The sequence below is a fragment of the Thunnus maccoyii genome, chromosome 11 (assembly GCF_910596095.1).
Source record: "Thunnus maccoyii chromosome 11, fThuMac1.1, whole genome shotgun sequence".
Taxonomy (NCBI): Eukaryota; Metazoa; Chordata; class Actinopteri; order Scombriformes; family Scombridae; genus Thunnus; species Thunnus maccoyii.
The window spans coordinates 12,353,130-12,641,487 of record NC_056543.1 but is presented as its reverse complement, the minus strand read 5'-3'; the positions used below and the strand labels follow the sequence as shown (position 1 = coordinate 12,641,487).

Genomic DNA, 288,358 nt, shown 5'->3' with positions numbered 1-288,358 from the left:
TAATTAAGATATTAGCGACCAACAGCTTCAAGCCAAACATATCAGTCTCTCTTTCTCTTTCTGTCTTTCACACATGTTTAATACGATACCTGTGTGATATCTACAGTATATTTATGGATTGAAATTGTGTATTTAAACAGAAATTTAATCCTGAACTGATCACAGATGATCTTGTCTGGAATTTTTATTGTGCTGACTCATCCATGGAAATACACTGCGTGGCCTTCTAGTCGTTCCAAACTCGGCACCAAATACAGTAAAGTCTCAATTTTCAGATTAATTTGTCTCTCTCCCTCTATTCAGACTAGTGGTGTAATTTTATCTCCTTAATCCAAACATGATTTGTATTCACTGGAAACATTTTGTTCTAATACAGGAAGTAGCATCACGTCCTTGTACTGCAGTGAAAAGTCACAGTCGGACGTAGAAAGTACAGTACTTGTGCACCATGTTTCAAATCAGCTGCATCTTTTATATATTTTTTTTAATATGTGCGACCATGATGTTGCACTAACAGCTGCGTCCCATGAGCATGTGCACAAACACATCGCTGCTGTTATGTAACTGACCTTTTTGTCTTTAGCCTTAATTTCCTCTGCTTATAAAAACATTTATATATGAGCAATAATACCACAAGGTGACCCGATGTTACTCGAATGTTAATATTTATGTTATTCTTGAGTCTTAACTTCCGAGATATCTGTTTCTTATTCAGATGACAATAAAGCTTGAACTTCAAAGTTCCCTCCAGTCACAAATATGTTTTTATTCTTGTTCCTACACTTGGGTGGTTTGAGCTTCACTGTGCAGAATAATGTATGTGCAGAGTTTGGCACTAAAAGGCTGTTTTCACATTAATCTGCTGAAAGTGGAAAGTTTCTCTGTGCTCACCTTAAATCTCAGTTTAAGGCACCTGTACCTACGAACAGGATTTGTGACATCACAGCTAGTTTGGAGCCAACCGTGGTCCAGTATTCAACTAACAGAGGGGTGATGTGGAAACTTGAGAACACTGAGAATGGACTTTACAGTGAAGTAGAGACATCTTGGGTCCAGCATTTAAACTTTAGAAATGACAAATATTTGCGTATTCGTAGATTGTAGATTTTTCCATTCACCCATATCAGATACAAATTGTTTTCAAAGTATTTTTATATGTCATAAGGTCTGTTTGGTAACTTAATTACATTAAACGGAGAACAGGATCAGACCAAACAGAACAGTTCAAATTAGAGCTGCTACTAACAATTATTTTCTCCATTAACTGAGTGATTGTTTTGTTTTGTGTGTAAAATGCTGGTTATAATTTCGTGGAGCTCATGGTGACGTCTTCAAACGTCTTGTTTTGTCCGATCAACAGTCCAGAATCCAAAGATATTCAGTTTACTCTCACGTATAATAAAGAAAATCTTCAAATCCTCACATTTGAGAAGCTGCAACCAGCAAATGTTTGACATTTTCACCTAAAAAAAATTAACAATAATTATTCAATCAGCTCTAGTTCAAACACACACAGATACTCCGTTTAACATTCATATGTGTACATGTTCCTCTTTCACAAGTACCGACCCTCATTCCTTCAGCCCACTTTCAAGTATACCAACACATATATGATATAGAGGATGTGTGTACACAGAAATACAAGATGCACCAGCAGATTAATGCTCAGGTTTACACAAGACTCAGGATAAAATTTAGTCATTATACCGAACGTCCCAAGAGGATTCAGGTGTGAATTTTCTGTTGACATAGACTGAAAATCTTGGTGAAGGTCCAGAGCTCAACTTGGCTGTAAAGAAATGCGAGTTTGCAGTTCAGGGCTTGGACGTCCAGACAGAAGACTGTTTCCACCCAGATGGAAAATGTTGCAAGAAATGTCATTACAGCAGAAATGCTGCTGTCGTTGTGACCAAAACAAACTGAATGTATTTGTGTATATATATATATATATTGCTGTTCATATGACAAACAAGCCCAAGTTTTTATTAAGTCTAATATTGGCGAAGGGAAGTCATCCACCTCCGATGACTGATGCAACATTTTTTCATGACTCAGACAAACTTTTAGACTGTCAATGGAAAACGAGTTAAATTAAAAATATTCAATAGCTGCACAAAATATTCAACAGTGCAAAAAAAAGGATGTTTTGCACTAAAAGGATGGAAGATACTAACTTATACTGCTTAAGCCTCATGCAGTAAATACTTTTTTTGGGAATATTTTGGCCTGCACCTTCACATCTGTGTCGTCTCGATAACGGAGTGAAGATTAAAAAGAAAGATTTAGAGAGAAGTTCAAACTCTGACTTACTTTCACAACTCTGCACACTTGGTGTCAGGTTGTCAGATGAAGAGCAAACTTAAAGGAACATACAGAACATCTAAATTTACTTTACATCAAAAATATGTGAGATTTAGTCCATAATATGATCAGTATAGTCTTTTTTTTTGTGCTACATGTACTCAAGATAATTAACAGACACTCTGAATTTGGTGAGATCAGATGTTAAACCTTTAAATTGACTCTGACGTCGGAGCCATTGTTCTTCTTTTAGTTTCTTCTATCGTCCACCTTGTTTTCTTGCCCTTTAATGCAGTGAAAGAATTTAATTAAGATATGATTTCATTACCAGCATGATGTTTACTAGTAATGAGGAGCATGTGGCTTTCCCAGAGAATATCCCTGACTATTTCAAATAATTTAGCAGCAGCTGAAAAAGTGACGGAATAATGAGAAAAAGTCACAGAAGAGCATGTTGTTTTTATTTGCTGTCTCCCCAAATATGAATCCAGTTTGAATGTGACTATATGCTCACTTCATCTGCCCAAGATAAAAGATATACAAAAAGACATTTTAAGCCTTTAAAAGAACTGTATATTTCTACTGTTCCCTCTTTTCGTGTAATCATTTCATTGTGGAAAGATGGATTTTTAATGGTTTGTGCACAGATTGCCATAATTGACCTCATTGGCAGCTTCAATCCAAAATGTTCCGCTTCAAAAAACACAAACTGATTTACCTCAGAGTAAATCCATGTGAGTTCAGTGGAAAGAAAATGAATTTTCAGGGTTTTTTTGTTTTTTTTTCACCTTGTAATTTATGTCTCTGCCACATCATTAATCTACACTTATTTCTGTAAGTTGGAAAATGTTTATAGGTGAATGAATGATGAGTTATGTAGTCAAGGCCCGGACAGCTTGGCCAGGCCAGTGTGCCAGCCATGTGGTCACCAGCAGGTTTCTGGGTCAATAACTCGCTCAATAAACCTCTGTGTCCTCCTTCTATCCTTTCCTCCATTTATTCTCTGTTACTGGATCTGTATGAGAGGAGGGTAAAAACACAGAAAGAGACAAAGAGGACTAATTATCCTTTTTTGTGTGTATGAGGCGACTCTCTCTTGCTCTTTCTCGTTTATGTACTTGCTTCCTTTCTAACCGATTTACCAACAAACCTTTCTCTCCTTCATAAAAAACAAAACAAAACAGTTTTTAAGATTTTCCAACATTTTAACCTCTTTTGCCATTTGGAGCTGCTGATGTGTGAAGTTGTTTATGTTAGAGTTTTTCTTTTTAAACAGGTGGTTGAGGTTATCCATGGTTTGAGTCTGAATCAGGGATTTAGTTATTGCTGGATTACAGTTACACCTGGTCTGTAATCTTTCAATTACATGGATACACACACACACACACACACATCACATATTCTTCCCCTCTCGGTGCCAGCAGCATTTTTACTAATAGGAAGATTTCAAGCAAGAGAAGTAAGACGACGAATGTGATGCGAATTGATGTCCCCTTCTTTCTTTCTACCTTTCCCTCTCGCTTTGTATTCTCTCATGTGCTCTTCCCCGGTTGCTCTTCGTCCGCCTTTTCTTTCTCTCATCCTCTCTGCAGACAAACGCAGCTGAGATATGGGCACGCGGCCAAAATGTGAATGTGTTTCAGAAAGTGTGCCAACCTGAACCTGCTGACCTGCAGCTTGGACAGGCTCTGTCTCTGCAGATGATGTTGAAAGTCAGCTCTCGCTGTGCAATACAGCCAGAAACACACACACACACACACACACACACACACCTCTGCTCGTATTATCAGCATTTCCTTATTTGCTTTACTATACGTAAACCTGACTGTGACGGCACAAGATCCTCCATATGTTCCTACTAAAGGATGAGTTCCTGTTTGCCAAATGCAGACAGAATGATTTAAGGGGTATTTCCGAAAGTTTCAAAAATATTTCAGAATCAGAGTCAAATGTTTTGCATTCCCTTCAAACAAACAAAACAAAACAAAAAGAAAAACAGATTTTTTTCCGACCATAAAAAAAAAAAAAAGTTCCTCCGTGTCCCTTTCCAGGCTCTGTAAAGGTTGCTATTAGCAGCAGTATAATAATTATTTATATCATTTGACTATTGATGCAGATGAAATGCAAAACCTGCAACAGAGAGAAACTAACTGGGTTCAGGTTGGATTTAACTCCTAAAGGTCAAACTGTCTGTTTCCACATCTACTAAAAACAGCCTCCAATGTCTCTTTTCTTTCCGTCTTTCCAAAACAAATGCCAGCAGGTTTTATATTTTTTAAACACTCTGCAGCGCCCGTGTTTCCCTGAACAACCTCTGGTTTTGACACCTGGTTACAGGTCACTGAGTCTGCAAAAAGGAAATGTATGAACACATAATATTTGTTATAGCACTATGAGATTCATTAGTTCATTTGCTGCCTGTCAAATATAAGGAAATTACTGTTGCATGTTATATTTCAGCAGTCTACAGTGTACTCATGACCAGAAGAGGACTTAAAGGGAAACTTCACCGCTGCAAATATGATGATTTCTTAAAACTAGGTCACCTGTGTAGTAGAAATGTGCAATTATTTTTGAGACTGGTGCTCCAGAGACTAGAGAAAACTGAGAAAAAGGCTGTAGATTCCCTGTATCGCTCTTTTAGGGGGAATCCTACAGCAAATAGAATGCATTTCACGTGTCCTTTCCAATCTACTACCGACGGTTAGCAGAGACAAAGTTGTCGGCAGAATCACAGAGAATCTCAGCAGCTGAAGTTTGTGTGTCAGGCTGCGGCTGTGACATCACTTCAGTGGTCACTCTGTCTCTTTCTACACTCTGTTGTGTCTGATTCCACAGCCCGATATTCGGCCGCGTATCATGAGACTAGTTTTCTTCCAAATATACTGGTATTAAGTATTTAGTAGTATGATATTTTAGTGTCTGATTTTCCCGCTAGTGTAACAGCAGATTGTTTTGGGAGACCCACCTCTGACCGTCCTTGAAGGCTTGAAGTTCTTCTTTGCCCTCAACTATGTCACTGCACACGTCAAATGATGGTGCCAGTGCCGGAAGAAAAACAGATTTTGCAGCTGCACCCCAGACACACAGAGAACATCTGTTTTTCACACTATATCCCTAATTAGGATAGGGAGAGATGAGGTTGAAAATCAGCGAAATGGTCCTTTAAGTTTATTAAAAATGCATATAAATTTATGAAAGTTTGCATAAAGTCACATCTAACATGAAAAGTCCTTATCGTGGTTTTTACCAGGACACTATTTTTACCAAATAGGGTTTTGTGATCAAAGGCAGGTCTCAGAAATTCTCAGAAACAAGACTTTCCACTGTGATTTATGGCATAGACATTACTGCTATAGTACATACAGTGCATGGTGTTTTATGCATGCACTCCAATAATGTGTGTGCGTGTGTGTGTGTGTGTGTGTGTGTGTGTGTGTGTGTGTGTGAGTTTTTGTTTCACAGGAACATCACAAGATTTTAATCATAAAATACGTTCTTCTTAAGTCAGTCAGAGCCAGCTGCCCAAATTAAATCCTCCTCCTGGTATAATCAATATTAAGATCTTTTCTTGATGCAGAAAGTGATGAGTTAAATTTTTCGAGGAAAATACAGCGTCAGCATCTAACTCAATGTTCCCTCATTGGCCAGTTTAATCAAATCAAACCACCGGGAAAGACCCAGAAACTCCTGACCTAATATTGAAATGTACAGTTCACTTCATATGCTGCTCAGACAGGCACTAAATTGATGTGAATATGCTTTTAGGGCATTGGATGTAATGAAATAAGGGTACACACACACACACACACACACACATACATTGTCTCTGTCACACACATGCGAGTAATGTAATTAAGTGAGTAACTACAGTATAAATTAATAATGAAAAAGATGCACACTCTTGTTACAACACAGGTGCTAAACTATGGTGACAGCCCACAGACAGGTGTGATATCAGGCTGTTTAGGTAACACACTGCAGGTTTTGGTGCAACTAACGTCTGTTGCACGTGGAAAAGATCTGTAGTAGGTTCACTGGTTACATCTACAGTCATCCATGAAGCCTGAAGAGCTTCGCTTCAGTTTTAATTTTTAACTTACTGTATCAGTTTGTGTCATATTTAAGTTTTAAAGTGAAATTGTCACACAGGCAAACATTATATTTCATTATATGTGTTCATGTGTGTTGCTGTGCCACAACGAGAGCATTAACATAGTGTCCTGTAGGAAGGGGGTCAGTGGTCAGGTTCAACTATGGGTCTGTTTTTAAGGATTTTTTATTGGGGGGGGCTGTTAACCAGCGTATTAGAAATGCAGGCCTGTATGCTTTGTTTATTTCTTTTAATCAATTTAAGAATAAAAATGGATTTATAACACTGTTTAGGATTGTAGTTGAGGGCAGATGTTATGTTTGCACAGTAGTACAAGAGGAATACCAGAGGTACTGTTCATTTTAATTGTAATTTTCTTTGGTTGAAACTTACTAATATATGAATATATGTTGTGTGTTGCACTTTGACACCGGAGATTACCTTATTTGGTCACATCCACACACGATAAACAGCTTCCTCCTTCATTTATGATTGATTGAAAGTCCTGTTGCCTCAACATCAACACATAGTTTCTGTTAGACTGCCACCTGTCTGTGTTTGTGAGGAGCAAATCTGTTATGGGTCACGTAGGATTAAAACAGTGTAAGAATTCACCTGTTAAAATGTAATTTCTGTAAGGTTAATTAGATGTAATTTCAGCACTATGCACTGTTCTTTTAGCACAGCGCAGCCGTGGTTTTAACACTTCTCCTGGTGTGAGGGCAGTATTAGATGTAACTAGGTCATATTCATTAGGATTTAGCCTTGTGTTTGTTTTGTTATCCACAGTAGAGCTGTGAAAGATTATGTAAAAGTTCTGAGTAAACTGTGAAAGTCAAAACTCGAGCTTTCATCTGGGAGCCAAGCTGCTATTTACCTTCTATTGCTGTTGGTTGTCAGTCTGTAGAATAAGACTTCTCCTACTTTCTCAGTCAGGGCCGAGCAGGATGATAAATGTTCCTATACTGTACATACATACCTCAGTAAGCCGTCATGATACTTCATAAAGAAATTCACCTTTTTACTTGCCTGATCTGTGTTACTTAAGGCACCGTTTCATACTTTCAGGAACATGTTCGGTGGTGGAAAAGAACTAAGAGCTTTTACTCAAGAACTGCACTTAAATCTGCTCTAATCAGTAGTTCCATTTCATTTAATGTTTATTTGTTAGGGACAGATACAGTAAATACAGATAACTGCATGGCAATTATCCAAGGCAATGTATCACAACATTTATAGCTACTGCTAATTTCCTAGAAAGGCCTTTAAAATGACAGATAACAGAGTTAAACTATGTCGTACATTTTGTTGACATTATAGGAACAGCAGTCCGACTCTCCAGCAGACACATATATGTGTTTATACGTATGTGTCGGCTCCCTTTATGGAAAAGGACGTCTGGCCAAAGGAAGAGTTCTGGTGCGATACTTTACAACTTCATAGTTCCCTGCAGTGATATTCCTTGTGGACAATCCAAAGGCCTGAAACGGACGCACCATGTTGCAGAGAGCCTGAGGAGCCTGAGGAGCCTGAGGAGCCCGGCCATGTAAACACTTGCAGATAAGATCGGCATTGTTCGTAAATGCAATGTAGTCGTCAAAACTTAGCATGTTCACGTCTCTCAGGATGTGACAGTGGTGTGATCTTATTGGCCTTTTGTCCAATATTTGATATTTGATTGTAGAACGTCTGTAGGGGTTCAGTCGCTGATGAACTCGCCTGTGACCACGAGATAACACAGTAACTGAGGTGTTTATATATATTTTGGCTGCGTCAAATGTTAAACAGTCTCCGATTAGTCTAAATGTGAACTGATTGACTTTTACAGTTGAACTATTTTTTTTAACATGTTTGTCAAATTTCAGGCGAGGGTCCAACATTAGATTTAGATATTTGACCTCAGAAACTTGATTGATTGACTGACTGTTGACCTTAACAACTAGTTCAGTCAATGTGAGCCGGAAGAAAAACATATGGACACTGTTTTTTTGACATTAAGTGTCAGATACGAGTTTTCAAGCCAACAGTTAATTGCTTCCAGATGCTTTGACAGTCGGTCTGTAGCTGCAATTAGCTGTTACTGCAGTTACAGTTATTATGTGTATTTCTTATATTTACTTTGAATCAAATGCGTAAAGTGAAAGGAGTCACTCATCGAGACCAAGAAGCATTATCTATTAGTTCATTGTTTTGGTTTTGCGGCCTATAAATTTACTGTATAGTTGAGTCGTATCCTGTTTCCAGTAGCAACAGGCTGCTGTCAAACAAGCTCTAATGAACCCACCAGACAGACAAAGTTACTGGGTAGATGGCCTGATGAATACTGAACCTACATTCATTAACTTTATATGGTGATAATATGTCAGGGCCTCAAGTCTTTCACTTTATTTTGGATCTTCTGCTCTGGTGGAGTGAGGGAATGTATAAACAGTCTACTGAAGAGCTCAGCGGGGGTAGTTGGCTGATATTAAGCTGATGTCCTCATCCACACTTTACTAATATCTTGGTTATTTGTTGTCCCAACCATCTCTCTGGATACTGTACCATCACATACCATTACCAGTACAGGTGACTGGTTCCCTCTTGTGTCCATTTGGTGCCATTACCCAACCTCTAACATCTACACTGAGTCGCGTTCCAGTTGTGTCAGTCAGTGTTCATCGTACCTATTTTAACATTCACCACCTGCTCTCTTGTCAAGATAATTGGTTCGTCTACCTTTTCCTGGCTGAAGGGTGATGTGAACCTGAAACACCTCAGATGGAGGATCAGTGCGCTGTTGACGGAGCAGAAAAGGGAGAAGAGGAAATGGAGGAGGATTCATTAATAGAGGGAGACAGAAGCCATGGAGTGGAAAAGGAAACGCAGGAAAGAAATTAGAGGGGGAGAAAGTCATGAATGGGGTTAAATGGCAGAATTAAAAAAAAAAAAAAACTTAATACAAGATATAATATTTATATTTTGAAGTGGTTTTCTGGGGAGACTAAAGGGGACGATGGAGCCCAATTTGGAAGCACAGAGTAATAACATCCTGTGTTGTCATCACTTGCAAGAAGATACCTGAGCACTGCACTAACATTGATACACCATCTGGGTCTCCTGCAGCAGAAAAGAGCAAAAAAAACATAGTTTCAATATTTTTTTATAGGTGTTAACATGTTTGTTACATACACATCAAATCAGATGAGCGAATTAGCAGACGTGTCACTAACCTTCAGATGTCTCTTCAGTGTCTGATTCACTGAGCCTCCGGGCATCAGATCCAGGGTAAAGTTGATAAAATCCTACTCTTTAAAAAACTGCACACATCTACAGTAAAAGAACGGTTCAAAAAGTTGAAAACAGAGCTCATGATAAGATATGTTATTTGAGACTCTGTAACACAACTTGACATTATCACAAAAAGAGTTAATATAGTCTCATGCAAAATATCTTTTTGTTGTGTATGCATGGATGGGAGTCATGCGGTTAATATGTGCAGCCAACATTTCCAAACAGTGAGTGTAAGTGTGTCTTCCAGTGTAGTCGAACAGCGATGCTCTCAGCAGCTCTGAGAAGACCTGAGGAGAGAGCGAAGGTGAAGACGAAGCATCACAGCATCACAGTGGAGGATGTTTGGTCGTCCAGTTGAGTGCAGCACAGAGAACACTGTGCATTATAGTGAAGGCTTGTGTTGCTCTACGTGACTTCCTGACATGTACTGACACGACCACAAGATACATCCCAGCCTACACAGACAGTAAAACCCTGTCTGGAGACATCCAGCCTGGGTATCGGAGGCAGACGGCAACCTTCTGGATCCACAGCAGCCGTCCACAACAACAAGTAAAAAAAAAAAAAAAGTAGCAATACTGAAAAGTTTTATGAAAATACTCAACTACACGTCCTGCATTGAAGATGCCACGAAGTAAGAATATGTAAGTAGGTTATTATTAGCAAAATGTTTTACATCACAAATCAGTAACAGTAACTGTGAAATAATTGTGCAGGAGTGAGGATGACAATATTTATAGGGCTGCGACTAATGATTATTTTCATATTGATTTTTAAGTGATTGATTCTTTGGTCTATAAAATGTTTATCACTGTTTCCCAAAGTCCAAGCTGACGTCCTCAAAAGTCTCATTTTGTCACAACAAACAGTCCACAACTCAAATATGTTCAGTTTATTGTCACAGAAGACTAAAGAAACCAGAAAATATTCACATTTAAGTAGCTGGAATCAGACAAGTTGGACTTTTTATTCTTAAAAGATGACAATAAATTTAATAGTTGGCAACTAATCGATTAATTGACTAATTGTTGCAGCTCTAAATATTTACCTCTGAAATGTAGTGGAGTAGAAGTATAAAGAATACTCAAAGCACAAAAACCTGACATGTTTATAACTATATTTATATCTATATAAATATAATTTTTATAAAATTTATGAAGACATCATAATTACATTTGATTATTGAAAATGAGTGTCAGTAACATCCTGAGCACACAGAAGACATTTTGACTCGTCATAGTAACAAAGGCTCAGGTGTAAATAATAAAATGAACAATGGCTGAAATCCATTTAGCTGCTTCAGTTTCAGGGTCCTGGTCTTGTTCACGCTGCTCACTGGGACACTTGAACAGGACATGGCCGTCGTAATTATCATAAATTTCAAACTGGTCACAACTGCAGTTCAGTCATGAATCCGAGAAATAAAATCAGGAGACATTTTCAGAATTTAACCAAATTTATTGCTCCATTTTTTTTTAAGTAAACACACTTTAATTCATTTCCTACATCAACGCATTCATCCATCAAAACTATTTAACATTCTACAATCAGTTCCCTTGATCATCACTTTCTAGAAAAGAAAAGGTATGAAGTTACAAAAATATAGAATTGGTTAGAAAAATAATCAACTTAAGTCATAAATTCAGTGTGGTTATAGCCTCCTAGTCTGAAACCTCCACTTTATAAACACTTTATGTTACTACGGACCATTTTAGAAATAACAACAGCTGTTCAGTGACTTTTCATTCTCGCAGGCAGCCGTTGTTTTCAGCTCATTTCAGTACAATAATTAACCAACAGGGAGTTTTAAACTGTATTTTAATGTGACAACAATGTAACTAATAAGAAATTTTTTTAAAAAATGGCAAAAATATTCAGTATGAAGGGATACAATCACAATTTGTAATCTGTAAAGGCTGATTTCTACCGAAATGATCTCAAACCAACGGCTGCCTGACAAGTAGGAAATAAATCTAACAGTCTGTTGTATGATGTGATAAAAATGGTTGTTAGTACTGAGATTACAGATGATTTGTAGATTTTGGGTTATGACATGAAAAAACATTTGTATTGTTGTTTGACTTGGTGTTAATGGAGGCCAGAGAAGTCAGACTTTTATCTCATTCATCCTTATATATTACATCTGTATTAAACTACACTGCAGTGGTTTTACTAGCGAAAAGAAAACAAAGACATTTAATCAACTGCACCGACACAAACAGATTTCTGAGGGGATAAATTCAGCAAAAACTGGAGTGAAAATAAATACAGTACAAACAATTCGGTTAACGATTGAAATGGTAGAAGAGAGTCAGAAACCAACAGCTGCTTTTCTGTCATTTTGGCAAAATATTCTGTTGCTTTCTGATGTCGAACCTGAGAGATTTACACTGACTGTTTTATCCCTGACATCAACATAACAAGTTCATTATGTCAGTAAAATGACAGTAGTGCATGCTGGATTTTTATAATAAACGCATCATTAATCTTTGTGGATTCACGGCTGATGGGATTTTAGAGGGAATCTGAAAATTTGACTCTAAGTTTGTCTTCTTTTTGATATCCAGACAGTTGGTTGGGAAATAAAGGTTAAAAGACTGATTTATATTTTTAATATATCTCTAATAAATAATTTAAATTACATTCTAATAATAAATTAAGTAATAATTTTTTTTTATAAGTGATTAGAGGTTCCCTCGTGCTTTTAAAAAACAGAAAACAAAAGGATATTGCACTCAAACATAACCACAGGAGTCATTTCAAGGACCCGAAGACCAGAGAAGGATCATAAACTTGGAAGTGTGTGTTGTTATTTTAATGTTCCTAAATGATCTAAATCTGAAAACATTTATAACACAAACTGATGGTTTCAAATGATCAAAGCAAATTTATAAGAAAGAAATGAAATGAAAGAAAACGAAATGCTTAACGTACTTTGACGTTTTTATAGACTAATGTAGCTAATCGGCTATAAAAGCAAATAAAATCTCAATGAAAACACACACACATACACACACACACACACACACACTCACACACACAGTAGTTCATTTAACTAAGTGCAGTAGTTCATGAGAAAATAGCGAACATGTTGAAAATGTTAAATATTCTCATAAAACGGGCCGACCTACAATCAAATCATTTCAATCTGCCGACGAGTTGATGAATCCTCAATCAGACGACACAACCTCTCTAACAGAAGTCTGAAATATTCCTTTTACACAGTAACTCGACAGCCAGTTTTCATGACAAAGGGAATGTGAACGTTACTAGTTGGTGAGTTGGTAACTGTGAGTGCAACATTAAAACTCCCTCATGTAAAATGTGTTCGTTATATGATCGTTCACATCCAGAAACACAGGAATGAATGTTTCCTTTACGCTCAGCTGATCGGTGTTCCCTCATTAATCATATTAAATACAGAATCGTGTCGCTCTGTCATCCTGCTGGTCAGTTTGCTGGATATTAGTTATGAATATCTGAAGTCAGACAAACTGTGGGAGAACACACAGGTCGAGATTACAGTACATGAGTGTACAAGTTTTAAAAACATAAATAAAAAATAATTCAAACAGTGTCAAGAAAGTGAAAATCTGTTTAGTGTAATCTGTGAGTGAAGCATTTAAAGGATATAATATCGTCCAGTTCGGGGTGTGAAACGGGAGCAAAGTAAGATGTTCATACAGTTATGCCTGCGGGAGCATAACATGACACAAAAAAAATTAAGTTGTTTTTCTTTTCATTAGCTACAAGCTTTCTGGTCTGGTAATTTTGGTTTTGTATTGAAGGAACATCAGACCACAGCTGAGGTTTTTAAGCGCCTTGAGCAGTTTGTTCTGTTCTGTACTCACAGACTTTGTACACTGTGAGTCACACTGACGAGTTTAATTTAGACGGGAGAAGCGGAGCCTCACGTTCGGTCCGCTCTTCAGCTGCTGCAGCTGCTCACTGATGACGTAAAGCTCTGATATCTACTCAGGAGGCTCCGTGTGACCCTAAAAACTCCATCTGTGCCTCCTGTTGTTTCTCTGCGACCGGTGAAAAGTATTAAAAACAACGAAAAACTCCTTCTGTAAAACGCTACGAGTGCTAACAACATGCCCAAGCGCTCTTGTCTCAACTGTTCATTTTACACCAAACTGAAGTTACATACAGTCAAACACTGTATACAGTTTCAACTTACCCGTATGCGACTGTAGGTTTTGCAGTATTTAAAAGAGTGCAACACTGAGGTCGGAGATGATCTCCATAATCTGACAGAGTATCTGGTTACTCGCTCAGTTTCACTGTTAAAATTCAGTGAAATTAAACACTTGGAAAGTTTAGATTTACAACTTTAAAATCTTGAAGTTAAAGAGTGCTTGGTTATTACAAAATATTTACACCTTTCTCCTTTTTTTTTTTTTTCAATTATTCGCCCATGTTCCCTTTGACACGCGTGTTTCAGACTTCATCAGAGACTCGTTAGTCTCTTCACTTTGCCTGCAGTGTTTGGAAGCTCTGATAGAAAACAGAAGAAACACATATATACGATACAGTACAGAATCTCACATGAGAACTTATCTTGTAGTAAATTAACTTGTCGGAAAATACTATAAAATACTTAATGTAGTACTTAATGAAAACTGCGCTGTTATAACAGTTTTGCAAGCAAACTGTCTGAGACTTTTACATTCTGTTTGAGATGAAAGGATGAAAATTGAGTTAATGTATTGCTGAAAATGTTACACAGGGATGAATCCCTTGTAGGTAAAGTGAGTGTTTTTCTAAACTGTAATCTTTGTTTTTTAGATTTAGAGGTTTTCTGAATGACTTGGTAGTTTAACAAAGTGCATCAACAACAGAGTCACTGACCAAAACACCGAAGCTCAACCCGACACAAATGATCTGATACCAAACAAGTCTGATTTAAACTCTGTGTGACAATTAATCAGCTAATCAGACATTTTTTCTGCTTGTAAATATTCAGGTTTGAGCTTTGTATAAACGTTAAGTGCTGTCAGATAATTACTGCTGTAACAGGAGAACTAATCCAGTGAAATGAGTTCAGGTTGAGATGATAATGCGGTTTTCTAATGTGTCCAGAACATACCGAAAAGGATCGACACTGAACGAGGTACGAGACATTTTTCGCTCTTCCCACCCTCTGCTCAGCCAAAGTGCAGCTTCCCAGTGGCCACCAGTAGAAAACTGGTCGTTCGACTGGTTTTGCTACAGCAGCTCCCGTGTGTAAAGTGTCGCGCTGCTGTTTTCGCTTCCTTCTTCTGTCCGATGCTTATGTGGTCGACTCCCGCTGGATCTGGATGTAGCAGGCCTGCAGCACAGACACAAAGACGTGTTTAAAAAAGTGAATGAATAGAATAGAAACAGAATTAATGAATGATTGGTGATGATGAATACGTTAATAATTGCTTTTAAGACATTTCTAATCCAAACAAGGATCCAGATTTGTACCAAAATACAAAGTAAAAGACAGTTTTTGAAGAATACTGTGACTGAATTCTGGGAATATTAGAGTTTTGCACAAAACTTCGCAAAGTTTTGTAAGTGTTTTCTCTTGCTCATCAGTAGATTTTGAAGGACTGTGCATGTGGAATCTAAATTTGGTTGCAATTGTGTATTATGCAAAAGTATCATGATGACAATTTATGTCAAACAAGCCATGAAATTATTAAAAATGAGTGAATAAATAGATAAATATAAAACAAACTAAAGAACAAATGAGCAAGTGAATGAAAATTAGAAAAAATAGAAATATACAGATAAGTGTTTGGGTTAATGAGCAAATAAATTAATAAAAAAAATTTTAAGAATTGCTGAAGGTGTGATTCATTTTAAACTCTACACCATTTGTAAAGGTGTTTTCTGTGTGTGTGTGTGTGTGTGTGTGTGTTTCAGTTTACAACAGTTTTAAAAGAATTAAGTTTAGGGTTCAGCATTTTCTGTAGTTGTCATGCTTAAAGATCCCCTACATTTTGTTTGTTTGTTTGTTTGTCTGATATGGTTTTTCCACAAAAAAAAGGTTAATTTCCTCATTAAAAATCCTTAAAATTACATCTACCCCTTCTACCTAATTTACAAATATCCAGAATCAAATGAAAATGCAAATATTTTTAATTTCAAAAGTTAAACTGCTGGACATAAGACGTCTCAAGGAAAAGTCCATTCTCAGCATATTTACACCAGGTGCTTCAAGTCTCCACATCACACTGATGTAAGTTGAATATTGGACCATGATTGGCTCCAAACTAGTTGTGATGTCACAAATCACGCTCATGGGTACACACCTTAAACTCAGATTTAAGGTGAGAACAGAGAAACTTTCCTCTTCAGTAGCAAAACGTGAAAACTTCTAGTGTCAAACTCTGCACAGTGAAGCTCAAACAAGCGAAGTAACGAGAAGAAACACAAATTTTTTGAGTGAAAGAGGACTTTAAGGTGTTGCTGGTGAGGTAGTTGCTGTCGGTCCCACCTTCAGTGTGGTGAACATCAGTCCCATCTCTCCGTGCTGAACGTTGGGATCCATCAGATCTTCTATCAGACTCACCTCGGCTCCCAGGTTCCTGATCCTGGTCGACAGAACAGTCACAACACAACAAGTTCAGTCACCAGCCTGCAGCGTCCTAGTAAGTGCGTGTGTGTGTGTGTGTGTGTGTGTGTGTGTGTGTGTGTGTGTGTGTGTGTGTGTGTGTGTGTGTGTGTGTGTGTGTGTGTGTGAGAGACCTCGCCCGGAGCACCACATAGAGGAAGAGAGGCAGCAGGTCATCCATGCACCACAGGAAGTTACCATCCAGCAGAGGCTTTATCTCCTGGGTCAACTCCTCAAACGTCTTCTGGATGACCAGAAGTTTGTCTGATGGAGTGAAGGTGGTGCTGCGTGTGAAGGAGAAGTTCATCGTTTAATTATGCACATAATCATGAACGATCACTTCCAGCTTTAAGGTTAAGAACTGAGATCTAATGTAGGAATAATCTGCCAAATCATGTCATGGACGGGTATTGCTTGGATTAAAACTGATTTAAAATGAGACTTCTGTATAAATAAAGCTGAAACGTCTTCAGTCCCTCCGTCCGATCTTCACTCACAACTGTCAAATCTGAAGACTGTGTTTCAATTTTAACACCTGTCTCTGAATGGAGTCCCGGTGCAGATGAACTGTCACCAGCGCAGGTCAAATTAAATCAAATCTTGACCTCGACACGACTTCTCACAAATATGTTTGACATATTAGTTATTTGTGATTTTCTGTTATTTTTATACTATTATGATGTCAGATGTTTCTATTAAACATAGTTAAAGTTCCAAAACTTGAGGTAAACATGTCAAAGAAGACCAGACTTCAGCCTGCACTGAACGCTACATTTGTAATGTTTTATGCGGATCATGTACGGATGTATTTGAGAATTTGACATCGCGGGTGAAGAACGAGAAAAAGAAGTGAAATCCTCCTACTACTGTTTGTTTACGCAACATCTGGAGCCACCGGAAACTTTTGGAAGCTAACCAATTAGAACGCAGACAAGTGCTAAAACAACCTGTTTCAGACAGAGGCTGAACTGAGGGGCTGCATAAAGGGCCAGTATAAGATAAATAAGGAGATTTGCAAAGATTTTCCAGTAGAGTCCCAGAATATAAATATGATGATTTGTTCCTTTTAGGAACAAATCAATAGTCAATAATGACTGTTGGTGCTTTCACAAAATATTTACACAATGAGATTTTTGATTAAATAATCATCAGTAATGTGGATAAAGACAAATAATAGATCAGTCTGGTAAATTCAGAAAATTACATCATTTTACTAAACCAGGAAAAGAGTATTTATGTCATATCACCATATTATGATATCCAAAATCTAAGATGATATCTAGTCTCATATCACAATATCGATATAATATCGATACATTGCCCAGTCTTACTTGGGAGGTTGTGTTACTGTCATGCCTGCTGTTACTAAGCAACCAAAAAAACTTGTATCTTTTAGGTTTTTAACAGTGGTTGGCAACCAGCATTGCTTGACCTTTCAACTGGATGTTGTGACGTCCTTGGACAGAAAGGGTGAAGCAAGTCCTGCAGAGCAGATTGGTTATTATTATTGTCACATGACCTGCGGAGCACTTGTTGCATTCTCCGCGGTACATCTTGGTGCACCGCGGAGGTACCCAAAAAAACAATGTGCAAGGAACGCACTTTCGGTTTTGAGTACGCATTGAAAATGAATTTGTGTACGCAAAAGACGCAACATCTGAACAGCCCTTTAATCTTCATCCCTGAGAGCCATCTTTTAAGGCCGCACTTACTATCAACAGCTCGACCGATTCAGAAAACCGTTTCACACATTGTATCTAAACCGACCTGTTGACACTAACGCTACCTCGCACTCGCTAACAGACTTCAATGAGATCTAAAGTCACACCAGGTCAGAATGCAGCTACCTGATTTGCTGAAGTGTCTCTACAGCGGAGACAAAGCAGGCATCTTTACTGCTGGATACAATCTGTGATAGAGGAGATACAACAGGAAATGAAAAACAGCACAACTTTACACAGGTAATCAGTGATGTGTGTCAATTATATGGAGAAGGATAAAAAAAATAAGAAATGTTACATGTAGAGAAAACACTGAATATATCTGACCTGTTTTTTCTCTCCAAGAATTGACATCCACACCGGCCAGAACTTCCTACAAGAGAAAAACATTCTTACTGAACAAAACAAACTAAAATACCTGCAAAACGTAAAATTGTGCATCAATTATCAGGTCATTTGTTGAATTTTAACACACACACACACTTTGTGAGCATATAGTGAGTGGGACAGCATTAGAGGTGAGGTTAAAATTAAATGTGTGTATTATGAATTATTTTATTTCTCTACTGTATGATTAAAATTAGAAGTCCCCCCCCCCTGTTGTCCTTATTTTCCCTTCACTTCCTTACGGAGTCATTCAATTGTAATCTACTTTAAAAAGACGCCTTTTGTAATTAATCTCTTGTAATCGAGCTGTCAGGAATGGGCTGAGGTGTGATTTTGGTGTAGTGGGCACAGTCTGAACATTACGAACTGAGACTAGATGTAAATTATGAATGAAATAATCTCAGTATGTCAGAGCTGACGTGAAACACAGACGGTACTTAGAGACTCTAAAATGTTGGTTTGAATGGAAGGAAACAACCAGAACGACATCGCTAAACTTACCGTTATCCAGACACAGTTTATTTGTGGGTTTACATGTGTGTGTGTGTGTGTTTGTGAATGTTCACACTCACTCCTGCACTCCCAGGAAGCTGAGCAGTGACTGATCGGGCTGTTTGTTGAGTCGGAGGATGCGGTCCCAGTACTGGGCCTCCTCCGGCTCCTCCTGCAGGCAGTACAGAGTAAAGAGAGGAGGATAGAGACGTGGAAGCAGCAGAGGGAGGAGCAGAGAGGAGCAGCTCACCACCACAACACAGCTGGAGGAGGTGAAGGAGGAGGAGGAGGAAAGAAAGGGAGATGAAGTATTAACATACAGTTTGTCTTCAGCACTGAGACGAATGATGTCATCTTGTAAACGAACCATCGTAACTGTTGAACTCATCGACTGATCGTTACCACGTTTGATTGATTGTTTTTATTGTCAATGTGAAGATTTTTTTATTCACAAATGTATTTTTTTTAAACCAATATTTTCTCTTTTCCTTCATGATTTTACATATTTTATAAACTTAAAAGAAAAAAGAGTTTATGCACAATTAATTATTATAACTACATTTTTGCTAACTTTCATAAGACTTGATTGTAATTTCTATTTACGATGTTTAACACCTGGATTGTGATGAAATGGAAATTGTTTTTTGGTTAATAAAGTCTTTTAAAATAAAAAGATCGTAATGAAGTTTCAACTTTAAGCCGCATAACTCCCAAAAATACATGCTACAACCTGACCTGGGACTCAGGTCTGGACCAGTATTCCTGGTTCACATGTCTCGTCCATCTTAACCTACTTTTTGTCTCGAGTCGGTTTAACTGCAAGCCTAATTTTTGAATGAACAGGTTTATTCATCCACTGAACACATGACAAATTACTCGCTCAAAGAACAATGATAACCAGAAATATAAAAAGCAAAAACAAGTCAAATTTCTTCCAAATCTTGAAGTTTTAAGAGCAACGAACAGTCAGAGACAATGTATAAAACCAGACCAGTTTGCTTTCCTGATTGTTTAGCCAGATGCAGAGTTTTCTCCACTTTCCCTGTTCACTACTAAACCTCACTGATCACTTATTTGTTGGGAGCGACGAGATGTGTCGTGAGAAGGGCAGAGAGCGTAAAACCGAAACCCAATTTCTGATCATCTGCCACAGCTGTTAGTTTTTAGTCCGTTTACACGGCAGGATTATCTGTCTAATACTGTCTGATACTCACTCTGATGTGTCCGAGTTGTGTCTGCTTTTGGATGAAGAGACGGGGGGGTCTGGGATGATGCCGCCATCATCTGGTAACCCAGGAAACAGAAACCTGCAGGCAAAAACGTTTGTTATTAAGCTGGACCTTAAATATCTAAAGTTAACTGTGTGAGATGTTTTTATTTAATTTCTTCTGTGCCATCATATTGTGTTGGTGTTGATTTTGTGGTTTTGTTTGGAGATGATCAGTTGTAAACTGTGTCATGACCTGCTAATATACACACACACACACACACACACATATATATATATATCTACATACACATACATATATAATCATACATCTAATAATCTGCCATTTACTCTGTGGACATGTATGAGTCTGACTACTCTTGAGCTGTAATTGAACTTAGTTTGCAAAGATTAGCGGCAGATTTGTGTCATTCATGTTAATATCAACTCTGAACCATCAGTGTGCAAAACAGACACACACACACACACACACACATTTCTTGTCCAGGTGCTGAGTCCAAAAAAGATTGTAGATGATTTCTGCTTCTCAAGGACTTGCAACACTAAATGCTCTGTTTGAAAAAGGTATTAAAGGTGTGTGTCATAGAGTAAATAGCCTATAATCTATCTGTCAATCAATAAAACTTTGTTTGTATAGCACCTTTCATACAGATTAGTGTAATTCAAAGTGCTTAACAGATGACTGACAAGCTGATAATAACAGAACAAATGTAAACAGTAAAACAATTTGAGACTAATGCACAGAAAAAGAAATTTTATAAAATAAAATAATTCTATGTACACAATGTTAATTTGCACAGCAGTACAGCAGAAATATGCACTAATTATGTGACACTGACACACACCTGAGTCACTTTGATACCTCCGTACCTGCTGAAGAGCCAAGCTGGACTTGTAATGTTGTACTTTTTCCAAATATAATAAAGAAAAAAAAAATCAATATCAACTCTGTAGACACAACTACAGCAAAAAGACATGAATTTGGAGACAAGACCAGTCCTTGGAGTTGTTTTAGATTCAACGCACCGGTCAGCACAATATTTAAACGCATTTCCCTCCCACCAGCCTTTCTAAACAGACATCATAAGAAAACTAAAACCCTCTGCAATTCCTGAGTGAGTTTCTCCAGTTTTTCCAACCACAGTGGAAAAAAACATGGAGTCTAAAACGCAACGCCAACCTGAGGGACCTATAAGGGCTGAGCAGTAAAAAAGGGGAACAACGAGTGAGACGTCAGAACTTGAAGCTACCTCACGATGCTGTAGAAATGTGTGAGGTAGGCCTGGACCTCCTGGACAGCCTGCCTGAGCAGCCTGCGGTTGGATCCCACACCGACGTAAGTCATCCTGTAGACGGTCACTAATGTCTCCACCAGCCAGCCCAGAGGGTGGTGGGGCGTCTCACATGCCTTAGATACGCACACACACACACACACACACACACACACACACACACACACACACACACACACACACACACACACACACACACACACACACACACACAATGAGTCATGATCACTGATTCAGTATGAGGTTAAAGCAGTAGTCATACCCTGCAATGCTACTTTTATGAAGGTCATGATGTTCAACTGTTTCAGTAATGTGTTACTTCAACTTTATAGTCTTTTGTTGCTGTTGAGTTGGATACTGAAAAGTGTTTCTGACAATTTGTCCATTAATAAAAATGAGGGTGGACAAAATATTAGAAACACTTCTTAGTGTGTCAAACTGGCGACTGAGTGCATTTTATTCTTATTTCTCAGCCTATATATTGTACAATACTCTCTACCTGACAAAACATTGCACAGAAAGAGAGAGACAGTTTCTCACAAGCACACGTGTATGAGATGACACACACACACACACACACAGTTTCCCTCACAGTCACATGTACCTTGGTGAGATATCTTCGTATGTTGTCATAGTTAGCGGTGGTGACTGGTTCTCCGTGCTGAGGAATGAACTCCAAACCCTCCAGTATTTTGGTCTGAGATCTGCTGAGGTTAGGGCTAAACACACACACACACACACACACACACACACACACACACACACACACACACACACACACACACACACACTTATTTTGATATACAGCCATACATCTCAGAAAGGTTCAGTCAAGTTTATAAATGCCTCTGTGTGTGTATTTCAGTACGTTCACATGCACTAAAGTAAGCATGTTACAGTTGGTTTTCTCTGATTTTTTAATTGTAACGTTAATGAGAAACCTGGTTACTGTTATCAGGGGAGGGCATTAGAAAAAAACCCTGTTTTCCCCAGGTAGATTTCTCCTGCAGAGCGTAGATTTCTGTGTAACCAGGTTTCTAATCGTCTTTTTACAAGTACATATATGCATAACAAAAGACTCCAGACAGAGAAAGTGGAGTGGAGCGGCTGGAAGAAAGGAGAGGTAGTTTAACACGGAGTGATGCGGCCTGGTATGTAAAATATTTCCATCCAAAGTTTGACTAAAACTGTAATAAAATAGGTCGGTTTCAACCACTGACCATTTAAGTATTTGTTTAATTCACACACTCTGACTGCTCTGACACACTCACACCAAAAGAAACCAAAGAAAAAAAAAAAAGTCAGAACGCAGGGTTGTCTATTGCTAATACAGTTAAAATAAGTAAACGCTTCCAAAACAAGGTCAGGGTCTGTGGATTTACAGTAACCAGGTTGTTAATGCACTGATTGTGTGTGTATCTACCAGTGTCGACGTGCACTTGTTATAGTAACAGCGATGTTCTCCCAGGCTGTTGTCCGCTCTCCTCTCACTGCACTGTCGCAGCCCAGTCGACTCCAACATTCGTCAAACACGCAGGTCCACCTCTGACCTGCGGGCACCACGTACTGACCCAACCTGCTGCATACGCACACATTTGAACATGTTTAAATACCAAAAACAACATAAACGACAGATTCTACAAACCGTCATGTCTTCAATAACACCTCACGAGAGAAGCTGATTAAACGATTAATCGATTATCACAATAGTTGTCGAATAAATTTCTGCAGATTGATTAATCGACTAATCGTTGCAGCTCTAGTAGAATATCAAAGACATAGAGATGTACATGCAAATATCCAAATAAAACTTGTGCAGACTTCAACATTTGCTGCTCAACTTAACATTTGAGCTCAGGTAGCTCAAGTTAATTCCAGGTTTAAAAGAGTACAACTCACAGCAGGTTGTTTCTGTCTTTGTCTTCTGGTCCCTCGACGGCTGGTTTGTAGTACGTTCCAACCACCTTCAGCCCTGTAGTCCATTCTCCATTGAACAGGCCCTCTAATGAGTCACCGTTAGCCAGGGATAAAACTCCCTGGAAGAAGAGAGGGGGAGTTATGCTTGTGTATAAAACTATATTCAGTATCTTGCAGGTGGCCGCGTGTAGTTAGCAACATGTAATCATTTTGTAGTAAGTTGAAATAAAGTACACAGAGACAAAAATACAACTGATTCATGTTTTGACTGATGCTGAACAAGAAAACCAAATTACATTCTAACAAAGCTGTGAAGATTTCTGTAGCGCTACTGGCACACTGACAAGAGCAATCAGCAAGTGCTTATCAAAAATCAGACAGGCAGCAGCAGGCAGATGTGGTAAAAAACGTCTGTCAGCATGAGACACGGACAGAATATCTATGTGGCGAAGAATAAACAATTGTTAGAGCCAGACAGACAGCCGGAGCACAATAATAAAAAGAGACGGAGATGTTTTCTACCTTCCCGCTGACAATCCAATCATCAGAAAACTCCCCGTGGAAAGCTGTGTTGTCCTCTGACACCAGCAGACCTGTACCCTGATAGAAAATACACATCGAATTTCATAAAGTCATATTATGGATCTACAGTAATTAGGATTGTGTCCACAGATTTTTTTGTATTGATCACAGAACATTTGTTCACTGTTACTGTGCATTTTGTCATACTTTCAGATTTCTGGCTGCAGGTGATTCATTCACCACAATTGGTTATAGCTATTAAGTTTGGATTTCCACTGTGTCATCTATTGTAACAGGACATTACATCTGGGAGGCACTGTTGAGATACATTTTCTTTCATTATATTGCTCTCTTAAGTCCATTGGTGTTTACGGTTGATGTGAGAAAAATCAAAGCTCAGTGGCGCCATCTTCTGTCTTTACATGACACTACACATCAGCCGAAACTACCGATCTTCATCTCCAAATATATATAATACATTTGCGGCTAAAAACAGAGGGAATTATTAGCAGATGATGAACTTCAGGTTAACTAATATCATAAACACTGTTTATTGGTCCATATCTTACCAGATAATTAAGTTTGGCAGTAAACACTCGCTGTCTGGGTTGGAAATCGAAAACTCAGTTTCATGAACAGACTCATCAGATAGTTGTTCAGTTGAATCTCTGTACATCAAACCATGTATTTGTCATCGTTAACTTACACTCATCTTGTTTTCTCTGAAGGTCCCTTCATAGTAAACACAGTGCTGAGTAACAACCACGGCGTTCCCGTGCCTCTGGTCGTCCACCCATAGTCCCATGTACTTCTCACCTCTGGAAAAACAAATGACAGCAGTGATCAATGTTCAGTGATCACATTTAAATTCACTCAAAGCACAATTTCACTGCAGCCAGGATAACTACTTACATTTACACACATAGGATCACTTGTTTCAAAGTTGTATCCTTGCATGCTTTATTCCCAAAACTGACTACAACAACACTTAGAGGAAACCTCCAGCTGAGAGCTTAAATGCTTTCTACACAGGAAGCGTTCTTGTGTTTAAAGACAGAGCCGTTAATCAGACCTGGTGATGTCATCATAGACTCCATATCCAGTCTTCCTGTCATGGACCCACTGGCCGATGAAAACGCTGGAGGAGGTCCTAGCCAGTTTACCGGAGCTCAGCATGCCGTAACCGTGACGCTGGTCATCATAGAAACAGCCCTCGTAGACCTCGCCATTGGCATACCTGGGAAAGACCGAGACAGACATGAACACACACACACATATAGTGACCCTTTATATGTCAATGTGTAGAGAAAAACACCAACACTTGAGTCACTAATATTACCTTTAAATTTGTGTCAAGTACTGCTGCTTCAAATCAAACATGACACTAGTAATTCATGGCTCATTTTGGTGACATTTTTACATAATTATACAATCATACAACATTATATGCAGGTCATTTGTCATTTGCTACTCTCTACTTTACTGAAAGGTCAATAGAAAACAGCATACTGACTTGTATTTGCCGAAACCATGGATCTTGCCCTCTCTCCAGTGTCCTTGGTAAGTATCTGGTTTATCCAGTAATTTGTTAGGCATTTTACACTCCCCGTAGCTGGAAGGAAAAATAACAATTATACGAAGATATGTTGAGACAACAGTTTCACAACATAACACCTGGTTGATGTACTGACCCGTCCTCCAGTCCGTTCTTAAAGTTCCCGCTGTAGGTCCGTCCATCTGGCCACTCCATGTTTCCTCTGTAAAAGCAAATATATTTTACTATCCAGCTCTTTCTTTACACAGTCACTTTTTTTTTTTTACACTCGGTGGCCATTTAATTAGCCACAACCAGGTAGAATCAACTTCAGCTAACTTTGACCAACTTAAGATTCAATAATTCTGGAAACTGTGAGTTCACAGTCCGAACTGATTCACTGATTCCCTGCAGGTACTTTAATTGCTGGTTCATTTACTTGCACCTCTCGCCCCACAAGTCTTTGATACTTTAAACTAAAGACACTGTCATCATCTTAAGGGGCTGCGCCATTACAGCTGCAACGATTAGTCGATTAATTGGCAACTGTTTTGAAAATTGATTAATTGTTTTGAGTCATTTTTTAAAGAAAGAAGTGCTAAAATTCTCTTGTTTCAGCTTCCCAATGTGAGATTTTGCAGTTTTTCTTCGTTTTACATGATTATAAATCGAGTGTATTTGGGTTTTAGACTGTTAGACAAAATAAAGACATTACGAGATAACAACTTGGACTCAAACTAGGATGGATATTTTTCGCTATTTTCTTATGTTTAAAGAATTAAAGAAAAAATATGAGAAAATAATACAGGCTGTAGTCTGCTGGTCGACTGGTCGATTAGTTGGTCGATATGCTCTCGTCCAACTAAATTCTCATTGGTTGAATAATCTCCGTGTTATTTTCATATGAAGAAAAGTTCTACATCAATAGCTTTCCAGGAGTAATCCATTATTTCCTGCGGCGGGAGGGACAGACTAACAAATTACCTGTGAAAACGAGAACCCCCGCCAGGCCAAAAAAATATTTTTTAATATTTAATATCCGAATGAATGGTCAATAGCGTTTGGGAGTCTCTGTGCATCGCTGTTCTGGTACGTGAGTCGTTGCCTGGGAAACTATTGGTAGCGTGGCTCCGTTAAAGAGTATGTTTGCGTAGCGAGTGGGAAAGAGCGAGCGGCAGAGAAGTGACAGTGGATGTGAGTGGGGCAGAGGAAAAGGTTAGTAGTAAGTTGTCAGTCTGGCAGTAAATGTACAGTACAGACTACAGTGTGTCAGTTAATAAATGCTAAAAAGTCACGTCTCCCAAATGCTGGAAAAGTGAAGGGGGTTAGCTCCAAAGTTAGCAACAATGGGTTAGCCTAACCTGAAGACGCAAAACAGAGAAATACAGAACAGTGGCTGCCGAGTTTACTGTGCACTCTGTCTCATTACATTATGTACAATTTTAGTCGACCAAGATATTCTTTGGTTGACTACAGCCCTAAAAATAATTTATAGATAAAAGTTGTTAGTTGCAGCCCTGCCCACCAGTGGCTCGGTATGTTTTGACTAATCAATAATTATGTTATTGTTGTGTGGTACAATAGGCAGGTATGAGCTGGGACCATTTTCAATACTCTCCTACTGCAATATCATCATAGTTTATAGTGAGCTGCCGAAAAGGAATGCACAGACGTGAAAACATGAGCAAACATTATTCAGTAAATGCTCAAGCTGCAGAGATGGATGTGAGATAACCACACACACACAGACACACACACACACACACACACACACACAAGCGCTCTCTAACCTGCCATGAACTCGTCCAGCCAGCCAGCCCCCCGTGTACCGGGCGTCTTTGAATCTTCCTTCTCCCGTAAACTTGTAGGAGGCTGTCCGAGACATTGCCGTCAACCCCGGTGACGACCCCTGACCTCCACCACCCAGCACCTGATCTATCTCCTGGTTAATAGAACGCAGCCACTTGTTCTATAAAGAAAAAGAGAAAACAAAAAAAAGAAGCTGCTGAGGGAGGTACGGCAGTAAGAGACAGAGGCAGAAAAGATTCTGAAATACGAATCAACAACAAGAGATACTGGAAAGTGATCTTTGAACCAGGGGAGCAGGAGTTGGTGTGATTAGTGATGTGTTCTTCCTCGTCCAGCCTGTTTCACAGATTGCACTGCACTATACCAAATTACAAAAACTCAATGGTCACACTATTTAATGAACTCATCTATGTCAAAAAAACCTACCTTTGAGAAAAATTGGAAGGAAAAGTTCATGTTTATTAATGTTTTTATATCAGCTGGGCTGAATTAATACATTTGCTTCCTAGTTCAGTACATCATATAAACATGTGTCACTTCTGCTGTTTAGTAACGAGGCTGAAACACCAATAACGCAAAGACTTGATTTATACACAGATTCCATCAATCTTATCGCCAAATTTCTTAATGCTTTTGTTTCTAAAATTGTAGCTGCCATTCAGATTCTCTACTTCACTGCATTATGTGCATAAAACTCCTCGGATGAAGCTTCAGTAAGTGTGTAGCGAGTGTATAAACCATGAATGTACCTTCTCTTGTGGTGTTGAGGCCACCAGGGTGAAACTCTCCTCTGGACACGTAATTTTGATGGCATAGCTGAAGACACACAACGCAACGACAATAATAAACTGAATGTGTATAAAGATGTTCAACACACATGGTACAAAGTGTTTTATAAGATTTTTTACAAAGTTAGAAGAATTTAGTTTCCAGCAGGTTGGTATAAAGGTGTAGACTCTCAGGTGTGTCTCAGGTTTAAGTTAGACCCAAATCCCTTCACCAATATATTTGATCTATTTCCAGAGCAGACACAAGTATCAACCTGGCAGCAGGCAACCTCTGAACCAAGGCTGAATGTTCATCAGTGCTGAAGTGCCTTAAAATGCAGTTCATCCACTGGCCACTAGATGCTGAGTCCAAAAAAAATATTCAGTCAAAAGAAGTCAATGAATAGAAGAAGTTTGGTTTTCAAGAACTAATTTCACTTCTTCTAATGTGAGTTTCGATGTCGATGTGAAAAATGACTCACAGATTTCGGTCCTCTCACTCTCAGCCGTAGTGATTTGCTGCTTCCTAAACAGTTTCAGCTCCATTCAGAGCCGCGCCCATCCCCATTGTCCAAATATGGATTTACTGAGATGTAATTTCCATCTCCAGGGATCAAAAACACCTTTTATGGGCAACACCAGACACTGTGTCCGTGTTTCTGTACAGTTTGTGGTATCAGCAAACCAGGCCGAAGATATAACACTACATTATTATTACTTTATATGTGGGGGTGAGTGAGATGTCTCATTATTCATCATCATAAACAATGATGGCTCACTGATTATATTAAAATATCAATGACTCTGTGTTCCTTACTTTCGACATTCATAGTTTGGCTTTTCAAAAACAATAAGTGAGCACATCAAACACAAACTCACAGTCCGCCGCTGTTCTCAGTGACCGGTTTCACCCACAGACAGGTCAGAGGATAGACGTGATGTGTGGAGAACTGAAGAGAGACACAGAGCGGCGGTGGTTAATGTACTTCTTCACATTTTCTGCATATGTAGGATGTTGATACTTCTCACATTAGGCAACCTCACACTGTCTGAGATTACCAAATTCATAACTTCAGAGATTACCACATCCACATGCAGCATGTGAGTTCCACAGAGAACCGCCGGTGTGATTTCAGTTTTATAATATGCTCGTGAGATGAAGGAATGCTGAATGAGATGTCACTGTGCACCCACTTCCCATTTCTATTACAAAGTCACATATTTGTCGGTTGTTTTCTCAACAGAGTTTTGACCTTTATGGTATTTCTTTAATTGTACAAATCATTATTTCTTTGTACAAATTCTTGTACAAAGGTCGTATCAAATTCTAAACCGAGTACCTACGTTCCAGGCAGCAATTACTTTCAGGCAATTTCAGTATGTTTTGAAAATCAACTTGCAGACGTGACTGTTGCTTGAGGTATGTAGGTAATCTGTCACAGTGACACGTTACTTTTCATCCTGAGGTTTGTTTTTTTTTCTCCAAGTTACTTCATCTTCATGTGGTGCTACTGCTGCATGTAGAAAAAAATAAAATCACACAGTAAACATCTGAGGTGAAACGTAAGAAACACTCTCATATCATCATTTTTATGACATCCATGTTTTCTTAATATTTTGTCTTTTAAGTTGAATTTTCCAGAGCTTCCTTGAATGCACCACAAAGAGTTTGAAAATAGTCCCTTCTTGCAACTTCCACATGCTGATGATGGAAACTTATACAAATAAATAAATAATAAAGTGTTCACTGTAATTTATTACCTATCTTGAATAAGTTTGAAGTCTCTGCAAGTTAATTTTCACTGAATACTGGAATTTACAGAAAACAAAGGCTGCCTGGAAGGTAGAAAAAATGAATCTAAAAAGTTACACTTTGCTTCAAAGAACTCAGCAATAACGGAAAATACAGTATATGTGATTTATAGTTAATGGCCCAAAAAACATGCAAAGTCTATGATACCCTCCTTTCAGATTATTTTTATCTTGTGTGGTTTAATTCAACCATGTTTAACTATTATATTAAGAAGGTGAAATGTTTGTAACCTGCAGTATCAACAATGTTTTTAAGATCTAATTAACAGCACAGGACATGAACCCAAAACCACAGACAGAGAGAGAGAGAAACAGGACAGGTTCAACACACCACCTCACACCAAAAAGAGACACACAAACTATTAGACCTTATCAAGGGTTCAGCAGCAAACTGCCTAAAAACAAACACAGAGAGTGGAGAGGGAGAGACACACAGGACAAGGCGACAGTAAATATGTTATCCTCCAAGAATGAGGAAGTTGTCATCTGAGCATAACGGTGACGGTAACGTTTTTCTTGTTCGGAGCAGGTGATGCTGTCGTCTCCTGGAGCAAGATGCATTTGACAGCCAAAATGCAGCGGTGAGTTGCATCCTTTTACAGGCTATGTGCTACTGCAACTATGACCTCTTAATGTTGCTGCTACAAACACATCTAAACCCAAATCCACACACAAACACACAAACACACAGCAGCCTGTTTGGCAGCGGCTAAAGCTCAGATTGGGCAGAATCTGTTATCAGGACAACATGCATTAAATAAATATTAACACAGGACATCTGTAATGTTTACGGGCCGCAGTTTTATGCAATCAGACAGCACAATGTACAGCTTTCTTTACAGCTTTTGCAAAACTTATTTCCACAATGAACAAGGCTGCAATATGACAAATCTGGATATTCATTAAGTTTGTCTTCCCATATTGATATAAATTTTTGGGTTAACGGTCCGTTTAACATTACATAAAGTCCTGTTTGAATATTCATTTATTTGCTTACTATTCCCATGTGAACCTGTAAAAAGTGTCAGCACTGAGCAGAGGCCAGCCCACCCATGCTGCCGCAGCACAAAGCTCACATAGGGTGATTTAACTGGTTGGTTGGAGGTGAAGTTGGGTTAACTGGTGTCACATATACTTACAAAGCTCTGAGAGGGAATGGCACCCTGAGTGAACGAAAGACACAAATATAAACTTCATCTGCAAAACATGCTAGAGGACCATAAACACCAAGAAGACAAGAAACGAAGACTGATATTCAGTGGAAGCGTTGTCTGATCTGAACCATGTTTCCAACGGCAACATCATCACTGTCAGCATCACGTTCATTTAAAATTATTTATATTAAATGTTTTGATTGCTGTTTGGATTTAATTGTTAATTGAAGGACACCATGATCACATCAATCATGACTTCTCTCATCAGATGTTACCTCTAAGGAGCTGGAAGAGGCCCCAGTTATTAAGAGACAGTTTATTTAAGTATCAGCATTAGTTGCCCTGGACCTACTGTATATTACCTGTAACTATCCTTTAAAAATTACCATCATTTAGTTAATTTTGTACTGATTCTCTGTGTGTGTTTGTGTGTGTGTGTACCTGTGTGTGCACCAGCACGTCGTTGAACAGTATGAACCAGTGGTTGGAGAACCGGCCGGCATTCTGCAGAGTCAGAGACCTGTTGCTGCTTTCACACACCACACGACGCTGCGGGAGACGCAGAACCTCCTGACAAACACACACATATAACACACACACACACGTTAAGAAGCTGAATAGATTCAAGTCAGACACAACTGCTGCATGTATCTATTACTACCTCAATATACCCCTTTCAGACAGTAGACGCACGTGTGACGCAGGTCTACTGAACACGTGTTAAACCTGCCTTTGACCCATTTATGAGATGTCACCCTAGTTCTTACTGTTAGCAGAGAGTCTGCAGTAATTCACACACTTACTGATAAACCTGAGAATTACATAGAATAGTTACCAGTTTCCATTTCTCATCTCTGTTTCTCTTTTTGGCAAGTTGGTCAAATGACATTTAAACATTGGTATCACTTAATTAATTTCCCTTCCTTGTAGCAACATCAGTTCATCAAAACCGGCCTTTCATTTAACCTCAGCTATGCATATATATAACTATAGTATAGCTATACTTAGAGGATTTGACTGATAAAGCTTGTTGTTCGGGGTATTCTGTCCAGGGCAAAAATCTTTTAGTGACTAATATCTGATTAAAAAGGAGCACACAGAAAGCAGGGACACCAATATATCTAATTTGGTGAATACAAGCGCAGTAGCTTAAGAAGTTTAAGAGCTAAGAAATGATTTACAAGAGCAAACTGTCTTCTGTGTATTATATTTTGGCGATGTAAAATCTCTTGAGGATTTGTCAGCAAACCAGTACAGAAAAGACAAATGTGTGCAGGTTAAAAATAATTAAACACAGAGTTGTTCTCACAGTATTTTTTCCAGAGTGGGTCTTCCAGAAGAGGAAGGTGGTTTCAGCCTCCTTCTTCCTCCTCAGCAGGGACAAAGACAGAGACTCATACTGACAGCTGCCCTGATGGAGGGACTGATACTCTGTTGTTAACTGGAGGAAAGAAAGAGAAGATGAGAGAAAACACATTTTAAACTTTTTTTTTTTAATTTTTGAACATACAAATGAATCCCCTCAGATACAGTACGCTTTATCAGACTACTGGAACAACTCAAAACCAGAGAAAAATATGAACTAGTTCAGACTCAGTGTTGACAAACTCCGTCTGTATAGAGACTGACGGAGACAAACCTGGCTGCCTAAAGAAAAATGAGGAAGAGGTTGAGGAACATTTTCTAGTCCACAATGTAAATATAATGAGGACTAAGTTCTTAATTTAAAGAACTCTCTTTATCTCTGTCTCTGCCAAGGCTGGATTATCCTCTGATTATTACACTGACAGTAATACTTACAATACAGCCAAAATTACTCAATGATGGGAAATACAGAGAGTTGAGAGAAAGTGAAAGAGAGATGAACAAGAAGTAAAAGAGTGTTTGAGTGAAAAAAGAAGCGTGATGAGAGAGTGTTTCACCCTCACCACATCATAGCAGGCTGCCAGTTTAAGCAGAACTCGGCCGTACTGGTGGAGCTGCTGCAGAGGCCAGTACAACAACGACACCAGATCAACATCATCTCTGGCAGACTTGTTTGATACACAGAGCTGAGCGAGTATCGTCTGCTGAGAACCTAAACACTCACTGGACACAGACAGACAGAGAAAGACAAACTTTAAACTCTCTTCGGACTCAATTATCTTGAGTACTTTCATCTAAATATGTGTTTGCTTTTAGTTCAAATTGTCTGTTTTAATATTTCCTGCTGCACAGGAAGTTGTTAAATCTGAATCTTTTCCTGCTCGGACTCAGATTTCGTTCTGTTGTTGGAGCCCTTTGTGGTGGGACTTGGAGAGGGCACATTCATGTCTCTACATTTTTGGGGTGCAGGGAAAAATGAGGCGAGCAGGACTCCTCGAGTGAGGACATAAAATGAAAAAAAAGGAGCTTACAGTGAGAGTTTATGGAGTGACTGGAATCCACCCATCACCTGGAAGTCACCTACTGAAGAACAATACCTGGACGGAGAGAAAGAGAGATTTTAATTGGGATTTTTATTTTAATTCACAATGTCAGACCAACTGTGCTGTTATTATTACAGTTACATCATATCAGTGGTGTTCTTACTATTGTTGACATGTTGAAAGGAATTATTTTCATCACTCCTTCACTATCTAATGTCAACAGAAACTTTGTAGCTTTATTGGCTCTGAAATCAAACCTTACTGGTTTATGTTTTAGGCTGTTTTCAAACCAGTCTTGTTCAGTCCGGTTGAATCGGACTCTGGTTAGTTTTCCTGCTTGTTGCAGTTGGTTTGGATAAATCTGAACACAGCAGTCGTACTCAAGTGTGGACCAAAACAACCATATCAAGATCCTTTAGAGGAAGTGGTTACAAAGTGTTGCTTTGCATGCTGGGATGCTGATGAGCTAAATCAACAGTTGCTAGCAGCTAGTGGGAGAATGAATCGAGGTCCGACCTGGACTAGCAACAAAGTATGTTGCCTTCTTGATATTTTGGCAGACCTTCTTCCTCTTCAGTCTTGCTCCTGCTGCAGATACATCTAGTCAACACTCTGTCATGGAGTTTAAGGATGCGTTTTGGTTTGTTTGAATTTTTTCAACATGAAAAGAAACCAGACCAGGTGGAAAATGCAACAGGTTTAGCGACTCATCTACTGATTTGTACCAGACGAACAAACTCTTGGTTTGAAAACAGCATAAACACCCATGTGACAGATTTCTCAAGTTGTTCCAAACGAGCCCAGAGAGCAGCAACTGCATGAGTTGTGAAACTCAGGAAAATTCATTCACAGTTCAAAATAAAACATAGTATTCATACAGACGTATGCAGTCAAATGCAGTACAGGTACAGTATACACTGTTATTACAGTGGACATGATGTGATTTTAACATTGAGGCAAAGAATATGAGCTGGTATTTAATCAAACTTGTTTATGGCTGTTAAATATATGTGTTAAATATAATCATAAATATCATCATATGTAAAACAATTAGAGCTATAGTATTTGCCTTTGAATTGCTTTCTGTTGTATGAGACAATGATCGTTTCTGTAAAAACTGGCAGTTATTCTACCCACAGACGTAAAGTGGGATGAATCACGTCAAATTCATAGTAAAAACAAGAGAAAAACATGACAGTGAAACTGGGAATGAAACAAACTAAAAGAACTGAAAACTGCAAGAGCAGAGGAACTGAAAACAAACAAAAACTACAATAAAATATACAAACAACCTTTAAAATATGAGGATGTGTGTCCTAAACTTATTTGAGAAAATACAGAAACTGTCAAAAGTTTGGACACACTCCCATTAATGAGAAAATGTGTCCAAACTTTTGTCCAATACCGTTCAGTAAAGATCATTTTATGCCGAGACAAAAAGTTGAACCTTACTCTTTATAAATGTCCAAGAAGTGTTCAGTGTGCGTCAGCAGGGGAAGGGAAGTGACATCACGGCCCTGCACGTCATGCAGGAAGTAGCTGAGTGACGTGGAGTGTCGACCGATCAGGACGCTCAGACGAACAAGACGCTCACAGAGAGAGAAGAAGAGATGAGTGCACGGCTCACCTAACGACGGACTCGCGCTCTCTGTGGGGTAGAAAGTACACACACACAGACACAGACACACACAAGTTTTCATTTACATTTGAGAGGAAAAGGGTAGAAGACACACAATCAAACTATTCATTATTATGGACTGCTGTCTGCTTTACTCTACTCAATAATTCACACCCAAAAAAGTAAATATAAACAGAATTTTAAAATTGCAAAATGTTTTACTATTATCATACTATTAGTAAAATAACTTCCCGGAGTTGTGAGTGTTATAAACCTCTGGTGTCTGCTAAGCCTTGAAGGGGACATATCGTGCTTTTTGTGATTTTCTGTTATTTTTATACTGTTATAATGTTGGATGTCGATGTTAAACATGGTCAAAGCTCCAAAGCTTGAGGTGAACATGTGTAAAAATGCTCTGTGTAAGTCAAAAGCCTTTCAATGTCACCTTTACTTCCTCCTCATGATGATCTGATTGTATCAACAACCTCAGCCTTTGTTGCAAAGGTCATTCAATAAGGAGTTTTTTGAAACTTCCATTAGCCCCAGAATATAAACACAGACCTCGAAATGCGCACGATACGTCCCCTTTAATACGCTCTGTCACTCCAACTTCCTGGATTGTATTTCACTGTCTCACCTGAACAACACGTCTCCACCGACGCAGCCCTCTGCGCTGTTTATCAAAGGGCTGTTTTTAAGTCTGAACACCCGCTAACACTTTAAATATGTATCTTAGTAACGTTTTTCTCAACTGTTAGAAAATCAGCACCACAGGAATTAGTGGTATTAATCAAAGAAAGACGGAGAGCAGACACCCTCTCACCTCTGTTAAACAGCGGGGTCATGAGCAGCTTCCTGACGCTGCTCAGCCAGCAGTAGAACTGTCTCTCTCTGGAGGCCAGTTCATGGATGGCTGAGATGAAACCCATGACGTTGTGATCTGCCAGCACTGCACAGCTCTGACCACCGCTGCACACCCTGCTAACGTAACCCATCTACACACACACACACACACAGAAGAAACAAAAGTCATTAATAGTTACAGCATGGAGATGTTTTGGTGAAGATTACAGGTGTGTGTGGAGGTTGGTGAGGCTTTGGTGAGGCTTATATTAGGTTTGAACTTCTCTACTCATAATAAGAACGCAGTAACATTAACATGATTAATGCTTAAATGTGTCTTTGTTGTTTATTTTTTGTTGAACTATGTATTAATAAAACTGCACTGGATGTGTGTGTTTGTGTGCTTCTTTGTTTTCTTTGATCCACACCAATCAGCACCTAATTTTACATTATACACCCACAAATAGCACTTTGTGCTTTTTTGCAGATTTAATCATAACCAACATCTCAGAGCTTGGATTCAAAACACTCTTCTGCTGTGCACTTCAGACTTTAAAGTGACTTCTTCTCTCGTCCATAATGTTCCATCATTCCAGTATTTTATGGTTTTTCTTCTGTTGTTTTAAACATTTTTTTCATCAACTTTCTCTGACTTTCCATTTTTGTTCTGTTTATTTCCTCTAGCTGAAAATGTAAACATATCTGTGTCTGTTGTGATGATCCCTGCCAGCGCCACACATGTCGTTTCTTAAAAAGAACACTTTTTCGCTGTCAGTCTTGTTGAAAGATAAAAAAATTTAAAAAAACAACAGTTGTGATTTGGACCTACAAACCTCCACGCAGAAAGGCAGCAGGGTGGGTCTGACTGTGTAACTCTCTGCCCTGTTAGGTGACCTCTGGCACGACCTTTGACTCTGGTATGAGCTCGTCTCTTGCTGCTGGCCGCAGTACAACAGGACAGGCTGGACACAGTCTCCGTCAGCCAAGAGGAGTGAGTGGCTCTGACCGGCTGACACGTCCCACGCTCGAAGACCATCAGACAGCTATGGTGGCCGTCCAGAGACAAAACACAGAATGCTATTAGGACGTTTACTGACTTTTTGTAGTTGTGTTACTGTAATTACAACCACCATTAGAACCATCACTACAATAAACAATACATTTATTAATTGGTCACACTTGATTCTAAGCCCCGTTATTTAGCATTTATAAACAGTACATAAACCATTAACAAATGGTTTCACACAGACTGCTGCTGCTCTGCTAACGTGCAGCTTCACGCCACAGGAATCACTGAACTAATGTCAGTAAATAACAGATGAAGAAATAAGCATTTGAGGGAATTAATTAATATATGACTGAACGTGTGAAATAAGTGAAGTGAGTGTGAATGACTGAATGAATAAAAGAATAGACATTTCTGTACCTTAGTCTGTTGCGGGACAGTGACAGGACTGTTGATATGACCGAGCTGTCCGCACATGTTGCTGCCCCACGAGTACACCTGCGACACACGAGAGCAGTTAGTTCGTCTGTGTGTGTGTGTATGTAAGTATGTCTATGTTTGCAAGGACCAATTTGAATTTTGGAACCAGAGGGTGAGGACATTTTGGCCAGTCTTTTTAAGACATTTTAAGCTCTCAGGTTTAGGTAAGGTCAGGGTGAGGGTTGGAATAAGGCATGGTGAAGGAAAAGGATGTAAAGAATACACTCTGTCTGTCAATGAGGGTCCTCACAAGTATAGAAGTGCCGTTGTTCGTTTGTGTGTGTGTCTGTGTCTGACCTGGCATTGAGCGGTGAGAGCCAGCGAATGGTGTGACCCTGCGGCGACTTTTATCACTTCCTCGCTTGTCAAAGAATTAATACATAGAGGCTGGAGTCTGGAGACACACACACACACACACACACACACACACACACACACACACACACACACACACAGAGTTAAGTCCAGTCTCTTGGATTTCACTACATTTCACATCATGTATTTATATTACATAATATCTGATCAATAAAAGAGGTTTTATGGGTTGGTAATTTACATGTTACATATGAAATAGTCCATTGTGATTTTCTTTATTTTATGTAAAACAGAAATAGAGTGTAGTTAGCAAAACACATTCAATTTAATAAATATGACATTTATTGCATTAAAATCAATTTATGGTCATTATACAGTCATTTAATCAAACATTAATTTCAAAATATTGTACTATACTGTTTTCTGTCTATGTTATACAAGGGGGATATATTATGTGTGTGTGTGTGTGTGCGTGTGTGTGTGTGTGTGTGTGTAAACAGACCTGGCAAGCTGATCTCCATGGCCCAGTTGCCCCTCAGACCCACGTCCCCAACTCCACACCTCTGTCTCCAGAGACGGCAGTATATCTCCTGCCTCCTCTGGGGCTGCAGTCTGAGTCCGACCCGCAGACGATGGCCCGCAGGCACAAGGGCGCCGTCGCCGTGGAGACCCTGAAAGAAAAATACATGATCTAATGGTAAGATCCTGGTTGCAATGTTGTTTCAAACAACTGAACCATCACCTACTGGTTAAATTTGAGCATCTGTCAAGACTGCAAATGAACTTCATGCGTCAGGAGTAAAAACAGCCACAAGAAACAGAGAAAAGAGATGAAGTGTCTCATACAGCAGCATGATGAAGGAAACAGCAGACATGGTCATATAACCCACACACACCCTAACGACTTATGTGAGCTCCTCTGGAACCAACTTTAAACATTTTATCACCTCGCTGTTGTAAGCCTCCGCCAACCAGTCAAGTTGCAGTTTACATCCGTGTTTGTCTAGACTCATCTAATATTTGTAGTGAAGACTTTGAAGGAATTTAATAAAAGGTATTAAGTGTATTTTCCTTGTGTGTGTTTAAATGCTTGACCAATAAAGCTGATTATGATAGAACACAAAGTTGTAGCCATGACAGTAGACGGTGCTTCAGATACGGATGTTGCTGCAAAGAAGCTACAAATTCTAAAACGTGGATGTTTCACACACACATCTTCAACCCGGCAACAGAGAGGATCAATACAATCACCACAGTTTCAAAGTGGACACCAAGATTAGTGTCAGCAATTCAGTATCTGACCACATCACAATCTCCCCTTCTGTTCCTGAGTTATGGCGTTGAATAACGGCCAGAAAAGAGTTTTTGCAGAACATTATGATGTCACAGTGAAGTTGACATTTGACCTTTTAGATATAACACATCATCACTTCATAATTTTATCCTATTAGACATTTGTGTGAAACTTTGTCATGATTAGCGTATTCATTCTTGAGTCCAAGTGGACGTTTGTGCCAAATTTGAAGAAATTCTCTCAAGGTGTTCCTGAGATATTGCGTTCACAAGAACGGGATGGATGGACAACCCGAAAACATAATGCTGTTGCCGGCACAGAGGCATAAAAAGCCAGCAATCCAATTCAATACAACATTATTTATTCCTGTAACAGATACACACAGTTGATAGGAAAGAAAGAAAAAAATAATGTTAATCACAATCAGCTAAAACAGTGAGCAAGGTGAAGCTGTCAAGGTGAGGTAAGCAGGCACAGAGCGGGAAATCACAGCACCAACAACATCAGAGGCAAGCAGGAAGAAATAGAAGAAAAAACAAACTGAAGCTTAATGTAATTAACTTTTAAAAAATAACAGCATTAGACGAGTTGTGTAATAGACTGAAATGACTACTAACTAAAACTACTAGAACTGACAAATAGTCTGTATGCTGAGTGGTTTTGTGCTGACTGCTGAGACACTTTCATTGTGACACTCTAGCAAACCAGATAAGGAGAAGTTAGTCTGCTACGTCTCTTAATCACCAGTTTCCCAAAAGGTTAAAACATGCATCTGCCTGTATTTTTGTTCCACTGTTGTGATACACTTCATAAATTCTCCTGTGGATGCTTGAAGAATAAATGGTTAGTTGAGAAGGGTTTATAAAGGGTTTATAATATTTGTTTCATGGCTTCTGCAATACAAGTTATATGTGTAGTTGTTTTCATTTTCTCCCAATAATAAGTTAATTGTCACCTTATCTCAAAAAAGCAAATATTTAATCTCAAAAAGTCAAATATGGTTTTATCATGTGAGCATGCGCATTCAACTGATTTGAGCTGATAACATCAGGTCACTGAGAACTCATTACTGTTCCTTGCGTCAAAGTGAAAGGCAAACAAACAGAAATTGCATTGTGTGTTTCTGTTGCAGATAACGTTAAAATGAGTCATCCTTCTGCGTTTCAGCGAGTCTGCTGGTATTGTTAATTTGACTGGTGCCAGACTTTGGGCCTCATGCAAGAACTACTCGTACAAACAGATTCGTTCTCAAGACAAACTTCATGCAAAATGAATATTCAGTTCATCTTATTGTCATCATCATCATGGATTTCCAATTTAGTGAGAGGTTTTTAGATTTTATAATATTTATTTGAATATTTCAGCACAACAACTTCTATGCTTCAATAGTTGTAGGAAAATTCTCTCAGACAGCTGCCTCGAGGTCTTTATGCAGGTGTTTGTCCAGTATCATCTTTTGCACCTGACGTGTAAGAATCACCTACTGCAGGTTATACAATATTATTTCATCTAATACCTTCATGATCGTCATATCCTCCTTTACCACCTCTCATATTAGACATGGACCGCTCTAGCAGACGGTATATTCTCTCTTTATTTCTGTCACAGTTCAGCACTGTTCTGAAGACACACTGTTGACTGCTCTACTATTCATATTTTCTAATTGTTTTGAGTCCTCTAATGCCACTACTGGCACTGCTAAATTCATTATGTTTTTGTCTGCTGATTTCTAACAGCAGGACTTAAAGCTCTGCAAGATGAAGTTCTTCTTTTTACTCCTTGATGACAAATTTGTGAGTAAGACACAGAAACGGAGCAGAACAGGAAGCCTTGTATGGTGCTGTGGATTATGCTAATGATCAAACCCATGAACGTGCACCTACTCATGAACAGACGGCATTCATCAGGCTAAAACAAACCATTGTCTGGTTAAGAGAGTTTGGTAAATCTGACTTGGAAAAATCATACAAACAAACCTCACAGAAAAAAAGAGATTTTGGATAAGCATAAAAAAATGTTCTTGCATGAGGCCCAATGTATGGCTCTGTTTACACCTGGTATTAACATCCGTCTCGGGTGATCCGATCACAAGTGGACAGCTCTATGTACAGGTGTAAACAGACCCAAGATGCATTGAGGACGGATTGAGATCCGATCACTAAGACCACATTCGGAGGTGATCTGGGCCATTCATTCATTCATCAACCATTCATTTTTCGCTTGTCTGTCTAAAAAATACTTCAGAAGCTAAAACCTTACTGGATAGTTTCTTCTGTCCTGTCAAATTGATAACGACAGTTTTTAGTTTTGCTACGCTGCTAAACATAATGGAGCTCAGGATTTATCAAGAGGACGGCTGCTTTACTCCAAACAGTATGAACCTGGACTGTGTGTGTAACAGATGACCTGTTGGATGTGTAGAAGATCACAGAACATTAATTAACATTAGATCCTGACTGATCCTGTCGGCATGTCGGAGATTTAAATAATCAATGAAGTTATGCTGCTGTGTCTTGTGCGTAAATGTGCACGCAGCTGCGGGGAGATCGCTGCATCTCTCTCTCTCTCTCTCGACGTGGAATATTCATATATATCCTAAACATGTATCCTGTTATCAAAAAAGGTGAACACAGCTTTGGACGAATAACGAACGAATTTGGTCTTTGAAAATAGAAATGATGTCCGTGTTTATTTGCATATAGAGAAGTGAGATCCGATCACAAGTGGTCACTCAGGACGCATGTGGAGACGCATGTTAATGCCACGTGTCAACGGACAGCTAGGTTACAAGTATGTAACACCACTCATGGGTATTTATTTCATATGTCAAGGCACAGGTGCATCATGCCTGATTCGCAGAGTAAGTGCTGCATGTTCGTAGCCATGTGTCTCACGCAGGGTGCACACAGAAACTATTAGCCATGTTTGTCAAAGACGTGACAACTAACTAAAACTACTAAAACTGAAAACAAGTCTATGTGCTGAGTGGTTTTGTGGTGATTGATGAGACACTTTCATTTTGACACTCCTGAGAGTCCTGGCAAATCAGAGGAGAACTTAGTCTGCTGCGTCTCTTAATCACCAGTTTCCGTAAAGGTTACAACATGCATCTGCCTGCATTTTTGTTCCACTGTTGTGATACACTTCATAACTTCTCCTGTGGATGTATAAAGAGTACGTGGTTAGTTGAGCAATGAGAAGGGTTTATAATATTTGTTTCATGGCTTCTGCAATACAAGTTATATGTGTAGTTGTTTTCATTTTCTCCTGATAATAAGTTAATTGTCACCTTATCTCAAAAAAGCAAATACTGAATCCAAAGACATCAAATACAATTTTATCATGTGAGCCTGTGCATTCAACTGATTTGAGCTAACAATAATATCAGGTCATTGAGAACTCATTACAGTTAACTGCGTCAAAGGGAAAGGCAAACAAACAGAAATTGCACTGTATGTTTCTGTTGCAGATAACATTAAAATCGGTCACCCTGCTCTTCGTTTGACTCCTTGGTAATAAATCTGTGAGTGAGACACAGAAACGGAGCAGAACAAGTAGCCTTATATGGTGGCATGGATTATGCTAATGATCAAATCCCATGAACGTGCACCTACTCATGAACAGGTGGCATTCATCAGGCTTCAGATCCTTTGAGACAGACACATAATGGAGAACATATATCCTGTACTTACTGATATTTTTTGTAAATAGTATATTAGAACTTTAACCCAAGTAACGTAAAAGGGAAACTGAGTTCATCAGTGTATTTACATCTACAAGTTAGGGCTGCATTGTTTAATTTTGGAACTCAAAGGTCTGAGATGAAGAGTTTTTATCGATCCGTTTGTTCAGACCCTTTCTATTCCTACCATGAGTGGGTGTTCCAGGCAGGGAGCGTCTCCTGTTTGGTCCTGTTTTCCCCTTCTGGTTAATATCTGTGAGACTGGAGCTTTTCTGCCCCTGCAGTGCCTGCCTCTCCTTCTCCAGATAAATCCGAACCTCTTCCGAACACACTGGGGAGGAGGAGGAGTAGATCCCGGCCACTCCACCGCTACTGTAGGAGAGAAGGTCAAGGATCAGGTGGCAAATACACTGTAGGTGAGAGTCAATTTGGCATGTGGATATTGACCTTCAGTGTGTTCCTATTACACAATGATTAAACAAAAATGAATGGAGGGCACTTTTCCACTTTTCTGAGTAATATGAGTCGTCTGGCCAAAAGTGTTACAAAGACAAAATAGTCATGCTGGAAGGTGGGAAGTGAAGTAGGCTATCACGTGGGAGAACACAGAGTAGACCAGCAATAGGAGAAGGCTCAGAAGGGCTTGGGACAACTTGAGAGATTGTTGCAAATACTGATGTCCAGAAAGGGGCAAAAGAAGGACAAGGACAAATTTAAGAGTTGCAGGAGCTTGGTGACGAAAACACGTTGGGTCTATGTTTGGATCAAATCTAGCCAGTCTACATCTGGTCCAGTGAGTCCTATGAACAATTTTGCATTGAATCACCCCATGTATGACACAGATAGAGAAGCAATGCACTCTGGTCAGAAGGACTCTTAAAGTTGGGTCACCTATAGCACCACCTATGTCCTGGGACCAGGCTGCTTATAAAGTAACAGACAAAGGGGATTGTAGTGCAAAAAGGTGGTTATAAACTGTAATGATGGCCCCTCTAAGATCAGGGTCAACGTCTAGAAGAGCATCAATAGATGAAGAGGGAGGGATAGAGGGGAAATCAGGATAACGCTTGCGCACAAAGTTCCTAACCTGAAAGTGTCTGAAATGGTGAGATCTTGGGATAACAAACTGGTCAATAAGTTGCTTGAATGAGGCAAAAACGCCATCTACGTAAAAATCTTTGACAAAAGCAACACCCTTATTGCACCATGATTCAAAAGCATTATCATGTAGGGAAGGAGGGAACAGTGGGTTGGCGTGAAGGGGGGCCAAAAGGGAGAGATGTTGGAACCTGTAATGTTAAATAAATTGCCTCCAAAATTTAATACTGTTGGCAAAAATAATGTTATTGTTGCACCTGGGGGGTGGGTCTGTGAATTATAAACATAAAAAAGCAGACAATGATAAAGGGGCGGAGGAGAATGATTCAATGCGGAGCCGGGCCAGGATGGGGTCAGGGGATTTAAGTTTGGTCCAATATAGTATCAAGCGGAGATTAATAATAAAACTGAAAATTGGGCAAGGACATACCACCTAAGCTTTTGGGATTCTGTAATATCTCCTTTTTCCCTCTTAGGGTTCTTACTGTTCCAAAAAAACTGGGAGATAACACTGTCAAGTTAATGAAAAAAAGGTTTGGGAATGAAAATGAGAATGCACTGAAAGAGATAAAGAAACCTAGGCAGAATATTCATTGTGACACAGTTTATGCAGCTGGCCAGTGGAAGGGGGAGGAGAGCCCCATGCTGAAAATCTTGCTTCAAGCGTTTAAGTAAAGGGGTGAAAATGAAGTCAAACAGGTCATTAAATTTCTTAGTAACACAGACTCCCAGGAAAGTTAACTTCTCCTGGGAGATCTTGAATGGAAACATAGTGAGGGGGGAAATCTTGGCTGCTGCATTAACAGGCATGAGTTTGCTTTTACCGAAGTTCACCTTATAATCTGATATATTACCAAATGCATCCAATATATTCAATACTTAGGGAATGGATTTATCTGGGTCTGCCAAGAACAGAAGTAAGTCGTCTGCATACAGAGCTAATTTATGCTTGACTCCTCTCCTTGTAATACCCAACACATTCCTATTCCTCCTCAATGCTATTGGCTCTCTTTCTTGATTGTACCTCTACAACTTATTTTATCACAACATAGATTACAACATGATTGACAATTTTCTTAGACTTTCTTGTCCAAATAAAAGTGCTTCATTGTCAACTAAACTTTGTCTTACTTGTTAGTTTGACTCTTAATCGGCATGTCGTCTTTGTAACTGGAAGTGAAAATATCCGTGGAAGGAGTTGAAGAAACATAGCTGTCATCTGGACGGAAAGATGAATGGAGAGAAGGGAAGAAAAACAGTAGCGATAAAATAAATTAAATACTAGAAATCTGCAAAGAACAGAGTAACAAGCAAACAATGAAGTGAAGAAATGAGCTAACTACTATTAACAAATAGCTAGGACAACAAAGAGAACAGATCACATAAATCTAAGAACAAAAAACAAAAGAACACATCTATGGATAAAGAGATGAGAAATATATAAATATAAAAGAACAAACATGCAAAGGAACAAACTTTAGAGCATAGGACTGCACAGAGGAAAAGGGAACAGATACATCACTAACCTGAAGTCTGACTGCTCAGTGAGTCGGTATCTCCAGGTCCACTGGCATGTCGCATCTCTAATGAGTGACCAGACAGCTTCTGGAGGAGGTTCTGAAGCTCGAGCTCGTCATTAAAGGAGTTCTTGTTGGCTGTCCAGCCTGACAGTGGTTGGGATTTAGGGCTGCCGTCTGTCTGGGTTAGAGGGTCAGCGTGCCCTTCGGACTCCAGCTTGGTGCCAGCGGGAAGATTCTCCCTGTTTTGCAATGGAGGAAAGGAACAGAGATAAATGAAAATAAGAGAAGGACATGAAAATGCAAAAATGTTAAAACTGAGAAATAAAAGGGAGAACCATAATATTCGTAATACTGTACTGTATAGTGTTAGATTTGCCGTCTTCAGAGTATGGACATAGACCAGCTCCAGACCCAGGGCTGCTGCCAGCAGACCTTCCCCCAGGTCGGAGCCTTTGTCTGGGTCTTCTTCTTCTGGGAGACATCTGGGAATAGACACCAAAGAAGAGGATCAACCAGTGCTGAAAACACTCAAAATCATTTAAATGAGCACCAATACATGTAGAAAGGAACAGTATGATGTAGTGCTATAGCTGCTGAAACATATCTCAAAGATCCCATAGCACCACATCACAACAATTTCTCCTCTAGAAATGACAGATTCTAGGATGTTGAAGCTGATGTAAAGTAACAATTTTATACTACTAATTGTGTTCATTTTTTGAGTGTGGTTTTCATCACCAGATTTCTTCAATTTCTTCGTCTCACGGTATGTTTACCTCGGCTGTCATGACTTCAGTTAGCTCCACTCCCAGTGGACAGTAGTGAGCATCATCAACTGCAAGGGGCTCCTCCCTCTCTGTAGATGAGTAGCGAGGTGACTGACCCTGCTCCTTCTTCTCCGGGGGTTTCTGCGTAGTGTAGTTCTGCTGAGGTAAACTCCGAACCAGAGCCAAGCTGTGGTAGGCACCACAAGCCACCTGTGGGAAATAAACAGTAATACTGGAAACAACATCTTATTTCTGTACTTTTAATGTGGCAATGAAGATATCAGGAAGAGCAACTACCTGGATCACATGTCTGCCTGCCAAGTGCTCCACCTGGGCCAGAAACAGAAAATGATAAATTATAAAAATATACTGTTCTGTCAATCCATTTAGTCTTACACAAGCATACCTTCTGTGGTCTCCATACAGGGAAGGTGTTTGTGACCAGGCCAAGCTGGCAGCCACTGCCCCAAGCCCACAGCTCATTCTGGGCTGACAAAGCCAGGCTGTGCTCACGTCCACAGGCCAGATCCACAACCCGAACCACCACTGGAGGAACGACCTCATTGTCCACCACAGTGACAGGACATGGTTCTGAAACTAGCACAAAGCAAAGTGTCAAACACATACATATAAAGAGTCTAAAGGCTGTTTGAGGGGATTTTACAACAAAAGTAGACATATCTTTCTAATACTTTTTATAATCTAACTTTGATTATTTCCACATTTTCTGTTACCACAGCTGCATCCGTTACAATCTTATTGTAAGTGTCATGAAGTGGAAAGTATTAGATCTTTAATCTGCTCCATGTTGACCTCACCACCAACAAGCTCTACAAGCACCAAAAAATACACAGACCTGCCTGAGCACACGGGTCAGAGTTCTTGTGGTTTTTAGATAGCTTATGTTGTCCTGGCATGTATTAACATCTTTTCAGATCAGGTACAACAACACACTTGACATGGCTACAGTCCAGGGCCCCACAACACCTTGATACAGAAGCATTATATAGCCTTAAATGACACAATAACTGATTTCTCTAAATGGATGTAGGGAAAGAAAGAAGGAAGGAAGTGAGGAAAGACTGTCAGGTGGAAGGACAGAAGTGAGACAGGAAGGAAGAACGCTAAGAACGAATGAGGAAGAATATAGAAGCGCTGAAGGAAGAACGAGGTGAGGAGGGAAGACGACTCAAGGGAAAGTAGGAAGGAATGAAAGAATAAAGTGAGAAAGGAAAGTGTTGACCAACCTGTGATGTTTGCGGTTGTGCCCCTCTCGGTCAGCCCACACTGTCCTGCAGTGTTCTCCCCCCACATGTAGACGTTTCCCTGTTCGCTCACCGCCCCACAGTGGAAACCGCCGGCAGCCACACGGACCACCGTCCTCCCCAGCAGGGACTCCTCCAGCACCGGAGCAGAAACTGGAACGCTCAGACCTCTCCACAGCAGCTCACCGAAAGAATACACCTGACCACCTGGAAGATGGCAACAACTGAGTGGAAATGGCTAATTTTGATCTTGAAGCTAAGGGTAGAAATGTTTTTATGGTTTATTGTGAATGGGAGGAATGTAATTGTTGAAGATGTAATGATATAACCACAGCAAGCTCAGTTCACACGAGCAACTTGGTTTCAATCTGCAGCTACAGATGCACACAAAAGAAAAATCATCCTTTGCGATATGGATAAAATAGAAGATGTTCCTCTGATGCTGTTTTTGGAAAGAACTCTGAAGAGAAGAACTCTGAACCACAAATACTATTAATACCTAGATTAGGGGATTTCAAGCACAATATAATGTCCACACTCTCTCTCACCCTGTGATAGCAGGAGTCCATGGTGTTCTCCCAGCGCGACCTGCAGGACGCACTTGGACAGCAGCACTCTCTCAGGGCAAAGCTGCTCACTGGGGCCCCCTGATTTCCAGATGTGGAGCAGTCCTCGCTCTGGAGGCGTGGGGGCCCGCTCATCAGCAGGGCTGCAATAACCCACACAAAATTTATTACTAACATTACCCTGAATTGAGCCTGAAATTTTAGACATAACCTGCCCTCAACCTAAACTGACAGTTATGGCTGAACCTAACAATCACCAGCCCGGCCCAGACACAACCAGACATTTCTTCTTTAAAGTATTTTTTCAGGCATCCGTGACACGAAAGACAATTATCTGAACGACAGATTAAATTCCATCTAATTCATCCATCAACCACTAATTGTTTTGTTCAGCTCAGGCCCAGACATGCAGTTATGTGTCGAGGAAGGAGAAAAACATTGTAAATACCTGAACGCCAACAGTGTAGACTACACTGATATCTGGCAAAAGCCTAAACTGACAACTTATTTTTTATTTCAGAAAGATTACAAATGTGAAAATATGTTAAGTATAATTTTCCTCAGTCAGAGATCACTTTGTGCACAGATGAGGTTTATTATCACTATATACTGAAACTAGAAGATACAGATATAATTTCATTCTCTTTATATCATGATTTATGACAAATATTGTTCAATATTGTTGAGCTTTAATTGAAACCTTTTTGATAATGTCTTTGCATTTTCTGAATATATTTCTAAAGCATGGGATTGGAGGAGAAAAGTAACATATGATAGATAAATTCCTCAGACTCTATTCTATATAGGTTGCAAACTATCGGTCTATGAAGTGGATCAAATATACAGTGTTTGGCACCGAGAGAACAAAAGACTGAAGCACACCGATTAATTCACAGCCTTTAATTATGCAAACAGACGTTTTGACATTAATGTGTCTTCACCAGAGTCAAAGACTGAAGACACAGTTGTGTTGAAACGTTAGTCTGTTTGCACAATTAAAGGCTGTGAATTAATCGGCGTCCTCCAGTCTCTTTTGTTCTCTGGAAGTCTGCTGTCTTTGAACTAAGAAGCACCTGATTCAGCTGGATTTTGCTGGAAGACATGCAGAGAACACTGTTTCATACAGTGTTTGGCATTGATGGATGCAGATTTTGTTTTGTTTGGATTTGTGTGTTGTGTTTTGTGCTCATGGGGCTGTTTATATATTTGTTGTTTTTCCACTGTGGGATATATCTCCTGGAGCGTTAGTTGTGGGAGGTTTATGTTTATGTTTGAATGGTGTTGATGTATTGTGCTGCTGGATAATGGTGGGTTTACATGCTGGAATGTTTGGTTTGTTGTTAGTTAATATGCCTGAATAATCCCATGAGGGATGGGTCATGTAAATGACTGGATACAAAAATAAAACTATTCATTCATTCATTCAATACTGAACTGGACACAAATATATAGCGGAGCTGCAACACTGAGGTATAACACTGAATGAACACTCTTTCATTGTGAGTTTGATATTTCTTCACATTAAAGCAACCGGCCATCATGGAGTTCAGCCATCTTGTTATGAAGCTGATTATCAAAAATTACAAAAATTTAATTTGTCGCATTTTAAGTTTAAATTCTCAAAACCTCAATAACTGCTGAAACGCATTCAGTAAGGTCTGACTGATACTGACTGAGGCTGACCATTTAAACATAAACATATAAAACCAATAAACAACAAACAAGTGTGATTAGTTTGTCACTTGTACATGAAATGCACTACTGGTATGAAAGTCATTATATACAGCAATTAAAGCTTAATTGTAGGGCTGCAACTGGCAATTATTTTCATTATCAGTTAATCTGTCCATTATTATCTCCCTTAGTAATTAGTTGTTTGGTCTATAATGTTAGAAATTGGTGAAAAGTGTCAATCACTGTTCACCAAAGCCCAAGATGCAACCTAAAACATCTTGTTTTGTCCCGACCAACAGTCCACAACCCAAAGATATTCAGTTTACTATCATAGAGGACTAAAGGAAATAGAGAATTTTGGCATTTCATTTTTTCTTAAAAAATGACTCAAAATGATTAATTGATTATCAAAACAGTTGGCACTTAATTTTCTGTCAATCAACTAAATTATTAATTGACCAATTGTTGCAACTTTACTTGACTGTTATATACTGAGAGAGCTCAGTGGTCGATATAATCTCACATCTTGCCCAGATGAAAGGAAACATGATTTCAGTGGCATCTTGCTTTCGTATTCAACATGTTTCCAGTGGAAACAGGTTAGTGATGAGATATAATCAGGACAGGGGCAGCACAAGAGTGTGTGTGTGTGTGTGTGTGTTTACCTCTCCTCTCTGTTCTCCATCACTTCAGACTATCTGTTCCGCAGGTCAGTGAAGGCATCATTATTAACATTTTTCCAAAGCTCTCGTCTTCAGTTCACTTCCAAGAATAAATCAGTTTGCAAAAGACAGTTGAGTCATCTTTCCTGTTTTGACGCCTCTGTGGTTCATCTGGTTTCAGGTGCTTGTTTTCTAAGAATCACCTGTCAAAATAACACATTAAATATGTGTATTACTTGACTTGTCTGACATGTACAATAATAACTAGCATTATTCAGGTCACTTAATTTAGAGGACAATAGTGCTGACTGTTTCCAAAGTAAATGATGAAATGTTGAAACTGATTTTCAGTCATCAAGAGAGGATAAGCTTTCATTTCATACTAGTATGCTACAAAAATCAACACTGAAACTTGTTTGACTGATCACAGTGAATATTTACCCACCTTATCATTGTTGTTACGATGCACTGAACATCAATTTAATCAACCATATCATTAAGTGTACAGTGCAAATGATGCTTGTTAATATCATGATATCAGTTTGACAACTCAAGGTCCAGGTTTTTCCGGTGCTTTCAACTGCATTTTACAGTCATCACCTCAGTAACCTTGAGTTAAAATTATATTGTGAAACTATTTCCAAGTTCAAGAATGCAGTGGTGGAAAGTAAAAAAGTACATTTACTAAAGTACTGTACTTCAGTACAATTTTGAGGTACTTGTACTTTACTTGAGTATTTCCATTTGATGCTACTTTATACTTCCCCTCCACTACATTTCAGAGAGAAATATTGTACTTTCTACTCCCCTACATTTATTTGACAGCTTTAGTTACTTTTCAGATGAAGATTTGACACAATGGATGATATAACAAGCTTTTAAAATACAACACATTATCAAAGATGAAATCAGTGGTTTCCAACCTTCTTGGCTTTTGACGAATTACAAAAAGCAGTGTGTAGTCAGGGTCACATTTCAGACGTCTATGAGTTGTTAAAAACTCCACCAAATAGTGATTTCTCCCTCTAAACTTCTCACATGGTTTCACTTCAGTAAATGTTCAAATGATCCAATATTTCACTATAAATCAAAGATTAGAGAAAAAGTCCAAAAACTGAAAACAGATTTGTGTATCAAAACTTTTCTACTTTCCTCTCCATTAATCATCTCCCGACCCCTCAGATTTATCTGGTGACCCTTTAGAGGGGCCGGACCCCTAGGTTGGAAACCACTGGACTAAAGTAGCTAACTGTATATAAAGTAATTCAAAGTAATTCCACTTCCAGCAGCTACAACAGCAACATGCTGCTTACAAACTGATGCTCCAGTATTAATAATCTACTGATGTCATATATAATAACATATTAGTCACAGGGAGGAAAAGAGTACTTTTACTTTAATATTTTAAGTACAGTCTACTGCTAACACTTTATTTTTATTTAAGTAAAGGATCTAAATACTTCTTCCACCACTGCCAGAATAAACCACTGGGAGCGGGGGTGGTTTCTTTTGATCTTTGCTGGATTATTATGATCTGTAATGGCACCACTAACATGTCACAACAACCACTCAATGCCCAGTAAAACCTTTAGAGATTTTTGTGCTGCTACATGTTTCTTACGAGCTGACATTAACATTAAGTCGAAAGCTAATCCGCACAGTGGTCGTCTGTGTCTGTATCTATGGAAACACACAGCCAGTAATCACTAAAAATACATTAAAGTAAATTACACACAGACCTGATAGATTAGCTAATAATAGCCTGACAGACGTGTTCTGTCAACGAGTAAATATTTACAGACATTATTATAACTTTACACGCCTTTCTTGCTTAGTTTCCTTTCTTTTTTAGCTTCATTACATGTTATTTACCATTTAATTTAAACATGAGTTTGCGTTTGTTTATATAGCGCTACAGCTAGCTGAAGTTGGCTAGCTTCATGCTACTGCAGCTAAAGGTGCTAACTAAACTTACCAACCGTCAGTTTGTACTTAGATAAGGTAGAAAGTCGCGGAGATTTGCGATGCGGGGAAGCCTCAACAAGTCCGAACAACTGTGTGAAACTGTCACGGCAGCACTCCTGAGGTATGTGATCTTTTTATATTCAAATCAGTGCAGCGCAGTGGAAGCAGAAGTTGCCTTTGGCAGTTCAGTGTTGTCGCTCTGCGATGGCAGCCCGGCAGGGACAAAAATGACGGCGGTGCCACACCTGTTGCAGCTGCTGTATGTCAGAGATGCTTCGTTTCAAGATCTGTGGATATCGATAATTATTACAAATGTGACTTATGTAGCAGTGAAGAAGACAAGACTGAACATCTATTTTATGAGTGTCGGTATATACTCACCATACACTCAATCCCACCACTCAATTAAGCTGGAAGCCAATAGGATGTAATACTATACTATGACAACAAACACCAGGAAGTTCAACGGACTGTAAACGTATATATTTAACTGGGAAAAGTCCACATCCATTAATCCAAGTCCTCAAGGTCTCACCCAACGTTTGAACTTTTCCTGATTGAATTTAGAAAGTATTTCGAGTCTACCCAGCTTATAAACATTGAGAAATGGGCACATACAGTTAGTATGCTCCAAGATTTTTTTTTAAAGAAATCTGATTTTATTGCCTTGTTTTTCTGTTATCTTTCTAGCTTTTTAAATATTATTACTTTTAACCTTTGTCTTGTTCCCTTGTTGACTGTATCAACAAACTGAAAAGGAAGTCATGTCCTTCATGTTGTCTTTGTTTCATTATGATGCCTAACTGTTTTCTGTTAATGTGCTATCGTCACACATGTTGTAAATGACGATTTCTATAAATACAGCGATGGGAAAAATAAGTGTGCTCGTGAGGCGATAGTGAAAGAAAGAGGATCCACTCTATCTCTCTTTCCAGTGTCTGACTGTCAGGTTCACATATGTCCTCACCTTGTCTGCTTTATTTGCTTTGACTGCATACAAAACAGCGCTTGTCAATATTTCTTTACACTACAAAAACTGGATAAAGGATGGTTCATAAATAAACTGACAACACTTTGTTTTTGTATTCACTACTTCACCTATATAATATAAACATATTCAGTATAACTATAGCTAGCTAGTATTTTGCACAACTTTTTTTTATTTTTACAATCCACAAGTCTGGCCATGTATATAGCCTAAGTATTGTAATGTTCATAATGTATATAAGGTATATAGATTGAATTCCATTTACTTGACTTCTTATTTTGTTTGCATTTATTACTCCTAGTTCTTATCCATTTCCTGCACTGCTGTAACATGCAAATGTCCCCTCTGGAGATCAATAAAGTCTTATCTTATCTGACGTTATAGTTTTTTTTACGATTGGTTACATACATAGTTCAATACTTAGTCCACCTCTTCAAAACTCTTCACACAGTCAACTCTATCAACACACTGGTTGGCACAGCCGTTCGTTTTACACGTATCCTTCCAGCAGACACTAACACAACAACTCACGTGTCAGTCAGAACACAATGAGATTCAATAAACAGCAGGCAACACATGATGCATCTTTTTATGGCAGCCTTGGAAGTAGTAAAACACTTTTTTATTGTGTATATGTTGTTGGTTAATTGTTGATGGCGTGAGAAATGTGTAAATTGTGTAAATAAACTTTTCATTATGAAATATAGTAAGATTTGTACCTCTCTATAAAATGTACTCCAGTGTCTTCTACAGGAGCGAGTCACAGAAATGCAGTAGGAAAGGTTTCAATGGGTTTTACTTTTGACTTGATTTTTTCTTTTCTTGTCATAAAGTAAATACAAAATACTGTACTTTATAATACTGTGATACAGCATTAGTACAGTAAATTAGAATATTGTCATAAAAAAAACAAGAAAGTACTGTAAATTCTCCAATACAGCAAAAATTGACTATGTATAAAAAAGTTCCAACAAACAGCAAACACTCGTTCATCAACATCACACAGAGGAAAAAGTCTTTTGGCATGCCGGATCCAAACCTGACAAGTTTTTTTTTTTCTGTGGGGGGTTGGTTGAATATAAATGTATTTCAGTGTGCTTATGATTTGGCAAATTACTGTCGATATGAATACATGTTAGTTCTTGAAGTGAGTATATGTAAACCTTTGTAAAATGTGCTGCAGATCCACAGAGTTTAGCTGGTTGTTTGTGTTTGAGTGAGAAAAGTATTTTGGAAATTTGAAGGCTGTCGTTGTTGGATACTTTTTGTTTGGTCAATTATTGTTGCTGGTGTGTTGGCTGTGTGAAGAGTTTTGAAGACAGGCACTAGGTATTGAACCATGCATGTAACCGATCATCAAAAAACTGAGTATTCCCCTAAAATTGTTGTAGGTTGATTTACAATAACAGAAAAATACCTATAACATTGCCACATTTATGTTTGTTTTTATTAGCTATCCACTCAGCTAGCAATGTTAGTAAATTGGACAAAAAGATATAAGTATTATTAGATATAAGTATTTAATATATGCAGTTTTAAACTAGATTCTGGTTATGATTTGCTGTTTTTTATGTAAATGTTACTTTACTGTCAAGCATTAAACTGTAAAACTTCTATAAAGTAAATCTCAGTTCTCCATGATGAACATTGCTTTTGTCTTTCTATATTTCTGAAAATTACAGCAAGAAGAATATGTATACATTTCTCCATGATAACAACACTAATGCATATGTGTGTGCAGCTGCGTGTTCGTGTCTGTGTGCGTAGGATGCCCATGTGTTCCTCAGCTGTGTGTTGAATCAGCAGAGATCTCCTCAGAGCTGCAGAGAACAGCATCAGCTACACCCGCCGTGTTCAGGTTCACATCACCTCTCAGATGTTGAGCAACACAACCCGCAAGAAGTACGACTACGCTCCAAGAAATGTTGATTTGATTTGATTTCACTTTATCATTTATTTCACTTGTCTTGCATCCCAAAGCGTAGGCTGTTTCCTACATAACAACACACAAAACACTACATGTAACCAAACAACAAAACAAATACTACAAACATTACATCAGACGTTACAGATAATTACCTGCAGCGCAAATGAATTTCATCCCTCACTTTCACATTCAGTGCCTGCACAAGAGCACTGAAGCCCAAACTGATTTAACAGTTTGACAGATTGAGGAACAAAAGAGTCCCACAGTCTGTTCAGTCTGAGCATGTGGGACTAAATCTTCTGATTGATTGCAAAAGCTGATATTCTCCAAATAAAATATGAGAAGGGACTGATGTAATATTCTTTCTTTTAGTATATGCCGTTTGAAATCTCGACTCAAGCATTTGAACAACAATCTTTGAGCACATATTTAGCAGTCTAGCTGGTCCTGCTATATAAGCTGGACTGAGAGACAACTATGCACAGATTTCATACTGCATAATACTCTGTTATAAGTAGTTTAACTTAAGTTAAAACAAGAATTTTTGCTTAAGATGTTCATGCAAACTATATTTTTGTAATAATATTCAGTTGTGTTACAAACTCTTTCTGTTTTTACTTGAACTGTCCCTTTACTGTGTCGACGTGTGCAGTCCTTATCAGCTTTTCCCTGGATCTGATGTCAGGAGGCTCAGTGAGATACCAGAAGGTCAGTGGAGCGTCGCTGATTTACTCAGATTGTGATCATCCGCTACTCACATCCCACCGACGATACTCGAAAAGGGTTGTGCGAGTGCTTTGTGAGTGTGTTATGGTCATATTTGGCAAAGAGCGACTGCCAAAGTGGTATTTTGTGTACATGACAAATGGCCTGATGCCTCACCACAATGTTTAATAACGGTTCACTAACCTCTTTTGGTCACTACTGAAGAAAGGATTTCTAATAAAAGAGACATCTACAACATTTCACCGGTGTTCTGGAGTCTGAACTTTTTTGTATCCAGTTTTTTCACACTATCAAGTCATTTTACTCCTCTCCTCCACTTCCACACTATATAATTTATACTTGATATTAACAGTGTGCTTATACATATCCTCCACTGCTACATCCTCCTTTCCCCGTGTTTTTTCCTTTCCATTCCATTCCTCTAACCCATGTTCGTGATCAGCTCTCGTTTGCTGTTTTAGTGTTTTCTATATAAAAGTATCCAGCAGGTTTTGGCTCCGGCTTTAACTGCCTGCAGTAAAACAGGAAAAAAAAAAAAAAAAAAAAAAACGTAACGAGGGCAGGGAATCCAGGGAGAGTAAGAGAGTCCGATATATTTTCCCTCTTGGAGCTGAACACGAGACATCAAAGGATCACAGCTGCTGGCAGTAGCTTCTAGGATCTTATGTGTAGCGTTTCCTCCTTTTTCTTGATAATCTAATATTCAGTTTTCACGGCACAAACATCTCGGTGTTGTAAAGTTCATCTCATATTTTTATCGTCTTAAAAGACACGATGTTGATGTCACCTTGTTCCCACGTTTTTATGTTCTTATGTTCATGCTTTTTTAGGAGTTTGTAGCCAAGATTTGAGAGTCAGCTGCCAGCGCCTCATTTATGAGATATAGTGTCAGGAAACACAAAATTATCAAACACAGATGTCGTCCGAATTATAATGTAAAGTTGGGAGTTCCTCACATTAAAAAGGCTGCTGTTAGCAGATCACTCTCACATAACAGATGTCAGACTTCTTACCGGTACATGAACTTTTAAAAACTGTATAACTATGCAACAATAATGTAACTATGACGAGTTAAAGTCTCTGCACAATCATTTTCAAACTGTATAGAAAAGAGAGAAACTATGGCTGACCAGGGGGCAGGGAAAACACATGGCACGCCTTGGATAAGGGTTGGACATGATGTAAGTGTCTTTTAAGATTACTTTTGGGCATTTATTATTATTATTATTCATTATTAGGTGGACCACAGTGGAGATGCAGACAGTAAATGGTGAAGGAGATGCAACAAACGTCATCATCTATCATAGTATACGGTATGTATCTTAATTACTAGGCCACCACACTGCCTCAGGAAGTACGTAACATATAGAATCTGAGGAAATATATGTTTATGATTTAAATATGGAAAAAAAAGAGATGGGGGCCGCATGATGATGCAACAAGCTACTGAATATAAGCTGTGTTTACTACAAGTTGTTCTTGCAAACATCACGTTGTTTGCATTTCATAGCTCATGCAAAATCAGACTTAAACTGCTATTTCAGAATAATTCCTTATTTATAAAAACACAGCTCTTATTCCCACTATCGCCATTTTACCTCCCATCCCACCTCGCCTACGCACACACACACTCACACGCCAAGCCCATGTCGTGACCTGAACAGCCAGGCCAAACCCTCATAAACTTCTACTGCTGCTGGAAACAACACAACCTGGATTTATAAGAGGCTGTCTGTGTGTGTGTGTGTATGTGAGAGAGAGAGAGAGAGAGGGTAAAACCATGTAGAATTGCAGCCAGGCCGCAGAGACACACAGAGAGAAGAGGGTGGTTTGATTGACCACAGTGTCGTGAGGAGTAGGTCCCACACACAAACACTCACACAGGTACTTCTATCCTTGTGAAGACCCTCATTGACATAATGTATTCTCTGGCCCCTTACCCAAACAGTAACCATCACAAATAAGTGCCTGACCCCAACCCTAACCCTAAACTAAACCTAAACCCAAGTCTAACGTTAACCTTAAAACCAAGTTTTTCCTCTAAAACTTCCATCTGGAGGTATGTGAGAAAGTCACAACCGGCTAAAATGTCTTCACTCCCAAGTTCAACAACTCAGACTGATCCTTACAAAGATAGACTTACTGGGACACACTTGCACACACACACACACACATACACATACGTGCGATTGTGTTTTTCTGCAAATCCTGCATTTTTGCACGTTCACAAGTAATGTTTTTCCTCAAAAGAACATCGCTTAATCAAAGAGAATATACACTCATCAAGCACTTTATTAGGAACACCTGTGCAATCCAATGCAATCCAATAAGCTTTGTAAAAGTAGAATTTATGGCAGAGCTGTTGTAATGGATTGCATTAGATTGCACAGGTGGTCCTAATAAAGTGCTCGGTGAGTATATATCTCATAATTATGACTTGGAGTTGTAAAAAAAGTAGCTGGTAATTAATACTTTGGGCACTTTGAGAAAATGACAGCTAAATAGCAGAAACAATCTTTGGATTGATCTGTGTTTAAGTGATCCAGCCTGTGTGGAAAAACGTTTTATTCCAATAGGGAAACCACTTGGGTCCAACTTCAGGAGAGCTGCCTATTAAGTTAATTACAGACATAAAGACGAGCCATAATTGGTTTTCACATTCTCTAATTATATCTAATCTGTGCTCCAGTTTAAATCTACAAGTTCTCACTTTGCTCAGACTTTTGTAGAAGACGCCAGCTGCCCCCAACCTGAAAAAAAAAATCTTAATTATTCATTTAAAGTCAACTGAGGACAGTACATTATGAAAACATATCACAGCTTAAACAGACATCACTGCTGCTCTGCGTTCTGATCATGGCACAGGTAGTGCTGGTAAAATGTTTTGTTGATAGGGGATTTAATTTCCGCTAAACTTTATGGCAGCTACTAAAAGGCCACAACATACGCTAAATGCCTTCAGTTGCCAACAACAACGATGGAGGCTTTATCTGAACACCGGTGAGCTCAACCAGCCTTCTGCTGTCACTTAACGAATAAATGCAGACTGAAACTGAACCAAAATACTTCAGGGATGAGGGTTATAATCCACTTTCCATCACGGTCTCAACAAAAAATTGCTCCCTGCTGTTATTTGCAGCACCCCACCCTCATGCACTCATATCTTGAATCTCTCTCCCTCGGAGTCTGTCCTCTGCCAGCTTCATATCAGGTGACCTGCCTCCTTGGAGTCTGGCAACATGTCAAAAATAACAAATGACGACCCGTGGCTGTGAAAGTTCACGACAGGTGACACTTCTCAAGGTAACTTGTAAGATCAGGCCTGGTGTTCATGGTATTAACACCTCACATACTGCTCATATTCTGACTCATAATTAGTCTCTATACCAAGCTTCTGAACCATATAACTATTTTTTTATTCATAAATACCTCAACAGTCAGTAATAAATAGGTATTTATCCTTCTTGAGGTTTTCAGTGAACAGAGAAAGTGTATTCTTTAGGTTTCTTATGGAGAAAAACTTTTACCATCACATTATATTGTGGTCCTATGTTACCTGAAACAGGAGAATATAAGAGCCATAATGATTTCAATGAATGTTATTGAATGTGAAGAAAGTATGGGTCAAATTTAACCCTCGTTTTACAGAAATGTGTATCAGCTGCACAAAAAGAAAACTGCATTTTTGTGCATTCTGAGTCACTTCAGGAAAAGTCATACAATTTCACGCTCAGAGAATGGTGTTCAGGGTGTTTTATCACAGCCCTGGCCGTGCCGCAGCATATTCCCTGGTGTCTCTTGTGTCTCCCCCCCCCCCCCCCCCCCCGTCTGTCTCTCCCTGTCTGTGTCTGTGTGTTGGCATGGGTGTGGCTTTCCCCTACTCACTTTCCTGGCTACCAGCTCCAGCCCTAGGTTCCCAGCTTCAAGCTTCAGTTCCAGTCCCATGTTCCCAGCTACCAGTCCAAGCTTCCCCAGGCCTGCATTCCCTTTTCCTCGCCTTAACATAAATACCTTGTTCCTAACATATCCCTGTGTCCTCGCCTGTGTCTGCAATTGGGTTCACCTGCTCCACTCCCATTTAACACGTTTTTACTGCTCCAGCTCAAATGTAAAAAATGGGTCAAATTTGACATGAACAGTATGGGTTCATAAATGGCTGCAGTTGCTATGACAATACCTGAAAGCACACTGTAGGCTAATGAATTTGCTATTTTGAGAAAATTACAGCATCTTATGGTTTCCAGCAACTTTACATTACTGTTTTATTAATATCACTTTATCAGTTTTTTAATCACATGCAGTCTGATGGCAAAAGAGGGAACATTAATTTTTGTCTTTGAGACAAGAAGGGAGGGGTTTAATTTTAACTATCTGGCACTGGAAGTACTGTGCATGTGCATGTGTGTGTGTTGGCAGTGCATTTAAAGAACATTGAAAACACGTGTCTGTAGCCTTATAAAAAACATTTTAGGCACTGCTGTAATTTGGCATGATCTTTAGACATACACACACACATACACACCAGCACACGATCACACTCACTTGGATTGAGGAAGTCTAACCTTCTAGAAAGGAACACATTCATGCGTTAAATAACTGGAACACTCAGAAACTTCAAATTAAACTCCTTTAATATGAACCTTCACCAGTATGACCCACTTTAAAACAGTTGTTTGTGGGTTTTTACGAATAAAACTAACTGTACTACACTATATTTAACACTAAACAAAGCTAAATTCAACTAAATCATGATTAGTGAGCAGTGTTAGCTAAAGATTGGAAAAGTGGGCTGACAGGAAGGTTGCCAGTCTCTCAGGATACTTCTGGGTGCAGTTAAGTGAAAGAGCAGCGCTGGTCCCTTCTTCACTATCACTACTGTGGGAGCAAAGTGCTTAATCCTGGATAAATAAAGGTCAATGACAAAAATTATCAAAGTAAAATTATGTAAACTAAACTGAAATGTTCAAACTAAACAGACCTCAGTTTGCAATTATCCCAAAAACTAACAGGGAGGGCATCATCAGTGTACAGTTTTATGTAGAAGAAAGCTAATGAATTTCTGTTTCCTCTCTTTTGGTTTGGAGCATTACCAGTATTTCATATTTTGTGGACGTATGTAATAAGACAATTTATGAAGACAAGGAAGTTGCGGTGGAGTTTGATGCAGGAAAGCGCTGAATGTAGACAGTGTGCACACCCAATACTTTGGGCGTGAGCAAAAGTCGCTGTTTGCTTTTGGTGCAGGAAAAAATATACAGTGGGAAATAGAAACATAGGCCACACAGTTGATATTGCAAGCTTTGACCTTCAAGATCTTTATTAGAAAAACAACCATGTCAGAAAAAAATAGGCCACAGATAAAATAGAAAAGTAACATAGAGATAAAATGAGCTCCATCTACAATCAGGACGTCATGTGAATCAGTAACTAATCGGTTGTCCCATATTAGACTGTAGCGACAGTAGAGAGATGAGGAGGAAAAAGAGAGAGATGGGAATCAACATGCAATAAAGGTTTTAACCAGTAATCTACTGTGATGTGTTGGTTTGTATGGTATGTGGGTTTCACACAACTTTCATTTAAACAATACAAGCACTTCATGAAAGTGAAGACAGCATCAACCACCACAGAGATCTGAACACCCAGAAGAGGGTTGAGTTCAGATTAAAACATACATTCATGAAGAGTTATTTTTTTAAAAATATAAACATGTTTCATGTTGAACAAATGTTACTTTTACATCCTTTTTTCTGCACACAACTTAAGTCTGTTGTCTATTACTCTTTTTGGAAATATGTTTTTCCAATCTTGAATTTTTGACTCTTAAAAAACTTCCTTCTCATTAATAAAAATGCAACAAACATTTCAGAAGATTCATTGTCATGTAAAATGATGAAATTGTGAAAACATTTTTTATGATGGTGACACAAAAAAAAACCTTTTCTTCTTTTTTTCGTTTTACATCTAACATGAGGATGAATTATTTGAAACAGAAACTCTAATAAAGAAATTATTATGATTAAAAAATCCTCTTATTTCCCCTCATGACCAAATATTTGGAACCTGGCATCCACATTGTTGCTTGCGGTTAGAATTGGCTTTTTTTTCTTGTTACTTGTTTATCAAGGCAAAAAGTAATTCCTGTGGTTTTGCACTACTGGGATCTTTTTGTAACTGTTTTCACAGCATAAACTTAAATACAGGTTAATGACAGCACCTATTGTGTTGTAGGTGTTGTTGCCTGTTGGTGTTCAAAATGTGCCATCACAGAGAGTCTGAGACGACGGAAATGTCTCTTCATGCTACACAGCTCCCTGTGGAATCGTGTTATTGATACAACATTGATTTGGTTTTGTTTGCCACATTCACACCACAATTAAAGACTGGTGTTTTGAAATGTATCGAGTCTGGAGAGCGTATTTGAAAAGCTCAGACTTTAGGTGCGGACAGAGAGAAGGCAGACAGAAAAAGAGTCATAAAAAGAGAGTGGTGACCATCTGGCTCAGGTCAAACTCCCATAGAGAGTGATGATCGCATTAGTGTGTGTGTGAGTGTGTGTGTGTGTGTGTGTGTGAGTCCCCTGCAGAGAAAGGTGATGACCACAGCTGTGTGTTTGACCTCAAAACCGCAGGAGGTCTCCACCCCCCCATGCCTAATCCTCTTCCTTCTCCATGTCCCCCTTCTTCCTCCTTCTGTTCTTTCTCTTCATGTTTCTCTTCTTCTCTGTTTGCTTTATTTCAAGCTTTTTTCTAATCAAATCTCAATCAAATAAACATGTTCAGAAAACATGGAGTTTTTTTCAGTGTGAATCTTGCAAACACAACAACTCTGCAAAGCTTAGCAGGGCGACTATTATGACTTCACCTCCTCCATTACTTTGCATCAATTAGCACATCACCTCCAAGGCTGGTGTGTGTGTATGCGTGTGTGCTGTGGGGGAGGGTAAATGGAAAGGAGTAGGACTATTGTGTGTGGTAAAGAAAATTCAGCTCAATTTCAATGCTTTATTGCCATTTCAACAAGTTGATTAGAATTTGTTGCAGTGCAGCTCAAAAAACAATACAGTCCATGTACACACATATAATTTATGTCATAGCCAATAATGATAAAAAGAACACAAAGTAAAAGGTAAAAGGTAAAAACAAAAAGAGTAAAATGTTAGCGCTCTCCATCCTGACTTCAGTCATTATATGCCAACCTAATCACAGAAATAGATTAAAAAAGCCAGCTGTGTAATGCAAATAAAACAGTGCATGAAATAAAAGTGCATATTATAGTTAAAGTTGCAGTGCAAAGTGCATATATAAAGTGCATAAGCAGTCACTAATATTACAAAGGAGAATTCGTTCAGTAAATAGAAAGGTCTACCTCTGATTGCGAGACTCTCAACCTCAGGCGAGCAAGAATTTGACAGGATCTTTGAGTCAATACACCACCTTAGATTCATGTAGAAGGATGTATGAGCGTGTTGTTTTGGTGTTAGCATTAGCTTCCACTGAGATCCCAAGCACAAAGTTGCTTGATGAGAAAAACGGTTTAGGTTGTACATCCTGCATGGTATCTCGGATTTGCATCTGTTCATACTTCAGTAAACAGTCCACACTATCCACTTGTGGACACAAAAAATACACAAACAGAGCAGCACCAAGTTACCATAGGACGGCGCCATCTTGACAAGTGGTGACTAGTGGCACTAGTGGTGGAAAATAACAAAGACTCTCCCAAACTACTGGTGTTGTTCAACAGGATAAACATGAAAAAGACTCTGCACAAGTATCACTAGCATGCTAACATACCTACCAGAGGTGAACGCACATTGGACCAGAGCTGTAAGACCTTCCCCCACCTCGCCTTTGGGAAAACAGATCATATCTCCACTCTGCTCCTCCAAGCATAAAAACAAAGACTTAAACAGGAAAAACCAGCTCAGCACAAACTGTCCAGCAGTGAAGTGACCACACTCTCCAGGATTATTTTGAGATTACAAACTAACAGATGTTAGGGACTCATTTGATGGCATGTCTACTGACTTTACATCATAGAGTGGACTGATGACAATATTACCAAAATGAATTTACAGTCACTCCCAACCCAAATGCATTAAGGTTAAAGTCTGATCTAAATTGAGAGCACAGTACACTGCCTACAGTTCTGGTGACATGGACCTGGGACTTGACATCTCCCTCTACAGCTAAGTCTTTCACTTCCTGACAAATAGGCCTCAAGTGGTGACAATTGCCAACTCTTCCTCATTGACCCAAAGAACAGGTGTCCTACAGGGCTGCATGCTCTACCCTCTGTGCTACCTGTTCCTGTCAGCTCAAATACCATCATCAAATTTGTGGACGACACAACCATCCTATGCGCTTCATCACTGATGGATGGTACGTGAGCTTACAGGCAGGAAGTCAAAGTCCTAGTGAGTTGGTGTCAGGACAACAACCCTCTACCTCAACAAGCAAGCTTCAGGAAGGCGACCACACCCTTCGTACACTTCGACAGAACTGAGGTTACGAGTGTCAGCAGTTTCATGTTATTTGTGCTGCAGTCATATCAGTTATTGTAATTATGAGATTCCCAGTCGTAAATTGCTTTCACGCCAGCTTCCAAGTTGTAATTATAAGTGGAGAACCCTGACTTTTCTGAAAACTCAATGTATGTGACTTCATATTATGGATGTGCAAAAAGGGACACCTCACATCAGCCAAAGTCCGTTGTTCAAGGTGGTGAAACTTAAATTGAATTAATATAGTGTCATGTTGTCTATGCACAGTATTTTTAACCCTCAACTCTCATAACTGTCTTAAATTGTCTGATGATGTCATGGCTTAACACAGGAATCTTACTCAACTTTTTCATCCACCCTATAAGAGATGAATGTGGCATTGATGTGGACATCACTAACCTCTGAAATGTTGGTTCAAACTGCCCACCTCTTCCCTCTGAAGAGATGTAAGAAGTTTGGCTTGGGCCCGGCAATCTTCACAAACCTTTATAGACGCACCATCATTGAGAGCATTCAGATCTCTGCATCTCTGGTTTGTATCGAAGGGAAGATGGCCACACATTTGACACCAAGAAACACAACATAAAGACCTAAAATGTTCAGATGTCTCACTTACCCAGCTTTTATGGAAGGAAATTAGTACCAGGTGTGAAATGTGTATATCTAACGCTGTACAGTATCTGACACGTGTACTGAACTTGCCTTGAGAAAGACAAAGTAAGGCCGAAACATCTGTGATATAATAAAGTCATCTGAGCTTAGTGTGCGGCCATCTTCCCTTCTAAATGCCACTGCCATGACCAGCACTAAGTTTTTGATGTGGGTTCACCAGACAACTCTTGCATCTCTGGTTTGGCGTGTCTCTGCTTACAAACGCAAGAACATTCATCAATCAAGGTCTCTTGCCACCCAGCACACAAACTGTTTACCTTGCTGCCATCTGGCAGACGGTGTTAAGATTCATAGCTCAGACCAGCAGGCTGAAAGAGTTTTGTACCTTCAGGCCTTGAGGCTCCTTAACATTTAAGATCTGAACTGAACTCACTTAATACTCGTCTGACTACTTTTGTGCTGCTGCTGCTACTTGTTCACCATGTGCAATTATATTAACACATTATGTATTATTATAGATAATTACTGTTCTGTGTAATCAAATACAATATTACTTACTGTTATGTGCAGTATTGATTCATGTTCATCAACACTTCAATCATGTTCAAATATCATGTCCCACATTACATGATTCATGCTCATCTTAGAGCAATATATTAGTTTACTATATTAGGTTAATATTCCTAATATTTCTTTGAATTGCACATACTACAATCTTGGACTGTGGCAATGCAGCATTTCACTACACATTGTAATTGTATAATGATGTATGCTACAAAAAAAAGATTTAATTTGATACATATGTGTACATGTTTAAACTTGATAGTGAGCCTCTACACTTTCTACATTTTTATTTGATCTACATATATTGTTGTATAATGGCTTATTTACTGTCATGTTTATTGCCAAGTAGAAGACAACCGATAAATCAGCAGGGATGATACTAATTTACCGCAGATAGACCGTATATGTTTGATGATAAGTAACAGGAAATTGCAGTACAACAGCAGAAATGCCAAAGATGTGTTTAATCAAAATCCAAATCCAATGTGCTGCAGCACAGATCAAAAACAATGAAAAGTGTATGTATGTTCCTGTGTTCCCAACCATTAGTTTTCAGCAATAATGAGGTTAGTGAGGAGCAGTATTTGATACGATTTTATTTTTTATTATTTCTACTCCATCCAACATTTTGTGTGTAATGTGCTGCATGGACTCTTCTGGCAACACGCTCACATACTGTATAGAGTTTTTGTCCAAGTTGTTGAGATGTCAGCCAGTGAGCTTCCTGCTGCCTGCCACCGGACCAAACACACACTCTGTTGGTCCAAATAAATCGCTCTTTCATCACTATGTGTATGTGTGTGTGGGTGGGTGGGTGTGTGCGTGTGTGTATGTGTGTATATATATGTGTGTGTGTGTGTGTGTGTGTGTGTGTAGTCCAGCACTGTAGGCTCTCTGTGTTGCACTGACAGACACAAACCAGCTGCCTGCATTCCTCTCTCTCTCTCTCTCTCCCCCTCTCCTTACTTCTTAAGGTCGATCTCCCCTCCCCCCATTCAGATGAGTGTCCCACACACACTTCTGTATTGCTATATATACACCAACCCATAACACAGACACATACACACACACATGCACACACACAGACACACACACACATACACAAGGAAAGCATAATGTAGCAACTTATTGTTGAAGAATCATTGTTTTTATTTGTATGTTATACCTTTTACAGATGGCTTTAAAGCTGCAGAATTAAACAGATGCTACTCATCCTGATCTACTGTCATCTATCTTGTGTCTAACTGACATCCTTAAATCCTCCAGAGTCATTTAGAGGCCTTTCCCCACCATGTTTCACAACATTTGCTTCAAGCTGCCAGTATGCTTTATCAGAAGTACTTGTCGGATGGTTGAAGGGCTTGGGAAACTACCTCTCCCCACATCTGTCTGACGTTGGAATTGTGGGGGCTGCGTCCAAAAAATATTACATTTAGGGACTTTGGAGGCTCTGTACTTTTTTCATTTGTTACGTAACTATTTCTGGCGCTTGTACAAAGGAGCGCAACACTGTGAATGCCTGTGAGTGTAGCCACTCGGATTAACACTTCTACTTTCCAAAGTGGTTGGACAACACATCCACAACCCAGACCTCATTCATCTTTTTTTCCCTGCTTTTCTCCATTATTGTCAGCATGACTACCTTCTCTGATGGCGCTAATGTCACCTTGATAGTAAGCCCAGGTCGTAGCCAACTTCTCAAAACCCACTTATATTAGCTTGCTTTTTTAAACAGATGTTTTTAAAAAAAATGATATTCCTGTTTTATGAATTCTATCTTGTCATTTCTATGTTGCATATGTGATATTTAATGATTTTAATGTGAAGCACTCTGTAAATTTTGTTTTGATAAGTGCTATATAATTAAATGTTTATTTACTTACTTTTGGCTAGCAGCATAAAGTGGTCCAAAGTCTTCTGTAGTGTGTTCAAGAGCTGTCTTCTTCGAGCTGTCTTCTTCGAGCAGAAATGCTCAAAGGATTCAACATTGTGTTTATTGGAACATTGTGCAGCAGACTCAGTGGTTTCATATGGTGGGGACAAGGCCTCAAAATCCTCTTAAAAATGCCTTTGTAGTAAACTATCAGCACCACAATCACAGACTTTTCATGTCAATCCACACTTACAGTCTTGTTAACAGACAAGAAAAACCTACCTTTACTAGAAATAAAACTAGACATGGTGTTCATTGTGATGTTTTCTATCTCTAAGTTGTTTTTTAAGTACGTTATGGTCTGTTATTTGATAGTCGACAGTAAAAGGCTGACATGAGATGAGAGGTGATGAGGGATGACTCTGGACCCTGCAATTAAATTGCACGTGTCCTAAACCCCTTATCTACAGGAACACCTACTCAATCTAGTTTTCATTTCAACAAATACATCTGAAAACATCATAGTATGCTTTGGAATATGATCAGTAGTTATGTAAAGTATATACAGTATGTAGGTCAATTTACGACCACACATGAGGATGAACTAGATACAACATGTCTATACATTTTCAAGTGATACTACCAAAAGTCCAGAAATAAAGATTCATATAATTTCGCAATAATAATCGCATGATTTACATAATCTCACTTATACATGGATTAAAGCATAAATATACACCAGCAAGGTGCATTCAACTTTCTAGTGCACTCCTTCAAAACACTTAACATGCTGTTCAGACCAACCTGGTCAGCTAACATGTCCTGTAAGCCGTCCTCAAATTGGAAAACCTCCTCTGACCAAACTAAAAGGCTTGTGTTTTTCCACCTCAAGGCCATATCTAAATAGTTGCTCAGTATTGGTTTTCACACGGTAGCTCAAATGCTTCGCATGGTGGTCACGCGTCTGGCAAACCTTGAACTGAGCAAGCACAGTCTGAACCAGCAAAATCTGTTTTGTTTTGTTTATTTCACCTTGGTCTACTGTAAATCTAGTTGTTTGTGTAACACTTTTTTCTCTCCAGCAGATGTCCAGCTGCAGTGGACCGCAGTCCAAACAGTGACTGACTGTCTGGAAACCTGCTGGACGGCCTCCATCTGTTTGACCACCGCAGACACTATCCACATACATATGCAAACACAAACAAACAGCCACAGTTACATGAGCCAAAGTGCATCCATTTGACCCGGTGTGGCTACTAAATGCTGTGTTTTACACCACACAGAGAAACCAGGAGTGTGAGTGAGTGACTGAGTGAGTGAGAGGCAGGGAGAGAAATCAGAGTCATTTCAGTACTGAAATCTTTGCAACAACTACTTGTAAATTTGTACAAAGTGCATGTTTTTGCATTTGTGTGTCTATGTGTGTATGCTGGTGACAGTTGAAGAATATTCAAAGCAACTATGGTCAGTTTAGTTTAAGAAGTTTAACCATCAAACTCCAACAAAGTACCTGTATGACAGATTCAAATTATCATCACTTATCCTCCTTACCTTTACTGCAGTCTTCTTTATAAGAACTTGATACCCTGAAGAAGACTCCTTGAGTCACAACGCACTGGTATATCCATATATTAATAAAGGATTTTTAACTCACTATCAAGAGTGCCTCAGATGCTTTTCTGACTGACCCTCTACACCATTGACTTCCATTATAAGTAAGCTGGAGAGTCATTGTTTTTTTATTCTTATAAGAACTTGTATTTATTCCACCTTTAGGTCATTATGGAAGCAAAAGTATCATATTGTTTGTAGCGCTCTGATTTATAAGTGCAACACCAGTACTGTACTCAGATTAGCATGTACAAAAAACTGTAATAACTGTATGTGCTTTGCCCTGAATTGTGTCCCATTTATAAAATACAGAATACAGAAAGTGTTGCAAAGTAGGAAACTGTTGAAATACGTTTCTCAAGCAATGATAGTAATTGATAATGACACTAGGTTCATTATTCTGTGATTGTTTAATGGTTTGTTGGGCAGTTAATTCATCAGAATCTGGCAGCTCCAAACCCCCTATCAATATATCTAACCATTCATCCATCTATCAACCCTTGCTTCAGTCCATCCACATGTCTGACATCACTGGTTCAGTGAGCTGTGACGCTCAGATGGTGATTTATCCAACAGCCGACTCTCCTGGGAAATCACGGTGTACTTACAACATTCTTAATCAATAGCTTTAATAGCTGGTGTCTTTAAATGTTACACAGCTGTTCATCAACACAACCAGTGAAACCAATCTTCTAATCAGAAGTTGACAGAATTTTAGTTAATTGATCCCTCAGACTGTCTGAGGCTCCCAGTAATAGCCTCAGTGTTTGTTTCTTTCAGCTGATGTTCTGTCACCAGCATTTGGTTTCTGTTGCTAGTAGCAACCACCACTGGACATCTTTTAAATTCCCTTGTTAGAGCATTATCTTTCATTACAGCTGTTTTGTGATTGTGGATTTGTGAGTTTGTAGACTTTTTCTGATTTTCTATGATCAGCTTACTGCTAACCAGGCTAGCCAGTTTAACGCTACTAGTTCTCTTGAGCTGTTGAATCACTGTTGGGCTAACAGTTGAGTTTTTTACTCTTTTTACTTTCACTCTTATGGACTATGTGTATGTTTACTAGAGCAATTACAGTGCTGTGCTTCCTATGGGGGCTTAATATTGATCTTTACAGATGATACTGTGTTTCTTCCCTGCATGAACAGTGCAACTCATTTGACAGCTAGCTTATACTTTTGTGAATCCAGTTTTCTTTTTACTGCACTCATTAATATTTAAAATAACTTTGATCTGACTGTTTTTATGGCTTTTTCTGATTTGAATCACCATCATTAAATTTGTTGTCCAAAACTGTTTTCACAGTTTCACAATTGCTTCCAGTAAAAACCTCAAAGGCAACCCGCTGTCTTCAACCTTTATTGGAAGTGTGTTTGCTTTAATGCAGAGGTTACAGATGTGACCCTCATGGCGTCTGCATGTCTCTGAACAACTCCAAACCCAGATGAGGTCATTTCATTTATGCGCAAAAGAAGAAGCCTCCTGGAAAAGCTTACTGTCTGGAAAATGAACAAACTGTTAATAACCAGACGCCACATTAAATATATTTCAGCTGGACCAACTTCCTCCTCCTCCTCTTTTGCTCATCAATGCAATCTGGTTTGCAGTAATAAATGTATTGATGGGTGAGATGTGATTGAGGTCAGAGCGCATTGATCATATAAGAAACACAGGTTGGATAGATAGATGGAAAAACAACACAGCTACCAATGAGGTCATCCTGCTGCACTTTGCCAACAAGGTTTTAGATGGATTTCATCTACAATATGACTCAGTAAAAAGAAAAGCCTGTATCAAATTCTTCGGTCTGTCTACATTTTTAAACTGTGAAAAAATAACTTGGCAACACTAAGCTGACTAACTGGAAGAATCGTCTTTACATATTTCGGCACTGGGCCTTCATCAGGCCTTCACTGATTTTATGATGAGTTTTTTGATGTTTTTTTAAACTGTGTGCTTGAATATAACACGAGGTTGTTATATTCAGTCTTACTGAACACAGCTCCAGGTAACATACTTGTTAATTAATGTATTTTTTAAATTTGTACATTATTATTTAGGCATTTTTCCTTTTTATTCGATTGTATACAGTAGAAACAGATGGAAAATATGATGATAGTAAATTATAAATGCAGCATGAGTAAAAGTATAGAAAGAAAACGTTTTTTAATCGTAAAAATCAGATAAATAAATAGAAGAGAATTGCATGTAAGTGCAAGGTGGATAATGCTGAGCACTTCAGCCAAAAGCAGTGGAGAATAAAAGTCTTTAACCCTATTTTAAAGGTAATCAAAGTTTGGGCAAAGCTGTAAGTTTGTACAAGCTACATGGAGCACAATACCTAAACCCTGCTTCTCCAGGGAATGGTTAGCAGACTGCTGCAAGATTACCTGAGAGGGTTCATATACTGTAATAAAACACAGTCAGAGATGTTTTTGTGTAAAATGATCCAGGGATTTAAAGATAAGCAGCGCCATTTTAAACTCTTTTGTGAAAGTATGTGCCAGTGCAGAGACCTAAGATTTGGTGAGGTGTGTTCAGTCGCCTTTGTTACGACCCTGACAGCAGCACTCTGAATGAGCTGACGCTGAGAATTGATACAACAGTCCAACCTGCTGGGGGAAAAAACATGGACACATTGTTCAAAATCAATCCTGGACATGAACCATCTGATCATCGCTGTTTATAATAGTAATAGTCCATGACTAAAACATGAGAGATGAAAGTCTTTGTGTTTAACTAAAGGTCGTTTAGGCACATGCAGTCACTTATTTACAACTACTTATGCATACACTTGTGAAGACAAGTAGTAGCTGCTTGGTGACAAAGCTACACTTTCGTAATTTTGTGATTTATTATGTTTGGCCTAATGGAAGCTTGTAAATGTTGTATATAAAAGAGGCCCGGGGATAGAGCCTTGGGGAAATCTGTATGTCATGATGCATTATTGCTGAATGACACAAAGTAGTTCCTTTCTTGGAGAGAGGACTTGAACCAAGATTGTATCAGAAAGTCCTTCTAGTACTATTGTGGTCAGCTGTGTCAGCTCAGTGGCACAGATACCCAGGACATTTGTAAATCAATCTGTGGTGGGTCACAAATTGACCAGCTGGCTTATTTTAATCTAACTCTGCTTGTTATTCAGAGGCCAGCTGACAGCGTGTAACTCTACTGACTTTTCCTTTAGGTTCAACTTCCCTTCCTGCCCTTTCTCGCTCTCTTTCTCCCCCCTGCCCTCTTCGACCCTCTCTCTTCTTCCTGTCCCTTCCCCCACCCCCCTTTCATCCCACTGAGGGTAGAAACACACCAAATGCAGAAGGGCCACCAGGAACTGCCTACACCTCCCACAGTTGGTCGCCTGTGGGCAGATGATTCGTGCTGTAAATTCACTTTACTGCTGCTTTGACCGTCGCCGTTGCTGTTTGTTCTCCCAATGATACAGATCGGTTGAGGTGCTGCGTCTAATTGATTGCAGTGAACCTCTTTCGGCAGTAAACACCAACAGGTACTCGCTGTGGTCGAGTGGTTAAGATGTCTGAATCCATTGGGGTTTCATGTGCTTGTTTTCGTGGTGTGTTTGCTGTGCTGAAGTGTGTTTACATGCCCTACAGTGACTGGCTGTGTGTGTAGAGATTCTGTGAGGAAATGGATCCAACTCAACCTCACAGCTGCACACTGAGATAGTGTAGACGGTAGAAAGGTTACATATAAACGGACGTGAACAACACAATGAAATGATCATTTTCTGTTGTGAGCATATGTCAGAATGCCATTTATCCTACAGGAAGTTCTAATATTAAGTATGATTACTGATGTGCAAAATGTATCATGTTAAAATAAAGATATGTTAAAAGAGCATTCATGTGGTAACAGTGCCACATTTATATTTTGGAGAGTTTGGTCTACAGGTAGTGCTCCAGTTTTAAGTGTATATACATTATATATATACACATATAAGATACTGCTGGTTGGAGATTGAGTAAACAAAGGGAAACGATTGCAAGAATGATCCCCTTTGAGCACTTCCAGTGTTTGTCTGCACCTCAACAAAAGGAAGTTATAATGCTGATCACTCCACAGTTGCTGGCAGTGTTCCACTTTATTCCATTTGAAATCACCTTTCATTACAGCAAAGAGATTTTGCTTGTGCACATAAATGCGAAATTGTCTATTTAGACCGTGAATATCGGTAATCTAACTTCACTGTGTTTGTAGCCTGATAATGAGACTGATTCGCTAGTTAATTTTAATTAACATTAACTCTTTGAATCGCTGAAAAATCTGTAAAACAAAAGATCTGAAAAATCTGAAAAAAAAACAGGAGTTCAGAGGTCTGAAACCAGGCTGCTGTGTTTATGCACTTTATATATAAGTTCCAATGTTTTCAGTTATAAGAAGCTCTGACATCTTCTATTACTAACTTTCAGTGAATATGCTGATTTTTACTTTAAATATATTTTAACACTGTACTTTCAGCTGTATTAAAACAGTGCAGGCTGTATATACTGTACACAACCACCTACTGTATGTATGTAAAGTAACTTATCAGTTTTTTACCCATTCAATATTTATTCCAGCACTCTTTGCACTCTTCACACCTTTGCACTATTTGTATCCACTATTATACACTATTGTATGCACTATTATGTTGTTGTCCTCTTTTCTGTATTTATGTATCTATGTTTTCACCGATTTGCTCATAAATAATAATGATTATGTTTAATTTTTGTTTATGTTTAATTATCTTTGTTTGGCCTGTTGTCCTTGTGTATCTTTCTGAAGATTCTTGTGTGTATGCACTAAAAATCACTGGGTTCAAATTTTACCCAGTTTGGGTTACTACAGCACCAATACAACACTGGATTAACTTTACCCAGTAGCAATCTGTTATTTCGACCCAGTGTCTCCACACAACAAGCTTTAGCTAAAAACAGTCACAAATTAATTGTTTCTTATACAAAACGATGTGCATATGACAGTCAACAGATACACAAGTTGTTAACAATCATTAACAGACTGTGATATAAGTTTAAAAAGAGTAGAGTGAGTTATAACAAGCTTAAAGTAAAGTAAAAAATAACACTAAAACTGGGTCAAACAACCCCTTGTCTTGAGTGGCTTTCTGGGTAACATTAACCCAGCATTGTGTTGATGCTATATTGACCCAAACTGTGTAAATTTTTAACCCAGTGACTTTTAGTGTGTAAAGCACCATGAGAGACACTAGAAACCAGTCAAATTCTTTGTATGTGTAAACATACTTGGCCAATAATGCTGGTTCTGATGTCTAATTAAAGTTCAAATTAAGTTGTTCAGTAGTATAAAACATTACGTAAACTATTGCGTAAACTTACCCAGAATAGTGAATAATGAGTATTCTTGTAAAATCTCTTGTGTAATGTAATTACTATAACATATTTTCCTTCGATGGTGAGTGAAAAGCCAATCAGGAACGAGTCCTGTAGGAAAACAAATGCTGGGATTGGCTGAGACGCAGCATCGGTTTCCAGGCGCCCTGCGTTGTGTCGGGGGGGGTCCATGAATGGAGGGGGCGCCTGGAAACCGGTGGCATCCGCACAGAGGGAGGAGAGAGAGGCGAGGGACTCCCGACCGCCTGCGAACCGACGCTCTGCGAGAAGTCAAGGCGAAAAACGATGGGAATATAACCTTTTTTAAAAAGTTTCATCTTTCGCGTTTTGCCTCAAAGTAATAACGCTAAATTGTTAAACGTGCTGGAAGAGTTTTTTTTCGCGTTACTGTTATTTTTTTCCTTTAGAAAAAGGGGGACTATTTTTCACTGGAGCAGAAGTGGAGAGTGGACTGCATGGAGTCACTTACAAAGACCATCAAGAAGTCATGACACGACGGACGTTTCATTTGGATTTATCTGCGTAAAACTGCGCGTAAAAAGTCGACTGCGGCTACCTCGACTCGATTTACTCGGACTACAAGCTAAATGTTGGGACATTTAATGTAGATTTGCTTCGCTTTTCAGCCGTTTTCAAGTCGCCCTACTTGGTTCAAAGTTTTTCCTTCCCTCCTCCCCCCCCCCTCCTCTTTCTCAACTATGGCGGCGGCGGCCAGGTCCACCGCTGGCTCCGTGCTGCTGCGGATCATGTGGCTGGCGTGCGGGCTCTCCTTCTCACCCACTTCTGCTCAACACTACAGCAGTGACACTGGGATATCCGTCCCAGAGCACGGTTTTTGCCAGCCCATCTCCATCCCGCTGTGCACCGACATCGCCTACAACCAGACCATCATGCCGAACCTCCTGGGCCACACCAACCAGGAGGACGCCGGGCTTGAGGTGCACCAGTTTTATCCGCTGGTGAAGGTCCAGTGCTCTGCGGATCTAAAGTTCTTCCTCTGCTCCATGTATGCGCCGGTCTGCACCGTGCTGGAGCAGGCTATCCCCCCGTGTCGGTCCCTGTGTGAGCGGGCACGGCAGGGATGCGAAGCCCTGATGAACAAGTTCGGCTTCCAGTGGCCGGAGCGGCTCCGCTGCGAGGCTTTCCCGGTCCACGGAGCCGGAGAGATATGCGTGGGTCAGAACACATCCGAGCCCAGCAGCCCGGCCTCCTCATCATCCCCCTTTTCACCCGACCTTGTGACCCTTCCCCCAAACATGGGCCGACCCAACCAGCGCACGCCCCAGCACAACCAGCACCAAGACTTCTCCTGCCCGCTGCAGCTGGAGGTGCCTTCCTACCTGGGCTACCGATTCATGGGGGTGAAGGACTGCGGGGCTCCGTGTGAGCCCAACAAGCCCACCGGCATCATGTATTTCCGGGAGGATGAGGTGAAATTCGGCAGGCTTTGGGTCGGCATCTGGTCCATCCTGTGCTGTGTGAGCACCTTGTTCACAGTGCTCACATATCTGGTGGACATGCGGCGGTTCAGATACCCGGAGCGACCCATCATCTTCTTATCCGGGTGTTATTTCATGGTGGCGTTGGCCTACGCTGCGGGGTTTTTCCTGGAGGACAAAGTTGTTTGTGTGGATAAATTCAAGGAAGACGGCTACCGGACTGTGGCTCAGGGCACCAAGAAGGAGGGCTGCACCATCCTGTTCATGGTGCTGTACTTCTTCGGGATGGCCAGCTCCATCTGGTGGGTGATTTTGTCCCTGACGTGGTTCCTCTCGGCTGGGATGAAATGGGGCCACGAAGCTATTGAAGCCAACTCCCAGTACTTCCATTTGGCGGCCTGGGCCGTGCCAGCCGTCAAAACCATCACCATCCTCGCCATGGGCCAGGTGGACGGCGACGTGCTGACCGGGGTGTGTTTCGTCGGGATCTTTAACGTGGACGCCCTGCGGGGCTTCGTCCTGGCGCCGCTGTTCGTCTACCTGTTCATCGGCACGTCCTTCCTCCTGGCCGGCTTCGTGTCCCTGTTCCGGATCCGAACCATCATGAAGCACGACGGTACCAAGACGGAGAAGCTGGAGAAGCTGATGGTACGGATCGGTGTGTTCAGCGTCCTCTACACGGTACCGGCCACCATCGTTATCGCCTGTTACTTCTACGAGCAGGCCTTCAGGGAGCACTGGCAGCGGACCTGGCACATGCACACCTGTAAGCGCTTCGCCGTGCCCTGCCCGGCTCACAACTTCGCCCCCATGACCCCTGACTTCACCGTGTTCATGATCAAATACCTGATGACCATGATAGTCGGGATCACCTCGGGTTTCTGGGTCTGGTCCGGGAAAACCCTTCAATCATGGCGGAGGTTCTACTACAACGGCCTTAACAACGGTAACCATGGAGAGACAACGGTGTAAAGTTTTTTTTGTTTTTTTTTTTAGGATTGAAAAAGCCACAAAACCGCAAAGTTTTGGATATAATTACCATGAAAATGAGGTCAAATAGCTTTCAATGTTTTTAAATACTATTTTGGACATTTTTTTGTCTTTTTTTTCTATTTGTCTTTGAACACACAACCAAACTTTTATCTTAAATGTATTTGATAGAAGGTGGAAGAATCTGCATATTCTTTTTTTGTTTGTTTTTTGGTCATCAGACAGCAGCTTTTTGCATCTTCGGATTACGAACTGGTGTAAATGGCCATACTGGTCCCTGGACTGTAAAGCCGGACTTGTGAAGTTACTTTTGATATGACTCCCTACCTATTACTGGTTACATCCTTTATATTACAGGTTGAATGTACTTTCTGTCTACTCTGAGTTTCTCAGTGGGAAAACTTCATGCCAGAAAAGACTGGTCAAGCAGTGTGTGACCTTCTGTCCATACTGCAGCAAAAAAAAAAAAAAAAAAAAGGTCAAAGGTTTGATCCCTACAGCAGCCGCACCCTCTGACTGTGAATGCATGAATTAGGCATGCCTGGATTATACATGTCGAATTTAATTTACTCTGCCTTTAGCTGAAGACTGAAATGCTTTAATTTGTGTGTTAGATGTTGCAGAGTACAATCTCACCTGTTTTTAATCTGAAGCATAATGCAACAACTCATGACTCAACCATTATGTGCTAAGTGGCTGCCCGGAAATCTTGCAGAAAACTTTTTATTATTTTTTAATTTTTTTTTTTTTTTTCTCCACACTGTTGGATAATTTGCTCTTGCGTTGAATGTTCACTCCGAAGGTGAATGAAGTTACTGTATGTATTGGTTTGCACAGCTATTTCTAAAAGGTTGAAAGTGTTAAAGAAATGACTGAAACACCACAGGACGACCTGGATCTAACAGTTACAGAGACCACACACACACACACACACATACACACACACACAGAGAGGCCTCTATTCTCTGTAATGGAGAGGCAACAGCTCTTTGTTTGTCTCTGTGTGTGGTCTCTGAACTGTTGGATCCTTCATCAAAAAAGACTAAAGCTTTTAAGACATCCAAAGCACCATTTCAAGGATCCTGATTTAATCTGTGGGCAGTAGAAATGGTTGTTTAGGATTTTTAATGTTATTTTATCCTGGATTAAGATGACGGTACAATCTGTAACGGAAGTCTGCCATACTCCCTTATAATTTCAGTTGAAGTGTTAAATGGTTTTTTTCTAAACCTGTTGTTTGTTTTTTTGAAGATCCTACAAGGGTTTTCACACAAGCAGACTGAATTTTTTTTTTTAGAGTTTTTAAAGAATCGTTGTTTTTAGTGTCTGGGCTACTTTAAACACAGAGAAACTGCATTTATTTTCTGTGCTTCTGGAAACAGGAGCTACTTGTGCTACAGAAACCGATGTTTCTGTTCTTGTGCCTGATGTTTTAAGTAATGGAAACACCAGTAAGAAGGTCAAAGGTCGCAACCTTTTTATTTGTGCAGTGGAGACAGATGGCGGTGCTCAGCGGAGGTGGAGTGTTTTGGTTGGGACTCAATCACTTGAGATAATATGGCAGGTTAATATAAGAAAATGAATGATGTTTGTTAGTGGAATTTAGCATTTACATGGCCTCAACAGGTTCAACAGTTCATAACAAATTTGAAAACAATTAGCATCCTTTTTAAAGCAGTAGAAGGGAAACTGTCAACCAAATACTCTTCATCATTAAAACAAATTCAGGATGGAGAACGGTTAATTTATTTTATGAAACCTGAGTAGCTTTTGAAATTTAAGTGGACACTTTGAATTCAAGTGAGAAAACACTCATTTTAGAATAATTTCTTCACTTAACTGTGTTGAATATCATGGCATCAATAGCAAAAAAAGTGACCAGCAGTGATATAATTGATAATCCACTGTTGAACTGGTCATAAATTCTCAGACCAATTTAGGAAATGGTGGCATCATGTGGAGAAATCAGAGCAGAAAAACATGTTTTGATCCCAACTGAGTCAGCTATAAGGCAGAATATGATTGTCAGAAGCTTTAGTTTCTTGTCATACAGCACATTTCTCTACATGTCTCAAGTGTAATCCATGAATGAAAAAAAACACCCTGGAACAAGGAGAGAAAGCTTAAGATCTGGGGATTCTGTTTCACTAAAGCTGCGTCCCAAATCCAAACATACTAATACCAGAAAAAACACACAAATCTTCACAGAGTACCATTTAAGCATTTTATAGACCAGAAATGTCCTTTCTTTTTCCTCATGTGAATGTACTGCATACCTCAAAACGCTGGTTAAAGTTAGTATGTAGGAATGAGTCAGGAGACAGCTCAACACTCCACCACACCAGACTCATCTGTCATCCATCATGTTTTTACCTAACAAGGCAAAAGTATTCTGTGTAGTTGTCTTCAGGCAGCTGCGATCTGCCAGAGTAAATGAAACAAGACTCATCTGTTTGTTTTGTATCAATCTGTTTTCAGAAGGAATATGCGTGTGTGTGTGTGTATTTTTATTGGAACATATGCAAACCACCAAGTAAACACAGACTCTGTTTTTTTTAAAGTCATATTGTATTTATGGGGTTACTCATTTTTGTCTTTTTTTACTTGTTTTTTAAATGAGATAAGCCTGTTGTATCTGTACAGTTTAAATAAAAGCGATAAGGTTTGTAATGTGTGGTTTGTCGTACGAACGTTGACAATTCGCTCTTGACCTTGGAAAGAGGAGTTGGCAAAACAATCTTAATATCCGAGTAAGTGGACCTTGAGTTGAGATTGTTTTGTCAACATACACTATGTGTGGTAGTTTATTGTTAAATAACGCTGTAGTGCAAAAAAGCGTGAGCCAAGTCGGGCTCTTATTGTTTTCACTTGGCACCTAAACCTTGTGGCACGCCAGTGAAAATACTTGTCATGCATGGACGGGACACATGACTTTAGAGACATCAGCAGTGACACAAGGCAACATTGTCAAGCAGCTTAGCAGGAAATCTGGCCAGTAGGTGAACAAAAGTCCTACAACCTTAAGGCTGTATCCGAAATCACTCCCTTCTTCACTCATTCACTACTCCCTATATAATAGACACTAAATAGTTTACTCAATAGTGGGCAGCAAATCAGGATTTCAGACACTAAGTAATCATCATCATTTTGTGTCATTACCATCAGCTCCAGAGTCGTGTGTTGGTAGTTTTCACATCTTTGAAATGTGCAAAGTAGTGTACATGCCATGGACACCACTTTTTTCGTTCTATTGTGGCATTTTTATGAGGGCAATATATAGTGGATATATTTATACATTCAGCATTTGGACACTCAAATAAAATGGCGGAGGGTAAATGTAGTGTACTATATAGTAAATAGGGAGTGATTTCAGACGCAGCCTACATGTCATTGATACATAAAGGGCTGCAGTTTTTTCAGTGAGTGAAATACCCATCAAGACTTCACCAAGGTGGCGCCCTCAAATGTCTTGTTTTGTCTGACCAAAAGTCCAAAACATTCAGTTTATGACAATCAGAAACTTGAGAATGTGTGGCATTTTTCACTGTTTTTGCTTGAACTGTAATGATTAATCGATTATGAGAACAGTTGCCAATCACCTCAGCTCTAGAGACATAATAATCTGATACCCTTCATTACCTGCTGTGTTTTATGTTGATACTGTGGAAAGCAGTTGGGGAAGAAGTATTCAGGTCTTTTACACTAGTAAAAGTGGCAATACCACAGTTGCAATTACCAGGTACAAATACTATGTTAAAAGTAAAAGTCCTGCATTATAAATGTGACCATGTACATAAGTATCAGAATCAAATTCTACTTTAAGTACCACGAGTAAAAGTAGTCATTATGTAGAATGGCCCATTTCAGAATAATAATTAATAATTTATCACTGGATTATAATTATTCATGTATTCATGTGTGAGCATCACTTATGTCACAGCTGGTGAAGGTATGGCTAGTTTGAACTTCTTTATATACTGTTGGGTAACTTTATCTATAAAACTATTATATTTTGTATTAATAAACTGAATCTGCAAAGTAACCAGTAACTAAAGCTGTCAAATGAATAGAGAGGTGTGAAAAGTACAATATTTGCCTCCAAAATGTAGCGGAGTAGTAGAGTAGTTGTACCAAGGAGAGTACCATAAAATCTTGAGCAAAGTACAAGGACAGTACTTGAGCAAAACTGTCTGACAACAGCTCTGAAATTTATCTGCAAGCAGATCCTAATAAGAGTTCACTGGGGATGCTGTACATGACTACATGTGTATAAATATCCTCCTACTGCTCAGAACATACTGTATTAGTTTGTGATACTGCAGTGTCCTCTACAGATAGACACACAGAAGTGCACAAATGGTTAATTCTGAAGAGAAATTAGGCGAAATCTAGGCGAAAGGAGCAGGACTGAGAACCAAACTAAAATATTCCTCTTGGGTAGAAATACTGCAGTTCTACTAACATTTTATTGAAGTAGAAGATCATTGATATACAAAACAACTGGAGTAGAAGCAGTTTTATTAAAACGCACTAATGGAGATAGAGTTATATTTTAAAATAGTATAAGTGGTTTTTAAATCAATCAGAAAAAAAATCTGAGCTGATTTCACATCGCTAATACTTATAGTCTACTCCACAATCTGTCAATTTATTTGCAGTAGTAGTAACTAGTGACGTAGTAGTAAGATTTAGAAATCTATTCGAAATTGTCACTATGAGATCATATGCAGGCTTTAATGTTGTATTTCTCATAAACATCTCATATCAAGTTCAGTTTAACTCAGTTATGCATATCTAACTTCTTCAAATGATCAGGTTTTATTGAACTAAGATGCCTCAGGCTGTTAGTACTGTTGTAAAATAGAAGATCGTCTGTGTAATTAATACTACTCTTCTGTTTTGAATCGAATTGAGTCAATTCAAAACATTCATCTGCTGTAAATACACCCTGTCAGCATCACTGACCCGTAATTCTACTGTAACTAAACCACTGAGAGCTTCTAACTAAGCAAAGTGACATTCAATATCCACAAACAAATAAATAAAATACTTTCACATAGTCTCAGACACTTTTTTCTGATGTGAATATTCTTCTGGTTCCGCAGTGGGAGAAGGACTTTACCGCTCAGACTGAGTTCGACTTCATTTTGCTCTGAAACTCACTTCACACTGAAACAGTTTGGAAACATTTATCGCTGGAAAGCCATCTGGGATCTTTGTGACCCTTGAAACAAAACTTTATGGATGAACAGAATTTACACACACACTCTCCGGTCTGATACTGACCTCTAGTGGTAACAGCTATAAATACATGCAGCAGTTTGTTTCCTTGCTACAGATAAAAGTAGCCTGTTCTTCTGGCTTTATATTAGATGATGTAAACTTTATATCATCAGTCTGTTTATTACTCCTGTATATATAAAATCTGTAACTTTACTTTACATACAGTTTTTCTCCATTGCTACAAATGTATTCTTAGAAATGAAAAGTTTAGTTTTCGAAATAGGAGACACAAATCCCTAAACTGTGTGTCAGTTTTCAAATGCAGATTTTTTTGTTTTCATTTGTGTGTGTGTGTGTGTGTGTTCTCAAATCAGCCAATCAAAATCACATCATGGTGTTTATGTAAGATGTAGGCTAATGAAAAACTCCTCACTTAAGCAAGACAGTAAAGAAAACATATTTTTCAATGCAGTGCATCAGATCATAAGTTGACACTTGTAATCAGTTGGCGGTGATAAATAGAGCGAAAAGAAATATATCATATCTTTTGCATCATTTACATCAGGACATATCATTTAATTCAGTTCACACCACTGGTTTTATTTTCCTTGACAAATCAAACTGTGGTGCAAACACCAGGTAAATATTTTACATGTGATTCAGAATTAGGAACAAGATGGAGAATACTGAGAGCAGAAGACTCTCAGGTGAAATCTGCACTCAGTGATGCTTGTGTAAATATTAAAAGAACCATAAGTCATTAAAGGTATCTGAAGTTATGATGAGGTAATCACAGCATTGGTGGTTTTTGAACACTATTGGCAGAGGTGCATCAAAACTGTGGAGAAAAACTGTAATAATGGAAACTCTCTGGCCTGATACTGACCTCTGGTGGTCTCTACATGCAATGCATGCAGTGGTCTATTTACCTGCCTGTTAACCACAGTAGCCTACTCTGACTTTATGTTAGACTTTATATTAGACCATACATTATACTAATCAGTCTGTTACATTCATGTTATCACTCCCTCTGTTAAAGTTGAGTTCTATGTTGTTGTGTGACGTGTCAAATGATTTTATCCTACAGTCATGAGAGTGTTTGTAGATAGACAGATATATCTGGGTGCATAATTAATCATCATAACTAATCATAACTGATTTTTCTAAAATTTGAGGTACCGTATCATGTCTCTAAATCAGCTTTTAGGTGTTTGGGGATCACTCCCCATTTTAAATGGATGGCCCAAAGTTCAGTGTGACGACCCCTGATGTTGTCTTTTGTTTGGCCTTGTGATTTACCTGTCTGCTCTGACGTTGCAGGTGATTGTTAGGCCAACTGGCGACACCTGAGGGCACACAGGGTTGCTGGGTTGTTAAAGTGTGGGTTGCAGCTGCGGCAGTCTCTCTCATTCTCCTCTGACTGCTTGCGGCTGATGCTGCTGCTGTTGGCAACTCTCTGCTCTCCCCTCCAGATACCCAAGCTGGTTCGGTTTAGTTATGTAGCCATAGTTATTTCTCTTGCTTTTATGCACCTTTCAACACCTATACACACACACGTGCGCTCCACTCATGCATCACGCACCTCGCATTTATCTTTTATTTTTTAGTTAATTTGCTAATTTGATTTAATCATTTGTCTTTTGTTAAACATACATGATGGTGTGTCTCCCTTTTGTTGTGGCCACTTGAGCCAGGTCATATCAGTTAGAATTGTGTGTGGTAATATCCTATTGACAATGTTAGTGTTTTGTCACCATATTGCTTATTGGTTAATGCTTTATTTTACAGGTCCCTTAGTTTTATACAAATGTGCAAGTATTTAACAATTAATCTTTAACACACTTTACAGAGAGGGTGGCGCAATTTGGTATAAATTACATAAAAAACAGAAGGAAATGTAAAGTTGGTTTAGTTGATAAATACCCACTCATACAGTATATATACAGAACACTTGATGGAAAAAAGCACATTTTAGCAAAAGTTTTGTCCCCTCCGTTATAATGACTTTAAATTGTACTGCTCATTAATCACAAGACCAGCTATGTATTAGTCTTTTTGTCTGCTTTTATGTAATTAATGTTTTATGTATATGTGTTTTTGTATGCAACTATCTATGTTCTGGAGGCATGTACGACACATAACGAAGGAACGAACTAACCACAGGGCCTTGCAGTCCTGTTCAATGCTCTTTCTGTACCAGGCAGTGATGTTCTCTCTCAGGACACTCGATGGTGTAGGAGAAGAAATTTCTCAGTATGCCTTGCCTTTCTCACCACTGAGTCAGTATGCAGCACCCAGGTCAGGCCGTCGGTGATGTGGACACCAAAGCACTTGAAGCTGTCCACTCTCTCCACCAAGCACCCGTTGATATTAAGGGGGGTGTAGATATTGACCTAGCCCTCTACTTACATCATATGCTTTTTCATTGTTATTTTTGATCAGGCTCACCACAGCTGTGTTGTTGGTCAAAAGTGGCTATACAATCGTTTGTGTACAGGGAGTTCAGCAGGGGGCTCAAAATGCAGCCCTGGGGTGCTCCGGTATTAAGGATGAGGATAGAAAAGTGTGTCCGCCTACCCTCAACCCCTGTGGTCTGCCCACCAGGAAGTCAAGGATCCACATGCAGAGTGAGGTGTTTAATCCCAGGTCAAGCTTTGTGACGAGCCTGGAGGGAACTATAGTGTTAAAGGCTGAACTGTTGTCAGTGAACAGTAATCTCACAGTAAACTCCCTTTCTTGTCCAGGTGAAATAGGGTGATGTGGAGGATGTGTGCTATTTCGTCTTCTGTTGATTGGTCGTGACGGTAGGCAAACTGTAGGGGCGGAGGGCTTGTAATCTGTCATAGTTCTTAGACCTTGCCACATGCTTCTGGGATTGCCCTCCACCTTCTTCCCGTAGTACCAACTTACCTCCTTTACTGCTCTTCTTACATTGTAGGCTGCTGTTTTATAATTGTCCATGTTTCCAGACTTATATGCTGGAGTGTGATTATGGCATCCCAGATGGTTCTGGTGATCCATGGTTTCTGGTTGTGGAAGGATTTAAGTGCATTTTGGGGTACAGTTGCTTCTGTTGTTTCACAAATTAAATCCACCACAGACTCAGGAAATCCATTGATATCATCAGAGACGTCAATGGTGGTGTCCTGGAACATGCTCCAGACTGTGTCATGTAGTGCAGACTGTAGGGAGGCCTCTGATTGACATAAACCATTTCCTGACCTCTCACATCACTGGGGGCATGTGTCATAGTTTGTTAACATACTTTGACCTCAGCAAGATGGCTGCATGGTTGCTCTTCCCAAATGCATGGAGTGATTGACCTTTTCCTTGATGTTTACTACAATGTTTACAACCTCGACCAGTCAGGTAGCGGAGTTGGCAGGAGGAGAGTTTACAAAGTGGTGAGTTGACCATTTCCCTATCCTGAGGAATGACTCATAGTTATACGTTATCATTGTCCAATATTATTCAAAAAAGTACAACTAATATTGTAAAAATAAAAGTAAAGAGCATACATTTGCATAAATTTAGCTGAGTTAACATAATCCCCTAATAAAATAGTGTCTATCCTAGTATTCTGGTGTGCACTGAAATACTTTTGTGATTTTCTTTAATTTGCCCTGCATCAGCTGGCACTCAGGAGAGAGGCATTACTGTGCACATGGTATTCTTATTTAAATGGCTCTCTGAGTTTGATGAGGAAAAATGACACTAGCCTGCATGTAGCATCAGGGCTCAACCCCATCCAACACCTTGAGGATGAACTAGAACATGTTCATAATCTATACTACACCTGGACTGTATACCAAGTACAGTATATATTATGTGTACTGTAAAACCTAAAATGAAGAGTAATCTGTAGAGGTAATGTAAAAATGACCAGTCACATATTTTGTAACTGAGCAAAAGTTTGTTGCTAAACTTCCTTTTAGCGTTGACATGTTCTCAGATCTCTGAAATTGTACTTGGTTATTTGGTCAGTACATTTTTATTATTATCATCAATAAGTGAAATGGTGGTTAAAGCTATGAAAATAAGACCCATATTGAAATAAACTGGAATTATCCTTTAAAGGGGCACTCTGCTTACAAGTCAAACTTGAAGCAGCAGAGGCTGACTGTCAAGCTCCGAAACTCTGGATCTTACACTTCCCACAATGCAATGTGATAGTGTCTTTTGTTGCTATCACAATGCATCTAAATAACATTATATCCACAGTTTTTAACAGGATTCTTGTTATGAATGTCTTATCTTTAAACTCAAATCAAGGTAACCCTGATGATGTCATCAGGGTTATTATAAAAAAAAAGTATTATAAAGTATGAGGATGACTGTTTAGCTTCCTTGTGTGGATTTAGTTTTGCACAAATTTCAGTGTGACAAACCTGACTTAGGTTTTTTAATAACTAAATACTACAGAATAAATAATGGAAAAGATATCATAACAAGTCACATTGTATGGATCCCTCTCTATTCAGTGCTGTGGGATTATTATGGGACACTTTGATGAAAGTTTAACTTGGTTTCTTTGAGACAACCTGATGATTCTTGTTATTGATAAAATGGATGATTAGCTGATGTAATGCCTGTCCATTGTGATGCCATTTCACAGAGGCACAGACATACTCAGAGTAAACATGATGATTAAACCTGAGGGTCATCACTCCACTATATCACTGTATCCCCTGGACATCAATTTATTGTCGATGCTATGCTCTGGGACCAGCGGTCTCATTACAGAACAAACATGCAACTGTGTCCAAGGTCCCTCTACACTAATATTAGATACTGGATGACAAAGGCCCAGAAAAACAGGCTGCCTATGCTCTCTGTGGGGTTGATGATTTACTGTAACATTTGATACATTTGGTGAAATCTTACTCTTCTCAGCAACTTTTTATTCACCTGTGAAGAAATATCAAAACATAGATGTCAGTAATTAAAAAACAACATTAAGCGTACAGTATTTGGACATAAATTAACACAAACATTTTACACTATGACCACAGATATCTCAGGGAAGTGAAAGTCTCTCGATGGCGGCTGCTGCCCTCCCCCAAATTAAACCAGACAGAGGCCTTTTCTGAACTTTATATACAGTTGGGCTACTTGACAACCCCAAGGAAATACAAGACAAAAACAGTTTTAAAAAACGACATTAAGACTGTCTTCTTGACTTTTCAGTCTCTCTGACTTCTCCTTTGCATTATCCAGGCCATTGTTTCAGAACTTTTCAGTTTACCTTTGTTTAACAGTGCTTTTTGTTAGTATGCAGAGGTGAGTCTGAGCACAATAGAATTGGGGAGTTGGAGTTCAAAGATGCAGAAGAGTTTAAACTTTGCTTTTAAGTTTAAGGATAGGATTGATCAAGCTAAACACTCTCTCAAGCCATCTGAAGAGTTCAAAGACAGAGAAGTGTCAAAGTCCTTCTGAATGGAAATCTGAACCACAGAGAACAAAGTTGCTTCCCCTGCAGAACAGATACATTGAGTTTTTCATTCCTTGTCAAGCCCAATGTGTAAAGTAAGGAAAATGTATTAGCCCCGAGCTACTTTGAAAATGCCACTGTGATTGTGGGGGATATGGCTTTATTCAAGGATTGTGAACATCACGTAATGGCAGCACAAAACCAGGCCCATCACACGTGTTTGTGTGTCATTGTATGTCTGTGACTCATGTCCAGTTAATTGGTAGAGCTTAGTTATAGGGCCAAAAAACAAACAAACAAACAAAAACATCTATATTTTTAAAAAACAATTAAATACCCTAGATTTTTCTAAGCAATAATTTATATTATACATATTTTTATATTTGAACATATTCATATAAACATTATTTCACTGGACATAATTATGCATTTTTCAGTCTGTAAAGGCTGGAGCTGGTTGCAGCAGCTGTTTGTAAGTTCAAACTTAGCCTAGTTATAACGTAGTCCATGTGTTTTCTAAGTAGAGATTCATGTATCACTAAATTAAAACCAGTTGCACCACACAAAGTATTTCTTACGTACAGATGAGATGATACTAAATATTTACACATACTACCCTACCTATCTGACCCATTTAGATTGAAGAGTAGAATAAATAATATGGTATATGGTCGACATACAGTATCTGACCTGAGACTTGACATTCCACAGTCAAAACACACTTAACCCCCAATTACAAAAATGGTATGGCATTAAATCATTAGACCAAATTACCACTATCTACTATACTGCTATCTGTTAGGTTAGCATAGTCAGATATTTCCCTCTTAGTGTAACTGCAGGAATTCTAAAACATACACATTTCTACATAAATACAATGTTGTCATATCTACATTTACAAAAGATTGGCAGTTCAGTTTATTTTATCTTTTGGCCCCTAAAACTTGACGTGACTTCCTGTTTATGTAGTTGTTTGCTTTTGATTAGATGATGCTACCAATATTTCCTAGCAACTGATTTACAAATTTCTAAACCACCTATTTGTTAATTATATCAGGTTTTAATGGTGCAACCTGATTTAGTAAATCACTAGTTTGAAACTAGTTACTAAGGAAGTAAGAAACTAAGAAGGACTTTAAACACAAACTTAGTGGCTTAATAGCTGGTGCAACCCGGTCTAGGCTAACCAGCTGCATTGCACTGCATCATAGTGCAAAATACTGTTATGACAAGCACAAAGTTGTTAATAATATTGGGGGGTTGGGGTAGGTCTTGGACAGTTACCCCATTTAGGATCCTAGTGGCCTGAGGGTAGAAGCTCTGGCCTGGTGTATCCGGTACCTTCTTCTCGGCCGCAGCAGGGAGAAAAGGCCGTTATCCGGGTCATTAGTGATTCTCCTAGCCTTATTCTTGCAGCCTGGTGTAAATATCCTTTAGGCAGGTAGAGCACCACCTATTGTATGTTCAGCTGAACTAACCACTCTTTGCAGGGCCTTGCAGTCCTGTTTGGTGCTGTTTCCATACCACGCATTGATGTTCCCTGTCAGGACGCTCTTGATGGTGCAGGAGTAGAAATTCCTCAGGGGATACCTGGAATTTCCTCAAGTGTCTGAGATGAAACAGTCTCTGCCTTGCCTTTCTCACCACTGAGTCAGTATGCAGCCCCCAGGTCAGGCCCTCAATGATGTGGACACCAAGGTACATAAAGCTGTCCACTAGTGATGCATCATCCGAATTCACATGTACGCATAAATCATCCACCCACCAACCACCCAAATGAATGAAAGAGTATTTTCTCCGATTTAGAGACCTGCAACCGGCCACACATAACCATTATTTCTAAGTGGGATATATGTAAGCATGATGATCTGATATTACACTGAAGTAGGCTGGTTTTAAATAAATAAACATTTATTTAATGCAAAAGTTCTTCTTTTAGTGTGTACAGGGAAAATGGAGCTTTGCAGAAATGTTGTCATATTGCTGACAAAACAGATAGTGGCAGTAGTGCTGTGTTTCATTGGAGGAGAAAGAAGAAGAAACACAATAACAACAATGGCGGACGGCTTCATGCGAGTGTTGTTCTCTTTATTGTCTACTAATATTGATATTATTATTAATATCTTTCTCATTAATAATGTATTATTTCACTCACCTGCAACTCATCCACTATTAATCAGAATGTTAATTTTTATGACCCGGCCCACCCAATCCACGGATTTACCGTGGTGCAATCTGCGCATCACTATTGTCCACCTTCACCACTGAGGCCCCGTTGATATCAAGAGTTCCTACCCTGTTTCTTCCCAGAGTCCACTATCAGCTCCTTAGTCTTGCTGATGTTCAGGAGTAGGTAGTTGTCCTGACACCCCATCATGCCCCATTAATGCATGTTATTGACTTGGCATCTTCCTCTGGGTTTTGTGCTTTCTTGGCCCGCAGATGACCTTCAGATGTGGACTGCCTGCTGTCCCCTTGGTCCAGCTTGACGCCCACTGTTGCTGCTATTATTATTAGTCATATTTGCCCACTGCTACCACTATTATTGTTAGTCATATTTCTATTATCATTATTGTTGTTATTGCTGTGCTTTTCTGTTTCTCTCTCCCCTCTCCCCCTCTTTCTTTCTCTCTCAACCCAACCAGTCAAGGCAGATGACCACCTACCTAGAGTCCGGTTCTGCTCAGTGTCTACCTGTTAAAGGGGAGTTTTTCCTTGCTGCTGTCGCCAAGTGCTTGCTCATGGGGGAATGTTGGGTCTCAGTAAATTAAAGAATATGGTCTAGACCTGCTTTATGTGCAAAGTGCCCTGAGATAACTTCTGTTGTCATTTAGCTCTATTTAAATAAAATTGACTTGACACCAGTGGGTTAGGACCTCTACTTCCTTCGGGTAGGCCTTTTCATTTTTATCTGTGATCAGGCCCACCACAGCTGTGTTGTCAGCAAACTTGATGATGGTGTTGGTCGAAAGTGGCTAAACAGTTGTGTGTGTACAGGGAGTACAGCCCCCGCTGTACTCCCTGTACACAAACACAGCCCTGGAGTGCTCTGGTGTTAAGAGTGAGGGTAGAAGAGGTATGTTTGCCTACCCTCACCTTCTTGGGGTCTGCCCATCAGGAGGTCAAGGATACACATGCACAGTGAGGTCCTCACTGAGCACGAAAACGTTTATATTCAAAACATTAAAACAGCTAGCAAAAGAAATATCAAAAGGAAGAGGAAGAGGTAGAAGTGAAGAGGAGAGGTAAAAAATGCAGAAAGACTAAACAAACACAAGCAAACAAGAAACTTGACGAAAATTAGTCATGAAAACAAAAAGGCATCAAAAAAACAGGAGGCAGACAAAATGACAAGCAACAAATATGAAGAAATAAACAGTATATCTGCATATCTATCAGCAAGGTCCAAAAAGAAATGGCTTTCTGAGTTTGTTGAAGAAGAATGACACTGGTCAGCACGTAGCATCAGGGCTCAACCCCATCCAACACCTTTAGGATGAACTGGAACAGGGACCATGTACCAGGTACAGTATCTATTATGTGTACTGTAAACCCTAAAATAAAGACTAATCTGTTGAAGTAATGGGAAAAAAGACAAATCACATACTGTGTAACTAAGCAAAAGTTTGTCACCATGGTCAAACTTCCTTTTAGCGATGAAAATATGAAGCTATATGGAGCTATGAAAATAAGACCCAAGCTGAACTAAACTGGAATTATCCTTTGAAGGGGCACGCAATTTTGATTTGCACTTCCATCAAGCTGGTGGACTGGTGAGAGATGTCATCATAAATTGACCACCTATTATAAAGTAAATACTACAGTATAAATAATAAAAAATATATCATAACCAATGTATACACACTGTATAGATCTGTCTTTATTCAGTCCTGTATTTATGGGACACTTTGATGAAAGTTTAACTTGGTTAATAGATGATTAGCTGATGTAATGCCTGTCCATTGTGATGCCATTTCACAGAGGCACAGACATACTCAGTGTAAACATGATGATTAAACCTCAGGGTCATTAGTCCACTATATTGCTGTATCCCCAGGACATCAATTTACTGTTGATGCTATGCTCTGGGACCAGTGGTCTCCATGCAGAACAAACAAGCAACTGTGTGCAAGGTCCCTCTACACTAATGTTAGATACTGGATGACAAAGGCCCAGAAAAACAGGCTGCCTATGCTCTCTGTGGGGTTGATGATTTACTGTAACATTTGATACATTTATCATATTTAGAGTTTTTAAACACCTCATATTTTAACAAAATGACGGGCCCCAAACCTAAGACTTCTTTAATGTATGCATAATCTAACAATTATTAGTAAACAGTGACCTGCGCTCTGAAAATGAGAGGGTTAAAGTTGAATTCTTGCCTTAAAAAACATGTTTTCAGCGTGAACAGCAGGTTGTAGCTGTGCCTGGACAGTTTAGAAACCCAGCTGTGCCACAGCGCTAATAGACCTTTTTCACAGCAGACATTTTGACTTGTCATAGCAGGAAAAGGACAGGTGGAACTGATAACATTAATGATGGCTCAGTCCCATTCAAGTGTTCAAGGAAGCCATACTGGTGAACCATCATGCTCTATACAAGAATCATAAATTTAGAAAAACTAAATAAATTTAGAAAAACTGAATGAGATTCAGCCATAATTAATATTATGAACTAAATAATTCACAGTAATTTACTGCTTTGACATGTTAAAAAATGTCTCCTGTGAAAAAGGTTGGATCTAGTGGAGGTGAAATCGATGCAACTTTGGTGAACTGAGAAATAAATTAAAAGTTCTATATGTAAGAATCAAAAATTCCTTCTCATTAGTGACACCGGTGGCCGTTAATAGGGATGTGCAGAGAGCGCAGTATTTGTATTTGTATCTATATCTAGATACAAATACCTATATATCTGTAAAAATACAGTTTTTGTTTTTATTACGCTTTTAATATTAGGATATTAAAGTGTTAAAATAAGTGCTTTTGAATAAACACCGGATCTTGAACTCAAGTCTTCCAGGTCATAGACGACTGCGCTGACTACTGAGCTAAAACCATATGCATTGCAAATGTGCAGACAGACCTCTACTTGTTTATACACCCATAATACAGACAGCATAGTGTGTAATGTGTAGAGAAGAACTTCAAAGGCAATTATTGCTTTGCACTTTTCATTTATTGCCTATTTTTTACAATCCTAACTTTGTAGAAAGGAGAAGGGGAACAACAGGTTATGGAGAGTCCCTTGGGAGCACTTCGCATGTGTCAGTAGCTCATGTATGTAACCGACCTGTGCGCTGGTATTAGACATGTTTTTTTTTTTTCTTCCCGAAAACAAATAATTTTTAAAATATTTGTATGAAATAAATGTTTGTAAAAAACCCACTATTTGCGCTTTGCCGAATAACGTATTTGGATTCAGGCACGCCCCTAGCCCTTAAGTGGGCTGCAGTCAGCATCCTGTTGCTTGTGCTTGCTTTTTGTTTTGAGGAAAATCTGTTACTCCAACTGGACGTCCTTGATTGTATTTCATTGTCCCGCTTGTACCTCAAATAACATGCCCTACCAATGCAGCTCCCTGTGTTGGCATAAAGGAGGGCTGGTTCTGGTCTGAATCCTCACTTATGACCTCCTTTTATTACTGAAATGGTTTTCGAATCACTCTCAGACCAAAAACTGTCCTAAAGTTAGGACTGCTACAATTCAATGGCTACTATGGGGACTAACATCATCACACATGAATACAGTTGGGCTAATTAAATCCACAAGAGTCTCAGCTTTCCAATCATACCCAATTTATGCAATTCCAAGACTGTTCAGGGACCCCAGTATGCAGGAATATTCAAATACACAATTTTTAGAGTAGGCGAAAACAACATATTTATACTTTGCCCCAAACTGCATGGGATTAGCATAAAGTGGGCATGTCTGTAAAGGAGAGACTCGTGGGTACCCATAGAACCCATTTTCATTCTGATATCTTGAGGTGAGAGGTCAATGGACCCCTTTGAAAATGGCCATGCCAAGTTTTCCCTCGCCAAAATTTAGTCTAACTTTGGAGCACTATTTAGCCCCCTTCCTGACAAGCTAGCATGACATGGTTGGTACCAATGGATGCCTTAGGTTGTCTAGTGTCATATGATCAGACTTAACTCCCAATCACTCTTGTTTTAAAATTGAGCCTGCTACAGCCTCTAAAAGATAGTAATGTTGGATGAGATCGCGGATGCCCCAGCGGGTCTGTGAGTAAATTAAATTAATGTTGTATATCATTCAAACTTTTGACAGATGTTTAGAAAACTATTACATAGAGAAATGTAGCCCTACTTACTGTACATTTATCAAAATAGCTATCATAACTATTTTTGGCCATTTAAAATGAAACTGCAAATCCATCAAAGTAAATTATGAAAATTGCACTGTTGGTTAAAAAAAAAGTAGCACATCAGGAGTTAAGATTAAGAAGACTTACATGTCAATATTTGCCATCAATCAAGAAAATATTGTGTTTTTTTGTCTTTTTTTTTTTTTTTACATGCTATCTACCAGCCAATGGCACACCTGTAATAAAGAAGAGGGAGTCTACCCTAAGATCCAGCATTAAATTGCCAACTCACTAAAACAATTGCACTTACAATACACTGGCCAAAGCACAAGTTTATCATGTTGACAGTTTTGTGTTTGGATGATTAGATACAGAATGAGTAATACATCCAGTAGGGGAGAACAGAGTAACATGAGCCACTTTTTACATTTGATGATTTTACTGCAAAATGAAAGTGTATTTGTTTCAAATAATAGTTACTATATATGCTTCAGGTTGTTGTGTGCCCATGGAAATTAAACAAGTTATCTAATTATTATGGCTTTAGAATAATGAGCTATCAAAATAGCACAATTTGCCCTAAGATAGGGGTAAAATGAGCATGGAGATGGGATAAATAGTGCTACCATTAAATACTGATATAAAAATTGCACAAAAACAAATTAATTATAAAATTAAAAATAATTTTGAACTTTATTAATGCCATCAATTTAACAAAGGCAAAACTTTTAAGTAAAATCATATGTTTGTGTCTTGTTGTTCAACATGTTACCTAAATATTTTCAGTAAAGATGAAACTGTGATCTTTGTGTTTTAGCTACAGAAAGAATTTGTGTGTAATTGTGCTTTTGTGTATACTGACAGGTGACAAATTAAAGGAAAAACCGGTATGGATCTGAATGCTTGACCCCTACAGTGAGGGGATCTGGTGGCCCCCTTTAGGGAGCGTTTTGCTGGCATGGTTTGGGTCCACTTGTCCCCTTAGAGGGAATGGTCACTGCAAATCAATACAAAGTTGTTCTCAGGGTTCACCTTTATCCTATGATGAAACATTTCTATCTTGATGGGAGTGGTCTCTTCCAGGATGACAATGCTCCAATTCACAGGACACGAGAGGTCACTGAATGGTTTGATGAGTATGAAAATGATGTGAATCATATACTATGACCTTCACAGTCACCAAATCTCAACCCAACTGAACATCTATTTTGGACTGAGGTGTTAGACAGCGCTCTCCACCACCGTCATCAAAACACCAAATGAGGACATATCTTTTTGAAGATTAGTGTTCATCCCTTCAGAAGAGTTCCAGAGACTTTTAGAATCAATGTCAAGATGCATTGAAGCTTTTCTGGCAGCACATGGTGGCCCAACACCTTACTAAGACACTTTATGTTGGTTTTTCCTTTAATTTGTCACCTGTCTGTATGTGCAGCATGTTGTGTGTGGCTTAAACTTAACATTAGTGAACAATCAGATATTTATTAATCAACACTGTAGCACTTGTAACAGGGATCAAACATTAACATGAACAATGTCTCTAGTGTCTAAAATACCAGAAAATAATTTCTGGGGGTAAATTGCGCCATTGACTGAACTTGCCCCAACATCACTGGCACGTTTTACCCCACAACCTCCATTTTGACTGTTTCATACAGTGGCTCAGATCCACAGTTATGTTGAGTTTATGACCTTGTTTTGTAGCTTACACTGACTTAAATTAACATGTAATAATGTCCAAAACTTATCTTTTTTAATTAAGATACAAGACTGATAACTTTAGTAACATGATGAATTCACTTGGCATGACAAAAATACAAAAATCTTTTTTTTTGCTCTGGTTTGCTGACCTCTCTCTCCATGTGCTTGAGTCCAAGATGGATTGAGTAATGTGAACTATACTTTCTTAATTTGTGGTCACATGATTACTTTTGTTTATGGTTACCTAGATAAAGGGGGTGGCTCATTTTACCCACTGTCTCTGTTTACCCCGTTCTCCCCTATAGCTGTATTTTCACTGTCTGGCTTCAGTGCCACAGTCAACTATAGAGTCACACTTTTTTCTCTCACTTTACTATGTTATTGTATTATTTTGGTGGTAAATGTGTCCCTCATTTTAACCATAATTTTTGACCAAAATTTACATGAACCCATGTACATCTGTGTGTGTAATCTGTGCATCAATCGACTTTATGGGACTGCAGGTTTTTATCCTAGATTTGTTTTTGATCTTATTTTGATCTAAAGAACTTCATGGCCATACATCTCACGTCTCATGATTCCACCTATTCTCAACCTTGTTATATATAAAATTATTAGTCAAGTTTATAAAGTCTGCCTAAGAAAGACAGGCACCTGGCTCCACTTCACACACACAGGTTACCCACAAGGCCACCTTCCTGAGGGGGAAGGCTTGGCTGGTAATATTACATTTTATCACATAAAAAAACAAAACAAAACTATATTCATTTAATTGGTACCGCCATTTTGTCTTCTTCTCCTTAGTCAATACCACTAAGAAGAACCACTTCCACTCATATCGTCACATGACTTCCTGTATACAGTTGACCACTGTCATCCACTATGTTGCTGCAGCCAGGTTCTCTTGCCAAGAAGAGTCATAAGCTAGTAAGCATTTAAATGTAACATCTGTTTCAATAGTTTGAGGTTTCATTATTTTCTCTTAATAATTTCAACTACATATTTATGTTATTATGCATTAACAATTCTGATGAAATGTACTTTTACTTAAGAATAAGATCAGTTACATTTGTAGACTCTTTTGTCTCCATCCATATTCTTCAAACAAGAAAATATTGAACAATATAACATTGTATGCTGATTCCATTTTGTTGTTTTTGCGTGTCTGAGCTGCTAGCCAACGACACACCTACAGCAGAGGAGAGGGCGTCTCTTTTAGACATAAATGTGCAACACAAACACACCGGTCAGCCCACAGTGGCTGACATACATCAGACATATTCCTGGCTTACAATGAACATTTCAACCTTTTCACAGCATCTTCTAACTACTGTTTTATCACTGTAATAGTTTGGTTTTGGAGCATTAGATACAGAATGACTAACACATCCATTATAGTTGTATTTTCACTGTCTGGCTTCAGTGCCACAGTCAGCTACCAAGTCACACTTTTGTCTCTCACTTTACTATGTTATTGTCTCATTTTGGTGGTAAATGTGTCTCTCATTTTAACCATAATCTTGGACCAAAACCTACATGAGCCCATGTACATTTTTTTGTGTAATCTGTGCATCAATGGACTTTATGGGACTGCAGGATTTTACCCCAAATTTGTTTTTGATCTTATGTCTGATATTCATATCATATCATATGTGGGATGCTTTTTGCAGGTCTTTGTTATATACTCCTACGCAACAATTGATTTCTCTATTCTTGCTCTGATGGCCTATGACAGATGTGTGGCTATATGTCGACCACTGGAGTATCACTCTGTTATGTCTGTGCGAAGGATTGCCGTGTTAGTTAGTTTGTCTTGGCTTGTTCCTCTCTGCTTTGAGGTTATGGTTGTAACTTTAACATCTACTTTGAAATTATGTGGCTCCCAGATACAGAAACTCTACTGTGAGAACTGGTCAATTGTTAAACTTGCCTGTAGCACAACGATAGCTAACAACATTGTTGGACTGATTGTTATTTCTTTCTATTGTGGGCATGTCCTCTTCATTGTGTATTCATACGTGCGGCTGGTGAAATCAGCTTTAAAGTCCAGAGAGGGCAGAAGAAAGTTTATGCAGACATGTGTGCCACATTTATTTTGTTTGCTTAATGTTACAGCTGCTTTGCTTTTTGACGTTATGTACTCGAGATATGGATCAGCATCTGTGCCACAGAGTGTAAAGAACTTCATGGCCATACAATTTCTCATAATGCCCCCTATTCTCAATCCTATTATTTATGGGCTGATTCTAACTAAAATTCGATACAGAATGACAACCTTGTGTATGACGGCTTGTCAGAGATTTAAGTTGACGTGTAACTTATAAAATCAGCTTACTGTGCTGCAAAAAAACAACATACTGGTATGTGGTTGGTGTATAGAGGAGAAAGCAGTTTCTACCCTCCATCCTTTATATTTTATTATTAAGAAAGCCAGTTTTAGACATGAAATGCATGATACTGTACATGAAGCTTACAGCATGTGAGCAGGGAACAGGGAAATCACAACTTGTCTGTTCTGTGAACTATAGATTGTACTGTGTATTAGTCTGTTATTACCAAGTATAGAATTGTCTACTCGTGTAGAGTTTAAGGGAGTTTAAATCCAAACCTTGGTAGACTAATGAACTGATATCCATTTGTAATAAACAAATTAAATGAAATAGGGTTGAAATGTATTACCTTTATTTCCTTTTAATGCTTTTGTTGTTTTTATATATGGTGTTACTGTAATCCAGATGAATCACATCCACATTGACACTTACTGTGCAGCACATTCTTTACAGCATGTGGCTTTGAGTTTTAACATTACTTTTGATACATAAATGACTTTATGAGCTTCATTAATGATAAAATTCTAACTATTAGAGACAAAATTAACCACCTCCTGCCCTCAACAGGCACCGTTCTCTCCCCAAACACAGGCACCTTAGAAACAGCTGTAAATCCTGACATATATTTGGACTGTTTTTCTCCAGTCGACTTTTCTGAACTAACTTCTATGATTTGTTCAGCTAAACTATCAACTTGTCTCTTAGACCCCATCCCAACTAGGTTGCTTCAGGAAGCCTTACCTTTAGTTAGCACTTCTTTACTAGATATGATCAATCTGTCTTTAGTAACAGGCTATGTACCACAGTCCTTTAAAGTAGCTGTAATTAAACCTCTTCTTAAGAAGCCTACTCTTGATTCAGGCATTTTAGCCAATTATAGACCTATATCTCACCCTCCATTTCTCTCTAAGATCCTTGAGAAAGCAGTCTCTAATCAGTTATGTGAATTTCTACATAACAATAGTTTATTTGAGGATTTTCAGTCAGGATTTAGAGTGCATCATAGCAGAGACAGCACTGGTGAAAGTCACAAATGACCTCCTAACTGCATCAGACAAAGGATTCGTCTCTATACTTGTACTGTTAGATCTTCCCTTAATGGTCAGGCACCATCATATCTTGAAGAGCTCATAGTACTGTATTATCCCACGAGTACATCCCAGAATGCAGGCTTACTGGTGGTTCCTACAGTCTTTAAAAGTAGAATGGGAGGCAGAGCATTCAGCTATCAGTCTCCTCTCCTGTGGAACCATCTTCCAGATTCGGTCCGGGGTGCAGACACCTTCTCTATGTTTAAGAGTAGGCTTAAAACTTTCCTTTTTGATAAAGCTTATAGTTAGGGCCAACCAGGCTCACCTTGGATCAGCCCTCAGTTATGCTGCTATAGGCCTAGACTGCTGGGGGACTTCCCATGATGCACTGAGCTCCTCTCTCCTCCTCCTCCTCCTCTCCATCTGTATGCATTCATGTAACATCAATGCATGTCACTAACTTTGCTTCTTCCTCTGAGTTTTTTTTGTGCTTTCTCATCTCACAGGAAACCCTGGGTTCTGGGCCGGGCCTTCGCGGTCCTTTGCAGTCCTGTTGGCACCCTTCCCTGGCTGCTGCTGTGTCATTGTCATTGTTGTTATGATTGTTGTTATTCTGCGCCCCCCACCCCCACCCCACCCCACCCTTACCAAAAGAAGCATCACTCCACTGGCTGGTGGAGTGATGGAGAGGCTGGTTGAGTGATAACCAGGCTGGTGGAGCGATGGAGAGGCTGATGGAGTGATAACCAGGCTGGTGGAGTGATGGAGAGGCTGGTGAAGCGATGGAGAGGCTGGTGGAGTGATGGAGAGGCTGCCCAAAGCAATAGCAATAACTCTCCACAACCCCTCACCTCTGTCTAACAGAGAACTTGCAGCTTTAAAATTTCTGTCTCAACCAAACTCCACTCTGTCTTGCTCCTTCAATAACTTTGCTCATGGTGAATTTGCACATCTTTATACTCCTACTCTACCATCTCTCATTGCATTTTTAAAACTTCAACAACTTTGCACACTTGTAATTAATGTATATGCTATGTTATCCAATGTTTATATTTCTATATTTTATTATATTTATGGTGCATCCTAGTATTCTTTATATTGTGTTTATATAGTATATTTTTGTGTTTATTTTTCTATGGATATATATTTCTCTCTAGTGTTGATATGTATATTTACTGTCCTGTGTAATGCCTGGATAACCTGCTGCTGTAACACAAGAATTTCCCATTTTGGGATCAATAAAATCCATCCATCCATCCATCTATGATGATGCCATCCCTAGAGCCGTCCCCCTAGCATGCCTAAAAGCAAATGCTTTATCAGGAACATTAACATGCATTGTGGGGAACTTTTCCAAATTCTCCAGGGGAGCAATAGTGTGGTGACATCTACGGGGAGGAAAAGATAAAAGACTTTGAACACCCACCAGAAGCCACAGTTTAGGTTTATCTATGTATAGATTACTAAATAGGATGAAAGGTATAACAATGATAGGAAGTTGTATTATAATACAGACATAAATATTGACTTACAGACAGGTCCTTTAATTCAGAGAATGGAAAATACTACTTTTTCCTTTTACTTCAACCTCACCATGTTTGTGAACATTGGACACTACCGCTATCCAGCCTTTGTCTTTTGCCTCCTGCTCTACAGTTTTATTGTCTCTGCTAATCTCGTCCTAATGCTGATGATATCTGCGAATAATAATTGTTTGCTGGAAAAGCTCAGCAGAATTCAAAGGGAAAGTATTACAGAGCTGTCTGCCACATGTTATTTCTTTTGTGATATGTTCCGTCACAGGATTTTGTGATATCGCCCTGAGCCGGTATGATCCTGAGGAGATAAACACATTTATGGCTGTTTTTCTGTCACTAGAGTTTGTTGTCATTCCTCCAGTTATGAATCCTCTTGTGTATGGCCTGAAGTTACCAGAAATTAGGAGACACATTTTAAGAATGTTATAGAAGCACACCGTAACATAATGTTTGTCTATGATTTTATGTACACAGACTATCGAATCACATTAGTCTACAGATCCTATGAAGAATGTGTTAAAGCTAAAAAACAAATATTCTTATATCTTTATTGACTCACAATACAGATAAAGGTGAATAGAGGTCAAATTTAATTAGAATGGGCTATTACAACGTACATTTCCCAAATAATCTCACAAAAATGTCCAGAAGCTTAATGTCTCAAAATATTTAATAAAATGAAAAACTAATTTTCAAATACAGAAAATGTTTTGTGGACATAAATGAACCATCTTAACTGTCATTAACTTAATATAAATAAAATATATAAGTGTAAATATATAAGTTTTATTAATTTCACGTTAATTCAACTTAATATTTCTAGTTTTCATTTTCATACCATTTCAGAACTTATAAACATGAGTTCATCTGATATTTTCTGATGTGAAATAACAAAGTTTCTGAAGAGAAATACACACAACAATATATTAGCACTTCCCAGCATGCATTGTCTGCAAGTTAAAACTCTCTAGCAACCTTTTTTTGCTTTTTTGCAACACTTTTGTAGTTTTGAAGAAAACATACATACATACACTTATATTCTAACAAACTTACTTAAAGCACACTCATAGGTTGAATATTTACTGACTCTGGTACAAAGTGGCTCCAACAGTTTCTTTGTGGCAACTGAAGAAGCATCTTTTCAAACTGATAAAATAGAAATGAAAATCTGACTACAATGTTTGTCAGTGTGATGGAACAGTTGTTGATTCAACTTTATGTTTAAGTTTATTGAAATTGATATCTAGAATTAACTCAGTTGATGGTTTATTATCCAACTTAAATTCAGTTAACTCATTTTTGAGGCAGCAGTGAAGCTTATGTTTCTAAATTGAACCAGTTTAAAATGTATAAATGAGGATTTGAACAGGCAGGATTGTTGTGTGTCTGCCCATCCTCTACCCTACCAACAACAAATGACTTTTCACTGAGTCCACTTCATATTAGTTAGTTTGTGATCTTGTAATAAAGCATTAAAGGTGCTTTCAGGCTGCAAACAGTTGCTGCTGCTGCCTCCATTTTTCAATGTAAACGCAAAGGCAGCTGTGCCACCAAGGTCGCTGGTGGCTGCCGCTCTCATAAATGTGCACAGCTCTTTGCTGCTGTATTCAGAGTTTATGATGGTTCAATTTTTTCAACTGACCACCACAGCTCGCCATGTGACCATGGCAACCACAGAAACCACAGCGAGAGAAACGATACAGGAGCAGATTTCATTGGTTACTGAGTTTCCTGAATGAGACAGATCAATAAAGAGAAACTGTATTAGAACATCAACTTCAAAGTCTGATGATCCAGTCTGGGACAATAAACAACATTTATTATACTTGTTAGAAAAACTTTCTTTATTAATTGTGCAATATTGCTAACCATTTCCTGTATTTTAACCTTCAAACCCTACTATTTAGCTATGTGATGAGAGTATACTGGGGGGATAGCAGCAGCCTAATGTATGGGCTAGTAGGACTGGATGTAGCCATGAACTGTGGTGGCGGGCGATGGCCAGGCCATCCTCATTGGTAGCTTGAGTGAGGACACTCACAGTGTTAGATTAGCTTCTCCCATGCCTGCTAGCTTTGTCAAGTTATCACCTGAATCCTCTTCTCTGGAACCCTTTTCTTGTCTCTTTCCTTTACCTGGTTTTGTCATTTTATTTAGAACGTTATAACCCACAACTGACATGTAGAAATAGAAATTGAATGGCTTTTGGGTGAGATAAAAGGTGAAGTAGAAGTGGCGCTCCACGAAAACACATCCACTCCATACCAAAGCAAACCGGAAGCCACCAAAATAAAGTTTTATCATTTTTATTATTACTATTATAATATTTGAAATTTTAAGACACATTGTGGGCAAGTAACAAATTATCATATTATTTAGATCATTATGTTAGCATCATAATTCTCCAGAGTAGAAAAACTGTGATGACATGTACAGAGTCAGACAACATAAAAATCTCCTCCCATTACCTGCACTGGTGGTTTGTCTACAGATCTAACCGAGAGCAAAATGTAGCACAGACCTGAAGATTATTGACCACCATATACTTTAGTAAGTATAGTGAAAGTGTGTAGAGTCTTCATGACCAATATTATATGACATATTGATCCAATATCCATACTAAAGTTGGTGAACAGTTTATGACACAACTGCTTAAATTTTCCTTTACACAGACCACTGATATCTCCGGACAGGAATGAGAGTTCATATAACAACAAAGACATAAATACTGAATTCTTTGTCACTGTTTCAGTGTGAGTGGAATGGACAACAATACTGTTTCCTTTTACTTCAACTTCACCTTGTTTGTGAAAATTGGACACTACCGCTATCCAACCTTTGTCTTTTGCCTCCTGCTCTACAGTTTTATTGTCTCTGCTAATCTCGTCATAATGCTGATGATATCTCGAGAAAGAACTCTACATGAGCCCATGTATATGTTTATTGCTTGTTTATCTGTCAACGATCTGTACGGTTCTACTGGCTTCTTCCCCAGATTCCTCATGGATCTTCTGTCTGACTCTCATTTGATCTCACATCCTGCTTGTTTCATTCAGATATATGTTATTTACACATATGCTTGCAATGAAATGATCATCCTGGGCATTATGGCATACGATAGGTATGTTGCTGTATGTCATCCTTTACACTACCACAGAAAAATGACCTCTAAAACTGTTTTCAAGTTGGCAGCAATGGCTTGGATTTATTCGGCCTTTGCTGTTACAGTATGTAACTCCATGTCCATGAGGCTTCCTTTATGTGGCAACAAGATACAAAAAGTGTTTTGTGCCAACTGGAACATCGTAAAATTATCATGTGTTGCCACAGTTGTCAACAATATTGTAGGTATGCTTTTAACTATAGCCTCAGTTTTCTTTCCCCTTTTTTACATCCTGTACACCTATCTGCGAATAATAATCGTTTGCTGGAAAAGCTCAGCAGAATTCAAAGGGAAAGTATTAGAGAGATGTCTGCCACATGTTATTTCTTTTGTGATATGTTCCATCACAGGATTTTGTGATATCGCCCTGAGTCGGTATGATCCTGAGGAGATAAACACATTTATGGCTGTTTTTCTGTCACTAGAGTTTGTTGTCATTCCTCCAGTTATGAATCCTCTTGTGTATGGCCTGAAGTTACCAGAAATTAGGAGACACATTTTAAGAATGTTATAGAAGCACACCGTAACATAATGTTTGTCTATGATTTTATGTACACAGACTATCGAATCACATTAGTCTACAGATCCTATGAAGAATGTGTTAAAGCTGAAAACGAATATTCTTATATCTTTATTGACTCACAATACAGATAAAGGTGAATAGAGGTCAAATTTAATTAGAATAGGCCATTACAACGTACGTTTCCCAAATAATCTCACAAAAATGTCCAGAAGCTTAATGTCTCAAAATATTTAATAAAATGAAAAACTAATTTTCAAATACAGAAAATGTTTTGTGGACATAAATGAACCATCTTAACTGTCATTAACTTAATATAAATAAAATATATAAGTGTAAATATATAAGTTTTATTAATTTCACGTTAATTCAACTTAATATTTCTAGTTTTCATTTTCAGACCATTTCAGAACTTATAAACATGAGTTCATCTGATATTTTCTGATGTGAAATAACAAAGTTTCTGAAGAGAAATACACACAACAGTATATTAGCACTTCCCAGCATGCATTGTCTGTGAGTAAAAACTCTCTAGCAACCCTTTTTTGCTTTTTTGCAACACTTTTGTAGTTTTGAAGAAAACATACATACATACACTTATATTCTAACAAACTTACTTAAAGCAGACCCACATTACTGACTCTGGTACAAAGTGGCTCCAACAGTTTCTTTGTGGCAACTGAAGAAGCATCTTTTCAAACTGATAAAATAGAAATGAAAATCTGACTACAATGTTTGTCAGTGTGATGGAACAGTTGTTGATTCAACTTTATGTTTAAGTTTATTGAAATTGATATCTAGAATTAACTCAGTTGATGGTTTATTATCCAACTTAAATTCAGTTAACTCATTTTTAAGGCAGCAGTGAAGCTTATGTTTCTAAATTGAACCAGTTTAAAATGTATAAATGAGGATTTGAACAGGCAGGGTTGTTGTGTGTCTGCCCATCCTCTACCCTACCAACAACAAATGACTTTTCACTGAGTCCACTTCATATTAGTTAGTTTGTGATCTTGTAATAAAGCATTAAAGTTGCTTTCAGGCCGCAAACAGTTGCTGCCGCCGCCTCCATTTTTCAATGTAAACGTGAAGGCAGCCGTGCCACCAAGGTCGTTGGCAGCTGCCGCTCTAATAAATGTGCACAGCTCTTTGCTGCTGTATTCAGAGTTTATGATGGTTCAATTTTTTCAACTGACCACCACAGCTCACCATGTGACCATGACAACCACAGAAACCACAGTGAGAGAAACGATACAGGAGCAGATTTCATTGGTTACTGAGTTTCCTGAATGAGACAGATCAATGAAGAAAAACTGTATTAGAACATCAACTTCAAAGTCTGATGATCTGGTCTGGGACAATAAACAACATTCATTATACTTGTTAGAAAAACTTTCTTTATTAATTGTGCAATATTGCTAACCATTTCCTGTATTTTAACCTTCAAACCCTTCTATTTAGCTATGTGATGAGATTATACTGGGGGGATGGCAGCAGCCTGATGTACAGGCTAGTAGGACTGGATGTAGCCATGAACTGTGGTGGTGGGCGATGGCCAGGCCATCCTCATTGGTAGCTTGAGTGGGGACACTCACAGTGTTAGATTAGCTTCTCCCATGCCTGCTAGCTTTGTCAAGTTATCACCTGAATCTTCTTCTCTGGAACTCTTTTCTTGTCTCTTTCCTTTACCTGGTTCTGTCATTTTATTTAGAACGTTATGACCCACACCTGACATGTAGAAATAGAAATTGAATGGCTTTTGGGTGAGATAAAAGGTGAAGTAGAACTGGCGCTCCACAAAAACACATCTACTCCATACCAAAGCAAACCGGAAGCCACCAAAATAAAGTTTTATTATTATTATTACTATTATAATATTTGAACTTTTAAGACACATTGTGGGCAAGTAATAAATTGTCTTACTATTAAGATCATTATGTTAGCATCATAATTCTCCAGAGTAGAAAAACTGTGATGACATGTACAGAGTCAGACAACATAAAAATCTCCTCCCATTACCTGCACTGGTGGTTTGTCTACAGATCTAACCGAGAGCAAAATGTAGCACAGACCTGAAGATTATTGACCACCATATACTTTAGTAAGTATAGTGAAAGTGTGTAGAGTCTTCATGACCAATATTATATGACATATTGATCCAATATCCATACTAAAGTTGGTGAACAGTTTATGACACAACTGCTTAAATTTTCCTTTACACAGACCACTGATATCTGTGGATAGGAATGAGAGTTCGTATAACAACAAAGACATAAATACTGAATTCTTTGTCACTGTTTCAGTGTGAGTGAAATGGACAACAATACTGTTTCCTTTTACTTCAACCTCACCATGTTTGTGAACATTGGACACTACCGCTATCCAACCTTTGTCTTTTGCCTCCTTCTCTACAGTTTTATTGTCTCTGCTAATCTCGTCATAATGCTGGTGATATCTCGAGAAAGAACTCTGCATGAGCCCATGTATATGTTTATTGCTTGTTTATCTGTCAATGCTCTGTATGGTTCTACTGGCTTCTTCCCCAGATTCCTCATGGATCTTCTGTCTGACTCTCATTTGATCTCACGTCCTGCTTGTTACATTCAGATATATGTTATTTACACATATGCTTGCAATGAACTGATCATCCTGGTCATTATGGCATACGATAGGTATGTTGCTGTATGTCATCCTTTACACTACCACAGAAAAATGACCTCTAAAACTGTTTTCAAGTTGGTAGCAATGGCTTGGATTTATTTGGCCTTTGGTGTTACAATATGTAACTCCATGTCCATGAGGCTTCCTTTATGTGGCAACAAGATACAAAAAGTGTTTTGTGCCAATTGGAACATTGTAAAATTATCATGTGTTGCCACAGTTGTCAACAACACTGTAGGTATGCTTTTAACTATAGCCTCAATTGTCCTTCCCCCTATTTACATCCTGTACACCTATCTGCGAATAATAATTGTTTGCTGGAAAAGCTCAGCAGAATTCAAAGGGAAAGTATTAGAGAGCTGTCTGCCACATGTTATTTCTTTTGTGATTTTTGCCATTGCAACATTTTGTGATATCGCCCTGAGCCGGTATGATCCTGAAGAGATAAACACATTTATGGCTGTTTTTCTGTCACTAGAGTTTGTTGTCATTCCTCCAGTTATGAATCCTCTTGTGTATGGCCTGAAGTTACCAGAAATTAGGAGACACATTTTAAGAATGTTATAGAAGAACACCGTAACATAATGTCTGACTATGTTTTTGTGTACACAGACTATTGAATCACATTAGTCTAGAGATCCTATGAAGAATGTGTTAAAGCTGAAAACAAATATTCTTATATCTTTCTTGACCCACAATACAGATAAAGATGAATAGAGGTCAGATTTAATTAGAATAGGCCATTACAACGTACGTTTCCCAAATAATCTGACAAAAATGTCCAGAAGCTTAATGTCTCAAAATATTTAATAAAATAAAAAACTAATTCTCAAATACAGAAAATGTTTTGTGGACATAAATTAACCAATTTAACTGTCATTAACTTAATATAAATAAAATATATAAGTGTAAATATATAAGTTTTATTAATTTCATGTTAATTCAACTTAATATTTCTAGTTTTCATTTTCATACCATTTCAGAACTTATAAACATGAGTTCATCTGATATTTTCTGATGTGAAATAACAAAGTTTCTGAAGAGAAATACGCACAACAGTATATTAGCACTTCCCAGCATGCATTGTCTGCAAGTTAAAACTCTCTAGCAACCCTTTTTTGCTTTTTTGCAACCCTTTTGTAGTTTTGATGAAAACATACATGATAGAAACTTACTGTGTCTTTAATATATGTTAAGATAAGTCATGGTTGTTTCTTTTCATAATAATGAAAACAATAAAAACCCTGATGAAGCTCTGTATCATATTCAGTCTCATGTTCACTTATATTCTAACAAACTTACTTGAAGCAGACACACATGTTGAATATTTACTGACTCTGGTACAAAGTGGCTCCAACAGTTTCTTTGTGGCAACTGAAGAAGCATCTTTTCAAACTGATAAAATAGAAATGAAAATCTGACTGCAATGTTTGTCAGTGTGATTGAACAGTTGTTGATTCAAATTTATGTTTACGTTTATTGAAATTGATATCTAGAATTAACTCAGTTGATGGTTTATTATCCAACTTAAATTTAGTTAACTCATTTTTGAGGCAGCAGTGAAGCTTATGTTTCTAAATTGAACCAGTTTAAAATGTATAAATGAGGATTTGAACAGGCAGGGTTGTTGTGTGTCTGCCCATCCTTTACCCTACCAACAACAAATGACTTTTCACTGAGTCCACTTCATATTAGTTAGTTTGTGATCTTGTAATAAAGCATTAAAGTTGCTTTCAGGCCGCAAACGGTTGCTGCAGCCGCCTCCATTGTTTTCAATGTAAACGTGAAGGCAGCCGTGCCACCAAGGTCGCTGGCAGCTGCTGCTCTCATAAATGTGCACAGCTCTTTGCTGCTGTATTCAGAGTTTATGATGGTTCAACTTTTTCAACTGACCACCACAGCTCGCCATGTGACCATGGCAACCACAGAAACCACAGCGAGAGAAACGATACAGGAGCAGATTTTATTGGTTACTAAGTTTCCTGTTGTCCAGAGTCAGACAACATAAAAATCTCCTCCCATTACCTGCACTGGTGGTTTGTCTACAGATCTAACCGAGAGCAAAATGTAGCACAGACCTGAAGATTATTGACCACCATATAGTAAGTATAGTGAAAGTGTGTAGAGTCTTCATGACCAATATTATATGACATATTGATCCAATATCCATACTAAAGTTGGTGAACAGTTTATGACACAACTGCTTAACCCTCCTGTTATGTTCCGGGTCAAAATGACCCGTTTTAAAGTTTGAAGATCTAGGAAAAATTGTTAAAAGTATTTTTTCAGTATGAAATTTCTTCTGCTTGCCTTAATTAGTGTACTCAACATATAATATGAAAATGGTTCATCTCACATATTTGCAACCACCCCCCTGCATGTTTATATCACATAGATACTGTTCGGGTCAATTTGACCCAGCAGTCAAACTGGAGGTAAAAGGGTGTCAGAAATGTCAGACTATTTTTTTCTTTGCAACTGTGAGACATATTACATCCCAATCACTCACACACACACACATACACACACACACACACACACACAAACACACACACACACACACACACACACACACACACACACACACACACACACACACACACACAGTGCACACACAGAGCACAGGCACACACACACACACAGGTGCAGGTGTTATGATATTTGACGAGAACCATTTATGTTCTCGCGGGAAAACTCCACCCACATTCAGTGGACACTCAACAGGGGAGGGGCAAAACATGTTGTTTCTTTTCATAATAATGAAAACAATAAAAACCCTGATGAAGCTCTGTATCATATTCAGTCTGGTGTTCACTTATATTCTAACAAATTTACTTAACCCTCCTGTTATGTTCTGGGTCAAATTGACCCGTTTTAAAGTTTGAAGATCTAGGAAAAATAGTTAAAAGTATTTTTTCAGTATGAAACTTCTTCTGCTTGCCTTAATTAGTGTACTCAACATATAATATGAAAATGGTTCATCTCACATATTTGCAACCACCCCCCTGCATGTTTATATCACATAGATACTGTTCGGGTCAATTTGACCCAGCAGTCAAACTGGAGGTAAAAGGGTGTCAGAAATGTCAGACTATTTTTTTCTTTGCAACTGTGAGACATATTTCATCCCAATCACTCACACACACACACACACACACACACACACACACACACACACACACACACACACACACACAGAGCACACACACACACACACACACACACACAGGTGCAGGTGTTATGATATTTGACGAGAACCATTTATGTTCTCGCGGGAAAACTCCACCCACATTCAGTGGACACTCAACAGGGGAGGGGCAAAACATATAAAAGATTCTCTGCATGGGAGTCCTACCAACATTACACTCTGTCAGGCAAACCTTTACAAAATGAGCAGCAGAAGCAAAAGGATGACAGTCCAGGAGGCTCTGGAAGTCATCATTGATCATGACAGTGAAATGGAGGAGGATGTGTCTGAAGATGAAGACCATCTTGAGCTAAATTCTGATTCTAATGATTCTGATTTTGACCCAGATGGGGGAATTGCTATTCCTATTCCTCCAAGCAAGACATTCATGTCAAAAAATGGTGAATTACAGTGGTCTTCATCCCCAAATATGCGTCAGGCAAAACTGTCTGCAGAAAACATAATCAAGACAGTGCCAGGGCCCACTAGTTATGTCATGATATGTCATTATCAGTGTTATGTAAAACTATTGTGTTTCATATGTTGGTCTTTCAAAAGCAATAAAGTGGTGAAACATTTAAAAAAAAGTTTGAACATGCATTTTTTAGATGAAAAACGAGTGAATTATCCTAATTGAACCATTACCTGTTAGAGGTAAGGAACACCATTGCACTAAATATTGATAGAATAGTTAGTAATGGAGTTAGTAATGAAATATTCACACTGCTTGTTAGGATTTTTTTGGTTTCAGACATCTTTTGGATAATTAAACATGCACTGGGTCAAATTGACCCGGGAACACCATTGCTGTTCCTGACAAATGAACATAACAGGAGGGTTAAAGCAGACTCACATGTTGAATATTTACTGACTCTGGTACAAAGTGGCTCCAACAGTTTCTTTGTGGCAACTGAAGAAGCATCTTTTCAAACTGATAAAATGAAAATCTGACTGCAATGTTTGTCAGTGTGATTGAACAGTTGTTGATTCAAATTTATGTTTACGTTTATTGAAATTGATATCTAGAATTAACTCAGTTGATGGTTTATTATCCAACTTAAATTTAGTTAACTCATTTTTGAGGCAGCAGTGAAGCTTATGTTTCTAAATTGAACCAGTTTAAAATGTATAAATGAGGATTTGAACAGGCAGGGTTGTTGTGTGTCTGCCCATCCTCTACCCTACCAACAACAAATGACTTTTCACTGAGTCCACTTCATATTAGTTAGTTTGTGATCTTGTAATAAAGCATTAAAGGTGCTTTCAGGCTGCAAACAGTTGCTGCTGCCGCCTCCATTTTTCAATGTAAACGTGAAGGCAGCTGTGCCACCAAGGTCGCTGGCGGCTGCCGCTCTAATAAATGTGCACAACTCTTTGCTGCTGTATTCAGAGTTTATGATGGTTCAACTTTTTCAACTGACCACCACAGCTCGCCATGTGACCATGGCAACCACAGAAACCACAGCGAGAAAAACGATACAGGAGCAGATTTTATTGGTTACTGAATTTCCTGAATGAGACAGATCAATAAAGAGAAACTGTATTAGAACATCAACTTCAAAGTCTGATGATCCAGTCTGGGACAATAAACAACATTTATTATACTTGTTAGAAAAACTTTCTTTATTAATTGTGCAATATTGCTTACCATTTCCTGTATTTTAACCTTCAAACCCTACTATTTAGCTATGTGATGAGAGTATACTGGGGGGATAGCAGCAGCCTAATGTATGGGCTAGTAGGACTGGATGTAGCCATGAACTGTGGTGGCGGGCGATGGCCAGGCCATCCTCATTGGTAGCTTGAGTGAGGACACTCACAGTGTTAGATTAGCTTCTCCCATGCCTGCTAGCTTTGTCAAGTTATCACCTGAATCCTCTTCTCTGGAACCCTTTTCTTGTCTCTTTCCTTTACCTGGTTTTGTCATTTTATTTAGAACGTTATAACCCACAACTGACATGTAGAAATAGAAATTGAATGGCTTTTGGGTGAGATAAAAGGTGAAGTAGAAGTGGCGCTCCACGAAAACACATCCACTCCATACCAAAGCAAACCGGAAGCCACCAAAATAAAGTTTTATCATTTTTATTATTACTATTATAATATTTGAAATTTTAAGACACATTGTGGGCAAGTAACAAATTATCATATTATTTAGATCATTATGTTAGCATCATAATTCTCCAGAGTAGAAAAACTGTGATGACATGTACAGAGTCAGACAACATAAAAATCTCCTCCCATTACCTGCACTAGTGGTTTGTCTACAGATCTAACCAAGAGCAAAATGTAGCACAGACCTGAAGATTATTGACCACCATATACTTTAGTAAGTATAGTGAAAGTGTGTAGAGTCTTCATGACCAATATTATATGACATATTGATCCAATATACATACTAAAGTTGGTGAACAGTTTATGACACAACTGCTTAAATTTTCCTTTACACAGACCACTGATATCTGTGGACAGGAATGAGAGTTCGTATAACAACAAAGACATAAATACTGAATTCTTTGTCACTGTTTCAGTGTGAGTGAAATGGACAACAATACTGTTTCCTTTTACTTCAACCTCACCATGTTTGTGAACATTGGACACTACCGCTATCCAGCCTTTGTCTTTTGCCTCCTGCTCTACAGTTTTATTGTCTCTGCTAATCTCGTCATAATGCTGGTGATATCTCGAGAAAGAACTCTACATGAGCCCATGTATATGTTTATTGCTTGTTTATCTGTCAATGCTCTGTATGGTTCTACTGGCTTCTTCCCCAGATTCCTCATGGATCTTCTGTCTGACTCTCATTTGATCTCACATCCTGCTTGTTACATTCAGATATATGTTATTTACACATATGCTTGCAATGAACTGATCATCCTGGTCATTATGGCATACGATAGGTATGTTGCTGTATGTCATCCTTTACACTACCACAGAAAAATGACCTCTAAAACTGTTTTCAAGTTGGTAGCAATGGCTTGGATTTATTCGGCCTTTGGTGTTACAATATGTAACTCCATGTCCATGAGGCTTCCTTTATGTGGCAACAAGATACAAAAAGTGTTTTGTGCCAATTGGAACATTGTAAAATTATCATGTGTTGCCACAGTTGTCAACAACACTGTAGGTATGCTTTTAACTATAGCCTCAATTGTCCTTCCCCCTTTTTACATCCTGTACACCTATCTGCGAATAATAATTGTTTGCTGGAAAAGCTCAGCAGAATTCAAAGGGAAAGTATTAGAGAGCTGTCTGCCACATGTTATTTCTTTTGTGATTTTTGCCATTGCAACATTTTGTGATATCGCCCTGAGCCGGTATGATCCTGAAGAGATAAACACATTTATGGCTGTTTTTCTGTCACTAGAGTTTCTTGTCATTCCTCCAGTTATGAATCCTCTTGTGTATGGCCTGAAGTTACCAGAAATTAGGAGACACATTTTAAGAATGTTATAGAAGCACACCGTAACATAATGTCTGACTATGATTTTGTGTACACAGACTATTGAATCACATTAGTCTACAGATCCTATGAAGAATGTGTTAAAGCTGAAAACAAATATTCTTATATCTTTATTGACTCACAATACAGATAAAGATGAATAGAGGTCAGATTTAATTAGAATAGGCCATTACAACGTACGTTTCCCAAATAATCTGACAAAAATGTCCAGAAGCTTAATGTCTCAAAATATTTAATAAAATGAAAAACTAATTCTCAAATACAGAAAATGTTTTGTGGACATAAATGAACCATCTTAACTGTCATTAACTTAATATAACTAAAATATATAAGTGTAAATATATAAGTTTTATTAATTTCACGTTAATTCAACTTAATATTTCTAGTTTTCATTTTCATACCATTTCAGAACTTATAAACATGAGTTCATCTGATATTTTCTGATGTGAAATAACAAAGTTTCTGAAGAGAAATACACACAACAGTATATTAGCACTTCCCAGCATGCATTGTCCGCAAGTTAAAACTCTCTAGCAACCCTTTTTTGCTTTTTTGCAACCCTTTTGTAGTTTTGAAGAAAACATACATGATAGAAACTTACTGTGTCTTTAATATATGTTAAGATAAGTCATGGTTGTTTCTTTTCATAATAATGAAAACAATAAAAACCCTGATGAAGCTCTGTATCATATTCAGTCTCATGTTCACTTATATTCTAACAAACTTACTTGAAGCAGACACACATGTTGAATATTTACTGACTCTGGTACAAAGTGGCTCCAACAGTTTCTTTGTGGCAACTGAAGAAGCATCTTTTCAAACTGATAAAATAGAAATGAAAATCTGACTACAATGTTTGTCAGTGTGATTGAACAGTTGTTGATTCAACTTTATGTTTACGTTTATTGAAATTGATATCTAGAATTAACTCAGTTGATGGTTTATTATCCAACTTAAATTTAGTTTACTCATTTTTGAGGCAGCAGTGAAGCTTATGTTTCTAAATCGAACCAGTTTAAAATGTATAAATGAGGATTTGAACAGGCAGGGTTGTTGTGTTTCTGCCCATCCTCTACCCTACCAACAACAAATGACTTTTGACTGAGTCCACTTCATATTAGTTAGTTTGTGATCTTGTAATAAAGCATTAAAGTTGCTTTCAGGCTGCAAACAGTTGCTGCTGCCGCCTCCATTTTTCAATGTAAACGTGAAGGCAGCTGTGCCACCAAGGTCGCTGGCGGCTGCCGCTCTCATAAATGTGCACAGCTCTTTGCTGCTGTATTCAGAGTTTATGATGGTTCAACTTTTTCAACTGACCACCACAGCTCGCCATGTGAGTATGACAACCACAGAAACCACAGCGAGAAAAACGATACAGGAGCAGATTTTATTGGTTACTGAGTTTCCTGAATGAGACAGATCAATAAAGAGAAACTGTATTAGAACATCAACTTCAAAGTCTGATGATCCAGTCTGGGACAATAAACAACATTTATTATACTTGTTAGAAAAACTTTCTTTATTAATTGTGCAATATTGCTAACCATTTCCTGTATTTTAACCTTCAAACCCTACTATTTAGCTATGTGATGAGAGTATACTGGGGGGATAGCAGCAGCCTAATGTATGGGCTAGTAGGACTGGATGTAGCCATGAACTGTGGTGGCGGGCGATGGCCAGGCCATCCTCATTGGTAGCTTGAGTGAGGACACTCACAGTGTTAGATTAGCTTCTCCCATGCCTGCTAGCTTTGTCAAGTTATCACCTGAATCCTCTTCTCTGGAACCCTTTTCTTGTCTCTTTCCTTTACCTGGTTTTGTCATTTTGTTTAGAACATTATAACCCACACCTGACATGTAGAAATAGAAATTGAATGGCTTTTGGGTGAGATAAAAGGTGAAGTAGAAGTGGCGCTCCACGAAAACACATCCACTCCATACCAAAGCAAACCGGAAGCCACCAAAATAAAGTTTTATCATTATTATTATTACTATTATAATATTTGAAATTTTAAGACACATTGTGGGCAAGTAACAAATTATCATACTATTAAGATCATTATGTTAGCATCATAATTCTCCAGAGTAGAAAAACTGTGATGACATGTACAGAGTCAGACAACATAAAAATCTCCTCCCATTACCTGCACTGGTGGTTTGTCTACAGATCTAACCGAGAGCAAAATGTAGCACAGACCTGAAGATTATTGACCACCATATACTTTAGTAAGTATAGTGAAAATGTGTAGAGTCTTCATGACCAATATTATATGACATATTGATCCAATATACATACTAAAGTTGGTGAACAGTTTATGACACAACTGCTTAAATTCTCCTTTACACAGACCACTGATATCTGTGGACAGGAATGAGAGTTCATATAACAACAAAGACATAAATACTGAATTCTTTGTCACTGTTTCAGTGTGAGTGAAATGGACAACAATACTGTTTCCTTTTACTTCAACCTCACCATGTTTGTGAAAATTGGACACTACCGCTATCCAGCCTTTGTCTTTTGCCTCCTGCTCTACAGTTTTATTGTCTCTGCTAATCTCGTCATAATGCTGGTGATATCTCGAGAAAGAACTCTACATGAGCCCATGTATATGTTTATTGCTTGTTTATCTGTCAACGCTCTGTACGGTTCTACTGGCTTCTTCCCCAGATTCCTCATGGATCTTCTGTCTGACTCTCATTTGATCTCACGCCCTGCTTGTTACCTTCAGATACATGTTATTTACACATATGCTTCCAATGAAATTATCATCCTGGGCATTATGGCATACGATAGGTATGTCGCTGTATGTCATCCTTTACACTACCACAGAAAAATGACCTGTAGATCTGTTTTCAAGTTGGCAGCAATGGCTTGGATTTATTCGGCCTTTGTTCTTACATTATGTAACTCCATGTGCATGAGGCTTCCTTTATGTGGCAACAAGATACAAAAAGTGTTTTGTGCCAACTGGAACATTGTCAAATTATCATGTGTTGCCACAGTTGTTAACAATATTTTAGGTATGCTTATTGCTATAGCCACAATTTTCCTTCCCCTTTTTTACATCCTGTACACCTATCTGCGAATAATAATCGTTTGCTGGAAAAGCTCAGCAGAATTCAAAGGGAAAGTATTAGAGAGTTGTCTGCCACACGTTATTTCTTTGGTGATATATTCCATCGCAGGATTTTGTGATATCGCCCTGAGCCGGTATGATCCTGAGGAGATAAACACATTTATGGCTGTTTTTCTGTCACTAGAGTTTGTTGTCATTCCTCCAGTTATGAATCCTCTTGTGTATGGCCTGAAGTTACCAGAAATAAGGAGACACATTTTAAGAATGTTATAGAAGCACATTGTAACATAATGTCTGACTATGATTTTGTGTACACAGACTATTGAATCACATTAGTCTACAGATCCTATGAAGAATGTGTTAAAGCTGAAAACAAATATTCTTATATCTTTATTGACTAAAAATACAGATAAAGATGAATAGAGGTCAGATTTAATTAGAGTAGGCCATTACAACGTACGTTTCCCAAATAATCTGACAAAAATGTCCAGAAGCTTAATGTCTCAAAATATTTAATAAAATGAAAAACTAATTCTCAAATACAGAAAATGTTTTGTGGACATAAATTAACCAATTTAACTGTCATTAACGTAATATAAATAAAATATATAAGTGTAAATATATAAGTTTTATTAATTTCATGTTAATTCAACTTAATATTTCTAGTTTTCATTTTCATACCATTTCAGAACTTATAAACATGAGTTCATCTGATATTTTCTGATGTGAAATAACAAAGTTTCTGAAGAGAAATACGCACAACAGTATATTAGCACTTCCCAGCATGCATTGTCTGCGAGTTAAAACTCTCTAGCAACCCTTTTTTGCTTTTTTGCAACCCTTTTGTAGTTTTGATGAAAACATACATGATAGAAACTTACTGTGTCTTTAATATATGTTAAGATAAGTCATGGTTGTTTCTTTTCATAATAATGAAAACAATAAAAACCCTGATGAAGCTCTGTATCATATTCAGTCTCATGTTCACTTATATTCTAACAAACTTACTTGAAGCAGACACACATGTTGAATATTTACTGACTCTGGTACAAAGTGGCTCCAACAGTTTCTTTGTGGCAACTGAAGAAGCATCTTTTCAAACTGATAAAATAGAAATGAAAATCTGACTACAATGTTTGTCAGTGTGATTGAACAGTTGTTGATCCAACTTTATGTTTAAGTTTATTGAAATTGATATCTAGAATTAACTCAGTTGATAGTTTATTATCCAACTTAAATTTAGTTAACTCATTTTTGAGGCAGCAGTGAAGCTTATGTTTCTAAATTGAACCAGTTTAAAATGTATAAATGAGGATTTGAACAGGCAGGGTTGTTGTGTGTCTGCCCATCCTCTACCCTACCAACAACAAATGACTTTTGACTGAGTCCACTTCATATTAGTTAGTTTGTGATCTTGTAATAAAGCATTAAAGTTGCTTTCAGGCCGCAAACGGTTGCTGCAGCCGCCTCCATTGTTTTCAATGTAAACGTGAAGGCAGCCGTGCCACCAAGGTCGCTGGCAGCTGCTGCTCTCATAAATGTGCACAGCTCTTTGCTGCTGTATTCAGAGTTTATGATGGTTCAACTTTTTCAACTGACCACCACAGCTCGCCATGTGAGTATGACAACCACAGAAACCACAGCGAGAAAAACGATACAGGAGCAGATTTTATTGGTTACTGAGTTTCCTGAATGAGACAGATCAATAAAGAGAAACTGTATTAGAAAATCATCAACTTCAAAATGTGATGATCCGGTCTGGGACAATAAACAGCATTTATTATACTTGTTAGAAAAACTTCCTTTATTAATTGTGCAATATTGCTAACCATTTCCTGTATTTTAACCTTCAAACCCTACTATTTAGCTATGTGATGAGAGTATACTGGGGGGATAGCAGCAGCCTAATGTATGGGCTAGTAGGACTGGATGTAGCCATGAACTGTGGTGGCGGGCGATGGCCAGGCCATCCTCATTGGTAGCTTGAGTGAGGACACTCACAGTGTTAGATTAGCTTCTCCCATGCCTGCTAGCTTTGTCAAGTTATCACCTGAATCTTCTTCTCTGGAACTCTTTTCTTGTCTCTTTCCTTTACCTGGTTTTGTCATTTTATTTAAAACGTTATGACCCACAACTGACATGTAGAAATGGAAATTGAATGGCTTTTGGGTGAGATAAAAGGTGAAGTAGAAGTGGCGCTCCACGAAAACACATCCACTCCATACCAAAGCAAACCGGAAGCCACCAAAATAAAGTTTTATCATTATTATCATTACTATTATAATGTTTGAAATTTTAAGACACATTGTGGGCAAGTAACAAATTATCATACTATTAAGATCATTATGTTAGCATCATAATTCTCCAGAGTAGAAAAACTGTGATGACATGTACAGAGTCAGACAACATAAAAATCTCCTCCCATTACCTGCACTGGTGGTTTGTCTACAGATCTAACCGAGAGCAAAATGTAGCACAGACCTGAAGATTATTGACCACCATATAGTAAGTATAGTGAAAGTGTGTAGAGTCTTCATGACCAATATTATATGACATATTGATCCAATATCCATACTAAAGTTGGTGAACAGTTTATGACACAACTGCTTAACCCTCCTGTTATGTTCCGGGTCAAAATGACCCGTTTTAAAGTTTGAAGATCTAGGAAAAATAGTTAAAAGTATTTTTTCAGTATGAAATTTCTTCTGCTTGCCTTAATTAGTGTACTCAACATATAATATGAAAATGGTTCATCTCACATATTTGCAACCACCCCCTTGCATGTTTATATCACATAGATACTGTTCGGGTCAATTTGACCCAGCAGTCAAACTGGAGGTAAAAGGGTGTCAGAAATGTCAGACTATTTTTTTCTTTGCAACTGTGAGACATATTTCATCCCAATCACTCTCTCTCTCTCTCTCTCTCTCTCTCTCTCTCTCTCTCTCACACACACACACACACACAGAGCACACACACACACACAGTGCACACACAGAGCACAGGCACACACACACACACAGGTGCAGGTGTTATGATATTTGACGAGAACCATTTATGTTCTCGCGGGAAAACTCCACCCACATTCAGTGGACACTCAACAGGGGAGGGGCAAAACATGTTGTTTCTTTTCATAATAATGAAAACAATAAAAACCCTGATGAAGCTCTGTATCATATTCAGTCTGGTGTTCACTTATATTCTAACAAATTTACTTAACCCTCCTGTTATGTTCTGGGTCAAATTGACCCGTTTTAAAGTTTGAAGATCTAGGAAAAATAGTTAAAAGTATTTTTTCAGTATGAAATTTCTTCTGCTTGCCTTAATTAGTGTACTCAACATATAATATGAAAATGGTTCATCTCACATATTTGCAACCACCCCCCTGCATGTTTATATCACATAGATACTGTTCGGGTCAATTTGACCCAGCAGTCAAACTGGAGGTAAAAGGGTGTCAGAAATGTCAGACTATTTTTTTCTTTGCAACTGTGAGACATATTTCATCCCAATCACTCACACACACACACACACACACACACACACACACACACACACACACACACACACACACACACACACACACACAGAGCACATACACACACACACACACACACACACACACAGGTGCAGGTGTTATGATATTTGACGAGAACCATTTATGTTCTTGCGGGAAAACTCCACCCACATTCAGTGGACACTCAACAGGGGAGGGGCAAAACATATAAAAGATTCTCTGCATGGGAGTCCTACCAACATTACACTCTGTCAGGCAAACCTTTACAAAATGAGCAGCAGAAGCAAAAGGATGACAGTCCAGGAGGCTCTGGAAGTCATCATTGATCATGACAGTGAAATGGAGGAGGATGTGTCTGAAGATGAAGACCATCTTGAGCTAAATTCTGATTCTAATGATTCTGATTTTGACCCAGATGGGGGAATTGCTATTCCTATTCCTCCAAGCAAGACATTCATGTCAAAAAATGGTGAATTACAGTGGTCTTCATCCCCAAATATGCGTCAGGCAAAACTGTCTGCAGAAAACATAATCAAGACAGTGCCAGGGCCCACTAGTTATGTCATGATATGTCATTATCAGTGTTATGTAAAACTATTGTGTTTCATATGTTGGTCTTTCAAAAGCAATAAAGTGGTGAAACATTTAAAAAAAAGTTTGAACATGCATTTTTTAGATGAAAAACGAGTGAATTATCCTAATTGAACCATTACCTGTTAGAGGTAAGGAACACCATTGCACTAAATATTGATAGAATAGTTAGTAATGGAGTTAGTAATGAAATATTCACACTGCTTGTTAGGATTTTTTTGGTTTCAGACATCTTTTGGATAATTAAACATGCACTGGGTCAAATTGACCCGGGAACACCATTGCTGTTCCTGACAAATGAACATAACAGGAGGGTTAAAGCAGACTCACATGTTGAATATTTACTGACTCTGGTACAAAGTGGCTCCAACAGTTTCTTTGTGGCAACTGAAGAAGCATCTTTTCAAACTGATAAAATGAAAATCTGACTGCAATGTTTGTCAGTGTGATTGAACAGTTGTTGATTCAACTTTATGTTTACGTTTATTGAAATTGATATCTAGAATTAACTCATTTGATGGTTTATTATCCAACTTAAATTCAGTTAACTCATTTTTAAGGCAGCAGTGAAGCTTATGTTTCTAAATTGAACCAGTTTAAAATGTATAAATGAGGATTTGAACAGGCAGGGTTGTTGTGTGTCTGCCCATCCTCTACCCTACCAACAACAAATGACTTTTCACTGAGTCCACTTCATATTAGTTAGTTTATGATCTTGTAATAAAGCATTAAAGTTGCTTTCAGGCTGCAAACAGTTGCTGCTGCCGCCTCCATTTTTCAATGTAAACATGAAGGCAGCTGTGCCACCAAGGTCGCTGGCGGCTGCCGCTCTCATAAATGTGCACAGCTCTTTGCTGCTGTATTCAGAGTTTATGATGGTTCAACTTTTTCAACTGACCACCACAGCTCGCCATGTGAGTATGACAACCACAGAAACCACAGCGAGAAAAACGATACAGGAGCAGATTTTATTGGTTACTGAGTTTCCTGAATGAGACAGATCAATAAAGAGAAACTGTATTAGAAAATCATCAACTTCAAAATCTGATGATCCGGTCTGGGACAATAAACAACATTTATTATACTTGTTAGAAAAACTTTCTTTATTAATTGTGCAATATTGCTAACCATTTCCTGTATTTTAACCTTCAAACCCTTCTATTTAGCTATGTGATGAGAGTATACTGGGGGGATAGCAGCAGCCTGATGTGCGGGCTGGTAGGACTGGATGTAGCCATGAACTGTGGTGGCGGGCGATGGCCAGGCCATCCTCATTGGTAGCTTGAGTGAGGACACTCACAGTGTTAGATTAGCTTCTCCCATGCCTGCTAGCTTTGTCAAGTTATCACCTGAATCCTCTTCTCTTGAACCCTTTTCTTGTCTCTTTCCTTTACCTGGTTTTGTCATTTTATTTAGAACGTTATGACCCACACCTGACATGTAGAAATGGAAATTGAATGGCTTTTGGGTGAGATAAAAGGTGAAGTAGAAGTGGCGCTCCACAAAAACACATCTACTCCATACCAAAACAAACCGGAAGCCACCAAAATAAAGTTTTATAATTATTATTATTACTATTATAATGTTTGAAATTTTAAGACACATTGTGGGCAAGTAACAAATTATCATACTATTAAGATCATTATGTTAGCATCATAATTCTCCAGAGTAGAAAAACTGTGATGACATGTACAGAGTCAGACAACATAAAAATCTCCTCCCATTACCTGCACTGGTGGTTTGTCTACAGATCTAACCGAGAGCAAAATGTAGCACAGACCTGAAGATTATTGACCACCATATAGTTTAGTAAGTATACTCAAAGTGTGTAGAGTCTTCATGACCAATATTATATGACATATTGATCCAATATACATACTAAAGTTGGTGAAGAGTTTATGACACAACTGCTTAAATTCTCCTTTACACAGACCACTGATATCTGTGGACAGGAATGAGAGTTCGTATTACAACAAAGACATAAATACTGAATTCTTTGTCACTGTTTCAGTGTGAGTGAAATGGACAACAATACTGTTTCCTTTTACTTCAACCTCACCATGTTTGTGAACATCGGACACTACTGCTATCCAGCCTTTGTCTTTTGCCTCCTGCTCTACAGTTTTATTGTCTCTGCTAATCTCGTCATAATGCTGGTGATATCTCGAGAAAGAACTCTGCATGAGCCCATGTATATGTTTATTGCTTGTTTATCTGTCAACGCTCTGTATGGTTCTACTGGCTTCTTCCCCAGATTCCTCATGGATCTTCTGTCTGACTCTCATTTGATCTCACGTCCTGCTTGTTACATTCAGATATATGTTATTTACACATATGCTTCCAATGAAATTATAATCCTGGGCATTATGGCATACGATAGGTATGTTGCTGTATGTCATCCTTTACACTACCACAGAAAAATGACCTCTAAAACTGTTTTCAAGTTGGCAGCGATGGCTTGGATTTATTCAGCCTTTGTTGTTATAGTATTTAATTCTATGTCCGTCAGGCTTCCTTTATGTGGTAACAAGATACAAAAAGTGTTTTGTGCCAACTGGAATATCGTAAAATTATCATGTGTTGCCACAGTTGTCAACAATATTGTAGGTATGCTTTTAACTATAGCCACAGTTTTCCTTCCCCTTTTTTACATCCTGTACACCTATCTGCGAATAATAATCGTTTGCTGGAAAAGCTCAGCAGAATTCAAAGGGAAAGTATTAGAGAGCTGTCTGCCACACGTTATTTCTTTTGTGATATATTCCATCACAGGATTTTGTGATATCGCCCTGAGCCGGTATGATCCTGAAGAGATAAACACATTTATGGCTGTTTTTCTGTCACTAGAGTTTGTTGTCATTCCTCCAGTTTCGAATCCTCTTGTGTATGGCCTGAAGTTACCAGAAATTAGGAGACACATTTTAAGAATGTTATAGAAGCACACCGTAACATAATGTTTGACTATGATTTTGTGTACACAGACTATTGAATCACATTAGTCTACAGATCCTATGAAGAATGTGTTAAAGCTGAAAACAACTATTCTTATATCTTTAAATATAATATAATATAAATATATAATTTTTATTGATTTCATGTTAATTCAACTTAATATTTCTAGTTTTCATTTTCATACCATTTCAGAACTTATAAACAAGAGTTCATCTGATGTTTTCTGATGTGAAATAACAAAGTTTCTGAAGAGAAATACACACCAGTATATTAGCACTTCCCAGCATGCATTGTCTGCGAGTTAAAACTCTCTAGCAACCCTTTTTTGCTTTTTTGCAACCCTTTTGTAGTTTTGAAGAAAACGTACATGATAGAAACTTACTGTGTCTTTAATATAGGTTAAGATAAGTCATGGTTGTTTCTTTTCATAATAATGAAAACAATAAAAACCCTGATGAAGCTCTGTATCACATTCAGTCTCGTGTTCACTTATATTCTAACAAACTTACTTAAAGCAGACTCACATGTTGAATATTTACTGACTCTGGTACAAAGTGGCTCCAACAGTTTCTTTGTGGCAACTGAAGAAGCATCTTTTCAAACTGATAAAATAGAAATGAAAATCTGACTACAATGTTTGTCAGTGTGATTGAACAGTTGTTGATCCAACTTTATGTTTAAGTTTATTGAAATTGATATCTAGAATTAACTCAGTTGATGGTTTATTATCCAACTTAAATTTAGTTAACTCATTTTTGAGGCAGCAGTGAAGTTTATGTTTCTAAATTGAACCAGTTTGAAATGTATAAATGAGAATTTGAACAGGCAGGGTTGTTGTGTGTCTGCCCATCCCCTATCCTACCAACAACAAATGACTTTTCACTGAGTCCACTTCATATCAGTTAGTTTGTGATCTTGTAGTAAAGCATTAAAGTTGCTTTCAGGCCGCAAACAGTTGCTGCTGCTGCCTCCATTTTTCAATGTAAACATGAAGGCAGCTGTGCCACCAAGGTCGCTGGCGGCTGCTGCTCTCATAAATGTGCACAGCTCTTTGCTGCTGTATTCAGAGTTTATGATGGTTCAACTTTTTCAACTGACCACCACAACTCGCCATGTGAGCATGACAACCACAGAAACCACAGCGAGAGAAACGATACAGGAGCAGATTTTATTAGTTACTGAGTTTCCTGAATTAGACAGATCAATAAAGAGAAACTGTATTAGAACAACATCAACTTCAAAATCTGATGATCCGGTCTGGGACAATAAACAACATTTATTATACTTGTTAGAAAAACTTTCTTTATTAATTGTGCAATATTGCTAACCATTTCCTGTATTTTAACCTTCAAACCCTTCTATTTAGCTAAGTGATGAGATTATACTGGGGGGATGGCAGCAGCCTGATGTGCGGGCTGGTAGGACTGGATGTAGCCATGAACCGTGGTGGCGGGTGATGGCCAGGCCATCCTCATTGGTAGCTTGAGTGGGGACACTCACAGTGTTAGATTAGCTTCTCCCATGCCTGCTAGCTTTGTCAAGTTATCACCTGAATCTTCTTCTCTGGAACCCTTTTCTTGTCTCTTTCCTTTACCTGGTTTTGTCATTTTATTTAGAACGTTATGACCCACACCTGACATGTAGAAATAGAAATTGAATGGCTTTTGGGTGAGATAAAAGGTGAAGTAGAAGTGGCGCTCCACAAAAACACATCTACTCCATACCAAAACAAACCGGAAGCCACCAAAATAAAGTTTTATTATTATTATTACTATTATAATATTTGAACTTTTAAGACACATTGTGGGCAAGTAATAAATTATCATACTATTAAGATCATTATGTTAGCATCATAATTCTCCAGAGTAGAAAAACTGTGATGACATGTACAGAGTCAGACAACATAAAAATCTCCTCCCATTACCTGCACTGGTGGTTTGTCTACAGATCTAACCGAGAGCAAAATGTAGCACAGACCTGAAGATTATTGACCACCATATAGTAAGTATAGTGAAAGTGTGTAGAGTCTTCATGACCAATATTATATGACATATTGATCCAATATCCATACTAAAGTTGGTGAACAGTTTATGACACAACTGCTTAAATTTTCCTTTACACAGACCACTGATATCTCCGGACAGGAATGAGAGTTCGTATAACAACAAAGACATAAATACTGAATTCTTTGTCACTGTTTCAGTGTGAGTGGAATGGACAACAATACTGTTTCCTTTTACTTTAATCTCACATTGTTTGTGAACATTGGACACTACCGCTATCCAGCCTTTGTCTTTTGCCTCCTGCTCTACAGTTTTATTGTCTCTGCTAATCTCGTCATAATGCTGGTGATATCTCGAGAAAGAACTCTACATGAGCCCATGTATATGTTTATTGCTTGTTTATCTGTCAACGCTCTGTATGGTTCTACTGGCTTCTTCCCCAGATTCCTCATGGATCTTCTGTCTGACTCTCATTTGATCTCACGTCCTGCTTGTTACACTCAGATATATGTTATTTACACATATGCTTCCAATGAAATTACCATCCTGGCCATTATGGCATACGATAGGTATGTTGCTGTATGTCATCCTTTACACTACCACAGAAAAATGACCTGTAGATCTGTTTTCAAGTTGGCAGCAATGGCTTGGATTTATTCGGCCTTTGTTGTTACAGTATGTAACTCCATGTCCATGAGGCTTCCTTTATGTGGCAACGAGATACAAAAAGTGTTTTGTGCCAACTGGAAAATTGTAAAATTATCATGTGTTGCCACAGTTGTCAACAATATTGTAGGTATGCTTATTACTGTAGCCACAGTTTTCCTTCCCCTTTTTTACATCCTGTACACCTATCTGCGAATAATAATCGTTTGCTGGAAAAGCTCAGCAGAATTCAAAAGGAAAGTATTACAGAGCTGTCTGCCACATGTTATTTCTTTTGTGATTTATTCCATCGCAATATTTTGTGATATCGCCCTGAGCCGGTATGATCCTGAGGAGATAAACACATTTATGGCTGTTTTTCTGTCACTAGAGTTTGTTGTAATTCCTCCAGTTTCGAATCCTCTTGTGTATGGCCTGAAGTTACCAGAAATTAGGAGACACATTTTAAGAATGTTATAGAAGCACATTGTAACATAATGTTTGACTATGATTTTGTGTACATAGACTATCGAATCACATTAGTCTACAGATCCTGTGTTAAAGCTGAAAACAAATATTCTTATATCTTTATTGACTCACAATACAGATAAAGGTGAATAGAGGTCAAATTTAATTAGAATAGGCCATTACAACGTACGTTTCCCAAATAATCTCACAAAAATGTCCAGAAGCTTAATGTCTCAAAATATTTAATAAAATGAAAAACTAATTCTCAAATACAGAAAATGTTTTGTGGACATAAATGAACCATCTTAACTGTCATTAACTTAATATAAATAAAATATATAAGTGTAAATATATAAGTTTTATTAATTTCACGTTAATTCAAGTTAATATTTCTAGTTTTCATTTTCAGACCATTTCAGAACTTATAAACATGAGTTCATCTGATGTTTTCTGATGTGAAATAACAAAGTTTCTGAAGAGGAATACACACCAGTATATTAGCACTTCCTAGCATGCATTGTCTGTGAGTAAAAAGTCTCTAGCAACCCTTTTTTGCTTTTTTGCAACCCTTTTGTAGTTTTGAAGAAAACATACATTATAGAAACTTACTGTGTCTTTAATATATGTTAGGATAAGTCATGGTTGTTTCTTTTCATAATAATGAAAACAATAAAAACCCTGATGAAGCTCTGTATCATATTCAGTCTCATGTTCACTTATATTCTAACAAACTTACTTAAAGCAGACTCACATGTTGAATATTTACTGACTCTGGTACAAAGTGGCTCCAACAGTTTCTTTGTGGCAACTGAAGAAGCATCTTTTCAAACTGATAAAATAGAAATGAAAATCTGACTACAATGTTTGTCAGTGTGATTGAACAGTTGTTGATCCAACTTTATGTTTAAGTTTATTGAAATTGATATCTAGAATTAACTCAGTTAATGGTTTATTATCCAACTTAAATTTAGTTAACTCATTTTTAAGGCAGCAGTGAAGTTTATGTTTCTAAATCGAACCAGTTTAAAATGTATAAATGAGGATTTGAACAGGCAGGGTTGTTGTGTGTCTGCCCATCCCCTATCCTACCAACAACAAATGACTTTTGACTGAGTCCACTTCATATTAGTTAGTTTGTGATCTTGTAATAAAGCATTAAAGGTGCTTCCAGGCCACAAACGGTTGCTGCAGCCCCCTCCATTTTTCAATGTAAACGTGAAGGCAGCCGTGCCACCAAGGTCGCTGGCAGCTGCCGCTCTAATAAATGTGCACAACTCTTTGCTGCTGTATTCAGAGTTTATGATGGTTCAGCTTTTTCAACTGACCACCACAGCTCGCCATGTGACCATGGCAACCACAGAAACCACAGCGAGAGAAACAATACAGTAGCAGATTTCATTGGTTACTGATTTTCCTGTATTTTAACCTTCAAACCCTACTATTTAGCTAAGTGATGAGATTATACTGGGGGGATGGCAGCAGCCTAGTGTACGGGCTGGTAGGACTGGATGTAGCCATGAACCGTGGTGGCGGTGTTGCGCCCTGCTACACAGAACTCTGACGTCGCGGGCAGCAGCAATGGCTCACTGTCTGAGAGTAAACTTTTGCCCGGCAAATGTAGCGCCACCTCGGTGTTATTCCACTGGGCCTTTTTCTGTCTCAGTGGCAATGAAGTCAGCCAGTTTCCTTTTGCCAATGCCACCATAAAATATAAAAACCTTAAACTTCTCTTATGAACTCACAGTGAGGGACTCTCCAGCAAAATGCGTGGAAGACTCTCTTAAGGGTGGCAGGTACAAAATATCTGTAAATAATTCTATTATCAGTGATTTATGGAAGCAATGACATGATCCGTTGTTCAACCTGAGTGAGTGAAATGGAAAATGACACTTTTATGTCTCACTTTGACCTCACCCTGTATGTGAACATAGGCTATTACCGCTATCCAGCCTTTGTACTGTGCTTCCTACTGTTTGCCTTTATTGTTACTGCTAATCTTGTTATAATACTGATAATATCACGGGAGAGAACTCTGCATGAGCCCATGTATATATTTATTGCTTGTTTGTCTTTCAACTCTCTGTATGGTTCAACTGGTTTCTTCCCCAGATTCCTCATGGATCTTCTGTCTGACTCTCATTTGATCTCACGTCCTGCTTGTTTCACTCAGATCTATGTTATTTACACATATGCTTCCAATGAAATGACCATCCTGGGCATTATGGCATACGATAGGTATGTTGCTGTATGTCATCCTTTACACTATCACAACAAGGTGACCCCTAGAGCAGCCTATGTCTTGGCAGCCTTAGCTTGGATCTGCCCAGCCTTTACTGTTGGAACATGTCTGTATTTGGCCATCAGGCTTCCTTTGTGCGGCAACGAGATCCTGAAAGTGTACTGTGCCATATGGAATATTGCTAAGCTGTCATGTGTTACCACTTCCATCAACAACATTACTGGATTGTTTGTCGCCACAATTACAGTCTTTCTGCCGCTGACCTATGTGTTGTATACTTACTTTCGAATTTTGCTTGTGTGCAGGAAAAGCTCATCCGAATGCAAGAGCAAAGTGCTCCAAACCTGCTTGCCACACACTATTTCATTTGTTAGTTATTCTATCACTGCATTTTGTGATATCGCCCTAAGTCGTATTAATGTTGAAAAGCTAAACCCTTTTTTTGCTGCGATTTTATCATTGAAGTTTGTCATGATTCCTCCAGTTCTGAACCCTCTTGTTTATGGCCTGAAGTTACCAGAAATTAGGAGACACATTTTCAGGATGCTGTCGTGGTTAAAAACCACCTCTTGAAGCACTTAAAATGTCACAAAATACTGTACTTAAAGGATAGGTTCACAGTATTTTAAGTGTGTCCTAAAACAACAGTCAGGCCCCCAAATGCACATTGACGTGTTTTTCTTGCTTTAATCATTCATCCTGTTCATACTAGACATTAAGAGATTTGTTCATAATGCACCTTCAATGTACATGATGGGGGACAAAATCCACAGCTCTGTGCAAAAATGTATTTAAAAGTTTATTTTAAACTAATTTGAAGCTTCAGCCATCCAAATTAGTCTAATCAATTCAATATCTTTCATAGTTACTATCTTTTTAGTGCCAAATTCACTCTTTTTGTTATGATCCTTCCACTGCAGCTGAACAGAAAAACACATCTGTTGAGACACAAAGAGGGAAATGTTTACTAAAACTGTAACTGTGAAAGATATCCACTTGATTTGACTAAATAAGATGGCTGAATCCTCATATTATCTTTAACTTTTAAATAAATCTTTGCTCAAAATGAGAACTGTGGATTTTTTCCCCCATCACTTATATTGTAAGTATGAACAGGAGGAATGATTACAGCAAGAAAAACCTGTTTCAGTGTTCATTTGAGTACCTGACTGTTGTTTTAAGACTTCAAAAATTGTGAACCAGTCCTTTAACATATTTATATTATGTTGTCTGTGAACTATTTTCTTTGTAATGCCTGACTAAGGTTTCACAAAATAAAAATCAGCTTAGAACTGGACTGCATCGCCTGGCTGCAGAGAATCAAATCAACAGTGAATCAAAGCGAGTAAAACATGTACAACCTATATCATAGTCTAAACCGAAATACTTGGGACACCAGGTAATGTTTTTAATAAGTAAACTTTCATATACAACATCTGATATTTTCACTGTTTTACAGGTAATGTTATTTTATAACAGAATTTTAAGGCTGAATGACTTTTACTAAAGTCTTATTGAAACGACACCAGAATTGACAACTGCTATTTAAAGAACAGACCAATTAATGATTTTTAAAGGTGAAAATATGGTGATGCAGGTTTTAACCCTGCTGACCCGCTCGTTGTACATTATCCCGCTTATTACATGTTATTTAAATAAATCAATAATTTGGCACAAAATATTGATTCAAAAATGATTTAAAAATTATTTTAATGCTTCTGCCAAAAAAAATAGTCGGTTAGATTCTACGGTAAGAACTGCGTCCATAGCAATGTTAACTCTGTAGCTTTCTTAAGATTAGCCTACTTGGTGTTATAATTCACATTAAACTGAACATTTCCATTGATGGTGAAGTGAGACAAGGTGAAAGGGACTCACTGGGTTGACAGCACAGACTGTAAAAAATATGGACGTAGCTCAAAGTGGGCGGCTCCGGCCGTCCCCATCTTGGCAGTGCCTGACTCTAATCCAAAATGGACAGAGAGGTGGAGGTGAGGCAAGCCGAATGAAGCCTGGTTGCTGAAACCAGCCACCTAGCGGCTAGCGGCCTGTCACTCAATGCGACCACATTAATTATACATAACTTTACAGTTTAATAAAATTTAAACGGGTGAGTTATAAAAAAATTCACCCCTCTGTGCAGTTGTTATGAAAGGGGCAATTAGCTATAGAGACCAAAACCGTTTTTTGTACCAGGCTGTCAACATGTTTGTTTCTGCTGTAAAGTTGGGCATTTTAACATGGGGGTCTATGGGGGAATTGACTTGTTATTGGAGCCTCAAGTGGCCATTTGAGGAACTGCAGTTTTTTGCACTTGCGCAAGTGAGTATTCAACAAAGCCGTGCAATAATTACAGTTTAATTCCCCTGCCTACTCTGGAAGCACATGAATTCACCAAAAAAACAAACAAACTGAGGTTCTAAATGCTGTTATCATTATGACTTCCATATCCCATAATTATGACTCATAATTACAAGAAAACTCAGAATATCATAATTAAGAGAAAAGTATCTTGTAATTATGAGATAGTTTTCTCATAATTATGAGATCCAGATCTTATAAGATAACCAGGTGGTTATCAAAATTGCTACTGTAGAATATACAGGTATGATGTCACTACACCTGATTTAATTTGTTTTTATTTCCTCCTTGGTTTGAGGCACTGGGTGATATTAATGTCACTGAGTAATGTGGATGGTTTTATTATTTGTTTGTCAACATTGTGCAGGCAATTATTCCAAATGGTTACTCTTATGACTTGTAGTCTCACCATGTAAACTGTCTAAATTAGCTTTTTGTTTTTTGTTGCTCTTTCATAATTAGCTGAATTGATTGGATTATATTGGATTTTACTTCAGTGTTAATGATGGCGGCTTTGCTGCCATTTTCCTAGTGTTATGTTGACGCTTAGTGACTTATGTAGTTGTTTTTACAAAGTGGGAGATACTGTAGCTGTCAGGAAGTGTCCCTGACTCAAGTTTTTCCCCCCACTTGGCAGGTCATAAGTACAGTCTGAGAGATATGACTTAAACATGTTTCAAGAGACATATAACGTTAACTGATTGTTTGGTAAAGCCCTCCCCCAAACAGTGATTGTCAAACTAGAGCTTACAGAGGTGTTTACATGTACAACAAAATCTTAAACACAGAATCTTCAAACTAAACTGAAATTATACTGAATCAACATTGTGACTGAATGAATCAGTAGCTTTATGTTTCTTTAATTGTCTTATGGGGCATTTTATTCCTTAATTAGACAACACCAGTAGAGAGATGACAGGAAATGAGGGAGAGAGGTGCCACAAAGGTCACCAATCGTACCAGGGATGTTCAACCCCTAAATCAAATAAAAAATGTGAATAAAAGAGATAGGATGGGTGGTTGTCAGTGTTGTATGTTCTTGTATTTATTATCATTTCATGTCACTTGTCGCTGTATGTACTTTTATGTAAGCACATTGAGATTACTTGTAATGAAATATGGTATATAAATAAAATGGTCTTGCCTCGTTTTTCTTTCTGTCTCTCTCACTAGGTACTGGATTTTTCCATCCAAATATTTTTATCCACATTTTTTATTTGTGTATTTAAAAAAAAACCTGAGTGCAAATGCCACAATATAGCATATTGGTATAGCATATAGCGTATATAGCATATATGCTTGGCTGAGGTGTAAAAGGCGGTGTATTGATAAAAGAAATAAAACTGTGATGAAGTGAAACGGAAACAGACGTATCATGACGTCCACTGAAGCCTCAACTCCACTGAAGAGATGAAAACATCGGATCTGTGTGCAGCAATGAGGAAACTGTAACACTGTAGACATTACATCGTCTTGTGGCTCCCTCTCCTTCTGCAATGGTTTAATGGCTCCCGACTGGAAAGTTAACGGCACCAGCTGTTTACCACAGGCCCCCAGGAACAGTGCCAGGCTGTAAAGCCAATTTGACATAGTGACCAAACCATGTAATTACAACTTCCAGGTCCATAACGTGATGCACACTGGCCCAAACAGCATGTCTCCAATACACAATTGTTGGAAAAGGAGCAGCTGTAAAATGATGAATACATTTTTCTGAGCATCACAACCCCCACGAAATGACTTGTTTTATTATCAGAATTTGATCCATTCAGTCCAATAACATTTGAAAAGTCTAAAAGAGTTACATGATTAAATTACTTTGTCCCCATTCAGAAGGCCACAGAAACATTGCAGACTTTTTTGGCTTCATGCACCACTGACCAACTTTCATAGGAATGAATGGGCACGATCTTTGAACATGATATCCAGTTCTCCTTAAGACATCCACGGTTTATGTCAATGACCCAACTCTTAATATTTGCATAATGACAGTGGATAGAAACATACATTAATTCAAACTTTCTTTTGTTAATTTTCTGTAAATTTGGTGAAAATTTGTGCTACGTTTGTATAGAAACCTAGCTACAAACTAACTACAAACACTCTCTCTCTCTCTCTCTCTCTCTCTCTCTGAATATATATGATAGAATATCATGCTTTACAGACATGAGCTGCCCTGGAAAAAACAGACTCGGCCTGAGCAGAGAAAAGCTGTGTGAGCTGTGGTGGAAATTACCACATGGATGGAAAACTAGTGTCAAGTCCGTGGGCGAGTCAAAGGGCCGCAGCTAGTTCAGTTCATGTCTATAATAACAGCAGGACAGAGAGGACCGAATGGTGTGGATGTTTTTAGACAACAGAGATTACAGATAAAAAGTTGGAATAATGATATTAGAAGAGAGCGTTGGTGAATTATGAAACCAACTTACTATAGAACATATAAAACATACAATTCCTTATGATGGATAGTAATATAACTGATAGAACTGATGGCCAAAGCTATGAAATAAGCTATAAATTTACCTTTGTTATTTGCTTAAGCCAACAGCTCTTCAGTGACAGCTGCCACATCACTGATTGGATAGTACGATGTCTATTGAGTATTACTGCCATGAGAGGATATAAACAAATGATGACACGGCAGGTAAGGGAGAGGCAGACACAGAACAGGATGCCCCTCTTCTCCTCCCTCAAGTTAGGTTGTGCAGACTCAGTTTCTTATTTGTGCAGTATTACAATGATATCTTATAAACTGATGAACTATAAGATTTTATGATGGATAATGTGTCAGTAATTACTGTGTTTACTCTGTCAGGGTTAAGTGGCACAACAAACTACAGAGTCACTCTCTTTGCTCTCACTTTGCTGTGTTACTGTGTGATTTGGCTGGTAAATGTGACCGTTATCGTGACAATCATTATGGATAAAAGCCTTCATGAACCCATGTACATCTTCCTCTGTAATCTATTCATCAACGGACTTTATGGGACAGCAGGCTTTTATCCAAAATTCCTTGTGGATCTTCTGTCTACCACTCATGTCATCTCTTATGCTGGATGTCTTCTGCAGGGTTTTGTTTTACACTCATCTGCTTGTACTGATTTGTCTTTTCTAGTTCTAATGGCTTATGACAGATATGTGGCTATATGTCGACCTCTGGTCTACCACTCTCGGATGACTAAACAAAGAATTTGTGTGTTTGTGTTTTTTGCTTGGCTTATACCCCATTATTTGGTGTTTATGAGCACAATAACAACATCAACATCAAGGTTATGCGGCTCACACATACCAAAGATTTACTGTGTTAATTGGTTAATTGGTAGAGTAGCTTGTTCTGCCTCTATAGCAAGTATTATTATCCCAGCTTTTAATTATACTTTTTATTTTGGCCATTTTATTGTCATCATTTGGTCATATATGTATCTGATCAGAACATGTCTAACATCCAAAGAGAACAGGAGCAAGTTTATGCAGACATGCCTACCACATTTGTTCTGTTTAATTATTTTCATTGTGTGTTTGCTTTTTGATTTGTTGTACATGCGATTTGGCTCTGAGCAGTTACCACAAAGTGCCCAGAATTTTATGGCAATTGAATTTCTCCTTATTCCTCCAATCCTCAATCCCCTTATATATGGCTTCAAATTGACACAAATAAGAAACAGAATTATACAGTTTATGTGTGGTAAACATCTCTAGATGTAAGTTGTTGTTGTCATAAGTTGTTCTGTGTGAAGAAAAAAAATGTAATCAGTAGAAAGTAGTTGATGTTTGTACATCATTATCTACTGTGTGTGTTTTTCATAGTGATGTCCATTTATGCAATCACATCATGTATAACATAATCTTTAATGCATATATGTAATGTATGTCAGTGTCTCTAAATCATTGCCTTATCTCACCTAATTGTGCTTTAAGTTATTTTTGTAGCTTTATATTATTGAAAACAAATTTCTGATAAAGGTTTCCGTGTCTTGATGCATAAAAATAGGTTCAGATGTAATATCAATGACCTGCAACAACAGTAATATCTCATCCTAATATGCATTTCTTCAACATTTGAGTTGCAGGTATAATCTGTATGAGACTTGCACTTATGACCATGTTTTATGATCCAATATTTGTTTTAAATCTATTTTTCCTTTATTATACAACTTACAGTGCACACCTTTGGCCTTCATTAACATAATATATGTTACAAGCTTCAACAGCAGCATGAATGAAATACTGGAGTTTTTAACCAACTGCAGCGGTTAACTGGTTCAGTTCACCTGCAAAATATCACTTAAACACTGAAATATAATTACTATGACTGACACTACTGATGGCTGTTTTGTGGCTCTGCTGCTCACATCACTGTGCCTGCAATGTTTTAACAAAGCATAGTAGGGCACTTCTGACAGTTGTCATTCCAGGAGCAAACATCTAGATGTATAACAGACACCTATTATTCAAATTGCTTGGTTGATCCTCAAGACATCCTTACTTTACTTTAGTTTCAGGGTGCAGAGCATTGCCCAGGCTTTTATTACAACTACTGAGCACTGCAGGACTCGAGTTGAGGACACACCTGCGCATAACAGCATAATATCCCAATCCTGGTTATGAGTTTTATCCAAGTGTGGATCACATTATCATGGTTACGCCATGTACGTTACCCATGTAACGTACATGGCTTCTTAAACTAAACTTTGCAAAGAATTGTTATATTTCTTATGCTTGACATCTTTTATTTTTTATACTCATTTAATGCATTTTAAATTTTTATGTCTTATGTCTGCTTTATGATTATGTGCCATGTATTTTATTCCTGTATCTTTATTTTTATTGTTTAATTTGTATAAAGCACATTGTAACGTTGGTTTTGATAAGTGCTATACAAATAAACTGTATTATTATTGTTGTTGGTGTTATTATCATTATAATTATTGTTAAGGTCATCCCCCAACAGTGTCCCTCTGCAGTCAAAGGCAATACGTGAGGTACATGACCAATAGAGAGGTGGTAACATTGCATCAAGACAGAAATACAAACAATTATATGTTACAGCTTAAAGACTTAATTGTTCAATCAGTCTATCGAGAAAAAATAAATTAAATGACAACCATTGCATATTCACACACATACTATTTTTTAAAAATTATTTTTTTATTGGCTCACCATGTTTCAAGTCTTTATTCCATCGACCTCCATCTGTTCCTTTTAACCAAGAACAATATACATAGCACAACATGCTTTTACATCTATCCTAATCCCATTGTTTGCAGTTCATGACAAACCATCAAATATTTCAACATATTGCAAAATAAACAGCTGGACTTTTATGGCTTGGTAGCTGTGATTAGTTTGGAAATGTGAAGTTACATTAGATAGATCATTGTTTTAGTTAGAAATTGACCTAAGACCTCTCCCTGTTAAAACATGCACCAGTAGACTCAATGCTTTCAGGTTTTTTCTAACTCTTTTGACTGAGCTGCAGAGTAGTGTGTGTGAAAGGTGCTAAATAAAAAAGTTTATTATTATTATTATTATTGCAGTTAATTCGGTTAAACTGAGTTGTCGCATTAACTTTTCTTTTGACTAATGCTTCACCAAATACAGATTTAGAAATTAAAGGGTTACAAATTAAAGGAAATACCGGTACAGGTCTGAATGCTTGACCCCTACAGTGAGGGGATCTGGTGGCTCTGTTATGCTTTGGGGGGCACTTGCTGATATGGTTTGGGTCCACTTGTCCCCTTAGAGGGAAGGGTCACTGCAAAGCACAATAATCCTTAAAGTATCACTACAAATCAATTATTTCTTACAACTTCTAAGGGGTACCAATAATTTTGTCGAGGCTATTTTAGATTGTCTTTGTAGAATAAATATGAATTCAGTTATTTTCACAACTTTTTTGTTTTGTTCCACTGCAAACCAAACATAGACATGTATTGATAATAAAATATCTTTTAATTTCAACTCTGTTCAGGGTGAATGGTGAATTATTTTAATTAAATGCAAATGTACCAAAAATTTCAGCCACATCTGTATCCATCTATCTATCTATCTATCTATTAGGGGTGTGCCCAAATACAAATATGCTATTCAGCAAAGCACAAATGATGGGGTTTTTTTTACAAATATTTGTTTCATACAAATATTTTTTAAAACTATTTGTTTTCGGGAAGAAAAAAAAACATGTTAAATACCAGGTCGTAGGTCAATTACATTGCTATCTCAGTCTCTGTCCTCTGCTTCACTGTTACGTCTATCAGCAGTTCTCAACGAGGGGAGTCACATCCACCTACTACATGATGCACATTTCCTAATTTGGACATCACTCCTGGAGTTGGGGGTGTTCCCCAGAGATAAAGCTACTGACACACGCAAAGTGCTCCCAAGGGACTCTCCATAACCTGTTGCTCCCCTTCTCCCTTCCACAAGTTAGGTTGAAAAAAGTAGGCAATAAATGAAAAGTGCAAATAATCGCCTTTGAAGTTCTTCTCTACACATTACATTCTGTGCTGTCTCTGTGTTATGAGTGTATAAATAGGTAGAGGTCTGTCTGCAATGAGGCGATGAGTAAAGTTTTAGCTCAGTAGTCAGCACAGTCATCTATGATCTGGAAGACTCCAGTTCAAGACCAGTTCAAGTGTGGGTACCTCTTTCGTAAGTTAGTTTATTCATGAACACTTATTGTAACACTTAAATTTTCTAAAATTAAAAGCATAATAATAATAATAACAAGATTTTTAAGCCTCTTTTGACTTTTATTCGAATACAGATACAAATAATTTTGCTGCCTCAACAAATACAGATACAAATACAAATACTGGGCTCTCTGCACATCCCTACAGTATATGCTGTATACTGTAAATTCTAATCTAGTCTAAATGACAAAATACATTGTCATGTGTTTTCTAATCTGATTCCTAGGTTTTGTCGATACTGTTATGTTAAAAGATGATTTATATGATGGCCATTTGTTGATCTGCCACTACAATGTTCAAGGTTGGGTTAAAACGACAATACAACAACAACAATATTGTTAATAGAACAATAAATACTTGGTTAGGGTTAGAGAAAGATGGTTGTTTGGGTGATGTCACATTGTATATTAATCTGGATAACTTGGTAATCCACCTACAAAGAACGGGGCCCTGAGTTTCAATTCCCAGCTGTGTTGTTGTTATCTTGCTGTTATTAATAGACGGTGTGGAGAGACAACAGACTGTTTAGCAATGTAGTTACAGCGCAGGGTGACCTCTTACTCTGTGACCACTTATGCTGTGACACTGGGAAGGTATGAAGATTTGTTCTCTCATCATGGATAATGTTTCTGTTGTAATCATTTTTTCTCTGTCTGGGATAAACGAGACAGTTAATTACAGAGTCACTCTCTTCACATTCACTTTACTGTATTACTGTGTTATTTTGTTTGTCAATATCTCTCTCATCATGATCATTATTTTAGATGAAAATCTGCATGAGCCTATGTACATCTTCTTGTGCAGTTTTTGCATCAATGGACTTTATGGGACAACAGGTTTCTACCCAAAATTCCTCTTAGATCTCCTGTCATCTTCTCAAGAAATCTCATACAGTGGATGTCTTTTTCAAGCTTTTATAATGTACTCATTTGCTTGCAGTGATTTGTCCATCCTAGCAGTTATGGCCTACGACAGATATCTGGCAATATGTCGACCACTGCACTACCACTCTTTGATGACGAAGAGGAGGCTCTCTCAGCTGGTCTGTTTCTCCTGGCTTACACCTTTTTGCATTTTCTCCATCAATGTTCTGCTTACTTCAAAACTCAAGTTATGTGGTTCAAAGATTGAGAAACTCTTTTGTGTGAACTGGATAATCGTTAAACTTGCCTGTCCTGACACTGACACTGTATCAAACAGTGTGATTGCATATGCAACAATTTTCATTTATGTGTCACATGGGTTCTTCATCATTTGGACTTATATGCACCTTATTAAAAAATGTGTGAGGTCCACAGAAGACAGGGCAAAGTTTATGCAGACCTGTGTTCCCCATTTAGTCTCTTTAAACACATTCCTTGTGGCAATTGTTTTTGATCTGATGTTTATGCGATTTGGCTCCAGAGATTTACCTCAAAGTTTCCAAAACTTCATCGCTATAGAATTTCTCCTTATTCCTCCAGTTATGAATCCACTGATATATGGATTTAAACTGACCAAAATACGAAATAGGATTCTGGGTTTAGTTTACATTAAAAGAAAATTAACTAGGAAGAAGTAAAGCAACAGATATAATATATATAATGTGTATAGCTGAAGCCAATTTGCAGTTCAGTGTATTTGCTTTAAGATAATTTATGATGTCTGTTTTCCTGAAGATGTCTGCAAAATGTGTCTCAGTCTGTTCCACATGTATGAGGAGGGAAGGCCTTGATATATGCTTACTAATAAAGTTTGTAACTTTTTAAATTTTGTTAATTTGATGAATAGTATGCTCTTCGTCGCATGTATTCATACATGGATATGCTTTTGTTCTGTTCTTGGATCATTAGCACCGCCCATACATGTCATTTAAATGAATCTGAAACATAAACATTACATTAGCGCAAAATCAGATGGCTTGCCATCCTTCAGTAAAAATGTTCAATGCCATGCCACAGAGGAGTCAGGGCAGAGCCAATGTTCAAAGGTAGGCAGGTGTTATGGCTAGGCTAGCGAACCCAAGAGCAGGACACCGAGGCAGGAGGCAGCGAGCAGTGTTGGAAGATAATTTTATTTGCAAAGTTGTAGCTGGGAGGCTCGGGCCAGGATCTGGGCTGGTAGCTGGGAAGCTGGAGCTGGGGCTGGGCGTGAGGCTGGGCAGAGGGAATGAAGAGGGGAGTCAGGCAGGGGGATGTGCTGAGCAGGCGAGGCAGGAAGGCAGAAGACAGGGGCCGGAGTCAGGCGAAGGCAAAAACTGTAGGAACAGAGAAACAGGGATTAGCGATGCCGTAGAAACTGAACCGTAGTAAAGTAAGTAGGCTAGTGAGTAGGAGGTTGAACCTGATATTTAAGCAGAACTCCTGATGGATGGCAGCTGGTCGCCTGAGTCCCGCACACCTGTCTCCAATCCTGTAATTTAGGCATAGACAAGGGGGAAAAAGAGAGAGACACACCCACACACACTAGGAGGAGGCAGAAGTGGAGGGCATGACAGCAGGCCACCTCGCGAACAAGGTCTTTTTGCTTCACTTCTTTTCTTTTTAATACACAACCATTCCTTATGTACACAATGTTCAAGAGCTTTGACTGACATGGTGTGTCAAAGAAGTCACAACACAAACAACTGTACTGTCTCCTCTTCTCTCCTGAACAAAGGCAAACCTATCGTCTTCCATCAAGAAGCAACTGTGCCTCTGTTTTGTGGAAAGATACATTTTTGGCCTTGCCTCATGCTGTGCATTGGCATTCCTCTGGGCATGTTCAATTTCAACCATGCATTTGGACACCTGTACTAATGGGTTTTGGCCAGTCTTGACAAATCTTTTTATCAAGTGGTTGCAAGTGGTTCTCATACAGAAAGCAACATATATCATTAAAAAAAAACACCTGAAACCAGAGAATCTTCATGGATGTGTAACAGGGCATGCACACTGTACACACTGAATGTTTTGTCATACAGTGCAGGGCAGCTAGACATAAATTGCCTGATCATTTCAAAGGAGTAGTCCAGATAGGCAGCTCTTGTTCTGTCATCTGAGTCCGGTATGATAGACAGTACCACAGTCAATGCCAGAAAATGAGTGTACAGCTGTGGGGACACAGTATTTTTCAGTACTATGGGTCCCGTGTACAGTAGAAATTGACGGAACTTGGTGGCTTTCCACCTTTCTAACTCCTGAAGGCCACGGGACTGTCGCACAAACTCTCTGGGCATCTGGCCTCTCAGCATTTTAAGTTTTTGTGAGATTTCGCATTTCTTTCTCACAGACAGTCTACACAATTTTGGGCCTCTGGTCAGATACGTCAACATGCGCCTCACAACACCCAAGCAAATCATATGCATATAGCCCATCACAAAGGCACTCACACAGGAAATGTCAGCAGCAATTAAAGGTCTAGCCACAGTTTGATGGGAAGAATACTCTACACGACTAGACGTGTCATTTGTGTGCAAAGTGGATGTCAGTTGATTGAACATGACTCTTCTTTCGACATATTGGTGCATCACATACAAAGCTGTGGATGTTTACTGCATACTTTTTATCATGATACACCAGGCCATTCTGTTATAGATTCATGAACTCCTCCAAAAAGTCTCTGAGGTAATCATTAAGGGGCTCTGGTTTACTTTCTACACAATATTGTGCCACAATGAAGGGAAATTGTTGATTTTCATCAGTACTGGCCAGAACTGGAGCTTACTACTTTTAAATATGGGTAGTCCATCAATGTTAACATCAAGGCTGAAAGTAATATGTTGTCTGAAAACAGTATTTTGGCACAGTACACAGGAAATGCCCCTCTCCAAGCCATAATACACATATCGTCCATTGCATTTGGACTGACTGTCAATGGCTTGAGGAGTGGCTAGTAATGTGCGTGCATCCTTGGGGTGTACATGTCCATGATCCCTAAGAATATGCAACAGCTCATTTGAGAACCTATGAGTGGTGCAGTGTCTGGTACTTCACTCTCTCAAGTCATCTCCCAGGTTTTTAACTTCTAGATCTGGTTCAGGATTCAAAATTTCCACATGTAAGCCAATGTTGGTGTCGAAGTATGAACCATCAGTGGACACACTGGTGTTGTGGTCATCAACAGTGCACCCACCATCATCGTCGTTGGTCATCATGGATTATGATTTTATGAATGTATTTATACTTTTAGGTATTCCCTCAATCCAAAGTTGCGGGGGGTGTTTCCAGAGAGTGAAAGACAACACCCCTCACTCCTTATCAGGAAAGTCCTGGCTCCAAACGGAAAATATGGCACTGACCATAAGCAGCAACTCTGAGCGTCAAACTAGCTCCAGTGCAAACCAATAAGTGATGTCACACCTCACTATGGTCTCAAAAAACAGTTGTGCTATGACCTTAATTCCTGAGGCAGTTTATTCTGAGCTGCAACATCCACTAGCCAAATAGCTCCAATCTATTTTAAGTGCTACATAGTTCAGTGCCAAGTGTAATGAACTGTAACGAATGACATTGCCTCCCTGCAGTAAGTGAGGTCCTTACAACACCTTTGAGATGAATAGGAGCGCCGACTGCAAGCCAGGCCTTCTCACTTAACATCAGTGCCCAATCTCAATAATGCTCTTGAGGCTAAATGGAAGCAAATCCCTGCAGCCAGGTCCCAAAATCTTGTGGACTGAAAAGTTTGAAGGCTATCATGGCAACATATTAACACCCATCTTTTTGGAACGAGATGTCTGGAGTAAGACAAATGCATATGAGTGAAATGTACGGTCAGCTATGTACTTTTGGAGATATAATGCATGATTGTTGTTTTTTTATTTATTTTTTCAAGTCTTAAAACAACAGTCAGGTGCCCATATAAACACTGAAAGAGATTTTTCCTACTGTAATCATTACTCCTCTTCATACTGGCTATTACAGTGATTGATCCCCTTCAAATGCACTTTCAATGTAGTGATGGGGGCCAAAATCCACAGTGTGTCCACACAGTCATTTTGTGAAAAAATGCATTTAAAAGATGATTTGAAGTTTATATAAGGCTTCAGTAGTCTGAGTTAGTCATATAAAGTGGATAGCTGCCACATTTACAGTCTTTTTAGCATCAAATTCCTTCTTTGTGTGTCCTCAGACAGTGTTTCCCTGCTAAGCTGCAGTGGAGGTATAGTAACTTATGGCCAGTATGAATGCGAGGAGTGATTACAGCAAGAAAAACCTATTTCAGTGTTCATTTGGGCACCTGACTATTGTTCAGAAGACAGACTTTAAATATTGTGAACTTATCTTTTAACGCTTTAAGCCTATAGAATCCGTTAAAGGACTAAGCCTGTGTGAGAAACACCCAGATCCTAACATTAACTGACAGTGGTACTGTCTGACAAAAGCTCCCCATTACATTTAAACTTAGAATATTAAATTAGTTACTTAGGTTTACTGCCTTTCAGTGACCTTAACTGGTGTGATTTGGGTAGTATTCCAGCTCTCTGATTGGATTGTTTGTTCACCAACTCTTTCTCTGGTGGGTATAAACTGGTGTCAGAATGACAGCTCAGGCCGTTAAGGTTGGATAGACACCTGGATGAATGAAATGAAATGAAATTTCTTGTGTATAGGCCATTCAAACTGTTTTTTCAGATGAATAATAATGATAGAGGTAACTGCATTACTGTCAATATGATGGATAATATGTCAGTAATTACTGTGTTTACTCTGTCAGGGTTAAGTGGCACAACAAACTACAGAGTCACTCTCTTTGCTCTCACTTTGCTGTGTTACTGTGTGATTTGGCTGGTAAATGTGACCATTACTGTGACGATCATTACGGATAAAAGCCTTCATGAACCCATGTACATCTTCCTCTGTAATCTATTCATCAATGGACTTTATGGGACAGCAGGCTTTTATCCAAAATTCCTTGTGGATCTTCTGTCTACCACTCATGTCATCTCTTACGCTGGATGTCTTCTGCAGGGTTTTGTTTTACACTCATCTGCTTGTGCTGATTTGTCTTTTCTAGTTCTAATGGCTTATGACAGATATGTGGCTATATGTCGACCTCTGGTCTACCACTCTGTGATGACTAAACAAAGAATTTGTGTGTTTGTGTTTTTTGCTTGGCTTATACCCCTTTATTTGGTGTTCATGGGTACAATAACAACATCAACATCAAGGTTATGCGGCTCACACATACCAAAGATTTATTGTGTTAATTGGTTAATTGGTGAAGTAGCTTGTTCTGCCTCTGTAGCAAGTACTGTTATCCCAGCTTTTAATTATACTTTTTATTTTGGCCATTTTGTTTTTGTTGTTTGGTCATATACATATCTGATCAGAACATGTCTAACATCCAAAGAGAACAGGTGCAAGTTTATGCAGACATGCCTACCACATTTGTTCTGTTTAATTATTTTCATTGTGTGTTTGCTTTTTGATTTGTTGTACATGCGATTTGGCTCTGAGCAGTTACCACAAAGTGCCCAGAATTTTATGGCAATTGAATTTCTCCTTATTCCTCCAATCCTCAATCCCCTTATATATGGCTTCAAATTGACACAAATAAGAAACAGAATTATACAGTTTATGTGTGGTAAACATCTCTAGATGTAAGTTGTTGTTGTCATAAGTTGTTCTGTGTGAGGAAAAACAAGACATTTAATCAGTAGAAAGTAGTTGATGTTTGTACATCATTATCTACTGTGTGTGTTTTTCATAGTGATGTCCATTTATGCAATCACATCATGTATAACATAATCTTTAATACATATATGTAATGTATGTCAGTGTCACTAAATCATTGCCTTATCTCACCTAATTGTGCTTTAAGTTATTTTTGTAGCTTTATATTATTGAAAACAAATTTCTGATAAAGGTTTCCATGTCTTGATGCATAAAAATAGGTTCAGATGTAATATCAATGGCCTGCAACAACAATAATATCCCATCCTAATATGTATTTCTTCAACATTTGAGTTGCAGGTATGATCTGTATGAGACTTGCACTTATGACCATGTTTTTATGATCCAATATTTGTTTTAAATCTATTTTTCCTTTATTGTTCAACGTTATGTAATGTATGTCAGTGTCAGTAAATCATTGACATATCTCACATAATTTTATTTTTATTTTATTGAAAACACATGGCTGATAAAGGTTTCCATGTCTTAAATGAGTGGAAGCATAAAAAATAGTTTGCAATGACCTGCAACAACAGTAATATCTCATCCTAATATGCATTTCTTCAATTATCTAGTTCTACGTTTATAATAAGGTTGATATAAACTTACTTTTTTGTAAGTTTTATCTACGTACCTCTTGGACATTCATCAGAGTCATTTATTCCTGTCTGTTAAGTGTATAGCACCCCAAATAACCATCACTCTGACAAAACACTCAATACGGAGTGAAAAACGAGAGACATCTGCAGAGTGAAACAGATGAAAGAGCAGGGGGAGTTAACAGATAGGTAATTATAGAATTAAAATATGTTCTCAAAACATCCCAAGATACGAGTGGAAAGTTCTTGCAACCGCATTTATAACCTTTTTATGACTCAAACATAGCTTAATCGTGTCATGTGATGCTACTTCACTACACTTTAACAACAAATATTACTGGGACCACTACAGAAAATTGCAGATGAACATTTAATATCCAGGAATTCACATTATAGATACTACCACTGACTATCCCTGTAAGACATTGGTCTCAATTTCACACATTGACCAAACACGGTCCAGCCATATACTAGGTTTTGACCTGGTCTTGTTCAGTTTGTCTATGTTTGTTTTTTTTCTTCTTCTAACTTTTCATAAGTCAGTTTTTCTGGGACACCCATATGATGGTGTGACACTTTACACTGTCCTGCCAAAGGGTTTCACTGTATTCCACTGATTGACAGGTGGCAGTAATGTGCTAAGAAATGCAGCAATGCAACAGAAAAGGCAAGAAAAATAAAACTGCTAATTAGTAAATATGGATGTAAACAATGCAGGTCTCAAAATGTTCAGAAAATTTGCTTTGAAAATAAATGTGTTATGAAGAAGGAAAAACATTTAACATTTTGTTATATGTATGTTTTGGGCACATTACCTATAGAACTGATGGCAAAAACTATGAAAATGAGGTCTAAGTTGCAATAAAGTGTTATATACATCTAACTGTTCAATAAATTTCATAAAAATGATTCAAGAGAAACATTTTTCTGATGTCAAACTTGCTTTAAATGTTGACAAACTTGACAATTTGAGTTCAGATCCACCAATTATTAATGCAAACAAAGAGTTTTCAAGTTCTCTGCATCGTCTACATCCATCGCTTGAATTCCCAGCTTGAGTGTTGAGTCATCAGAGAGATCATTTAAACAGAGACATAAACATCAGAGCGGTCAGACACCCGGCAGCAGAGGTTGTTCACTGCTCCACCAGCAACTCAACAACATGTATGTCAAAGATGTTTTCCTGGGGTGACACTTTATGATCTGCACTTGTTTAAGATACAAATATTTGATATTAAGCTAAATTTAAATGAATCAAACTGTGCCAGCTGTGCCACACGGTTTAATGGATAATGTTTCTGTACTAACATTTTTTATTCTTTCAGGATTAAATTACACAGCGCAGCACAGAACTATTCTCTTTGTGCTCACTTTACTGTATTACTCACTGATATGGATAGTAAATGCTGTTCTTATTGTGACCATTATTGTGGACAGAAAGCTTCATGAACCAATGTATATCTTCCTGTGTAATCTGTGTGTCAATGCACTTTATGGGACCACAGGCTTTTACCCAAAATTCCTCATGGATCTTCTGTCTACCACTCATGTCATCTCTTATACCGAATGCTTTCTGCAGAGTTTTGTGATATACTCATCAGCTGGAGGTGACTTATCAATTCTAGCTGTTATGGCTTATGATAGATATGTGGCATTATGTAAACCACTAATGTACCACTCTGTCATGACTAGACAAAGAATATTTATGTTAGTGGCTTTATCTTGGCTCTTACCACTTTACTGCATGTTCATTAACACAATAACCATTTTTCAGTCAAAGTTATGTGGCTCACACATACCTAAACTTTACTGTGCAAACTCTCTAATTAGTAGACTAGCCTGCTCTACCTCTATAGTTAATAATAGTATTGTATATTTCAACATTGCTTTTTACTGTGGCCATTTTATCCTTATCATTTGGTCTTATATGTATCTAATCAGGACATGTCTGAAATCCAAAGAGGGCAGGAGTAAGTTTATGCAGACATGTGTGCCACATTTAATCTCTTTATTAAACTTTGGTTTTGCTGTGCTTTTTGATTTAATGTACTCACGATTTGGTTCGAGTACATTATCTCAAAGCCTCCAGAACTTCATGGCGATCGAGTTCCTGCTCATTCCTCCGGTTATGAATCCTCTGATATATGGGTTAAATTTGACCAAAATTCGGAAAAGAATTCTTGGTTTTTCAAGAGCCAAAAGAAAGCTTTCAGACAAGGTCGATCGGTCAAGGTGAGAACGCTCATCTCATCGATGCTTGAACAAGTGTTCAAATATTTTTTCTAAAACATGTTAAAAACAAATGTATAGTGAATACACTGTTATACTCCAAGTAGTCTCCTGCAAATTCATGTTCATGTCAGATTTTTACTATGAGCAGAGCCGTTTCTGGACATTTTGGTGCCCCTTTTTTATAATGTGCTATAAGAGTTATTATTTTAAATTTAACTTTATTCAACTTCACTCAACTTCTGGTCTGTGTCTTGTCATCACATCATCTGTTTTTTTAGTCGACTTGTCCCTCTTAATCACTGTCTCACTCTGGTTTTAATCATATTCAGGGTAAATATGGAACATTAGAAACCTGGTTATTCATATTGCTGTGTGACTCTTAACATTACTGATCATCAGTGCAGAAGTGTCTTTGACTCTGTATTGAGCTGTAGGAATAATCTGTATGAGACTTGCTCTTATGGCCATGTTTCATGATCCAATATTTATTTTAACTCTATTTTTCCTTCATTATACAACTTACAGTGCGCACATTTGGCTTTCATTAAAATTAACAACAGTTTTACAGCTGAATAGCTCTGTATCAAGATAATATTGTTTTCTATAATATTTTGTAAAGTGTCCTGTAGTATTTTCTATAATATCCATAGTGAGTAGCTGTCATTGTTTTTTTGCAAGTTTTTAACCAACTGCAGCAGTTAACTGTTTCAGTTCACCTGCTAAATATCACTGAAACACTGATGTATAATTACTCTGACTGAAACTACTGACGGCTGTTTTTATATCTTTTGTGGCTCTGCTGCTCACATCGCTGTGCCTACAATGTTTTAACAGAGCACATTGGGGTGATTCTGACAGCTGTCATTCCAGGAGCAAACATCTGGATGTATATCCAACACCTTTTATTCAAATTGCTTGGATTGATCCTCAAGACATCCTTACTTTACTTTAGTTTCAGGATCGCAGAGCATTGCCCAGGCTTTTGTTACCACTGCAGGACTCGAGCTGAGGACGCACCTGCACACAACAGCCTAATATCCATATCCTGGTTATGAGTTATATTCATGTGTGGATCACATTATCACATTATCATCATAACATACATGATTCATACATGATTCTTATACAACGTTTATAGATCGATATGTTATTGAACTTGCTGGTTGTTTTGATCACTTTGATACTGGCTTTGCAGGACCGTTAAACTTGGCCCTGTTCTTCAGATGTCATCATCCTGTCGATTCTCATCCAGCTAATTTAGTTTTTTGATCCTGGATGAAATTATTTTGAATAACAAAGACAAAATGAGTAGAGAGTTGACACCATGATCAGCATTCATATGATTGGCTGGGTGCTGATCATGTAATTGCTGTTAAATGAGAAAAGTGTGTTGGAAACCTTCCCAGCATGCACTGGGTCCAATAGATTGATGGACATAGGTCTGATTTTATGTGTTTACTGCTGTTATTCTGTTCTACATTGTGCTCCACAATTTTTTTGCTCTTTCCACACTTTGATCACACACAATGAAACCTTTTAAAAACTTAAGAAAGTGTGTTTAATTGCATAAAAATCTTTCAGCAAAGTGAATTCTGCAGTTAATAATTTTTAAAAAATAAAATAAAATTGTAAATGAAATGAAATGAAATTGTTAATTGTAAAAAGTTTTAATGTTCAAACAACAAATTAAATCTGTCCTGGCTCCATTGGTCCTTTAACAGTCAGAATCTTTTAGGTGAGTTTATATCTTTTACTATTCAGAGTATCCCCATATAATTTTAAATTCCTTTTTAGTGCACAAACTTTGATTTAGTTGCATATTTTATTACCTACGATTATAGGTAACTCTTCATTACAAAATTAAACTGATAATTACACCAATAAATTGTAATGATTTGTCAATAACCTGCATGTTTTCATCTAAAGTCATAATTATATCAACATTATTTCATTATAAATCTGAGAAAGCTAGACATTTGTATCTGAAAATGAGTTTATGTCTTTCACCCTAAAATGTTATAAAAGCCTGCACTTCAGCAGGTTTGGGTTTAAGGACTTGTTGCTATCACAACATATTCAGATTAAAACGATTTTGAAGAGCTAAAATATCCAGACTCATGTCAAATCATCAACATTTTAATCTGGATAACTCAGTTATCCATGTGCAAAGAAGGCTTTGAGTTTCAATTCCCAGCTGTGTTGTTGTTGTCTTGCTGTTATTAATAGACGGTGTGAAGAGACAACAGTGCATTTAACAATGTGGCTACAGCACAGGGTGACCTCTTACTCTGTGACCACTTATGCTGTGACACTGGGAAGGTCTGATGAGATTTGTTCTCTCATCATGGATAATGTTTCTGTTGTAATAATTTTTACTCTGTCTGGGATAAATGAGACGGTTAATTACAGAGTCACTCTCTTCTCACTCACTTTACTGTATTACTGTATTATTTTGTTTGTCAATATCTCTCTCATCATGATCATTATCTTAAATGAAAATCTGCATGAGCCTATGTACATCTTCTTGTGTAATTTTTGCATCAGTGGCCTTTATGGGACGACAGGTTTCTACCCAAAATTCCTCTTAGATCTCTTGTCGTCTTCTCAAGAAATCTCATACAGTGGATGTCTTTTTCAGGCTTTTATAATGTACTCATTTGCTTGCAGTGAATTGTCCATTCTAGCAGTTATGGCCTACGACAGATATCTGGCAATATGTCGACCACTGCACTACCACTCTTTGATGACAAAGAAGAGGCTCTCTCAGCTGGTCTGTTTCTCCTGGCTTACACCTTTTTGCATTTTCTCCATCAATGTTCTGCTTACTTCAAAACTCAAGTTTTGTGGTTCAAAGATTGAGAAACACTTTTGTGTGAACTGGGTAATTGTTAAACTTGCCTGTCCTGACACTGACACTGTATCAAACAGTGTGATTGCATATGCAACAATTTTCATTTATGTGTCACATGGGTTCTTCATCATTTGGACTTATATGCACCTTATTACGACTTGTGTGCGGTCTACAGAAGACAAGGTAAAGTTTATGCAGACCTGTATGCCCCATTTAATCTCTTTAATCACTTGCACAGTTGCAGTTGTTTTTGATCTGATGAATATGCGATTTGGCTCCAAAGATTTACCTCAAAGCCTCCAAAACTTCATCGCTACAGAATTTCTCATTATTCCTCCAGTTATGAATCCTCTGATATATGGATTTAAACTGACCAAAATCCGAAATAGGATTCTGGGTTTAGTTTACATAAAAGGAAAATTACCTCTTCCATAAAGTTTGATTTCTAGATCAATTTGCTTTAAGATATATCATGATCCTGAAAATGTCTGCAGAATGTCCCAACCTGTTCTACATGACTAATGAATACACGCCTCAATACATGCTTACTGACAAAGTGTTTAACTTTTGTTTTGTTTTGTTGAAAATGTGTTATTTCTGGCATGCAACATGTGACATGTATGAATACCAGTATGTGGACATGGTCATCCTTTTGTGTTTTCCTTTTTTGTTCCAGTATGTATTGTAAACATGGCTGCAATAACCTCCTATGAGGGCAAACATTTGTTGTTGGGCCCCTATTGACCCCCATTATACTTGGTAGTACTCTAGAGCTGAAATCATTAGATGATTTATTGATTAATCGATTGACAGAAAATTAATTGTTGACAATTTAGATGACTGATTAATCATTTAAGTCATTTTTAACATAAAAAATAGCCAAAAATGCATTGGTACCAGCTTCTCAAATGTAAATATATGCTAGTTTTCATAGTTTTCCATGATAGTAGTTTTGGTCAAATTTTAGTCATTAGATTTTTGTTAGTTTTATCAACAAAAAATAAAGACATTTTAGTTTTCATCAGTGAGACTTTATTATTACGTTTTTGTCATGTATTGTTAATTTTTATTTCTTCTAAGCACTTTGAAGCTGTAGCTGTCGCTGTCCTTTATGTCAACAGTTACCATGGTTACAGGAAGAGATGTTCCAATACCATTTTTTCCTTCCCGACACCAATTCCGATACCTGAACTTGCGTATCAGCCGATACCAAGTACCAATCCAATACCATTGCGTTACAAAAAAAAAAAAATTAACAGCTGTATACTACGAACCATGTATGGATGTGTATGGATCTTTCATGTAATGCATCTTTAAATGCTTTATAAGACTGCTGTAAATTCTCCTTTGCCACTTTAAAACAGTAATTGCCAGTGGCTGCACAGCACAGCTTGCTGTGTAGGCTACTGTTTTGGAGCAGCAAAGAAGAATTGATTTCCAGGAAAACTGCAGTTTTACCCGGGTGTGAAACTACGTTAAGTTTATTAATATATTACCTGATCCAGCATTTTAGGCAGATACTGGTATCTGTATCGGAACAACTCTAGTTACAGGTGTTATTCTTGTCTATCACAAGGTTAGTGGAAAAGGCACTGTCTACTGGTTAATACAGAGTAGGTGCTTCTCATTTGTCTTTTTCTATTTTCATAGACAGTGTCATGTACTGTCCAAATGTAAATAAGGGTGCACAGTTACCACTGCCAACACAGCAATATGACAAAAGAGATATCAAATATTAGCCTCTGAATCTTTTTCAACATCTGCACATATAGTGAACAGATCCGTCAAACCAGTTTATAAAGTCACTGTTCAGACACATGGAATAATACAAGAGACATTTCTACTGGTAGCAAGGGTTTTTTTTTGTTTTTTTGTAAATTAATTATTTGTGTTTTCATTTGATAAGAGTGTCTCATAATTTGTTGGAATAATTCAGGGTAGTAGTTGATATGTTTTAGGGAAAGTAGAAATGTAGACGAACAGGGATATTCTCCCTGACTATAATAATATTATCTATACAGGTTAAAATGAAAAGAAAAATCTGGAGGAGGGAAGGAAGGAAGGATCGCTGACTGAAAGTAACTGTTGTGCTGCAGCTTGAATTTAGTCCATAAATCTGTTTTTTTTTCGAGAACCAGTTACATCAGATAACATAACTGTCAGAGACAGAACGCTACTGATTGCAAGATGCTTCTTATTAATGGTGGTGCAAGAGGTCAAGCGGCTAAATCAACCACTGCACAAGACATATTTTTGAGGTAAGTAATAAGTAAAATCCTCTGCAATTTTACTTATCGGGAGCTAGGCTAGGCATGTAACATTTACTTTAAAAAAGTCAGATACATTTCTAGTATGCTAAGTATGATTTCTATATTTAAAATTGTAATTAAAATGCAGCCTTCATTACTGTACACCACCATACACAATCATGGTCCACCCACACAGGTGTTTCCATTTATTCTGCCTGATGAGGCTCCTTCTCAGAACCTTGTGGGTGTGTAAATACTGTCACTGATTGACCCTCCTTGCAGTTTTGGTGCACCTGTTTTGATGGGAAAACTTGAAAGCATAGCTGAGCTACAGGTTCTCAAAACCTAAAGACATACTACCTCATATTAAAATGACCCATATGACCCATATGCTGACCCCAGTTGGCAAGACAGCATTGTTTGGGAGTGCCTGTTACAAACTATTATAACAAAAAGTGGAAAAATTTCTGTAACTGTTCTATAATAGTATTACTTGACCTCAGTTCTGCAATTGACACAGTAGACCATCATATCCTGATAAAGAGGTTACATGATTGGGTGGGTATATCAGGCATAGCATTGGACTGGATTTCATCTTATCTCACTGATGGAAGTTTTACTGTCTCTATTGACTCTGTGTCTGACTTCTCTCCACTCTCTTGCGGTGTCCCACAAGGTTCGATTCTGGAGCCCCTATTATTCTCTCTATTTTTGCTGCCCTTGGGACGGATCATCAGCAGTTTTGATGTTACTTATCATTTATATGCAGACGATATCCAACTCCACTTCTCATTCAAACCTAGTGAGTCTTTTAGGTTATCCAGGCTCTGTCTTAATGCTATTAAACACTGGATGGCAGAAAACTACCTACAGTTCAATGCTGATAAGACAGAGGTTCTGGTTTTCGCCCCAGAAGAGGTTGCCCCTGTGATTATAAAAAGTTTTTTATAAAAAGTATTGGGCCTCTTTCCTCCGCTGCCCACTCCAACCTGCGCAATTTAGGGGTAATATTTGATCAGTCCTCATCATTTGACACCCATGTAAAGCAGTTTACCACATCTTGCTTTTTCCACTTGAGAAATATCAGTAAAATGAGATCTGTAGTTTCAAGAATTGAACTAGAAATTCTTATACATGCCTTTATTTCTTCTCACATTGACTACTGCAACGCACTATTTACCTCTCTTAGTATCTCTGCTGTCGATCGTCTGCAGACAATCCAAAATGCTGCCGCAAGACTACTCACCAGGTCAAATAGATGGTCTCACATTACACCTATACTTAAAACTCTTCGTTGGCTTCCTGTTGCTTTTAGGATTCAGTTCAAAATTCTCACTCTTACTTACAAAGCTCTGCACGGTCAGGCTCCTGCCTGTGTTGCTGATCTACTACACCCATACACATCAGCTCGCTCTCTTAGGTCAAACATGCAAAATTTACTCTCTTTTGAGGCCGTGGCACCTAAGTATTGGAATGCTCTGCCTGCACCCTTAAGGTCTGCTGATTCTGCTTATTCACTTAAAAAGCAGCTGAAAACATACCTTTTTAGACAGGCGTTTGAGTAAGTTATTGTGGTTTTTTCTGTTTCTGTATTTCTTTGTGGCATCATGCTCATATAAAGCACTTTGTAACAATTGTCTGTGAAAAGCGCTGTATAAATAAATTTTACTTACTTACTTACAAAAATGATTCATATGACTGTTGTGTTTCTTCCTGACAGACAAGAGTCATAATTAACGCAGCTGCTGGAGGTCCTTCTCAGATAAATATAAACATGGTCTTTATGCTCTTGTTTCTCTCGTGAGGTCAGTCTTTATCAAGATGTTTTATCTCATAGTTACTAGATACACTTCTCTCTGGTATCCTTTAACACATATTTTTAATTTACCTCTTATATCCGGAGATATTCCTAAACAGTGGAAAGCAGTACATGTACAGCCTCTGCATAAAGGCGGTGACACCAGCGTCATGTTTAGCCAAAATCTTAGAAAAGCTCATCAACAAATCAAATGCGTAATTTCTTATCTGAGCACTGTATTTTAAACCCCCATAAGTCTGGTCTCAGACCTCGTCATTGCACTTTGACAGCCATATGTAAGGTAGTAAGTGATATAATTTGTTTGGATAAGAAGGAGTGTTGTATTACCCTGTTCATGGATTTATCAAATGCATTTGTCACAGTGGATCATACTCTTCTTTTGGACTGTTGAAGTGGATTGATTAAAGAAGAAATCACCATGAGCTCTAAGAAATTTCTGATATTTTATAGACAAAAAAAAGGATTAATCAAGAAAATAACTGAAAGATTAATTGATAAAGAGAATAATCATTAGTTGCAGCCCTTTTTGACATCACTGTCCAGCTGCACTGTGCTAAAATTAGAGGACTATACATTAAAGGGGCTAAATTGTATACACTAATTACCAAAAGGTAGCATTTCATAGTGATTGTGCCATTTGAAATGCAGAGTGCTGGAGCCAAACAGCCCATTCTGAATTCCCAGCTGCTGTGTTGTTGTTGTTGTTGTTGTGAAAGCGATTATGAATAGATGGTGTGGAGGGAAATCAGAGTCAGAACAGACGGCACAGTGTAAGCCCTTACTCTGTAACCACCTGCTGCATGTTGGAGAGGTAGATTTTGAACATCTGAAAACTGAAGATTTGTTCTCTCATCATGGATAACGTTTCTGTTGTAAGAATTTTTATTTTATCAGGGATAAATGAGACAATGAATTACAGACTCACCATCTTCTCACTCACTTTACTGTATTACTGTGTTATTTTGTTTGTCAATATCTCTCTCATCATGATCATTATTTTAGATGAAAATCTGCATGAGCCTATGTACATCTTATTGTGCAATTTTTGCATCAATGGACTTTACGGGACGACAGGTTTCTACCCAAAATTCCTCTTAGATCTCCTGTGGTCTTCTCAAGAAATCTCATACAGTGGATGTCTTTTTCAGGCTTTTATAGTGTACTCATTTGCTTGCAGTGAATTGTCCATTCTAGCAGTTATGGCCTACGACAGATATCTGGCTATATGTCGACCGCTGCACTACCACTCTTTGATGACGAAGAGGAGGCTCTCTCAGCTTTCCTGTTTCTCCTGGCTTACACCTTTTTGCATTATTTCCACCAGTATTCTACTAACGTCTAGATTGAGGTTATGTGGTTCAAACATTCAGAAACTCTTTTGTGTGAACTGGGTAATTGTTAAACTTGCCTGTTCTGACACTGACACTGTATCAAACAGTGTGATTGCATATGCAACAATTTTCATTTATGTGTCTCATGGGTTCTTCATCATTTGGACTTACATGCACCTTATTAAAAAATGTGTGAGGTCCACAGAAGACAGGGCAAAGTTTATGCAGACCTGTGTTCCCCATTTAGTCTCTTTAATCACATTCCTTATTGTAATAATTTTTGATCTGATGTATATGCGATTTGGCTCCAGAGATTTACCTCAAAGCCTCCAAAACTTCATCGCTATAGAATTTCTCCTTATTCCTCCATTTATGAATCCTCTGATATATGGATTTAAACTGACCAAAATACGAAATAGGATTCTGGGTTTAGTTTATGTTAAAAGAAAATCATCTATGAAGAAGTAATGCAACAGATGTAATGTATATAGGGTGTATAACTGAAGCCAATTTGCAGATTAATGTATGTGCTTTAAGACAAATTACGATGTCTGTTTTCCTCAAGATATCTGCAAAATGTGTCCCAGTCTGTTCCACATGTATGAGGAAGGATGGCCTTGTTATATGCTTACTAATAAGTGTGTAACCCTTTAAATTTGTTAATTTGATGTCTAGTATGCTCTTTGTAACTTGTATGAATATATGGATATGTTTTTGTTCTGCTCTTGTATGAAATGCAATTAGTGTCTTTTAATACAGGAAATTTGTCACACTACATCATACGAAATAATATGCCCTAAAACACACACACACCTGTCTTACACACCTGTTTTTAGTCATTTTTTAAGCAAAAACACTTAATATTTGCTGGTTGCAGTTTCTCAAATTTGAGGATTTGAAGCTTTTCTGTGTCATACAAGATAGTAAACTGAATATCTTTAGATCTCTGACTGTTGAACTGGACTGATGAAAGAAGTCACCATGAACTCTAAGAAATTACAACAGGCATTTTTTTTTTTACTATTTTTTGACATTTTATAGACAAAACAAAAAAGATTAATTGATTAATCAAGAAAACAATTGGAAGATATATCGATAAGGAGAATAATCATAAGTTGCACTTCTATGTCACATCACTGTCCAGCTGCACTGCCCTAAAATTAGAGGACTATGTATTGAAGGGGCTAAAAATGTATGCATGAATTACCAAAGGGTAGCATTTCGTAATGACTGAGCCATTTGAAATGCAGAGTGCTGGAGCCAGACAGACCAGTCTGAATTCCCAGCTGTTATGTTGTTGTTGTGAAAGCAATCAATAGATGGTGTGGAGTGAGATCAGTGTCAGAACAGACAGCACGGTGTAAGCCCATACTCTGTAACCACCTGTTGCATGTTGGAGAGGTAGAATTTGAACATCTGAAAACTGAAGATTTGTTCTCTAATCATGGATAATGTTTCTGTTGTGAGAATTTTTATCTTATCAGGGATAATGAGACAATGAATTACAGACTCACCATCTTCTCACTCACTTTACTGTATTACTTTGTCATTTTGTTTGTCAATGTCTCTCTTATCATGATCCTTATCTTAAATGAAATTCTGCATGAGCCTATGTACATCTTATGCAGTTTTTGCATCAATCTCATACAGTGGATGTCTTTTTCAGGCTTTTATAATGTACTCATTTGCTTGCAGTGATTTGTCCATTCTAGCAGTTATGGCCTACGACAGATATCTGGCTATATGTCCACTGCTGCACTACCACTCTTTGATGACGAAGAGGAGGCTCTCTCAGCTTTCCTGTTTCTCCTGGCTTACACCTTTTTGCATTTTTTCCATCAGTATTCTACTAACGTCTAGATTGAGGTTATGTGGTTCAAACATTGAGAAACACTTTTGTGTGAACTGGGAAATTGTTAAACTTGCCTGTTCTGACACTGACACCGTTTCAAACAGTGTGATTGCATATGCAACAATTTTCATTTATGTGTCTCATGGGTTCTTCATCATTTGGACTTATATGCACCTTATTAAAAATGTGTGAGACAGAAGACAGGGCAAAGTTTATGCAGACCTGTGTGCCCCCATTTAATTTCTTCAATCACATTCCTTGTTGTAATAATTTTTGATCTGATATATAAGAGATTTGGCTCCAGAGATTTACCTCAAAGTCTCCAAAACTTCATCGCTATAGAATTTCTCCTTATTCCTCCAGTTTTGAATCCTCTGATATATGGATTTAAACTGACCAAAATCCCAATTAGGATTCTGGGTTTAGTTTACATTAATAGAAAATTATCTATGAAGAAGTAAAGCAACAGATGTAATGTATATAGGGTGTATAACTGAAGCCAATTTGCAGATCAATGTATGTGCTTTAAGATATATTATGATGTCTGTTTTCCTGAAGATGTCTGCAAAATGTGTCCCAGTCTGTTCCACATGTATGAGGCAGGCCTCGATATATGCTTACTAATAAAGTGTGTAACCCTTCAAATTTTGTTAATTTGATGTCTAATATGCTCTTTGTAACTTGTATGAATATATGGATATGTTTTTGTCCTGCTTTTGGATGAAATACAGTTAGTGTCTTTTAACACAGGAAATTTGTCACACTACATTATACAAAATAGTATATCCTAAAACGCACACACCTGTATTATACACTGGCATGTGCACACATACAGTATACACACATTACATACAATATTTTTTTTAAATTATTTTAAACATTTAACTCTTGTCTTGTTTTTCTTCTTGTTTTTACATCATAGTATATCACAGCCCTTAAATTCTTATTCTTATAAAACACACAATACAACAAAGGCATCAAGAGACACAGATAAGGAACATATGATAAAGATGGCGATAAAAAGTTAAAACAGTAAAAAGCCAAAGCCAGTAAAATAATGAAAACTTAAGAGCAAATAAAAACAGCTAAAATTTAAAACAAACCAAGTAACTAAAACAAGAACAGCTGGTAGTGAAATAGGATTAAATTTAAAATTTAAAGTGTCCTAACAATAAAAATGAAGTAAGTTTTAGATTGTTCTTCATATTATTCAAGGTTGTAGGTGTGCAGTAAGAAAAACTGGATTTTCCAAGCTCAGTAAAAACAGCCATCACCTTCAGTGTAATCCAATCATTTGAGCATGTTTGATAAGGGCCCGCATTAAAAGACAGCAGCAAGGGGGTGTGATGGGGTAAAAAAAAAATCAGTAAGGGTTTTATTTATTTATAGAGCCCTTACTGGAAACAATGTCTATCACAGAGCCTTACAGAGAGGGAGGGCCACCCAACCTTAGTATACAGCTCAAAATGATGAGTATCATCATTATCACTGGTAATAAATAGTGCAGCGTAATAAACAGTATCTAAAGGCTTAAGAGTAACAGCTGAAGCATGCATGTATAAAATGTCACCATAACCCAGGACTGATAAAGCTGCCTCAACAAACGTCCTTCTACAATGCAGAGGAAATTATGTTTTATTCCTGTAGAAGAAACCAATTTTTTGTCTTAAATTGCTCACCAGTATAGTCACATGATATCTTAAAGATACCTTCTCATCAATCCAAATTTCAAGATACTTGTACTCCATGACCCTTTCGATATTTGTACCATTTTCAGTAGAGATGACGAGGTTATTATAATCAATATTTATGGCTCTGATGAAAAACACAAATTAAGTTATCTTTACTTAGAACTAAATTATGGATATTGAGTGCAATTTCTAAATCAGCAAAGCAGTGTTGGAGAGATTTTACAGCAGAATGTACAGCATAAGCAATGCCATAAAAGATAGTGTCATCAGCATAAAGATGTATATTACATTCAGTTACAGCGGAAACAATATCATTTATGTAAAGAGTGAACATAACAGGCCCAAAGACTGAGCCTTGTGGGACACCTTTTGCAATTTGAACAACACTGACGTCTGTCCATGAGGTAAATCTGAAAACATTTATAAGCAATTTCATCAAATCCGATACTATGAAGCCTTTTTAAAAGCAAATGCATGATCAAGTGTAAGGAATGCCTTTGAAAGATCAATAAAAGGAGCTGCACAGTGTTTCTTTCTATTTAAAACAAGAGTGGCGGCAGTAACAGTGCTGTGCTTTTCTCTAAAACCAGATTGGTGTATGCTTAGAACAGAAAGTGCTGAGAGGAATGATTTAATCTGATCATTTACTAGAGATTTTAGTATTTTTGCTATGTATGACAATTTAGAGATACACCTATCATTGTAAAGCTCGGCAGTTCCACCACCTTTATGTAATGGAGTTACATACAAGCAGCCTTCCAGACCTTAGGAACTGTACCGTTTATTAGATTAATATAGTTATAATATACCGTCTAGTGGATTAATATTGCCACAGAGTTCTTTTAAATAATCAGAGACAGAACTCAACCATTTTAAGTTCAAATCACCCAGTAAAATCATCTCTGAATTTTTATATGGAGCTAAAAGATCAGCTATTGCATCAACAGCTGAGGAGGAATCAGTATGCGGTCTGTACACAGCAACCACAATAACAGAATTATTATGTGCAATACACATATTCAGAGCCAACATTTTTCTACTGTGATACAGTATACAGTATAAGTAAAATGAGCTCTTGTGTAAATGGCCACACCTCCTCCTCTTGAGTTTCTATCCATTCTAAAGAGGTTATAATCATCCAAGGCAAACTCTGCTAAGATGAAATAACTCTGATTATTTTTTAGGGTTATTTATTCAGACTTGACAAAGCTTCTGCTACAGAAAACATTATACAATTGTATTCACAGGCTGACCAGTACTCCCCATGAGTTTTAAACTGAATTCATTAATGCACATACTACAAAAAAGGTTACACCTCAAAATCACAGAATCCTTACAGTCTACAGCCCTTACGCCCACAGTAAACCAGCACAGATGTTATCATCTATTTTGGCTCATCAGAACTCTTGTCTATGTGTTTTTGATTGAACTTTAACCTGCAACATTGCAAGGCTCTCCGATGTCCAGCCAGTTTGAGGGAAGGGAGGGATCGACCTCTGTTTCAGGAAATACTGATTGATTATTCAGACTCTTGTTCATGTTACTGCTCAGAAAAATAATTAAAAAAGTAGAAAGGGGCGGGGGTGCTTGCTTGCAGTGAGTGCATGGACAATAATGAAGGTTTATGGCAATAAAGTGACAAAGAAGCTGTGTATTTTAAAACTTGTGAAAGGCTGTTGTGAGTCCAATCATTACCGAACAGTGATAAGTTTACAAATCTCTAAAAAATCCGAATGAAAGCAAAAATCTAGATAGATATATGTATAGATGGACACCTTAGCCGTGCATACTCTTGCCAAAACGTTTTGAAGAATTTTACATTCAATATGTCTCAGAAGCCTCATGGTAGAGACTCACTTGCTGCCGCTGTCTGACCCCATTTTCTTCTCCTGGGGCCAGGCTCCCTGGACCAGTAAGCTCCCCAGCAGAGCCCCTACTGCAGCCCCGATAGCTGACCGGGCCCTCAACTCTGTAGTGACTTTGTAGTAGCCAGCAATCGCCCCAACTGCAGCCCCCAGCGCAGCACCTCCAGCTCTCAGCGATGACAGAGTCGAGTACGTCTCAGGTTGCCACATTTGGTTTATGGTCTCTCTCTGTGGAAAACAGATTCATAACTGCTTTATTAATATATGACTATAATATATGAGTTATTAATGAATGACTGCACAGTATCTTACAAATTGGTCATAATATGTACTTTGGTTGTAGTACTAATAATATTGAAATTGATCAGTGGGGACATGGTTGTTATTAAGAAGAAAGTTGACTGTATTGGGCCAACTGTTCACATGAAGGATGTGTCTCCAACACTTTGGACCCAATTTAAGATGGAAGCATGGGCTTCCTCAAAAAACAACAAAAAAAGATTATTTAAGACAGTTAGACCTGCCTAAATAGAGCCAAAGATAATTAGACTGATTCAAAATGCTGTTGACCCGTGCAGATCCAAATACAGAGAGAACACCAACACTGGCAGCCTCATGATGCTCCACCAGTTAATGGGTGTATTTCTTTGCACTTCACAGCTGATACTCTCCTCGCCTTTAAAGACATCAGACATATTGACCCAAGAAACGTGGCAATAGACCAAGACCCTATGTGGACCAGAATAGAATAAATATAACTTGGACTCAAAAATTGTTGTTGACTTCAGTCCTTACATTTTTATGTGCACAGGTTTGTATGCTTGACTTTTCATCAAAAAAAAGTATTTTCCATAATCCAGTTTTTGCCATGCAAGTGGTGTAGCTCAAGGCATGGTGACATTGTTTGATGTTTTGGTCCAGAGTGAAAGGTCTTCACAGATGTTGGATGGATTGCATTCAGGAACAGGCATTCATGATCCCAAGAGGACAAACCTTCATGACTTACCACTGAATGCATATCATAATTTCTCTAGTTCAATACAAATGCTTCAAAAACGAATGAAGGATACCATTTAGATGTGCTGTGGATATTCATGATACTGACATCTTTTGATGGAAACAAACTCCACAGAGCACTGAGTCTTATTGATATGGTTTAGTTATTGTGTACTCAAGGTCAGACTGGTTCAGCAAAACTAACCCTAACTTCTCCAGCTAAAATGAACAAACTCGGGCTTTGTGACATAATTATAAACACATTACAAATAGGTCACTTGTCTTACACTCCTTGCATAATGCATTAATTATTTTCCAAAATTATTGGAAATGTCCATTTTCACCAACCTTCTCATGTGGCCGCATGGTGTCAGTGTCCTGCCTTTTCTGTTCTGTCTCTGTAACTGAAAAGAGGTTAGTGGCATCAGTCAATCAAGAGGAGACCCATCATTTGCTTAACAACACCAGACTCTGGATAATTTCTGTCAGGCTCAGTACTCACTTGGTTTAGTGGTGTCTCCACTGTGATTCGCAGGCACTGTGAATGGCCATTTCTGTTGTCTGCTGAGCTCCACAAGTGTCTTGAGGTTCATCAATGTTTTCGTGTGGTGGTGCACAGTGTCAGTTTCTTTTTTCTGTATTTGCATCTGTGTCCCTTCAATATTGGCTTTCAACGCCTTCTTTGCATCTTCATTGCTTCTCTTCAGCTCTCCAATTGTCTCTTTGAGCTCTTTCACTTCTCTTTTGTGATCCACCATCATTTGGTCCAGTGCTTCGTCTTTGTTTTTACATAGTTTCATTAAGGCTGCGATCTGTTGCTCTTGTTTCTTTGGCGCTGTCTCTTTTACCTCGCTGCTTTCCTTCATTGCTTTTATCACATCATCTTTCTCAGCACATCTTTCACCCAGGCTTGTTATCATTTTTTGTCTCTCCATATTGACTTGTTTGAGCTGGTTGTTTTCCCTCTCAGCCTCCTTTAATTTTATACCAATCTCTTCTTCATGGTCTTTCTTTCGTCTCTCTTCTGCCTCCCTCTCCATCTCTGTTGTCACCTTCAGAGTTTCAATCTGCTTATCTTTCTCCATAGCTGTCTTAATCATGTCCTCTATCATTCTCTCCTTCTCCTCAACTGTTTGCTTTAGGAGATCATTTTCTTCCTTCACCTTCATGAGCTGTTGTGCAATCATTTTGGAGCTCTGATTCAGCTTTCTGTTGCTTTCTTGGACTTTCATGAAACTACTCAGCAAGTATCTACTATCATTTTCCACCTCAGTTTCCTCAATCTTCGCCAGCAGATCTCCCACCTGAATGTCTCCAACTTTGTTTGAGTTATTAAAAACATGGTATCTATTCCCACATTTGTCAAGCAACCACTGTAGGGCAGGCCATCTCTCAATGTGCTCCTCAATGGGAGTGAAGCCCAGTTTTTCTCCCCACATGAACAGCACAATGGTTCGAGTCCATACCCAAGCTCCGAGCACGCTCAAGTGTTCCTCCACTTTTAGCCGGTCGGTTTCAGTGTAGGTCTCGTCGCTACGTACAACCACGAGGACAGCATGAGGATTATATATAGATGCACTGTGGGTAATTTGCTGTTGAACTTCCTGTGGAGTGTCCTCAGAGCAGTATCTCCCATTCCAGCCAGGAGTATCAACCACAGTGACTCGCTTTTTGTGAACGTCACCCTGTCTCTCAGTACATTGGGATGTTGGATGTCTGGCTTGAAAGACTTCATCACCAACAATGATGTTTCCAGCTGAGCTCTTTCCAACCTGCTTTGGTCCCACAATCAGAATTCGAAGCATAGAAATCGGAGGGTACTCTCCTGAGTCAAAAAATAATAATAATCAGGATTTAGACAACAAGAATACATTTTTGTCTGAGAAAAATCTCATGTTTGGATGCACAAAAAGAAAATTACATAAGGATCTGTGAGGACAGGTAAGGCGTTCCCAAACTCTCAAAAGGGGAAAGCTTTAAGAAACTTAAGTTGTTTGACATTACTTGCTAGAACCATAAAATTGATGTAATTTGAGTTTATTTTTATTTAACTTCAACCTTTTTGTACCATGTCCATTTAAACCTGCAATAACTGGTTGGCCACTTGGGGGCAGCGGAAACAAGCTGTGAACACAACACTGACATATTATCTTTTAATTTGATGTGGTGAACTTAGCAAATCTTTGAATATTTACACGTCCAGCAGTTACGGAGTGTTTTTGTCCATCTGGCAAGTTTAAGCCCAATATTCACTCTCTTTTAACTTTATTTTTGGTCTGCACCAACTCCTGAGTGAAATATTTGTCTGTCTGCTGTTTGGTGCTGGCCAGGTTGCGTACAGTGGGTTTATCTGACCTTTTTTTTCTGCTGAAAACAGCTGCCTGTGAGCTGTGAGACTGAACCAAAAGAGTAAAGTTGTAGGCCAAAGCAAAACAAACAAACAAACAAAAAAAAAGCACTAAAAATGGCTAAAATGCTCTGTAGAGGTGAGTAGAGACAGTCATTTGATCCATTCTTATAAAAGTATTGATAATAGCTGTTTTGAGTGATGCTTACCCATGAGAGATCTGAGTGTATTTCTGGCGTCTTGCACATTCATTCGCCTCAGAGTCGCCCTCTCTTCTACCGCTTTCCTTTCCCTCTCAGTTATTCTCGTGACTTCCTCATTTGTAGTCACATAACCAGCTCCTCCTGCCTTTGCATTTCCTGCCACCATTGCATCGATCTTCTCCAAAAGCTCTGCAACCTGAGTGTCATCATCTTTTCCCCAAGTGCTTGTGTCTAGAATGTGGTACCTATGTCCACACTTGTCCAAACCCTCCTTGAGAAACCGATGTCTTGCAATGAAATCCCCCACAGACGCTCCCCTCAGTCTCTCACATCTGGTGAATATTACTATTGTGTTTCTCCACAGTGTGCCATTAAGCAGCTCCAGAGGTCCCTCAACTGTCCACTCCTTGCCTCGGTGAGAGTCCACGGGTATGACTATGAGGACAGCGTGAGGTCCTGGCGGGCACATGGACATGCAGGTTGCCATGTTCACATTCACCAGGCCAGGGTCACGGACAGAGTAGTGGATCCACCTTTCAGGGGTGTTGACCACAATGATTCGGCGCCCATCGCCAAGAACACCCTGTCTCCGGACGCACATCTTCACATCTCTGCTGATGTCAAACATCTTTCGGCCGAGGATGGTATTACCTGTTGAACTCTTCTCCAGCCAGTCGTGCCCCAGGAGGACAATCCTCAGCTCCTGAAGACAGTGTTTGCCTCCTGGTGGGAGACGAGGTTTCAGCAACAGTGAAGATACGTCATTGTATTTTAGTCCTACCTTAACACAAGTGTTGTAAATGGTAATTATGTTGAAAACTAGGGCTGCAACAAACAGTTATTTTCATCATCAGTTAATCTGCCATTTATTTTTCTTGATTAATCGTTTAATTGTTTAGTATAGTCAAAAAAATAGTGAAAATGCCTGTTATAATTTCCCAGAGTCAAGGGTGACGTCTTAGATGTCTTGTTTTGTTCAGCCAACAAATCCAAAGATTTTCAATTTACTACCATGTATGACAAAAAAAAGCATTAATTCATCACTGAGAAAGTGAAACCTGTGGATTTTTGGCATTTTTGCTTAAAAAAAAGACACGATTATTCGATCATCAGAACAGTCACAGATTCATTTTCTGTCAGTCAACTAATTCATTAATCGACTTATTGTTGTAGCTCTACGGAAAACTTATCTCAGAAGTGAGAATAAAACATTGAATATATATTGAGTAAATGATTATTTTTTGAAAGATACAATTTTTTTGCAATGAACCTCAAAGCGCCTGTTCTTGAGATTGAAAGGTCATTCTCGACTGTGAAACAATAAATGGACATTTTGATTGTTCTGTTAACAGTTGTCTTCTAGGTCAAGAATCAACTTTCAATCTCAACTTTTAAACCAACATTGACAATAAGTCCTTAAATCACAAAAGTTGAAATTTGAATGTTTACAATTCAATGACAACTGGAGTTGCTGCTGAAGATGATGATGATCATCATCATCCCGAATAGCTACTAAACGGACCTTGTTAAGATTGTATTAGCAAGTATTAGTAATAGCAATCAATTCTTACAGGAGGAAACAATGATAAATCAATTAATAGTTTGAAAACTGCTTTGTAAACATCATCTGTTACTACAGCCTTCTGTTTGTGGTTTTAATTACAAGGTCATCAGTGAAGGTATTTACAGCTCCAACCCTGAAAGTTGAGATAGTGTTTAGAGTATCTTTTATGATAACTTAGTCATCCGCACCCAGGAAGCCATAAAAGTTTAAATCTTCTGCTGTAGCTTTTCCATAGGTTGTTGGTACATTTGGTTGTAGCCTGAATGCATGGCCTGTCATCCAAAAGTGCTATTGCAAAAGAACAGAGGAGCGTTTTTGCCAAATTGGTTTAGGTCATTCAAAGCGTCTATCGCAAAAGAACAGCTAAGTACATCTCTACAATTTTGATCATAAGCTTCAGAACAGCTATTAAAAGGACTTTTTTTTATGAGATTGTATTAGCAAGTCTGTGTTCTTAGTCTCCCTTCTTTGACAAACATAAACTTAAACATAAAACTACCATAAAACTAAACAACTTTAATTCTGTCATATAAGTGTTACAAAGACTATATAAATAAATGCTGCAGTTTATACTCAAAGTGTTTATATCTTGACTTTAACTGTGAGAGCAAATGTAATTCAACAACATACCTTTCCGTGTTTGTGCTCTGTGGGTCACTGAAACCTTCTCCTCCATCTTTTATCCTGTTGAAATATTCACTCCAAGTGGAATCAAAACTCTCGGTCCTCAGTGTCGACCTATGCTTTAACATTTGAATCAGCTTTCTTCTCGTGCAGTCAAAGTCCAGCCAACCAAAGTAGTCATAAAACTCTTAACTCTGAGGTTACATATCAGATGTAATTATATAACACAGTAAACAATGTAATTAAATAATAATAATAATGATATTTAATTAAAGTTACTGTTTTCAATCAGCTTCTTACTATGATTGACGCAACGTCAATGTAACGTCCTCTGAAGTGATGGAAACACCACTATGTGTGCATATGTGAGTGGCTCCATTGAAAGAAAGCAATGTCACATATCAGCATCAACAATCAGGATTTAGCGACATTTGAATCAAAATATGACAGTTCTGGGGTTGCTTGGTGACTGTCGCTCAAATATAATCAAACCACACCCACACAGCGCTGATGTAGCAGGTTAGCTGAGATTTTAAATATTAAAGTCCCCTTCCACTCAAAAATGACTTTTTCTTCTTGTTCCTTCCCTTTGATGTTGGTGCTTCACTGTAAAGATGTTTTCACAGTTATCTGCCGAATGTGGGATGTTTCTCTGTGCTCACCTTTAATCTGAGTTTAAGACGTGTGCCTACAAGCATGATTTGTGACATCACAGCTAGTTTGGAGCCAATTGTGGTCCAGTATCCAGTTTACACAAGTGTGATGTGGAAACCTGGAGCCTCCAGTGCACAAACACTGAGACTGCACTTTACAGTGAAGAAGGAGACATCTTGTGTCCAGCAGGAAAACTTCTGAAATGAAAAATATTTGCATATTCATAGATTCTGGATCTTTGATGAGAGAAAAGGAGCAGATGTTATTTTTTAGAATTTCTAACAAGGTTACTGAACTTTTTTTGTGGAAAAAAAACAATTATTCAAAGCAGAATATTTTTATTTGTCTTAAACATGTCTGGAGGGGATCTTTAAAGCTATAAGCTACTTTGGAGCATATTCTAACAAAAAAAATAAAACTTACTTGCATACTGTAGCTTTAAGTAGGAGACATCTTGGATCCAGCAGTTTAATTTGTAGAATATTTGCAGATTTTGGATTTTTCAATGTGGAGGGAGGAGATATAATTTTATGAATTCTGAACAAGTCAACTGAACTTTTTTGTGGAAAACCCGTATCAGGCACAAATTATTCAAAACAGAGAATCTTTATATGTCTTAAAACATGTCTGGAGGGAATCTTTAATAAATAATGCAAGGTTATGTTTTGTTTTTGTTTTTTTTTATCCCACACTTTGATTGTTGCTTATTTAGTCAAATATTTAATATATTGAATAACTTAAAGATTTGAAACCATGTTTTCAGGGGCTTTAAAGAATACAAGTCAAGAGATTTGAACATTAAGTGTAGCGTTAACAAAAGCAAGAATCACACTCTTTAAGCTTCCTCAGAAAGCCTTTTTATTCAGATTCAAATTCAGAGTTAATGCCACAGCTGTCGCATTGCCTGTAAAAGAGTCCCTGAGTCAGAATTAACTCGATTCAGTGACTGTGCAATAATGCACATCATGCAAAAAGTAATCGGCTACAGTAAGAAACCATGATTAATTACAAAGTTTGAAAAATGCTTTGTAAGCATCATCTGTGACTACAGCCTTCTGTTAGTGGCTTTAATTACAAGGTAGGCATCACCGAAAGTATTTACAGCTCCAACCCTGAAAGGTGAGATAGTGTTGAGAGTAACTTTTATGATAACTTAGTCATCTGCACCCAGGAGGCCATAAAAGTTTAAATCTTCCGCTGTAGCTTTTCCATCGGTTGTTGGTGTCAGTGATATATTTGGTTGTAGCCTGATTGCATGGCCTGTCATTCAAAAGAGCTATTGCAAAAGAACAGAGGAGCGTCTTTGCCATTTCTAAAAGTGACTTTCATACTCAGAATTTACATTATGTACATGTTTATACAGTCTCAACATCTTAGCCACACTTACTGCGTGACTACGTATCCAAAATGTCCTGAGGACATCTGATGGGAAATTGGTTTAGGTCATTCAAAGGGTCTATTGCAAAAGAACCGCTAAGTACATCTCTACAATTTCTAAAAGTAAATGACATTCTTTTCATTTATTTTATGTACATATTTTCATTTAACACAGTCTCTACATACTGTCACACGTATGTGACTTTATACTCTATCTCAATGGAAGATTGGTGGATGTGTCATGATTAATGAGGGAAGATGGGTGTCAGTGTGCCTCTGTGAAAATGGCTGAGCTGATGGAAGGAGAAAAGATGGAGGAAAAACACTTTTTTTGTGTGTGGGTTCAGCTATCTCTGCCCCTGGTTTTATCTGAACCGCTGTCTGCACAGAGAAAGTCACACAAATCCAAATAAGTCAAAAGAGTAAGAGTTGATTTGTGATTAAATTCTTTAATATTCTTAAGTGTTGTAATTGAAGAAAACATAAAAATAGCCCTAGAAAACAAAAGCTGGCGCAAGAGGTGCAACTAACTGATTTATCTTCGAGATTTAAAAAAAGTCATGTAGTCGTGTCGATTTTGTTATTTGTTTCCATTCAAGATCTCAGAAAAAAAAACAACCACAAGTTATATTTCTTTACTGAATAAAAACATCCAGTGTAAAAAGGTTTTTCCAATGTCTCAGCATCCTTTCTGCTTTCAAATATTTTTCTTTTTACTGAATGACAGGATGAGCTGGACTGCATTATCTGATGCAGTATGTTGGGATTAAAAGGAAAAACAGAGCAAGCTAAAGCTTTTCACAAATATTTGAGGTAACGCAACTCAAAGGATCTTCTTGTAAAAAACTGGTTACAAACAGAGCTCTTTCAACTCTAAACACAAGAGCAGAATTTATTCATTTTCATCTTTCTTTAATTCTTCGTGTTAAAATTGTAGAACAAGCTGCCCGAACGACTAATCCCAGGAGCTTGCTTTCCATACTGGAGGACATTTTTTCAATTTTCACTTCTTCACTACCACAGGGGCTCAGTTAGCTTCTACATTTTCACACAAAAATTAAGCAGCACTGTCTATTAAGGCTTGCATGAGATTTGTCTGGGTAGAAATAACGCTACAGAAGGAGGAAGTACACAATATATCACTGTTGAGGAGTGATGATCCCAAAAATTGAACCAACAAAACAAAAATTTATGATTAATACTACATGTGGCACGGGAATGGGGGAAGGAGGGGGAGGGGGGGCAGGACACAAAATATCCCCTCCATGTCTTGCTACCATTGTTTGCAATTTAGACCAGGAAATGTAGCTCGTCATGTTGGAGAAACCCACTCATGTACTGCAGCAGCCAACGCTTTAATTTGAGTTAAAAAAAAAACCAAAAAAAAAAACAACCAACTCTGGGACGACCCGATTCTAAAACAGTGAAATGTATGAAACTGCGAGTGCACCGACAGTGGCTAGTTTCTGCTGCTGCCGTGCCGACATACAGCAGTAACAGCAAACACAGCTGCTCAGCACGTGGTGTGAAAACAGCTGCTTTTAACTAATGACAATGTTCACAGTTAACGAACCAACCGCTTCCTAGTTTACCACTTTAAAGGTTAAAAATAGTTTTCATGATTCACTTTGGTGATCAAACCAAATGAACATGCACTGCTGAAACTTGAAGAAGAGGATGAATATTTAAACATAACAGAGGTAAAGAGGCGGGTGCCGTTTTAAAGGGGTGGCGGATAAGCAATCCCTTGCCTGAGCAAGCTTGATTTAAGGCAAAGGTTAAAACATCACTACTACAGTCTATATCTGTACAGCAAAATCATATGCTAACAGCTGTGAGGCTACATGAAGACAGTTGGTGACCTTTTTTGGGTATCTGGGTCTGCTGCCGTTTAATGGCAGCAGCAGAACAGTCACATCAATCATAACAGGCTGCGCTGCACTTCAACTGTCACGACTGGCGTCCGAGGGTGTGGTGGGTTGAACCGCTTTAATATTTGGACTGGGATTGCTGGTTGCTTTTGGGGAGTGGGGGGGGGGGGGGGGGTGAGAGATGGTCCGTTTATGTCTTAAAAATGAATCATACTACACATGCAAATTCCTATTTGTGTGAAAGCGAGTGGAAATAGGAATACACACAGGAAAAAATCAACTGAAATGTGTCAGAATGAATCCGTAGGTGTCTGTGCTGCAGGCTACAAATGAGACCTGTAACAGATGGCAGGTGTCCTTTAATAAGGACAGTTTTCACATTCAGCGCCCTTATTGTAGTTTAACAGACACCAGCCTCTCCAAACCGGGATGTTAAAAGGTCAGTTCACTAAAATAACATGTTTTTCTAACTTTGTGTGATCTAGCCATGGAGACAGTGTGAGATTTACTTTTACATATCCGCCTCTTACCTCACTACCATGAAGGTGAGTGAAATTTCATTGGTGGTGCTCAAATTAGTTAAAAAATAAGTTTTAAAAACTCAACTTAATTGTATCTTTCCAGAAATAATCTGGGGACTACTTGGACAATCCACTAGTGTTCACACGGACACCTTTCACAATTTTTTGATAAAACTATTGATGTTCCACTGATTGTTTCTGGAAAAACAAGCTTCTGTTGAGTTTTTAAAATGTTATTTTACACTGATTTCAGCACCATGAACAAAATTATATTCAGATCCATTGTAATGGGGTTGAGGTTTAGTGATACAGACGCTAGGCAAACAAAAACTAACTATCTGCATGGCTAACAACCTAGACGTTAAGTGGTCATTTTTTTTGTGATTTAAATGAACTGATCCTTTAAGATGAAGGAAACCAGGCTGGGCCTCAAGGCACCGGTTCCCATTACAAGTCCCACTTAGTGAAAAAAAAAAAAAAGGGGGAAGGAGATGTCAGCTGCAGAAACACACTGCCCCTGGATGGAGGTTAAGATTAAAAAAAAAGATCAGATACAGATCAGCTTGTGTTCTGTAATCAAAAACAGTGAGCGGGTCACCACTCCCTGGTTGGCTGATGACTGTGACAGGAAGTGGAGGTCGGTAGTGCAAAGCAGGAAATGGGCTAGTTTGCTGTAAAGGACAAGTTGACTGGCTGTCCATGTGACCTCAGATGGGTTAGGAGCTTAACCTTGGGTGTTACCAAGATTTAACGGGGACAGCGGGTCGCTAGCTGGATTAAGAAAGATGCGGGGGAATACAGTACAGTACTGCATCTCCCCCTCCTTGTGTTCTGTGTTACACCAGAGAGCTTGAACCCCAGACCTTCCATGCTCTCTCTCTCTCTCTCTCTCTCTCTCTCTCTCTCACTCTAGTGCCATTAGTATTTCTAACTCTGGTCTCTATTATGTTTTCACAGCTGGGTCTCCTCCCCGCCTACCAACTGACTCAACAGGAGGAGAATGGAGTTGGGTAGGGGTGAGACGCCGCAGGCGACCGAACAGAGACGGCCGTACACGGAGGGGTGACACACTTTAGTTTTGTTTCTTGGCCTCCTGGTTGCCGTAACTGGAGCCTGTTTTCTTTACCTCGGTGACCCCTATGAGGCGACGGATAGCTATGGAGGCTGCAGAGAGAACAAAAGAGAAAAGAAAGAGTGGAGTGAATGAGGGCGGCAATTTGAATGTTAAATAAGTAACACTGCATGAGCTTTGATTTCATTTCTCATTTTTCCAACTGTCTTCTGGCCAATTCTCAACAGAAGGAAGATTTCATTTTTGAGAGCCGGCGGGTGGGCCGAGGTTTACCTACCTATGATGAGGAAGATGGTAAAGCCAATGATGAGGAGGGGGGAGCCACTGACGGCCACTCCACAAGCAAATTTGATAAGGGGAGAAAGCAGCAGGGTGGCCCAAAACATGAAGTTGAGCAGTGTCCACGGCCGACGAGGTGGGATTATTGTGGGCCCGGGGAATTTGCCGTCCTTGTTGTAGATTTCCTGTAAGGCATCCTGAGCAGGACATGAAGAAAAGTTGTTTTGCACTTTATTGATATTGATATCAACTGACACCAATACTCAAGAGATGCATTTGGGCTCATTAAGAAAATTTGCACTTACATACAATAAAGGATCCAATATGGTCAAAAACATATGTGGATACTTTCTACACAGGAGTTAAATGTAAGGCAACATTTTGTACTTTGTGTCTTTATAAAATAATTGTTTTTGTCTTTAGTAAAAACATCTTGCATACAAGCTGTTTGTGTAGAGTGACAATCTCATGTTTTTATGAATTTCTGTGGTGGATCCTGTTTACATTTTCATCACTTGTGCCCAGTTTTACCTTGTCCTGGTAGAGCTTGTGCAGCCAGGCCGCACACTCTTGCTCATCATCTGGTATTTCCTCCACAGGGAACCGCCTGGGTGGGAAAAAAAAAAAAAGAGTAAAAATAAAATTATAAAAAGGAAGGAATTGATTTGTTATTGTTTTTAAACACAGAAAGGTGCACAGTCACACAGACATAAACTGGGCACAGGATTTAAGATTATTGAAAGATAGTCTTGAAAAGCCAGACATTTGCAAATATTGAACAACATCTAAGTAAATACACCAGGACAACCCGCTGGATAACAGGCTGTCGGTAACAACATCTGGAATTCAGTGAGACCACAAATTCAGGAACAAAGGCTGCTCCATAAAAAAATAGATACAGAAAAAAGATAGAAAAGAACCTAAATGTACATGTATGTGGATAGAAGTGAGTAACAAGGACTGTAATCTCTACAGAGCGCTTAAGGCAAGTGAACTACATATGAGTCAGGTGACCTTCAGGTGAGCAGTGGCTCTGCACTCAAACCTGAGGAACTGCATTATAAAATAACTCACTGCACACCACAATATTTTACAATTTGCTTGTCATTTTTTTTTCTCTCTTGTCAATCATCCAAACACTGTATGATTTTATCTGCCATTTGTCAAAACTAACTGACCCAGACTGGAACCCACTCAGTCATAAATACTTGTCTTGATCAGTCGTGATGCCCAAATCAAAACTGCAATCGGCCCATCAATCATACTGTGTGTCACTGCCTTTGAAGGACGTAGCATATTCAGCACAGCAAGCTGAATATATGACAAATAAACCCAAAACAACTACTGATAAATAAATATACAATAAATAAAAACACACACTACTGATACACACTACAACCTGAGGCACTTCATCATCATCTCTAAGGCTCTGTGTCTTATTTGAGTGAACACAAATTGATCTTTGCGTTGTCAGCAGGTTAAAGGCGAGTGTGCAACAGCAGATGTTTCATGTTAATATTTTTTATCACATGTGGCCTCCTGTAGCAGTTTCTGTCCACCAGAGGGGACCGCATCACCTAAAATTCCACTCTGCTCTATAAATCATCTATTTTTGTGCTGTGGTTTTAGCCTACTGGTAGATTACACTGACTCCAGTATACTGAGTCATGTTACTATAAAATTGCTAAATATTCCGCATTATTTTTAACCATGTTTTATTTGAGTAAAATACTGTTTTTGTTTTGTTCAACTGTGCTGTAACAGACAAAAGACATCTTTTTCCCCAGCTATTTTGAGCGGGAGTCATCCCAGCCTGTCTCCTGGCCAGCTCTTCACCCAATTGGAGCGCCCTGGCCACCAGCGTTATTGTTCTGAAACCATGAACATGCTGGGAAACTAGCCAGCATTTAGAGCGCTCTCACTATCTCTTTCATTGTCATGGGACAAAAATGCAATTAGCACGAGGCCCACAGATTTGAAATACATTCATCGGTTTCCACTTAATGAAACTCGATACACCTGGCAGTGTAATGCATCGCGTTATAATAACTGACAATGGCTGGTGTCAGTGGCGCTCACCTTACGCTCAGGTCAGCTTTGTATTGCTTGCCGTTGACGATGCCCAGGAGGGTGGGGGTTTGGTTGTCTTTGAAGTTGAGAGTCACATCGTAAACTGCAGACACTGTAAAGAGGAATGACGATTTAGAGCAAAAGTTATGTTTGTTTTGAGCATGATAAACTTCGTGTGTGTGTATGCATATATGTATGTATATATACAGCACCTGTGCCCTTTAGACACTGCAGTGTGGTGGTGAATCCTTTGGTTCGGGGGAGTAGGTGATACTTGAGCTTGGGCAGGCCTTTGCTCTCTGCAACCTGCATACTGATCTGGTGCTTCGTCTCTGTAAAGCGGGTGCCCTCGCAGTACAGCAGGAACTGTGAAGGGAGAAGAGCTGTATTAATACACATATGCACACAACCAATAATAATAATAAAAAAAGAATCCCATATACTTGAGGTGACCTCCTTTCTCTTGTCCTAACCACTACCCTACTTCTGCTTGGTTGAATTACAGATCAAGTTCACCTCAATGTAACAAAAAGAAATAACTTTTATCTCAGTGGTTTTTAAAGTAGGCGAGTGGATGACATCTCTACCGAGGAGTGTTTAGTTTGTTCATCTTAACCCATAAAAACCTTCGTCATTAGCGGTGGCCTGACCCTAAGTTAAGGGGTAATTAGATAAACTTCTGATCAGCCTAATCTCAGCAGGCAAACCCAGTTGAGTCACTGTGGAGATTTGCGACACTAAGTGCTTTACACCTTCAGTGAAGGTCTACGATAAACAGTCGGACCTGCTGCCATGATTTGTTGGAGAAATACACAAAAGGTGTCTATTACAGTGAGACCTGCTGTCACCAGGTAAGATTGGATGCTATGAATGTAAACCACTTATTTATTTAAAACAGAAGAAGAAGGTGTTTTGCATCTCAAAGCACAGTGAAAACCTCCTCAGACTGTTTATACACCGTGGAGAGATTTAAGTTCAGTTCACGAGTTTCCACAGAACAAAATAAACACATACCCTCCTGTTGTGAGATTTTAAATACAGCTGGTGCTCTCTGAGAACTTGATTTGTATTTCACTGCCAAGATAAATCGACATAAAAGAAACTGGGTCAAAGGGCGGTATCTTGGATTTCCTCATCGTGGAAGGTAAGAGTATTTTTCCTTTAAAAAAGACATCATCTTTTAAGTGTTTCCATTAAATGTTTAAAAGGTAATTCTGGTTTATTTCAACTTGGATCTTATTTTTGTAGTTTTGGACATTGTTTCTAATAATAACGCTGTTCACCAAGTTGACTGCAGAGATCTTGGAACACGATATAAGAAAAAACAAAGGCCAACAGTAAAATCATTACCCTTATTGTAAACATCCATCACAGCTTACAGACAGATGTTCTGGTTGACTTTTGACCTACAGTGCTTGCTAGGGTTGTGCTTACACACAGTTTTCCTGTGCAATGAGTAATTTATATAGGCATAACAGGTACATTCACTTTTGGTTTTACCTCCAAATAAAGTGGTCTGATTGTCCGACTCCTTGTTTGTTGTCTGGTACGTGTTTCGAGATCTCAGCAATTTACGTAAGGCTCTTTTATACAGAGATCCCACATTATAGCCGTAAAGAAGATCCGTGGTTAAGCCGCCTTTGCTTATTTACACTGAACCAAACAAAGCCGGCATAATGCCGCCTCCATGTGTGCTTTTATATAGCATGGCAGCATTCAGGATTCAGACGTGTGACGTGTAACACAACAGCGTCAGCTCCCTGTCCCGCGGTGCCAGCTGCCCCTTTTACACAGACATCGATCGGGCTCTGTGACTACCTCCGTAGCCGGCGTATTGGCGGAGCAACTCTGCCCCCCTACTCCATGTTCGTACCTTTTATACAGAACAGCGTGGCGGAATAAAGGCGTAGCATTCCCACCTTGAACAGGCTGTGTAAAAGGGGCTAGGGGTAAAATGTTTTCGTGACTAATAAAAGTGATGTCATGAACAGGAATAGTCCTTTAAATAAGCCATCCACATTGTGCCTTTAGAATCCCAAATGTAAAACAGTCATAGCTACACTACTCAGGTCACTATATGTCTGTTTCCAGATATTTCACAATCTCGATTGCACAACTTGCCTAAGGTTAACTAAAAATATTTTAGACAGCATTTACAAAGCTGGTTAGGTAGGAGTATGAAAATCTAGTCAAACAGCTAAGCCTTTACACTGACACACACATACATGCCAGAGGACAGACAAGCACAGTATTTCTGGCGTGTACCTACCCACATATATTCAGGATAGTCTTTGAGCCTGTTCAATCCTTTGAAGACAGTATTTCGGTCCTCCTCCCACTTTCTTTTGCAGAAGACTATCTCTAAGAAGTACCAGGTCCAGCCAATCAGAGGAACCTTCAGTAGCTCATGTTTGGCTAGCACCTTTGAACTCTAGAGGGGGACAAGAGGTGTACGGTGTTAACGATGAAGCTCGAAAGACCGAGATCTGATGTCGACGAGCATTAATTCAAAGACATACAGAGGTGGGTTTCAGCATATTGAATCATATTTTGATAATTAACTGACCCCTAAGACGCCATATCTTTCACACATGGTCCAGCCACAGAGGAAGTCAATCTCGAAATTGTGGTTGAGGATGACGATGACATGCTCTTTGCCAAACTTGTCCACCGTAGCTTGGTCGGTGTATAGGGTGCAGTCTGTGCTTGACCACCACTCCAGCAGCATCACCAGCTCTGCCCGGAGACAAAAGTGCATTACGTGCATTAGGAAGGAACTGACAACACTTCATCACTTACAATACCTAAAATAATAACTGCATTTTCATCTATATACAGGTTTGTTTCTCAGTTTTGCTAATTAATCTAACAGTAATTCATGGTATAATCACTCTACCAAAGCTTTTATATTTGCTGATGTAACAACTGGTGACAAGCCTACAGTGATGCCCAGTGTTTGGTAGCTGGCCAAGAAAACATTAGACAGAAACAGTCACATCAATGCGTCAGATGTGTAAGAGTTTTTGGGTCCGGGGGGGACATGTTTTAAAGATTAAATTATTAGATTTAGGATGATGGGAAGGCTGGCCAAAAAGCTGCATGAATCAATTTCCTTAGCACACAGCTCACATATCCACTTAGCCATTAGATGTGGCTGAAAGTGTGTTTTTGTCAAATTATTTTTATATAAGCAATTTATCAAATGATAACGTGTAACATGGTATGCATCACTTAACACACAGAGTGTGATCAGCAAACTGCAGCTAACTTGAAGCTTTGACGTCATGCTAATCTTGCTCTGTATCTGCTGAATGTGTTAGTTGCCCAGGCCAAGTGTGATGACACACTACTTGTTGCCTTTTCTTGTTCACTTATTTTGAAATATTCTACTTGGTATGTGCAATAAAGAAAAAAATATCTTCTACTCACGACTCCAGAGGGAATAAGAGAGCCGGCAGTTGATTCTGCGGTAGAGCTGCTTGTTGATCGGCCAGAGGATGCATGTGAGGAGCTGGATGAAGTTTATGATGAGGCCGCTCACCACGAACACAAAGCCCATCAGCAATTGCAGGATGAACAGGCTCTTCAGGTAGCCCAGCAGAGCCATGGCCGAGGAGCCTGGAGAGCTGAGTAGGCTCCTCTCTATACACTACGACCAACCTGAAAGAGAGAGCAGGAACAGATGAAGCGGTGCGAATGCAAAATGTGGAAAGGGATCAAACGAGCATGAGGTGGGAGACAAAAATAACAAGAGGGCCGGGTGACATACATGAGACTGATGGAACAGTGTAGACACGTAAATGTGTGTCTGTTACAGTCTGCAAATATGATTTCAGAAATTCAAAAAGACGACACGGTTTCTTACCACGGTGGGATCCTTTTACAAGCCGCGTTTACACGGTCCTTCAGCCAGTACTACAGACCTGAAAAAGACAAGAGAAGAGTTTAAAAAGAGGAAGCAGTGGCAGAGGTGACATGAAACATAAAAGGCTACAGCACAGTGTCATTACAGTAGACTTTTATAAATGCACTGTGCATGTTTCATCAAACAGGTTGAATTGTGTTTGCTTTTTTTTTTTTTTTATGCCTGTCCTGATTTTGACCTCACAGGCACAGCGGCTCTGTGTTTAGCACCCCTGTGGGCTTGTTGCAATGGCTATAATTAATGACTCTCCACTCAAAGTTTTATATTTTACACAGAACCAAAAATTTCACTGGAAAAGATTCTTTCAGTCAGATATATTTAATATTTTAAAATGCAGAGCACAAAAAAGTGAAGCATAGTTTAGTTTCAGGGTGTACACTCCACAGTGCCAACAAGAATAAAACACAAGGCTCAGAAAAATTAATTTCACTTATATTTTTTTTACTGAATCGTTCACATGGATGTCGTAGTCCACATGCTCGATATCAGGACCTATCTGTGCATGTTTGAATTTTTCACTATTTACTAAATTAACCAGAGAAAATACTCGAATTATTAAATTATCATTAAAAAAAAGAAAAAAAGTTGCAGCTGTAGCCCTCTTGCATTGCATGCCACTGGTGACGCCGCCCTCTACGACACCCCTGTTGCCAGTGTGGCCTTTAATGGTCCTTTAAATGCCCCTTGGTGAGGATATGAATGTTTATCCGACTACTGGGACTGACACTTGTCCAGGGTGTTTCCATATTTGTGCAAAACATGCTGGGATAGGCTCCACCGCTCCTTAATGCTGTTCAAATACCTGACAGTTAACTACACTTGACTTTTACTATCAGCCGGTGCCCATCAGAAGGACCACGGGCCGCCCTGCCTCTAATGGACTGTTCCCACATCTGCACCAAAGCCCATTAAAGTGTAGGTCAAGCCAGTTTAAAGATGTTCTGGGTCACTTCTAATCTGACCCGCAAGGACTTGCTCTTTCGCGGATCTGTGTGGCGATCTGTAGACACACAGTCAACTGCTTTCCTTTTGATTATAAACTTAATCTCTTTTTTTTTCTTCGTGTTCCTGCAGGAAGTGACAACATCAACTGTCATCAGAGTATAGACAGTATCTGAACGTCATGATTACTCATCTGTTTTTTTGGGAACAAGGCAGTTTTACATGATCATTTGTAATATGTCAAAATGTATTTAATTTCAATGTCTTCCTCAAAGTTTCAATTAGAATTTGCTCTTAACGTACATGAGATTAAACCAAGTCTTTGTTCATGAAACTGGTGTCTTCTTAAACAAAATAAATATTAAATAAATTAAGAAAATAAGGAACCAGTCTGCGATTGCTAACTGTGAATTTTCATTCACCACAACAAACACTTTAAAAGCGATGCATCAGCACTGCTCTCAAGTTCAAATAATTGTGGAAACCAAAACTGTGTTTGCTTCAATTATTAAACAACGAACTGTGCAGCGGCATCAACATACATACACCTACATATCTCTTCTGCATTCACTGCTACAACTGAGCCGGCGAAATGGCCAAAGAGACCATCTGCTACTTGCATTTTGAGAAACAATGTATGGGACACAGCCTGCGTGCTAGAAAACAAGACAGAGACAGAAACATTGTGTGCCTGCGTGTCAAAATGACATAACAGTCTTCAGCAGCAGACAATGTCTTGTTCACATACCGTACGTTTCTTGTTTCTTCAAATAGGACTGTGTCACATAATTCATTTTGACAAGTACAACTGCTGAGTAAAACAAAACAAAACAACAAAAACCCCCTAAATGTGCAGACTAAGAGCAGATACCCAGTTGACGCCCTCCTGGTGGTTGTCGAATAACCCACGTGGATGAAAGTGAGTGTAATCTGATCACAGTCAAAAACACAGTAACCTGAGGTGCTTCATCTATCCTGACAAATGATGAAGCAGCTCTTTTCAAGCAATCAGAATATATTTACAGCCATTTTTCCAATTCAAATCCGTATCATATTCCTAGAAGTACAATCTCTGGTACAGGCAAACCAATCCTAACAACCTTTAATTACATAAAAACAAATAGTTGACACAAAGCTGCTCCGTTGTGGGTAAACCACACCACTAAAGTCTTATCCTGCGTAATCAGCCCCTCTCAAACACTGCAACCACAATACACAGAATAACAAAGTGGCCTCGGTGTGAAGGAAATGAAATCTTACATGCACATCCACAGTACTTCAGCTCAGTCTCTTGGCCCAAATGAACAGAAATGTTTCTAGATCTCTGGAGTTAGGACACACAGGAGTGTTGAAATACTGTCACGTGAGCATGTGTCATGTCTCGCCTGATGGTTCTGATTATAAGTCCAACCATAGAGAGCGGCCTCTGCATTCAATGCAGATATGACCTTTGATCTGAATGAGGGAGAGCGACTGCGGGAGCTTAAGTTACACTATTTCACATTTCACTTGTGGCTACTGTAACAGGTTTTGGAAGGGTTGCAATGTCGACAGGGAGTGCATGTAAAATATTGAGTACATGTGGTAAAAGTAGGTAAATGTGTTAAAGGTTTTGAAAAGAAGGATTTGTAGTGAGGACATTTCTCAATCGGCTCCTAAAAGTTACTCAACCTGATATTATTTGTAATCTGAATTTGTCAATAATAACACTGCTTATCAGTAAATTGACTCCAGTAAAGTAGTACAGTAAAGTGTTACACATTTACCTCGGGACTATTGGTGAATCAAGACAAATTAAAACTCATCTGAGTCCGGTGTACAGTCGCTAAAACCATTCACAACTTCTAACAGGCTCATTCGTGTTTTTTTGTTTCCTACTGGTAAATGTTAGTCATTAAAGGCCATAAAACATGCATGCTATGTTAAAGTTTAAAAAGTTACTCATCAATATTTTAGTGCCTACTGTGTATTATAGTGGAAGGATTATCCAGCAATGCACATATAAATTTACATAAATGTTACATGTGTGATTTTATACTGTAGGCTACAGTTTCACTCTCGTGTTTGATTGGTTTTGGTTTATCGTGTGTGACAGCACAAACTAGCTGTTATACTGTTTAATTCTGTTGATTGGTATTTTTGTTTGCATTTGTTCAATATGTGAAATTCATTTGGTACTTGGTGCTTTGATGAGTGTTTTTGTGCTAAACTTTGTGACTTATTTTTGTTTTTTCCTTTCCAATAAGCCCCTGGTTTCAATTCAGGACAGCAGACTTGACACTTGCTACAGCAAAAACTTTCTTCAGTCTACAGAACCAATCACAATGTTTGTTTACAATTCCTTCCAGGTAGAAAACCCCTGCATCACGTACGGCGCGGAGCAAACAGGGGCGACATGAAATGGAACAACTGAGATATACTCTCAACTAAAGAGAAAATGGTTAAGTCTTGTTGTGTACGGGGGGGTCGCCAGGTAACGAGAAAGAGTGGAGAAGTGTTCGGGTTTTTCAGTGTGTGTGTGTGTGTGTGTGAGTGTAACTCCTCCCATGGTCTCAGAGTTCAAACCACTCAGTAAAGAGTCCATTTTGTTTTCCCCACAACCCCAAATCAGTTCAATTCAATCCAGTTTCACAAAGAAAGACAACGCAAAAGTTTTACTGCACAGTACATAAATAAGCACAGCAGAAACGTCAGATAGGTCGGACCACCGTGTTTAACTATATATCTGTAAATGTTACAGTTACGGCTGAAAATGACAACAAAAATAAACAAGTTTGCCGATGTCACATATCTCCACAATTCAAATCAACCGCCAGTTGTCTACCTGGAGGTGACTGCGGTTGTTGGGGCGACGTCGCGATAATTCGGTTTATGTTGTTTGGCCACAAGCAGACAATGGAGAAGTTTCATGCCAACATGTGCTGTGGCAACAAGCTGTGATTGTGTGTCACAGGCTCAGGCAGATGGATTTCCAAACTTGTCATGACCTTTGTTCTTATCTTCCTCCTGACACTCCCTCTTTTCTACTCCTGTCTTTGTACACTCATGAAGTCATACAAACTCTAAAAAGACCCAACAAATTTTCACTGAAATTGAAACGGAGGCCTTGATTAACAATGTGAAATACAACTATGTAGGAGCACTCAACACATTTGCTTACAGAATTGGTGTTAAGTGGCCAGCCAAGGTCGTTGGAAAATATGTTAGTCCAACCAAGTTCATACATTTGTTCCCTCATCTTCACAAGTTCATTATAATATTTATCTTTTATTATTTATGTTTACTTTAATGGAGATTAAGATCTGTTTGTATAACAATGTGATGTTTTACATTAATTAAAGTCTATTGTTCGCATTTTGTACCAACATACAGTTTATAAGAAAAACTACACAAATCTAAGCAACTGGTGAAACTGAAAAGGTTCTGCAAGTGCTAAAGAAAGTATTGTGAATGAATCCTGAGCTAACTGTGTGAGGGGTAAGAGGTAAGAATGTTAAAGTTTAACTTCCCTTTACACGGCAGCTGAACCCCACATGCATCTTAACCATACTAAGATCCGAGAGCCTGACAATACTGTATTTTTGGACTGATGATACATAAATATACATAAAATAAACATATTATAAGGATCACTTAAATCTGGTTATCAAATGGTTACTGGTGTATGTACTGAAAAATTAAACCTGTCAGCACTCTCTGGTGGAATATTTATGGGCGACACTGTTTCTAATTATCTCAAAATCTTTAATATTTCTGTACCACAGTAGGATAGGGCGATGACTTCTATTTTCATATCACCCAACTGAGGTTACTGAAGATTGCCGATCAGCAATCTAATTGCCAGGGGCAGTAGAAGTAAGAGGGGGTGGGAGGAGTTACGTCACAGCACGAGCCTGTGTGTCTGTGCTTGGTGCGACAATATCACAGCATCATGTTCCATATTATTATCTGATCTTTAATATCACAATCCAAATCATATCCGGCACATTAACTACTCTTATGGAGCACAGAGCAAAGTTTTGGTGAGCAGGCACATGGAGAACGGAGATGCGGTGGAGCAGATGGAAAGGAGTCGGCAGACTCATGCTGGTGCTGATTAACGGGGCTCAGCGGGCGGACACGCCGCTCCACCAGAAACATCTCTAAATGCATAGTAGGACGCAGATTACAGAGCTTATTTTTTTATAAAATTTTAGCTAGGAAAAGGCAATCGTCTATCATCCCGTAAACTGTCAAAATACAATCCGATCACCAATTGGCACAAGCCTATACCACAGTTTTCTTTTTACTCATCAGTTGCTGTAGGTGGCGATACTGACTTATCTCCGATAACGAATATCAGCTGATAACATCAGCTGTACATCTGTACTATGGTTGTGTTAGATGGGAGTGCTATAAGAAAAAAAGGTATTTATTCAACTTTCACCTTTTTCTACACAATAAAAGTTGCCCACTGTAACAACATATACCAACATCCAAATGACCATGCCAAAGTAAATCTTTCTCTATATCCGAGGACAATAATAGATAAATAGAACTAAATCTGTGTTGCTCAGCCCAGCGTTAATTGATTGGATAAGTGTTCCATTTCAGCGATTTGGGTTATTAGTTCAGTATTAAGAGTTGGCATTAAAACCCATTTTGGTCAAGATGTTCACACTTGACCCTCTCTCCAGACCCGATCAGAATCTCAGCAATATTGAACCGACGACATGACTTCAATCACATCATCACCCGCCGACAAATCAACCTTTTCCTGCGGTGTGGTGGTTTTACCAAATTTCAGGTGTTCTCTTGTAAAGACCATCAACACATTTACTTCTGTTGAGGTTACAACAGGCTCATATTAAAAGGTACAGGAGAAAAATACACTTTGTTTGTCACAAAACAAGTCTAGAAAAACAAATATTGGGTTTGACTGAACAGACCCAGGGAGCATGGGCCCACCTGTGACCCCTCTCAACCTGGAAGACAGATTAGAGCCACTGACTGGGTTAAAGCTGCTTAAGGCCGGACAGCTGCTTCTGCTCTGCATCACCTGAATACAGCTTCTCTGCCAACAAATAACCATTACTTGCTGAGAGGCTCCGATATGAGAAAAGACTGTTGACTTGTTAAAAATGAAAAGCCACAAGCTTAATACTTGAAAACTTAAACCACATCTTGACAGGTAAAGCAATTTTGCCTTAATTTGGTTTGCAAAAGTCTACACTTCACTGGGTGCTATGCATCTCTTGTGCATGTTCTAATAAATCTGGTAGGACCCATCCTCGCCTGCTGTGGACATAAGTATTCAACCCCTTTTAATAGTATGAACCTAAAATCATCACTATCGCAGCCAAGTGATTTTAGAAGTCACATAATTAGTGGAATGGGGATCACCTGTGTGTTGCCAAGGGGTTTCGTTTTATCATATAATAAATAGGGCCCGACCGATTACTGAATTTTTGGGGGCGATGCCGACATTAGGGAGTAAAAAAATTCTGCCAATAATCTTATATATACATATAAACACATGTTTTTTGCAATGATCCCTCTAATGCGACACTTGTGACAAAGTTATGTGATGGAGGCATGATATTTTACAGTTTAACAATAAACCTTATTGTATAAAATGACATCAGTGCACTGAAACACTAAACTTCACTGGGGATTTAATAATTATGAATAATTACAAACATATGTGCATATATATTACATTTTAATTAAGAAAAAGGATCAAATATACATCAAATGCTGCCTATATAACTTAAAAAATAAAAAATATATATCGGCGCATATCAGACAACTTATACAGCGATACAGATATATCTACGAAAGGCCAACATCTGCTGCTAATATCGGCTGACTGATCGGGCTCCAATAATAAATACATCTGTATCTCGAAGGTGCAACTGTTGGTGGGCAAGTTTCTGTGCAAAACCGACACCTTATTTGGCTTACAGGTCTACGTTCCACTTACCACTGTGAATGGTTGAGAAGTGCTATGCTGACTTATATCTCTTTAACAAGTTCTGATAAATCTGGTAGGATCCATTCAACCCTACTATGGCCAGAGGCCAAACCACCTATCCCAGCTTTAACTTACCAGTAGACGTAGTAGGCCATTGCCATGACCACCAACGCCCCACAAATCCCAGTGAAGATCATCACAGCGCTCTGGTTCAGCATTTTGGCTCTCGGTTTTTCACCAATTCAAAGCCAGAATAAAAACATAAAGAGAGGGCCTGCAGAGAGCAGTGGACAGTCACAGGTATGCCTGCTTCATAGACATGATAATCCCGCAGAAGGTAAGAGAGAGATTATGATGATGACATCAAGAACAACTCCTATAGGAGGAACTGCCTAATCAGCGCAAGTGCAGCGCAAGTCCTGTCACCAGAAAAATTACCAAAACGGATGGATCTCCAAAGAGAGAAAGCACAAAAACAAACACCAAAAACGTCTAATGGCCACTGTGGACTCTCAGTAGAGTTTACTAATGAATACTAAGAAGACGGGAAGATGTCTCACTTCTGAAAGGAGGGAGGCACACATGTACCATAAGCAGCGTCTTACATGCATTCCCATCCACTAATCCATTGGATCAGATTAGTCCTGATTAGCAGGCTATGGGCACCCTGGATATGTCACATTTCATTACCATTAACAAAGAAGAAGGCTGGGCTCTCCTCGAACCAGGGTGGAGTTAGCAGAACGGCATCTGTTACACTAAAGGAACCAATCGTTATGTAGAAATTCTTGCCTCACCTTGCCATTGGCCAACTGTTACTATCATCCTGCATTAAACAACCTCTTCATGTGTGTTGCCAAGTTGTGCTTTGTTTCTATCTGGTCAAGTGTAAATAACCCAAAGCCTTGAAATCAGATATGTCCATCCTCCCTTCACCCTAGCTCTCTCTGTGCTCTTAACAGAGCCTCGAGTCTTAGCAGCACCCCGGGTACTGAAAATTATTTACAACAGACTGTGCTGGCTCAGCCACACAAAGATGGCAACAGGGCTGGTGGGCAAGCCAACAAAAGCCTTTCGCGTCTTCCACAGAGCTAAAGTCAAATGTGGTTCAGACAGGGAAGCAGGAAGAGGCAGAAATAAACTGTCAAGTGTTTACTGAAGCAAATAGGTCAAAGGTTAAAGTACAGTCCTGAGGCCTTGCCATTGGGTCTTAAAGCCAAATATAAATGGAGATTAAAATACATTGTGATGGCAGGACAATGAAGGTCATTCATGTTTCAAAGCATGAAGAGCTCTCGATCCTGCACGTAGGACCACAGTACATGTTTTATTGTGCAATGCCAAACACTCAGTCACACCGTGCTTTCTTAGGCCATACAAGATATTTAAAACACCACTTGCTACCACTACAGCCAAAAGTTACTCTGACTGGTTACTTTAACAATCATTTTCAATGAATGCCATAACAAAAACTAAATTAAAAAACATTCATATATGGATTGGAGTTTTTTTGTCATTTTGATACCACTAAAGTTCATTTTCAGTTGGCATATTTGAAACATGCATGTTCAAGGCAGGTAAATCAACACTGCATTCAATTATTTTGATTATAGAAACACACATATACAGTAGGCCAGGGAGACAAAACTGTCAGAGAGGATGAAGACAGGAGACATTGAACATGCACCTGCCCAGGTATAATTAAAGTTTTGGCAATATTTCAGATTTTACAGTTTACAAGATAAACCAAAACTTGATGTCTTTTTGAACAATTTCATGGCAAAATTATGAAATCCCCTGAAAAAAAAAAAAAAAAATCAGCAAACAACTGATCCTACTAACATGTACTGTCACTGTAGCCATCTACTGTTAACCAAAAGTATTAAAACATACAAAAAGATCTTTGCCTTTTGGGTGATGCATTACTTGAGTGTAAGCGTAGTTTATTCCGCTCATACATGTAAACATGATATCGAGTCCATAAGCACGCCTGTTGATAGCCTGTCTGACACAAAGCTACTCTTCAGAGATCAAAACTGCAGTTGCAAAGTTGTTTCAAATTTAAATTTTAACAACATGATTTGATAATGAGGAAATCTTGAAAAGAATACTCATTGCACACACATAAGGGCTGGCTAACGTAAAATGGTCTTGCATCACTCAGAGACAGTTACACACCCTTTCAAAACCGGGTGTAGCCATAACAAGAAGTGATGACTGATAGGACTCAAGGATACATAAGGTACACTTTACCACAGTCAGCAAAATAATGTGAATAATGGCAGGAGGAGGAGGAGGAGGAGTTGTTAATGGATTAAAATTGCTTGTTTGCTTGAGTAAGAACACTCTGAGTAACTTTGCGGTTCACCAGAGTGTCATAAAAATAAGCAAGAGGTTAATAAAACCCTATATTGCGACAAAAGCATGGGATTACAGTCCAAGATGACACTGCTCAGATAAAGGCTTATCTACATATGCATGTCTCAAAGTCCTATAGGGCAATACTTTGACTTGAATAGCTGATAAAGGAGTTCAATAGGTTACAGTGTGCAAACAGACCTAGATTTGAGAGTCCAAAAGTGTCCCTCAGACCTTTTACTACTGTGGACTGCAAAGGCATTATAAAAATTAGACTGACTTTGCCTATCCTTAAAAGAAACTATGTCAGTGAATTGGGTAGATATAAAGTAAATAAAAGAGTTGATAACCTCTTGTTGGCCAGACAGATTTCTTACCAGACTGTGTTTTCAGTGGTTTTTTCTATTTACTGTACTTCATAGACATAATTAGAGCTTGCTACACGTTTTATCTAATTAACAGAGAATGGGCCATTAGGACTCCCTGTGGTCCGCCGGATGAAAATAGGATTACCACCAGGGCTGGAAAAAAACGAGACAATTCTCTCAACACATTATGAAAAAAAATGCAATTTTGATAACTGGCTATTTGTCATTTGTAAGCTAACAGACAATGATACACACAAACCTTCAATATTAACTAGTAATTTATAACTATAAACATTAATCACAGGTATTGCCCGGTACTAAAGCAGTATACTTCTTCCCCTCAATGTCTGTTGCATGTAGCAGACACACCAAACAAAGAGAAGATACCAATGAGCCAATATACATATTTCCATTTAATACTCATTATTGCTCTGTCCTTAAAGCTAAATGCTGTATCAGTGGTATAGCCATACAAGGCTGTATTAGTCTAACTACGTGGGCAGTGTTACGAGAGCACAGCACAAAGCATGAAGTCACAGCATTGTTATAATCGCTAGTAAATGTAAAAAACACCGCTTATCACAAAACAATGCTCGCAAAAGCTGCCAGGAATCATCACGGTAACTCTACTTGCCTGTCACGTAGTGGCAGTCTCCGTGGATGAAATTATGGTCTCAAGCTTAAAGTTAGCACTGGGTTACAGAGCTGCAGACCTCAATGAACTCCAGTAACCTTATCGCTGTCTGTGTGGCACGACATCGTTATACGCAGGTCAAGTCGGAGCCAACTGCAGCGCGTTTTAATTGAACCCGGTGATACTTGGCTATCTACGCTGTCATGCCACACTGTATGCCACTTCAGTGTCCACCCGGCGGAGTCCTGCAGCTCCATGGCCTCTAAATAAAACTGCACAAGTGGACTATTTGCATCAGTGCGGCAAGGCTAGCGTAAAACATCTATAACCAACTGTCTTTTGACGCACATGTGGCCGGGGATGTTAGCTAGCTGCCCGGTGAACTCAAAAGTTGCAAGCATACATTATTCTACATCTACACTTGAGAAAAGAAAATGAACCGAGGCGCCCTACTGTTGATATAAGATAAGACAAATGAGTTGAAGCTAGCTGACACAAGCGTGAACCTGACGTTTAACTCAACCAAGCCAGCACAAGGAGGACAGGATTGGGGCTGCTAACGGCACACGTTAGCATGCTAAGTTAGCAAAATTCAGAGTAGTTAGGTTAATAATAACATTTAAGGATGAGTAAGAGGTCGGCTAGTTGGTTTGCTCACCTGCCAATTAGTGCTACTTCTCACATACACACATTATCTGCAAATAATCACCTTGGTAACGTTGTGCTATGCTAGTTAGCTTGGCTAACGTTAGCGGACAGTGTCAGTAGCACTTACCTGCAAATGATTCTCTCTGCTGCTTTCTGGCCTGATGAGGTTGGGGGAAAAAACAACCCTGTCACGGAGCCCCTCTTAGTTCGTCAGTGTCCTGAAACGCAAAGAAAATAACATGACCTTGAGGTAATGCGATTTGCAGGAGCAGCTATTGTTTGGTCGGTTAAAGCCCCACATTTCCTCGGAGCTCATCTGAAGGTGGCAGGTCCTACATCCGGCGGTCCGGCCCCTCATTCATTCTGACAGACAGAGATGAACTACAGTCTGTCCAAACCACAGCAGCTCCACAGACACCCACACAAGTACTGTCACTACACAGTACAAGTATATTTACTGAAAACTGCATAATTCCCAATTACTTACTTATTACTTATTCCCCGTTACAATAGACTATATTCAGCTCAAACTGCAGGCTGTTAACTGACTTATTGTGAGTTTCTCCTATATTCATATTTTCTAATGGAAAGAACTTGGATCTCTAGTGTTCAAAATATATACAGAACAAATTGCATGTTATCCACATACACATGCATTACATTTCACTTACTGCTGTATATCTGAACAGGCTGTATATACTGTACATAACCACCTACTATATGTATATCAGTAACATGTCACTTTTTTTTAACCATTTAATATTTTTTCCAGCACTCCTCACTTCTTTGTACTGTTTGTATCCTGTTTACAGTTCACAGAAACAGTTTTACCCGTATATAGTGGGTCGTGTGCCCGAACACAAATACATTATTCGGCAAAGCACAAATAGTAGGGTTTTTTTAATGAATATTTGTTTCAAACAAATATTTTAAAAATTATTTGTTTTCAGGAAGAAAAATAAAACCCAAGTCAAATAACAGCGTGCAGGTCGGTTACATCGCTATCTCAGTCTCTGTCCACTGCTCTGCTCTTACATCTATCAGCAGGTCTCAACAAGGGGAGTCACATCCATCTGCTACATGACGCACATTTTCTAGTTCACATTCACATCACTCCCAGGGTTGGGGGTGTTCCCCAGAGATAAAGCTGAGCTACTGACACACGCAAAGTACTCACAAGGGACTCTCCATACCCTGTTGTTCTCCTTCTCCTTTCCACAAAGTTACATGCTGCAATGAGGCGATGAGTAAAGTTTTATCTCAGTAGTCAGCGCAGCCGTCTATGATCTGGGAGATTCCAGAGACCCCGTGTGAGGACCTCCTTCGTAAGGTAGTTTATTCATGAACACTTATTGTAACACTTTAATTTTCTAAATTTAAAAGCATAATAAAAAAAAAACAGGAAAATTAAGGCTCTTTCCACTTTTATTTGACTACAAATACAAATAAGTTTGCTGTCTCAACAAATACAGATACAAATACAAATACTGGGCCCTCTCCACATCCTTAGTATATAGTCATCCCTTGTTTATATTTCTGAAGATTGTTGTGTTGTTATTTTGTGTGAGTACATTGAGAGCCACTAAGTCAAATTCCTTGTATGTGTACTTGGCCAATAAAGATGATTCTGATATTGTGTATACTGTGTTTGTCTGTCCTGCACTGTGTATGTAAATAGATGTATAGATTTTATTTATTAATAACTCAAATGTATATTTATATTCATATTAATATTGGTATTTATACTTCTATTTATATTCTGGTTTTTTGCACATAGTCCACCCCCACAGCACAGATTCTTAGTAAATTACTGTCCCTCTCTTTCTTACTCTGTTATGTTTGTGTTTATTGTTTGATGTTCATGCTTTTTGCACTTTCTGTTGACCTCTGGACCACATTGAATTCCTTGTACTTGCCACTTGGCGAATAAATCTGATTCTGATTCTTCTAAAAGAAAACCCATTTCGTGGATAGTTTTTGTTTTATTTGAAACATAAAAGCCTATATTTGATATTGATTGATTGGTTGTTCTCTCCATTTAGGCAGATTTTGTCCTGTTGTGCTAAAATGTTGCAAATTAACTTTTTCTGAAATGCACTTATTTGACACCCAATGTCTGTTTGTTTGTTTTTTTAAATTCATACGTGAAATGGTGCCAGTGGTGGAAGAAGTATTCATATCCTATACTTAAGTAATAGTACCACTACAGCACGTAAAACTCCATTAAAGTCCTGCATGAAAAATCCTAACTAAGTAAAAGTACATAAGTATTAGCAGCAAAATGTTAAGTATTTAAGTGAAAGTACTCGTTTGGTCCCTCTGACTGATATATTATTATATATGACATCATTAGGAGCTAGTTTGAACTACTTTATACACAGTTAGCTTTAGTCCAGTGGTTCCCAACCTGGGGGTCAGGCCCCTTAAAAGGACCAACAGATAAATCTGAGGGGTCATGAGATGATTAATGGGAGAGGAAAGAAGAAAAAATAAAGTTCAGATACACAAATCTGTTTTCAGCTTTTGGACTTTTTCTCTGATCTTTGATTTTTGGTGAAATATTGGATCATTTGAACATTTATTGAAACTAGAAATGCATTTCCTGCGGAAAACATGAGTGCTCAGGTTGCTTGAGCTTCAAAGAAATCTTGGTATGATGCCTTCTGAAATAGTGTTGGTGCTTAAATGTTTAATTTTATTAGCCATGTACCCAAGAGCTCCCCCAGCGCTACTACTCCAGTGATTGGTTGCCCCATCTAAAGTGGATACTGGCCTTTAACTTGAAAGTTTTTCATCGGAGGAGGAGGGGAGGGATTTTAGTTCTTCAGTTGTTGTGGGCAAACATTTTCAGTTTCACATCTATTTTGAAGAAGACCACTTCAAACTAGGGCTTGACTAACGATTATTTTCTTGATTCATCAATAAATTGTTTAGTCCATAAAATGTCCAAAAAAAAAAACCCACCAATTTTAGTGTCATTTGAAGAAGCCCAAGGGAACTTCTTCAAATGTCTTGTTTTGTCCAATCAACAGTCCCAAACCTCAAGATATTCCTGGTAAGCTCCTGTTAACATTTTGAGGTTTTCATTTTGAAATATAAGTCTCATCCTGAACTTCCTGAACTTCTAACTTCCTAGTTAGACAAAAAGCAGTATTTTGGTGGAATAAAGCTTTAAAACAGGTTGGGCCCTAAAAATAAAAAAGATATGGATAACAATAGTGTCAATGATGACTAATAAAACCATGTGAGAAGTTTAGAGGGAAAAATCACTATATAGAGGAGCTGTTAACAACTCATAGACATCTGAGATGTGACCCCGACTACACACTGCTTTTTGAAAGACATCAAAAGCCAAAAAGGTTGGAAATCTCTTGTTTAATCCTTAACAATGTGTTGTATTTTAGAAGCTTGTTATATCATCCATTGTGTCAAATCTTCATCTGAAAAGTAACTAAAGCTGGCAAATAAATGTAGTGGAGTAGAAAGTACAATATTTCCCTCTGAAATGTCGTAGAGTGGAAGTATAAAGTAGCATCAACTGGAAATATTCAAGTAAAGTACAAGGACTTCAAAACTGTACTTCAGTACAGTACATTAGTAAACGTACATAGTTACTGTACACCACTGAACAGCGCACAAGACAAACACTTCTCTTCTCCAAAATCTCACCTGAACACATAGACAAGGTCCTGTCATCAAAGTCCTTTCATCCCCTGAATAGGTGTGCATGTTTGATCAACTTTGGACCTCTTTAGCCCTCTGCTGGTGTGTTTGCTCAGCTGCAGTTTTAATTAGAGCTGAGATAAACTGAGGGATCAGTAACTTGCTGTATGCAGGAGCCTCAAGGCCTTCTGTGTGATAAATCTGGTATGTCTGTTGATATTATGTTTTATCCTGCTGGATTCATCTCTTCTCTTTCCCAACAAAACCTGGAGTTTCTCACTCAGCTTGTAGATACTGCCCACAAATAAGATGTCCTCTTAAGTGTGTTTACTGCATTCAGGTCGCAGTCGGGTAGACATATTGGCCTGTCTGGTTATTTGGGTTAATGCTGGCTAGTCACACTGTGGATTAGTGTTGGCAAAACAGAGCTGTTACCTGCCCCTAATCACACAATATACAGCTGGCGGGACAGCTAAGAGCATTTATTTGTTTCCCTTTCTTCTTTATTTCTTTACTCTTGTCAAAACACCCAGTTTGACTTTCCTTTCTTCATCTCCACCATACACAAAATCAAATGCAATCATATATTTTTTTAAGTAGTTCAGCAGCCAACATTTTGAATACCCTTTTAAACAAGACATTTATGTTCTTCTGAGGTACATTTTTTACATTAGAAATTTAAATGTATGTGATATTATACCAAAATATTTATGTAAATTAGTTTGGAACATTTACATCTCTCTATTTAGGGTAAAATTCATGACATATTTTTCCACTTTTTCCATTTCAAGTCTGTACCTTCCATACCTATTGAAGGAAAAAAAGGCAATTACGAGTCATCACTTGTACGCAGATGTGGTAAGATGACCTCAGGGAACAATTAGCTCCCTCATGTAAACATCATGTTACACAAGGTTAAGCTCTAGTATGCTCCTTTACCCAGACTTAATAGACCTAAAAGCAAAAGAAATATTGCACCCTTGGGAGACTCATCTAAGAAAGCTTGCAAAGAAAAAACATTAATTAAATTAAAAATCAAAGCAGTTTTCAGTAAAAGATTAATAATTTATTATTTCTGTTCTCATATTGCTCTATATCAGAGCAGCAGCTCGAAGTTTGGCACTTGACTTTCTAACATTATGTGTGAGGATCGACTATTACATTGGTACATCAAAACATTCACAACCAATGTTTTTCTTCCTAACTGCGTTAAGGCTATTTAAACAGCGTGGTCTCTCATACCGACTCTTTTTTGTTTGAGATATGACAACAGTCAAAAATGAAAAAAAAAAAAAATATCATTAGTAAATAGTGTATAGTAAAGATTATCTGTGCAAATACCTCAATTTGAGATGTTAACATGTTACACATCTGCTAGTTCAAGAACACATTGCATAATTAAAAAAGAAGGTGAAAAACATTTCCAGAAAATTGTTTAAAAGAACCATTTCAGACATCAACTATAATCACGATAATCAATAAAGTTACAATTTGTCTAAAACAAAACAAAATGAAATAAATTGGGGTAATGAAACTAGACGTATAGACCACATACTAATTGCATATGATGTTTGACATTTTTTACAATGTTATACGTTACATATCTCAGCACTTATAATCCATTCTGAATGTATAAATGTGGTAACACCCAAGTTCATTATAAGCACATTGCATGCATTCATACCTTTTTATAATTATCATTTCAGAAAATTCACAGTGCAATGAAATACTCTGACATCATTGTTATTATTATTACAATTATTACATATAGTTTCACCAGAAGCTGTTAACCCCTTTGTTTTTGCATTATGTACCTAACGCATCATGTTTTGATTATATTGCAAACAATGATGTGCTTATAATGCCTTGTGAGAAACACACTTTAAGTACATTTAACCTACTATTATAGCCATAATAAGTAGAGGCATGATCATGCATGCATCGTTTGGTTTTGTTTATTTCCTATTCTTAACCGAGATGAGTTGTTTTATACCAAGAAATAATTTTCAGCATGATAAAGAAGATTCAAGTACACTTATCACTCAAGTACACTACCTTTAAACCTAAACATCGTTGTCTAATGTTCTTTTTTGTTTTGATTCTAGGGCAGATGATGTCTACACAGGCCATAGTACAGACACATATGGCAGTGATTCCAGTGTGCAGAATGTACATACAACAAATCAAATTTTTTCCTCATGAAAAACACAGTGGTACACCCTCAGAGATTCTACTGTATAAGGCAGAGACACGTGACAGTCTTTGATGTGAAGATCCTACATGTATCGCCCAGATTTAAAGCTGATTTGTACCAGCGAGATGTGAATGTTCACGAAAATGTCTTCAGTCTTAAGACTTTTGTAAGACCTTAGCTTCTACTACGATGGCAGGATTCTCAATGTCAGCTTTGCTCTGAACCATCCTCAGCTCCAGTTGTGCAGGGCTAGGCCTTTTCCCGGGGCCAGCCGCCTCTGAAAGAAAAAAAAAGAAGAGAAGGTGAACCGTTGAAAGAAAAAAACACGATTTTGAACTTTGGCTTACTGGTCAACCTTGCAGTCAAAGGGTAATTCTGGTCCATGTGACTGTTGTGGCTGTTAATATGTAGCTATATAAGAAACAGTTACGTCATTACTTGTTTGCCTCCTTCTACGTGTAAATTACTTTTACTCAATACCTAACGATAGAAAATCTGTGAGATGACTAAGTAGAGTAAAGTAATCAACTGAGATGTCTTTCTTGACAATCACTTTTTTATATAATGTTGGTGGCCATTACATAAGGTATATCACTGGTTCACATATTACTATTGATTGTGTAAATACAGTACTAACAGCAGAAGGGAGCAAACACTGTTCCTTCACCATTAAATAAAAAAAAACCACAAACAGAAGACAATAAACAAACACGCACACCCTACCGTTAGCATAAGTGATGGTCCTCTTAATGACATGGTGCATGACTGAAACAGTCTTTTCACAGGCAGCCTGTGAAAAACAAAAAGAAGACTTGATTACATACAGCTGGCATCATTAGATTTCCTCAGCTTACTGATTATGTGTTTCTGACCTTCAGGTCTTTGGGGTGATGGTGAGTCCAGGCTAGCAACATGGCAGCAAACAGGTCTCCTGTACCCACAAATACAGCATCGACTTTGGGGATGTCCATGCAGATTCTCTGACTGGTGTTGGTCCCATCTGGTTTCACTACAGTCAGGACAGACAAGGCAGTGATATTGAAATTAAAAGGCACAATAGTTAAAAATCATTTTTTATGTAAATGACCGTATACATGTTATTAGGCTAAGACACAAAGTAAGGTTGAAAACAGAAGAACATCCCATCTCCCACTCATTACAATGCTGTACTTTTATCCTGTTTAACCAAAAACTGGCATGAAATGCAGACAAATCCAAAAAAAAAAAAGAGTTGAATCCCAAAATGTCTTCTAAACAGCAGTGAGGAGACGCTTTTCTGGAGAAAGTTGGTTGTGCTTTACCTGTTTTTTGGCTCCCAAGGGCCAACAGGAACTGGTCCCCATGTTTCGAGGGCAGGTCTGTACTAGTGAGGACCACGGTCTCTGGACCCATTTTATGAAGCAAGTCCATCACCTGGAGAGTAGACGGGGTCCCGTTTACTCAAGCTTTTGTACCGCTTGGTGTCACAAACTAAATCCAAATAAGGCAGGATGAGAAGTGCTGAACTCACCTCAAAAGCGTCTGACTCTGTGTTGATTTTCCTCCCAGTTAATAGCCTACGGAAAAAAGGGCAGAAGTTACAGATGCATCCATGACAATTAACATTAAACTCACACTTTCCCTCACTTGTATCCTGTACAAACATTTATTATTTGTTAACACCTTATATCACAGTATTTGCCTGCAGATGTCTGTTATGTCTCTTCCTATTAGATACCAAATTAACCCCTTTCCTTCATTCTCTTTATCAGGCTGGTCTGTTTGCTTTTTACTATTACTATACTCCATTTACTATTTCTTTTCTTTAATGATGACTAGAAGTGCACTCACTCTGCTTCAAACTGGTTCGGGGTGAGGATGTCGGCCAAAGGCACTACTTTGTCCCTGTAGACTGGCAGCAGCTTCTCTGGGACGTACTGTAGCAGGCAGCAGACACAAGATTTTCTTATCCAAAAGCATGTTTTTGTCACCACTTTACAATTACTTTTACAAAATGATGAAAACAAATGAATGAAAATTCCTTTAACATAGGCTAATTCATTTTATAGACTGAATATTGTAGAAAGTTCGAATTCATATAGCACTTTGAAAGTTAACTTTTTGAACGGTGTGCATCACGAGTCCAAAATTAGCACTCAACAGGTGTATAATGTAGGATAACAATATATGTAGAGGAATTTACTGTACCATAGCACCGTGGTCTCCCATAACAGGATCGCAAACTGTGGAAAAGAACACAGAAATTTAAGCTTTGTTTGGACTTAAAAGTTACATTCAATAAAGTTTCATAGTTCACATTTATAATTGAAACAACTAATCTTACACCTACCATATACCAGGCTGGGATTGGCCTTCTTCAGCTCCTGAATAATATCAACCACCATCTCCAGGAAGGACGTGTCCCTGCTGTAGCCTGATGAGGAAAATGAAATCAGCAAAGTAAAACAGAAACATCTGACTTTATTATTACAATTGCTTATTATTATTATTACGAATTTACTGTACATTATTGCATTTGATGCTTTTTTCCCATAAGTTGACATGAATAAACCACACATGCATGCTAACGTTAACCAAACTGTCAAAATTATGTAAAAAAAACGAGAAACGTGACGCTTGTAAGCTCAGATTTTTCATGCGATGATGACCAAACCAATTCACATCTGTCTTTAGCAGCCCAAAGCAAACAGACAGTCAGTCAAAGAAATGCAAGTAGACATTTTGGATCAGCATAACAATAACTTTTGGTAGAAACCTGCACCCCTTAAAATACAGCAGTAGATTGTAAATGCATTGAATTCTTGTCTATTGAGGCTGCTGTTAAAACTAAGTGGCCATAAAGTGTTCATAAGCCATGCCGCTGTTTTTTAAGCTTCCTATTTCTTTAACCTAGTCTACATGGATACACTCCTCAGACTCACCTGTGAGGATGTAGTCATAGTGGTTCACCTTATTGAGTTTGATACCCTCATATAGCACATTCAGCTCCTCTGCCGTCAGTACTTGCCCCTTCCAATGGGCGTAGCCTGAGATACAAAAGAGAAAATGGCAGACAGGACATCTTCAAGTTCTTAATGCTGCTTGGATTTATTCAAAAACACAAATAAAGAAGATCAAAGCTGGCAAAACCAAATCATTTTTAATAAAAATGAAATCTGAGTCATTTGATAGGGTGTGGTGTCAATGAGAAGAGCGGACATTTAAAATTCCAGACGTGTTAAGACATTTTCTGAATTTGAGAAACAAAAAATCAAGATGTTTGTGAAACATAAACCAAGAAAAACACTGTAATGTTGTATAAATCATGCTGTGTATAAAACTAAAGAGTAGACATGCAAGTGTTTTTCTTCTCTGCGCTCTGTCTTCTCATTCCCTCACTCCCTCCGCTGAGGTCCCCCTCCTCCGTGTGCTGTCAGGGGCCAAACGGGGCCTCCAAACAGACTGAATGGGATGCCTGTATCCTGGCTGTCAGCTTCCCCCTTCCTTTGTCCCCCCTTCACCATTAACCTAGAATAAACCCCCCGAAAGCTCTTCTGACTGCTAATGATTGGACACAGAATGGACACTCACAAACAAACTACATCCATACAGGAGCACAGCGTTCACACGGAGCCCAAACCTGACTCAGTGCCAGCGAGTGCACCTCCTGCAGCGAGGACTTAACAGAAAGCTCTCTGGAGGGGGAAGTGTACTTATGCCTCCACTGAAAAACTAAACTTCTGAGTATTAACGTTTTTTTTTTTACAAACACTAGTATAAACTAGATGTGGGATTACACCCCACGCAGTTGTGTAATTTAGTCCAAATGCTCAAGACCGACCACTTTCCTCTCTCACAGGACCGAATGTTTATATTGATGTAAGTGGTTGCTGTGCAAATGTCTCCTGCCCCTGTGGTGAAAACACATTCTTCACATACTTTGGCGCATGAACCCAGATTATATTCCTATCCTCTCTGCAGGTGCTTCGGGCCAACAAGTTTCAATTTAACAAATAACATTAACATTATTACTGCCCCACATTACAAAAGAACTATAATAAAGGTTATCTGTGGGATGATGATATATAAAACAATTGACATCAACCTTTATACTCTCTGTGATCACCAGGATTTTGCAACAGAAATGACTTCATCCTATCTAAATGTTACAATTTTTCCTCCTGTGACCTCTTTGCATTTTGAACTGCTTGGTTCAACGAACAAATGAATCATCAGAAACACGAGACATTCTGGGAAACAAGGGTGGTGCTGCATTTCAGGTCCAGACTACCGTACTCACTTATTCTATACAGTGTAAGCTAATCTTAATAGTGCACTGATAATGTTACTGAAGGCTGTACGTTAAATGTCATTCTAAATCTGTTTCATGGCCTCTGCTGAACCGCTCTGTTCAGTTATCTAAATGCGGTGCCTGAAAGCGAGGCTGTGTTGAAAGAAGAAATATTGCCTTCTTCTCTTTCAAAAGCTAACTTCATCAGCAATAAAACACACTGCTGCTCATTTCAATACATGCAGGGATTTTGCTGTTTAAAGCATTACTTGGTCTGGTATGACCAGCAGCATATGGTGGCTACTGTTTGCTAATGTTAGCAAATTTTAGATATTACAGTGTAACTGACATTACTGAGTCAGTTTCCTGACTTTATTTTCTGCTTATGGTGCCATTTCACTCGCTCTCAGTCAGGCCAAGTAATGGTGGTTTCTTTAAAGCAAATGACTAAAGAGAATCCATCATCCTTTAAATGCTTCTTGTGGCCACAGCGGCCTCTGTTCAGCAGAATTAACATTTGTCTCGCTTTAAAAGTATTAAAATGTGTTTAATTACAGCTTTAGATGATATCACATTATGCAGGATTATTTTTAATTTACTGTCATTATAATGTTTTAAAATTGAACAGCACAAAATCCTTTATATTCCTTGACACTTACTAAAGACTTAAACTATTGCTACAATACGTTAGAGCTGCAACTAACACTTATTTTCATTATTGATTAATCTGCCGATTATTTTCTTAATTAACTGATTAATTGTTGTATGAAAATAGTGAAAATGATTGTTATAATTTCCAAGTCAAAGGTGACGTCTTTAAATGTCTTATTTTGTTTAATTCAACAGTCTTAAACCCAAATATATTCAGTTTACTGTCATGTATAACAAAGAAAAGCATTAAAACATCACATCTGAGAAGCTGAAACCAGCTTATTTTTAATATTTGCTTAAAAAATGACAATTGATTATCAAAATAGCTGACGATGAATTCTCTGACGATCGACTAATCGATTCATCAACTAATTGTTGCAGTTCTATTATAAATACTGCACATACATGACTTATTTAATGGAGAACTGATCATCACACTGAATCGATTTACTTAAAAAGGAAAAAGCTGCGAACTGAATTTGTTCCGGCAACATCAGATGATTGTTATAATCAAATTTACATTCATTAAATTAGCAACTTTTAAACTGTTCTAATAGCAGATTTTTTGGGTAAAGAGGCAAAAACTTTTGACTGTGCATCAACCTTAAAATCCCACAGATTAAATTTAAATGAAATCACCATACATTTGGAGCTAACGGAGGGAAGATAAACTGATCAGAGATAAAGGTTGTTAGAAAACATTAACTTTTTGAGTTAAACATAGTACTAGAGTCCCTCCTGTAGGCTGACTGATCACATGAGTCTTATAAACCATGCATACAGGGTTCATCAAGGTCTCCACAGTAGCAAGTCAAAGTACAAAAAGCACAAGACAGTGATTAACTCAGTACATGATGTCCTATACATCACATATTTGCCCCCACACCTAAGCCTCCTAATTAAAAAAGGTACACAGTGGAGTCTTCCTGTAAGCAAATACAGTTTTGTTTGCATTCACTGTTTCACGCTCAACCATGTTGTGTCTCTCCTTTAAGCCGAACAAACCAGGGCTGCAACTAACGATTATTTTCTTGATTAACTGATTGATCGCTTTGTCTTTAAAATGTGAGAAAATTGTGAAAAATGAAAAAATGTTATTATTTCCCAGAGTTCAAAGTGATGTCGTCAGATGTCTTGTTTTGTCTGACCAATAGTAAAAATCTCTGAGCTGAGAAACTTTTGGGGATTTTTGTGCTTAAGAATGAAATAATTGCCAATTAATTTTCTATGGATCATCTAATCAATTTATCATCCAATTGCTGCAGCTTTATAACAAACATGAAGTCGTCTTTTCATGTGTCCTTGTGTGCATGTGTTGGTTAAGTGCAAGATACGAACAAAACGATGACTAGCTGGTAAAAACGTTGCTCCACAGCGCCACTAGTGGTCAAAAGTTCCACAGTGTACCTTTAAACTACTGTATGATGCTACATCCATGTAACACATCAGTAAATAAAAAATATCCTCATATCTGATCGATAAAAAAGATAGAAAGTTACATTATTAAGAAAGTGGATTTTTTTTTTGTGATCACTCAATTTTCTCATGCAGGCCATTTAAAAGCACTCAGCTAACCTGTGTGATTGGAGAACTGCACAGAGTTGATAGAGTCCACTTCAAAGCCCAGAACCTGAGAAGAGATTAATGAAGCAGCTGTCAAAACAGAGAACAATGAAGTCTTTTGTAAACAAGCTTCTGACTTTCACTAAACTGCGGGAACAGCGTGGTGGATTACTGTTTGAGCTGTAAACCACAAATATTGTATATTTCAATACTGTTATAAGGATCTTGATGCCTTCTTCAGCGATTTCTGGGGACTGAATGAATATCAACCTGCAGAGACATGAAACTTGTTTGACATAATGACTTCAAAAGAGATCCTCTTGTCAGCTTGTATTGTTGTCTCTGTATGATTGATACAGCGAACATGTTTTGGCAAGAAATAGGCATGGTGCTCACTAAAATGCATTTACAAATTGAAACTTGTTGAAAGTTTGATTCATACAGAAATGGTACAAAAAACTTTCTCTGTCAAGAGCAGGAAGCAACACTCAAAATACTTAAAAACTACTGTGTGCTTTCTAATATTTCCAGCACCGATATAAAAGGATATTTCTAATACTTATGTCGGTATATGTACAAACATTGGTATGGTTGTTTTGATGTTTCCTTCTTTTCACACAGGCACAATCTACTATCCTGTAGAGCATGACTTAAAGGATAGGTTCAAGATTTTGGATATCTGCCACATTTACAGCCTTTTTTGCATAAAACTTCCTCTTTGTGTTTCCTTGGACAGTGTTTCCCTGTTGAGCTGCAATGGAAGTATAGTAACAAAAAGAGGGACTGATCTGACTAATTTGGAAAGCTGAAACTTTATATTAGCTTCAGATAAACTTTTAAATACATTTTTTTGCACAGAAGGAGGACTGTGGATTTTGACCCCCATCACTTATATTGTAAATGCATTATGATAGGATCTTCTAACGGTCAGCATGAACAGGAAGAGAGATTACAGCAAGAAAAAAACAGTTTCAATGTTCATCTGGGCTCCTGACTGTTGTTATAAGACAGAGTTGAAAAACTGTCTTTTAAAATTCCACCCTCCTCTGTTGAATTAATATGGATAAAACTTTTAAAATTGGTTTGCACAGCTTCCTACCTGTAGCTGTTCTGTACTTTGTTAATAATTGGTGTAAATAACAGGCAGCCTACCTCTAAATCATGGTGAAACTCAGAATTATTATATTACAGCACATTTGTTTTCAAGGATATTTAGCATTTATTTTACAGTTATTGTAAGCTAGGTAGATAAATTCTTAAAAAAAAAAAAAAAAAAAAAATCAGTAAACGGCCTCTGATGTTTCAGCAGAAACGGGAAGGTTCACATTTGCACATTTAAGACTCCTTTTATAGGAATCAGGAAGTCGTCATTTTCATATCTGTCCTCTTTAACTGTTTTTCTTTCTTGGTGCCTGAGCAGAGACGTTTAACACCAACAATACAGCCACCTGAATCTTAAAGATTTGGGTTAACGTTAGTTGTTACCTGCAGCGGGAATGTTGCCGACTTGTTCCCGACGTAACCCCTGACAACATGACTCTGAACGGACAACACACGACAGTCCATCCCGGCTGTTACACTGGCTGCGTTTAAAAACACCGAACAGACACAACAGACGCGATAAATCCTAAAGCAGCATTAAAACTGTGTCCGGTCTCTGACACGCTGAAACTTAGCATGAGAGCAATAACTCCAGCAGTGAAGGACAGCTGCGCTGCTGCTGACAGTTACTGTTTCTCTGCAGGCAGCTACAAGGACACCTAAACTGGTGCGTTCACAGGCTCGAGAGAATTGTGGGACACACCAGCTTCCTACCAGAGACGTTCACTGCCAGCTTTTCTTTTTTTTTGCTTTTTTAAAAAACTTAATTTAGAAAACTACAGTAATAATAATAATAATAATAATAATAATAATAATAATAATAATAATAATAATAATAATAATAATAAAAACAAGCAATTACAAAGTGCTTTACAAGACAGAGATAAAATGAACAAAAGATAGAATACAATGCCAGATACATACATATATATCATTAAAACAAATATAAAATAAATGACTGTATGTAATAAAATAAATCAATAAAAGAAGATTATAAGAAAGCCTTATGATAAAAGTGAGTTTTCAAAAGCAACTTAAAAGACTGATTATGCAGTCCTCAAAAAACAACAACAATAAAACATAGTAGCAGATGCAGCAAGGCTACATTGACAATAAACAAAAATAGATGCATAAAAATAAAAAATTAAATAATAAGTACATGTACTCATTACTGTATATCTGAAGAGGCTGTATATACTGTACATAACCACCTATCATATTTATATAAAGTAATTTCTTTTGTTCGCCATTTAATATTTGTCTCAGCACTCTTCACTTCTTTGCATTATTTGTATCCTGTTTACAGTTCACAGAAATGGTTCCACTTGTACATAGTCATTCCTTGTGTATATTTCTGAAGATTGTTGTGTTGTTATTTTGTGTGAGTACACTGAGAGCCACTAAACCGGGGTCAAATTCCTTGTATGCATAAACATACTTGGCCAACTAAACATATCCATTGTACCATAAACCATTTATATATTTAGATCCTTAATAAACCACACAGATGACCCCGTACAGGATATGACGTATAATACACCCAGGTTATTTATATCTCTTTATGACTCATGAACATTTTATTCAGGTGTCTGATCGTTTGTGTAGAAATGTCTTTTACTCCTCAGCATCCCAGACAGTCCGCCACTTCTGTACTGAAGTGCAGGCACTATCAGTATCTGACTTTCACTTATCAATGTCCTGACCATGTTTTTATGATCTTAATATCTAATATTCTCCATTATACAACTTGCAGTGCACATTATGTTAAAATTAGTAAAGCAAGATGTGTTTTACAGTGGAATATCTCTGCATTAAGAAAGTATTGTTTCAGTTAATTTTATTTTATTTATTTTAGCTATTAGCTAAAAGCTTTTTTAGCTAAAAATTTAAAGAAAACAATTGTCATGTGAAACTGAATATGACTTTCTGTTTTCAAGAACATGAAATAATCTCAGGATACATGTGCAGTACAATCAATAAATGAAGGATTGAATGAATTCCCTGTGCAATAACCATCTAATACCAATACACAGACTGATCATATATAGGCATACATACTAATCGTATTAAGTTTATATTCAAATTGTGCAGTAAACATGTACAAACTGTTGTAAACAACTGTATGTAGCTGCTAGACAAATATGTGTATATCTCTATGCATGTACATACCTCACTGTATGCACCATGTGACTATTATTAGTCTGTTGTGCATACAACTATCCCCTTACAAATCAATGTACACCATATCCAGAATATAGCACATACATTTTCAAACAATACTTCAGAGTCTTAAAACAAACAAACAAACAAACAAAAGTCAGATTTTCTGGCCTATCATGTCTGAATTATGATACAAGATATAACCAAGTAATACTAGAAAGCACTAAGAGAGAACATACCTCTGTCAAGGCTGAACACTCCTCTAAATATTTTATTTTAATAATAAATAAATGTTTACAGCACACATATTTGATCTGCATCTTAATATGCATCAAAGTAAACACGTAATGAACAATTATGGTGATTAGATGTCAGTGGTGTCCATGATTTTAGATAAATACCTAAAAACTGTCTTGGAAAATGAGCTATTTACATTCCAGTATATCTTATAGTCCTCACCAATAAGAAGTTGCCAGTTAATTATAAGAAAGTGGTTTGGTGTCATTGTTGGTTTGTAATGAAATGTTAGTTTACAGTAAGAATTATTCACCCACAATGGACTCTTTTATTTGAACTGTTTTTCAATACTGAATCACAGTGGATGTAATTAGTAATTAGTAAAAATCAACTCAAGAGTCTTAAATATAAACATTTTTAAAAAATGGTTCCAAATTATGAATTGCATGTAATCAAATGTTAATTACTGCAAGTCATGACTTGTCTTGAACCTTGATCATGGCTCAGCAATCTGAATAAACCCTCTGATGATACAAAATCTTGATGAATTAAAGTGAGCATTTCAGTTTCCACCAGAGGGCACAAGAGGACAGAGATTTGCTTTGTCTGTTTTTTACTGATTGAAAAACATAGAAGCTTCAGAACTGCAGAAGCCTTTTGAATAAGAGGAAAAACATCTTCAAGAATCTAAAAAAAAAGGACCAGCTGCCCTTGACTTCTACCATACCATGACCTGGATGACTGAGAATCTTCACAGGCTTTTGATGTTCATATATTTTAGTTACAGTACACATCAAAGACAGGGGCCTCATGATATGAAGTGAGGAAAATTCAATTAGATTTTAAATAATCAGATAAGCCTTTAAAGGGATATGATCATATTGAATCATCTCAGGCTTTTAATGCTATTTCAACATGCCAATCCCTTTTTTTCTATTCATTTTCCCAGGACTATGAAAACAGACCAAACCTGCAAATGTACCAAACCTGGAGACCTGAAACTGGACATTGAGGAGTTCTGTGATTCTGCTGCTGATGCGGCTCGGCCTGTGTGGGTCAGAGGTTCAGACAGGGGGAGGATGGATGTCTCAGTGAGATGGGTGAGATCAGGGCCAGTGAGTTTGAGGGATCCACTGAGCAGACTGCACCTGACATCTGGGTGAGGAGCACAGAGGCCAGAGTACGGCAGCAACAACAAGAGCCGGGCGGATGAGCTGAGAGCTGAGCTGATCATCACTAAAATGCACCAGGAGCAGCTGCAGAGAGAGAGAACTGTGGTGAGACTTTTCTTGTGGATTGTTAATAATGATGCTCTTGAGAGATGTGATTACAGCATGTCAGTGCACTGTTGTACTTATTTCAAAGTCCGGATAAATCCTGAAAATGTGGAATGGATAACAATGTAAGGTAAATTAAGGTTGTAAAAATGTGTGATAGTAAGGTAATATTAAAAACATTCACAAGCAAAAATCATCATTCTTCTATTTTACAGTACAAGCAGGAAGCTTGACTGACTGTTAGTGAAAGCAAAAGAAATGGCCGGAGAAAAAAAAGATACTAAATAATAAATCATTTATACATCTGAAATCATACAAATTTATGAGTACAATCAAACGAGATATACACTTTATGAACACAACAGAAGATGATTTTTCAAATGTTTACTGTTCATAATTCTTGCCTTTATATTTAATTATACAATACAAATTTTTATCCACTATCTTAACGCATACAGTATACTTTGGCAACACATACAGTATGTGTCTACACATAATGCAAATACAATAAAGCAAACTGAGATTGAAATTGAAGAGAGTTCAAGTGTTTCATTGACAGATTTGATGGTTTTATAGGTTTCAACAGTTTATCGTGTTCTATGTCATTATTTTCAGATGTGTGAAGGTTTGCATTTGCTGATGGTTATGTATTATATTTAAATTCAGTTTAATAAACAAGAAAAATTTGAACAAACAAAACCAAAACCAAACTACAAACTAGTGGTAACGAAGCACAGTTACTCAGATACTGTCCTTAAGTACAATTTTAAGGCACTTGTCCATTTTGTATTGCTTACTTTATTCTTATCCGCCACTACATTTCAGAGGAATGCTTTGCTGTGAATTAAATTGCCCAACAGCATATGAAAAATCTAGCTTGCACGTTATATTTTCTTAATGCAGAGGTATTCAGCTGTAAAACATAAGTTGCTTTCTTAGTCTTAATGCAGACACAAAGTTTGCCATGTGAGTTGCATAATGAGAAAAAAGGCAGTTAAAATTAATATTGGATCAAAAAGTGAAAGTCTTGTACTGCTGTAGTGTGTAGAGTGTAATGCTGAGGAAAGCCTAAGGCTAAAACGTATCTGTTTTTTTGCTGCTGTGCATCATTAAAAAAGTGATATACGCTATATTTATGAGTGCTGACGACTTCATCTGTTATTTTTGTGCAGACAATACCTGCAGCTTAATACAGAGATGACGGAGACTGTCTGTGATGTGGATGAGTCACCAACACTCCTGCACAGATCATCAGTAACCTGGATAATGTTATAACCATACAGAGATATTAATACCTGGGTTATGTTCTGTATCACATCCTGATATGATTACAACCAGAAAAAGTCTCAACAGGGACCAGTGCATGTAAAAATACTACCTAAAAGATGATGTTGATGATATGACACAGAACAGAAGGTCAGTGTATACAGGTACATTTAAAATAATAAAGAATCATAAAATTATTATAATTGTATTATAATAAAAATATAAAAACAGTGAAAAGATCGATTGCCGGTGTCTCACCAAGGGTCCTGCTTACAACATTAAAGTGCTCTTTACAATTAAAGCCTAAATAGGGTTGCAATTAACCATTATTTTCATTATCGAAATGTCCATTGATTATTTTAATCGATTAGTTGTTTGGTCCATAAAATGATGGAAAACTGTGAAAAATGTCGATTGCTGTTTCCCAAAGCCCAAGGTGATGTCTTCATATGTCTTATTTTGTCCACAACCCAAAGATATACAGTTTAATGTCATAGAAGAATAAAGAAATCAGAAAATATTCACATTTGAGAAGCTGGAAACAGTGAATTTGGACTTTCTTTCTTGAAAAATGACTCAAAATGATTAATCGATTATCAAAATAGTTGCCGATTTATTTTCTGTCAATTGACTAATCGTTTCAGCTCTAGTTCATACAGTCCGCTGAAATGGAATGCAGATCTGAAAACATTAAATAACAGTATGAAAATGCATAATATATGTGATTTATGTGAAATGTACTGAAACAGCTTGCACAGTTATCCACCATGCTGTTCCCACAGTTCAGTGAAAGCCAGAAGCTCATTTAGAACAGATCTTGTACAGACTTCATTGTTCTCTGTTTTAACAGCTGCTTCATTAATCTCCTCTTGGGTTCTGGGCTTTGAAGTGGACTCTGTCACCTCTGTGCAGTTCAATCACACAGGTTGGCTGAGTGCTTTTAAATTAAATGGCTGGCGATTAATGTAATAGTTGGCAACTAACAGATTAATCAACTAATCCTTGCTGCTCTACCCACATCAGTAATATCAATCCAATAATATAACATGTAATAATATAACAGGGGTTATTCTGTACTCATGCATATGAGTGCATTTATTTTTGATGATTAAGTGCATTTTTGTGGTAATATTGTACTTTTTGAAAGCCTGTCTGGAGTATTTTTAAATTTCAATATTGCTCCTTTAATTTGGTAAAAGATCTGAATATTTATTCCGCCTCTGCTGAAAACATTACTACTTCAGCACATATGACAACAAATATAAACATTACCTGATGCAGACCATAGACTGTGTATAAAGATGTTACAGAGGGACAGAGGGGACCAGTGGTGGAATAAGTACTCAGATCCTTTACTTAAGTAAAAATACCAATACAGCAATGTGAAAATACTCCATTACAAGTAAAAGTCCTGCATGAAAAGTCCAATCTAAGTAAAAGTACAAGTATTGGCAGCAGAATGTACTTAAAGTATTAAAGTAAAAGTACTGTTTTTGTCCCTCTGACTGATATATTATTAATACTGAAGCATCAGTGTGTAAGCAGCATGTTACTGTTGTATCTGCTGATGGTGGAGCTAGTTTGAACTACTTTATATACATTTAGCTAGTTTAGTCCAGTGGTTCCCCCTAAAGGGTCACAAGATAAATCTGAGGTCATAAGATGATTAATGGGAGAGGAAATAAGAAAAAACAGTTCTGATACACAAATCTTTTTTCAGCTTTAGGACTTTTTCTCTAATCTTTGCTTTTTGGTGAAATATTGGATCATTTGAACATTTATTGAAATTAAACCATGTGAGAAGTTTAAAGGGGAAAATCACTATTTGGTGGAGCTGTTAACAACTCACAGACGTCTGAAATATGACCCTGACTACACACTGTTTTTTGTAAGACATCAAAAGCCAAAAAGTTTGGAAACCACTGATTTCATCTTAACAATGTGTTGTATTTTAAAAGTTTGTTATATTATCCATTGTGTCAAATCTTCATCTGAAAAGTAACTAAAGCTGTCAAATAAATGTAGTGGAGTAGAAAGTACAATATTTCCCTCTGAAATGTAGTAATGTGTAATACTCAAGTAAAGTACAAGTACTTAAAAATTGTTCTTAAATACAGTACTTGAGTAAATTAGGACTTTGGTTGTGCTCCAGTTCACTCAGCGGGTCTTGTTGTGTATCCCTCCGCCCCGCGCAGCCTGCGTGCAGAGAGCCACAGTCTAGAACTAGTCCCGCCTCTGACGTCTGACGCGTCTGGCCGGGGAGGAGCCAGGTAGCGGCTATACTGACACGTAACAAGACTGCGTGAATTTTTAAGGAAGAAGCTACATCTTTCCCTCAAGTTGGATGTGGATACGTCTGCTTCTCCCTCAGACTTGATGCACAGTTGACCCGCCGCGGACCGGAGGCCTTCGAAGCGACCCGGTACTCTCACAGACAGGAGCCGACGCGCAAGATGAGATTTTCGGCGTTTATTTCTGTGCTGCGGTCGGTCGGCCCGGTGATAATCGGCATTTCTTTAGGGTTCACGTTGAGTTTATTGAGTGTAAACTGGACGGAGGAAGCGTGTGAACTAGACGGTAAGAAAGTTGAGGATGTGACTTCGGGTCAGGATGGACAGCTTAAAGGAGCCCGAAAGCCCAACTCCATCTCCACTGTCAACGACGTGGAGTCCGAAGAGGATTTTGAACCAAAAATACTCCCATATAAACAAGTCCAGCAGAGTGCCCCTAAGAAAGTTTTCAGGTAAGCTTTTAGTGCCCATTCACAGATGAATGCATCCTTTATGGCTGTCAATAAATGGCTTATATTTGTTGTGATGCCACATTAGTGCACAGAGTGCTACAGTGCAGCAGGCCGCTATAAGTTAGCTCATCCCTTGTAAATAATGACCTAAATCAATTGTTAGTCCTCATAATGCATTATGTACAGGTGTCACTAGTTGCCATGTGGGTATGATATTTTAAACTCTCAGCATAACGAACAAAACGCCATAAATATAACTCCAAAGTTGTGTTTCCTCATTGTTGTTTTAGAGGCTTTATCAAATTGCTGCAGAAAGGTTGATAAATTGTAAAGTTTACAGCCCCACTTCCTCTGCTGCTTGCCAACTAACATTAACTGCGGTGGAGCTGTGATGTTTAGAGATGCACCGATACTTGTACCGATACCGATATCAGATATCAGTCTGATACTGACTCAAATAGCTGGATCCGGTATCAGTGACAATAGGCCGATCTGTTATCAGATACCATTATTTTAATAATAAACAATTCAGTAAATGTGTATCTATGTATTTATTTGTTGCATTTTGTTTAACAAAGCTAGGAAAGCAATGTTTAAGTCAAGCTTGATGTTGCCTTACTCATAAAAGAATGACCCCAGTCTCTTCCACACAGCGAGGCTTACAGCTTATTAATAAAACAGTAGTATCGGATCAGTACTCGGTGTTGGCCGAGACCCAAAGCCCAGGTATCGGTATTAGCATCGGGACTGAAAAAGTCACATCAGTGCATCCCTATGTTTTGTCCTCCATGCTGAAGGAGGCAAACATTTCCAAGATTTCTTGGATTGTGACCTTGTAGAAATATTAGCCTTCACGCCTAAAGTGGTTGCACTTCTGGGAAAGTCTTAGTTTTTTCTGAGGAAGAGTTACACTGAGGTCAAACATTCAAGCATCCAGGTTTCATAGGAAACCTGTCCCATGCAGTGGTTTGCGCAATAAGAAGCACAACTGATGCCAAGTATAGCACAATTGGAATTAAAAATCGGGACATGGTAGCAGTGATGAATCACATTGCAAGTTCTTGCATGTTTACTTTTCCAGAGAACTTGTGGTTTTTCTCGGAAGTCTTTGTGTATGTTTTTTATAAGTAAATACTTTTTTATCTATGAAATCAGGTGGACCGAACCAAAGATTTGATCTCAGTATTGGACTGGATTCAAAATTTCTGTATAAAGTCTGGCCTCTATAAACAATTTTAGTCATTATAATTCCAATTAGGTCTGCAACTAACAATTATTTTCATCACTGACTAATCTGCTGATTATTTCATCCACTTACTGAGTAATTGTTTAGTCCATTAAAATGTCAGAAAATGGTTAAAATTTTTTGGCAATTGATTAAATTCATATTCATAGACTAATCATCTCAGCTCAAATTCCAAGTGATTTCATGGTCAATAAATAAACTGAACACAAAATTAATATAAACAAAATAACTTATTTTGGTGGGACAACAACATGGAGAATTGTTCAGCATTTTTTGGCCGTTTATCTTCTAGTTTTTTGATGTAATTTTGTATTCAAAGGAGCATATATTCAGCAGCTGTTTAATGTCTTTTTCAGGGCTAAATACATAAGCACAGAATTGGGTATGCGAGAGCGTCTGTTCGTCGGGGTCCTGACATCCAAAAACAGCATTAATACCCTGGGCGTAGCTGTCAATCGCACCATTAGCCATCACCTGGACACAGTGGTCTTCTTCACCGGCATGCGCAACCGCAAAGTCCCTCACGGCATGTTTGTAGTCTCTCATGGAGACGAGAGACTGATATGGAACATGTTTCAGACCATCAAATACATTTTCGACCATTATATCAATGAATATGACTGGTTTTACTTTGTCCAAGATGACGCCTACACAGAAGCTGACAGGATCAAAGAACTTGTGGATCATCTGAGTATGGATCGAGAGCTCTACATGGGCAGTCCTGAGGAGTTCATAGGTGGGGAGATGGAAGGGAAATACTGCTACGGAGGCTTCGGGTATCTCCTGTCACGGACTTTGCTCCTGCGACTTCAGCCGTTCCTGGAAAACTGTAGGAATGACATCCTGAGCGCCAGGCCCGATGAGTGGCTTGGAAGATGCATCATTGATTACACCACCACAAACTGCGTCAGTGAATATGAGGTAGGTTGAGAGTATCTTTGAAGGGGCACATGATCACATCACTCAACTAGATCTTCAATTTATGATTATTTTCATTATCAATTAATCTGTTGATTATTTTTTCGATCAATCAATTAGTTGTTTGGTCTATAAAATGCCAGAAATGTCAACCTTAAATGTCTTGTTTTGCCCCAATTTTGTACCAGTATTGCACAACCCAAATATATTCAGTTTTCAGATCAAAGAGGAATAAAGAAACCAGAAAATATTCACATTTAAGAAGCTGGAACTGGAAAATAAATTAATCAATTTATTAAGAGGTTTTAGGTCCTTTTTTAAACTTGCAGTTTACTTATTCAACACCATACCAGCATATCACACCTTTTAATAATACATTTATTACACACATTTCTGAATGTGTGTTTCTTAATGTTTGTTGTTAAGGGGAACAGAATGAGGCCGTTATAGTTAAAATGAACGAGGCACCACAAAGAAAAAATGTTGGAAGACTGTCATTCAGAACAGGTGTGTGACAGGTTACAGCAGGGGTTCTCATTCTGGGCAGGAAAACAAAAATGTCACGGCAGAAATCATGCTTTGCCTCTGGGACAGCACTTAAAACTGACAGACGGCTATATAAAACTGTAATTACCATGCTAGCAATGAGGTGGTATTTATATTACAGAGTAGATTGCTAATACCCTTCAGTCTTTTCTTTTACTGCTCCAGGAACAATGTGGAATAGGTAAACGGGCAAGCAGAGCACAGCTGACTTCTGCCTTGCTTAGGTTCAATGGTGTGAAAATCCCCTGTGGGTCAACATGCTATGCTCCTGTAAACGTCATTAGTATTTAAGGTCAAACAAGCTCTATCCCTGATCTGTCCCAGTGCCCTTTCAGGCGACGGCCTCATTGTTGCATTCAAGACAGTTCACATTAAAATACATTTCCTGAAGGTAATGAACCTAAATGTGCCTTTACTTTACACAATATCCACTTTTTGTAGTTGACTTATTCCGTAGATGTTGTCTTCTGCTTTCATTTTCTCCTCCTTGGTCATGACCACAGCAGGAAACCATCTTGTTTGTTACACAGTTGAGAGTGAGTTGCATGGCTAACTAAAGTACCCTGAGCCAGACGAGCTCCAGCAGAGCCCCCTAGATAAGGGAGAGAAGCGGGGGGAAAGTTGAAAGGCCTGGTATGAAGAAAACAGCTTGAACTCAGAGCCACACATCAGTTTTTCCTGTGAGAGAAAAGAGAGAAGAGAAAGAGAGAGAAAATTGACAACAATTAGCCGCAGAAAATGCTTCTATAAGTTCACCACTAAATGCTGTGAGCTGTTAGCAAACATTTAGCCTTACAGCTCAGTTAAGCAGTGTCTCCATTGTTTGTTCTTTTAATAGCTTGATCAGATTGGATTCACTTTTTTTAATCACTCAAGCTCCTTAGGTGGTTACTTTGTTTTCAGCTTAAGTAACTGTGTCTTTAAATGGGATTCTGGTGCCAGTGTCGATCATTTGTATTATAGGTTTCAGCTTTAAGTTCTTGACTCACGGCTTTTGTCGCCTTTTTAATCTGAAAACTAAGATAAAGTATCTCTGAAAACCTTGGGTTCCCATAACAGATTCTGTTCCTGAAAGTGACCAAAACTTTAACCAAAATGAATCTCTGAATTCACTTTACTATGCATTTATGGTTGAAACCACCCTGTTTGCAGTGGAAATGAGCCCAAGATAGCGTGTTAAGTGTAGCGTTTGAATGGAAGTAGCGCAGCATAACAACTAAGCTTGATAGAACATTAGTCATGTTTCTGTCATGCTGGATTTAAGACTCCTCATGACAAGACCCCTCTGTTTTTTCACAGGGGCTTCACTACCACCACTATGAGTTGGGAAAAAACTCAGATCCAAGTAAAGAACAGAATGAGCAGTTCAAGAAAGCCCTGACTGTCCATCCAGTGTCTGACCCTGAGCAGATGTACCGGCTGCACAGATACTTCACTGAGATTGAACTCCAGAAGACTTACGATGAGATTGCTAAGCTGCAGGTAAGCTGATTGTCTAGTGTCACAAATCACCCTTGGTTCAGCCAAAAATAAAAACCTGGCTTCCTTCTGCTTACTTCTGTTTTCTGCTACTAGTACTGTCAGTGTGGGTTTACAGTTATTTAGATCTCAACACTTCTTGTGTTTTTCACAGGCAGAAATAAAGAATGTGAGTGTGGTTGCTTTTGAGGGCAACCGAAGCGCCCAGTGGCCAGTGGGGATCAATCCGCCCTTTGAGCCAAAATCTCGGTTTGAAGTTCTGAAGTGGGAGTACTTTACTGAGAAGGAGATTTATTCATGCATCGATGGCTCTCCTAAGTGTGAGCTGCACGGCATTGACAGCATGGATGTGGCTGATGTGATTGACATAGCCATGGGAGAGCTGAACAAGAAGTACAAGCCTGTGTTACATCTGAAGAAGCAGCAGCTGATTAACGGCTACAGGCGCTTTGACCCCATCAGGGGCATGGAGTACACCTTGGACTTACAGCTGGAGGTGGTTAACCAGAAAGGTCACAGCCGTTCCATCACCAAGCGGGTTCACCTGGTGCGACCTTTGAGCCGGATAGAGATCATTCCAATGCCCTATGTCACTGAAGCTACACGGGTTCACATCATAATACCTCTTACCCTGCAGGAACGGAGCTATGTTGACCATTTCCTCGAAGTCTTTGCCTCAAATGCCTTTGAGACGAATGAAAATTCCATCCTAACATTATTGTTTATTTATGACCCAGTGGAGGCACAGCAAGTTAACCAGAATGACATATTTGCCAGCGTGAAGACTCAGATAAATGCTTATGAACGCAAATACCCTACTGTGAAAATCCCATGGATAAGTGTTAAGACCGAAACACCATCCCAGATCAAATTCATGGACATTATCTCAAAGAAGCACCCGGTTGACACGCTGTTCTTCCTGGCAAACGTCAACACAAATGTCAACTCAGAATTTTTGAACCGCTGCCGTATGAACTCCATTAACAACTGGCAGGTGTTCTTTCCCATCCATTTCCAGGACTACAACCCCGATGTGGCTTATCACAACCAGCAGCGTCCAGCCACAATTGATCTGGTCAAGGATGCCGGCCTTTTTGACCGCAGGTCATTTGAAGAAGCTTGTTTTTACAACTCTGACTACATGGCAGCACGCACACGAATGGCGGCGGATGTCCAAGAGAATGAGGAGATTCTAGAGACCCTCGACATCTACGACATGTTCGTAAAGTATTCTGGCCTGCATGTATTCAGGGCAGTAGAGCCGGCATTGCATCAGCAGTACCGCTACCAAGCCTGCAATCCACGGCTTAGTGAAGACATCTATCATAGATGCGTTCAGAGCAACTTAGAAGGTCTCGGTTCTCGCTCCCAGCTCGCCATGCTGCTGTTTGAGCAAGAACAAGGTAACAGCACTTGAAAACACCAGTGAAACGTCTATGCCTGCATGAGTTCAAATGGATGTTAAAAGCTGTGTATTTCTCTAAATAGCCTCTTGATGCAAGCTAGAATTTGGGATTCGACTAAACATAAACATGAGCAACACTTGCATTAACTTTACCCTAAACACAGTCCGTGTTTGGGTTTTAGTTTCACACAGCTAGACATCTTCCAGTGTGCATTGAAGGTTATTTGGTGCGTGTATAACATTTTAGCTAGTTTGGAAAAATGAATGCAGTACATTCCTAATGAAACCTTGTTATGAAATGTTTACAATACTTATCCATTCAGATGAGTTACTAGAACCAAATGTTTTTGAAACCTGCATTGAGCAATTCTTGAGCACTAGGTTCCAGCAGCAGCATCAGAGCCTTGACGTACTGTTGGATTATCCAGTTCCTATGATTAAGGTGTCCACCACTGTCCAGCAGTCATAGGATAACATAAGTAACCCATTGGTGGTATCTTTTTCTCCACCTGTCTAGTGTTATTCCAATATTCACTAGGATTTTTATCCTGGTTTTGTGCACCAACTCCTTTCCATTATTTTGCACTAGGTGGGTAGCATACAATAGACACGAGATAATGTGCAGGGTATGGCTGCCTTTGGATATGTTTGATGAGGTCAAAACAATGATTTGAAAGTGGCAGAAAGCTGCAGTGGCGTCAGAAGTACTAAGCAGTCATTTGATTCAATGTTAACATCAAAGCTATCATTTGAATGGAGCTATGATGTATAACCCTAATGATACATGGCAGCACAGTCTGTGTGCCCCTTCACATAAGAGCATTGAAACACTGAGCTTTTGATATTTACTGATTTGAGTATTTACAAAAGCATATCGTACATGTGCCTTGTCACTGACTTTTCATATGCTGGCTGTGTTGAAATGATCTTTTATGTATAACAGTTTCGCAATCCACCCCTTCAGGTGATGCACAGCTGCTGTTTTTAGTCAGAATTTTGGTATTGTTGCAACATGATTACCCAATATGAATGAGTGGGAGATGTTATCTCTCACTGTGGATAAAGCCTATTACATTGGTGGGAGAATTTAATGTGTTGTTTTTATGGGTGACTTGGAAATGTTATGATCCTGTTCCCAGGTTTTATACGTGCCTCAAAGTAGGGAATGGCGTTTGTAGAAAATACGCATCATTGGTCTTTAGAGGTCATAGATGAAGGCTAGTGTACGTATACCAGTGTACAGTAAGCCAGTGTGTATCTGAGTTAAATTCTTCTCTTTTTAACCTTTTCTTGATGTTGCAAGGACATGTATCTGCAAGAGACCAAGGAGAATTATGACTAATCTGGGAAAGAAATCACTTTAGTAAATGTTTGAAGTGATTGCCCAGGTGTTTCATTTTTTTTTCAAGAGTCCTTCATGAAGTAAGTGGTACTTTGAAACAGTATTGAAATTATTGAACAAATAAATGTATGAAACATTTTTGGTAACGGTTTATTTTACAGGTCTCTTGATTTTATACTAATTCCCTGGTAAATTGCAGGTATTAAACGATTGTTTTTATAACATTTTACAGAGAGGGTGATGTGATTTGGTAGAAATTTTAATTAAAAACTTTGGTTTAGTTGATAAGTACCCAGGCATTAATGTTTGGGTTCATACGTATTTGTCAGTTTCCAAAAATTCTAAATGAAACTCTTGACAAACTGACAGAATATATTTGTTTGTTTACTTGTTTTCAGTGTGTAGTTTTGTGTGTCAAACAAAATATTTGCATATTAGATTTTTTCAACAATTTCCTAAAAGTAGCAGCTGTGTAACAGTTCATTCTTAGAATATTTCTTTGAAAGAATTATGTGGTGATATACAGGAATTGTGCTTGTTATAGAGCCTTTAAGAAACAACCTAATATGCTAATATGTAGTTTGACACATAAAACTGCACATTGAAAACTTACCAGCTAAACCAACTTGACAGTTTTTTTTAAAGTTTTTTTTATAATTTGTAAAATTGCACCACCCTCTCTGTAAAATGTCCTAGAAATTAACCATTAAATTCCTGCAACTTACCTCCCAGGAAATTAGTATAAAATTAAAGGACCTGGAAAATAAAGCATTTCCACATTTATCCACGTCACCAATTATAGCAAGTTGTATATAGTACTTTAAAAGCTGATGTTAAACTGTTCCAAAGTATTTTGGAATGTCTTGTTAAAGATTTTGTAAGTTATTGAATGAGGCCATTGTTCTCCATTTCCTGAGCTCAGTTTTAGAAATGGTTCCTTTCTCCCAGACGCAGTGCAATCCAATGGGAGGTCGTTTCTACATAATTGAGCGGTGGTGGAGGTAGCGGTACTGGACACAAGAAAGTTATGAGTGCAGGTTACTTAAAAAGTGCAATATTACAGATAACACAACTGGATAACTTCCCGATAGAGGAGAGAATTTTTAATCTCAATGGCAGTTGCTGCAAGTACAGCAGTGTGTGCATCACAATACTGTCCATTACGATGCATAAATTAAGACTCACGCTTTCTGTTTGTTAAGTAAATACACTGTATTTTTTTGACAAAACCTTTAATGTATTTTGCTGACACTAGACACTTTGCATAATCAAATTTACTGTAAAATACATAAAATGAAGGCAAGTCCTTTTTATTTAAATTTAATTGGAGTCAAAGTATATGTTGGGAACACTACATCAACAATGGTGATCCTGAATTGTGTTTGCTGTATTTTCTACCATGTCAACACAGACCATAGAGGTCAGTTGTTGCTGACTTCTTGCATTCATTTTATGACGCATCTCTTTCTTGACGAGAGCAGTCTTTCACCATGACAAATACTCCGGCTGACGTCATATGAATGTTCTCCTCGATTCTTTGAAGAGTATGACACTAATAATGTGCGCAGTTGTAAACAGAATCTTCCAAAAAAAAAAAACCACTGTGAAAAACGGAGGGCCAAGAGTACAATATGAAGTTATTGTGGTGATCTGTAATGTCTTTGCCTCCTGTAGATTTGAGAAGCTTAAAATTAAGGGAGCGTGGCAGACTAATCACCCCGTGCTGTTAACACAGCCCTCGTCACTGAGTGGATTCTCTAAGTATTTTGTCCATAACTTATTTATCTGTCACTTCTCTATGAATTATGCAGATTCTGAAAACTTCCGCACTAACAGAGGTTTTTCATGACATTCTCTGTATATGTATAAATATTTTATAGACACTCTATTTTTAAACCTTTTTTAGCTTTATTTACACAGCAATTTATATTTTATTATTTCTGGTGACAAAATTATATATATTCTGTATCTAGCTTTGTATTTTGTGTCATGTCATCTGACCATGAAGACAATTTAAAATGTGTGCATTTCACTTTTCAATCAAGTAATTCATTTCAAAAACTACTTTCAGAAGGCTCACATTGTTTGGTTTACATTATTTTTCTGCATATGGGTACTAGTATAACCAAAGCAATACATTTTAATTAATGCTCATCACATTTAATTGTGTGCTGTAATTCCCAATGAACTGTGAATTATTGTAATTTTTTAATAAAGAGTATTTGAATATTTACTTTTTTGTTGTCTTTATGTTTTTTTAGGATAAGAATAAAGGGTGATTTTTGTAAAATCCAGTTTGTCCTTTAGGTGTCAGCAGAAGAGCACATTTACTGTCTGCAGCACAGGTCCTAGACCAGTGTGGACTGCCGGTTGCTGAGGTGAGCGGCGTTACTGAACAACATTTAAAAATCAGATTTCTCTTACAAACTGGTATCTTATTCATTTTCCCTGCATGTGCTCTGTAACACTGCAGTTAATATTCTTGTCCATGTCAGACCTGAGGTATTCCTGATGTCTGGGGTTGGGTAACAACAGAGAAAATGTTTCAACCTTAATTACAGCTTTAGTTATTTCAAGGGTCCATATGCACTACCCTGAGGCATGCTGTAAAACCACATAACTACAGAGCAGCTGGGAGTTAATTGTAAGTCATTATTTTGTACTTTGTTTTACGTATGATCCCAGGACTTTCTCCTCCCATACAGGGACAGTTGTTTCATGTCTTCTTGAAACTGGTGCTAGAGTTATCTGTCTATTTTTACGACCATTTGGGTTCACCTGGAGGGTGTTTTGAGAAGAAGAGTTACACATTTGACTTGATAATAAGAGGAAATGTCAAGAAATAAATAATTATTTTGCCACTTATCCTAACTAGAACATAATGCTTCTTTAAATACCCTTTGTGAGTTGTCTTCCTAAAACTAACCTTTGAAAGGCCTTCACTTTTCTTGTAATCTTGTCATTTTTTTTCTACAACAGTGCCTCAGTCAGGAGTGGAAAGCTTTAACGTGTGTGGGGAAAAATTGAAATACATTTTTGACAGTGTTGTTAAGAAAACAGACAACATGAGGCTACAAAGTGAACTGAGCTCTGGATGTAGGAGGCACTGGTTTAACCAATCTAAACTTTAATAGTCATCATATTTACCATATTTAACATTTATAAAATGTGTTCTGACAGAGGAAATAATCACAAGATCACACTTCTGTACAAAATGTAAGCGTTCCTTGTTACTGCAGTGATGTTCCATTTCCATTTCTGTCAGCAATGGGATGAAATTTCTTCTGAGTTCCTGACAGCTGCTTGCATCACCCTGCACTGATATTTTTCTCTTCTCACTTTACCTCCCAGACCTCAGCTAAAGAAATACGCAGCGGAAAAAATGGAGAAAACAGCAAACATTCAAAACTTAAAGGGAAACTTTGGTATTTTTCAACCTGGACCATATTTTCCTGTCGTTTTGTGTCTAAGTGACTAATGGGGACAACAATTTTTGAAATTGGTCCAGTATTGAGCGAGAACGCTGCAGCCAGCAGCCTCAAAACAGGCTGCGATGTAATCCTTTGGGGCAATAGCGCCCCATAGTGAAGGTCTACTAAAAGTGCTTGTTTTTGCCACTGACAGGCTCAGATTGTTATTATAAGTGGGACATTATGGAAAGGACCATACAGAAAAATATTTTTCTTTCATTACTTTTCACTTGGTCCGGTCTGTTTGTTATTGTGACTAACCAAGTCTCGCTCTGAAATCTCGTGAGAGTTGAGTTGTTGCCGGAAGGTCTAAGCTACACTCTGTACTCCAACACAACAAACTCCGCCCGTCACTCTTTCCAACTCTCACTCACGTTTCCACCCTCCTGCAACAACTCAACTGTCACAGGATTTCAGAGTGACACTTCTCTATGAGCGAGACTTGGTTAGACACAATAACAAAAAGACTGGATCAAGTGAAGAAAAAAGTTGTATTTCTCTGTATGGTCCTTTCCATAATATTGTCAGAGACTTATGATAACAGTCTGAGCCTGTCAGTGGCAAAAATAAGCACTTCTAGTGCAAGTACATTGACGGGGTGCTATTGCCCCAAAGGATTACATTGAAGCCCGTGTTCGTGGCTACCAGCTGAAGTGCTCTCGCTCAATACAGGACCAATTTCAAAAATTGTCCCCATTAGTCACGTAAGCACAAAATGATGGGAAAATAGGGTCCAGGTTGGAATTTCCCGAAGTTTCCCTTTAACATCAGTGGCTGGTTGGATTCCATTGATTTATATGGATAATCTAATAAGCACACACAGACTTGAATGCCATGGAGTTATAAAAAGATTGGCCCAAATAGCTGTACAAGACAGGAGCTCAGAGTAGAGGCTCGAGGAATCCCAGGAATGCAGGCTACATGTTGTGAAGCAGGGAGGTTGTCCCATCAGCTACAGTACAAACCTGCCGCCCACTGCTCAGTCCTGTGGCACCTCACACAGACTGCACGCACTCAAAAAATCAGCTCTTTGATAAGCTTATCTGTGTTTAAAGATGCTTTTGGATACAGAATCAACCAGGTTGTTTGTCACAGTGCGGCTAAGACGCAGCATCTAGAGGATGGAAAAACCCTTTCTCCAGGCTCTGACTACCATTCAAAGTAAACTCTACAGTGCAAATGCAGCCCTGTATTCATCTCAACACACCAGCCCCTGTGTGACATGTCTGAGGATAGCTACAATTATTGATGACAGAGGAGAAGATTGTTATGCATAGCCTGTACAGGATGCCATCAGAGACTGTGATTGGGAACCTTTTGAAAATGTCAAAGTGACACATGATTATGAATATTAAACAGCCATGTATAGCCCATGATTACTTGACAGGAGGAGGGGATTTGACAGATGGAGGACTGCGGAATCTCATTGTGGGCTAAAGTGATGTGTGGCGATGTCACGGCGACAGAATGCACTCATCAAATTAACAGAAAAAAAATTATGCTGTCATTTGTAAACATGATATCCTGTAATGTGAAGCATTTCATAAATTTCCCAAATATTGAGAATTAAACACAGCGGATTGTCAAAGACATGTCGAAACATGGACTAAATTGTGCAGAATTTAGTCCAACAAGTTTTGTTCACACCCTGCACCAAAACAGGATGTGATCTCACAGTTTTGAAGCATACATGCCCGAACTACTGCATGATAGCAAATTAGCTGCTAAGGTGCTATGAGATAAACACGACCAACCAAGATATAAATAATAGGATTAGTGAGCCTGAGGAGTCCACAATGCGAAACTTGTTCGCTCACAGATTTGTAATCATCTACATCTAAACTAATAAATGAAGATGATCTGGATTTCCCTGGTTGAAACTTCTACGACTGTTTTTCCACATTATTTCTGCTCCTGCTCAGCACCCTGGGAGATGAATGAGCTTACAGCTGTGCACAGAATTATTATCTTTTCATTTATAAAAACATTTGTTTTTTGATTGAGCACATATAGTTCTGTTTTAAAACTGAAAATGAGTCGGGCTTAGCAGTGCACTATGCTGCACTTTGTAGTCCTCTAGCATAGTAAAACATATAAATGGGTGATGCAACAACATAAAAATCACAGTTTGTGACGCACTGATAAAGCAATTTGTCTTTTTTGCAGTTCATTAAACAAGATCAAGAAATCAAACATTGCACATTTCCGAGAACACATTACTTCTTTCTCTTGGTATTGTCAAGGTGAATAAGAGGCTAAGCAAATATTTGCAAAAGATGATGCAAGTGTGACCGTACCATGAGTAACATTAGATTGAAGCCTAAGGATGAGCGTAATAGGGTAAGAAAGGAGGAAACAATTTTATGCGGCCCAAATAACTATTTTCACTGGCAGAGATTGAGGTCAAGTCATGACAACTTGTTTAGATTAGCTGGTCTAAGATATTCAATACTAGTCTGTAGTTATTTAAATAAACTTTTGCCGTTTTCCACTGCAGAACTTATGTAACTGAACATGTAGCCATTGTCACAGATCCTACTTTTGTCTCTACAACTCGCTCTGTAGATAGGTTCCTGGAACTAAACCTATCACCACCATGTGAATCTCTCTGTATTTCACTGTATAATGACTTTTTAAATCTGGTGTCAGTGGGGACATTCCTGTGCTGACTGGATGAATGCATACTGCACATGCTCTATAGGCAGAACATGTGCACCAGAGATTTCTGCCAGCCGAGCAGCTAACTTCCAGTTAGCCCTCTGCTAACTTGAATGGGGATAAAATAATTTAATAATGCAGCTCTTCTAGACTTTCCAAATGTTATCAGACTGAATAGATCAAATTCTGATAGTGAAACTAGTCATTCTGCTGGGGTTGTGTGACAGTTAAAACAATTTATCCACCATTTTACAACCACAACAGTAGCAACAGAGTAGGCTACAGCGGAGCCTATGACGTAAGCACGTGCCCACAGTGTTTTTGTAATTACTTTCACTGCCAAAAGGGGGAGACAAAAGTCCTGCACTCCAGCTTTAAGTATGGATTGAAAAAAAATAATTACAACGTGTTAATTAGAACTCTTTAGAGTTGTTGCTAACTGTTTAACCCTGGTTCCAGTCTTTATGCTAAGCTATGCTAATAATCAAAGATGCTCCCCAAAACTTTGAAATATTCCTTTAAAGGTTAATTAACTTTGAAAGCTAATTTTAAAAGCTAAAATTTTAACTTTAAAATTCAGCAAGACTGTTTGCACCAACCAAGGAGAAATATTTTTTTTGCACAAGTTGTTACTGGTTTGATTGATTATTATAAGGAATCCACCAAATTAGCTGTACTATTGACAGCTGTCATTTTGTCAGCGTAGCTAATTAACGTTAATTGATTCTGATGGTCAAAATACAAATTAAACTATTGGCTGTGAGCAGGTGTGTATAACACTTACTTTGCCGAACAATGCATCTTTGGCCATAGTTGCAGAGAGAACGATGTGAGCAGCTAGCTACTAGATTGTAGTTGATTTTAAATTACTTTTAGTTTTTTTAAAATTAATAGAGAGCTGATTTCCAACAGTACCTGCATCTAACGCACTCTCAGGTTAGCATGAATGAATTTTCATTGAATTGTTAATGGATAATGGATTTTCATATAGATACCAGGGTTTTCTGCCTATATTCTAAACCAATTTGGTGTCTGTACTGGACAGTAAAATGTGATGTTAGCTAGTCACACCATCCAAATCAAAGCTGCAATTACTGAATGGTAACAAAGTGAATTGTCCTTTTGTTTTTTCTGACTGACTTATTTGAAAATCAAAACCCTGTCATAGTATAGTTGTGGTTACATGTAAGACAAAAGTCTGTTGTTTATTGTCTGTACATGAGTTCCTGGAGTTAAATGTCTGCATTCCTCACGAGTTGATACTAAATGCAAATTAGAGAAACTTTAAGTGTTTGCTGGCAGTGCTGTTAATTGTGATTTATTGAGCATCACATCACAGCAAGGATGATTACAACAACAGAAACCACCATTTTACTGCTGCATGTGTATCAACCAGGACAGCGTTTTTTCAAAAACCGTTTTTGAAAAAGAAGAGCACTGGAGCAAGGTTGTTGGACAAAGATGTTGTAGCCCTTATTGGGTAAGAGAGCAATTCAAACCAAAAAGTGGACCAAAAGATTATTTCTATTCATCTGGCCACAACACTCGGCCAAAAAGTGCAGGGAACAAATACAAATAATGAAACAAGATGGCCTCAGCAGTGTCCTACAGCTCGCATAATTGTGAAAGCAAATCAACATCAGTGCCACTTCTTCCATTGTTGTCTGTCCCACAACTGCTAACATAGTTCTACCATAAAGATGATGTAGTTACAGTTATATGACACAGTATAATTGGTCCCATTGTTGCCTTTTTAATGGTGTAAATTTGTAAAATACAATGGAAATGCGCGGAAGAACCTCACACGTTCTTAAAAGTTCAGGTTATGGGAAGCCTGAGGTTACAAGTTAAGTTACTGCAGTGGAAAACGGCTACTCGAGAGCAAGCTGACAAACATGATTATAAATCGATCAATGTATGAGTCTCCATTTTTATTTTTATTTCCCACTTTGTTAACTTGTGCTCTTAAAAACTGTGTTGTCTTTTGTACAGCCCATTAAGTGAACCAATAAGACTATTTCAGCCATCAGAACAATGTTTGCTTACATTAAACTCTGCTGCTCTAGCTCTACATTGAGAAGATAAAAACCTTACTGCTTCAGTAAACTCAAAGCTTTCGCTTCAGCTATTCTGATTCTCAAACATCCCCTTTTTTTCATTGATCAGCTCAGCCGAGCCGCATCAGTCTAATGTGCTCAGTCATGTGCAAAATGTTGAAGTGCACATGCAAACAAACACACACACACACACACACACACTGATACAGGGTCTACACTGTTAATAGCTGTTACACTTTTACAGTGTTCCTGACCCACAGTTGAAGGAGATGAGTTGGCGAAAAATTAAATTCTGGCTGTTATTGCTTATGTCAGCTTAAAGTTAGGATGCTAACCAAAGTGAAGAGTTGATGGTGGGCAGAAATGAACTGAATAAGACTGAATATGAAGAATGATTTAAGTACAACCATGTCATAACTGGTTACATGTCCATCCATAAGGATTTGTGATTTATCGTCTCGGAGGATGTTTAGGTAAGAAAAAAAGCAGGACATATATGAGGAAATGATACAGATAAGTCACGATCCATACAGTCCATTTTTGTTACCCGGACAAATGTTGATGTTTGGCAGTCTAACGTATCTGCAGATTCTAAGTGTACAGTAATTGCTACAATCGTGATCGCTTTTGTCATATAAAATTCTTTTTCTAAAATGTATAAATAACTAAAATTAATATTACATAAGTTATATATGAACTGAATATAAACAACAACCATTAAAACAGAACTTTAGAACTGTCTCATTTTAAAGTTAATGTACAAGTACAATGCTATTCTCTACCACCTTAACCACAAATCAGACAAAGTGTATTATGTGGAAAGATGCTGCTAGATCTTCTAAGCCAAGGTCAAACATTTCAGCCTAAATAATTCCCCTCATAGTTTGGATGGATGTAACATGAATAAGATTTGCTTACTTCTCATTTTGTATACAATATAGAACATATAGATAACAGTATCTCTTTAAATAATTACACAATTCATGACGGTGCAATGGCTTGATATGGTACAGTGTGTTTTCCATGAAGTACGGTAGTTTGAGGAGAGATAAATGGAGGGATACAGACAGAAAAATCTGAGATGCTAGCTGAATAAATAAATCATATTTTTCCTTTTTTGGAGTATAAACTGGATCAAGGTGACATGCAGTCCTCCTCTTGTTTCAATGTAGTGATCATGTACCAAAAATTGGTCCTGAAATCACAAAGTGCCTGACTCCTCGCTTGAAGCAGGACAAAGTTGAGAGGGGTCCCATCCAGACAAAAAACAAAAAATAGAGAAAGCGGTGTCCAATTTGTGCCTACATACTGTACGTACAAGTGGTTTGTTAGCAGCACAAGTTTGGTGTTCGACTTTGGCTGTAGCTTTTCACTGGTGACAGCAAAGGACCGACGGAAACGCAGAGGGTCTGTTATTGATCTCAACACAGACAGCTCTCATCTTTTGTTGTCACCAGGACAGGAAACAATGGTTGGCTCTAGCAAGCGAAGTCCTCAAACACCCCGTGGTGCCCGGCGTGATGGTGGTGAGGGTGAGGGTGAGGGTGAGGGAGGTGGTGGTTGGGCAGGATCGTGTTGGCATACGCCCCCTCTGGGTGACTCCGTGTCATGTCGTTGGGCTCCTGTTGGAGGCAAAGATTATATGTTACTGCATGTCATAACAGACAGAAGTCTATTGTTCATTGTCCAATAATCAATTACAGAATACGGTTGTGCAATAACAAATTTGAGCTCCAGGGGAGGATGTGCCTTGCACAGTGGTTAAGACTAATCAGGAACATAATACTCTCCATTATTTTAGGAATGGAAAAATATTAATTTGCATCCCCCTGAATTACTCCCTTGTAGTTTCTTAACGCAGTGCTGCAGGGAAAGTTGTATGCTTGGCACGAAAACAGTGTAAGTGTCGTTTGTTGCAGTACAGTGTGTGCTGTACCTTTGCTTTCATTTCCTCTAGACCCACTGTTGCAACAGTGCTGGTCTGCTGCTTGCTCGTCTTCTCTTCTTTCTGCGGCCTCAGCAGACGTTGTAGCCGTTGTTTGATCACCTGGTTTCAACAAGGACATGGCAGCAGGGAGGGTGAAAGAGCAGAGATGAGAGGAGGCAGACAAGAGACGCAGCAGTTCATTCACTGTGATGTCTGCATTAGATTCCCTTCCTCTGATTTTACTTCATTCGTACATGTTTGGCAGTCAGCAGACAGCTGGCCAGAGAGCTTAAAGGGGATACAGCTGAGGCATGAGTTCATTTCATGATCGGCGTTAGTAGCATGTCCTCAGCACAGACCTGAGCGGATATTAGTTTCTCCAGCCTGGAAATCAAATAAAACTCCACACATGCATAATAAGTGATAACGCACACACTGCTCATCCCTAGGTGACAATGTCTGGTTGGAACAACACGCTGGAGGATACTAACAAGCTCAGTGGTAACATTTGCAAAAAAAAAACCTACTTTGTCAGTACTGAGGAAAATTAAAATGCATATTAAAGGCACTACTGTGACTATAAGCTGCAACAGAGTCCTTGCTGACACCAGCAGGACAATAACTGTTAATTATTGGTAATTATACCACAGTTAGGTCCAATCACATTCATGGTAGCTGTGGGCTTGCACGATCATGACAGACTGCAGGCAAGGAGACAGGCACTGTACCTCATAGATATAATCCAGTATCTCTAAAATTGTCAGGATGCTGGCTCCAATGAATAAACCCATCTGTCCACCAATGTCACCTGAAAAGAAAGAGTACAATGGATACAATGCCAAAGTTGATCCTGTTTGCTGCTAAAGGCAATGACAAGTAATAACTTAACCTTTCACTCTGCACCAGCAAGTCTATTTAAATTTTCTGTAAATAGAGAAAAAAATAACAGAAAACTTACCTAATAAACCTGCAACATCATATGCTTTCTTCTGCTCAATTGTTTCATAGTTCAGGGCTTCAAAGAAGATATCTAAGACCAGGAAGTTGTCTCTGGAAAAACAAGTGGAGTTCGAATATCTTAGATTTAAAAAACAAATCACCAAAAACACAGTGAAATATGTGCTGTTTTTTTTATAATTCTCTCTGAATCTAATATAATTTGGAAAAAGTATCACACCAAGTCATCTTTATGCTAACTGTTGTGATGGGATTGTCATGCCGACAGCGTTTTGCACAGATCCAACCAACGATTGTGAAATAATGAGGTGTTTCAGGGTTTCATTGAGATGAGCAGAACAAGCACTGACAGCATGCTCAGTCACTGCCGCGTCTGATCTCTCTGGATTTAGAAAGTCTGGTAATATTAAGTGTCGCGAGGCGTCAAGAGCTCTTTGTTAAGGTGTGTTTACCTCCTCCTGCATTCCTGACAGTGTAAACACACTGTAAGTGCACTGAATTCATTATAATATGAATATTAGCAAATATTCCATTAAACATAAATGTAGAACAGGATTGAAAGTTAAATCCTTGTTAGTGGTTGCTAGACGTTACTGTGTTCATTATACCTCACAATATAAATTAAGTATTACACTGTGATAAAGTGCTGAACAGACACAGCTTACTAGCTTCTTCTAGAGCTTTCAGCTGCATCTCACAGTCTTCATCAGCAGATGGACTAATACTGGGTAGATGTTACATACAGAGCAAACTCCATCCGCTGTGAGACAGGTTGAAAAAGCTAGGCTTGGCACATGTGAAAGGCTGTCACTGACTGAGTGATGAAGTTACGCCATTGGTCCGCCGATGGCAGCTGAAGGCCGCCGAAGTATCCCAGAATGCATTTCACACCAACCGACAGCAAGCAGCAATGGTGGAGATTTATCAAATTAATTTTCACTGTAGGACTGTTAATATGTTACTTTATTAAGTTTTAATATTTTTTCAGGTGAGAATAGTGCCATGATGATCTACTGAAGGAGACTGTACTGTGACATTATCTTATAACACAGTATCATAAATATGTACCATTTTCTAAATTCAACTTTTCACCTTAATATCAAATATAAACTGATGCTCTTATGAAAATATATTTGATTTTTGTGTATGTTTATGGCTGTCTGTTAGTGATCACAGACTGGAGGTCATAGTAAATGGTCCTTTATAGTGAGCATCACATCACTGCTTATAAGTGAGTTTTTCATGTTGAAGGTTCCCTGTTGTACCTGATGTAGTCCTCTGACTTGTCGTATTTCCTGGAGAGATAGCGAGCGGAGCCTTTGCTGGGGATTTTGACCATGGAGAGCTCTTTACCGTAGCGGGTGAGATTACAGGGTGTCTCGCATGGACAGGTATCCCCACTGTTCTTCTGTAGCTGTGCTGCAACAAATAGAAACATTGGTTTAATGGATATTTACTGGGTCAGTGTCAGTGCTGATCTGTTTTCAATCACTCTTCTAGATAAACACATGAGACACTACACAGAATCAAGAGGGAAAGACTATCAATATCTAGTCTTAAAGCAGCATTAAGTGACTGTTAGGCTACTAGGGTGCAGCTTAACAAGCTGCAAACACAACATGGACATATTATCACTTTTACTTTTTTAAAGGAAACATATTAGCAAACAGTTGTTCATTTACACATACAGAGGAAGCAGCATTAGCATTCATGTGGAGTTGTGTTTCTGTCTATCTGTTAAATGTAAATCCAATATTCACTCTCCTTTTAACTTTGTTTTGGTCTCCACAAACTCTCTGTCTCTTGAGCTGATAAATGGCCCACTATATTCACCAGTTAGCTGCTACCTTTGTCTGTGTGGTGTTTGGTGCTGGGCAGGGGTTGTGCAGTGGGTTTATCAACACTTTTTCACTGAAAACAGTAGCCTGCTGCATCTAGAAACTATGCTGATAAGGGCATTGGCAGTAAACCGAACAGTCAAGTTGTGGACCATAAAATCAAGACAATGAGCTGAAAGATGCTAAAATCTTCCCAAGAACTGAGGGGAACTGCGGAGTTGAGAGATGATTCTCTGTTGGTTTGTCACTATGAGTGACCCCTTTCACATTGCACATAATCATTCGATCCATTGTTAATATAAAAATATTGATTGGTGCAGCTTTAAGGGTGTCTGCTGATAGACACAACCAAGGAAATGACTTAATTCTGCTTTATTGGCTGGTGTTGTTGAGATCGAGCGTAATACCAGCGGAGACACTTAAAATTTGGTTCCAGTCAACAGTTCAACCACAGATCTAAATCTATGCATGATGTATGTTAGACCTTAGGTCACTATAGCAACCATACTTATGGCACATGTTACAAGACCAATTAACTCTCATGACAATGACAATTTTAGAGCAGTCACCCTATTTCTTTTAGGATGCGGCCACGGTGTAAGTACATGAACAAGTGAGTAAAAGTGTTCTGATGTAGTAAAAAAACAAACTGAAATGTGTATTTTTTGAGAGAAGGAGTAGATAATAGTTTAAGCCGGTACTCAGCGTTACTCAATTATATGACTTTGATGCCCAGAAAATTACTAGAAGTTAGTATTTCTCCCAAATGTGTTGGTTATTTTGATGTAATGAATTCATTACAGCCTTTAAATAACAACAACAACAACAATAAACAGTTTGCAGAATAACTGAATGGATAGAATGTGCAACAAAATGCCAGGTCTTACAGGTTTATAGACTTCTCTGGCAGTCATCTCTGCCATATTAGAAATAGACCATATTAACAGACCGATATTGTTCTGAATAACAAGTACGTGTTAGTCTAACTATATCATTCAATAGAGCTGTAGCAATGGTGTTTACAGTAATTAAGTTACGGTATTAGCTCAAAGAATAATTGATGTACAGTAAGTGCTACTCAGGGTTCTGCACAACCTACCTGGACCTGCACTCAATTAACATGCAGACAGGAATTGCTTGCACATTATATATATATAAAGCCTTTATTTAAACAAGGAGGGCCATTGAGAGCAAGCTCTCTTTTATAAGGATGCCCTGATTATAGTACATATAAAAACAATAAAAGCACACAAAAGTTACAGCATACATCAACAGATTCTACAACAAACAGACATCAACATAAGGGCCATCATTTCAAAGAAAACAAACATTCACACTGCTCTATGTCAGTCAAAAGAGATTTCAATTGATTATAAGGGATTAGCTTGTCTACTTTTACAAGCTTCTGCAGATTGTTCCACTTGTGTGGAGCATAGTATTTAAAAGCTAGTTTCCCAATATCGGTACTAACTTGGTGATTTTTGAGGACCAAATAGTCTTGGGACCTAGTGCAGTGTTACAATGATCTATAGTTAAAAAGACATGTGAGATACCCAGGAAATTTTCCAGTAAGTGCTTTGTAAATAAATAGAATGCAGTGTCGTTCTCCCTGCCAACGACTGCCACCCAACTTTCTGACATAGTATACAATGATGCGTTCTAAAGCCCAGTTATGAATCTAAAGGTGGAATGATAGATTGCATTGGGAGGTTTAAGAGTAGAGGCAGGAGTGCATATAAATTATAAAATTTCCATAGTCCATAATGGATAAAAAGGTTGACAGAACAATTTGCTTCCTGCAGTTCTGGGTGATACATGCTTTATTTCTACAAAAGAGTGCCAGTTTTGCTTTTAAGAACTTAGTCACTTCATTAATATGTTTTTTGAAGCACAGCTTGTCATCACGCCAGAAACCAAGATATTTATAAGAGTAAGAGGATACTCTTTCAATCGCTGTCCCATTAATGGTAGTAATATTCACTTCAGTGGAACTGTTGCAGCATGCATTTTGTTTTATCAGGGTATAAAAGTAATTTAAGATCAATTAAAATTCGCTGTACAGTGCAGAAATCAAAATGCCTGGACAACGGAGGGTGCTGGTGTGTAGAGAATAGAGTCGTCGAATTGTTCTGTTTCTAACATTTTCACTCAATTCATTTATAAAAATTGTGAATAAAAGTGGTCCTAGAATAGAGCCCTGTGGCACACCTTTGTTAACACTCACAAAGCTGGACTGATAGTCATCAGTCACAACCATTGAGATAATTTGCAAACCAACTGCATGACTTTTCATCAAATCCAGTAGATTCCAGGTGTTTCAAAAGAATTTGATGATCCACAGTATGGAAAGCCTTAGATAAATCAATAAAAAGGGCAACACAATCCTCCCTGTTAGTTAATGCACTAGCAACATCATTCAAGACTTTCAATGCTGCCATCACAGTAATATGCCCAGGTCTAAATCCTGATTGATACGATTTTAAAAGGGAGTGTTGAAATAAAAATGTTCTCACCTGATTGTTTACAAGTTTCTCTAACACTTCAGCTAGACATGATAGTTTAGAGATTGGATGATAATTATTTAGCTCATTGGACTGCCCCCCTTTAGGCTGTCCTCCAAAGGTCAGGGATGCTTGTCAGATTAAAAATTTAAGCATTCAACTAGTAATGGAGCTGCTGCTAATAATTAAAGCCTTGGCTCTAACTGATCAGCCCCAGTGGACTTGTTTGGGTCAACAGAACAAAGAGCATTAAACACTTCATGATTCATAAAAGGCTTCAATGAAAAGGTCTGAGTGCCTAATGTGTTTGCCCAGGAAGGTGCACTACGATCAGAGATGGTGGGAGGAAATCTAGCATTTTTAAATAAATAACCTGATGAAATAAAATGTTAATTGAATGCATCACCTATTTTCTTTCGAACTGAGGTAGTGGTAGCAAACACATATTGCACATTAGCAAACACATTCACAATCCTAACTCTGAAAACAATAGTGTGTACACAGCAGAGTAAATAGCTTTTCACAATCTCTCTTTTCAAATTCTAAATGCATTCAGTCCAGACAAAAATGGGGAGAGGGAGCACTGGAAGCAGTAATTATAATTTGATGATTTATGTATCTTATAACTCTAACAATTAGGTTATTTGTATGCAGGAGCACTATGGCGTATATTCTTTGTCTGATGTGGGAACAAAACACCTTTACAATATAAAAATATAGATTATATTTTAATTTATTACCTTTCATGGAGAGTGAATTTATTCACACTATTTGATTCAGGAATATGACCCACATGAATATCACCCATTCTTGTAAGATATATCTAAGATTTCATTCAGCCATATTTTAAATAGAGTTTGAATTGATCGAAGAGAGACATAATTAAATTTCTGGCTTATTTGGCTGAGAAATTATAATTACACCATAAAAAATGTCTTTTTTACTGCAACCATAATGCCTTTGAAACCAAGGCGCCTTTTTGTTCAGTCACAATGTCTGCTGGAGGAGAGGAGAGTGAAGTTGGAGTCAAGGCCAAGGGTGGGAGGAGGCAGATATGCAGGAATGGAGCGTCGGTTTAATATTAATAGTTCAACAATAGAGGTAGAACAGTCATCAAGCTTTAAAGTGACTAAATCACAATGAGAAAAAGTCATTTCAAAGTATTAAGTCTACCTCTAGGTATTTGTATTACAAAAAAAAAAAATCCTTATCATATTTACTGATTGTGTTTCCATTTCCCTTTGGGGTAATCAATTGTAATGAGAAAAGAAATGAAGGAAGATTGTTTCTTACCGAGTGCTTTGTCAACACAGTTGATTTTACTGGGAGGGCAGATATCTGCAGTTCCTGGAGAGGAGAACAGAAAATGAGTCTGATCAATCAGAAATGATCAGTGACCCGTGTCTGCTGCAATGAGGAACCGTGGCTGTGAACAACACAACACATAGCTTATCATTCATCTCCAAATGAAAGCAGGCACGCAGAGGATGACTTCCATCCATGGAGCGTGGGCCATCGTGGATGTCTGGCCTTGATTGCACTGAGAAATGGAGCATGCTGGCTCCACCCGTGAGGCATATTTAGAAAGTCTTTAAAAACCAATCAATGATTCACTTTCTCGCAGACAAAACATCTTGCCCAGTCCATTAATGACAGGTATTCATCAGCAGCACAATTAATTGGCAGAGGTGTGTTTGTCTGTCTGTGAAATGACCATGGGGTTAATGTTTTGTGGAAGTCTCCTTCCCATTCACAAAGAAATGTTAATCAACACACAGTGAAATAATGTCTGGTAACCTTAGTAGTCTTTACACACTTTCCACTTCTGTATGATGTTATTTTTATTATTATTATTTATTTTTTTTCTCAAAGAGTAGAAATAACCTGCATTGATTTGACACCAAATAAATCATCTTTAATCTGTCAATCAAAAAAAAAAGACTTAAAATCATCCTGTTTTTTTTATTTTTAGAAATTGTGAGTGTGGAAGCAAAATCTGTACAGTGACTTTATCTGCTGTCCACTAGAGCTGGGTATTGCTACTTGATACCTTTAAGGTGTCGACTGAAATAACCCAGTACCAAGTAGTATCGAAACTTCTCCAGTCAAACAATACCTGCATTCCATCCTTTTTGTACCCAGAGCTAGAAAAAATGACTATTTGTATGGTTTTGCTTGCAGCCAATCACTGCAAGCATTCTTCGATTTAATACAACCTTAGATTGGCCCACTACTGCAGCAGGTACAACCCATAAAGTCTGTGGTGGTGAAGTCGAGTGCGGTTTATTTGACAGAGTTGGTAGTTCAGTATCCTTAGAGGTAACAAAAATAAATATTTCAATAATTTGAACACTTTCAAAATGTATTCGTGTAAAAATCATTTAGATGGGGAGGAGTGGTGGCATTTTACACAACTGAATGCTTCCATTCACATGAGGGGCATCGAATGAAGTAGAAACAAAAGGTATCGAATGATGTACTCTATTGGTACCACTTTAAGGGTACTGGTATTGGTACTGGTGTCATATTTTTTTAAATGATACCCAGCCCTACTGTCCACACATCAAGAACAAGAACATCTTAATAGCTTTTTAGGGTAGTCATCCAAATATAGAAATAGACTGGAATAATAAAATATTAATCTTGAGCCAACCAAATCTAGGAAAACACAATTTTGCTTCTATGCCTCACAGTACAAGAGATATAAGTGAAAGCACAAGATGCCTTATAAATGGCCACATGGTTGTGCAGTTCACTTCAAAATCTAATCACTTGTTCCCACGGCCTGAAGTTTCACCAAAATGTATAAAAAATCTTGTTGCTGTGTTATCCTTCTGACAAATACACATAGATATATACATATGTCACTAAAAACCTAACCTCCTTGGTGGTGGTGAGAACAACAACATGAAAACAGCATCAACAACAATATGATTCAGAAGCTGAAAAGGACAAAAAAACATAAACACACAAAAGAGACTCATAAAACTGGTACAAAAGAATGGAAAAATTAGAAGCGACAGACTGTAAACAAATGTGGGATTATGTAAACACATGCTGATGACAATTTCCTGGCAAGCAGACTATGAACAGTTGCTGGATTATGTCAGTGAGCAGGAGGACTCTAAACACTTGTGTTGTTGTCTCAAAAGCAAACAATTACAATGATTTTGATAATATTGCTATAATGATTTTGATGATAATTATAACTATGAGAAATGCATCGCTGCAGCTTTAGAGGACTGCTGGTGGAAAAAAATAGATACTATAAATTACGTAAGGCACAGTGTTCCTCCGTTTCAATGACACAGTACTGTGTGGGCACATCGAGGGTGCAAAAAAGATTTTCAATTCACAGGTTGGCCTCATGCTCCCTTGGCGAGCTTTTGAACCAATTGGTCTCTGGAACCCTATGAAGGAATTTCATCGCACTTAACATGCAACAATAAATTGCGTTCACCACTGATAAGTGCAGCGGACTAATGTGAGCTACCCGCTACCTGACAGAAGCACTCTTCTAAATCCAGACTGGGCAAATGGCCTGGAAAAGCTTCCACATTTATTATATCTGATATAATACATACAGTATCTGATGTAATACATCATCACGGAAAGCAAAGTGGTTCTGTTGCTCTCTCTAAACACCTCTGCTCTGTGAACAGTCCTTACTATCTATTAATTCAAAAGTTTCCCCCTATAAGAGTCTTTTTTCTTACTTGTCTCATTCATTTGAAAAAAATTCTCCAGACAGCTGATTGGTGAGACAGTGGCCTTTGTTATAGATTTAGATGGGATATAATGGGCATAACATGTTAGGTCACTAACTGATCTTGTCTTGTGCAAAACACTGAACCTACCTGATAACACTTTGTCTGTGCAATGCAACTGTCAAAACACTGTAATCAACAAATACTGTAATCTTGGGTAGGCCTGAGTCTGTGCGGATGACAAAAAGTAAGTAAACAGCCATCTTAACTAGTTTTCCCAAAATCGTGAACTCATAGGTTACCGTGACACGACCTCGATCTTGTAGTGAGGTAGGCACATTCACCCTGCAGAGCACACAAACTGATTAGAAGCGTGTCTGCTTCACAGCCTGTCAAGATCAAATGATTTGTTGCGATTTCTCTCTCCAGATCAGACCACAGCTTTGGTCCAGCCATTACAGCCTGCAAATGGAGGCTTGAAATGTGTGACTGATATGTAAATGTGTAACCTGACAACCTTGCCATTTATTTTTCATAGCATGGTGCATGGTGAGGGGATTTCCTTTGCCGAAATGCCATTATGCATCCGCTAAGTTACATCAGAATGCGGTGAAATTAATATTAAAACTTGTTTTACTCATATGAAATGTCTCATTCTGTGTTGTTTATTCACATCTGTGCCGAATAATACTGCAAATGTCACATGCACTATGTGGAAGCTAAAATGATTCATGGATAAATTTATAAACTTCCTGTCTTAACTTTAAATGCTACGAACCAAAACAGGCCGACTTGTCAGACGCATCAAACAATTAGCTTGCATTCAGTGACTTGCCTCTCGACTTTATGCACTCTGGCCATGATGACGCACACGCTGAGTGAGTCTAGACATCTTTTGTGTTTGTCAGACTCACCTTTGCATTGTATCCCCAAGCTGAGGAGGGAAACTACTTGAGTGGGGTCCTAACAGAATGACTACCAGACACACAAAACGTCCTGTTTTATCATCTGAGTTCTGTATTTAACGTTGTGTAAAATCACTACAAATTGCAGTTGTGTTAACTGCAGTGTGAGGTATGAATAACCAATTTCAGCTCATGCCATAAAACAGTATGACTTGAATGAATCTGTAAATGACTTAAGAGCTTCAGAATTTATTTAAAGTGATTTAAGCATCAGTGGCTTTAACTTTAACCCACAGATAATTGACATTAGTGTTAGCTTGACAGTGCTGGCTAGCCAGCTAACATTACCCCTGAGTTTAAAGCCTTTTCCCTAACATTTTCTTGTAAATGCAATATAGCGTTAATACGTGTCATTAGTTCTTGATAGTTACTGATAAGGGGATGTTTGATTATAAACATAAAAGCTTAAGCAGATAATTACTGGTAGCAATTTGGTTTGGTGTGAACATCAACATATGCGTTGTAAAACTGTGCCTCCTCCAAAAAATTGACTTCACGATGCCCCTGAATTTACCTTTGATATATTTCTATACACCAGTGGAAACTTAACATCAGAACAACTAAAACCAGGGATAATCATAAAAATTGATGAGCGCCACAGGAGCAAAACAAAACAATTTCCAAACAGCTGAGATGGATCAGCAAAAGGATCCAAAACTCATTGAGACTTTAACCTGAAGTGTCTCTAGACAGCGAGCTGCCAGCACTGCTGAAGAGCATCATACTCCAGATGTCAAGCATCAAGGTCAGGCATGTGGCAGCCAAATTATATCTGTGCTGGAATTGTTCAAGTGGGCCAAAAACGTTGACTTGTTTTGCAGAAACGGTCATAATAATATCGTGTGAATACTCTGCCGGGGTTTTTTTTGTTTGTTTAGTTCTCTATTTGAATAGTCTAGGATTTGTGTGCATCTGTTTCCAAGTCCTAACCACTAATTCACTCAATTCTAGTTTTCAGTTATTTGTCCTCAGTCCCTGCTGTTACAATAAACATTAACATTAAAGGCAATTTAGTATTGCACTACCATGAAGTTGGAAAACTTTTAGTCAAGTTCCAAAAATGCAGAATCCTATTATTTCCATAATGCAACTCAATAGTGTCTCTCATTAGACCCTGGCGTCCGCTAAATGTCCACTTCCTTTAAAGGTAGAGTCAACAATTCTAATCCAAAACACTTTTTGTCAAATTCAGCGAATACCTCCTCACAGTCTGTTAGCTGTCTGCTCTGTGTGTGTGCAGAAAAAATATATTTTGTCCATACACAGCACTGGCTTTGTAAATGGGCATGTAAACACAGTGACTCAGAGCGAGCCACACAACACTACTCCATCCAATATCCAATCAGCAGGGGGCGTTTGTGCACAGAACAGAAGGAAGTCATCAGAGCAGCTGTCTGTATGAGGACATGACAGTCTCCCATCTCCAGCAACCTGCTGAATGGTGGGGGAGGGCTGGCGAACTGGAGAGAGAGAGGCTGTGGCCAATTCACGTAGAAAATGTTTTCTTACGGAACAGATATGCTTCCATTTTATCAAATGTATCAATCCACACTGAATCCGAGACAGTCTCATGGAGATCCCCTGCATTTTTTTATACTCAGAGTCTATTTCTGTCGCATTTAATCGGAGCAGACAGCTGTTTACATCACACAAATATCCTGTTGTGTATGTGCTTTGAACTTTATAACCGTATCAATGAATCAAAATATGAATGAATGAATAGAAACACTGGCGATTTCTTCCTGTTGAGCAGACATGCAAACTATTTTGGTTCAGTAATTTCCTGCTGTCAGTCAGCCTGGTGAAGGCAGTTTGTCCGGCCGCTGCTGACAGACGGCTGCTTCTTTGGACAAGACGCTGAACGCAGGTCGAGTGAGAAGTGGGGAGGCCGCAGAGAGGCGGAGAGTGTGGACGGACTGTTGAGCTCACATGAGACGAATTTTTTTTTTTCCGCTCGTGATTATGTGTGAGAGGAACTGAAGTGACTCTACAGCTGACGCATCGCTCTGGATTCCGCCATATTTCTCTTTTGGTCGTTGGTTGCCTTGGCAATGTGTGTCCATGAATTTGGGGGGCGGAGCTTCTGAAGGAGCCCAAGGGAGGGGTGTATTTTTTTTAGGTGTTTAGTTCAAATATCAACAATCTTTCTCCATAATGACTGACTCTACCTTTACACCCTCCAGTTTGATTCTTCATGACGAGTCAATTTAAGTCACATCAATTTTTATTTATATGGCCCAATATCATCAATACAAATATGTCTCAGAGGGCTTTACAAGCTGTACAGCACACCACATCTTCCATCCTTAGACCCTTGATTTGAATAAAAACTTCCTCTCAAAAAACTAAATTGTATTTATAAAATTGTTGAAGTGCCCCTTTAATGTGAGAGCATAAATTAATCATTTGTTTCAATCTTTAATGGCAAATCTAACATCTGGTTAAGAGCTGATAATTAGCATTTTGGCTAACACTGGCACATTTACAGTGATATTGATTTAATGTGCAATGTCCCTGTAAAAAATAAATAGATTAATAAAAAAAAAATGTGAATATGAGTAATTCATGTGCACAAATTAATTTTCCATGACACCTGTGTAAATACAACATAGGGAGTGATCTCACCAGGCATGTGCACCATCCTGCAGTTGCACACTCGCAGGACTTCGTTGGTCTCGCAGAGCAAACGACAGGCGCTGATGCTGTATGTGTCATATCCTGGGAACTTCTCTTTGCTGGTGGATCGGCAGTTCCCCCAGGGCTGGGGCAGGTAGGTCAGCTAAGCACACAGAGATTTATTAGACCCCAGTCTGAGCCAGCAGAGGTGAACTGTTGCAGGGGGAATAGTAATCTGATGGTGGGAGGGGAGGGGTTGGGGGGGGCAGGTGGGGGGCTGAGATGAGGAAGACCTACCCTCTGCTCCTGACATGAAACAAAGGTCTGAAAGCCCGGAGAGACACCGAAGCCCAGCTGGTGAATGTAGGGAGGTTCGTCCTGACTGTGTATCTGAACTCGGATGCCAGCCTCCAGGGAGGTCTCATCTTCAAAATGAAACAGAGCACGAGCATGGAGTGTTGCAAAGGGAGAGTACAAGGGGATTTCAGCTGTCTCATCTGACAGCTTGGACTTGGTTTGATGCTAACAGCAAACCATATTTTGTCATGTTTGAAAAATAAGCCAGTAGGGATTAACATTATGTGACAACTACAATGCAAGCACAAATCTCAGGTTGTGTATTTTGTTCAGGAACTTCCTTTTTATAAATCACATTTTCAGGTAGTAGGAATGCAATCAAAAGAATGAATTATGTACAGTGTGTGACCCAGAGAAATGGAGGCAGGGAATTTTTCATATAAACCCCAGCAGAGGTACCTCATGCTGTAGCATATAGGATTACACTGGACAAATAGTTTTGAGGCTTACTTGTCTCTCTCCAGATGGGCAGATACTCATCCTGCTGGATATCCAACATGATCTCCAGCCCATTTCCCATTCCGCCCTGCTTGGTTTTCCTGGATGTGGTCTTGTTGCCATTAAAAGTGTAGCATTTCCCATATCTGGTGTAAACCTAGAAGAGAATAGATTCCTATCATGAACATCACCATAAACATGACAAAGTCCACATACTGGCTGTGACAAGCTCATACTAGCGGTGCATTGAAATGAAGGCAGAGATATGGAGAAAAAAGTAAATAAACAAGCTGAGTCTCTGCCTTGGTAAGTCACTGAATATTACCCGCAAACCTCTGAATGCAGTCTGCTGTCTTAGACCCCTGTGGACTCTGATAAGCTGTATGTGAATTAATTCCCAACACCCACCAGACAAAACCTGCACACTGCTGCTCAATAGTGCTACCATCCCACAGAAATATCAAATGGCATAAGAGATTCTTTAATCTTCCTTCAAAAGAAAACAAAAGACAACTGGAGAGAGGCCGCTTGAAATGAGCTATCACGTCAGCACCTATCAGAGGAGCTGTCTCTGTGGGAGACACATCATCTCTTTGTTTATGCCTCTCATCTAAACTGCTGCACTGCAGAAAATACCCATCTTACAAGTCATTTATCTACTATCTTGTCTGAGTTTTAAAGGGACTATTATACTATTATTACTATTACTACTACAACTACTATACATAAGGGTTTTTAAGCCACATCACCAAAATCCAAAACAGAGGACACAATACTAATTTCAAACTATTCATTTGACCGTTCCCTAGTCCCCTCCCAAATAACAGCATTTGTTAGATTATTATTTAGCAACTGTAATTAGGAACAGTGAGTCTGTCAAGCTTTGGATTTCTCTACGTTGAAGCAGTGTGCATGGGACTCTGGCAAGAGTGATACTCTGCATTTAAAGAGTGTTTTTTATTTTTTTTTAGCCTTTCAAAAACTAAAAACCCATGAGTAAAAGCTTTAGGAATGGACTAAACTGTATGTTTATCTGCTTAAATGAAAGCTGCAATCATTAGCACGTCTGGCTCAGTACCTACAGTAGTAACCATTATGTTACTTCCAAGGCCAAATTATTAACTTGCCACATTAGTTAGTAGGGTTAAGATAACAGTTTTTTAGGCTAACATTAGTAACTTTGTCCTGCTCTTTATTGGATTTAGTGAAGTATATAATCCAGCAACACCAGCCAACTTGACCTGAGTTAGCGTTACATTTGCCAAACACATCGGTTAGCCCTCATCCTAAAAGCCTTGTAAAAGTCTAATAACATGGTTATATTGGAATTAAAAGACAGTCTGATCTTACTTTTTTCCATATCATACATACACTACAAGGACTAACTAGCTCACTGCAGTACAAAAACAATGTCTTTATTTACATCTGATGAGGATGTGGCACACATCGCATATTTTTATATATTATAAATATTCAAATTATATGGATATTATATATGAGCTCACATATAAAGGCACTTGTACAATATTTTTGTTTTAAAACAAGTGAGCTGGGAACATTAAAAAGCCAGAGACAGCATTTCATTGGTTGGTTGGTTTTGGTTTCAAACATTACCAAGAAATTCAAGTAAATCTGCCACTGTCGTCATTGTGAAGCACATAAATGCTGCGCATGAATGGAAATCTTGACAGGATTAGCAACGGTAACTGAGGGGTGCAGGGCATAGTGAATGGTAAATTATATGTGGGAGGATACCTGCGATAATGTCCTCAAAAGAATTTCTAGTTTTACCTGGTTTTAAGGAAAATCTGCTTTGGAGAGTGAAATGCACATGCTGATCCCTTGAACAACTACCCTCCTTGAGAGTAGCGTTTTTTCGGCTAAATGAAACACGTAACATACACAACAAAACAAGTAACATATTGGATTCGTTTTGGCCAAACATTAAATAAAACACAGCGATGAATGTATTAAAGCCGAGGAAATCACATGGCAGCAGAGGTCAACCGACAAGGCGCTGGAGAAATGACAGTGAAATAACAATCGAGCTGAATAGACGGCAGACATATCATTAAAGACACTGTGACGGTCCCAGCATTCAGACGTCTATGTTCTGACTTTGATATCAGCTTGATCCACCTAATGAGTGCTGTGATGTCTAAATAAGGGATGCTGGTGGAACAACACAAGCTCTCATTTACAGACCACAGAGTGCATTCACATCTGAGATGGCTGAACAACAAATCAAAGCCACGGTTGTGGGGTTCAGTTAAGTAATTCTCTGAAACAGTAGACAATTTAGCAATATCCACAACAGTGATTAGAGCAAGAAATGAGTAGCCTACCGTTTACAATACTGTGATGTTTAGAAGGACAGCCTTTATTTTATCCGTAATAGGCCTCCAGGCCTTTGATCTGTGTGTATGTGTGTGCAAGCATGTTCACTATTGTACCGTATGCGTTTGTTTTTGAGTACATTACAAATGGCAACCTTCAAAGTGAGTCTTAGTGAAGGATTCTGAGAAATGGCTGACATAATGACAGATCTCCGCTCAGGCTCTGGTGTGGTACAAAGGGACCCTCATGGTGAAAATTTACTCAGGGAGTTTTAATAGCCACTTTGCTTTTTTTTCTTTTTTTTTTTTTTTTGGGTAAATAACAGTATCTTTCCATTCAGTGTGATAGGAAAATGGGAGGTGGCAAAGTGGGGGCGGGGGTGCCAGGAAAGGGAGTTTAAGTATTCAAGTGTGACTTTTGACTGACATGTGCTATTAGGTTGAAATGGTTTAATCTCTATTTGGCTGGTGCGGAGCAGTTGAGGAGGTAAGCTGCACTTATCATTGATCCTCCCCCCCGTTCATTGACACACTTAAGCCTCGGCAGGCAGACTTTATCTGATGGAGCAGGCAACAGAGGCAAAGGAGGATTTCACTTTAGAAATGCTCAAAACACCCCGACCAAGCACCTGGGTTCCGCTCTAAAACTTTGGGCTCTGGAGGACGTCGGAGTGTTCACAAATGATGTCCCCGGAGAGTACAGCGAAGTTTTCCCATCATCTCACCCAGGAAATGCTTGCTGGCAGAGCTTCCACTGGTTTATTTCTCAGCTTTTGTAGCCCCTTATTCCGCTCTCCATCTGCAGTGTGATTGATGGAGCATTTTTCTCTTGTTACACCTTGCACCAAATTTAGCAAAGGTAACAGGACTAACTTGGGCAATTTCCAAGTGGGGATTTGGCACCGCTGTTGACAAGCTGAAACAGAGCAGCAGCATGGCAGTTACAAACCAAATGAAAAGAAGTATTGTGTTCCTGTGAGTAACTCAAGTTGTATACAAGAGCTAATTATTGTGACACTTACTGTAGCAGCGTTCACTTTGTTGTCATTTGGAAGCCTTGAGCAATATCCCATTCAACAGACTTGTAGATGATAATGGAAAATAGATCAAAACATGCTTCAAGTATGCAATATTCTGTGGTCGAAGGTCTGCACACAGACACTTTTGCACTCTGCCATAAACTCCTTATTACACTTTGAATTTACTTAATATTATATATTTGCACTATTTTTGCTTCATATAATTATTCTACTGCTAAAGGCTGGATCGCCAGCTGGGCAAAGTGGGCAACTTCTGTGAGGTCCCCAGGTTCACTGTGTAGCAATTAGCTTGATTCAGTTTTATTTATGTAATACTGCATGCCCGAAGACATTCATCATATCAGTGGATATTATGTTTACATGGTGCACATTCCTAAAAATACATTTGTTTAATCAAATTACCACAAACTAACTGGAAGGACATTACAGTATAATATGAGTGCTGGTCAGTTTCTGGAGCTCTGGGCAAAATATAATGAAGCTGCCATGTGTGCCAAGAGAAACCTCCCTTTTTTTCCCATGAAAGGTTTTTTTGTGTGGAGTTTTTCCTTGTCCGAATTGAAGGTTTATGGCTAGAGGGTGTTGTACAGTATGTTCACCCTGTAAAGGCCTGTAGGATAAATATGTGATTCTGGCTACATAAATAAATTTCACATAGAGATAGTGAAAGTAAAATAATAAGTATAAATGCATTAATGGATACTGTAGGTTTACAATTTTTGAAGTCCGTCTTAAAACAGCAGTCAAATGCCCATATGAACACTGAAAGAGGTTTTCCTCGCTGTAATAATTCCTCCTGTTCACACTGGCTATTAAAAGATCCTCTTCAAATGTATTTTCAGTGTAAGTGATTGGGGCCAAAATCCACAGTGTGTCCACACAGTCATTTTGTGCAAAAATGCATTTAAAGGTTGAACTGAAGCTTATGTGAGGCTTCAGCAGTCAGAGATAGTCATATCAAATGGATATCTGCCACATTTACAGTCTTTTTAGCATCAAATTTCCTCCTTGTGTTTCCTCAGAAAGTGTTTCACCGTTGAGCTGCGGTGGAAGTATAGTAACAGAAAGAGGGACTTTGATGCTAAAAAGACTGTAACGTTGAAAGATATTGCCTTGATTTGACTCATGAAGCTTGACTGAAGCTTCATATTAGCTTTAAATAAATTTTTAAGCATGTTTTTGCACAGAAGGAGGACTGTGGATTTTGGCACCCATCACTTATATTATAAATGCATAATGAAGGGATCTTCTAATGGTCAGTATGAACAGCAAGAAAGATTACGGCAAGAAAAAAACATCTTCAATGTTCATTTCGGCTCCTGACTGTTGTTTTAAGACACACTGGAAAAATTGTGAACCCGCCCTTTAATATGAAGCCCTTGTCTATTGTGGCAACAAATTTTGGAAAGATGCCTGACTGTCATTTGCATATACTGTATCTCACCAATTATGACCTTACTATAATTACTTACATGTGAATTCATTATGACACTGGCAAAAGACATTATGTGTCTTTTGCCAGTGTTTTTTCTCCCTAAGTGCCTCGTTTCATTCTCCGTCTCTCCACATTAAATGCATTAAGAGACCAACCCCTTACCATGTAATTCATAATCCCTAGTGGGGTAAACCCTGACAAAACCTCTTCATGACTGTGATCTGGCAGTCGTACGGCACTTTTCCTTTTAAATAACCTGCAGGAATCACTTCAGTGCTTCTTCAGAGGACATCCATTTCCAGGCAGGCTGCATGTCATCGGGTAGCTCTCCAAGTATAAGGCAGGAGGAGGATTTGAATTCATTTATGGAGGTTGGTAGAATATGCCAGAACGCTGATTGGCAGTTAAAAACTATTAAGGCTGGCTCATGCAGATTTAAGGTTGAGACAGAACGTTCCTTGATTTAATGGCTTCATTACAACCTCTCAGTAGTATGAATCGAATCACAATGTGACATGAACTGCATATTTACACGATACTTCTGAATGTTTTCTAAGGACCAACGGTGTGTGCAAAAGTAATATGAATTAATGTACTACAGTGCAAAAATCACCCTCTTATCCAGTGATTTAGTCTTATATCAACTACAAGAAGACAATCCAGAATTGTTTTCTTGACTCTAGTGCAGTTATTTATTATTACTTATTACTTATTACTCATTCTAGTCATGTTTCAAGATATTCCTTTCTGTAATATTTCTATTAAATGAGGGAAATGTTTTTTCTTGTTTTAAGAAAAATGTAATATGTGACAAAATGACTAAATGGTTATTACACATAAACAGCATAGGCTATGACCAAAATGTAATTTCAACACAATCCAGGAACATGATGGAACAGTATGATATGGTTCACATTTTCCTTCCTTCATACATGTGCTGGTGTTTTCTAACTGTCACAAAGCAAACTGCAGTATGGAACCTAATGCTTTTAATTTGGATCTGCACTGTTTGGCACATAATTAATTAAATCCTGTTACATTGGAATTTGTATTTCAATGTTCAAACAAACAAACAAATAAAGAGACATGGCAATGCATAAATCTTTCATAATGCATCTGAGACAGTACAGATGCACCTGCACTGGAGCAAAAGAGGACATAACAATGAAAAGAAAGTAAAACAGCTGACTTGAAAAGTACTCAAGGAAACACCTCACTTCTGTCAAAACGGCTGTTGCAAACAGGCACTACAAGATAGACACAAAAAGGATGTGATGTCTTCATCTGTAAGGTTCCTTCTGAACAAAGAAGAAGAAAGACTGAGTGTAAAGTGTCTTCAAAAAAGAAAAAAAAAATCAAGCCTCTAAGTGCAGGGCACAAAGTCAGGTACCACATTTATGCTGCATCCCATTTCTTCCCTTCACCCTTGCACACGATCCTCTCATTGGTGTCACGACACAAAACTTCGCTCTCTGAACTGATGGTTTCCCTCTCCCACTCTCACTACAGAAATTCTTCATCACCACACTTTGCACTTTTCACCACATGCTTGCAAATAGATAAACAAAAAAAATATATAATAAAGCAACACTGAACTGGATGTGATCTCACTTAAAAGGTAGAAGAAAAAAAGATGGTCAAAGATAGTCATGGTGTCCTATGACGTTACCTCACTCTTCACGCATATTCCAACTACTGATGCAGTGGAGATTTAAAGGAATGGGCTTCTACAAGACAACAGACCCAACCTCAGTCCAGACCAAATATGTGACCTGCTTGACCTCTGTCTGAATGCCACCTATTTCAAATACAATGAGGGTTTTTTTACAGACAAAGCAGCCTTGTGCCATTGGTTCACCAGTATCTCCCACGTTGTGGATAAAATGGAGGAAGTAGAGAGCAGAGCCTTGAGCTCCTTCAAAGCAACAGCATCTAGCTGTGGACGACACCTGGCTCACAATAAAAAGCCAGGAAGTGCACGCCTTCACAAAACACATCAGTTCCGTTCACACAGGAGAACATCAGAGACAAAAGTTTGGCTTTCTTGGACTGGGCAGTGCACATTGAAGAATGTACACACAGGTACAAACACCTCAAGGAAACCCTAAAAAATTGTGGGTACCAAAACTGAGCCTTTGTCAGAACAACACAACCCAGTATGAAAACCACAGCGACAGGTGGTGAAGAAAAGAAGAACAATCACAACAATATTGTTATTCCATATGTGGCTGAAGTATGTGAGAAACAAGCACTGTATCCCTATGTTTTTAAAACCCATCAACACACTGACACACACCTTAAAGACCACACACACAAACACAAGCAATTTGCAGTCCAATACAGCGAGGAATGCGCAGAGCTATACATCGAGGAGACAAAACAACCGCTTCACAAGCACGTGGCCTAACACATGAGCATCAACTTGTCAGGTCAAGTCTATTTACAGTACATATGAAGGACCAGGGACATTCCTTTGAGGACAGCAACAGTACACATATTGGACAGAGAAGCCAGGTGATGTGTGAGGAGGAATGAAGGAGGCCGCCTATGTCAGACTTGAACAACCATCACTCAACAGAGGAGGTGGTCTACGACACCACTTATCAGCCACTTACAATGCACTCCTGACATCCCTTTCCCAGGCAGTTTAACACAAAGAGTCACATGAGTCAAACTCGACTCGCGTGACTCTAATGACTTTACAGAGGTTAAACGACTCCAGTCAGTCAGAACTGAAGAAGCCTTTTGAATGAGGGACAAAATGTCTTCGAGAATCTAATGCAAGTGATTCAGCCCTTCTGGATTTACCGCGATCTGGGTGACTGAGAATCTTCACAGGCATAGTGATGTGTTAACTCAGCATGCATGTCTGAAAAACTGACAAGAAGTGATAAGAATGTATTGCTAAATCTTGTTTCTTCGCATGCACCATGTTTAAGCTGCATAAATTATAAATAATCTTCAATCAAATGTCAGGCAGATTACTTTTATCATGGGTCAGCGCTTAGAGATCTCTACATACTGTACAGTGGGGAGTAAATGCAAATCTGCCAAACATCCCTAACCACCCCAACCCCCCCCCTACCAGCTTTGGATCACTATTCAACACATTAAAGTTATTGTGTATAAATTTCAACCTTCATTAGACAACTAAGAAGCTGAATCTGAACGGTGGTTTTTAATACAGTCATTCAAGTGAGGTAAATACTTTGTAATTCAGATTAATATGATATTTTCTGATTTAATTTTGCAACTGACCAACCGCGTTAATGATCAAACACTGAGGTACACTTACACTACAAGGTGATGGACTGACTTGACCATTTGAGGTATGCCTGTACATTTTGCTTTGTTCTTTGAGTAAATACTATACATTAAAATGAACCCTGGTATAAACCTGCAGGGCTTGTCTCAGTCATTAGTGTAGGAGTTCTGACTCATCTCTTCCCTGCCTTCGCTGCCCTCTCTCTGGTCTCTTCCGACAGAGGATAGAAAATAAGTGGAGCACCAAAGTCAGAGCAGTGCACTCAGCAAACCTCTTTCTCTTCAAATGTTAGTACTCCCATTTTTTTTCTGTCCTACCCCCCTTCTCCCCCCCCATGCTGCTTTTCTTCCGCATATCCGAGCATACTCAGCTAATGGAGCACAAGAGATGCTCTTGAAAAAGAGGCTGAAAATGGACAGGCTCTCCAGCACAATACAGCAACTCACAAATAGAATAGTCCACAACATTCACAACTCTCAGAGAGATGTGAGAAAGCTTCCTTTGAGTGCAGTCTGCACTAACATCACAGCCATGGGCCCATAAAGGTGCTGTTTTATAAATGTGATTAGAAACTACCATCATAATTGGGATAATTCATTTGGATCACCGCAGAGAGACAGATCCCTAATTAGTCTTTATGTGTAAATGAGATGAATCAATCCCTGCTGCTAAGAGATGTCTGGGTCCAACCCAAATGGTAAGTAATTCTTGACCTCAAATGTTGCAATTGGATGTAATGGAACAATAGTTGTCATTATCCATTTATCTACGTTTAAATGAGTCAACCTGGTTGGTGATGAACACTCAAGAAACTTTAAGTCACCCTTATAATAGCTCAAAAACAGCTCTGACTAAATAAATGTAGCATGTTCTAGGGGTCCTGTCAAACACTGGGTCATCTGAGTCATTCAGGATCCACCCAGTCAAACCCCAAAAGAGCTTCTGGTTAAGCTATAGTTATTTTCTAGCCTATGGTGGTTTAGGAACAATTTCAGGCTATTTATTCCACTCCAGACCTTGAATCATGGCTTGAGGTCACAGCTCAGAAGAGAGGGGTACAGTACAGTCATGCTGAATGTATGAACTAATGGGACTCTCAAGGTAGCAAAACAGCATATTGGTGCCTTACTTTTCCACTTCACCTCAATTTGCCCACAGTTCTGATCAGTCATTCTGTGCGGAAGACGCTGGTATATCCGAGGAAAGATCTGCTCGGGGCACTGCAGCGGCAAACCATCGTGCCTTAGGCATTTGTCTAACTGTCGACTTTGTTTTTCTGCAGTCATTTAGATATTCAGGTTTAATTAAGGTACCTCTGTCATTAACACAGGATTTCATTTCCTAAGCTCTCAATCTCTCTCACCGCTCTCTGCCTCTCTCAGATTCTGGCACCCGCCCCGCAAAAAACACAAAAACACTCCCACCCAACTTCCACTGAAGAAACGCCGTCACAGTTCCTTGGCCAACCTTTTATTTAGTATTCATCATAACCAAGACACCTGCTTGGTTGTTTTTCTTTTCCAGGGAACTCTGGGGAAATGATATCTGTTGGAATGGAGCCACGTGTTAGGGTTGATGAAACTTCCGGAGAGGCAAAGCAGGATCTACTATCTCTTGACATCAATCATCAATATAAAATACGACGTGCCTTCAAGGATGTGAGAGATACACATCCAAATAAATATTGTTTGCTAGCTCTTGTCATTTTGTGACAAGTAATTCATAACTGAGCACATGTATCAACATATATAAATGCTTGTGATTGGAAGTATCTTATAAAATGTAGCTGGTGCATAAGATAATAATAAATACTTTTTTTTTCTCTTGTTGTTTCCCAGTGTAACATGTCTAATGTCCTGGGACTCCTAATGACATGCAACACTTGCTTTATTCACAAGATGGTGCAATAAGTGCACACACTTACCCACTTACTGGCTCACTTATCCAGACCTCCCCTTCTGGTGAGCGCAACAATGAAACAATATTTGCCTCTCAACCGTGTAACATTTATGAGCATGGGGATTCATGTTTTTCATGCTACATAAATCATCCAAGTAAACAAGTCTGATTAGTGTTTTTGCTCAGGCGAAAGAGCTTGTTTTGAGTCAAAAGCAGATCTCACAGTCCATTAGACTAAGCTGGATCTAAAGCTAGAGCCCAGGGAAGTTTGGCAGACACAGAGGTTTATACTGCGCACCTAAACACACCCGGTATAATTTGGTCTCTAATCACAGTCCTCTCAAATGGCCGAGTTAAAGAAGGTGATAATGCAGAGAGGGAACAAAGGGCCGGCACATTGGACAGGAATTGAAAACCGTAAAGCACTGATCCTGTCCTTGACTGACTCTGATCAAAGGCACAATACAGAGAATTTTTACCGGACAAAAAGACCACGTTTCTGCACAGTGTATCTGCAGGGGACTGATAGAGTTGATGATTAATGTCAGTGAATTAATGATTACAATTTAGGTGGTGACATTTCTGGCATTAAAAACTCACTTTCTGGAGCTTGTTCTATTCTGGAACGAACACACACACACACACACACCAGCAGTATTGTCCTACAAATGAGTGACTGGCATCCCATTTCAGTAATGAAAGATAAACACCCTTGCACTGATATTATGCTGCAGTTAAATCATTCCACTATTTAGCACTGTGACAGATCACTTCATCACTAGACCTTTCTTTTGGATCTCTGCTCTCATAAGTTAGTTTGCTTCTCTGTGTTTTGGGCTCATCTATCATTGTTTTTGCAACTCCCACTGTTCGCTAAAAGGGGTCGATAAAGATTATAGATGATTTGATGCCCCTTTAATACCAGGTTATTAAGAGTGAGAGCAGAGCACCGTTGCAATCCCTGTCTGCACATCAAAGACAGGCCAGATATCTGGCCTGCTATTAGCCGAGTGGCGGGATGCCACCTGCCCAGATGTTTGGCATGTGGACTCCAGTTCTGCCAAATAGGTATCATGAGACCACAGAACACCTTCCAGGAAGCCTCTGAAGCTCCCAAACATCAAGGACAAACCCACGGTCAAAAAAATTCACAAACATGTTACATATTTTATATGATAATCTATAAATCCTGTTATGCATATTTTACATATATGTTGAATGTCTACTTAGTGGTTTTATAAAACATTTTTCAAAAGCTCAATTTCACACCAGCTAAGAGGGTTATTGCATTTACTCCAGAAGCCTTCTGAAGTTGATGACTTCTGAAGTTGTTGCTTCACTTTTAAATTTTAATTTTCCATGAACATAACAGGCACTTTTGATAGCCTGCATCATGGGTCACAAAGCTCAGCGTGGATTAGAAAGAGTTGATGTTGGGCTCTGAATATCCCAGAGTCATGACAATCCAGGCTTGTTGCCTGGGCTCTGACTGTCAGTTAAAGAAGTTGCTTGTGAAAGGGCCTCAAAATATTGGAAGGCTTCCTGTGGTTACAGCCCTGACTGTCAATGTGCATTTGATCTCCTTGGAGTTTACTCACACTGAAGTTGTTTGTTGTTCTTTACGGGCAAAGCCTCAGAGTGAGTCTGTGCCATTGTACACTCGGCTGAGCTGTGGCAGAGGTCGAGATGATCGTTACAATTATGGGTCCCATTATTGGATCGCTAAGCAATTTTGAAAAGACATGTACGGTCTCCAGAGGATGAGTCATCATCAGGACATTCCCATCAGCCTCAGCTGTACTTTGTGCTTTCTGCTGATTAGCAAATATTAGCATGGCAACACTGCTGAAAACACTAGTGATGTTTTAACTGTACAGACACGACAACAGGTGCTGTACATATTATAAATAATTAATGACTATAAATGTTCAGACAAAACAAATATATTTCTTTCATCTTTCAAGCTCATTTTTCCACATCTTTACTCACCCAACACTACATATGATGTTATAAAATCTCACAAGACTTGACACGATGACCTTTCTGCTTAAGCCATCCTCATGCATATAAACAAAGTGATACTGCCACTGCACACTGCTTAAAACTTTCATGCCCCTGACATGATAAACCCTTCTGATATGGGTTGTCAAAGATCATTATTCTTCACCATGACTGCTGAAGACCGAAAACAAATATTGGATCCCAACTTTTATTTCCATCTCTTTAAAATGAATTTCTACAGCCTCACTGAGAGCAGCTGAAGACTCTTAAGTCTTGTTTTTTTTATAATAAATGTTGGAGATTTTGTTTTTATTACTATAATTACTATATTAATATATTTCTATATGACATGTAGCTAGCGTGTCTTTAGTAATGAAGTAAGAACATGAAACCAAAGCCTCTGTAGTGTACAGTACAGTTGTGTAGTGTAAATATTAGTATAAATATTACGTATAAAACTTGAGAATTGTTAAAGGCCTGATATATTCAGTAACTAGCAGCTTCATTTACATAGTGATTCATTTTATTAGGAATTCTATTGTTTTTTATATTTCTAATGTTTTCAGAAATGAGAGAAAACTTTAAAACATTTTTTGGAAAGATAAAAAAGAAAACTGAAAGTCAACAATAATGTATAGAGGTTTTTTTTTTCCATGTGTAAGACAGCAGGTCAGTGTGCTAGTTTTGTCAACAGGCATCTGTAATTTGGATGGAGGTATTTACAGTATACAGTGTTTCTACCTTGAAGTGAATATTTTTCCCTCTGTGTCACGGGTGACTATGGCTTCAACATTTATAATTTGAAAATATCAGGAGGCATGCATTTTTTAGCACACATTTGCTCCATGTGAATGAATCCCTGTCAAATCAATTTCAAAGGTGCTAGCCTCGACTTTGACCTTGTCCCGAGCTGCTGGGAGTGTGGCTGACTTCCATTAATACAATTCCGAGCTATTTCATTGCATTTAACAGACACAAAGCCGACCTCAATGCTTCCAGTGACGAGCACCTTTGCAGGAAGAACTGAAATTATATAATGCAAATGCTTTACATATCTATCATATCTTATCATAGGAACTGGTGCATTTCAAATAATAATTTGAATTTCAAGGCTTTGATAAAGGGTCATGAGTGAAGAAATACAATTAATCTACCGTTTACATTTTGATATTATATCATCAAGTATGCATGATTATTTCTCTTGCTAAAAGGTCCCTTCTACCACACACACACACACACACACACACACACACACACACACACACACAATCAGCTCCATTACCTGAAGGTAGGAAGCAGCTGTAGTGTGTTTCCACTTGTATTCTGCCTAAGAGCATGTGTTGTATCAGTCAGATTCCAGTGAGGCACTAAAAAACACACGACTTATTATTACAAACAACAACGCTGTAAACCTAGAAGAAGAATTGTGACTTCTGCAACTCTTCTCAAGATGTATAATTCACTTTGACAGATGTCAGAAACAGAGCATGTTTATTTTAGCCGCGCAGTGACAACAAGCTGCAAAATATTACTCCGGAGACATCAAACATGCCTTAACATCCTGCAGTCTGTGAATTCTGCGCTGTGCATGACTTATCATTAGCAAGCGATGACTGAATTATGATTCCAAATGCATTAGAGACTCTTCAGTGTGACGAAAGAGGGAACACCAACCCCCCGACTACACAAAGCTTTATCTGTGGGTCTTTTCCCCCTCAAAGAGTCTATAGCCATTTTAAACAGGAGCAGCTGACTACAAGTGAATGAAAGTAAGTGCAGCAGACAAGAGCAGGCCTTACTGTTTATGCTCAGGCACCCCTCAGCATAATCACATTGGTTGTCATCATAGCTTGAAAAGTAAGTCAAGACTTCTTTTTTTAAAAGGACTCCAGCAACATTTCACAGACAAAAACAGAATTTTTTCTCCTGAAAGAAACCCAGAAAGAAGGCAGTGCTGCACTGAAATGAAATGAATATGGCCTTTGACTTGGTGGCTTAGTCTGATAAATTTCTGTTCATTGTCTCTCAGCTCCACCAAACAGTGGCAAAAAGAATGTCTCTGGTCGCCACTTCAGTCAATACATCAGTGTGTGCATTGGGATGAAGAAATCAATGTCAGTGTATTCCCATGGCACTTCCATCTCTGCCAGCAAGCCCTCATACAAGGATGGAAAGCCATCAACTGAACCTACCCAAAGGGGATAGCGTATTGATGTTTGAGGGGTTGCCTTGGTGGCAAGAAAGGCCCATGTAAAAGCCATGGTAAAGGATTACCCAAGCAAGCATATCCTCCTTCGGCGCAGCTGAGAACACTAGTTTCCACCCTTGGTACCATTTTGAAGGGTCATTTTTAAACACAGCGAGGGATGAAACAAACAACAAGAGAAGCTAGGAAGGACCATCCATCACTCCTACTTGGCTTTACCCTGCTGTTTGTTGAGCTGAAGATAAAGTTGGCCTTATCTCTGGTCAAGCTTGATCGCACATTGTTAATGCCCAATTTGTAATGCTGAACAAAACAAACAAAAACGCCCGTCTGGGAACAGGAATATTTTTTAATTGTCACTTCATTATATTCTGTTGATGGGTATCACAGTGATGCAGCAGTCTGCAGCACTATGTCAATAATACTAATAAGTATTGGTACTCAAGGGTGTTGTGTGTGTCAATAATCAATAATCTTTCCTTATTTAGCTATGTAAATCTAAACCGGTAAATTTAAATAATGCAAATGTTAATCTAAAATTCAACAACAATTCACATAATATTGACATTTTGTACATTTGGTTTTCTACCTTTGCCCTTAATAAAGACAGTTTGATGAGTTCAGATTAGACTGAGACAGATTCTAAAATGATTCAAACTTCTTCATGACAAAACAGAGAGCAGAATATCTGCTGTACTTCTGTGGGCCCGGTGTCATCTGAGAGGTTTTTGTTGAGGTTTAGGATTGTTGCATGCAGCTGAACAGATAAGATTGATGTGCCACTGCTCTGCCAAACAGACAATGTAATTAAAGTCATGCAACCATGGTCTGTGCCGTAACTGAGGCGCATGTAGCCACGTTCTTTTTCTCAGGTTATTCTATTGAGAGCACTGACATAGATCCTGAATCGTTTCTACAATAGGGCACTTACTGTATGTTGTTTAACACTGTTGTATCTAGAAATACATGTTTTATCTAATCATTTATGATCAAATATCTCTAAACCTTAAAGAACACATCAATCCATGTTTAGTGTTAATGTTTTGAGTCAGTTCATTCAAAAAATAACTCAATTTAATTGTGGGCAGGATTTCCATCCAATAAATATATGTAGCCCCAACTCAAACCAAGTACATCCATGCACTATAATTTAATAGAGTCAGTCTAAGTCATTTTATCAAATACAGCTAAAATAAAATAATTACATTAACTCTTAAAGTGATTTACGTTTGTCCAACTCAAACTACTATAATTAACTGGAAATTAAATAATAAGGTAAAATTGTTTTTCATTTGATTCCCCATTAAGACACGCATGAGACAAAACCTAGTTGAGGTATTTTTATTGAAAATAATGATCCATGACACAAGTGTGCCTGCATTTATTTATTTATTTTGTTTTACAGATAACAAATATCAAGAAACAGACTGAGCAGGAAATGAAAGTAAATCTCCGACATGATCTATACAGTGCAGCTTACACTGTTGTTTTTAAATGTTAGAACCAAGAAAACATCAAAATCATCGATGGGACAGTAATCCTCAATTCAACATCTATACTTGAATACACACAGCAAGCTAATAACTTTCTTTCAAAGAACGATTTAAGAGGGGTGTTACTCCTTGTCCAGTGCCCTGGAAAAAGCATTCCTACAACAGCTCCATAACTGCTGAAAAATGAACGCCCATCTATCCCAAATCCCCCAGAGCCACAAACAACAAAGATGCTATGAAGGTGGAGGATTTGCACTGCTCTCCAAACAGGGGATATCATTGGGTGGTTTTAAGAGTGCACTGCACAAACCTATATTTAGTACTTGTGTAAGTGTAGTGTAGCCATTTGCCTTGAACCCATCATTACAAAAAAGCAGAAAAGAAATTCCTGTAATCGCCATGTAGCAACCAAGATGGCAAATGAAAAATTCCTACTACTTTGCTTTGTCACTAGCAGTACAGCTTTGTTTTCTTTGCCTGTAGTACAGATGGTCAGTTCAAACAAGGACACAGTTTTGCAATTGCTCATTTACACTGAAGAAGAGCCTTTGGTGTATTATCAGAGCTGCTAACAGAAACACATGGACCACTTTTGGGCTACAAAAAAAAAAAAAAAAAAAGAAAAGAAATCACAAAGCATTCACTGACTAAGAGAGTCTGATTATAACTAACAAGGATATCCATAGTCATTTAAATGTAACTTAATCTGTAAAAATGTGACTTGCAGCATGAAGAGAGTTCTGGCCATTCACAATCAAAGGAAATTACACAGTGTGTTGAATCGTATTTAAGTCCATTTCAACCCGAGTTTTGAGTCATGCAATCAGGCGACAGGGAGGAGAAAAATAGACGCGCCAGTTGACATTAGAGATGAATGGCAGCTTGAGAAGGGTGGAGGGTAGAGTCACACTCTAGGAGTTAGGATGGGGAGGTGAAGTGGGCAAACTTTCCATGTGTAAACACTCGTCCGAGCCCATGGAATTCCAATCGTAAACCCCCATCAACCATTATTTCGTGAGGGAGGAGCAATTACAGTAAGTCACTCCACTCCTGATGGCTGCATATCATATAATTATCTTTATATTTAAACAGAAGCTTGCAGTTATATGTAAAAGCTAAGTAAATTACAGCTCCTGGCCTGCCACTGTGCAGCTTAGTCAATTCTTTCAAAATGTCAGAACAAGAAAAACATCCATGAGGTCATTGATTGTTGTTGACTGGGCGGAAGATGAAAGTGAAAAAACAAAACAAAAACAACTCCCAAAAGACCTGATAAGGAAACTTGACAATGCACTTTGTCACCTGGTGTTCACCTCTTGCATTCAGCTTGTGCCCCTCCAAATTCACTACGACCTTCTGAAAAAACTGGAAGGTGTACTGAAGGGTGTCTGGAAAACTTAGATAAAGGACATAAATGAGCCCAAACAGCATGATGAACCCCATGATGACATGGCCTTCAATCACAATTCCCACGTCCACTGGCTCCTCATCCCCATCTCTTTGGATTGTGTAAATCTGCATGACTCCGATGTCGCTCCCTGTATCCTCAGATGCGGCCTGAACAACAACGCAAACGTAGAACAATCGTGTTAAGTAAAATGCTGAACAGCACAAACAGAAAACTATATACAAAAACATAAATGAGCACTCTTAGATCATCAACTGCAGTTTAGAGAAGCAGACAAGGTGCTCAGTTCATCAACTGTCGGAATCAAAATCAGATGCCAATTGCTATTCAAATCAAATCACATTTCAGTGCAATTCCTATACGTATGTATAGCCCAAAACATTTGGCCTAAGACATCTAGCCATGGGTAGGGATGTCACGGTGTGCCATAAGATATTCCCATTATAAATCGTGTATGGAATCAGATGGGTCTCAATATTAATGATTGTGCACAGAAAGATTCACAAATGTATTTTGTGATTTATATGTAAATGACTCCACTCCACAAAAATATTTGTCAGTGCACACAAAATATTTATCATTATATATGAATGTAAAAAAAACTCCACATATAAAAAAAGGTACACAAATGTATTTCTGATGCACACACAAATATTTCTTGCATTAAATATATGTAATAGAAGTCCACAAATATACTGTATGTATTTAAAAGTATTTGCAATTTTCATGAAAAATATATTTGGACATTTATATACAGACTGTTGAACCTGCATTTACAAACTGCTTGTCATGTGTGAACTTCACTGTGTGTGGGTGTTTTGAGACTCCATTGCCGTAACTCCATTCACAAATTAATTTTTTTCAAAAGGGGATTATCTGTAGCCTATCAGATGTCTCCTTTCTTTTCAGCCAATCACCTGAGCATAGATAGAGGGTGTGATTTAATGTGGTCACATAGCCTTACATCTGCGCAGTCTGCAATTATGAATTAGAACATGAGGAGAGAACAAATATCAAACGTCAAAGCGTCTGGTAGCTACTCTCCACAGGTAAGTGATTTCTCTAGTCGTGCATGATTAAATATGTTTGAGTTATGAATGCTTGCTAGCTCGCTAATGATCCTAGGTTGTCTATTAGCATTATATGGGTAACTTCTTGAACAACACTAGTGATAAGTGCAAGCATTCGTTCAGCTCGTTCTCTCCCAGTATTCTAATTCATGATTGCATGATTGATTCATGACTGTGCAGATGTAACGCTATGTGACCACATTAAATTACACCCTCAAGTCTCCACTCATTCTATTGGCTGAAAAGGAAGGAGACATCTGATAGGTAACAGATAATTCCCTTTTGAAAAAAAATGCACTTGTGAATTGAGCTGTGGCAACAGTCTGTATATAAATGTAACAACATTAATGTTAACGTTAACATTATCACGGCTGTTGCACATATATTGGTCAATATTACGGAATGCACATTATTTGACAGCAAGGTAAATTCTAAACTACTACAAAAAACAAATACTTACCAATGAATGGACTTCCACCCGCAGTCAGTGACCGATTGTTGTTGTCCCATTGGCTCATTGTGAAGGATGACAAGCGTAGATGCCGGATTTGCAGAAAAGTTAAATCTCTGAGAATATACTGTGGACAAGGACTGAAACTATTGAGTGAATGGGGTGAGTGTCTAGTGACGCACTTCGGCTGTGATAAGTATAACTAAGCCTCAGGAAAAAGATAAAAAAAACACAAAGAATCATTTGCTCATAAAAAGGCTGCTGACATACTGAAATGTGCTTCACGTGAAGCAACTGAGAAGCATGTACAGACTATGTATACATCAGATTACGAAAGCACGGCCAGAGTCTTTAGAACAGCAAAAATAAAATGGCAAGTATGGCCGGCCGCTGGTGGAGTTGCTGGTTGACTTGCTGGTTGATCTGAATTTTGCAACAGCTGTAGGGACTTAATGTGGACAATGTCATTCGCTCTTACAAATGACAAAACACATCACAGAAAATAACGGGAAACTGTGTGTGTTGATCGATGAATCTACCACAATCAGTGGAAAATCTGTGCTAGTTGTATGTCTATGTTCAGCATTAGTGACACATTAGTGAATGCTAATCCCTAAACAAACTCTTTTTTTGGGAATTGGTTGAGTTGCATGGAACAACTGTAGATGCCATCACTAAAGCTTTGATGAAGTGCCTTGAAAGACATTTTATTGAGATCAGTGTCTAGTTGCTTTTGGTCGTGACGGGGCATCACTAATGCTGGGCAAGAGAGCAGGTGTTGCTAGCTAGCTGTGAAGTAAATTCCCGGACATTTTTGTGTGGCACTGCTTGAACCATCGGCTTGAACCATTGGCAGTAGGTGATGTCATCAAGGAAGTTTCTGGCCTCAATCATTTTCAGATCTTTTTATTAATAAACTCTACTCATTGGTCCATGCTTCCCCCAAAATCAGAGGGAGTAAGGGCAGTGTGCACAATGAGTCGGACAGCGCCTACTAATGATAGGACGTGTGTTGTCCATCTGATGGACTGTTTGGCAAAATTACAGTCTTTCATGATCATTTTTCAGAAGCAGCAAATAACATGAGCAGAAATTACAGAGACAGGGAAAAATATAAAGGACTTGATGATGTGCTCACATCTGTAGCATTTGTCATCAATCTGGGACTGATGTATGATGCACTCACAGAGTTTAGCGACCTCTCTTGGCAATTCCAAAAAAGAGAGATGACACTGCCAGAAGCAGACGGGCTGCTAACTCGAGTTACTCAAGTTTTTAAGTCCATGGTTTTTATTCCAGGCCCACATGTGACCAAAGCTCGTGCAGCTGTGGAAGAAAATACTTTCATGGGTGTTATCCTGCGTGTCAACAGCAGACTAGGACAGATATATGCAGGTCAGTTCTTTTGCAGTCTGGCAGACAACATGAGATACCGGATGACTTGCACAACCTCTTCCCATTTCAGTATCAGAGAAAATGCATCACATGACCATTACAAAAAGATAATGCATGACATGAGAGTCCAAGATCCTGGAAGTTGGCCTAAAGAGGAGTTATATATACAGTATGCTGAGGTGAGTGTTCAGTTCTGTGAGTTTCATGAATACAAGGATATCAAGGCATCCTTATACACCTGCTGCGTTAGAGCCTCTACTAAAAGCTGTCAGGACTATTGCTGTATCCACTAGTGAGTGCGAGAGGGCATTCAGCACTATGAATGACATCCTTACTGCAAAAAGGAATGCACTTTCTGTGAGCCGACTCTACAGTCTGGGTTTTTTTTTTTTTGAAATGCAATGGACCACCGCTGGGACATTTCAATCCAAATGCATACATAAGGTCGTGGCTGTTAAAGAGAAGAAGTGCTGGATAAAGGGCCTGTTGAGGTCCAGCTTATGACACTGCTGTTCCCAAGACCTTCTGTAACTTTTTTTAAGAGTATGAGTGTAAGAAAGTTATAATATAATAATATAATAAATTGGGCTACATTAAAAAGCACACAGAATTGTGAAAAAATGTTTTCAAGGATACATCTGTACTGGCTAATGCATTGTTTAACAATATAAGTTGGATGTAAAAAGATAAAATATCTCATAATCACAGTATGAACTCTAATTACTTACTTGTTGATCCATCTTGACCATCATAGTATTAATATGAGTGTATTTCTGTCTAATTTGCAGATATGGTATGCTGATCCAGATCTTGAGGACATGACTATTGATTTCAATGTTATTACTGGAGACTGAGGCATCAGATGTACTTTCATTTTATTTCAGGACTGTGATGGGAAAATATGGACATTTGTTTATGGTGGAATGTAAAATTAATGTTTGCAAATTCAAAAAGAACTTTCCAGTTCTCATCTTCCAAAAAAGGTAAGATGTGAAGAAAGTCGCTCACCTACAATTTACAGACCTCACTACAGTGTTCACTGCTGAGAGCATATCCTTTAACTAAAGGTCCTATATGGCATTCATCTGCTTTTATCCAATTTTGAATGTCAAAACAATTATGACAACAAAGCACTGAAGCATGTTTTCAGGCCTGAGCAAATGCAGCAATGTAAATAATTTAAAAACTATTCTCATGCTTTCTCTTTTCTCCCTCTTTGTTCTGTCATGCTATGTATATACCATTATTGCCAGTGGCAGCATCATTGGAGATAAATAATTGCAGTCTTGCCGACACATTATGGACTTTGGTATTCCTTCTCATTATCCAATTTAATCTGTAGGCCTACAGATATCATATTTTCAGTTGGTTTTATTGAAGCATATATGCAATATTATGTTTGTGTACAATTTGATTTGTATCATTAGCTTCATAAAAAGTTTTTATTAACCAAATATACATTTATGTGCAAACTGTGGGAATGTATGTCATATGTAATGTATGTAATGAAATGCATACAAAAATACATTTTAAGTGGGATATATTACCAAGATATATGTATAAATATAAATATATCCAAGACACATGCAAGACTAATGTCATGCACTGGCACCTTTCTTGGTCCAATTCAGGCACTGACCATTAGGTAACATGAGAGCACAGGACATTACGGATTGGGATTTCTAGATTATTAAATAATAATTGGCTTTGTTTAATAAAATAAAATAAATAAAATCCATGTGTTGTATATGGACTGTGAGCAAAAGGTGGAAAGCTTTCATCTGTCTGGAAATAAGGTTGATTAGAGCGGTGAGACTGAAAAACCAAAACAGTGAGCTGAAAGATGCTAAAACACTCTGAGGGGAACAGCAGAGTCAGGTAATAATACTTTGTGGGTTGGTCATTACAGGGTACACATTTCACATTGCATGTAGTCATTTGTTCCATTGTAATGTAAAGATATTGATTGAGCGTAATCTGGGGTTTTGCACAACGTCCAATATGCACTCTGTCTGGCACTAAGGTTGAGTGTGAACATTTGAACAGATTCAAAAAGGCATGAAAATGGTAAGCTAGGTAAAGATGTACGGTACCAGTTAGAAGTTTGGATACACTTTCTCATTCAAAGGAATGGGAAGACGTGTCTATACTTTTGAGTGGTGCTGTATGTGAGCGTTGAGACTTTGCAGTGTACTCACATGCAGCTTTTAAGTTTACCTGTAATAAAAGATGACTCTAGCTGTGTCGGGACCTTTGAGCCTAAAGCTGCCTAGCATGTTGTAGAGGCTGTGATGTTCATTACATGCCACAATATAAAAAATTTATTTGGAATGAATAACTTATTGATAATTTTACTGTTTTATTTTTTCACTAATGGGTTTAAAAGGAGAAGGTCAAAAAACCAACATGAGCACAGAGATTTCATGGTAATCTGTTAGATGTTTCTATTGTTAAGATATTTTACGTTTATCTGGAAATTTTGGGCCTGATGGTGGTTCTGTAGGGAAGGTCAGAGAAACACCACAAGCATTATGATTTAACCTCTGAAGGCCATGATTTTTCACAAAAAAACAAAACAATCTCTGCTTTTTTTTTTTTAACTGTCAAAGGGGAATTTTGACCTGATGATGAAGATACAGCAAAGTGGATCAACAAAATCGTTTGAAATCACTTCTGGGACCCTTAATTTTCCCACCAACCTTCATCATCAACTCAACTTCACTTTATCTCTTCAAACTTTACCAATCTGTTGCTGTGATCCTGCTTGACGACCTTGCCTGCTATTATTATTATTAGTCATATTTCTGTTATTGTTGTTGTTGTTATGGTTATTATTGCTGTTGCTGTGCTTCTCTGTGTCTCTCCCTCCCTCTTTCTCTTTCAACCCAACTGGTAAAGGCAGATCGCCTAGAGCCTGGTTCTGCTTGAGGTTTCTTTCCGTTTAAGTGAGTTTTTCTTTGCTGCTGTCACCAATGCTGCTCATGGGGGAATGTTGGGTTTCTCTAAATTAAAGACTACGATCTAGACCTGCGCTCTGTGGAAAGTGCCCTGAGATAAGTTCTGTTGTGATTTGGCACTATATAAATAAAAGTGACTAACGTCGCCATGAAAACCTAAAACTACAGCATGCAGTCATGTTCCTTGAGTCCTAGAAAAAGTAAGTATGATACTACTAATATTCCACCACAGTGCTGCTTCAGATACACACCAAGGAAAAAAACAACATCCTACATGTATATTCTTTGTGTATTGCCTACCAACAACTGTGCAATTTAGACCAAGTCGAGGCTGCAGACAACATAAGCAGCAGGTTTAGTATCTTGGAACAAAATAGAGTCACAGCAGTGTGTGGAGGTAGAACAGTAAATTACTGATGCTTTTAAACAGTGAAGCTGCAGGTAGTTGGAGAGTGATCATTTGTGGATTGGTAAGGCAGAAATAATGGCAGACTCATACTGGTGCAAATCATTTTGTGCCGCAAACCCTCTTAAAAGGTTAATCTGACAAATGAGGTGATGACATAATAATTTGATAATTAAGGAGCAAACAGCACATTTTCCACAGTAAAAGCTCCCGTGATGAAATTTCAAAGAACTCAAATCTTTCCGACCCCTCTGCACTGCAACATATTTTTATCACCTTATGATTTTGTTTATTGTAACACATAAATCATCTCTGTATCATACTTGAGAACATACACACATTTGTTTTACCCATGAGCTGTGACCTCAATACACCAGTCTTTACAGAGGACCATACCATGGGTATAAACAGATAAATATGAGGAGTTGACCCTACTGAAATCCCCGGTTTAATTAATGCCAAGTCCCCTCTCTGTAATTTGAAGTCTCCTTTATTAGAAATTTTAAAAGTACTCTCCCCAGGGATGCTCTGAGTCAAAGGGAAATTGTGGCACAATATGTTTTTAATTTCCCAGGAGGTCCTTGCACAGCAACTATTTAACGATGGAGCAGCTTTGCAGAATGAAACTAAACGTTATACTTTCTTTTCTTTTGTCATTATGACTGGCCTTAACCTGCCATATTCAGCCTATCTGCATGGTCCTCTCTTGCTATGTACTACTTACTGTTATTTGCCTTCAACTGGGACATGAACTGTGGTGCTGTTGGAGAAAACTACAATACCTAAACTTCAACCAAATGGAAATCACATTAAAAAATATATGTTTTTATCCTTGAAATGATGCACTCTTTCCTTAAAAGAATGCCCTATGTTAGTTTTTCTAATTTAAAACACAGCTGGCATCACAAGATATTTAGACAATACAGGATACAGAGGGTATTTATTTACTTCAAGAGGACATTTAGCACACAAAGATGTCAAAAATGACTTACTAAAGTCCACGACTTATTCCCATTGTAGTCTTTGACGTAAATATAGCAAAGATTCAGAATTCCAGGTGACTATGCAACCAACAAACACACCATAAATATCAATATCATTATCAATAAAATCACTCCAAGTCAAAAAGTATACAAATTTTAATTATGAAGGTTAGCTTACACTCTTCCAAGTTTCCTGCCAGTAACTTATTCCAGGTCCTGGCACCACAAATGTATGTACTACTAACAGCAAATATGCCTTAAAAGAAATGTAATGTGGACATAATTATGTTTTGTATCAATATGATCCGGCAATGTTTTAATGCATGTGTCTGCAAAGAATTCAGTGAAAATGTCAATATCTGCTCTTGTGCAGTAAGCACAACTGAACAGCAACAACAGCATGATTTATGTTTTTTTATGGTTATTTTAGGGAAGGTTAGGGAAAGATGATGGTCTCGGTTAAATACATGCAGGATTCAACAGCCACCATCCACCCTCACCACCTCCCTATGACTCCAGTATGGTAGAACAATGCACCGCTTTCTTGACTGAAAAAAAAAAACAGTTGCCAATGAACATGTTTGCAGGCAGCAGTTACATATCCTTTCAAGCATATAAGGAAAAACAAAGTTGAAGTATGTACACATAATTTCTGGTAGACGTTACTACTAGCTCCAGTCCGATGGACGCGAGTTCCCCCAACTGTACAAATGTGTCTTTTGGATACTCAGGGTCACTGTTGTTTATTAAGAAAAATATTAAGAACTGCTCTGAACGGTAGCTGTATGGCTCAATCCTTCAAGGGTAAAGGAATTGCTATTTGCAGACATGAGCTCTAACATAACCCTGGCCACCTTGTCCTCTAGATCATTGTTTTCCTTAGACCTTCAAACCACAAACAGAAGCAGAGAATTGCTAAATTTTATATCCTGGTGAATAGAAGGCAAAATCTATTAAAGCTAGATAAAGTAGTAGCCCAAGGAGACTCAAGGTTAGTCAGATCAGTACTTTCCAGTCAGTTTGGTTGTCATGCAGATGTCATTTCCAACAGCAGCATAGTTATTTTGGGATTCCTGGTGGCTCAGGTGTCTCAGGCAAGGATTACCAACCATTTCATGAATCCTTATAGTCCAATCAGTAAAGCTCAAGTATCTCTTCACCAACACCAACGCAAAAGTATAGTATGTTACTCTGAACTGATATCAATTTCTATTGAACTGAACATTATTAATAAAGAAAATTAGATCCCCCCCCCCAACAGCTTCCTCTCCCTTTATTGAGACACCCGAGATAGTTTGTCTTTCAAAAACTTTGACAGCCGTGTGGCCACAGCTGTAATCAGGCAGAGTCTGTTCCTCTGCCAGGTTTTGATTTGGGTCAAAGCTGAGAAAATCACTTCACATAAGAACATAGTTTCAAAGGATAAGGGTTCATTATGGACATATTTCAACAAGTCTGGACACTATGACAGTGTCTTGTCTGTATGGTCCATCTTAAACCCACAGACATCCATCAGCTGTTTCTGCAGTCTGGTAGGAAGCCTGCTGCTTCTCTCAGTCCTACTGAAAATGTTCCTCACCCAATTCAGTTTAACAGATGCCCTGCCAGGATCACTCAAATATAAGTCCAACTCACTGTTGAGAGCCCAGAGACACACGTTTTCACCATTCCCACCACAGGAGCTCTGCCTGAGTTGGCGGGCATCAGGCAATAGGAAACAGCTCATTTCCATCCTCACATCTCTTTTCCCTCACATTGACCTTTCTTATGAAACTATTAACCTTGTAGAATATACGCTTCTTTACCTTGTAGTAATACCTTCAGTTTGTTAAGTTTGGTTATAACATACCAAACTGAATAACATACTTTGGGTTCTTCATTACTGTGCGAGATGGTTCAGGTGCTTATTTAGACAAGCACATACCTCGGTGCGAGGTTAAAAGAGTCTTTCAGCTCTTTTGCCAAGAGGGAACCACATGATGAAGCAGCAGGGGGGGATCCACTGTTTCGACAAAGACTTTGAATCAGTCTGTGATTCACAAGCCTGAACAAGCTGCATTTCACTGCATTGTTCAAAACAGAAATGATGGAGGTGAATGACACAGCGGATCCATTCTTCATCTTACCCCAGATGGCCGTGCACTCATTCCACCATCACTGCTGCTCAATTGATAGTTATAAAGCTGCATGACTTCCAATCCAAGGACTGTTGCCTTTGGAAAAACTGATCTTCTTTTTAGATATGTCCTTGCTTATTACTTTTTTGTAAAGCAGAAAAATTGGTGCTCAGACTTTTTTTTTTATTTCTCCTCCATTTCTTACATTTTACATTGATCAATATTTACTGTGACCACGGCTGTTTGTCACGGTTAAAGAAGATTGTCAGTAGGAAATGACACGTTAAAGTCCAATGTTTTGTTGACCGATCCGTCCGTCAACCTCCTTCTGTGGACTTTTTGCTCTATAGGAATGTTACACTACTTAATCCTTTGCTCCTGGTGGACTACAGTCATAATTTGTACGGCTGCTAATGCTCTTTTCTGCATGTTTTTGTGAGAGGATAGTGTAGTAGATGATTGGCTACTTTTCCTCCAGTTCAGTATCTGCACTGGTGTGACATGCAGGACAGTGTGAACACTTTGCAGAGTCAACATACTGACTTTAAGTAAGAGAAGCACAAAGTACAAGGGAGCATCGGTCACTGCAATGCTGGATCCTTAACCCCACATGCTGTTCTTGAATCTACATCAAATAGTGTGATGTTGAGCTTTATAAAGTTTCTCCTTGAACATAGTGAAGTGAAGTCTTCAGCCCTAGCAAATGGATAGGGAGTTTTTTTTTGTTTGTGTCTTTTATCTTTGAGCTTTAATGAGAACATATGACTACATACCTGAAGAAACACACTCAGCAAATCAGTAAGGAGGCTAAGCAGCTGTTTGAAGTACCCTTGCTCATTCTCTTTGCTTCACATTTTAATGTGGAGAGATACTGTCTTCTAATGTGCTTGTAATATACTGCGTGTTCCTCAAGATGACACAAATCAATAGATATACTAATCCGGGTGTATCCAGTGGGGCATTCTCTTATCCTGCTGGATTTTCACACACTAACTTAAAAATCCGTTGAGTGGTCTTTAGGGCAAGTTTCTTATTCCTGTCAGAAGCAAGGGATTATGTATGATACTTAAAGCTTCACCCACTTAGAGTTTAACTTTTTTCCACATGAGGCAAAAAGAGAAACTGAATATACAGTAGACCAGTTCTAAATTTGCAGACACTGTGGGACGTGATAAACAAACCAATAAAGACAGGGGATGTGCAAAGATTGCCCCATCAAACTGTCAGAAAAAAAATTCTTCCTGTTTTCTTTGGTTGTTGACATTTTCAATACTCAGTAGTGAAGATAGAAGAAAACCTTTGAATGTGAAACTGAATCCACAACATTTCATTTGTGCCACAGAAAGTGATGAGTGGGGTGTAGCGGTAGCAGGTGGAGGGTAGTTGGGGTTGTATTTCAACCATACAGACCCACTATTCACTCTCAGAACTGGTTGAAACGACATCTGCAGCTCCGACAGTGTCAGACTGCTGTGCACTGCTGATAAAATCATGTTTCAGCCGTTCATTACTGACCAATCTTGGTACACCTGGGTAGTGGCATGCTGCAGCCAATCAGTGAGCTAAAATAGGTTTAGAAGGCAGTGTCTATTGCCTATTTAATTACTGTGAGAACAGTATAATGTGACAACCACTGTGTGGGTGAGCTCCTAAAGTTCAAATTACAACTTCCCTCTGAGTTTGACACACTACTATTTGCGTCATTGTGAGCAATCAGAGTTCATTTTCTTGTTCTAATTGCAAAAATGTGATCTACATGTCAAACACTACTGCTACTATTCTTGGTCAAGCACTGCTTTTAGACAGACTAATGATTATACTTATAACAGAATATATTTGACTTAAATCTACTCCTGTGTTTGCTTCAGTCATCCTCTTAGCAGAACGTATTCCACATTAGGGTAGTTTAGAGTGGACATATTCCTGCCTGCTCCTTCCTCCCATCAATCTCCAACTCCAACACTGCTGTTTGTTGCTATTTTGAGAGTTTCCAAAGAGGATAAAAGAAGGCACCTGACTGATGGTAAATTATTCCCCCAATCCTTGAACCCTGAGTCAAAGCTTAGATTTATGACTCAACTCACATCTAAGAGAGCTTGAGATCCGACATTGTCACACAGTAAAAAGTTGGCGTGTAATTGAATTGGAAAGCACAAAGCCAGTGGTAGATCACACTTGAAATTCCCAAAGCCTGCAGATTTGAAAACAAGTCACGACCCCAGTAGCCATAAGTGCCATCCAAGTCAAATCCCAGTTGCTTGCATGTGTCTCTCTCTGTCACAGGGAATCCAAATTCCCCCATCAATCGTGGTGGTGGGCGACACGATCCCTGACAACTTTTCACATCAGTCTGGGGATTAGAGGCATAAGGTTTACGCTGGCCTTGCCAGAATCCAGGATAACATTTTTTGATTCAGCAATTTAAACTAATTTCAAGGCTGGCTCTGCAGCAATTTTCTGGATCAATGAAATGTCATAGCTCACTTGGTCACTAGCCCTCTTATCGCAGGTTCCTAACACACAGGGATGCTATGCTAATTGCCTGGTTTGGAGAGCTGGGGATCTACGTTTCCTCCATCTTAGCCTGACCTCTGATGGCCAGAATTACACATTTGATATGAATGATTATAGTTGTTACCTGACAACAAAAGCCTATATGTGCAAAGACAGAATATTAACATGAAATCTTTGGTGAATAGTCACTATTATTGGACAGTGTTCATGCATATGGCTATCTGATAAATAATGATAAATAAAGGGGCTGCAAAATAAACAATCCTGCTCCCAGAGGCTACCCTGAGAAAAACTGAAAACATGGTGTTGTTAAAAAAAAAAACTTGTAAGAAGTATAAAAATAAATATGCTGTAAGAATAACAAAACTGTGGCGTTTCAAATGTAGTTTCTAAATTAATTACTGCATAAGCCTTGGGTGAAGATGAAATGCTCTGACTTCTGAACAGATTCTGAATGAGGCAACATTGGATCACATAAATTATGTAAATATATACCATTCAATTTTAGTGGACTCGTTAAACGTGTATATATTTGATTGCCATCCAATAACCATGAAACCTGAGAACTGGACATGTATTGTTGTAAGCATGGTTTGAGCCCCGAACACTGGAGCATGAAATAAATAAATATCTGCAAATCATTTCCGTAGTGTTGCTTCAGGGTGGCACAGCTGAGGACATTATCTCTTGGACTATTTATTGGTGCTTCTGGCCCCTTCCTTTGAACATGAATAACTCAAATGTTGCAACTGAATCTTTAAGTTATTAAATCTGGCAGAAGTGCAATGAAAAAGAGTAGAAAATCTCACAAAAATGACCAAAATTGCTGTAATCTGTGACATATTCAGCAGGGATTCCTTTTCTCCGTATTTCTGCAGACATGCTGTTTCAAGTCTGACTTGGGAGTAGACCAAAGACCATTTAAGGGAAAAACAGTCCTGTTTTTTTCTTGGCAGGGCCTGTTCCATTTTCTTATGTTTCAGCTGCCAATGACAGAGCAAAGCCACATAGGGTTAAAAAGCAATTTCCCACATCATGACAACTGTACAAATGTATGGTGGCAAATGTTGGAGGAGAAAAGGGGGAGGTGGGGGTAGATAAGGGGGTGAAAGACATCGTGGTGGCAGTGGTGGAGTAGAGAGGTTAATCCTGCTGTTTAATCTGTGGAGGTATGGGGGGGCCTTATCTCTGCTGCCTGCTGCCGTTGCGCTCTCCTTCAGCATCCAGCATCCCTGACTGTCTGACATCACTCAGCACTGGGTGGTGGGGGGAGGGTTGGCTGGGGCGAAGGGGGAGAGGGAAGACAAGCTAGCTGCAGCTACATTAAGTGCCAATGCTACCCCAGGCACATACCCCGCCTTTCCCCAAGTCTCCCACATACCCTGTCGTGCAGCTTTGTGACAACCACAGAGAGTCAGATGCCACTGATTCTGTTCAACATCCTATGGGACTGAGCGCTGACAACCTCCATTTCCATGTTTTGGTGAAACTGCGATGAGGAGACCAGAAAAGAACGCTGGAACTCATTGGCCTGCTATCTGACAAGAGTGTTGGCAAACCGAACAGCTGTCAACTACCCTCAGGCAGCAAAGAAACAAGAAAAATCCCACATGGGCATAAATTTTAGCTAGCATGCCTACTTGGAAAAACTGAAATATGGATATTCATATACAAGACACATCTCACTGAAATTTAGCTCATGGCTCTGATTAGTTGAGGACACAAGGCCGGCCGGTACTCTAGGCCTGCAGCATGTTCAACTCAACAGTTACAACTGAACAGCATTGAGGAAGAATGAAAAAGAATACAGATCTCAAAGTGTTTTGATGATGGGTTCCACTTGACCTTACCAACACCATTTAGGTTTCAGCCTTGTATATAACAAGCTTTTCTAGAGGGCTCCATGTAACAACGGCATCCATGACAACTGAAAAAGTTGAATTACACTCTGAAGCCCCATTCGGACAGGATTTACATCACAAGGAGGAGGTGGGGAATGAAATATTCAATGTGTTCCTTGGTAATTTAACTCATCATTCCAGATGCGATTTTAACAGGATAGGGAAAAAGCCAAAAGTGTGATACTGTCTGAGGTGAATTTGAGTCAAAAATAGTACTCACTCTTGGAGTCATAAGTCAGACAAATTTTAACAGAGACACAAAACACATTGATATCATTCAGTGTGATTATACTTCCATTGGATTTCACTATCCCGAATTCATCGCCAAACAAACGTTCGTAAATCTGCTTAGAAATCAGAGAATAAAAAGAACTTGACATGTCAGAACTTGCCTGAGAATCATCACATTTTTAAGTTTTCTTAAGTATCAAAGTAATCCAGTGATAGTTGTCTGCACATTCATGGGTACATTGCACACAGGAACTGCTAATGGATAACGCAGCCCCCAGTAATACTTGCAACCTGCCATCCCTCCAGGACACTGAGGCAAGCAGGAAATATTATGGCCGACCCCTCCCACCCCCGGACATAAACTTTTTGGAACACTTGTCTCTGGCAAGAGGCTGCGGTCTATCAAGACCAAAACCTCACGCCACAAGAACAGTTTCTTCCTGTCTGCAGCCAGCCTCATCAACAAGGTCCGAGACCCCCACTGACACGAACTCGATCCCACCCATAGACACTACACATTATATTAACGTAAAAGTGTCATCATCTGCACATCTGTGAACCCATCACATCCTTTATGATGTGTTAAATTAACACAATTATTTGTATTTTTACATTTGCACATTACATGTACTGTTTATACTGTTTATACTGTGAACATTTGCACATTCTCAGTCAATATCTTGTCAAATACTTTTTAAACTCAACAGCTCTTTTCACCTAGCATATATTTTTACTAAATTTACTACATTTTATTTTTAGATTGTAAATGTTATTTTATTTATATCACTTGTCTTCTATGGTATTTGTATTCTCTCTTTCCTTTTATTTTTTGATTGCTATGCACCACAACACCAAGGCACCTACTTGGCAATAAACCTGTTTCTGATTCTGATTCTGATATAAAAATCATCATAAAGAAGCATGAATCATAAAATGAAATATACTGCAGGGAGAGAGAGAGCTGGTCAGATTATTACTGTGGTTGTACAGATGTTTTTTTTAACCTCTAAAGTCGTTTTTATAGATTGATCTGATATGAGCAAAATCTCCCCAACAACAGCAAGAAGAACAGAAGAAACGAAGATTGAGATAATATATTTATTACAGTGACCTTAGAAGGCAGAACAAGACTTGCATTTCTCTTTCTTTTTGCATGCGCTGCTGTGTTCTTTACGTTAATCTGACAGCATTCAGTTCAGACTTGTACCGTGTTATAAGTGATATGGAGATGTTGTTCGACCTTGTAAGATTGGCGTCGTGAAGTTTACATAAAGTGAGGTGCTTATTCAGACTAGAGTTCCTCAATATGACCATAAAATAAATTCATGACATTAATTCCTTTGCATGTTCTTTTGGATTTGCTTTTTGTTTTATTTCTATTGTGTTAAAAGAGACTTTTTCACATTCATTTTGATTTCTACCCAATTAAAAGACTAATGTCACACTATACCTGATATGATTTATTTTAGTTTGTGATGGAGGTCTTAAAATATTCTGTGGCAGGTTACATACAGTACAGAAGGTTGAGTTCATGTCAAGTTAAGGTGGAACAAAGAAGAAATTTTTAAACCTTTACATAACAAATCTGCCAGAGGCAACAGGAGTTTCATAACTCGCAGCTTGTTTTAGTGATTTTGTATTTACAGCCATTGTGCCACAGCTAAGATGTTAAAGAGACTTGGTAGAGGTTAGATAGGCTGTTAGATGGGCAGCTGATGAAAATCATTTTTTGACTTACAAAGAGGGTAAGTTACTGTTTTGGACTTTTGGTCCTAATTAAAATGGATTGGTACTGATGCTTTTCAAATAGTATTTTCATGCAGAAAATAGGCAAGCCTTAGCTATGATACTAAAAGAAATAAACAGACCAACAAAACAAATCCGCATCCTAAGCCTCAGGCTACAAAAACAATTACCAGAAAATCCATTTATACATATACAGCTTCCTATTCTTTTAATGAATCCATTAATGATAACATTGCATTGACTGGCCAAGGTCCAAGCTCTATTGTCTGCCTGTTGTCTTTACAGAGCAAATCTGCAATAAAAACAGCACTTTAGCGCCAGCTTGTCGGACGTTTTGGACAGCCCAGTCGATACTGTAGTTGTGAACACAAAAAATTTCTTCCAAATGCCAGAATAAGGAGGAATAAGGACTAGTATCAAACTACATTTTCTAGATGGTCCACTGACAAATGTAGGCATATTTAACTATAAGCCTTTTCATAAAAAAAATAGCTTTGTAGATATGAAAATATGTTTACAGTCAAGGGAAATATGTCAGTGTCTGCACCATTTTCAACCAAATACTTCCAGGGACTATTCACTCCACAAACACATTTGGGGAACAAATGTTCCTCTTGTGCTTTTTGTGTGTGTGTGTGTCTGCATCTAAAAAACTGTGAAAATTGGGCAAGACATAATTTCAACACATGACAAAACAGAGTCATCAAAATGTTCTCTGGACAGGATATGTGCAGACGTGGAGTGGGAGGTTGATAAGGTGTGATGCACTGGTCACTTGTCTTCTAACAATGTGTGTTCCTTTTAACCAAATAATCTTTCCCGAACAGCAACAGTTTAGCAAGGACCAAATAGTTTTAGTTTCTTAAAATCTTAACCATAGAGGTGGCAGATAAGAAAAAGTTCATATGAGTAATTTTTGGAAGTCATATGCATCATTTTGAAAGGCATTAACAAATGACGAAAATGACGTTTAAACTGTCATTTTAACATTTTTAAAAATGTAAAATCCCATCTTTAGTCCTAATATTGATAGTAGTAACAAACAATGACGCAGTATGAGAATACATGTATCATTGGTGAGGTTTGTCCTTTTTCAATTTTGAAGACAGATTTGTGTTCTCAAATGTAGACTGCCAACGATTATATTTTCAGCATATTTAATGTTAATTTAGTGCAGTGGATTTTCACTTATGTGAAGTCCTTAATATACTTACTTATTTTACTTTCCTGAGAGCACTTAACAGCACAATAATGACCAGATAAATGGGCAAAAAGTGGGAAGATTTGATAGTTTTTTAATTGAAGCAAGACTGTATTTCGTCCTCTGTGGTAAGCCACAGCTAGCAGTGTTAATGCACAGTTGATGGCTAATGACAGGTGTATTAAGTGATCATGGGATTTTAATGGCCACTTATCCCAGGCTGTCAAAGGCGGAGTCTACAAAAGCTGCTGGGAGCTGCTAAAACAGCTGTCAGTCTACCAAATGGGCAGATTTTACCTCATAGCCTCTCTGTTTCTCCCAGGTTTCTTTTTGACTTTGTTCTCTTCATCCAAAGGAGCAACATTCTCATTTAACTATGCCGAACATCTGTGTCATTGTTCATTAGCTCCATCTGTAATTTTTATATCAAAGCCATTTCAACAAGCGTGTCACTCTTTCTTTCTTGAACACTCAACAAGAAGGAAACAGATGTAGACATATTTATAACATGCAGTCAAGCACGATGTCTATTAGTTTATCATTAAGCTAATGCAATTCATTAATACCTGCTTTTGCTCTTTTCAGGGGGTATCTGATTCAGACCCTGTAACTTGCTGATAACAGCAGTTTCTAATGAGTGACTGCTAATATCACCAGCCATCATCATATGTACACTTCAATAACAAAAGATCTACAGAGCAAAGCAAAGCAAAGCATTGCAATTATACATATTAGTCCTCCAACCTTCATTCTGAAATAATCCCACTTGGGAATTTAAGCATGAAAAACTGATCCATGCATGCCTTTAGAAAATATATATTTGAGAAACAAATGAATCCTCACTGTAAGAGAGCTAGCACTGTCAGTTGGTTCAGAGTCATGCATTTGCAGAGAAAGAGCAAATAAGTCTTTGCACTGTATGTATGTATGTTTGGTTTTACATTGGACAAACATAAAGGAAGAAAGTAATAAGAAGTTTTATTTTTGTGTTTTGACATGGGAAGAATGTTATTTGTTCTAAAATAATGAGAGGGTGGGATGAGGGGGCTGAAGGTTCACCCCTGAACTGTGAAATGAGGTAAGAATGCATTTTTTCTCTCCTTTTCCTTTGGCAAAGAACATTTCTCACCGTTATTCTCATGGGAAAGCTTCTAAAACACATCCAACACCTACATAACTTCGATTTAAGATCTGTACCCCAGCTAGTAATATCACAGACTAAAATTTCACAGTATCCAGCCCTGATGCTTTGTCTTTTGTACCTGCTTGTTACATACCTGGGGCATCACGCCTTTGTGATCTCTTGGCTGGAATCCCCTACGGCAATATTTAGCACCAGGGTTGTTAGATTTATAAAGCAACGCATACGCATGGGCCTGTTTTTACATCTCAATCATTGTGGAAGTGGGTGGATGTGGTTTAATGAGCCTTATTTCCACTCCCACAATTAGCCATAAATGGATGAAGACATGCCTTTAATCAGCTGTTGGCATTTCAATAAACTGAGTGCTCCACCAGTCTTTACACCTGTCAATGAAACAAATCGGAACAAAGTTGTGCAATTTCACAACTCCAAGGCCCATCTCCATTTCTACTATCAACAATGTGGAGGCTGAGGAGGATTTTGAACCAAGAATAGTCCCCTATAAACAAGTCCAGCAACGTGTTCCAAAGAAAGTTTTCAGACAGGCTTTATGTGCCCATTTACTTTAACTGATCTGAACACATCTGTAGACTGTATAAAAATCATACAATCAGGACAACTGGTTAGCAACCTTATGTTTCCACTGCACATCATAGTTTTATAAATAACAATTTATGTAGAAAATGGTGTTGTGCGTGCACATGGTTTTTATATCTGGCCCTTGGTCTTTCTGATACAATAATGCTTGGACAGCAGCATGATAAGCTGAAGGTCACTCTATTTTTGACTCTTTCCAAGAACCATTATATGATGCCAGCCAACGACAGTTAAGTTATTCATCTTCATCAGTTCAGCCTGCATCAAATTTAATCTTTACATCAATTTATTCTTTTTCTCCTGGTAAATTTACACAGCTCATCAAGCCACACTGGAAATGCCAGTGGTTTCATTGATTTCCATTAGAGCAGTTTACGTCCCCTGGGCAAGGCCACAGCCTTGTTGGTCAGGATATTTGAACTTTCGTGTTGTTTAACACACTCCGTAGCCTTTAGAGATCACTCTGACCACACTGTCATTCTTCATCTAAGCAGTAGTACATGTAGATCTGATATAAAAAACGATCCATCATAGCTTTTCTTCACCTCAGTGACATTCATTCACACTTTTTCAGCTACCTGACTAACTGAGTAGGAGCTCTAGAGGTGCTCCTGCTGCCTCAGTGTAAAACCTAAGGTCCATTTGGAAAACAAGAGACGATCGGTTCATTCCCTGTAGGGGAATTCATTGTCACCCCCTGTTGGGGGAACCAGAGAGCCGGTCCTCTTCTGAAAGCACACAGGCACTAAGAGCCATTCAGTGGTCCAGGGGACATAGTTGAATGTCATGTTGGATTACATCACACATACTGGGAATAAGGTCAGCATTGAAAAGCGTGGACCTCAGTGGCTACAAGGACGTAGCTGAGTCAAGAAAGGGGATTATTAGACAACCACAGCAGCCTCCCCATGATAGTTAGTTACACTTAAAAGGGAAATTTCTCTGTCTTAGTGAGCAGAGCCACAATGAAAAAAATAATCTCAGCGTGTTGTCAAAGTTGTCAGACTTACAGTTAAATTCTTCTGAATAATGGAAAATGCTTTCCCTACTTCCCTAATCTCCATGGCAACAGCCAAACAGCACTGTATTATCAATGTATTTTAAGCTATTAACATCATATTATTATCTCAGAATTTCCAATGGTCCCAAATCAAGTGCTCTTAAGGTTGGTATTGGTGTCCCACAAGAGACTATTCTTGGTCCCCTTTTATTCACCATATACATAAACAATATCATCTCTGCCACCCCAAATTGTACATATTTATGCAGATGATAATACTTTATATGCCACAAACTCTTCTCTTAATCTGGCTGTTGCAAATCTGCAGTCTGCTTTTGATATATTTCAGATTTCTCTCATCAAACATAAGCTTGTTTTAAAATGAAATGGTTGAATGTCACAAGCACTTGGAAATTTGGCTGTTTTCCAGACTAACTTTTAAGACCCTTGTGGAACACCTATCAAGAAAACTGAAGGTCAAAATTGGATTTTTATATAGAAAGAAGTCATGCTTCTGTTCTGCTAGTCAGAAGACTATTGTACAATCTACAATCATGTCTGCATTTGATGATGGTGATATTGTATGCACGCTTCTCCCTCCACCTTGAAGCCTCGACTGTATCGGTGATATATTCCTCCTTCAGCATTGTATGTTATTTATCTATAATACTCTATGGCAAAAAAACTGCCTCATACCTCTGCTCTCTGGTCACATATAAATACAGTCGTTACAAGGTCAAGTCACAGGATATTTTAATTTAAGCTGTGCCTCATGTTCACAGTGAATTTGGAAGAACTGCTTTTTATTCAATACTATACTCCCTACAGATGGAATGAGCTGCAAAACTTTTGAAATTAAACTCTCACATTCTCACTCGATTTTAAAAGGCCATACTCAAGTACTTGCATTTCTACTTGTAATTGCTTTTCTTAGTATTAAACTAATGTCAAACGTGTGCATGAATATTCTGTGTGTCTGTCCATGTTTAAACTGTACACATTTATTCTTGTACACAGGTCTCTCTTGAAAAAGAAATCCTGATCTCAATGACCTGTTTAAATATGGGGTTAAATAAATGTTATTGCATTAATTGGTGATTATTATTGATGATGTAATAATAGTGACAAATAATGTAACAACACTTCAGATGAATGTAATTATTTCAGTTTTTCTTGCTCAATATCTAAAATACTGAACATCCTTCATTTACCTCAATGACTTGAATGTTGATATCATTTGATATAGATTAAACTAAAAGGTTTAAATGCATTCAAGACCAGTTTAATGAGACAGCATATTACATTTTTAGAAGTTACTTTGTTATCTTTGTTATGAGATAGTTTTCACAATAAAGGTGAGTATAAATCTTAAATTAAGTTGAGTGTTGATAACCCACTAATAAAAATGTAGGATACATTTAGGCCTTTAATGGCTGACTCAATTTCAATTTACAAAAGCACATTATAAGTAAGCAGTATGTACAAAAGAAAAAAAAAAACATATATTTTAAAATTGGGTTTTTATGCAGATGTCAGGGAGGAAACTCCCTCATTTCTGAGACCAACAACACAGAGAGTGTTATTAATTATGGGCCTGATCTTGGTCAAACCCAAAAATATAAATAACATGCACATGTTGATTTGCATGGTGACTTGCATCATATACTGTGTATTAACTACAAAACAATCAAAACACTCTTTGTTGCTTTATTAATCCTACCATGTGCAGGACCATTAATTTCATTCATAAAATTGCTACATCAACACAAAACCCCAGCAGGGTGCTTCTCCATCACCTGGTTTGTTCTTCTGACCGCTTGTGTGATGATCATGCCTCAGAACTGCCAAGATCAAGCAAAGAGCCATACGTGCCTCACCTAGCAAGAGCATTACTGGGAATGCTTTTGTCAGCAACATGTGAGCACCTTCAGTAAATGTCAGCTAACAAGGCTAAAAGGAAAAAGAAGTGCATGCACACACCAGCTCATTAAGACGTACTATGATCTCCTTAGCCTCGAGCTGTATCACTGGGTAGTTGTAAAGAAAATTTAGACGAGGAGAAAGTCAATGAAATGATGATGAAAATGAGCCCCCGTGATGCAGCTGATTGATTTTTTCAGTGAGAAATGGCAGGTGTGTAGGGAGTACTTCTCCGCACAAATTGCAGAAGGTATGGGGAATCGTTTTTACTAGGTATTCTCACTCTACCTCATTTTATCTCAGTGAGGGGTTATTCTATGAGTTGTGTTTGACCTTGACTGAAAAATCTGAACCGATCATAGATTTGAAAACACACTCAGGGGTTTATATTACCTTTGCTTTAACATCAAAAAAATTAAAATGTCAGAAAATCGTTTAAGTGTGACAGATGAGAAAAAATGTATGTAAGGTGAAAAGATCTGGAGAGCTCCCAGTGCTTCAGCTGGCAGTTTCAGAAACCAGCAAATATTTAGACAGTGGATCGATATTGATACTGCAACCTGAGTAAGGGTTTACAGAGGTAAACAGTAAATACAGAACCAAACAGCACTGAGATGATGTCTGTAGTCATCCATCACTGCCTCTGCACAAGTTTGTGATATCAGGACCTAAATCTTTGATGACGTCAGTTTTAGAGAAGCTGAAAAGGGGTGCTCGGCACATCTTCCAGCAAGCTGATGGAAGTGCCTCTCAGATCAAGGACAGTCAACTTCAGAGCGCATACTCATTGATTTGTAGCCTTCAATAGTGCAAACAGACTAGAGTTTTGATAATCAAAATGCAATCTCTACACCCTGGTCGTGTCCCGTAGTGTTGCATCATTTTAACCCGTGGCACACTAGAAGACACACACCATACCAGACCAAAAGAGAAAAAACACACACCATACCAAAAGAGAAAGATGTAAAGGTGCAATTGCCAGAAAACCCTGATCTGAGAAGCAAATGTGATAGAATTGCTGTTTTACTGGAGTGTGGACACCGGGAACTAGGACAGTGGCATATCCTAATGTGACAATATGCCTCACAACACTTGGTGTGTGAATCTACATAACAGTCATCAAATCCAAACCAAGATTATCCAAACAACTACCTGCCAGATTGATAACACCTTTCTGATGAGATTCATCATTCGAATATGAATAATAAATCCTAATTAAAGCTGCAAGCAGTGATGAACGGGCCCTTGCACCTTGTACGCGGAGGGAGCGGCAGCCGTGGTATCGCTGCTGGAGATCTGTTGACACGGCTCTGAATTTTGATGATTAGTGGACACTGTGTGAATGGGTAAAATATTATTTTCTGTGTGCAGTGCATGGTACTGGAGATGACATATTGGTGATTGCGTATGCATTTAATGAACTATGTGTCATTTAGGCTTCACCTCTTGTTGCCCATAGGCAACACTACTTAACTGAAATATTAATGCACAGTAGATTCAAAATAGCTGACTTCCTATTGGACTTAGGGTATGGGTCCAAGAGGCTTTTTTTTAAGTCTGCCTACCAAATTTTGTACATATACGTCAAATTTAAAGGTGGGGGCTTTGACTTTGAAATTTTCTAAGCCCTCAAGTCATTTTGCCACACCCCAACCCAAGACCCACATCAAATATCAAGTGACACCACTTCTGATGCATCTGCAAAGTTTCATGATTTTTCAGGCACCCCTAACACCTCAGAAATGCTAAAAGTAATTAGGGGGCGTTATAGAGCCGACATGTCATGCCCAATCCCAATTGCGAGTTTATTTCCATACTAAAGGCCAAAACATGTGTTTGTAAAATGAAAATTGACACACAAAATCCAAAATGGCTGAATTCCTGTCTGGCGAAAAAAAAAAAAAAAAAAATGCATCATGACCAGAATGATGAGAGCAATGATCCCACCAGTTTTCATGAACATCCAAGCAACTTTATCTCAACATGGCCCTGTGTTTGGGGGCACTATGGAGCCTGCTGGCCAAAACCGAGCCCAATCACTACAGAACTTTGCAATTTTCGCCAGTTCTGATGCATGTGCCAATTTCCAGTTTTTGGGCATCCCAAGCCCCTCAAAAATCCAGTGGCATAGGGGAATGATGATAATAATCTTTACAAAACAACAGGTTCCTCACACTTCCATGCTTAGGCCCTAATAATGATCATGATCTAAACCTGTTTGAACTCACCAACTTCCTACATGTCCTTAAGTGCTTGCAGCCAGCTGTCAGTCACCTACATGACTGTAAATGTGGAGTAAAAGGATTAAATGTAAAACCTGAGAGAATGCATCTCTAACAGCAGCATCTGTGAGAATCTCTCTGTTTTTTGTTTTTTTTTTCTCTGCTGGAGTGGGAGACGCCAAGGAGGTGGGTGATGAGAGGAAGAGGGAGGATGAACAGATGAACTGATGGCCTTTTGCTGTGTTTTACAGGACTACAGCCTGGCCGGGATTGTTCTCCGCTTCCCAGAAGACACCAGCTGCTAGAGGCTAATGTTAATTAGAGCCTGTCAGCAGAGCAGCTTTTAAAAAAGGGTCAGAGAAAAGGTCACTGTGCAAAATTATAATTATTTTACTCGTTTAAAACACAGCCTGTTTTTCTCTCAGATATGTGACACCAACATAATCTAATGATCTTTTTACCAGAGTAGTATTTGTCTAGGGGGAGCTTTACCCACATTCACTGTTGATGAGGCTATATGCGATTCATTATCTAAGTGAAGAGTTTGAAAACCAATTTAAATGTTGTTGACAGACTGACTGTTGACTCATACAGCTTTAGCGATGGATGACTTCAAAAATAAGCTTTGCATTTTGTGCTGATAAGTGATGTCACTCTTAATTCATTATTTCACTGATGGAAATGACTAGTTATTACTTTATGAGACTGTACTCACAAGAAAAGTCACAGCACCTGTCATTTGTTCAAAAGCCTGACATGACCTTTGTTCATTTTAAAGGACCTCTAGCTGCCATGTAAGTAGGACTCTTTGGAGCCATAAAACCTCATAGGTTTGAGGCGGGTCAAACCCAGACAAGAATGTTGATGTTAGACAACTCAGCAAAACTCTGGAAGATGTGACAACTCTTTATGTCCAATACCAATCTTTTTAATGTGCTCATGGTAACTATGGTATGGTTAAAGGTAGGGAAATTTGCTTATTTGCTTATTTGCTTTCTGCTTTGCTTTGCTGAGTCAGATGAGAAGAGCAATCACACTCTCATTTCTGTACACTAAATATGAAATTATTGCTAGCAGCAATAAAGCTCCGATCCGTGCAAAAACTGAAGTGTAAAAAAGTTTTGTTTTTACAGGTGGTTATGTGCAGGATCCATAGATGTTGAAATTTCTGTCCCTTTAAGGAAATATGGTTTAGGGTTTAAAAAAAAAAATACTTGGAAGGTTAGAAAATTACTGTCACAATTGTTAAAAGAAACCAATGTTGACTGCTTGTAGGAAGGGGAAACAAACAGCATTCCTCTGAGACCAAATCACTTGCTTTGTTGATTAAATGCCTGTTGCAGGAAGTTGTGTGTCCTTCATGAGGTGAGGTGGAAAGTAACGGAATGGAGATGGGAGATGTTTCCCTAACATTAACCAAACAGTTTTCATGGCTAAACCTAACCAAATTTTCACCATAGCAATGGCATATCCAAAAATAGTCATATATCAGTATTTTGTATTATAAAGCCAACATGAGTCATTTTGGGAGGCAATGCCAACATATTTTGTGATTTAGCTTCTATGATTTGTATTTTATTTTTTACATAACTACAGAGCAAGAGTATTATGTTTTGGATTTAACGTAACCATGAGAAATGGGAAAAGGCTTCCCAAGTGAGTCAGCGAAACTACTCGCATTGCAACACGTTTTAAGCTTGGCGCTGTTCCTCAGGCGGCATTGAGCTTGAAATGCGTTGCAATCCAGAGTAGTTGCTGATCCAACCCTTTTCTGTGTTCTTCATGCCATTGAGTACCTTCATTCGTGCACATACTGAGCATATTAAAAAATTCTCACTTTTTTTTGCATCAGACGGTTTCCCTTCTCTATTTTTCTGGTCAGATTTTACACACATAAACTAAATGTGAATGATTGTGTAATATCAGAGGCATGCAGAGAAGAGGCTGAGAAAAATTCAGCTTTATTTTATAGATGTCTGTGCTGTGGGCTGAGCCAATGGTAACATCATTCTGAGGCTGTTAACCCACAATACATCAGGTGACACCTGCCTTTCCTGCGCGGACCTTCCCATTTTGTCCTTGACCCTGCTCCTGTCTATCTTCCCTGGCAGTGTCAGACAGAAATCTCCCAGGGCCAAACTGTGCCATGTCCATTCACCGCTTCCACCCCGTCAACCAGCAAACATCTTCAGATTGGATTGCCTGACCCAACCCCCAACCCCCCTGGCTAAATAGATTGCCCCCCACCCCCTCCACAGACAGGTGGAGACAGGTAGAAATGTGTGTCCGTCTCTGCTGGACATTCATCACACCTGCTTCCCCTGCAGTTCCACTAAACAATGTAGCAGAGATAATACAGCATTAGAGTCCTCACCTTCATCATGCTGACATTTGTTACGCCTCGGCAGAGGCGCTGTTTGATCCAGCACATGCTTCAACATCACATCTTTAATCTGTGTAAACAAGTCAAAGGCCAGTGTGGCTTAGGAGGCTGGAGAATGGAGAAACATTATTCAGACTGAAGCACGTAGCACACTGGTTGAACCCTAACGATTAGAGTGTATAGTCCTGTCACAAGGAGTCAAGACAGTCACGTCGTGTGTGTGCGCGCACATGAATGTGGCTCTAGCAGGTGTTTTCTCTGTGACATTCGAGCAAAGAGTCCTTGTTCAGATTCCCGTGTCCTGTGTGCATTCCCAACCCCGTGCTGTGTACAGTATCATAAAGTAGAGTGTGATGTTTGAAACTGACATTTTTAATCTGCAGTGCTTCTCCCCATGATGTGATCTACTGTACTGTTGACAAGGACTGAGAGGAGAAGGAAACATTAATCTGAGAAGCACGTTTATTTTAGAAAAACATCATAAAGCATGCAAGGTAATTTTGTTCTGCTGTGCACTTGTCCTGTGTGTAGTCTGAATGACAATAGAGTTAATCTTGAATCTTAAACTTTTTCAAGCCTATATCACTGATAATAAATATGAGACAATTCACAACCTCTGTGGGGCTAGACAGCAGGTAATTACATGTCAAAAGTAATATAATGTTCAAAACATTTCGGTCTAGTATGCAAAACACATGCCAAATCATATTAAGACACAGACAAACAATAGAAAATAGAACTTGTTCATATCTCTTGAGAATTTGCATACAAAAAGGTGTAATTAGGCATATTAAGTGTAACAACACAGTCAAAGATTTGGTTGGAGGAAGAATATGAAAAATGCAGTCTTTAACACACTGCTGTCCTCCATCTCTCTGTCTGTTGCCAGCAACAGTGAGCATTTGTCTATGATGACTAATGACTGGGACGTCGATAACAGGCATCATAACAACCCGTGATACATGTGGACTATTATGCTGTGTTATTACATTTGTTTATTAATTTATTTTTACATTTATTTGCAATGCTAAGCATTTGGAATTTATTTTTCAACATGATGCTTATAAAGTCATGTGCTGATTGTTATTAAAAGAGCCAATAGGCCGTAATGAGCTACTTCATTAGCTGATCAATTTAAAACTGTACTTAAGTTGTTCTATTTGTTTAAGGTTGTTGTTTTGTTTCTGTTCCTCAGAGGGACATTTTGCTCATTAAAGCAGGTGTGACGGCCTTGCTTCCTCCTCAGCAAAGGGAGCACAGTGCAGATGAGGTAAAAATAAAATCAAATGGGCCCTTGAAATGAAAGCCTGTAGCTACACCAGATCAGGCTACTTGACAGTACATACAGGTTGGCATACAGTATCTCCCCAAAAGCACTCCACAACTTTTCACTGAACAGATAGAGCTCATCTCTCATTGAGCAGCATGGTGAGATGACAACATCGGTCAGAACACAGTTTCTGTTTGAGGTTGTCAATTTGTACAAAGTAAATAACAGGCTCGCGGAGCCAGTCCCATCATTTAATGCTCTGCAGTTTCAAAGCAAGATGGATCCTTTTCTATACTGAACATGGAAGCATTTTCAATAAAGCAAAATATGTATAGATTCAGTACCTATAAGATCAATATGTAAAAGGTGTCTTATTTTAGAATTTAATTTAGGATCTCCTTCTTTTTATAATTAAATGGACTGTGGACAGTTTTAGTGACGCTAGCAGCAGGGCTCTCAGGATGCCATTATGAGTTGGTTCATCTCTTTGACCCAGACTGAAATATCTTGCATAATACTTGATGGACTGGCACAAAATTGTGATTTAAGTTTGGCAATGAATCCAGTTTGGGTTAAGAAATGGTAACACTTTACTTTAACCCCTCTTATCTAGCATGTATAAGCAGTAGATAAACATTTAATACATGGTTTATAACACGCTACAAAGTATTTGTAAGGAGATGTAAGTGTTTATTAATGCATTTGTCAACAATGTAAATTCTCCTGTGGCCACTTATATATGGAGGCTGATAATAAATAGGAGAAGTTATAATTCCTGACAAATACTGTACATCAATTAACACCTAAAAATGTTCTCATATCTGCTTACAACTATATTATAGTGTGATAATAAAACATGTATTAAATGACTTGAAGTGTTACCAATAATTTAAACTAATATTATTTACATGTATGTTTTGTATCTGAACCTTCCCTGAACATTTTTTTTGTCAGTAGCAGCACTCATCTTAATCAGTATCTTAATTTCATTAAGATACTTTCTAATCTTACTATTATGCAGTAATTTGTTCTTTAAAGCTTCCATTTCTGCTGATGTTCAATTTGAAAACATGAGCAAATTAAACAGTTAAAGGGTTTGACTTCTAGATAATATAAAATAATTCAAACAAGCATCTTGTGTGTCGGTCAGCTAACTATAATTGAAGAAATTTTACTTTAATGACAAAAAAATACTCATAACACAGATTTAGTTCTTGTGTAGTCAGTCATATTAAAAGACCTGTCAATCAATCTGGAAATGGTACAGACTGATAAAAATATCAATAATAGTTTACGTAATTTTCGATGAGCAAAAATAGATCAAAGAAGCAAAAACTGCACTTGATATGTAGGCTTAATGCAATACTGCCCTGAGGACATGAACATCCAGCCAGAGGAAGACAGTTTTATGCTTTGTTAGTAAAGGTCAAGCCAGCACATTGATGATGTGCCTATTATCTGTCTCAGCGGCAATCTGTTTAAAATTACCTCATTATGTTGATGACCAAATCAAGTGCACCCCTGGGCCCCATGCACTCCTCCTTAGATACTGCTTATGCCAAGTCACGGGCTAGCAGTGCCGTCATGTTAGACCTGATGAGAGCTGTAAGGCATATAACACTACATGTATGCCAGCTAAGCCATGACAAGTTATTAATTAAGTCAAAGCCCTTCTTGTCAGCCTGCCTGATCTCCTTATTAGGATCACAAACAGGTAAGGATTTGGGCTCCTTTACCCATTCAGAGCATGATGACTGCACTCTGTGCAATAAGCTGACATATTTAATGTTTTCCAAAAGTGACCTGTAGGGATAGGGGGATATTGATTCAGTTACGAATCACAATGGCAATTTTGTCATCATTCCATAATGTTTCAGAAAAAAAAAAAAATTGTCTGCATATTTGAGCCATGTAATTATTGTTTGTATTGTGTTTAAAGCAGGTTAAACAACAATGAGAGTGTTATAATTCCTTTTGTTTTAAAAAATGTGCATGCAGCATGAGCAGCAGAAAAACAAACATGACGGATAATGATATGCCAGTGGGAATTCAACATCAAGCAGCACCTGATAGCATCCGAGTGCTGGTACGACTTGATGACAAAAACCTCTTGTAAATTCATGGGAAAGTTTTGTCTCAAAAGCCTAGAAAAGACACTTTCCAGGGTCTTCAGTTTCAGATTATAGGTTATATGTTATGCTAAATTAGCAAGCTGTGAATTGTGGTGTGGACATGAAGGCATGAAAATGTGGTTTATCTTTGGACTTTTTGAAGTCTTATTTGGAAATGTATGCACTGCAGTCTGGATCTTTTAAACTTGTGTAGCCTGGGAACATTTATAAGCACAATAAAAACTTTACCATTATCATTATAGCTTGCGATAGTTTGACCAACATGCAGGCGCAGACAGCACACAAGGTTTAATGATGAGGAAGAAGAGGCAACCAGCTACTTTACCTGACAGCAGACTGTGGAAACACACTCTGATTATTAAGAGTAGTATTGTATCTCCTATGTACCTTCCAGTAACACTTGGAGTTGTTGATGTACAATGATTGCAGTGGAGTCTGAGGAAAAACTCAACTGACATGTCAAAATCACATTGAAAGCTTTCAAGAAGTATTGAATTAGTATTCCCAACATTTTTTTCACCTACAGTAGCTTGATTGTTTTTTCTCTATTCATTGCTTTCAATTTGCTCTGTGCTGTGTGTTTGTGAGGAAGTGAATGCCTCCATTCAGAACGTGTAAGTGGCCACCCAAGTTCTTATTGATTAGGCTGTAGCACACTGAAATATCACACGCTCACAATCTTTTGAGAGAATTCAAAAGCAGTCAAACCTTGCCACATAGCCCACTGAGATCTGTACTATTAAACTGTCGTGTGTGATGGGCTACTTGTAGC

General features: G+C 38.5%; 20 protein-coding genes, 1 long non-coding RNA gene and 1 pseudogene across 27 annotated transcripts; 16 read left to right on the top strand and 6 right to left on the bottom strand.

Annotated features, from left to right (window-relative positions):
• Positions 1 to 4,043: 4,043 nt before the first annotated feature.
• LOC121906948 (alsin-like) lies at positions 4,044 to 52,277 on the bottom strand. 5 transcript variants are annotated; one of them, XR_006098771.1, is made up of 41 exons: positions 52,065 to 52,277; positions 50,093 to 50,292; positions 47,736 to 47,896; positions 47,170 to 47,394; positions 46,329 to 46,519; positions 46,220 to 46,252; positions 45,932 to 46,132; positions 45,513 to 45,637; positions 45,162 to 45,394; positions 44,767 to 44,854; positions 42,725 to 42,909; positions 38,064 to 38,232; positions 37,544 to 37,640; positions 37,187 to 37,264; positions 36,594 to 36,803; positions 35,741 to 35,912; positions 34,752 to 34,947; positions 33,288 to 33,353; positions 32,820 to 32,979; positions 32,201 to 32,332; positions 31,333 to 31,461; positions 28,805 to 28,875; positions 27,908 to 27,974; positions 27,140 to 27,318; positions 25,507 to 25,572; positions 25,329 to 25,427; positions 24,888 to 25,052; positions 24,522 to 24,633; positions 23,816 to 23,893; positions 23,276 to 23,412; positions 22,800 to 22,955; positions 21,981 to 22,095; positions 21,335 to 21,492; positions 20,071 to 20,163; positions 18,937 to 19,119; positions 18,305 to 18,350; positions 18,104 to 18,165; positions 16,391 to 16,540; positions 16,140 to 16,236; positions 12,679 to 14,981; positions 4,044 to 4,073 (listed from the first exon to the last, which is right to left on the bottom strand). XR_006098771.1 is itself a non-coding variant. In XM_042426198.1 (40 exons), exons 2-40 carry the CDS (start codon positions 50,110 to 50,112, stop codon positions 14,943 to 14,945), a joined length of 4,944 nt encoding a protein of 1,647 aa, XP_042282132.1. In that variant the 5' UTR covers positions 50,113 to 50,292; positions 52,065 to 52,277; the 3' UTR covers positions 11,525 to 14,942. The 5 variants fall into 5 exon arrangements, 4 of the variants coding, with proteins under 4 accessions (XP_042282132.1, XP_042282133.1, XP_042282134.1 ...); XM_042426198.1 differs by lacking the exon at positions 4,044 to 4,073 and having other exon boundaries at positions 11,525 to 14,981; XM_042426199.1 differs by lacking the exon at positions 4,044 to 4,073 and having other exon boundaries at positions 11,525 to 14,981; positions 52,069 to 52,277.
• A 19,884-nt stretch (positions 52,278 to 72,161) lies between these two features.
• On the top strand, positions 72,162 to 79,324 carry LOC121907338 (frizzled-7-A-like). Its single transcript, XM_042426843.1, has one exon. The coding sequence runs from the start codon at positions 74,929 to 74,931 to the stop codon at positions 76,639 to 76,641; it is 1,713 nt and encodes a 570-aa protein (XP_042282777.1). The 5' UTR covers positions 72,162 to 74,928; the 3' UTR covers positions 76,642 to 79,324.
• A 17,396-nt stretch (positions 79,325 to 96,720) lies between these two features.
• LOC121906476 (olfactory receptor 7C1-like) lies at positions 96,721 to 100,672 on the top strand. Its single transcript, XM_042425337.1, has 2 exons — positions 96,721 to 97,363; positions 100,404 to 100,672. The coding sequence occupies exons 1-2, from the start codon at positions 96,721 to 96,723 to the stop codon at positions 100,670 to 100,672; spliced, it is 912 nt and encodes a 303-aa protein (XP_042281271.1).
• A 2,333-nt stretch (positions 100,673 to 103,005) lies between these two features.
• Positions 103,006 to 103,920, top strand: LOC121907501 (olfactory receptor 10J4-like). Its single transcript, XM_042427105.1, has one exon. The coding sequence runs from the start codon at positions 103,006 to 103,008 to the stop codon at positions 103,918 to 103,920; it is 915 nt and encodes a 304-aa protein (XP_042283039.1).
• A 2,319-nt stretch (positions 103,921 to 106,239) lies between these two features.
• LOC121907517 (olfactory receptor 10J4-like) lies at positions 106,240 to 107,154 on the top strand. The gene has a single exon (XM_042427125.1). It carries the CDS (start codon positions 106,240 to 106,242, stop codon positions 107,152 to 107,154), a length of 915 nt encoding a protein of 304 aa, XP_042283059.1.
• A 5,161-nt stretch (positions 107,155 to 112,315) lies between these two features.
• LOC121907467 (olfactory receptor 10J4-like) lies at positions 112,316 to 113,230 on the top strand. The gene has a single exon (XM_042427058.1). The coding sequence runs from the start codon at positions 112,316 to 112,318 to the stop codon at positions 113,228 to 113,230; it is 915 nt and encodes a 304-aa protein (XP_042282992.1).
• A 9,205-nt stretch (positions 113,231 to 122,435) lies between these two features.
• LOC121907488 (olfactory receptor 10J4-like) lies at positions 122,436 to 123,360 on the top strand. The gene has a single exon (XM_042427088.1). The coding sequence runs from the start codon at positions 122,446 to 122,448 to the stop codon at positions 123,358 to 123,360; it is 915 nt and encodes a 304-aa protein (XP_042283022.1). The 5' UTR covers positions 122,436 to 122,445.
• Positions 123,361 to 125,589: 2,229 nt separating this feature from the next.
• On the top strand, positions 125,590 to 126,504 carry LOC121907482 (olfactory receptor 10J4-like). Its single transcript, XM_042427075.1, has one exon. The coding sequence runs from the start codon at positions 125,590 to 125,592 to the stop codon at positions 126,502 to 126,504; it is 915 nt and encodes a 304-aa protein (XP_042283009.1).
• A 1,864-nt stretch (positions 126,505 to 128,368) lies between these two features.
• On the top strand, positions 128,369 to 129,304 carry LOC121906475 (olfactory receptor 24-like). The gene has a single exon (XM_042425336.1). The coding sequence runs from the start codon at positions 128,369 to 128,371 to the stop codon at positions 129,302 to 129,304; it is 936 nt and encodes a 311-aa protein (XP_042281270.1).
• A 4,560-nt stretch (positions 129,305 to 133,864) lies between these two features.
• LOC121907403 (olfactory receptor 4P4-like) lies at positions 133,865 to 134,806 on the top strand. Its single transcript, XM_042426932.1, has one exon. It carries the CDS (start codon positions 133,865 to 133,867, stop codon positions 134,789 to 134,791), a length of 927 nt encoding a protein of 308 aa, XP_042282866.1. The 3' UTR covers positions 134,792 to 134,806.
• Positions 134,807 to 138,400: 3,594 nt separating this feature from the next.
• Positions 138,401 to 139,345, top strand: LOC121907383 (olfactory receptor 6C1-like). Its single transcript, XM_042426904.1, has one exon. The coding sequence runs from the start codon at positions 138,401 to 138,403 to the stop codon at positions 139,343 to 139,345; it is 945 nt and encodes a 314-aa protein (XP_042282838.1).
• A 4,069-nt stretch (positions 139,346 to 143,414) lies between these two features.
• On the top strand, positions 143,415 to 144,368 carry LOC121907402 (olfactory receptor 4Q2-like). Its single transcript, XM_042426931.1, has one exon. It carries the CDS (start codon positions 143,415 to 143,417, stop codon positions 144,339 to 144,341), a length of 927 nt encoding a protein of 308 aa, XP_042282865.1. The 3' UTR covers positions 144,342 to 144,368.
• A 1,932-nt stretch (positions 144,369 to 146,300) lies between these two features.
• LOC121906470 (olfactory receptor 5F1-like) lies at positions 146,301 to 147,251 on the top strand. Its single transcript, XM_042425330.1, has one exon. The coding sequence runs from the start codon at positions 146,301 to 146,303 to the stop codon at positions 147,249 to 147,251; it is 951 nt and encodes a 316-aa protein (XP_042281264.1).
• Positions 147,252 to 149,591: 2,340 nt separating this feature from the next.
• On the top strand, positions 149,592 to 150,533 carry LOC121906468 (olfactory receptor 6C1-like). Its single transcript, XM_042425328.1, has one exon. It carries the CDS (start codon positions 149,592 to 149,594, stop codon positions 150,531 to 150,533), a length of 942 nt encoding a protein of 313 aa, XP_042281262.1.
• Positions 150,534 to 155,020: 4,487 nt separating this feature from the next.
• On the top strand, positions 155,021 to 155,965 carry LOC121907236 (olfactory receptor 6C1-like). Its single transcript, XM_042426684.1, has one exon. It carries the CDS (start codon positions 155,021 to 155,023, stop codon positions 155,963 to 155,965), a length of 945 nt encoding a protein of 314 aa, XP_042282618.1.
• Positions 155,966 to 156,941: 976 nt separating this feature from the next.
• Positions 156,942 to 157,810, top strand: LOC121906466 (annotated as a pseudogene).
• A 2,287-nt stretch (positions 157,811 to 160,097) lies between these two features.
• LOC121907196 (GTPase IMAP family member 8-like) lies at positions 160,098 to 167,037 on the bottom strand. 2 transcript variants are annotated; one of them, XM_042426622.1, is made up of 6 exons: positions 166,940 to 167,037; positions 166,646 to 166,753; positions 164,458 to 165,174; positions 162,404 to 163,726; positions 162,250 to 162,305; positions 160,098 to 161,133 (listed from the first exon to the last, which is right to left on the bottom strand). In XM_042426622.1, the coding sequence occupies exons 2-6, from the start codon at positions 166,689 to 166,691 to the stop codon at positions 160,894 to 160,896; spliced, it is 2,382 nt and encodes a 793-aa protein (XP_042282556.1). In that variant the 5' UTR covers positions 166,692 to 166,753; positions 166,940 to 167,037; the 3' UTR covers positions 160,098 to 160,893. The 2 variants fall into 2 exon arrangements, with proteins under 2 accessions (XP_042282556.1, XP_042282557.1); XM_042426623.1 differs by having other exon boundaries at positions 166,646 to 166,699; positions 166,940 to 167,031.
• Positions 167,038 to 169,099: 2,062 nt separating this feature from the next.
• Positions 169,100 to 189,716, bottom strand: agpat3 (1-acylglycerol-3-phosphate O-acyltransferase 3). The gene is made up of 11 exons (XM_042426685.1): positions 189,611 to 189,716; positions 189,439 to 189,529; positions 178,349 to 178,406; positions 177,913 to 178,143; positions 177,050 to 177,219; positions 176,753 to 176,914; positions 174,696 to 174,849; positions 174,493 to 174,595; positions 172,945 to 173,020; positions 172,412 to 172,610; positions 169,100 to 172,226 (listed from the first exon to the last, which is right to left on the bottom strand). The coding sequence occupies exons 4-11, from the start codon at positions 178,088 to 178,090 to the stop codon at positions 172,135 to 172,137; spliced, it is 1,134 nt and encodes a 377-aa protein (XP_042282619.1). The 5' UTR covers positions 178,091 to 178,143; positions 178,349 to 178,406; positions 189,439 to 189,529; positions 189,611 to 189,716; the 3' UTR covers positions 169,100 to 172,134.
• A 4,302-nt stretch (positions 189,717 to 194,018) lies between these two features.
• Positions 194,019 to 203,425, bottom strand: LOC121907630 (pyridoxal kinase-like). Its single transcript, XM_042427297.1, has 11 exons — positions 203,138 to 203,425; positions 201,665 to 201,719; positions 198,090 to 198,194; positions 197,498 to 197,581; positions 197,356 to 197,390; positions 196,999 to 197,084; positions 196,679 to 196,724; positions 196,470 to 196,581; positions 196,041 to 196,177; positions 195,892 to 195,958; positions 194,019 to 195,445 (listed from the first exon to the last, which is right to left on the bottom strand). The coding sequence occupies exons 1-11, from the start codon at positions 203,216 to 203,218 to the stop codon at positions 195,324 to 195,326; spliced, it is 930 nt and encodes a 309-aa protein (XP_042283231.1). The 5' UTR covers positions 203,219 to 203,425; the 3' UTR covers positions 194,019 to 195,323.
• A 6,516-nt stretch (positions 203,426 to 209,941) lies between these two features.
• chpfa (chondroitin polymerizing factor a) lies at positions 209,942 to 219,605 on the top strand. Of its 2 annotated transcripts, none has more exons than XM_042426898.1 (4): positions 209,942 to 210,436; positions 212,039 to 212,603; positions 214,446 to 214,628; positions 214,780 to 219,605. In XM_042426898.1, exons 1-4 carry the CDS (start codon positions 210,147 to 210,149, stop codon positions 216,040 to 216,042), a joined length of 2,301 nt encoding a protein of 766 aa, XP_042282832.1. In that variant the 5' UTR covers positions 209,942 to 210,146; the 3' UTR covers positions 216,043 to 219,605. The 2 variants fall into 2 exon arrangements, with proteins under 2 accessions (XP_042282832.1, XP_042282833.1); XM_042426899.1 differs by having other exon boundaries at positions 210,216 to 210,436; positions 212,323 to 212,603.
• A 5,305-nt stretch (positions 219,606 to 224,910) lies between these two features.
• Positions 224,911 to 243,885, bottom strand: asic4a (acid-sensing (proton-gated) ion channel family member 4a). The gene is made up of 10 exons (XM_042425370.1): positions 243,829 to 243,885; positions 240,876 to 241,020; positions 240,366 to 240,493; positions 240,078 to 240,231; positions 234,074 to 234,127; positions 229,707 to 229,860; positions 228,443 to 228,534; positions 228,213 to 228,292; positions 227,494 to 227,604; positions 224,911 to 227,179 (listed from the first exon to the last, which is right to left on the bottom strand). Exons 2-10 carry the CDS (start codon positions 240,943 to 240,945, stop codon positions 227,036 to 227,038), a joined length of 987 nt encoding a protein of 328 aa, XP_042281304.1. The 5' UTR covers positions 240,946 to 241,020; positions 243,829 to 243,885; the 3' UTR covers positions 224,911 to 227,035.
• Positions 243,886 to 256,370: 12,485 nt separating this feature from the next.
• On the bottom strand, positions 256,371 to 260,550 carry LOC121906500. Its single transcript, XR_006098642.1, has 2 exons — positions 259,477 to 260,550; positions 256,371 to 258,095 (listed from the first exon to the last, which is right to left on the bottom strand). It is a non-coding gene; the product is annotated as an uncharacterized LOC121906500 (long non-coding RNA).
• Between the last annotated feature and the right edge of the window lie 27,808 nt (positions 260,551 to 288,358).

Excerpts from the sequence above, each read along its gene's own strand:
- LOC121906948 (XM_042426198.1), bottom strand. The coding sequence starts at position 50,112 with ATGGAGAACAGAGAGGAGAG. Across the intron at positions 45,395-45,512 it reads GGCAAATCTAACACTATACA|GGAGAATCTTCCCGCTGGCA; the intron begins GTACAGTATTAC and ends ATTGCAAAACAG. Across the intron at positions 28,876-31,332 it reads ACGTGCTGGTGCACACACAG|TTCTCCACACATCACGTCTA; the intron begins GTACACACACAC and ends GTCTCTCTTCAG.
- LOC121907338 (XM_042426843.1), top strand. The coding sequence starts at position 74,929 with ATGGCGGCGGCGGCCAGGTCCACCGCTGGCTCCGTGCTGCTGCGGATC.
- LOC121906476 (XM_042425337.1), top strand. The coding sequence starts at position 96,721 with ATGACTAACACATCCATTATAGTTGTATTTTCACTGTCTGGCTTCAGT. Across the intron at positions 97,364-100,403 it reads CTTCATTGTGTATTCATACG|TGCGAATAATAATTGTTTGC; the intron begins TGCGGCTGGTGA and ends GCTGATGATATC.
- LOC121907501 (XM_042427105.1), top strand. The coding sequence starts at position 103,006 with ATGGACAACAATACTGTTTCCTTTTACTTCAACTTCACCTTGTTTGTG.
- LOC121907517 (XM_042427125.1), top strand. The coding sequence starts at position 106,240 with ATGGACAACAATACTGTTTCCTTTTACTTCAACCTCACCATGTTTGTG.
- LOC121907467 (XM_042427058.1), top strand. The coding sequence starts at position 112,316 with ATGGACAACAATACTGTTTCCTTTTACTTCAACCTCACCATGTTTGTG.
- LOC121907488 (XM_042427088.1), top strand. The coding sequence starts at position 122,446 with ATGGACAACAATACTGTTTCCTTTTACTTCAACCTCACCATGTTTGTG.
- LOC121907482 (XM_042427075.1), top strand. The coding sequence starts at position 125,590 with ATGGACAACAATACTGTTTCCTTTTACTTTAATCTCACATTGTTTGTG.
- LOC121906475 (XM_042425336.1), top strand. The coding sequence starts at position 128,369 with ATGGAAAATGACACTTTTATGTCTCACTTTGACCTCACCCTGTATGTG.
- LOC121907403 (XM_042426932.1), top strand. The coding sequence starts at position 133,865 with ATGATGGATAATGTGTCAGTAATTACTGTGTTTACTCTGTCAGGGTTA.
- LOC121907383 (XM_042426904.1), top strand. The coding sequence starts at position 138,401 with ATGGATAATGTTTCTGTTGTAATCATTTTTTCTCTGTCTGGGATAAAC.
- LOC121907402 (XM_042426931.1), top strand. The coding sequence starts at position 143,415 with ATGATGGATAATATGTCAGTAATTACTGTGTTTACTCTGTCAGGGTTA.
- LOC121906470 (XM_042425330.1), top strand. The coding sequence starts at position 146,301 with ATGGATAATGTTTCTGTACTAACATTTTTTATTCTTTCAGGATTAAAT.
- LOC121906468 (XM_042425328.1), top strand. The coding sequence starts at position 149,592 with ATGGATAATGTTTCTGTTGTAATAATTTTTACTCTGTCTGGGATAAAT.
- LOC121907236 (XM_042426684.1), top strand. The coding sequence starts at position 155,021 with ATGGATAACGTTTCTGTTGTAAGAATTTTTATTTTATCAGGGATAAAT.
- LOC121907196 (XM_042426622.1), bottom strand. The coding sequence starts at position 166,691 with ATGGAGGAGAAGGTTTCAGTGACCCACAGAGCACAAACACGGAAAG. Across the intron at positions 163,727-164,457 it reads TACACTCAGATCTCTCATGG|GAGAGTACCCTCCGATTTCT; the intron begins GTAAGCATCACT and ends TTTTTGACTCAG. Across the intron at positions 162,306-162,403 it reads TGGAGACACCACTAAACCAA|TTACAGAGACAGAACAGAAA; the intron begins GTGAGTACTGAG and ends ACCTCTTTTCAG.
- agpat3 (XM_042426685.1), bottom strand. The coding sequence starts at position 178,090 with ATGGCTCTGCTGGGCTACCTGAAGAGCCTGTTCATCCTGCAATTGCTG. Across the intron at positions 174,850-176,752 it reads ACTATCCTGAATATATGTGG|TTCCTGCTGTACTGCGAGGG; the intron begins GTAGGTACACGC and ends CTCCCTTCACAG. Across the intron at positions 173,021-174,492 it reads AAAGCTGACCTGAGCGTAAG|GCGGTTCCCTGTGGAGGAAA; the intron begins GTGAGCGCCACT and ends TTTCCCACCCAG.
- LOC121907630 (XM_042427297.1), bottom strand. The coding sequence starts at position 203,218 with ATGGACTGTCGTGTGTTGTCCGTTCAGAGTCATGTTGTCAGGGGTTAC. Across the intron at positions 196,582-196,678 it reads CAGAGTCAGACGCTTTTGAG|GTGATGGACTTGCTTCATAA; the intron begins GTGAGTTCAGCA and ends TCTACTCTCCAG. Across the intron at positions 195,959-196,040 it reads ATCACCCCAAAGACCTGAAG|GCTGCCTGTGAAAAGACTGT; the intron begins GTCAGAAACACA and ends TGTTTTTCACAG.
- chpfa (XM_042426898.1), top strand. The coding sequence starts at position 210,147 with ATGAGATTTTCGGCGTTTATTTCTGTGCTGCGGTCGGTCGGCCCGGTG. Across the intron at positions 210,437-212,038 it reads GCCCCTAAGAAAGTTTTCAG|GGCTAAATACATAAGCACAG; the intron begins GTAAGCTTTTAG and ends TGTCTTTTTCAG. Across the intron at positions 214,629-214,779 it reads ATGAGATTGCTAAGCTGCAG|GCAGAAATAAAGAATGTGAG; the intron begins GTAAGCTGATTG and ends TGTTTTTCACAG.
- asic4a (XM_042425370.1), bottom strand. The coding sequence starts at position 240,945 with ATGGGAAATGGGCTGGAGATCATGTTGGATATCCAGCAGGATGAGTAT. Across the intron at positions 240,494-240,875 it reads GCCCATCTGGAGAGAGACAA|ATGAGACCTCCCTGGAGGCT; the intron begins GTAAGCCTCAAA and ends TTCATTTTGAAG. Across the intron at positions 234,128-240,077 it reads CAGGATGGTGCACATGCCTG|GAACTGCAGATATCTGCCCT; the intron begins GTGAGATCACTC and ends TCTCCTCTCCAG.